Source organism: Rousettus aegyptiacus, unplaced genomic scaffold (genome assembly GCF_014176215.1).
Source record: "Rousettus aegyptiacus isolate mRouAeg1 unplaced genomic scaffold, mRouAeg1.p scaffold_m13_p_16, whole genome shotgun sequence".
Lineage (NCBI taxonomy): Eukaryota > Metazoa > Chordata > Mammalia > Chiroptera > Pteropodidae > Rousettus > Rousettus aegyptiacus.
Genome location: NW_023416291.1, coordinates 20383866 through 20672223, shown reverse-complemented (window position 1 = coordinate 20672223; position 288358 = coordinate 20383866). Strand labels below are relative to the sequence as shown.

General features: G+C 42.5%; 3 protein-coding genes and 2 long non-coding RNA genes across 12 annotated transcripts; 2 read left to right on the top strand and 3 right to left on the bottom strand.

Annotated features, from left to right (window-relative positions):
• Window positions 1-37787: 37787 nt before the first annotated feature.
• On the bottom strand, window positions 37788-108392 carry ELP3 (elongator acetyltransferase complex subunit 3). Its single transcript, XM_016144648.2, has 15 exons — window positions 108241-108392; window positions 105082-105181; window positions 102352-102490; window positions 99319-99389; window positions 98519-98582; window positions 96729-96797; window positions 94631-94785; window positions 82191-82352; window positions 79607-79733; window positions 75176-75369; window positions 64685-64775; window positions 62083-62148; window positions 60281-60508; window positions 59285-59366; window positions 37788-39017 (listed from the first exon to the last, which is right to left on the bottom strand). The coding sequence occupies exons 1-15, from the start codon at window positions 108257-108259 to the stop codon at window positions 38941-38943; spliced, it is 1644 nt and encodes a 547-aa protein (XP_016000134.1). The 5' UTR covers window positions 108260-108392; the 3' UTR covers window positions 37788-38940.
• A 6575-nt stretch (window positions 108393-114967) lies between these two features.
• NUGGC (nuclear GTPase, germinal center associated) lies at window positions 114968-157370 on the top strand. Of its 5 annotated transcripts, XM_036233576.1 has the most exons (20): window positions 115257-115310; window positions 118634-118959; window positions 120595-120683; window positions 122615-122719; window positions 123406-123514; window positions 124356-124578; window positions 124976-125206; window positions 127950-128159; window positions 132604-132779; window positions 134224-134242; window positions 134527-134616; window positions 139708-139813; window positions 141018-141151; window positions 145307-145471; window positions 148169-148326; window positions 149880-150018; window positions 151190-151298; window positions 151984-152120; window positions 154478-154568; window positions 157100-157370. In XM_036233576.1, the coding sequence occupies exons 3-20, from the start codon at window positions 120641-120643 to the stop codon at window positions 157237-157239; spliced, it is 2385 nt and encodes a 794-aa protein (XP_036089469.1). In that variant the 5' UTR covers window positions 115257-115310; window positions 118634-118959; window positions 120595-120640; the 3' UTR covers window positions 157240-157370. The 5 variants fall into 5 exon arrangements, with proteins under 5 accessions (XP_016000129.2, XP_016000127.2, XP_016000123.2 ...); XM_016144640.2 differs by lacking the exon at window positions 118634-118959 and having other exon boundaries at window positions 115207-115310; XM_016144637.2 differs by lacking the exons at window positions 118634-118959; window positions 120595-120683 and having other exon boundaries at window positions 114979-115310.
• A 7425-nt stretch (window positions 157371-164795) lies between these two features.
• Window positions 164796-174557, bottom strand: LOC107510775. Of its 2 annotated transcripts, XR_004954877.1 has the most exons (5): window positions 174180-174557; window positions 172218-172310; window positions 171284-171544; window positions 168664-168797; window positions 164796-164933 (listed from the first exon to the last, which is right to left on the bottom strand). It is a non-coding gene; the product is annotated as an uncharacterized LOC107510775 (long non-coding RNA). The 2 variants fall into 2 exon arrangements; XR_001596922.2 differs by lacking the exon at window positions 164796-164933 and having other exon boundaries at window positions 167138-168797.
• SCARA5 (scavenger receptor class A member 5) lies at window positions 166687-260637 on the top strand. Of its 3 annotated transcripts, XM_016144650.2 has the most exons (10): window positions 166687-167127; window positions 171257-171374; window positions 193572-193700; window positions 224545-225219; window positions 234133-234213; window positions 235963-236061; window positions 237824-237880; window positions 251796-251993; window positions 258000-258138; window positions 259458-260637. In XM_016144650.2, exons 2-9 carry the CDS (start codon window positions 171263-171265, stop codon window positions 258134-258136), a joined length of 1488 nt encoding a protein of 495 aa, XP_016000136.2. In that variant the 5' UTR covers window positions 166687-167127; window positions 171257-171262; the 3' UTR covers window positions 258137-258138; window positions 259458-260637. The 3 variants fall into 3 exon arrangements, with proteins under 3 accessions (XP_016000136.2, XP_016000137.2, XP_016000135.2); XM_016144651.2 differs by lacking the exon at window positions 259458-260637 and having other exon boundaries at window positions 166688-167127; window positions 251799-251993; window positions 258000-259019; XM_016144649.2 differs by lacking the exon at window positions 259458-260637 and having other exon boundaries at window positions 166688-167127; window positions 258000-259019.
• Window positions 260638-264123: 3486 nt separating this feature from the next.
• LOC118612430 lies at window positions 264124-265136 on the bottom strand. The gene is made up of 2 exons (XR_004954878.1): window positions 264628-265136; window positions 264124-264436 (listed from the first exon to the last, which is right to left on the bottom strand). It is a non-coding gene; the product is annotated as an uncharacterized LOC118612430 (long non-coding RNA).
• Between the last annotated feature and the right edge of the window lie 23222 nt (window positions 265137-288358).

Below are 288358 nucleotides of genomic sequence, written 5' to 3'. Positions count from 1 at the left end.
TTTTTAAAAGTTCTTATCACAAGAAAAAAAGTTTGTTAACTATGTATGGTAGATGATAGACTTAATATGGTGATCGCAATACATACACATATTGAATCATTGTACATTGAATCAGGTATTGTATACCTGAAACTAATATAATGTTATATGTCAATTATATTTCAATTTATAAAACTTGGAGGATAAAAAATTATAATCACTTTTCTAATTAACTCAATGACAATCCCAGTGGTTTTTTGGTGGCAGAGGTGCTGTGAGTTCACAGGCTTGCTCTGGTCCTAAGTGAATCAGAAAACCCTTCAAACCTTCAGCATAAAGTGTATAACCAAAACTTGCAGAAGGTCTCGGATGTCTAAGGTGCATTTTCAAAACTCCACTAACTTTGCCAAACTATCTCCATCTACAGGCAGTAGGTTTGAGACCACAGAGGGCTGAACAGACGTAAGGGTTGTGACAAACGATATGAATAAAGCCACGTGAAGGTGGAGTCAGAGTTCCGTGTCATGCCTTACTCCTCAAACCCTTGGAACGTTTAAACTGGGCAAAACAACCCTTCCACTAGTCCAAAAGCGACATTATATTCCTAACAACTGTTTGTAAATCTAGCAGGAAAGCAGACATTCTGAGTACTGGACTAAAAATTAAAGACACACTTTAGAATTAGCACCGCCACGCATACCTAAGGCATAAAGTAGCTTATTTGCACCTGTAGGAAGTCCTTCCTTGGCTTACTAACGCCAGTAGAAATTCCTTCCTTCTGTTCATGTAATAATGCCCCTTCCCTTTCTCATAAACACCCCCTAATCAGAACACTGGATTTCGGCCTGCATCAGTGCTTTCCCAGAATTGCAATTATTTTTGCACCTCAAATAAAAGCTTGTTGCCTTTCACCTAGGCTTTTATTTTAAGGTTAATGTGTTCTGGATCTGAATGGGCAATAGCATTCATGTCACCGGAGGGAGGCCTGGCCCCAAAGTACAAAAAAGGTCACTCGGCCATATTGCAGCAGGAGTCCCTGCCAGGACTTCAGGATCGGTGTCCGCCCTGGTCCCTGTAGCCCCAAGACTGAGCCTACAAATGAATATTATTACAGTTTTATTATTGAAAGTTTAGAACTCAAATTCTAAAGGTATGACACTAGTGTAGGAATTGTAATATTGCCACCCACTCAGCAACTAGATTCTTTCTGTTTGCCACACTGCACATTTGCAACATCAAATAGATGCTTCCTTTTAATGTCATGTTAAAGAAATACAGTTACTCTTTTTGTGGTGAGCCCCATACAGACGTCTCCCCTTTCAAAGCCCATGTTGTGGCTGGACAGGCCCCTGTGGTTCTTATGTTAGCAAGTGGACCTCAGCAACAACTGTCAGGGAACCTTAAGAAAACACGGTATTTTAGAAGACACCTGGGCTCCCTCCATCTTATCAAGCGCTCAGGGCTCTCCAAAGGGCTCACACCTGTGCCGGGACACGGCCAGCCTACGGAAGCCGGCTGGCTGGAGGGCCAGGCACCTGTGAGCTGGGAAAATAGCAGCAACCATCAAGCAGGGGGCCACCACCCCATTTTTATTTTCTGGAAAAAGCAAATTATTTAATGGAAAATTCCAAAATATGTGACAGCCACGTCCATTCAGCATCCTTTGTTGCAATAATTCCATGTGTCTAGAAAATAGGAATGCGGGCTCTTTAACTACAGCGGCTCACAGGCCTTTCTTGTGAAGTCCTGAAGTATTTTAGAGCGTCTAGCAGATGCTCCTGGCTGACCGCTGAGCTGCCCCACGCTGAGGATCAGGCCGTGGCCTCTGATAGCCCCTCTGTCCTGCCCAGTGCCACCCACATGTTGGCTGGACGCCTGTTGAAATGGTCCTTCCTCCAGGCCTGAGTGACACAACTCTGCAAGGATAGCTCTCCAGAGGTCCTGTTCCAGAACAGAGGTATTTATTTTTTTTGTTTTTTTTTTTTACTTGTCGAAATGCTAATATTTTTATAATAGGTCTTACATAAAGGTTTATTTATATAATGACAAATGCCAAGATTCATGTTATCGAGACAACTACTTTCATTATTAGTACTTCTTGAATAAAATGATATGATTGTCATTAATGGCTGTACCACCAGCTCAGAGGCGGGTGCATAGCAGAAAATAGTTCAGTAGTTTACGTAGCATGCTTTCTAGAAGCAACTGGGTACCAAGGGGTTATAGTTTGGGAAAATCTAAAAGCCCTTCATCGTTACCTGCCTGTGGTGTTCTCTGGCAAATATAGTTGCCTTTTATTTAAAAATGTTAGCTTCTCCAGATCGCAAACTATAGGGAATTGTCTTAAATGATTATTAAGTCTAGTGGTTTGAATTTGATTAGTAAAAACGAAATGTGTTTTGGGTATACCATTTTTCTCTATTTCTTTAAATTCTTAATATGTTTTAAATGCTTTAGGTCTGAATCAGAGATGGTTAATCATAAATATTGTAGTATGTGACTTAGGAGTTTCAGCTTTTTAAGAAATGTTTGAGAGCCAGAAACAGAATCATGTGTGTGTGTACGTGTGTACGTATGTGTATGTGTATGGGACTTTCTTGCCCATGCAAGTTTGGGGGTCTAAAGTTTTTACAGTCACAGCCTCTTACGTTTAGGCCTGATTTTTTTTTTCTGGTGGCAATACAGTGTTAAAATATTTTATGTAACCAACATAAAAATTTTTAATGAAATATTTTACCTTTTTCTTTTTACGGTGTCTGAAATCTGGAGTTTATCCTACACTTTACGTGCATCTAAATTCCCACTAGCCATGCCGTTTACTCCGCGTTCTGGACAAATGCCCAAGCTCGCTTTACTTGTTAGCTTCCTCACCTTCAGACCTCTCTCTTTCTCAATTTAATAGGCCCTGTGTGGAGGCGGTGAAAGCAATTGTGTTGAGTGGATGGCAGCACTCCTCTCTGATCTTTGCTGAGTGCCTCTGAGTAATTAACTAGGAAACCTGAAACTAGTGAGCTTTTAGCGTTCAGCTGTTTCAACCCTAATTTTTGTGCTACTTCCCCGTCTCTGTTCTCAAACCAGAAATGTTGTTGTTTGTGCTCAACTCTCCCTTGTAATACGTGCTGAATGCAGCAAATAAAAACTGACGCATTCACACACTGTGGCTTGTCCAGCCATTTTCCTTTTAACTGATGGGCTCCAGTGGGCATATGGTCTACCTCCTACCTGTCATGGGTGACAATTTTACCAAATGACTTACCCAATGCCGGATTGGCTTATGAAATCTATTTCCTCACAGTGTGCCCCTTACCTGCCAACCTATGGTTACATATTTTTTGTTTTATTGTTATTGTTTTATTTTATTGCTAGCACCCCACTTCAAACTATCAATCTCTGATTAAGTAAAATGCTCAGTGCTGTAACAACCCCCCAAATTTAAATGATTTTACATAAAGTTTATCTCTTGCTCATGTTATAATCCTGTTGGTGGGCATCAGGCTCTTTCCGTTTGATGGATCTAGGGCCTTGTAATCCTTTGCACCTGGCCAGTGGAAAGGGGCAGAGAGTAGGGGAGGTGTGAGTACTTCATAAAAGCCTTGGCTTGAAATTGCACACATCACTCTGTTCACATTTCATTGGTTCGAGCACAGTCCTCTGGCTGCACAAATGCAAGGGCTGGAAAAGGTTATCTTGTTTGCCCAGGAAGAAAAGTGACTAATGTCCTCATGGTAGTATTTATGCAAGTGGGATTTGTTTTTAACTTTCTTTTTTTCATACATTCCTTGTCTGGAGTTTGATATTTAAAGTTGGACTAGGTTATGCTAGTTATGAAAGGATACAAATTGGGAAGCATTTGTTTTTCTCAGAAGCATTTGGGTAAAACTGAAATTTATCCATTAAGTGATTGGTAGATTTTTTTTTTCCATAAGCTATTTGATTGGTCATCTTCATGGAAAGATTTCTAACTGTTGATTCAGTTTGCTAACTGGTTATGGGATGCTTCAGGTTTTCTATTATCAGTTTTGGTAGGCTCACTTTTTAAAGGAAGTGATCCATTTCAACTAATTTTTCGAATTTAGATTTCACAATATATTCTTCATATATATTTTAAGTTTCTGTTGCATTGGAAGTTGTGTTTCCTTTCTCATTTCTAATATTGATCTACCTTTCTTAGAAAGTTATTTCGGAATGCAGCAAAACAGTGTAAAGCAGGAAAGAGGAAAGCATGGGATTGGTGAATTCCCTGGGGAGCAGGGCAGGAATGTTGCAAGATAGCTGTACGGTGGACTTTGAAAGTCTCAGCCCACAAGGGAGAAAAGGACCAGGGATCTTCAGGGAAAAAAAAGAGGGGGTTGGTGAAATCCACAAAATGGAGATTATGACAAAATATTGGGAAAAAATTGAGGATAGAAAGGCAAACAGAGGAAAAGAAATGAGAAATTATGAGGGCTAAAACTGCACAGGAAACGTATAAACCAGCGTCAAATGTGACATTCTCTTTAAGGAGTAAATGGGGTACGAAAATAGAGACTCTTATTTTTCCTTGACGCTAGAAATATCTTTCAAGTGCCCTTGTATTGTAATGTGGAATCCATAGAGAAATCAATGTAATTCTAACACACTATGTGGCCCAGCATAGAACAATATTTGCATAGTCACAGTAATGAAATGCTTTCTTTTATTGGTCTCAGCCTTTAGTGGGAGCACATGGATGAGGAACACTTAGAAAAAGGACAGAAATGAAGTTTAATAAGCCTTGAAAATATAAAAAAGTGAAACTACAGCTATCAGCATAACAGACATCTTTGTGCGTATGCTTGTCCCGTTATGCCTCTAGGATAAATTCCCAAGGGGTGGGTGGCTACAAATGTGGGCGTGCACATTTATGATTGATACACTGCTAAATCACACTCCAGAAAAACGTACCCATGTCTTCTCTCTCAATACATATGCCCGTTGCCATCTGCCTCAGTTCTAGGAAATCCTCAGAGCTGCTGGCCTATTTCTGGTATCCTCTGTTCTTCAGCCCTGCTATAGATAGTTCCCCCCTATATTACTGTTTATTGGATCATTTCAAAGAATCTTTGTATTAAAGGGGAGGTAAACACGTGTCCTAAAGTTACTATTTTGAAAGCAGATGTCCCCTGCCAGATTTTTAACATGTAGATTGTTTTTTCTTCCTGGTTGTAACAGTAACGATGCTCATTGTGGAAAGAGTGTGAGACACACAGAAAACACGGAGTGGCTCGGCTGTTGAAAAGGCTCAGAGAGATGAGCATAGTGAGCGGCCGAGCGGGCCGCCCTGTGGAGAGTGGGCAGGGGTTTGGGGTGTCTGTCTCCCAGGACTGAGAAATGGGAAGGAAACAGCTCTTTCTCCCTCCTTTTTGCCAGATATGTCGTGAGACAAAGATCGTCCACTTTTGCCTTGTAATTTTCCCAAATGATGATGCCAGGTTTTATTTTGGCATTTTCGTTTTGCCGTTGGTGCTTGTAGAGTTTTATTTAACATCTTTCTTGGGCCTCACTTGTGCTGCTGAATCGTCAGTCGGTCGGTCGATCCTCCGGAACCCCCCACTGACCATGCCTGTTTCTTTCATGCAGTGAGATCATTCAGCTGGTTAATTTAAACTGCTAATGACTTAAAAATCTATACGAAACATATGTTACATCAATCTGTGCCACCTGATGGCCAGTAGCATGGGGAAGAAAGAAACTTTGCAAAGCCATTTTGACCTGAGCTTGATTTGTACCCAGATATGGGGGTTTCTGCACCTTTCGAAGGTCTGGGGAACTTGACCCAAACCTGTTTCCACAGCCTGGATATGAAGAGTCCTTACACTTTCTGTCCTTGCTTATTTTGCGCTTTCTTCTGTGTTCCTACTTCCACGTCAGCAGCCCTGACTCACAGGCATCTCTCAAGTTTGGTAACTGAAGGTTCACAGGATGGGATCATTTCCATGCACTATTGCTTTTTGCCAGGTCCCTTGTGCCCGCCACCCACCCTCCCAACTCGCACAACTGCCGACCACCCATACTCAGGGGCTTGGAAACAGCGACCCCCTCCAGTCTCCTCAGCTTGCCTTGTGAGGAATAGCACCTCATCACAGACTGCCTATCCCAGCCCACTGAGATCCCAGTGAATTAAAATGTTGCCATGTTTTCTTTTACTTTGTTAGTTGAAAAGAATTCTCCTGTGTGATGGTTAGCTTTGGTTGTCAACTTGGCTGGGCTACAGTACCCAGATATTTAATCAAGTGCTGACCTAAGTGTTACTGTGAAAATATTTTGTAGATGTGGTTAACATCTACAATGTGTGTGTATATCTATCTATCCCTCCCTCCTATTGGCTCTGTTTCTCAGGAGAACCCTGATTGATATACAGTATATCAGTGTATTTATTTTAATTACACAAATAAGGTATATTTAGTATAGAAAATTAGAAATTAGAAATAAACCAAAAGAAAAATCTTACCAGCAATTTCATCACCACCACTATTATCCTTTTAAAAGCTATCACTATTAAAACACCGTAATCACTATTATCCTTTTAAAAGCTGTGTCTAGGTATACATATTCAAAAAGGTATATTTTATATACTTTTTGTAAGTTGCTTTTTCATTTAATACATTCTGAATAGCTTTCTACACCAGTGGGTACAGATCTACATAATTTTAAATGATTGCCAGATGTTATATTTTTGGCTGTACCATAATTTATTTAATCCTTTCCCTACTGTAGGAAAATTACGTTCTTTGTATTTTCGCTGTTATGAACAACACTGTAAAGAAAATCCTTGTTCATATATCTTTGTGCCCTTTATGATTTCTTACCACGGGATAAATTCTTCTGGCCTCCCTCTCATGCTCCCACACGTTCATACACACAAGAGGGCATTTTCTACACTATCGTGATCTCCTTGGGCTGTTGACCTTTTTAAGTGGGATTCATAAATTGTTAAAGCTAGAAAGACCTTACAGATCCAAACTTCACCATTTTCATATAAATGGAGGCCACGAGAGGAGAAATAATTTTCCCAACATTATGCAGGCAGCCGAGAGCAGAGCAGGGCTTAGGATCTTTTTCATAACTCAGTGCTGTCAGATGAATGGAGTCTATCTACGCTGTTCAGTTGGGGGTTCGTATCCCTGGAAAGCGCAACACTCTGTCCAGGCGATGCCCTTTAGTTTGGTGGAAGTCAACATTCAGAGTAAACGCCCTCAGCATTTTGCTCCTGGGAAACCAGCCCAGTGAAGGATGAAAGAGAAAAACTCAGGTCCTCAATTTCCAGCGTACTGGAGTTCCTTGACTTTTTGATTAGGTGAACTATCCTGCAGGCAAGATAGATGCTTGCTGCTAAATCAACGTTTAGGGAAATTGAACTGAGTAGTTGTAATTATTCATGGCAAAAAAAAAAATGTGCCTTTTATTAGAAAAAAAGGTTTTACATTATAAAAATAACCTATGATCTTTAAAGCTGGACATTTTGAACAGTAGGAAGAAAATAAACTATAGTCATGTTTTCTAGAGATGGCCACGTTAATATTTCTGGGGAACTTACATCCAATGTCTATTTATATTTTTTATAATATAAGCTATAATAATCGGAATCTATGGAGATTGTTTTCCTTAACATCATATTTTAAACATCGTTATTGTAGTCTTCATAAATATAATTTTAATAACTGCATAATATTCCAGCATATTACTGGCCAGTTTAGCATCCCTGTGTTACTGAACACGTGATTATTTCTACTCTTTCACTGACTGAGAGACAGGAACAGAATAAGGTCTTCTAAAGGATGTGTATGTTGGAAATGTTGGAAATAGTATTTCAAGGTTACTGTGTAGTGGGAGCCCTAGGCTGCACTTCAGTTTAATAGACAAATAATAACTAGAAATAATTTAAACCTGAAAACACTCTTTTAAAAGTCTCCAGCGCCTGTTTGCAGAAGGGACTCAACAAATTTATTTAATCTAAAGACTTTAACTCATTTCCCATTTAGAAAAAAAAAAGTGCAGCTCGCTGCCAGGGTTAATTTAATTTCACATAAATATGCTCTTCGAGGCTGAAGCAGATCTGACTGGTTTCAATGTGAAAATAAAGTAACTGTTCATGGAGTTATTTCTAAACAGAACTTGTCTTTAATACAAATGAAAGACAAATGTAACAGAGATATATGCATAAACTGGATTCATCAAGTGAGTCTGGTTAACAACTGTTGAACAATGTTAACAATGTGCATAGGAACACTACGTTTTCTAGGAGTTGATATTTTCAGCCATCGAGAATGACCATATTTTCTAAATGGAAATACCACTACTAAAACCAGAATGCTATAAATAGAATGATGTCATTTGTTTCCAAAGACTGTTGATATACTAGAGCGATGCAAAAATGATAAAAGCGAGATATTTTGTGGCAAACTTTGGGGGTCAGGTTAGGACTGTAATTCGTGAGTTATCTCGGGGTACACGCTGCAGCCACAGTGCCACCGGTGAGTATTCTTAGGGAAAATGGGAGGGGTTACAAGTTGTCACTCTAATGTCTCAGCCTGATAAATTTTTATCAGCCTGATGAAGATCTTACAGTTCCATTTTTGCCAAACTGTCCTCTGCATGTGAATGGCCTAGAGAACACGTTAACATTCCCAAGTCCACCTGCAGAAGGTCTGATTCAGGACTGGGGTGGGGCCTGGGAATATGCATTCTTCGGCACCCCAGATGCTTCTGAAGCTGTGAGGGATCCCCCTCCAAGGAACACTGTGTTGCTTGTCTGTGGAGTAGCTTCCTCCAAGTGAGCAGATGTACGCTCTACAATTCAATTCCATTCATCATGCAATATTTCTCTATCTCACTAGTTCGCAATAAGTCAATTTTTCCCCACATAAATACAACTTATCCTTTGTAGCAGCTCACACTTTACATCAAGAATAAGTTACAAATGATACCAAAGGTGACTGACTACCTCCTCTGTAGTAGGCAAACATTTCTAAAATTTTTTCTTAAAATTTTTAGTTTATTTAAAAGGGAAGGATTAGAACCCTTATTTCATAAAATTGTCCATAATCCTCCTTACCTTGAACTCTGTTCGAACAATGATTCTGCTTTGACTAAATCTGTCTTATAGTGGTACACAGGTGAGTATCAGTCTTTACTCTGAGTCTCCAAATGACATGAAAGCAATAGAACTCGTAGTTAAGGACAGCAGAGCAGTGTAACACAGCTGCACAGTCTAAAATAGACTTGTCCATTCCACTAATGTCCCAGCCACGGGGACATGGGATGTAACCTGTACATCTGGGCCTTACTAGCAGACATGGCCAATTGAGCTAAAAACTATGACTATTCAAAAAAATGGACTAAACAACAAAAAGACAACCCTAAAAAACGGGCAAAGGATTTGGATAGACTTTTTTTTCCCAAAGAAAATATACGAATGGACAATAAACACGTGAAAAGATGCTAACCATCATTAGTCATTAGGGAAATGCAGATCAAAACCACAGTGCGATACCATTTTATACACACTAAAATGAGTGTGGCGATGATGATCATCAAGAAAATTAACAAGTGTTGGTGGGGATGTGGGGAACTTGGAGCTCATTGTTGCTGGGAATGTAAAATGGTGCAGGCACTGTGGAAAATGGTTCGGCAGTTCCTTAAAAAGTTCACAGAACTATCGTATAACCCAGGGATTCTACTCCTAGGTATATGCCCCAAAACACTGAAAACAGACTTAAACAGTTACTTGTTCTCCAATGTTCCTGAAAGCATTATTTATAATAGCTAAAAGATGGAGACAACCAAGTGTCCATCAAGTGCATAAACAACATGAAAATGAATATTATTCAGACACAAAAAGGAATGAAGTTCAAGTTACAATGTGGATGAACCTCAAAAACATTGAGCTCGGTGAAGTCAGTAATGAAAGGCCACATGTATATGATTCCACTTATACGGAATTTCCAGAACAGGCAAATCCATAGACAGAAAGTGGATTAGCACTTGCCGAGGGCTGGTGAGGATCATGACACAGGAGGGTGACAGCAGAATGGTGCGGGGTTTCTGTTTGTGGGGACGAAAATGCTTTAAAATTGATTGTGGTATTGATGGTTGCACAACTTCGTGAATATACTGAGAACCATCAAATTGTATACTTTAAGTGGGTGAATTGTGTGGTATAGAAATTATGTTTCAATAGAGCTCTTCAAAAATTGGTATAACTGTCTTTATAGCTTACATTCCAGATTCAGAGGGATTTAAAAATTTTAGGATAATTATTGTTATGGAACTCTGCTTATAATTTTAAAAGAAGTAACAGAATCCTTTAAGAAAACAAAACAAAAAAGTATGTATTATACTGTTGAATTGTACACCTGAAATTTACTGGATTTTGTTAACCAAAGTCGCCATTAAAAAAAAAGTGTGCATTAATGTACAACTTGTTATCTGAAAAACATACCAACTGGCCTTACATTGTAATAAATTTTCTCATTAATATTAACATGATAATGAAAACTGGAAATATTTTCTTTTGCATTTTGGCAAAAGGTACATACTCAGGAGACTTCTGTTTTTTTGTTTTTTTTCCAGTATACATGTGTGACTATGAGTGCATATCTAGCTGTATTATGCATATAATTTATATATATATATAACTGAGATGCATACAAATACATGCAAATGAGCTTAACACTATACATGTTTGAGTTATTTACATGCATAGATCTGTGCGAATTGCTGGCCAGATTCTTTTTTATTCCTTAATGGCCTTAATGACTAGACTTGTTCTTTTGACTTGCATTATATGAATAATGCCTTTGATTATGTCTATAATCCTTCTCCGACACTTCATGTGGTCTGACCGCTGCTCCTGGGGGTCCGTGGAGATAGGAGAAACAGACAGCCCCACGTGGAGACTTATGCACAGCATCTGATTTCTTCTGGGTTCCGGCTTCTGTTTCCCTAATGTCTTTCACAGTATGGTCAATCCACTTGTTACTTCGACCAAAGAAGTGATGATAAAAGTATACATCCTGAGACTTAGAGTGGAGCCCATTAGAGTGGGAAAAGAACAAAGGAAAAAAATATAAGGGGAAAGCCAATTTTCGGAAAGAAATTACTGCGCCACACTTTGATGGCTTGGTTAAAAGGCCAGGGCTAGAACACACACTCCAAAAGGTCTAAGAGCCTGATGCTTGCGCAGAACTTGTGCCTCCTGGCCTGCGGCGTTTGTGTGGTCATTCATGTGGTCCTTTGTCATAGGGATATTCCCTTTTTTCCATATGACCTGGAGTATTAATTTATTAAAATATTTCCTCTTCTGATTTTTTAAAAATAGACTTTATTGTTTTAAGTTCACTATAAAATTGAGCGGAAAGTGCAAAGTTCCCATATACCCCTCCCCACACACAGCCTCGCCTGTCACCAATACCTCTTAATAGAGCAGTAGTACATTTATTAACAGTTGTTGAACCTACACTGCCACATTGTCATCCAGAGTCCATAGATTACATAAGAGTCACTCTTGATGTCCATTCTATTGGTTTGGACGTAGATAAATGACATGTATCTACCACTATAGTATCATACGGTATAGTTTCAGTGCCCTAAAAATACTCTACTCCACTTATTCATCCCTTTCTTCCCTCAATGCCTGGCAACCACTAATCTTTTGCATTTACCAGGATGTCATATAGCTGGAATCACAGAGTAAGCAGCCTTTTCACATTGCCTTCTTTAACTTAGTTGTATGCATTTAAGTTTCCTCCATGTCTTTTCATTTGCTGGTAGTGCTGAATAATATTCCATTGTCTGGATGAACCATAGTTTATCCATTTGCCTCCTTGAAAGACATCTTGGTTGCTTCTAAATTTGGGCAATTGTGAATAAAGCTGCTATAAACATTTGTGTAGAGGTTTTATATGCAGGCAGAAATTTTCAGCTCTTTTGGGTAAATACCAGAGAGCATGATTGCTGGATTGTGTGGTAAGAATATGTTTCGTTTGATAGGACTCTACCAAACTGTTTCCAAAGTAGTTGTGTCATTTCAGACTCTCACCCTCATCAATGAATGGGAGTTCCTGTTGCTCCACATCCTTGCCAACGTTTGGTGTTGTCAGTGTTTCAGATTTTGGCCATTCTAGTGGGTGTATAGTGGTATCTCACCGTTTTAATTTGCAATTCCCGAATGACAGAATGATAGTATCTTTTCCTATACTGATTTTCCATCTGCATATTTTTTTTTTAGTGAGGTGTCTGTTCAGATCTTTCGCCCTATTCCTATTTTTTTTTTCTTATTGTTGAGTTTTAAGAGTTCTTTGTATATTTTGGGTAACAATTTTTACCAGCCGTGCCTTTTATAAATATTTTCTCCCAGTCTATAGTTTTGCCTTTTTATTTTCTTGTGTTTTTTCCATAGCAGAAGTTTTTAATTTTAATGAATTCCAGATTATCAGTTCTTTGTTTCATGGATTGTGCCTTTGGTGTCATATCTAAAAATCCATCACATACCCAAAGTCATCTAGGTTTTCTCCTGTGCAATCTTCTAGGAGTTCTGTAGTTTTGTGGTTTACATTTTTACAAAGGATGTAAGTTCTGTGTCTAGAGCCTTTTTATTTTATTTTTTTGCATGTAAGTTGCTAGATATTTTTTAGAAAATTTATACATTTTAAAAGAGTTCTCTTTTTCGTGTCGGCCTTTTCAAAGTTATGTTATTCATAATAATTCTTAAACAGTTTTCAAACACAATTAGAGAAAGGTTTTGTCAGCGTCTCAGTCAGGGGCACGACCTTCTTGCTTATCATTTAGAAACAGTGGGGGCCACAGCCAAGCACAAATCCGTTCTCTTGTTGATCTGATCTTCTTTTTCAGCTTGGTTAGTAACCAGGCAAGGCAGGGCATTTATCAGTGACAGCTATTTTCAGGTAAACAGTGAGTTGGGGAAAAGGTTACTGCTCATATCGGTTTAGCTGGCAGCTGTTGTATGGGGCCAAAAGCGCAGAAGCAGATCCTAAATTGTCTCTGGAAGGGAAACACAAAGCAGAAGCTACTGAGAAGGGCAGGAGAGGGCATTGGTGATTCAGTGCTTTATGGCCCCGTCTTTGTGAGTCATTACTGAAGCAATTTTCTCAAAGGAGTGGTGAGGACTGTTTGGCGAATGGGGCCTGGAAGCCAAGCAGAGCCCAGTTCTGCAAAGTGAATAAACTGCAGTGCGGATGGGCTAAGCTGGGGCTCTCTTTTCTCAGGAGGTTTGGCTTAGAATGGGATTTCCACTGACCCCAAACCAAGAGTGAGTGTTTTCTCTGAGCCTAGACACTGGACCAGCCCTGGGGATTGGGGTAAAGGAGTGCAGAGGCACAGAAATGTATAAGACATAATCTTTTTAACAGAGAGCTGGGAGGAGAGATGCAGGACGTATCAATGCTACCATTTCAACATCAGGATCATTTTTAAAAATTACGGCAAAAACCACATAAATTTACCGTCAACCATTCACTTTTTTTGTACAACAGATCCTCAGAACTTTTTCACCTAGCGACACTGAAACTCTATATCCATTAAACACTAGTTCCCCCAGCATCAGGTTAATTTTTAATGTCTGTGTCTTAATAATCACAATGTCAGAAAACAAATGATTGAACTTTCATCTTTAAAAGATGGCAAGCACACATATAGATATGCTTGCACATGCACTGAATACCTCTGAGAAGATGATTGATTGTTTTGGGGGGAGAATGGTGTGGCTGGGTACAGGGTAGTTAAGGAGAGTTAGTTTTCATGATATAGCCTGTGTACCTTTGGAATTTTGTACTATGTGTTTGCCTATCCTAGTTAAAAAATAATGTGTTTAAGGGGGAAAAAAAAGATCAAGTCATGTGCACTACGGATCCCCCTGCTTTATCCCTGAGAACTGGCCAGGCTCAGGGAGAGTTTGAGTGACAGGGAAAGGGTGAGGGTTCAGGGTGTCTATTATGAATATTTCTTGGGAATTAAAAAGGAAATGGAATAAAACACAAAACGAAAAGCAAAAACAACAGTGCATTTATATTTAGATATGCTGTTTGGGTCCTGCTCCCTCAAAATGTCTTTCACACCAAAATGGCTTCCTCACAACAGCTGTGCACATAGATCCTCAAAAGATATCGTTTCAACTACCACAGCACGAAGTGGTGCCATTCACAACAGCAGCAGTGTCCAGCGGCAGCAGAAACCGTGGTGACGTGAGATGGCCCCAACAGGGTGTGGCAGGAGGGCCGGCGGAATAGTGCCTGGGAGGATGGGACAGGAGGGCAGAGAGGATGGGAGGACAGGAGACGGAAAACACCAGGCGTATTGAGCTCAGGGGAAGAAGAGTCTGGCTGACACGAATACAGTTGAACAGAGAGAATGGGACGGGGGTCACTTTGGGGGGTATAGTTTGGCCTACACTCTGTAGACAATGGGCAGCCTTTTATGTCATTCTGCTGCTCTGCATACCTAGCTGTGTGTTCTCGGGCAAGCTACTTAACCTCTCTGTGCCTCAAGTTTTCTCATCTGTAAAATCAGAATAACAAAATCAGGACTGCTGTGAGTATTGAATATATGTAAAGGCCTTAGAACAAAACCTGACACATAGGAAGTGCTTAATAAATGTCCATTGTTTTTACTATTTTTATGGGAAGATAAGTCTGATAGGTCAGAGAGAAAATGGAGGCATGTAGATCCATTAGGAACAGAGGAAATATGAACCTAAAAAGTGGTCGAGAAAATAGAAATTCAGATGAATACTAAAGAAAATTTGAGGAAAGAACCCAGTAATTGGCTACACATACATTGGAGAGTGGGGGAAGACAAGGAATTGAAAAGTCTAAAATAAGTACAAACTTAGAGTTTGGGTGATTGGAAGAATGTTGAAGCCATTAACAGAAACAGAAGTCAGGTAGGGCAGCTCTTTTGTGAGGATGGAGAGAGTCAAGTTTAATTTTAGATGACTTTGAGTCAACAGTGGGCCATTATTGTTAAAATGTCAAGTATGCAATTGGAAACGGGTGACTGGAGCTCATGAAGAGGTGACATGATTGTCACTAGTAGGTTCATGATGCATCTTAGATCGGAGTAGATGCCTTTTCTGTGTACAAAGGGGATGGCAGAGGGATGAGGGGCGGGCAATGGGGATGGTCAATTGTATGATGTGTAATGTCGTGTAAGCCCAAGGAAGATGAGAAAGGCCATCCTATCACAGAGGTCCAGGAGAATAAACCTTGGGAAAAATTCCCCCAAGCTTAAAGTAGGGGATCAATATTGACATTTGAAAGTAAAGGAAACTTTTTAGGTGAAACATGTAAAGTCAAACCTTCATGACTTACAGTATCGAAAGCAAACCACAAAGCATAAAGCAGCTTTGCTTATTTTTTGTGTTTGGCAAGGCAAACGCATAAAGATTTAAGAGAATGCTTTGATTGACCACAGAGCTGATGATACTTGACTTATGATTGGGTTACATCTGGATACATGCATTCTAAATTGAAAATATCGTTAGGTCAAAAATGCATTTAATATTAAAATGTGGAGTATTGGTAGTTGATCCCCTGATCTTGTGGCTGATGGGGCTGCCGCTGCCCAGCATCGCTACCCTGGGCAAAGATCAAAATTCAAAGTAGAGTCTAGTGAATGCATATCACTGCACCATCATAAATTCAAAAAATTGTTAAGCATAACCATTGTAAATCGGGGGCCATCTATACAGTGAGCTGAGGTCTCCTGGCGTCTTTCCAATAGTCTCCGTAATTCCACAGCAGGAGCATGACTTCATTCCTGCCTTTCTTCTAGCAACCATTTCCTGTGGCCTCCTGGGTGCCAGGCTCTGGGAATACCAACGGGAAGGACGCGTGGTCCCAGGCCTGGAGCAGCTCGCAGCCTGCAGAGGGCAGCAGGCGAGCCTCCAGGCCCTGCTTCTCTCTTTAGACAGGGTTGAAAGACACGTGAGTCATGGTGCCCGAGTCAGCCAATCGGGGTGAAGGGCACTGCATTTGCAGCTCTGTGTACCCCAACCCTTGTTGTCCGTTAGCTGCTGCATTTTGAGTTCTCAGATGCCTTCTCTCCTTCACTTGTATTCAGCCAATTTCTTGCTGAAACTGGTCTTTCCACCTTGGGTTTAGCAATGTTCACGGGCTGGGCTGCCCTCCTATCCCACCCCAGCTGCCTCTGGAGCACATGCTGGCCTTTTCAGCTTCTCTGCACAGGCGTGTACGAGACTCTGCACCCTGCTCCCCAGGCAAACTCTTTCATTATTCACAGTGCTCTCCATAGAGGCTTTTCTGGATTTGTCTCATCGAGTGCACTCCCCTAGTATTTGGTAGATTTTCCTGCTATAGTCGGTTTTAGGTAATAAGAATGCTGCCAACTGACCACCACTGGATAATTTAGAAGGCTGACTTTCTCAAAGTAGCTAAATTTGCTGTGTAACTGCCAGACTTCGTGAGGGAGAAGAGTGTTAAATGAGATGACAGATCATGAGAATATGCTGTGGTTCCCTGCACTTCTCCATGTTGAGTTTGCAGTTTAAGCATGAATTTTCAAAGCCAGTCCTACTTTCAACTCAGTTAATGTGCTTTTAAATGTTTTAAATCACATTTATAAATTCCTATAAATTCGATACACTTGATTTTCTTTTTATGTACTTGAAATACCTGGTTAGGCAATTTATGACCCTAACAAGCAAGACCTTCCCAAGTAATTAAAAATTTTATTTTTAGAAATATAATATATAAAAAATTTAAATAGAGTAAATTTCAAGTTTTTCAATATTTCAGCATTGTTGACAAATTTAGTCCGTCTCTCGCACCTTTTAACTTGAAATCTTACATTTAAAAATAAACTACATATTTTAAGTTGGAATAATCTAACCTGTTAAATAATCTAAAATGTCACACATCCTGAAAAATGACACTTTAAACACCAAATACATAGTTCATCTCTGATCTTAATCCCAGAATACTGAGAGTATGAATTTTTATGTCATTCTAAACTTTTCTGAGTTGAAAATGATTTCACCCATTAGGTAATCCCAGTCTAAAGAGTCAAGGAATTCTCTAGTTACAGAGTAATGTCAAGATCCACACCTGGTGCTAACATCTTGGTACATAAGAAAATGTGTCTGTTTTCAAAGACGATATTTTTAAAAAAATGATAGTTAAATGTTTGTTGTTCAATTTTTTAAAATTTAAATTTAAAATAGAAATTTAGTGTTGTCCATGCTAATTGAATAGGCTGAGTGAATGGAGCATGAACAGAATGTCATTATCATTTTTAAAAAATTAAAAGAAAATTAAAAATACAGTTGGCATAAACTATATTAGTTTTAGATGTACAACATCGTGATTAGACATTTATATAACTTACAAAGTGATCACCCTAAATCTAGTACCTATGAGACACCATGAATAGTTATTATAATATTGACTATATTCCCTATGCTGTGCTTTACATTCCCATGATAATTTTACAATTGCCAAATTGTACTTCTTAATCCTTTTACCCTTTTTGCCCATCCTTCAAAAGCCCCTCCTCTCTAGCAACCATCAAAATATTCTTTGTATCTATGAGTTTGTTTGTTTTGTTTATTTTTATTTTTATTTTTTGGTTCTACATATTGGTGATATATGGTATTTGTCTGTGTCTGTATTTCACTTAGCCTAATACCCTCCATCCATCCACATTGTCACAAATGACAAAATTTCATTTTTTTTTTACGGCTGAGTGATATTCAACTGTGTATGTGTACCACCTCTTTATCCATTCATCTGTAGATGGACACTTAGGCTGCTCCCATATCTCAGCTATTGTAAACAATGCTGCAATGAAATAGCAACGCAAATGTCTTTTCAAATTAGTGTTTTGGATTTCTTCAGGTAAATACCCAGAAGTGGGATTGCTATGCTATATGATAATTCTATTTTTAATTTTTTGAGGAACCTCCAAACTGCACATTGGCTGGCTGCACCAATTTACAATCCTTTCAATAGTGTACGAGGTTCCCCTTTTCTCCACATTCTTGCCCACTTGTTGTTGTTTGTTGATTTATCGATGATAGCCATTCTGAGAGGTGAGGTGTGAGGTAATATTTCATTGTGGTTTTAATTTGCATTTCTCTGATAATTAGTGATATTGAGCATCTTTTCATATGTCTATTGGCCCTCTAGTATGTATGTCTTGGGTTTGTTTAGGTCCTCTGCTCATTTTTTACTTAGATTTTTTTTTTTTGGCATTGAATTCTTTATATATTTTGTATATTAACCCCTTATCAAATGTATCATTGGCAAATATATTCTCCCATTCAGTAGGTTGTCTTTTCAGTTTGTTGGTTTCCTTCATTGTGCAAAAACTTTTTAGTTTAATGTAGTCCCATTTTTTTCTTTTGTTTCCCTTGCCCAGAGACATGTCCAGAAAAATATTACTAAGACCAGTGTCAAAGAATTTACTGCCTATGTTTTCTTCCAGGAGTTTTATGGTTTCAGATATTACATTTAAGTCATTAATCCATTTTGAGTTTATTCTTGTATATGGTACAAAAAGGCAGTCCAGTTTCATTCTTTTGCATGTATTGCTCCAGTTTTGCCAACACCATTATTGAAGAGACAACCTTTATGCCATTGCATAGTCTTGTCTTCATTGTGGTAGATTAATTGATCATATAGGTGTGAGTTTTTTCCAGGTTCTCTCTTCTATTCCATTGATCTATGTGTCTGCTTTGATGCTAGTATCATACTGTTTTTTTTTTAAATTTTATTATTATTTTTAATTTTATTAGTTTCAAATATACAGCATATTGGTTAGACATTTATATAGTTTATAAAACAATTCCCCTACTTGCTCTTTCTCTCCTCTGGCTCTTTACCTAGCCAATACATTGATGTTAACTGCATTCCCCATGCCATGCTCCCAAACCCTGTGACCTTTTAGCAACTACTAATTAGTACCATACTGTTTTGATTACTATAGCCTTGCAGTACGGTTTGGTATCAGGTACCATGATTCCTCCAACTTTATTTCTCAAGATTGCTTTGGCTATTCAGTGTCTTCTGTTCCATATAAACTTTAGGATTATTTGTTTTAATTCTGTAAAAAATGCCTTTGGTATTTTGATAGGGATTGCAATGAATCTGTAAATTGCTTTGGGTAGTATGGACATTTTAATGATGTTAATTATTCCTATCCATGAGTATGCTATATCCTTCCATTTATTTGTATCTTCTTCAATTTCTTTAATGTCTCATAGTTTTCTAAGTAGGGCTCTATTATGTCCTTGGTTAAATTTATTCCTAGGTATTTTATTCTTTTTTATGCAATTGTAAATGGGATTATTAATTTCTTTCTGATAGTTCATTATTGGTATATAAAAATGCAATCAATTTCTGAATTTTAATTTCATATCCTGCTACTTTACTGAATTCATTTATTAGTTTTAATATTGTTTTGGTGGAATTTTTAGGGTTCTCTATAGTATCATGTCATCTGCAAATAATAACAGTTTTACTTTTTCCTTTCCAATTGGGGTGCTTTTTATTATCTGATTGCTGTGGCTAGGACTTCTAATATTGTGTTGATTAAACTGGTAAAAGAGGACATCCTTGTCTTATTCCTGGTGTTAAATAAAAAGCTTTCAGTTTTTCACCTTTGAATATGATATTAGCTGCGGGTTTGTCACATATACCTTTTATTATGTTGAGGTATATTCCTTATATCCCAACTATGCTGAGTTTTTATCATAAATGGATATTGGATTTGTCAAATGCCTTTTCTGCATCTATCGATATGATCATATGGTTTTTATCCTTTATTTTGTTTATGTGGTGAATCATGTTAATCGATTTGCAGGTATTGAACCTCACTGTATGGCAGGAATAAATCCCACTTGATCATGGTCATGATCTTTTGAATGTATTGCTGTATTTGGTTTGCTAATGTTCCATTGAAGATTTTTACATCTATGTTTATCAGAGATATTGACCTATAATTTTATTTTTATGTGATGTCTTTGTCTGATTTTGGTACTTTTCGCCTTGTAAAATGAGATTGGGAGCTTTCCTTCCTCTTTGATTTTTCGGAAAAGTTTGAGAAGGATGTTGGCATATAACTGTTTGCAGAATTTCCTGATAATTATTTGTATTTGTGGTATCAGTTGTCACTTCTCTTTCATTTCAGATTTTATTTACTTGGGTGTGCTCGCCTTTCTTTTTTGATGAGTCTGGCTAAAAGTTTATCGATTTTGTTTATCTTTCCAAAGAACCAGCTCTTGGTTTCATTGATCTTTTCTTTTTTAAAAAACACTATTTTATTTCCACTTTGATCTTTATTATTTCCATCCTTCTGTTCACTTTGGGCTTTGTTCTTCTTTTTCTAGTTCCTTTAGGTGTAAGGTTTTGTTGTTTTTTGAGACTTTTCTTTTTTTTTCTTCTTTTTTTTTTTTTTTTTTTTTTTTTTTAGCTAAGCCTGTGTTGTTATGGAGTTCCCTCTTAGAACTGCTTTGCTGTGTCTCAGGGATTTTGGGTCATTATGTTTTCATTTTCATTTGTCTCAGTATATTTTGATTTCTTCCTTGATCTTTATGTTAGCCTATTCATTGTTTAGGAACATGTTAATTAGCCTCTAGTTGTTGTGTGGTTTTCAGTTTTTTTCTTGTAATTGATTTCAAGTTCATACCATTGTGATTGGAGAGGATGTTCGATATGATTTTAACCTTCTTAAATTTATTGAGACTCGTGGCCTAACATGTGATCTATCCTTAAATGTTCCATGTGCACTTGAAAAGAATGTATACTCTGCTGCTTTTGGGGTGAAATGTCCTAAAAATACCAATTAAGTTCATCTGGAATAATGTGTTATTTAAGGCCAATGTTTCCTTGTAGATTTTCTGTCTGGATGATCTATCCACTGATGTCAATGGGGTGTTAAAATCTTCCACTGTGACTGTATTACTCTCAGTGTCTCCATTTATGTCTGTCAATATGTGCTTTATATATTTAGACGATCCACGTTGGGCACATACTAGAGTTACATTCTCTTAGATTGATGCTTTATCATTATGAAAATGCTCTTTGTTGTGACTGCCCTTGTTTTAAAGTCTATTTTGTCTGGTATGAGTATTGCTACCCCAGTTTTTTTTTTTTTTTCATTTTCAATTGCATGAAATATCTTTTTCTATCCCTTTACTTTCAGTCTGTGTGTCTTTTGATCTGAAGTCAGTCTTTGTAGGCAGCATAGGTACAGGTCTTGCTTTTAAAATCCATTTAGCCATCCTAGTCTTTTGATTAGAGCATTCTATTTACATTTAAAGTAATTATTGTTATGTAGTTATTGCCATTTCATTAATTGTTTTCTGATTGTGTTTGTAATTCTCTCTTTCCTTCTTATTCTCTTATATGTTGATGGTTCCCTATAATGTCACATTTGGATTCCTCTCTATTTCTTGTATATCTCTTGTAGAGTTTTGGTTTGTGGTTACCATGTGCTTCATATGTACCAAGCTATGTTTTTAACAGCCTATTTTAGGTTGATGGTCACTTAAGATTTAGCACATTTTAAAATCACTACAATTTTCACTCATCCCCTCCATGCTTATGTTTTCATTATTATTTGTGTGTGTGTGTATTCCTTAATTTTTTATCATAATTATACATAATCTTCCTACCTTTTCCTTTTAACTTTTGCATTAGCTTTATAGTTGGTCAACTAACTGCCTTTACAATTTATTTGCCTTTGACAGTGAGAAACTTTTTCTTTTCCTATATTTTCTTATTCATGGTTTTGACCCTTTCTCCTTATAAAAATCCCTTTAACATTTCTTGTAATACTGGTTGAATGGTGATGAATTCCTTTAGTTTTTTCCTAGTCCGGGAAGCTCTCTTTTTCAATTCTAAATGTTGGGCAGAGTCATCTTGGTTGTTGGTCCTTGCTTTTCACCACTTTGTATATTTTGTGCCAGTCCCTTTTGACCTCCAAAGTTTCTGTTGAAAAATCTGCTGAAGGTCTTATGGGAGCTTCCTTGTATGTAACTGTTTTCTCTTACTTAAGACTCTCTTTGTCTTTAACCCTTGGCATTTTAATTATGGTGTGTCCTGGTGTGGGCCTTTTTGGGTTCATCTCATTTGGGACTCTCTGCACTTCCTGGCCTTGTATGTCTATTTCCTTTGCCAGGCTAGGGCAGTTTTCACTCATTATCTCTTCAAACAGGTGTTCAATCCCTTGTTCTCTTTTCTTTCTGGTACCCCTGTGATGCAAATGTTGGTATGCCTGATGTTGTCCCAGAGGTTCCTTAACCTAGCCTCATTTTTTGACTTTTTCTTTTTACTGTTCTAATTAGGTGTCTTCTACCTTGTCTTCAAGATTTCTGATTCAGTCCTGTGCTTTATCTAATCTGCTGTTGATTCCCTCTAATGTATTCTTCATTTCAGTTATTGTATTCTTTATTTCTGACAAATTCTTTTTTTGTGGTTTCTATCTCTTTGTTGGGGTTCTCACTGAGTTCACCTATTCTTCCCCTAAGTTCATTGAGCCATCCTTATAACCAGTGTTTTGAACTCTGTATCTGGTACATTTCTTGTCTCTATTTCTTTTTCTGGTGTTTTGTCCTCTTCTGTCATTTCAGACATGTTTCTTTGTCTCCTCATTTTGGCTGACTTCCTGTATTTTTTTTTTCCTGTATATTAGGTATGTCTGCTATGTCTCCCGGTCTTGGCACAGTGGCCTTGTGTAGTTGGTATCCTGTGAAGCTCAGTGGTACAGTCTCCCTTCACCTGAGCTGGATACTCTAGGATTGTCCCTTGTGTGGGTCGTATGTACCTTCCTGTTGTAGTTGAGCCTTGATTGTTGTCGGCATGTCAACTGGTGGGATTGACCAGTTGGTGGGGCTGACTGGCCATGGGGGCAGCTTTGACTACCCAGGAGAAGCTGTTGTATGTGGGCTAACCCCACAGAATGGGAGTTGCTTTAGCAGGGTTCTGGTGCCAGCAAGTCCACCCTTTGGGTGTGTCCTTTGTGGAACTGATTGAGTGGTACTCTGGTGAGGTCTGAAGTTGATTCTAGAGGCTTTTTGGAGGGACTTTTGTGTCGGCCACCATTCGTGCCTGGTTTGGGGCCTCCTGGTGAGCTAAGAAGTGATCTGTAGTCGGTTGCCACTTACTTGTGCTGGACTTGGAGGTGCCTGTGAGAGGCTATGCTATGAACTGAGGCTGGCTGCCACTAGTATTGGGCTTGGGATGCTTTTGTGGGCATCACAATGTGAGCTGAGGTCAGCTGCTACTTGTGCTGGGCTTGTAGTTGCATAGTTGAAGCTTCATTCCAAGGTAACACTGGCTGCAGCTTATGACAGGCTCAGGGTCACCAGATGGGAGTTATAGTGCAAGTTGAGGCTGGGAACCACTTATGCCGGGCTTGAGGCCATTTAGCAAGACGTACAGAGCATACTGAGGCCAGCCAGTGCTTGTTTGGGGTTTGTGGACCTTTGGGAGGTCCACAGGGCCAGCTGAGGCAGATTTCTTATATGGAGGAGCCACTGGAAGAGATTTGGCTGGGTGTGCGAGCTGGGTGGTGTGGCACCTCTGGGAATCACAAGGGCAGAGTGAACTGTGTTAGCCAGAGTAATGGCGCCCACCAGCGCCATGCTGGCTAGGTGGGGGGAGGACTCAGATTGGCACCCGCCAGCGCTATGCTGGCTAGGTAGGGGGAAGACTCAGATTGGCACCCGCCAGCGCTATGCTGGCTAGGTAGGGGGAGGACTCAAGAAAGCAATAATGATACCAGCAATTCTGTCTCTGGAGAGAGCATTCCCAACCCCTTCCCCTCCAGCCCTTGCCCTGAAGCTAGTCAATTTATTTCCTACTTGTATATTCTAGCATTTTCAAGCTGCTGCCTCTGTGCTAGAGTCCAGAATGAGTGAATCTGTGAGCAAGTGAATCTGTGCTTGGGCCCTTTAAGACATGCAGCATCTAGGTCACCAGCAGCCCTCCATCTCCGATGGAATCCCTGATGGTTTTCATAGTCAGATGTTATAGGGACTCCACTTTCCAGTACTGGAGTTGTGGGCTGGGCAGCCCAGTGTGGGGCTGGGGCCCCTTGCTCCTCAGCGGGTACCTCCACAGCTGAGATATCCTTCCTGATTCTTAAGCACCACACATGGATATGGGACCAGCTCATTTCGCATCTCTGCCCTCTCCTATTAGTCTCGTCATGGTTTCTTGTTTATATCCTTAGTTATAGAACTTCTGTTCTGCTAGTCTTCAGGTGATTCTCAATGATGGTTCTGTAATTTAGTTGTAATTTTGATGTGGTCATGGGAGGAGGCGAACACAGTGTTTACCTACTCTGCCATCTTGACCAGAAGCCCTGTTACTACTATCTTGAAGGAGCTCATCTGATGGGAGGGTCTCAGGGGTCTCCCATGACCTTTATGCCCTCTCTTAGATAATAAGATGTCCTTTTTCTTTAAGCCCCTCAACAGAATCTCAATTCAACAATTAGAGTGTATCTTCTCATATAATATTCACACTTCAAAGGTATGATCTCTGCCCTTCCATCCTCTGGGGACCTGCTAAAGTGGGGTGGGTGCCAGTGACTCCTCCCCACTCCCTGCAAGATGAAGGGCTGGGTCTAGAGACCAGTCAGGGTGGGGGGGAGTTTAATAGGATAGGCTTATCCTAGGCCAGCTTTGTGCTTTCTGGGCCAGCAGAAGGTTAGCCTGACTTGAGGCTGAAGGTCCTGCATCTCTATTCTGGTTGGCCCTTGCTCCTTCTGCAGCCCTCAGAATCTGGCGTGCTTCTAGTTTCCTGGCCAAGAACTATTTGCCCCTCTAGGAAGCATCTTTTGGAAAGTCCCTAGATACCCCATACTGGCTTTCTCTTCTGTGTCCATGGGAACACTTGAGTGCCTGTGTCTAGATAAATCTTGGGGGTATGCATTCTCCCCTGTGGCTTTCCTCACTCCCGTTGCTTTCACTCTCCCTGGAGGGGCTGTCAGAACCTTCCAGGTTCTCTGGGAGGGAAATGCTGGGCCCATGTGGGAGGGGCACTTAGCAGGCTCTCAGAGGGTCCTGTGGGAGCCTTATTCAGGTGAGAGGCAACACACTGAGGAAATGGGTGGGTCTTTCTTTAAAAAATCCTTTTCCAAAATCTTTTCTTAGTCTCACATGATTTTTTACACTCCTGATCTGGATAAGAAGTTTAAGTCTAAATATCTTCAGCTGTCTGAATTCTAGTCCCTCACTTAGATATCTCCTTCCTAGGCCTCTGTGGGGGCACCAAGGCAGTGTCAGGAAACTGTTAGTTTACTTATTTATCTATTTCCACCATTGCCTTCACATGATTCCATCAATCTCCTTCTCTGCTCCCCCAGTGACATTTCGGACAGATTCAGGTTTCTCTGTTTTAACTCTAAGAACAGTCTCATCTGCAGGCACTTGAAAGTCCAAGCCAGTTTAAGTCAGGAACTGTGATGTCACACCCAGTTCCATACTTGTCCTCCCCTCTAGCAGGGGCCCGGGAGGTCCTCTTTACTTCTGCTCCATCTTGCTGTGTTCCCCTTTCTTCCTCCTGCTGCAAGCTCCTCACAGGTGTGTATGGCCGGGGAAGGGGCAGGGATGCCAGAGGCAAAGAGGAAAAGAAGTAAAGCATTATAATGTGACACAGTGCTGCAGTAAGGCCTCTTTACTCTAAATGCTCAGGTGCATTTCCAGGTTCTGGAAAGATCTTTGCAAGGGCCTCTGTGCTGTATCACTTCTTGCTCTCAGGATGTTCTCCCCACCCTGATCTCCACCCCACACCCCATTCTGCATCTATTGTCTCGTTACGGTCTGAAAGTTTGAGCCTCCCCCCCCCCCACCCATTCATATGTCAAAATCCTACCCCACTTTGTGATGGTATCAGGAGGAAGGGCCTTTGGATCATGAAAGCGGAGACCTCATTTAATGAGATCAGTGCCCTTATAAGAGAGACCCAAGAGAGTTCCCTTGCCCCTTCTGCCATGAGAAGCCACAGAAGGATGGCCATCTCTGATCTGGGAAGTGGGCTCTCACTACACACTGAGCCTCCAGTGCCTTGGTCTTATATTTCCAGCCTCCAGAGCAGTGAGAGATAAATTTCTGTGGCTTATAAGCCCCCAGTCTGTGTTATGTGTAACACACACCAAGACAGGATCTTTCTGCTGAGTCCCTTCCTTGCTGCAGACACCCCTCTAGGGAGGAGTAACTTTAAGATGCCTCAAGTGGTGGTGTTCCCCGAGTCCCTTGGCTTCACGGGGGCGAGTTTATCCTGGCCGTGGTACTCACCGCTGTCCCCTGTCCTCACCCTGCTGCCCTGTTCCTCTTGGCCTCCTGCTTGAGAACCCTTTCTCAGATGCAGGCACCAGGCTCCATGGTTCACACACATCCCATGACTCAGTTTCTCCCCAATCCCTCTCTCACCATGTATGCCCTGGTGGCCTCACCTAGATCAGCTCATGAGTTTCTACAGCTGAAGGGAGACGTCAGGCTCCCCTTTTCCCTGGCATTCCCCATCTTGCTTAGCGGTTCCCTTGGGGGCCCCTTCCTCCTTCCTCTCCTCCCATACACTTCCTTCAAAGAATTCTTTCCTGTTTCAGGCTTCTCTTTTTAGGTTGGAAGTATCCAGCTAGATATTTTCTGCTCTAGTTTACTGGATTATTGGTTTTGCTATAGTTTATTAAGCCCCTATAGTTGATTAAATCCCAGCTCTCTGTAGAAGTGGAGATCCTTGTCACTATCACCCTCAGCTTGGGGACTTTGGCCAAAATTCGGAGACAATAGGCAGAGAATCATCACATCCTGCTTGAAGCATGCACCTATACCATAGTTTATTGTACTTTGGTTGACCTTTTTCTAAAACTTCTCTCATTCGTTAATCCCATGACCCTTGAGGGCATTTGAGATTGTAGCCCCTGCTCTATATTTTTACTTATTTTAGAAAATCATTTGAGCTGACCCTGACAGGTGAATGAGTCTCCTCTTGCTGTTGTGTTTTGTTCATTTCACTGCATGTCCAGGTTTTTGTGCTTCTGCAAGAAAAGTTATCTGGACCTGGAAACCGGCAGGACAGATAGCTACGTGCTCTGTGAGTGCGGTGCTGGCCTTGACTCTATTTATTAGGTGTTTCACAAGGCTGTAGGGGCAGAGTTTAACTCGTAGGTAGTTGTCACAGAGACGGAAAACACTCCTGAGGATAGATAACTCCAACGTTTATTGTTTGTGGCCTGTTGGACATTAACCTATAATCTGTTAATTATATCTACCTATCTAGCTCTTCAAATGGTCTTTTGACATTTTAACATCTTTCTGGCTCTTTCTTTGTTAAATAAAATCTTTGCCATGTGTTCTTTTTATATTTGCCTGTGAGTCAGAATTTTTACCTTTTTGAAAATGATGCTTAACCATTTATACATTTTGATACTGTCGTTTGGTGCATATTGATCGTTGACAATTATGATTTCAGTGTGGATCATCAGCTCTCACATGATAAAGCTTTCTTTTATGGGTTTAATACTTTAAAATATTTTAAAAACTTAAAGTCTTAGCCTCAAATTCAGCTATGTCTGATATTTATATAATAATCTCAGCTTTTGCTTTTGGTTGATATTTAATAAATTATGGGTTAGAGACCTGTTAATTTCTATCTTTCTGAGTCACTTTATCTTAAATTTCTCATGTTCAACATATAATCGGATTTTATTATTTGACTTAACGTGAGTTCATCCCATTTATATTTGTTAAAATTACAAGTATATGTTTGGTTTCAATGGTGTTATCTTTTGTCTTTAATACTTCCTTGCAACCTTCATTTCAATTATTACTTTACTTTTTTAAACAACTATTTTTTTCCAGAGTAAAATAAAATAGTGTGGAAAAGTTTATGTACATCGTAAGTCCGCCGGCCTCATGCTTCATGGTCTTTCTGTACCATTCTCCCAGCTGTTCTTGCAAATTGGATGTTTGTGGACTGTTTTCAGTTCTTCTCTTAATGGCTGTTACGACTTTAGCCTCTGCTTCTCTATCAAGTTTAAAATGAAGTTGGATCTATTGATTCTTGCTACGAACTATGAGGAAATTAGTGTACTCATGTTTCTATCTTGCCTTTGTTTCTCCTCCTTCCTAATTTTTGTTTATAGTTGACCGTGCGTCCCGGTCCATTATGATTATATTACAGTTCTTATATTGTATAGCTATTCTTTCTTAACCCTTTAAATAACAGAAATGTATCAAGTAAAGAGAAGTAAAATAAGCATGTGGTCTTACCTTATCACAACTTTAGAAGAGCCCTGTATGTACCTCCACAATCACAGTTCCCTGTCTCCCCATCTCTCTAATCATCCCGTATGCCTGTCTGTAGGTCTGTCTGTATGTGTTTTTAAAGCTTTGCCCAGCTGCATAAGGACAGGGTGATTTGCTGCTATGTGAGGAAGGCTCCCGGGAGAACATGAGCTGAGCAGAGACTGACCGTAGTCAGGCTTCAGCTACCCTGAGGTGTCACAAGTGCCTCTGCTGGAGAAGCCACTGGGCAGGCTCACGAGTCTGTCTTTGGAAGTAGAGGGCTCCCAGCATCAGGCAGGACTGTAGTCTGGGACAGGTGCTGGGACATCTGGCAGACATCGGCCAGAGACAGGAGGCTGCCCTTTTTTTCTGCTTCTGTTCTCATCATGGTTGACCTCAGAGGATTTGGATGCCAGGCAAGGAGGGGGAGCACAAATTTCATCCACACATCACAAAGACAAGCTTGGTACCAATGAGAACCTGGAACAAACTCACGTGAGCATTCTGTGCTCAGGTTGTAAAGAGGGTATAATTGCAGTGGGGACTTGCGGGTGACATTCCTCAACATGTCTGTGTAGTGAGTCACTCTACTGTAGTATGGATCTGTTCCCCTCTGCACTGGGTACAACATCATTCTTGAATCTCCTTCACCATCGTCGGAGGATTCCTGTCTGCTCTCTCACATGTTGGATATCCTTTATCTCCTCTCTAATGGCATCTTCTTTCTGAGGTAGAGTATTTCTTCAGTAGCTTCTTGAGAAGGAACACATGGGAATAAAATTTTTTGAGATCTTAAATATCTGAAAAGGTCTTTATTCTATCCTTATATCTAATAATTTGGCCGAGAATAGAATTTGGACATTTTTCCCTTCAGAATTTTGAAGGCTTGCTTTCTCTTTTGCTTTCAGTGATGCTGCTGAGAAGTCCCAAACCATCTTGGTTCCTGGTCCTTTGTGTGTATAACTTGTTCTGCAGCCCCATCAAAACTTGTGTATCTTCTTTTGCTCTCTAGTGTTCTGAAATTTCACAGTTCTGCACTTTGGTATGGATCTGTTTTCAGACTATCACACCTGAAAATCACAATTCCATTTGAAGCTGGGGATTCATGTCCTTTGGCATTGGGAAAATATCTTGAATGGTTTTCTTACAGGGTCCCATCATGTTTAGCTTTGCGAATGAGAAAGAATTATATATCTGTATATCTTGTTATTTCATTGATGTGATATCTCATATCTCTTTGAGGCTATTAATGAGTTTTGAACTTTTTTACTCAATGTATCTGTTTTCTCCAAGTCATTTTCTCCTGTTTTTGTTTTTTGTCTTCTATGATAAATCTTTTCCTCAGAAATCTAATAATCCTTGGCTGTCTTCTCGTGAATAGAAGATGAAAAAGCTGATAGGAAGCTGTGGGTGGACACTGGGCGTACTAGTTCGCAGGGGCGGCCATAACAAAGTGCCGCAGACTGGAGGCTTAGACCACTGGGATTTATTTTCTCACAGTTCTAGAGGTTGGGAAGGCTAAGGTCAAGGTGCTGGCAGGCCTGGTTCCTGGTGAGGACTATTTCTGGCTTGAAAATGGCTGCCTTCTCATCGTGCCCTTGACATGGTGGAGAGAGAGCATGTGTCCTCTGCTGCCTCTAGTTTTTCCAGTTGTATTGAGATATGATCGACATACAGCACTGGAAGTTTAAGGTGCACCGCATGCTTTGACTTACATGTATTGTGAAATGATATCCATCATCTCATGCAGACACAAAAAGGAAAAAGGAAAAAGTCCTTTTTCTTTGTGGTGAGAACTTTTAGGATCTGCTCTCTTTAGAACTTTACTATGTAACACGTAGCAGCGCTAGTTCTAGCCGTCGTGGTGCACGGTACATCCCCAGCACTCGCCTTGCAGCTGGGAGTTTGTCCTTTTGACCACTGCCATCTTACTCCCCGTCTCGCTACCCCCCACCTCTGGTAACCACAAATCTGATCTCTTTTCTTATGAGTTTGATTTCTTTCCTTCCCCCTCTCTCCCTCTTCCCCCTCCCTCATCCATTTTAAGATTCCACATATAAGTGAGATTATACAGTATTTTTTTCTGTCTTATTTCACATAGAATAATGCCCTCAAGGCCCGTCTGTATTATTAGAAATGGTAAAATTTCCTTCTTTTTATGGCTGAATAATACACCATTGATTGTATAGAGGTCTAGTTTCAATCTTTTATACATGAATATGAATTTTCCTAGCAATATTTCTCAAAGAGATTGCCTTTTCTCCATTGAGTATTCTCGATACCTTTGTTAATATTAGTTGGCTGTGCACGCATGGGTTTTTTCCCCCCTCTGGGCTCTCTATTCTGTTTAATATCTTTTTGTGTCTGTTTTTATGCCAATAGCATCTGTTTAGATTACTGTTGCTTTGAAATTAGGAAATGCGATGCCTCCCACTTTGTTCTTTCAGGATTGCTATGGCTGTTCGAAGTCTTTTGCAGTTCCACATAAATTTTAGAATTGTTTTTTTCTACTTCTGTAAAAAAAAAAATGCCATTGTAATCTTGATAAGAATTGCATTGAATCTATAGATAGTTCTGGATAGTATAGATATTTAAATACTATTAATTCTTCCCATCCATGAATACCTTTCTATTTGAGTCTCTTCACTTTCTTTCATTAATGTCTTACAGTTTTCAGTGTAGAAATCTTTCACCTTTCTGGCTAAATCTATTAAGTATTTTATTGTTTTTGATGCCATTGTAAATAGGATGGTTTTCTTTATTGTCAGATAATTCATTGTTAATGTAAAGTAAGTCCTCAATTAACGTCATTAGTAGGTTCTGTGACTTTAAGTGAAACGATATTAAATGAAACCAAATTTATCATAGGCTAATTTATATAAACGAGTTAAGTTTCTATGGCATCTCATCAATGTTATAACAAAATAATGGTGAATGAAATGACATTATTTGAGGACGTGCTGTATAGAAATGCTACTGATTTTTGTATGTTAATTTTGTATTCTGCAGCTTTATTGAATTTGTTGATTATGCCTAATAGATTTTTTGTCTGAGAACAGTTAGGGCCGCGGGCTTGGTTTCTTGCTCAAGCAAGCCTGTAGGACGAGCTCTGCTGTTGCCTGGGTTCTCTGGTTAGGCTTATTTGATGGCGAGGACTACACGGTTGTCAAATGTCTTTTCTGTGTTTATAGAGTTTATACAATACTCATCAGGAGGCAGCACTATGACTTAGCTTCTCTGCCCTGGTGGGACAGCAGGACAGGCCTTAGGGACTGCAGGGTTCATTGTGTGGGGATCTGAATCAGGCAAGACTGTGCACTGAATTCCTTGGCCAGTCGGGGCCACTGGGTTTGCTCTTCAGACGGGAAAAGCACCGGCCGTGCTCTCTTTTCAAGAGCCTCTGTAAGCGGGGCAGTGGATGGGCTATGCAGCTTCGCATGTGCTCTGATTAGGTTCCCTGGTAGCGTGGGCTGAAGGCCGTATTCAGCAATGGGCAAACTATAAATCAGTTCCCCTGCCAGGGTTGAATAGGAAAAGCAGCTCCAAAACCAACAAGGCTCTTTGTGGACTTGACTCAAGCTGACCCATGCCCCCAGTTCCCTGGCCAAGTGGTGCCACTGGCTTTGCTCTGCAGATGATCAGCTCTGCCTGTCATACTCTCCTGTTGTTGGGCTGCACAGCTTCCAAATGTTCTGGCCAGGCTTTCTGTTCAGACAGGGCTGGGAGCTACATTCAGCAAGGAGCCAGGCTGTGACTCAGCTCCCCTGCCTGGGTGGGGGCGACCAGGCTCCAGAGCTGGCGAAGCTCGTGGAGGCCCTGGATCAGGCAGACCCGCATTTCACTGAGTTCCCTGGTCAGACTGTGCCGCTCCCTGGCTCTGCAGATGAGCAAGGCGGCTGCAATGGTTGAGGCTAATTGGGCACTGCAGGTAGGAACTCGGATTTGCCAAGATTCAAGTGCTGCTTGTTGAAAGCCCCTCTCTGCTTCTCCGTTACAATCAGATTCCCAGTGCTCAAGTCCCATAGGTTCCCCTACAATCCCTGTGGGGAAAGACCAGAATGGGGGCTCCCGTAAAGTAACCCACAATGCTGGGGGATCTGGATGTCCTCTCTGGGCTTTCTTTTCCCACTGGAAGAACCGCAGACTTAGAGGAGACGTCTTGATGTGGTGCTCTGTGGGCCTGGGGGTGAGCGCACTGGGCCCTGGCTCCCTGACCCTCCCAATGCTGCCTGTCTTGGCCTCTGTGGTGCAGGGGGTGCTTCCGCCTCACCCCTGTGTTCCAGGATTCTTTCACTGGTGTCCATGTTGGACAAGAATAGTTGCTAGTTGTTCTTGTGAGGGGGAGCCAAGTCAGGAGGGACCTATGTCACCTTGGTGATGCCACTCTCCTCCTTCGTCTCTTCTTGTAGGGACGTGGATATTATTGGATCAAAGCTCCGCCCTTATGACCTCACTTTACCTTCAGAAAGTCTCTACCTCTACATAGTCACACTGAGGGATGGGGATTCAATATACGAATGTTAGGGGGACACAAATATTCATTCCCTGACAAGGGAGTTACTGACTTTGCTGTAGAGTGGCCATCTGGGTTGTTTCTTGAGAAATTCTATAAGAAGTGTCTTTAGGTCTTTCCTCTAGGGCTGGTTGGATTCTCCAAAAGAGACTTTCAATTTCTGGCCTGCAGGGTAGTTTGGCTGCCAGCATTCTGAAAAATGGCACTGGGAAGGACGAGTGAAGTCTCAGTACTCACTATCTGGTACGCAGAGGTTCACTTAATCATCTCGTTCTCAGTTACATTAGCCTGACCTTCAACTTTGTCTCGAGTTCTCCCATCCAATGGTCCTCCGACTGTTGCTGAGATGGGAACGGAGCATCTGCTTAATGCAGGGAATGAGTTACGGGGACCTAGGGACCTACTTGCTGTCAAACAACTTTCATCGTTCCTCCTCGTTTTGGCCTCTTGCTCTCTGGTTATGCTGCTGTCAGTTCCTGTGGCTTTCGAAGTTCCTGTGATATAAATTGTATTGGCTGTGAACTTCTCCACTGCTCAGTCTCAAGAGCTAAGTGAGTTACTACTGTCCATTGTGGTATAGCTTCCACAGTTGTATCACTTTTATCTTGTCTTTTGTTCTTCCTCTTCTTGTAGATTAAAAAAAAAAAGGTCCCCTTTAGTCTTGTGTGGGCTTTGGGTTGGAGCAAAACTAGATGTGTATTTAATCCTTTATTTGAACCCAGAAGCTTTCATTCTTTTCTATAACAGTGACTTCCAGTTACTTAGTTTCAGTTCTCTATGTAGATTGCTGACTTACTACTAGTTCCTTCTTTCCATATTGCCCCCACTCTCAAGTTCTTTGGATGTATATCTTAGCCCTATTTCATCAAGTAGTTTTGAAAAGAAGAGCTCATTGGCAGTTGTACCAAGAAGTGGTTACGGCAGGTGGGGTGGAGGCGAACAGTACCTACTAGACAAATGCAGCTTCAAAAACTCCTTTCCCAACCCTATTACTAGCCTGAAACCCTTTGTTTTAAAATTCTAGAGCCACCACTGCTTGTAGGTATTAGAGTCCTTGAATCTTTGCAAGTCAATCTGTTGCCTTTATACTCAGCTCTTCGCTTGCTAGCTTTGCGGCCTTGTTTCGAACCTCGGTTTCTCATTTAAATGGTGACTGCAATTCCTACCTCAGGACCGTCATGAGGACAAGACCAGCCCTTTCTGCTCAACATATTATTTCCTCTTTCCTCTCTTTCCCAAGTGTTCCTTTCCTTTTCTTCAGCTAAATGTGTAAGATCCTTTGCCTGCTGCCCCAACACCCCAAACATCAGTGGTCTAAGACCCTAGTTCTTGCAAAGCTAGACAGAGGAGAAGCAAGTGTCGAACCCAGGCAGCCAACTGCTCTGCTCATACGTGAGGGATCCAAATCCTGAGCCCTTCCCCACGGGCCCAGGTGGGGCAGCAGCTACTGTCCCCTTCCTGGCACTCACATTCGCTAACCTTGCAGACAAGAACGGTCCCTTCTGTGCAGGGCTTCAGCTGGCAGAGTCATCTGTCTTGAAGCAGCAACTTCTATCAGGGGAGAAAATATGAGGTACAGTCACCTCTAACCTCAGTGAAACCGCGTTCACGCTCCAGTGCCCTTCAGCGAACCGGCAGCCTGGCATTTTGTATTGATGGGACTTGTTCGCGATTCAATGTGCTGCTGTGTTCTGAACAAAAAAGGCCAAGTGCCAGACAAGTTTACTTCTCCCCCACCCCCTGGAAGGTGGGTCATGAATGAAGGACGGAGAGACTTGAGAGTAGAACTAAAGGGACATTGAGGAAGCCTGGTGTGGATGAGTGAGTACTCGTAGACCAAACTTTAAAGAAGCAAATTTCAGTATGGAGTGAATAATGTGTGCGTCCCCATGCTTAACATGTGACTCTAGCCATTGTGATGAGACTAAAAAGAATATGACACGAAATATCTACATCGTGGCATCTGCAGACAATGGAATATTAGGTTGTCATTAAAAAAGATATGTCGATCCATGTGTAAACATTACATTTTGTGAAGCAAAAAAGGTTACAAAGCCACACACAGCGTGACCGTTTAATGCAGACCTGATCGTGTGTGTGGGGGGAGGTGGATGGAAGGACAGTCACCGCAGTGCTTAGCATGGCCGCCTCCGACGGCGAGATTTCAGGTTATCTTGCGCTTTTTCGTTATATTTCATTTGTTTCAATACATACGGGTATGTATAATTTTTATAACCCCCTGAGCTATTTTTATTTAAATAAAAAGAGCAGACTCTCTTTTGTATTTTCCCTTGGTGAGGCCATCCACGTCCACTGAATGCAACTGTAAAAACTAAGATGACGACACAGATTGTTTGTTGCGGGAATGAAATGTGAAAGCAGGCTCACCGCTCATGACCTGCTAGGGTCAGCTTTCTGTGTAAAGAGGGAAAACATTTTTGCCCTTAAAAAGGAAATGGGAGGTAGAGAGGCGTGAGAAAATCTGTCACTGACTCAGGTCGAACTCTGAAATCTGTTCCGTGGCCGAGACCAGGGCTGCTGGCCAGGCTGCTCCGGGGGCCCTTTTCATGAGTGTATGTGACCCACAGACATTTCAGGACTGGTACTGACTGGAACTGGACGTGGCGGCTCTGCTTTTGAGGCCCATGTCTTCATTCGTTACTCGGGGGAGACTAGTGTTCACCTTTAGGCCTGCAGTGAGGGTCGGTCACCTAGAGAACGTGGGGCCTGATGCAGACTCTGCACACGGAGGTGTTTTCCAGGTGGACAAGTGTTCTAAGCGTGCGAAGAGACGGGAGATAATGCTGCACATTTGGATGTAGAAAAGCAACTGGTTTGCTACTTTCTACGGGCATGTATTTGATTATGTGTCTGTTAAAATCCATTTCTTTAACAAGTCTGTAAACTTAGGTTTTTGGAACTTTCAAAGAATGAAACAAACATGCCGCTGGCATACACAACTAACGTATAGTAATGTCAGACCGCCTGTCCTCCCCACCCCCGTCAGAGGGACTGCCGGAGGGGACACAGCCACCAGCACATGGGATTTGCAGTCCGTTCTGACACTGGACAATTTTCCAGGAAGCTCTCAGACTTACAGGGATATTTCAAGATGTTTTTTGCTGTTGCGGAGTCTCAGCTAATCTCTTGTCCCTCAAAGCACGGATCTGATGATTTGCAACCCTAGATTTATGTGAATGTAATAGAAGGACCAACCAGAGGATGGGAGAAAAGGCCTCAGAGGACCAGATGCTATTCTTCTGATACTGGCTTCTGGCAAAAATCAGTTTTATTGCCAACAGATAAGAAACTTGTTAAAATGGGCCAAATGCTGTACTTGTAGGCATTAGTAACGGCTCGTACCACTTCTAGTGTTTTATGCTCCACAGGCCCTGTTTTAAGAACCTTACACACATAGGCTCATTCATTCCTCACGATCACTGCATGAAGGACGTACTCTTATTTCCATTTTATAGATAGGAAACTTGCTGAGAGGCAGTGCGTTTACTCGCCCAAAGTCACACATCTGTCAAAAAGCTGCTTCATTAGAGTGACAACTGTTTATATAGAGAATATCATAGTTTATGCGTCTTTCACATGTGACCACATCTGATCCTTGGACCTACCCTAAGAGAGGGGTATCTATGTCATGTTATAAATGGGAAACAGTAGCTCAAGGGGAGGGGACTCGTCCGAAGCTTCGGAGTTAACATAGGAGCCCAAGTTTTCAGAGCTCAGATTGTGAGCTCTTTCATAAATTTAGGGGTCTGTGAGCTCCTCACAAAATTTATTTTCAATTACATATGTACCTTAAAAAAAAAAAAACCCACAAACCTTTGTTAATGAAAATTTGCAATTTGAAAGATGTTTTCAGAGAACATTCTGGCTTTGGTTTTAAGTTATACATTTCAGTATTGCGTCAGTAGAAATTTTTTTCCTTTAAAAGTGGTTCGTTCATTCTCCCATTTGAGACACAGCTTTCCCGGGCTCTTTCACTGGTTAATATATTTTCTTAAATCTCATTTTCTATTTAAATAGATTTGGTCTGTTTTCGATATGGCTTGATCTTTTCAAAACTCTAGGTGATTTAACAAGGTGAACTAAAAGCAGAGGGATCTGGGTTTGAGGTGGTTGCTAAGTTCAATACAGATCAAATATAAGCTGCAGCTTTAATGGTTTCATGCCGAGGCCCTGGGATCACACCTGACTGATCTTTATGAGGCAGCTGTTGGCCTGGAGAGCATGTATCTCTGGCCAGGCCATGGAGGCATCAAGTGCCATGGATGGCAGTATCAGTCCTCAGTGAGGAGAGAAGCTGAAGCTTCTAGTGGCAGAAAGGCTGCAGGAGATCTACCCCATGCAGAGCTTTAAAAGTTCTGCATCTTTGCACAAGGCTGGCAGACTCCAAGGAAGCCTGCGGATGAGCTGGAAAGAGGTAGGAATTCTCCTGAGCCCTGAAATGAAAATTCAGATGAAACAATGACTACTATCCCTCAATAATGGGCAAGTCACTGGCAATTTTGCTTTAAAACCTTCTCTAAATTGGCATTTAAAAGCCTTTGTAATTTTACAAAGGACTTGTCTGTACCTTACACAGTTTGATCCATTTAGGTAAATACGACGGCTGAGAAGATGGAGGCTTAGAGATGCCTCTGTAAGTCAAGGTCACACTGCAGGGAGAGGCCAGCACGCTCTCTATTCTCTCTCGTTATGTGTGCTAACACCATTATGGTATATGCTTTATTAGTTTAATAGTTTCATTTTTAAAGGGAAAACAAGCATAATTGAGAAGTAGCTAAATTCCCTAAACTACACTCCTGGAAAGCCTCTCTAGTTCCACAGTGAGCCCATGAGAAAGCTAATGCCATTTGCCGTGAGGCAGTTTAATGAAATGGCAAACAGCACCCAGAAGGAAATGAACAGTGTCACAGATTGGAAACCCAAACCTGTAAACTCATGGCAAATGTCACCGCATTGACAGGGAGAGAAAAAAACATTACATGGTTCTTCATATGTTGAAGATTTTATTTCTTGAAACTTTTAGGGGAATCAATTCCATTTAATAAACCTTTGTAAAATGCCACAGAAGCAAGGGGTGCACGGGGTAAGCCATGCTCTTTCAGAACTGACCCTCTCCAGGCTGAGTCTCCTTAGATTACCTGGAAGTTACAAAGAGGCAGTTCTATAAAATACCTTTGAAAAAGCCAGTCTTTTCCCCCATTTTTAGATTTGGGCTTATTTTTTTTTTTTTCTGCTTTCATATGAGTTGATTCATCTTTCTCCACTTAAAACAAACCAACATCTATCTTAAAGAATTAAGTCAGGGAACAGCTTCTGTGGGAAGAAATCTTGACTCAGGGTCACACCACCCAAGACACAAGTATGTCACACTCTGCCTGCACAGGACAGACAAAAGGGAAGCCAAACGCTTCTCTGGGTGTAAGTGCTGCCCAGTTTTGCAGTTGTCAAGAGGGTGGGAAGTACAGACAAAAGATGTTTGTAAAGGCTCGTAGTAGACGGTAGACACACAAATGGAAAAGGCTGGTTTCGAGCTTGAAACACATACAAACCTCACTCCCTCTCTATCACACTGTTGTTAGAAACACCAGGAACCAGAATGGTTTCCATTGAAACAAAAGCTCCTCGTCTTCTGCTGGAATGCTTACGTGGTCAAAGTCTGTCAGTTTTCATATGTTCCAACTTGACTTTGTGTCCCTACATTATATAACCTACTTCTAAGTTTACTCTTCTAATGAGACAATACCTAGTTTTACTTCATGAATCATGACATCCAAATGAGTTGATTAATTTGCTTTTGTCACTGTGTCTGAGTCAAAGTAGGTCACCTGCAGGCCGCATGCAGAATTTAGAAACTGGATACACGACTTAAGCCTTGAAAACTGAAGTGGCTTGTTGAGAACACGCAGGAGAGGGTGGCATGGGTCGCCGGGAGCCAGAGGCTCCCTGCGTGACAGCAGCCACCTGGCCACCGCTGAAAACAGGTTCCAGTCTCTGCAGCTGCAGGATGAGGGTGAAGCTTCGTGCCAGGGAACAGAGTAGGTCCACTTGCTTTGCTCAGCCTCCCTGCTGAGCAGTCAAGACATCTGGAATCTATTTCTTGCTAAGGACAATACTACATCAAGGTGGACTGGTGTGGCTTTTATTTCAGCGTCTTTACCATGTATGGGCCTTGCAACCTGTAGCCAATCTTTCTGTAGTAATTCCTGGTGCCAACGCCTGTGAAGCAAAAATGCAAAAATAAGAAAAGACTCTATAAGTCATATTACATTCTAGATCAAATCTCATTTTCATAAGTCTGGACCATTTCTATTATTTTGAATTCAAGATGCATTAAAATAGAGAAGCTGTATTTCAGAGCCTGCACGTGTACAATCCTGTCGGCACCACTGCTTCGGCTGGGTTCAGAGCCCAGGCGGCAGAGGTCAGCTCAGCGAGCAGGGCCCGTGCTTCCGCGTGGGTGCCGCGCTCACGCCTCGGGAGTGACAACTGCGGCACAACATCAACAGTCACATTAAATTAATGCTACTTAATTTGCATTTTATTAGTTTTATAGTTTTGTTTGCTTAATGGGCATATTTATTTTTACATATGAGCAGTATAAGCACCAGTTTATACTAGTTTTGTTTGCATACATTTAAGGAATGTAGCTGATTTAAATCGATCCTAAAGATCTGTGAACTTTTTCTTTAAAAGGACTGTGTATCAAGTTTGAGAAACACTAAATGATGCCTCAATCACATATAAGCTGAGCTCATAGGAGGAAAAGGCATGGCTTATATGGTAGTATCTATACGAGTGGTGAAGAGAACAGGCTGTCGATCAGTTAGATAAGACCTGTACCTGTCATTTTATAGGTCCAGGGCTGGGCCACTTATTTAATTTCTCTGAACCTTCATTTTATCATCTATAATAGCATACCGATATTTTTAAGGATCTTGAGTATTAAATGAGATCGTCCATGGAATCTGATTAGCCCAGAGTCTGGAAAAGACCGACTCCTCAGAGACACTGGCTGTCACTGTTGAAAGCTGTCCCTGTTACGGTGTCCACTTAGCTGTCCAGCCTCAGCTCGTGTCACTGCTCTCCCCTTACACGCTATGTTCCAGTCTCGGTGAACTTTTGTCTGGTTCTTTCTTTACGTTTCGGGCCTTTGCTCATATGGTTCCCTCTAGCAAATTAATTGAGCCTGAGGAGGGGGTTGTGGAACTTCCAATGTATAGTGCACTGTGTATTGGTCAGGAGCACAGGTTAACAACGTAGACTTGCGACTGGCATCTGAAGTAGCCGTCTTGTGGGACTGAGCTCTTAACCTGGGAGGTGTGACACTGTCTCCAGGGAGATGGTGTAGGAATTGAGTTTAATTGTAGGGCACCCGGCTGGTGTTGCAGAATTGGCTGATATGTGGAAAACCTACACGTCCTGTGTCAGTAGTGCTGTAGTATTCAGAGAATACTGTGTAAAGTAAATGAAAACAAAACAGTTTTTCTTCAGTGCTTTGCCCCACACAGCGGACTGTGATCGTTGGTCTGCCTCAATACCGGGGGTGAGCTCTATTCGCGTTGCTCATCACTTTGTACTCCTAGTGACCAGTACTGTGCATGAAATCAAGTAACTGTTAGCTCTTTCAATTCTAGCCTAATGCCTTAGGCCAAACATTTGCTATTAAGGAACAGGATTTTCAATCATGTTTTGTTTCCTACTCCGTTCAAAAATTTCCAAGTATTACATGAAACTGAAACTGATAGAATGGCGGTAACAGAAAGAACACTGGAGAATTTTCCTTCTGATCCAAAGATCACTGATACTCATCTTCTACAATTATACTTTGTCTTTGAATTCCGCTCATTACTTCTGTTCAACTGTAGCTTGGGGTAGAGCAGGGAGAAGACCAAAGCACGAACAAATAACGGGTCACACAGCAGCTAACAGCCATTAAATACAGGAGGACATCGCGAAACCCTCAGGGGAACGCCAACACTACCATTTGTACTATCTCCTAACATTCTGTATCCACAAACATAGCCTATGATCCAGCCATTATACTCCCGATCGAAAAGAGAAAGGAATGCTTATGTCCAACAAATGACATACTATTCATATTATCCAAAACAGGACAGAACCTAAATATCAGCAGTGGAATAGTGATATTTTCATGATGTATATTACACAGCAATGAAAAAAAATATAGCTATCTACAACACTGATAACTCTCACACACCTAATTTTGCATGAAAGAAACCAGATATAAAACATGCCATCAACACAAAGTTCAAACACAGGAAAAATTAATTTTGTGGTGACAGAAGTTAGAATACTGGTTACATTTGGAAGATGCTATGGACTGAAATGGGGAAACAAGCGAGTCTTCTGGAGCACTGCCGAAAATGAATCTCGATCTGAATTAGTTACATGGGAACATACACATGCAAAAATTAATCAAGTGGTACACTTAAAATGTACTTTACTGCATGTGATAGCTCGAAAACACTCGTGATGTTTCAACGTGTTTTGAGAGCTCAATGTGTCCAAAAAAAATTCAGCAAAATAAGGTCGGTAGTTAAACCGCTGTCAGTGATCACTATCATACAGATGCCTCCGGAGTCGTGCAACGCAGTGCTTCCATTTCTAGAATCCTACTTGTGAGAGACTAGTCTACCTCCCATTCTCCATCGGCATTCAAACTATGCTCTGTGACATGACAGTGTCAGTAGAGGCAAAGGCACTTCAAACTTAAAACCCGATTTTTCCTCATCTTTGGCAACATATAGAGACTATTAGCATGGGCAGGTGAATCGAAGGATTTCGATCAAAGGAGAGAGATGATTAACTTCAAACAGCAATCAGACCGATCACTTTTAAATATCTGAGAACAGAGTAAAAGTTCTGGTCAGGGATTTTTATCTGTTCTATTCACTGTAGAATTGGTAGTAATGCCTGGCACATATTATGTACTCAAATATTCTTTTCAATGAATGAATAAGTAATCAAGGGTAAAAACAGGGAGACCAGGTAAGAAGATACTGTGATAATCTAGGTAAGATGTGGCAAAAAGTAGCTGGAATCTGGAAACGGTCAAAAGAATGTTGATTGCTGCAGATGCTGATGGAATAGCTATTAGACATTTATGTGGAGATGTTGAGTAAGAGGTGACTTTGGAGGCCTTTCTTGCTCTTAAAGAGGCATGGGGAAAAACGGTCTCCTCTAGGATGTTGTCTTGCAAGGGGCGCTGGCTGAGGAGGAAGCAGATGTCTGGAAGACAGCAGAGTGGGCAGGTAGGTGGACATAACCTGGGTCCCTTTTGATATTGCTGAAACCGTGCATTTAACCAGCCCTGAAGGAATTCTACCTACAAAGTTGTCATGAAATATGTTTTCCATTTGGTTTAAGCCATTTTGTTTTGGTAATTTTTTTGTTATGAAATACATAAAATTTACCACTTTAAACCATTTTTAAGTGTACAGTTCAGTGATATTAAGTACATTTACACTGCTGTGCAACCCTCACCACCATCCATCTCCAGAACTCTGTCTTGTAAAACAAACTCCATACCCATTAAACACTAACCCCCACTTTGCCCCACCCCTGGCAACCACCATTCTACTTCTGACTCTGAATCTGACTATTCTGGGAACCTCATGGAAGTGAAATCCTGCAGTATCTGTCTTTTCGTGACTGGTTTATTTCATTTGACATATCTTCAAGGTTCCGTGTTGAGTTTAAGCCATTTTGAGTTTCCTATTACTTATAAGTGAATATATTATAATTTACACGTAAGCTTGAGGACAGGGAGTGATGAGGTCAAGTCACCATTTAAAATCAGAATTCAGAGCAGTAATTCAGACCATGCTATTCTCCTCAAAATTGCTAATGGTGTGTCTCAAGAAAAAGCTCAAATTTCTCAGTCTATATACAAAGTCTTTCATTTCCTGCCACAGCTGACCTTGCTATTTACAGTCCGGGATTACCACACCAGGCATAATTTCCCCGAGCCACCATGCTGGCTTTGCTGCCGCCCCTCAGCAGCAGCCACCTCCACAGCACATTCTCGTTCATGCCTGAAGCCCCAGCTGAGACACCACCACTGCCGGGGGACCTCTGCACCTACTTCCCCCTATCCACAAGGAAGCTGGAATTCAACCTTCCCCCGCCCCCACCCTTCTCCAAGCTAGCTATTCTAGTCTAGTAACTACACTGCTTTATTTTACGTGTATGTCTACCTCCCCCTTTAGAATGTAAGCTCTTGGAAGCCAATGACTCTTATTAGACTTAACACAATGTCTGGCATGTAATCAACATGCACTAAATGCCTGCAGACTTATTGTAGAGGCAAACCTTGTGTGCTTTGCTTCACTTTATTGCACTTCAGATATTACATTTTCACCAACACTGAGGCAAGACCTTCCACCAGCAAAAAGATTGACTTGCTGACTTGCTGAAGGCTCAGATGAATTAACATCGTTAAAATGTTCATACTACCCAAAGCAATCTATAGACTCCAAAGCAATCAAAATACCAATAGCATTTTTCACAAAACTAAAACAATCCTAAAATTTATATGGCACCACTAAAGACAATGAAATAGCCATAGCAATCCTGAGAAAGAACAAAGTTAAAGGAATCATGCTACTTGAGATCAAACTGTACTACGAGGCTATAGTAATCAGAACAGAGTCCAGAAATAAAACCCGCTTATTTGGTCAGTTAATCTGTGACAAAGGAGGTGAGGAGATACAGTCTCTTTGATAAATGGCACTGGGAAAACTGGAGAGATACATGCAAAACAGTGAAACTGGACCACTCTCTTATACTATATACAAGAACAAACTCAAAACGGATTAAAGGCTTAATTGTAGGCCCGAAACCATACAACTGCTAGAAAAAAACATAGGCAGTAAACTCCTGACATCGCTCTTAGCAATATTTTTGGGGGTATGTCTTCTCAAGGGAAAGAAAAAAACAAATGGGACTACATCTAAAGAATTTTTGCACAGTGAAGGAAACCAACAAACTGAAAAGACGACCTACTAGTTGAATAGGAGAAAACAGTCCACAATAATACATCCAATAAGGACTTAATATGCAAAATATAAGGGACTCAGACAAACAACCCAATTAAAGAATGGGCAAGGGACTTGAATTGACATTTCTCTATTGGGAAATACAGATAGGCGATAAACATGAAAAGATGCTCAACATCACTAATTATCAGGAAAATGCAAATTAAAACCACAATGAGATATCACCTCACAATTGTCAGAATGGCTATCAATAAATCAAAAGTGTTGGCGAGGATATGGAGAAAAGGGAACCTTCACGCACTGTTGGTGGGATTGTAAACTGGTACAGCCACTGTGAACACAGTATGAAGGTGCTTCAAAAAATTAAAAACTACCATATGACCTGGACGTTCTACTTCTGGGTATTTATCTGAACAAATCTAAACATTAATTAGAAGAGATATACGCAGCACTATACACAACAGCCAAGATATGGAAGCACTCTAAGTAGACGAATGGATAAAGATGTAGAATAACAATGGAGTATTACTCATAAAAAGAATGAAATCTTGCCATTTGAGAAAACATGAATGAACCAGAGGGTATTATGCTAAGTTAAATAAGTCAGATGAATACCATGATTTCACTTATGTGGAATCTAAAAAACAGTAAGTGAACAGACAACAGAAACTTATAGGTTAGAGAACAAACCGTTGGTTGCCGGATGGGAGGGAAGTTAGGGGGATGGTGAAGAGGCGAGGGGATTAGGACGTACGAATTGCCGGGGACAGGAACAGTCACAGGGATGTGTCACACACCACACACTGTGATAACTGCACGGCGTCAGATGGGCACTAGACTTATCAGGTCATCACTTCGTAAGTTATATAAACGTCTAACCACCATGCTGTACACCTGAAGCTAATAATATTGCATGTCAACTAAAACTAAAATATTGAAAGTACAGGTGACTCTTAAACAATGAGGTTTACATTTGTATGTGTGGACCCGTGCAATTCGAAGGACAATTGTATTTCTGATCTAAGTTGGGAATCTGCAAATGGGGTGGGGTGGGGGTTAAATTACATACGCGGATTTAGGACTGTCAGGGTGGTTAAATGCCCATCACCTCTGTGTTAAGGGTTAATTATACTTGCTACAATTTACAAGTGTCCACCCTAAACAGTAGTGGTGAGAGAAGCTGTTTCTTCCAACAGGACTAGACAGCCTTCGGAAAACTGCACAGTTCAGTGATAGAGGGCCCTGATTTCCTAAGCTTGCTGGTTAAAAGAACAGCTTTATTGGGTACAACTAAGCATGCCTCAGTATGAATTCCAGCAGAGCATCCCGGTGCCCAGGCTCTACTGCCTTTACGCAGGGGATGGGCCCTGAACCTACCACCAACTTGACGAGAGGCACCTGGGCTTTGCTATATATCCTTTTGAAGGAAAAGCATATATGAGCTCTTATTCTCTCTCGTTTTTTAATAATGTGCAATAGAACTGGGATGGAAAGTCTACTTCTGGACCCTCTGGGAAGCTTTAAGTATGATGGGGTAAGAAGTCTGACTTCTAGCTGATCTGTACTCCAACCTCTTTCTACTTAAACAACTACACCAAAAATTTTTCCATTTGCATTTCTTTGTGCCTTCATTTCTTGAAAGATTCCTCCCCGCGCCCCCCCCCCCCCATTTTTACAACCTGCAGCTCAGGCTGGTAAAGTATTATTATTATTGTTGGCCAGGTTAGGAAGGGAGCACCCCATCACCCGGGTGGGGTAAAGGCCACGCGCCGTTCCTGTCTCTTCCATGCTTAGTAGGGCTCCTAGGCAGTGTTTGTCACAGTAACTTTCCTTTTGTTAGGCAGCCAAGAAAAAGCAATTACATTTCACAGCTGACGTCAGCCAACCTCCTGGACTGACGTGGGCAGGCTGTCTCACAAGCCTCAGTGTAATGCTGCTCCTGCCCTTGACAGACACAGCGGGCTGTACAAGTAACCAAGTTCTCCACTCAGCCACCTGTGTATGGTTCTGCCAGGCCCTGGGCTGGGGATGAGGAGTTAAACCTATGTGCTGCTGCAGTCCTCAGGGTGCCCCACTAGCGAAGCCAACACCTGTTAGTAGAGCACTAAGCAGGGAGGAGTGGGGGCAGTCCAAATGCTCACTTTGTTTTATCCTCCAAGTTACCTAACAACCAGAATATACCTGTATCATGGGGAGGCAGGGGAGGTGGAAGGAGTGGTGACCTTTATCTTACTCTTGGAGACAGAATAAATTTTTTTATCTTCATCACTTTACCAGTTGTGATAAAATGAGAAGGTGAAAAAATACCCTGAAATGTGCTTACAGTGATATTCTGATATCTGGCTTTAGTGAGCAGCCTGTATTACCTTTCTGGCCTCCACCGCTGCCCCAGGATGTACATCTCTTTTGGGAGAAGAAAGTAAACTTCTGTGTATGCATAAACTTGATATTGAAATGATACGTGACATTGCAGCTGCAGTTACCTCAGGTAGATGCAGCCCCAAGGCAGAGCACTCAATTAGAGAATGTTGCTACTCTGCATGGGATGCCAGGAATGGAAAGTGTGTAAACCCCCTTCCTAGTTCCCAGGGCTGGCTGCCAGGAGCTGCTGGACCTCCCAATGAACCTACAGACTGGGGGAGACCGGGGGCTACAGCATGTCTCATCTTTTTTCTGTACCAAATGCCTTTAAACCTCAAGCCCCTAGCCGCTGGGGTGGGGTGCCTCTGCTTACTGATCTTCTCTCCCTCTCTTTGAAAGATGTAAACTACTTAGCTTAAGAAATAGTTTTGCTTACTCTAAATACTAAGGAAGAAAGTCAATCACATAAAACATACATACCAACTGCCCCAGCCACTGGCTACAGGAGTGGGTTGGTTATGAGTTGCTTGATGCTCTTTAATAAAAGAGGGGGGTAGGGTGTTGGTGGAAATCACAAAACCTTAAGAAGATTGATCAGAGATGAAAATGGACCAAATCTAGCTGTTTAAATTCTACTGATTGGAAAACACAGGGGGAGGAAGCAGGCAAAAGGAGTAAACTAGGCAATGTGGTACCAGAATCGGCCGCAAAGCAACTCTGCTGCTTCACGTTACTACCGCCTTTTCTTTCTAACGGTATCAACCCAACATTTCCCCTTTAAAAGAGAAAGTAAGTCAGAAGCAGGACGTGAGCCTAAACTCAACCAACTCCATCTCAAGACAGACAAAAGCAGCATCAACTTCACAGCTGTTTATGCTTTATACTATAAAGCTAGAGGAGGAAGACACTTTGAGTCTTAAGTAAGTGCCAGGTGTTGCATGCTAGATGCTACACCAACTGAAAACCTAATAAGGTTGGAATTATTATGAGGAATGTGAATTTCAGAAAGGGTCATAACTCAACGTCACACAGTGAGGAAGTAGAACTGTAATTCAGACCCGGCTTGCTTGATACCATGGCTCACAGTATTTCTAAGGAAGTGTGATGCCTGATCCTGTTTCCCTCACCCTGCCCCTAAAAGTCAAGTCTGCTCTGTAACAGCACACCCCTTTTAACAGTAAAGAAAGGACATGTGACTTGTGTTGATCACCTTCCTATATATGTGCCTGGGTTTTCAGTGTCCTTTGTTTTGATAAATCGCTAGAAGAAACAAACATGATGATCTTATTTCCATTTCACTAACAAGATTAAGTGAGAAATAGGGTCTGATAACACAGGCACACAGGTGGGCCATAAAAACCTTAATGAACAAATATGGCTTACAAATCTGAGAACTACTGGGAAGGGGATACTTTTCAATAACAACTTAAATCCTTTTTAAAATGAAGATAGAGAATTGGTGACAAAGATGAACTACATCCTAGAGCAAGGTCAGACAAGTCAGGAGTATTTAAGCTTATAGAAAGAAGGTGTCAAAAGAAAATAAATGCACACTCGGAACTGTATACTCAGTAAAAACCTTCAAGAATGAAACAAAGTAAGGACATCGCATACAATCAATACAGGAATAATTTCCTACCAGCATATTACTAAAATTCTTTAGGCATAAGAAAATAATTCTTGCAAAACAGATAAATTGTGATATGTCCCTATCGCAGAACCCTGGATGTCAATGAAAATGAATAAACTACCTTAGAGACGCTGCAAGGATTCAAGAGCAAAAAAGTAGTATACCTACTAGTAAATATAAATACTGACTGTATATAACAACAGTAATAATGTCCTGGGGCTTTTTGAAAATACATTCCATACACAGAAACTTCAGAGAAGAGGATATCTGAATGGTCAGTAAACATGAAAAGGCAGTCAACTTCATCAGGGAATGTACATTAAAACAAGAAATACCATTATGTACTCATCACATTGAACAACTGAAACTCATACATTCCTGGTGGGATAAGAGTAAAAACTGCACTTTAGAAAACCGCTTTGTAGACTTAGTTGAACATTGTACTCTCTCTAATCCAGCAATGTGTTTATGAGCCCCAAGATACATATATAAGGATATTCATAAGCCCGACTGGAAACTACCGAAATATCCAGAAGAGTGAAACAGATAAATTGTAAGATATCTTCATAAAAGGATTCTACATATCAATAAATGAGCATAGCCACATACGATGTGACTCAATCTCACAAAAAATGTTGCATAAGAATAGCCAGAACAACAATAAAAATACACCAAAATGATCCCACTTACCTATAACTAAAATCAAAACTAAACTTTATAGTTAAGGGATTCATAATTAGGTAGTGGAATATAAAGACAAACATGAAAGAAAATACCAAAAAAAATTAAGCTCCTGCGGGGAAAGAAAGAAGGGAAGGAGTGGGGAGGAGATCATGACTGGGAAGGGTCGACAGGAGGCGCTTTTTGGGTGCGGTTATGTTCCTGACCTTGTTTACTATTTAATGAACTTTCAGTTTATTATTAACTTTTAAAAATAGAGGATTTGAGTAATTTCATCTATGGGAATGCTCGTGTGAGGAAATAATTATTTATGCATATGGAAAATCAAACAAAAAAACTAGGTTTAGTGATTCTAACTGGACTAAAAAAATACATATTTGTGATTTAATAAAAGAAAAAATGAAGGAAATTGAACTCATCAAGTATTTACTGAGTATGTACCAGGAACTTGGCAATTAAAAAATTTATCTCCTAGAATTCTTCTTGGAAAGAAAAATTCTGGCCTAACATTTAAATATTTTCATGTCATCCAGGAAAACGAAGGAGAGATCCGGAGGCGCGCCCCGCCCTTCGACGCTGCCTTTGTTAGGACACAAGCAGTCCACTGTCGCTGGTTCTGTGCTGGACTGCATTAAAACTGAGCCTACGTCACATTCCCAAGGCAGAACTTGAAAAGAGACAAATATGCTAATTCTATCCCCTGAAACTTAAATCTGATTTTTCTGATTAGATGCAAAAGACTGAGCTGATGATTCATGATCATTTAATAAAAAAAATCAGTAAAATAAATAAATTTTTGAGTTCAACTATTTGAGTGCTTGGTATATGCCTAGCAGCATTAATTCAAAACAAATGTATTCATTAGTTTCATTCATTTACTATTGAAATGAGACTATATCTCATTGATCTCTTAGTAGGATGGTGATATTTCACCTTTCAACAATATACAATGATGTGAGAACTGGGAAAGGTTTTTACTCTGAATACGTGAAGTGAACCAATTAATAACCCTAAATGTCTGAAAGGAATTTTTTCCTTCCTGTTCTATTAAAAATTTTGTAAGATTATCCACATGTAATCTTAGCTCTTGAAAGTAGTTGGTTAGTGCAAATCATTATTACAACATATTAGTACATTGTTCTTCATCACCTTGGAAGAGACAGAGACTATCTCAAGATCCAATGTGCTACCCAGCCGCCTAAAGAGCCCTCTATCCATTTCGAAATGGTTATATCATGACAATAACAAAGTAAAAATGAACAAAAATAAAAGGTAACTTGTATCGCAAGTATGGAGAATCTAAATAGAAGCTACTGTGCTAACTCACAGTAAGGTGATGCTGGTGGGTTAGCCTATAGCTCTTACAAAGGAGGGCCCACGATCATCTGGTTGAAAACAGAGTGGCTCTGTTCCCACCAGTGTGAAATGTTTGCTATGTCACAGATCACTCTCATTACTTTGTTATTGTCCCAAATCATTATGTGTCTCTGCAGAAGTTAAAGACTGTGCCATTTACAACCTGGAAAGAAAAAGAGATGCCTTCTATTTACGCTCTTTTAAAAAATAGACTTTAAGAAAGAAAATGGTGCCATAGGGGAATTCCAGAGATCAGTGCCTCCACTGAAACAACCACTAAGCTGGGGGAGGAAAAAAACCCAACTTTTTGAGACACTAGAACCTGATAAGACACTTACAGCAACCAGAGGAATGCTTGATGAAGGGAAGCCACTGAACTTTTGGTGAGAGAGCAGCAGATGAGAACCATCTACCACCCCCATTCCTGGAGTGGCTGGCTGGAGCCAGGGTGGGCAGTAAGCCTGTGTTCTCCAAATGTTTGGGGCTGTGCATTTTGTTTGGTTTTGAGGTTCCTGGAGGGACAAGTGCAGATGCTTGCCTTTGTTTTGATCCCTCCCCCTCCCCGCTTGGCTTTCTCTAGGACAACTATTGTAAGATTTGAACAGACATTTACTCTCTCTCCTTATCCCTTTTTAAAGATCCAGACATTTAAAGAAATCCCTGTTAGGTCACAGGCTGATTAAAGAGATAATGAAACAAATTTTAGTGGCCAGTGCTACAAAGAAGATGACTGCAGAAACAGTTCATAAAAGTCACTCTACAAACGGATAACTATCCCTGAGGAGGGGGAGAATATTTTTATAATAATACTCAAATGTGCAGGTCTCAAAAAAAAATTGCAAAGCATACAAAAAACTGGGAAATGAGCCTCATTCACTGGAAAAAAAAAAAGAATTTGACAAACTATACCCAAGGAAGCCTAGACACTGGGCAGAGCCGACTGTTTTAAGTATGCTCAGGACCTAAAGGAAAAACCATGGACAAAGAACTAAGGGAGCACAAAGAACAAAAGCAAAAATCGACCGGCGGAACTACATTTAACTAAGAAGCTCTGTACAACATCAAAATCAAAATGAAAAGGCAACATACAGGATGGGAGAAAATATTTGCAAACCATATATTGACTAAATAGTTAATATTCGAAATATATAAAGAACTCATACAACTCAATAACAACAACAAAGAAAACCAGACTAAAAAATGGGTAGAGGAACTGAAGAGACCTTCTCCTAAAGAAGATATCCAAATGGCCAATAAGTACATGAAAAGGTGCTCAACATCATTAATCAGGGAAATGCAAATCAAACCCCAATGAAATATCACCTCGTACCTGTTAGAATGGCTCTATCATAAAGACAAGACATAAGCACTGGTGAAGATGTGGAGAAAAGGGAAGCCCTGTGCACTATCGAGGGGAATGTAATTTGGTTTAGCCACTATGCAAGAGGTTCTTCAAAAATTAAAACAGAATTACTATATGATCCAGCAATTACACTTCTGGGTATATATCTCAAGGAAATGAAAACAGGATATTGAGGAGATATATGCAATCTCACGTTTACTGCCGCATTATTCACAATAGCCAAGACACAGAAACAACCGAAGTGTCTGTCAATGAATGATCAGATAATGAAGCTGTGGTATACATACATTAGAATATTACTCAGCCATAAAAAAGAAGAAAATCTTGCTATTTGTGACAACTGGAATGGCCCTCAAAGGCATTATGCTAAGTGATAGAAATCACTTATAAAGATGTAATCTCTGACAGTAGCAATGTACGAGAAACAGAGATGGCATGTTTGCATATTATTAGAATTAAACTGGCATTATTCAAACTCGGTTGTTATGAATTTAAGTTGTTAATTATAATCGCAAAGGTAGTCTCTCAGAAAATAACTAGTAATCATGATTTGCATGAAAATCTGATAACGGGATTGGAATAAGAACCTTTGAATCCAGGTATGTCCAAAGACTGTCCACCTTGAGAAACGGCTAAATGAAGTTTCTTACAGAAAAGGGCTGGATGCCTATTAATCGCAACTTAATGAAAACATATTCTATCACTTAGTATCCACGGATAGCCACCACCTGCCACCATAGTCTCTCTCTAAGAGGTATTTCCATTGCCTTTAAATCTGGGCTGGCCCAATGACTTCTTTAACTGACAGAATGGGGCAGAAGTCGCACTGTGGTAGGCAGTCTCTAAGATGACCCCAAAGTTCACTGTCTACTGCTATTAACAGTCTGTGTAATCCCTTCCCCTTGAGGGGCGCTGAACTCCTTGAATTTCTTCTGAGACTAGGTTATAATGACTATGGCTTCCAACTCAGGGCTGTTTCTATGATCACTGTGCTGAGGGAAGCAAGCTGCCGTGTGCTGAGCAGCCCTTGTGGCATGATGAGGAACTTTGGCCCTAAGACCAAGGACCCGTGAAGAACCAAAGCCTGCCAAACACACCACACAGTGAACTTGGAGGTGGAGTCTTCAACCCCAATTGAATCTTGAAATGACAGTTCCAGCTGACACCTTAAACTGTAGCTCTGCGAGATACTTTGAGCCAGAGGCACCCACCTGAGTCACTTCTAGATTACTGACATAAAGAAAAGGCGAGATAACTGCTTGTTGTTTCAGCCACCAAGTTTTGTGGTAATTTATTACACAGCGATAGATGAATATATGTTCTGGGACTTCTAAGCTGAAGCCTTCCCCTCCTTGTTCTTAGAACCCAGCCTTCATGCTATGAGAAACCCAAGTCATGTAAAGAAGAATCAAGGTACTTGTGCAGACAGACCCTACTCAGCCCCTGCAACCAGCTAGTACTAAGACTCCAGACCAGCCACTCCAGCCAACGGCCAGCCATTTAAGTCACTCCAGCCTAGGCCCTAGACAGCATGCAAAAGAGATAAGCTAGCCTCTCTATGCTTTGATGAATTTCTGACGCACAGAATCACTGAGCAAATAACATCGTTGTTGTTTTAAGCCACTGAATTCTGAGATGGTGTGTTATACAACAGATAACCCTAAACCACCATTAAGCAGTAGGATTTAGTGTAGGAGGTACAGACCCCATAGGGTACAGGTCTGGGGCTTATGGACCAGTATACCGTACATTAGTGGTTCCTTCATAAGTTGTGGATAAACTAGACAACTGGATGTTTAGACAGTGGGGGTATATAAGGAAACATTTTCCCATGGCTATAATCCAAAACCCTAACTCCACCAGTTAATGTCTTGGAAATGTGAGCTGTTGGTCAGAGATAACAGTTTAAGCCAGGCTGACTAAAGAATAAGAAATTCCCTGTGTGTCCTGTTGGAATTAAAAATGCCCTAACTAAAAGGTTGTATTTCCAGCGTCAGTTAGTTATCTGCTCACCCAAAGGCAAAGAATCTGCCAAATCCCTGCCTCTATTAAATTTAAAAGAGAAAAGCTTTATCAAATTTAATGAATTAAAAAAATTTTAAATGAATTATAGCACTGTCAAGTATTTAGATAAAATAACAGTACTAATTATACTAAAGTTACATTAAAAAGGAGTTAACATTGCAACAAACTTTGTGATAGACAGCAGACAGTAAGTAGTGGAGGCTAGATCACTTTGGATAAGGCTTCCTTCCTTAGAAAAAAGCCTGTGAGGTGTCTAATTTTACAAGAAAGGAAGTCATTGATATCAAAGCTTCCAGACTTCTCAGGAATATTATTAGGAAACTCATAATACAACCTATTCATTTTCCCAAGCAGAAGTATACAATCACCATTTCCAAGAGCCATAAGCTAAGAGAAACGAGAATGGGGAGAAAAAGTCTACACATGTGTGTCAACATTAGCAAGGCTATCCTGAGACTTTAACATGCATGTTCCTGAGACATGAGAAGATTCGACAGCATGGACCTGGGAGGAGCAACGGCACTTGCCAATTGCTGTTCCTCAAATGCCGCCAAGCCACTACCTGCTGGTGTCTCTAGCTTCTGCCTAGGAAACGCCACCAAAAATTCAGTTGCCCACTATACCTAAATACTGGAAACTTGCTAGTGGCTTATTCAGAAATATCTGAAAATCATGCATTAATTAAGTCAAGTGATACCAACTGAGGGATGGGTCTAATGCACTTGAAAGGCAATGTATACAAACTGGTACCTGATTCAAGTACAAATGTATAAATATAAAATCAGGGAATAGAGTCCTGAAAGAAGCTATGCAATAATGCCTTCAGAGTCCAGTTAAAATATAGACGTCAATTAGCAAACATTTAGCTAATTTGTTAAATAGCAAAATAGTATTCTGTCATCGCTGGTCTGATTAATAATTACGCTGAAATTAATAAAGTTCTTATAAAAGCAATATTTTATGTTGTATTTATTGTCTTTAAAAAGATATTCATCACCACAACAAAATCCTACTGAAACATGCACCAAAAAAATAGAGGTGTACGATCATTGTTAGAATACCAAATTGAAGAAATAGAGGTATATATAGAACCCTAACGATGTGCGTTTAATTAGGAAATAATTTATCAAAAAATAAATTGTGTCAAAGGATGAAATGGAAACCATAAAAGAGCAAGCGCCCTTTTTCCTTCCTGTCTGAGAAGTCCTATATTAACACATGCACATGTGGCACAAACTGGTTTGCATTTGGCAGGCTTCCCGCGTCCATTACCAGACAGATCTAGTCACAAATGTACCCTTCTTTTCAACTAGATTATAATGCAAAGAATAAAACCGCCTTCACCTCAAACGGAGAGAGATGTGTTGCAGCCAGGAATATAGGTGAAGTTTCTGGGGTCCATTAAGTAAATCTCAGCCATTTGTAGTTTAATGAAACAAAACTGTTATTTTCTGCCCACATATTATTTCATTAATCAGTAGTTCTAGGGTACAAGACCATTAATTTCAGTCCTAGGAAGCCACACTGGATCATACACGGCACAGGCACATTGATTTTTCTCACTGGTAGGAACTGGAGATGTGCCTTTAGTCATACAAATCTGAGCATCATGATTTAGAACGATCTCATTTCCAGTGACTCAGTTACTCGCCCTATATTTAAGCCCTTCTTCTCTCTCCTTTTCTTTGCCTTTCTAATAGGTTTAAACAAAATGGCTATTAGTCTCTGACTTCAGTGATTTCTGTTATCAACCATTCAGACATTTTCCTCATTTCTCACCATCACTGTGTGATACCAACCTCGTACAATTTTTGGCCAATGGCCATATTAATTTTCTACTTGAAAGAACACAAATAGAATACTGCTTATGACGAAGGTAGGAGGGGGAGCTTGGGGAATAGCTGTTCGTCTTGATGCATAGCAATTAGCTTTGCAAACAGAAACAGTAACATGATTGGATCTGATACCTAGCCAAAACTGCCAAAAGAAAAAAAAATTATCTTGCTGATGGTACTGAGTGGCTTTTTAAATAGTGGCTATCGACAGTTATATTTGGCTTTTTGGAAACGGTATAAGCAGTGTGACATCAGAGATCTTCTGTTTCCATGGTGATTATTAGAGGTGGCATTTCAAATGTGGTTAGGTTCTACTGTATAATTTCTTGCACTTTACATCATAAGAGAAAAAACTGCTTCATCTTAACATTTTTAAAGGAAAGAATGCTGATCATCCAAGTAAACACCATGGCTTTTAAGTTGATATGATTTGTTAATTTTTAACAGATATGCGTTGACAGATGCTACATGAGTAAGCTGGTGAGAGATACTGAAGCACTTGGACTTAATAGGGACTCATTAATTGCCTAGACATTTAGCAGCTATTAACTGTTATCTCCTGTAATTATTATAAAATACATTATTTTATAAACTGGTTGTTCTTATAGTACCTATTTAACCCATTTTACACATAGGAAAAGATTATTTTCTTACTCTGAAGCAACTAATGCTGAGTTGTGAAACTGTCTAGGATGGAGTAAACCATCTTCCTCTGCATTCGGGGCAACCTGCAGGGCGAGGGCTGAGTTAGCTGTCCAGCCCGATGTGAGTGTGTCTCAAAGGCAGGGGTGGCAACTCGCACTTCTCCAACTGTCCTCTCAGCTCTGGTAGGAGATACTTAATATGCTTAGAGATTTCAATGGTGATGAAGCTAAACATTTCATTTTTGCTTTAATTTTCACATTTAGAGTTGATGGTTAACTTTAAAACAGTTTACTAAGAATTACATATAGTTAAAAAAATAGAATGAATAAACGTTAAGTCTCTTTTAAGAAAGTGCTTCATTCAACTCTGATAAACAAATTTTCAATTTTTCATGTAGCTATAAATATCTTTTAGCTATAAATATCTTTTAAAAAAGATAAATCAGTGATAAAATACAAATATCTACTATAAACAAAATATATTGAGGTAATATAGATTAAAAACAGTGGTTTTTAATAGGGAAAAATAGAATGCATGGAGTTTTTCTGACTAGTGATTCAAATCAAATCTACTGTGTAGTTACTATTGACGAGAGGCAGAATCAAGGAGTATAAATCCACGTAACAGAAAATCTGCTGGCAAGATGAAGTCATAATGAATCAGAATGTAATTTAAAAAAATTCTACATAAATGCATTTGCAGTAATTAGAATGATAAATGATCTGTCTCTTCCTTACCCAAGGTACTGGTTATGCAAGGGCAAAATATCTAGGCTACCACTGTATACGAGTTTTACAAAACAGAACAAGAATGGATTTACAAACTGAGGACAAGGTCAGAGAAAATTGTAGGTTAGGTCACAAAGTACCACCAGCAATGACTGAAGTTAACAAGTGTCCACAAACCACTAAGAGGATTCAGCTGCCTATGGTAAACTTTATCATCATTTTTATTGTCAAGTACCCAACCTAGAATGAGAATGAGATCAGCTACTGATGAAATTAATGGGGTTCCTAAAATGGTTTCAGAAAAGAATCTACATAAAATATAATCAGTAGAACAACTGGTCATGTTGAGAACTAAAAGAAATTAAGATACTAAGGGGCAGAATTCTAGACTGTAAAAATTGTAAAAGACAACATAGCCAATACTTGTTTTTAGTAAGAAAATAAAGGTCCAGGAAGGTCAACTAAAATTATCCAATATCATAAGAGTTACTGATAATGCAGAAATAGACTTTGAACCACATCCCACCCCCAAATGCCACATCTAATCAAGTACTGTGAAGAAATGAAGCACACAAACACTGGTACTTTCACAAAGAGATTTTCATTCTAAAGACCAACTTATAGAGAATAACTGACTTTTTACAAAAACTAATTGTCTCTTGCACACACGCGCACGCGCACACACACACAATCACTGCACTGAAATAAAAGGACCAAAGTCAAAATGAACCGACATGGAAGGGGAAAACATAAAAAACATGTTATAAAAATAAACTTTAAATCTGCTCTCCTTAAAGTTATGAATAATGGACATCTCAAGTAGTAGCTTTTTCATGTGAATGATCAGATCTTGAGTCAAATGGGAAGGAAGTCAAAGGCCTGTGTGGCTTCCCTCATAGAAAGCGATATTGTGCTTATAGACCAGAGTGACAGGAAGTAATGCTTCCTTCCTCACACAGAACTCACTTTAGTTCCAAGGAGGCTTTCCAGGGATGTTCTTATAGAAACCCTCTGACCAAAAGAAATGCCCTATACAGAAATCTAGTAGTCTAATTGTAGTACCTGATAAGGAGAAAGGTTCTTCCATGTTATTTTTAGCACGTCTCTTCTTGTTATTTTAAAAATTCTATAAGCAGATGATCTGAAATTGAGCTATTATTTAGATTATGCTAAAAAGCCAGAATGAGTATGGATGCTGATTTCTACTTATCCTGCTCATGAAAAGCAGAGACTGAGGCTCTTATGGGCAATTGAAATGTGACCTCAGATAAGTCAGGGGCCGTCTCTGCATGTAATTTCAAAAAAATAAAAAATAAAAAAGAGAAAGATCATGAAGGCAAATGAAATAATATGGAGAAATGATAGAAAACCAATGCTCTCCATTCTAAGGCTAATTAGGTTCCCACGGATACGAGAAAAATCACGTGATTGCACATCAGACTTTGAGAGTACAGGCACTGCCAGGGTCACAGAGTATCCTTACCTTAATGGAAGAGAATACTACATTTAGAAGAGAAGACTAAAATCCTGCTACTCAAAGTGCGGCCTGAAGATAATCGGCATAGGTATCTCTGTGAGCTGGTTAGAAATGCTGGCTTTCAGGCCCCCAGCTCAGGCCTAATGAGTCAGAATCTGCATTTTAACAAGATCCCCAGGTGATACACAAGCACATTAAAGCTTGAGAAGTACTGTACTGAGAACACTGACAGTGTTCTAGCAAGAGGCTACTGAAATCCCAGGTGATCTCAACCCTCCACAGATGCATGTGGACCAGAGGTTAAACAATTGAGAGGTAAACATTTTTTTATTGTACATATCACTACTAATCAGGTAAGCCTCTTTTAGTTCCTTCTTTTTTAGTGGGATTAAAAATAACAGGAAAAATTATAAAGCTGGCCATGTTAAGAAATGCTTTATGAATCTGTCTAAATAATGCCAAAAACCAGAGTCAGATCGAATGATTAACTGAGTCGGGGTCATTACATTTTCATAATTATAATGATTAAAACCTGGGCAAAGGTATTGATATATGATTGGCAACAACTTCATTTTTTAAAAAATATCATTTCAACTTTCAATTTCAGAAAAGATTATGTTCTTAGAAGAACAACCTGTCTTTAAGAGTACAGCAGTCTAGTGAGAAAACAAATGCTGGAGGAAAATAACCTAAATTTTGATCCTGGCTTTCACCATGTTAGGTTCTTTCAGAATTAGCAAATTTTGTAAGGATATAATACTAAGGAAAACTAAAAGGGTGTATACATTTCTTGTTCCACGTATACCAGAATGTTCTTTTCATGCCTGCTTCTCCAATTATCTGATGCCCTAGATAAGGTATGGGGAAACTTCCAACCAAGAGCAAAGCCACTGAGAACAGTATTTAAAGAACAAGAAACTCTCCCTGTGAATATCCTGTAAAGACAACTGCTATTCTATTTTAATTTTCTGAATTTTGATAATCTCCACATTGGTTTACATTTTACTTAGATCCATATCATCAAACTTCATTTTCCCCAAAGTAACTGGGCACAATGCACAAGAGAATAGTTGACTGGGATGACTAGTGTGACAGACAGTGACAACTAGTGCGACAGACTGATGACTCTTGAGACAGATGGCGAGGAGACAGGATACAGGCCTTGCCACTCAGACGGAGTGCTTCTGAAAGCTCTATTCCATCACACTGCTTATAGGGACTTTCTTTGTGCTTGAGCTCAAGTCTTAACCACTCAGTCCTGTCCAGTTTGGAACATAAATAGGGGTAAGAGCCTGAGGAAGTTTTAAGTGTAGTACCAAGTTAAATATGTGAATAAATCATGAACTTTGCCTTCCTCCACTTACCTGATATAACAGCTATTTTCCCAGATCCATGTTCTTCTCTAGCTATTCTTTCTGCTTCCTCCATCAGCAGCATGCCAAATCCCTACAACGGACAATGGAGATAGAGAGTTAAGAAGTCATTAAGAGGGGTCTATAAAACAAGAAGGCTAATATTTAGTTAGTTGTTAAAATAACAGTGATAAAAAAACCATTTATAAGAGTAAGGAAAGAGAAACCATTCAGTTATATCAAAAGTGCACTACAGCAGACTAGTTAAAAAAAAAAAAAAAAAAGAATAACTTTGCAACGAAAACCAAAAGGTATTTTGCGGATGATGTAATCTACTCACAAGAGGGTAACTGCCTCTCAACTTCTGGCCTCTTTTTAAACAAGTTCTAGGCAATCTCCAGGTGATGAAGTCTGGGGCATCTAATTTTACATGGAATAGCTGTTATCCTTTCAATTTCTAAAAGGCTTTGGAACTAGGCAATATTTGTAATTCACCAGTTTTGGGGTCTATGCTGCATCCACCATTAGTGGCTTTAAGCCATTTCCCTGAAATTTAAGTTATTTATTTACTTATTTAGGTTGTCTGGGGGGGAGTGGAATAGTGTTCCTCTATATGCCATACAGCTTGCATTTATGAAGGGCTTTAATTATTTCACAAGTGCTCTCATTATTATCTCCTTTGATTCCATAATAGTTGAATCATTTGAAATTGCTGGTATTAAATCATTTCTAACTTTCAAAAATAGCATTTCATATGATTCAATCTAATATTATGTCCACTTGACTGAGTCTCAATTTGTCTCTTCCTCCTCCCCCCTCACACCCAAAGGGGGCAATATGGAAAGAAGCCACCTCTGAACAACTAAAATATTGGTTCCTCTGTTTCTATACTTCCCTTTCCCCTTCTTTTGCTGTCTGTTCCTCTGCCTCCCTCCCCCATTCATTTTCTCTTCCCCTCTTTTGGGCAATTTCTTAATTATACTCAACTAGACACTGAATACAGGATACCTGATGCTGAAATTTAGTAGGATCCCGACTGCTCACAGGGACTACACTTCCATACACGTGCAGCTCGCGGACGATGGAGACACCGCCAACCAATTCGAAACGGAAGGTTTCCTCTGAACACTTCCGTAATCGCAGGAGGCCAATCAAAATGTCTTGATCTGGGTCTTCGTATGATAAGAATGTTTCCCAGCCACCATTTGCAACATAATCTCTCCTTACCAATTCAATCTGTTTAATAAACAAACACAGCTTTTTAAAAATTAGAGAACAAAGTTCATTTTTATAATTATATGTAGTTACTTAGGCTAATATCCACAGTTGGGGATAAAGAATGAATAATCATAATAATCATGGATTGTGTTTCTTTTTACTTGTCTACTCTCAAATACCACCAATATGAGTTTGTGCCTTGTCATGAACTATTATAAAACTTTACAATTTCATAAATATGTGAATTTCATTAACCTTGAGATTCTTACAAGATTAATGCTCAGTAAATGCTTCCATGCTTTTAAATCTTTGATGCTCCATGAAGAGTCTCTAAGGTAAAATTACACACTATGTCACATGTGTGGCTCTTGGGAGCACCCCTGAGCCCCAGAACTGTCAGGTCCTCATTGGTTTCATTTTGTGGACTTTACCTCCTCCACTACTTTTTGGGGGAAAAAAATGTGTCACAGGTCACTTATTCCTTGATGGCATCCCTTTGGGGCCTTTACAGTATAATCCCTAGATATGAGATCAAAACATTAAAGAAAACCCAATCACTGGAGAGTGGCTTTGGGGGAGGCTTTTGTGATACAAATCTATATACGCTTTTGATTCTTCAACATCTTGTTCAAGCGGCCTTTATACTTTGCATTAATATAAGCAATTTATAACAATATGCGTACCACAGAAAAGCCAAGCCTACATACATGGGCACAGATATATTCTGCAAATGGACAGACTATACTCATAATGAGTTGGAAAATTCAGACTAATACTTATCTTCCTTCTTAACTGTTTGCTGAATAACTGGACTGCATAAGAATTTTGCAAAATTAACTGTGCTTAAGTCTACTTTTCCCTCAAAAGATTCCAAATGTGAAAAATGTCGAACGATTCATGTTGAGGACAGAAATATCAATGCAGATCGCATCTATTTTAGCCTTTCTCAAACAGGATTCCACAAAAGGGCTAAATCCCACAGAAAATTGTACGCACAGCTAGACATTAAAGATATATTGGAGAGACACTAATTCATCACTAACAATGAATGCCTTCAGGCATTAGGCTTGTTTCATGAAGTCCCTATCTGTTGATAAGAGCTGATCATCTGATTACCACTAATGGGCAATAATTTAACAGTTGTACACAGAGACTAGCGGATCACATCTAGATCTACCTGAAGGTAGCCACTAGTCACACGTGACTATTTACATTTGAATTAATTAAAATTAAAAACTCATTTCCTCAGTTGCACTAACCACCTTTCATCTGCTTAAGAATACCGTGTGACTGGCGGCTGATACCACACTGGACAGCACAGATTATAGAACATTTCCAACACCGCACAAAGTGCTACTGAGCAATGCTGATCTCAAGTCCAGACTTGGTGTTCCTAACATGGCTCTTCTAGAGCCCAGCCATCCTCATACTGGGTTTTCCTGACTTGATATCTGTATCTGATCCACGATGACTCTTTGCTCTTGGTTTACTCATTAACTTCCGGGCTTCAGTCCCACTGGTAAGAGGGTGTGGGTACAAGACTGACAAGATTTATGAGCAGTATCCACTCTCTATAAAATGAAGAAACTAACCTGGTATGGCCGTACTTTGTGATGAATTTCTTGAATTCCAACCTCTCTGGTTCTTACATCTCGACACTGCAAAAAAAAAAAAAAAAAAAAAAAGTGGGGGAAGGTAGCAATTATACCTCCAAACTCTGGGCTCAAAATTAAATTTGGACATAATTTGCATTGAGATAGAAGAAAAAAACCCTGCATTTAAAAATGAAGCTGTCTTTAATAAATCTGAAGATAAGGAAAATGGAATGGAAATGTATGAAATTAGTACAATATTACTTTTAAAATAAGTTTAGAATTCAAAGGAGATCAATATATAATATTGGAAGAAATGAACTTATGTCCTAAAATCTGGTAAATTTTACCTAGGGGATCTGACTGATATATCTGTATCTGAAAGTGCGATCTAAAACTATGTACACACAAGAGTAAAAAGCAAATTCCTAATTTTTAAGAACCTTCACCATTGTATGGCATTAATATTTTTAGCATTATTATATTTGTATCACTTTAGAAATATCAGAGAGATGCTGAAGATTGTTTTTTCTTTTTCTTTTTCTTTTGCAGAGAACAGCACTGTGGAAAAAGGATGGGAGGAAGGTAGGAAGGAAGGAAAGAACGAGAGAGAGAGAAAAGGGACCTTGACCCATTTATTATACAATCTGAACCACAGCCACAAATGGCTCTTTAAGATTCCCTGGTAGACACAGAAATGCCTGCAGATGATATGGATGCAATGCCTATTCTGCATGGCCAAGCACATGTGATGCAACTCTCACTTCTTCCACAACCCAGTGTGAATGCTACATAGGCTTTTTTTTTTTTTTAAATAAATGCCACTTTTTATAAATGCCATTGGCCCAGCCTCAGTCACGTGGCCATAAAATGCTGCAAGAGACCCTGAGAAATATGCTTGCTGGCTGGATATTCAAGCTTCTAGGTAAAACTCAAGGAGTTTTATTTTTTTAAAATAGCAAATGGATATCATAGGTACTAGCAGTTTACATGAAAAGGATATTTGTCACTAAAACTGTAATGATTCTGAAGTTTGGTTTAGTTTGGGGAAACAGACTTCATAATGTTCAGTTAGGTAGTGGTTTCCTGGGATATTAATTGATGATACATGGGTAATGGATCCCATGGTAATATATTCAGGAAATACTGGTATAAAAGAAAAAATATGTATCATTTCTGTATAATTCCTTTAAAGATTTAATCTGCTACTGTGCATTGTAACTTTCCCAGAGAGTAAAACTGCTCTCTGTATGCTACACAGGCTGACGTTTATAATTACAAAATCTGTACAGCGTTCCATTATATGTTCTATGGTATATTTTTCCCTATAGAACAAACTGTAAAAATTATTTTCAGGATTATAACATTTCCACCAGTGAGAAAAGATCAACCTAGGAAATTTAATGATGTCATGTAAGCTGTACTACCATTAGTATATTTATGAAGGACTGTCATTACATACAGAATTCCATGGGAAAAATAAGAACACATTATTCAGTTCTATAAAAACAAAGATATTTCTGTGCTCCAGGAACCAGTACAAGATAAAAAGGCTTTGCTGATGTGGATTCCATGAACTCAAATAAAAATCATACAGCAAAGTAGGATCACAAGCCTCTATAATAAGTCTTATCACATTTATATGTTGTCTTTTAACTCTAGCAGTTCTATGTAGTAGCTTGCATGTGAACGTACTATAGTTACATGCTCTAAATGCACTTTTGCATACTTTCTTTTTTGGCGAGGGGAATGCTTTTTAAAAGGCAGAGGTTGGTGTGTGTGCTTATTTTCTGGTAAAGACATTGCCTATGTGAACGATGTCTTTTGGCTATGACGAAATTCCAGTCTTTAAGACTCAGCCGCAGTTTACTGAGAGACTATCAAGCTCTGTGAGTGGTTCAGGGTTAAAGACAACAGCGAGATGGTGAGTTATCAGGATAACCAGGCCAGGTCAGTCGCTTGGTGGTGGTAGTCTCAGAGGAGAGAGGAGATGGAGATCAAGGACAGCTGGAGACTGGGGAACAGAGCAGACAATCTTGTTTGGTGCTACTAATTACTATAAATACATTAGCTGGTTTTTTTTTTTACAATTTAAAACAGTCCATTTTTGGGAAGTAGGTAGAATAAACCAATAATGTTCACAAACTCCTTTGGACAAACAATTTTCTGAAATATTTTCTCCATAAATAATTTGGCTAAGCATAAAATATCTTGGGTTAAGTCCACAAACACAATATGTAGTCCTCCAAATGATGGTTTTCAAAGTCTCATCCATATTTGTATTGTGCCTGAGAACATCCCACAGCTCCATCCCAGACCTAGTGAATCAGAATCTCTGAAGGCAGAGCCCAGGTTGAAAATACAAACCAACAATTAAATCAACAGATCTACACTCTTTTGGAAGAAAGCAGAGGAGTGTAAGGGATGGAATGGATGGGATGCAGCCTTTGCAACTACTAGCTCGACTTTAACATGTTACACAGTAAGAATGGTTTCAACATATGAAAGCTTTTTGACAAAACTCGTAAGTTTAAGTGTGACAGTATCAAAATTCTTTTGTTTCAGATTAGTTTGATTTCAACAGTTATAGTCAGACTCTTACCTGTATTCCAAGGTCTTTCATTCTTGCAAATGCCAGCTCTCTCAAATTACCATGCTCCACTCCTGAGCTGACTAAAGGCATTGGAATATCTCTGTAGGAGAAAAAGATCAGCTATTGTAAAATAGAAATCATTCTCTACAGCAGTAAGGTAGGAATATTAAAAAATGGAAAAAAAGAAAAACAAAAAATCCTACAATGCAGACCAGAAAAGGAGAGGCTGAATATTCTAAGAAGCAAGGTTCAGAGCTTCTCAATTCCTCAGTTATCCCATCTATGAAATTATGATTTTTCACCTACCACTCAGGGTTTTTGTGAGAAACACCTGATAAAAATCACTTTATAAGATTACAAAAGGGCAAACCAAATGTCCATTTGTTTTAATTTGGTTATTTAATTACTAAATACCCACTAGTAATGATTTTTGGCTAGAGACATTTACACTAAAAAAACCTTTTTTTAAAAAAAAACAACAAAAACAAAATCCAATTTGTTTACAGCTGCTAACAAGTAACTAAAGGCCTGGCTTAGCCAACAACAAAGAATATATTTTTTTCTCCTTTTACCCAAAATCTAAATTGGTAGTGACTCTGCATTAGAGGAATAACAGCTTGCCTAACAATCAGAGGAGATAAAATTTATTTCCTGGCATTAACATAGTGTAAAATGCCAGGCATCAAGGAGACTTCAACCAAAAATTAAAATTATAAGTTTTATTTTGGCAGCCCTGAACACCCTCTTTGAGACAAAAATCAGTATCTAAACAGTTAAAAAAAAGATCTGAAGAACATGCACGGCACATCTGCTTTATGTTCAAAGACAAGTCCCTAATTTGTTTTGATTAGAAGAAAGAGGAAGAATACACCAATTATCTTTTCTTCTCATATTTGCTTGAGTCTTTTCCTTCTCTTTTTACTTATCCCACAAGTGTTAAGTAAATACAATTAGCTATTTCATCTATTGATTCTAATAACTAAAACTACAGGCTCTGGAAGCCAGTAGTTCCACAAAGATACTATAAAGCAATGATAAGTCAAAATTCTTTGAGATGACACACCAGGGAATTTAAAGAGAGAGAGTGACATAGCCGAAGTTAAAGTCTTCTTCTAAATGCCATTTTTCCTCTGAAATATTTTATGAATAACTCACAAATATATGAACTTTTACAACTTAAAACTAAAAATGTAAAACATAGCTATATAAACTGATAAAATTAATGCCAATCATTGTGTTAGTACCATTATATGATAAATACATTCGATTCTTGTTATTAGTGGCAAGTATGATCTATAAAGGTGCTGTGAACACTGAATTAGCAAATACTGAAGCACTGATCCTAGAGACAATGCAGGGTTACGTTTCTATGAGCCTTTAGTTGCATTTTTTCAACTGACCAATACATAACAGTGTTTTGTGTTTCTGTTTAAAGACACTTTAACATGTAATTGATTCATTAATATCGCACTTGTGGCCAAGAGCACTAAAATTTATGCCTCAATGCAACTTATCTACCCATGTATTTTCTTTATAAGGTGCATCACAACCGTCTTGTATATAGGAACACTGGAGAGACAGCACACCACCACTATGCTTTTAAACAGCAAAATCAACAAAAAGCACAAAAATGTAAAGAATGTGTTATTAAACAGACTGTGAAAAGGACACCATTTACAGTATGAGAGCTGAAACAAGTACACAGTATCCTATCAATATCCTAATTCTTTTTCATCAACCCTCCAACTGCCAGTCTAGTATCCGCCAGTGATTTCTGTCTGTATCACCTTCCCTACAATGGCTGTTAAATGGTGATCATATTTATCACCCCAGCTGGGTTTATTAGTTGAGCCCATTATCAAAAGGAAGAGTTTTCCCTTCTCTATTAAGGACTCATGGATTTCTATTTTAGTCAATGTTGTAATCTAATATTAACATATTATTTTGTTGCTTAAATTATACTTGGCCTATGGGTATGAATTCAGTTGACTTCTGGTTCTTTGTGACATGTCCCCACCATTCTTTGAATATTTCCTTATTTTCTGGAAAACAGCTGTTTTATCTTGTATGCTTACTGTCCCAGTCCTGCAACTGGCCATTTTTTCAAGCAGCCCTGATTCCTTTTAGCAAAGGGTGTTACTAAGAAACAGAGGTCTGGGCACTTGCTGTGCTCATTACTACGGAGGGGTCATTTCCTCTAGACCCTCTCAGTGTACAGAACTAAGAAATGTATGTATATATAAACATACTTGTGTATATATTCATATTCATATATACGTACACATAAATCATGCTACGTAGTTGCCATAAAATCAATCACAAATACTGTATTAATTACATGACAATCAGATAAACATGTACCTATTACTATTTCTATATATAAATTTAAAAGCTCAAGAGTTCATGCTGATAATTACAATTCTAATCCAGTGCCTCAGTATTCTTTTCAGCTTTCCACCTTTCAATATTTGTAAATCCCTTCAGGCAGTGAGAAATCTGGCTCTTATTTTTAGTACACTTATTTGCTAAGTCCCTTATTTGTTCAATGTAACCAATCTTCCAACTACTCTAGCTGCCACCTCTGCACTCCCTACCTGTACTCTCCATTTCTTTAGACGCCAGGCATGCGGCTGTCAACACCCCCATGGCACTGACTCCACTGGTGATGGGAAGGGGCGGTGGGAAGGAAAAGGAAGATGAGCTCGACAAATATTTTAATAATTAACCAGTAATTTTAAGACATTAAAATCTGCAATGGAACTCTCTAAGGAACAGGTTTTATCACAGTGTTAAGCAGAATTATTAGCGGAGCCGGCTAATACTTTGTGGGGCTCAGTATGAAATGAGAACAGGGGCCTCTTGTTAAAAAATTATTAATAATCTCAAGATGGTGAGAGCAGAGCATCTTGAGAGGTTGCATGTCCCTGAAGGTGACTCTGATTACCACAAAAGCACAAGTCAGTGAAGACTTGGTAATACAAGGCTTTATAATGATGCTGACAGTTCATAAATGTCTTTAAATTTGTGTCACTACAAAAATGCAACATAGCTTTAATGGTCTTTGGCAGTGAAATGTCAGGTGTATACCAGATGGGAGTTTTTCTTATTAATAAACAGAAATGTGCCAGTCTCCATTCAGTGATAAAGTCTTTTTCACTGAAAATCAAGGGAGATAATTCTCTATGTGCTGAACATCTTCTATGTACAAAGTAGTGTGCTAACAATCTGGAATACGTAAAGATAAAAAGACATTGTTACACTCTTCTAGAAGTACAAATCCCAGGTGAGATTACTGACCATTTGAACTTGCTACATCCAACTAGGTAGGAGTTAAAATTATTTTTAGGTTTCGCAATTTGTTTCAATCTCCTTTCACATTTTTGGTTTGAATGTGAGGACATTTGAGAATATTCACTTTTCCATTTCAACGGGTAACATTTCAAGATTAGAGTGTTAATATTTGTGATTTGCTGATCAAAAACCTTTCAAAATGATATCTAGAGCTTTTTGGTCTGAAGTTTCTCATGTTTCGGAAGCATGTTTTGGATGCAAATTTGTATTCTTCTAATGCTCTGCAGTGATTTAAATATCACATCAAGGCAGGCAGACAGCTGTCAAATAGCCTGAGGGCAGTGGCAGTTTAGTGTGGCTCTATCATGTCTCTGGACAGAATTTTACATTTAATCATTGACTGTATCCTTCACATCTGCAATACGGAATTATTAGGATGCTGCTTCATAAAAATACCCAGTAAGATGTCATAACTCAACTGTCATAAAATAAGTAACATAGTTAAGGAAAAAAAAAGAGGGTAAGATGTGGGAAATATCAAGCAATCTATTAGTAAAATATAGTATTTTTTAAAAGCACGTACAAAACATTGTTTTCACTTGAAATATCTTCCCTCTTACTTTCCTTCCCCTGTTCCTCCCTTCTGATATCTGTATCTTCTCCATGTACACATTTAGGTTCACTAGTCAACACTAAATATATTGCCTGTAATTGGTAGAAGCTGTCATAGGTAAAAGAGCCAGGTTTTCTAAACGCACATAACACAAAGATACACATGATTTCCCTTTACTATACCTTAAAAATAAACTATAATTATTAAAATTGCCTGGATTAAATACTCTGGAAGGAGGCTTTTCTCCTTTGCCAATGGTTTCTTTAAAGCAAGATATAACCAACTGCTTCCAAATTAGACAAGTATCAGTTTTCTACATTCTCAGAATTGCTTTAAAAGTTTAAAAAATGAAGCTGAAAGAAACAATGCAGAATCAAAAACCTGTGATTCTCTTTTCCCAAATCAGGTTTCTCAGCCACTTAACACTGTCTGCATACCCAGCTTCCTCTTGCACAAATCTGTAGATATGAAGCTATTTTACCAGAACACAGCTACCAAATTGTTACTAGGTGTTAAATATATGTTAAATATACTATGTGAGAGTGGACATGACTTTTTGGTTCTCTAGTCTTATTTGTGCAGGAGAGGGGAGATAATTCAAAAGGCCCCTCAAAGATAAAGGTACAACTTTTTTTTTGGGGGGGGGGGCTATCTCAATAAAAAGCACTGTCTCCTATATAATCTAAATTCCATGACTGGCAAATTCAACTGATATAAGAAGAAACACAAATAATTGGTTACATAGAAAAAATGTTAATCCTTACTGTAATTAGGAAAATGCAAATTAATACCTGTAAGTATATAAAATAAAAAATATGATCACCCGCATCTGCAGAGGTTGTGATAAAACCAAGAACTATTTACATATTCTAAGCTTGTATAATCCTTTTGGAAAATAATATCCATAAACATAGCAAAAACTAAAACATTCATTTATACTCTCCTTGTTCCAGAAAGCATAATAATTAAAGCAGCTTAGACCTTTTACCATGAGCAACCCTTCTAGATTATACTGCTCTAACAGATTACTTAACATAAATTCTATGTACATGAATTTTAGCTCTAGGGAGGCCAGGATGATTAAAAATTTTTTAAAAAGTAAACCTGGAAGCAACCTAAATGTCCAACATAAAGATGCAGTTCACTGAATAAGACAAATTAAGATGCTAAATTACTATGCTGCCATTAAAATTACAACTATGAAGATTATTCTAAATCTTTAATAAGAAATGAAACAAAAAATAGTTCCATATACTAATTTGCAAGTAGTATATTTGCCAGTGTATAAAATATACTGTTGTGTAAAGACTCATCCCAATTAGTTACACAAGGAAATTTTTGAAAAAATAATGCAAGCCTGTTATTAATATGTATGTTGAAAGTGATTTTAAAGTAACTTTATAGAGAAAATACTTTGTTCATATAAATACAGTACTATAGCTGGAAATTAAGAAAATATAATTTCTGGACAATTAGTAATATTCTACAAAGTCTGTTGAAAAAAGTATAAAATCACATGATCAAAAAGAAATGTGATGTGTTGGGATTAATGAATGGTAATACATAGCAGAAACACATCATACCACATACACTTTAGCACTGCAAAAGTCTAGTCTAAAATTTCAGTAATTACTGTTAACAAAAAGCAAGTCAATATAAAATAAATTTGAAACATTTTTTATGCAGTATATACAAAGAAAATATGTAAATAAAGTGGGTGAAAAGCAAGTAGCAAAATATAATTATTAGAATGAATTCCTCTGCAGGTAGTCATATCAATAGTTCAGTAATATTTAACACAAAACATTAAGTCACATATTTGAAGGAATTCTGCTCATCCTAATAGAAAAGCAAATGCTATATACTAAACATTAGTCCATAGTAAGCTACATAAAAAAACAAACCACCAGAATTCTAATGGAAACTTGTATAATAATAACAGCTGTTTTGAAAACATAAAAAAATATAAAGTGAAAAATGCCATAAAAACTTAGACAACAATCACATTCAAAGTTAAGTAAATTATAACCCCTAAGCATGAAAATCAAATACCACAGCTAAACACCAGATGACTCTCTCCACCAAAGGCATTTACTGTGTTAGGAACTGAGTTATCACTATCTTCAAACAGCAAATCGTCTTCAGATTCACTGAGGACATTACTAATTCCACATTTTAAGAGAGATTTTACCTCTTAGTTTACACTACATATTCCATGAAGTTCTAATTCAGCCACACATCTGTAAAGTGGAAGTGTCACTTAAGCCTACATCCACCTGTGCCACTTGTCCTGCATAGACCTTTTGAGTTATGTATTGATAGAGAACTACTTGAAAGTCTGGCCTCCTAGAATTGGAGCTGGGGGCCTCTTCTATTGGCCAGTTCTCCAGAGCGAGCTGTACCGGGGTCATGCCAGAAGAACTGAGAACAGGGAGGTTTCTTTAATCAGCCTCATGCTGGTTATCCATAATCATGCCTTTCTCATCATACAACATGTTCTTAATTCTTCCTGTCATGAACCTTTACACTTTTTCTGTAGAGACTAGATTTGCTAGTCTTGCTTTCTTAAAGTCCTTATTTTCTCAGTTGGTGGTAGGCCAGGATAATGTCCCATAGTGATATTTAATAAAGTCTATAAAAGTAAGCTTTTAAGGTTATAGCAATGTCTCTGTTGCTTTTGACTGACTGGTTATAGTAGTAAGAAACTTAAAACTGAAAACGAAGGAGGCGAATGCAAATTTTCATCTGACTGCCTTGTTATTTTTGGTAAGAAAACTATGGTGTCTACAGCTGTGAAATTTCTGTCTAGTCTGCGATACTCGTTGCCATTGCCGGGAGGTATTACCTTTACTGTTGCCCGCTTTCCCTTTAGTGTAAGTGCCTGACATTAAGTTTTTTGATTGTAGTATGGATTGAGTGCTTGACATTAAGTTCTTGATTGTCAAGGCATACATTTCAGAAGACTTCCATCCTGAATAAACATATTGCCAACTGTATGACACAACTACCAGCAAAACAACCGGAGAAGGAATTAAGCCTCCCTTACCCATGAAGTTCCCTCTTTCAGAAAGTCCTGGGTAACCTAGATAACTGACCATCTGAGTAACCCCATTTCTCCTTTCCTGCATCCTAATTCCCCTTGTTATGCTTTAAATGAGCCAATAAACAGTGAACCCACAAAACCTTAAATAGCCCACCCTCACCCCCAAACCTTGCTGTGTGCCCCTCGGGATTACTGGGTACCCGCTAGGTCCTGTGAATAATAAATCCCGTTCTTTGGTGTTCCCTGATGGTTTGTCTGAAGTGTGTCCTGCATTCATAAGAACCATAAGGGCTGGTCCAGCCACAACATTGGCCCTGGTGGGGAAAATGTCTGTGGGGGCTTGCTAAGTAGTAGAAGCCAGGCAAGTAGTGCCTCAGGCATTTCCATCTAAGAGGATCATTATCAACAGGTTGAGACCCACACAACAGTGACATCTCTTGCTGTGCTCTGCTGCTGGGAAGTATCTTCACTGTTCTCTGGCTGCCCAAGTCAGTTAAAAGCAAACAACCCTCTTTTGTCTTTGTGAATACTACTTATTGCATCATTGTTTTCCAATGTATTAAATTTTCTGAAACAATCTCAAAGTTATAGAAAGGTCTCAAATGGGGTACAAATAACCATTTTCCTTTACTCTTTAAAAGTAAATTCAGAACGATATGTCCAACACCTCGAGAATACTTTAAATATTTCCTAAGAACATTCTCTTACATAATTGTAATACAATGATCAAAATCAGGAAATTAACACTATACTTAACCACTGTCTAATCCTAGGCTACATTCTGGCTTCACCAGTGTCTCAATAATGTCCTTTACAGCAGAAGGGTCAGTCAGCGAGAACCTTGTGCTGCATTTAGTTGTCATGTCTCTTTAGTCTCCTTCAAAGGAAAACTCTTTCTTGATCCTCCCACTTTTGAAGATTACAGGCCAGCTATTTTTTAGAAAGTTCCTCCATTTGGATTTGTCAGATGTTTCCCTAAGATTAGATTCAGATTATGGAGTTCTGGCTGAGTAACACAGAAGTGATGCTATGTTTTTAATACATGCTTTCAAGTGGCACACAACTGATTTGTGCTATTAGTGATAATATTCACACTAATCAGCTACCAGGCTTCTCCATGCATGTTATTCTTTTCCACTTTGTAATTAATAAGTACACTGTGGAGGTACTTTAAAACAACATAGAGTTAATACTTATTATCTGCGATAGTTATGTTCTATAAAGTTGTCGTGAACACTGAATTAAGAATATCAGAACATTGCTCCTGGAGGAAATACAAGGTTAGGTTCCTATGTGCCTCTGATCATAACATTTTTATCAACTGATCAATACAACTTGTTTTACATGTGTTTATGTGTAAGGACATTTTATGCATATATTGTTGATTCATTAACAGTGAACTTATGGCTGACGGTGCCATAACTCATGGCTGAACAAAGCTTACGTTAACACATGCATTTTCTCCATAAGGCACATCATAGCTTGCTTGCACTTAGAAGTACTACACAACACTTCACTACTACACTTGGGGCCATTTTAAAGAATGAAATCACCTATAAACACAAACATGCAAAAGACGTGGCATTTAATAGACTGCGTAAAAGACACGCATGTGGACACGTACACACACACTATATTTACTATTTCCTGTACCTAAAGGGCATGGAGTACATTCTGATTTTCTCGTTTTTTGCATTTGTAGTTTCCTTTTCAGATAAAAAACCTAGCTCACATTATCCTTATTACCCACTTATTAGATCAACCCCCTGCAAGTAACCAACCTTTTGTTTCTGCCCTCTTCTTCACACCCTCTCCGAGGCGAACCCCTCGCCCTACTCGGCTCTGACGTCCTGCGTCAGATCGGCCCTGAGAGAATGCCCATTTTTGCCCATTTTAACAGATTCGGGCCGCAGCAGCCTACACCACACCGCTGCCTCCTCCACAAGAACACCTCATCCCGCAGCTCCCTCCCGCTCCTGCCGAATGCCTGCATTGTTCAGCACCTCCTAATGTCTTTTGGACTGAATTGTTCCAGAAAAGATGAAAAAGAGGAAGCAAAATGCAAACAATTTTGAGTGCTGAATTTTCTATTCATTATCTCCTGAGTATGTGTAACTGTATTTTAAAAACTTATTACATTGGCAATGTAGATCCTTAAGTTAGACCAATAATTTAAAAAATTTAAGAAATCAATGTTGTGGCAGAAGTTTAAGCAACTCCATTATTTTATATCCTTGGTAATTTTCCTTTAGTAATTCTGCATGTGTTCAGTAGTCATCATTTTATATTGTTGGTAACGCGATTTTTGTGCTCTGTGGATACGAGTCGCAGCAGTACCGCGTATGGACACACACTCGCTTCTCCCCTTCCGGCCTTGCACAGCAGCTCCCCCTCTATCTGCGGTTTGTTACCTACAGTTAACCTTGGTCCAAAAATATTAAATGGAAGATCTGAGAAATAAACAATTAAAAAGTTTTAAACCGTGTGCCACTGGCACCATACCCTTCCACCTCAGCCAGGACATGAATCATCCCTCTGTCTCATGTACCCGCAAACGTACGTGCTACCCACTCATTATTCACTCAGTAGCCGTCTCCATTATCGGATCAGCTGTCACATCCCAGAGCCTGTGTTCAAGTAAACTTTATTTTACTTAATAATGCCATATTCATATAACTTTTATCACAGTATATCATTCTATTTTATTATTGTTGTTGTTAATCACTTACTGTGCCTAATTTATAAATTAAACTTTATCACAGGTATGTATGTGTAGGAAAAAACATGCCATACATAGGGTTTAGTATGCACGGTTTCAGGCAGATAAGGGATGACTACTGTACTTGTAATCCTGAAATCCAGATGGCTTTTGGCAGGGTGGTAGAAACGTGCCTAAATGACTAGCAAATATAGAAATGGTTTTGTTAAAATTGTAGGTAAATAGGTAATTTTATGGCTTCTAAAATTTTTCTTCAGTGTTATATTTCCAGTAAATAAATTTTTTAAAAAGGCCCATGATTGAAAATGAGAGCTTAGTTTTTCTCTACCATAAAAAAAAAAAAAAAAAAAAAAAAAGTTAAGATGATTTCCTTCACGCTGCCAGGATCATGTCACTCTTTCTCCATATTTACATTAATATCTACAAGTAATGATTGCTGCTACCCTTTATCTTTAGAGGCTCAAGAACAGGGATACCAAACACATGGCTACGTTTCCACCTTCCGCATGCACTGGAGTAGACCTGGAGACAGAAACCCTGTTTTAGATGGTAAACTCCTGGAATGAAACATCATGCCCTTTTACCATCATAACTCTATCTCCTGGCCCACGAACGACGGGAGAGGAACACATAAGTACATATGACATTGGCAAGGTGGCTTGGACATGGTATCCTTTCACTTCCATCCCTCTCTATTTACAGATAGCATTCCAGGTGTCCCAGCTTTAACTTAAAAAAATTCAATCCCTCAATATGAAATCAGACTATTCTCATTAGAAATTGTAAAGGCAGACCAGGTACTGATTATTTCTGCCACAGAAGTTAACACGTTACCTCTGCACCCGGTACACACGAGTCCATGGAGGCACAAGGGCAAGGATTCGAGCTACCAATTCGATCAGGTCGCTAGGAGAATAACTCTTATATCTTCCTGATTTCCATAGCTCATAAAGCCCAGTTCCACGAATCACCAGAGTTGGATAGAGTTTCAAACCATCAGGACGAAAAGCAGGGTTCTCAAAAAACTCCTATGAATAGAGAACAGAAAATTACTTCTGTGTTGTTTATGTAGAGAGACCACGGTAAGTTTTAAACCTGGGCCAGCCTCTCTCTCTCACATACCTACTCTTTGACTGCCTTTCCTTTCTATCGAGGAAGGGGATTCAGACAGAATAGAAACTCATTATTTTTATAGGCTCACTGGAGCAAAGCATGTGCTGGATTACAAAACCTTCATTAATCTAGCAGTTTATTGCTGTAATCTCATCTCATACAATCCTCACCACCTTGCCTTTATGCCTTTGCAGAGGCAATTTTCTCTGCCTGGAAAGTTCAGCAATTTTTCTTTATCTAGCTAATCTGTAGGCCTTAGTTTGAATGTAAGTTCTTCAGAGAGGCTTTCCTGATCACTTAAAAAAGAAATCCTATTGCATTCTATATTACTGCTTTCTTAACATCAGGATACTGACAATTTATTCGATGCTGCTTTTACCTATAGATTGCATCTTCTTTTAATAATGGAATATAGTTAATTGTTTAAACTTTTAAAAAGTTATGAAAGATCATCATCTGGCCTGTAAATCTAAAATGTTTACTAAATGGCCCTTCACAGAAAAAGTGTACCAGTCCCTGGATTGAACTGTTCTGTCCTCAGACCAACTGACACTATCCCTAACCTGGGATGTACACTGTCCATTTGTTATCTGGACACTGAGCAATACGTCTAATTCATCTACTTTGACATAGTTATTTCCTGTACTATATCATCCCAGCTGGCTGCCTTGTTTCTTTATTTGGCATGTAGCAAGGAGATACCAGGCACTTTCTTTTCCATGACTTTGCACTGCCAATTTGTTCTTTTCTTGATTTTACATGTTATATGATGGAGGAATGAAGGTAGACTCATACAGGAACTGGCAGAATGAAAGAGTACTGGATCAAAAGCTGTACATGGAGGGATTTGTCCCTTATTCTTTAGCCCTTCCTATACAGGCAATCACCTGCCTTTCTGTTCCCTGGAGAAATGGAAAGCTGCTGGTCTCTGACATTCCCAGTGCAAAGAAAGGACTGGGTGAAGATCAAGGGTGACAACAGGGAGATTAAATGAAAGCCAGCACGCTGACTGGTAGATCCCCTGCCCTGCTCCCTGAATGCCACAGCCAGTTTTCTGTGACCTACCTACCACCCACCCCGAGCAGGAAGTTGGAGAGTTCCTCTCCGTATTAATCAAAGAGCCTTAAATAAGAGCACTGACATCTGGGAATTCCCTGAAGAAAGGAGAGCTTATTACATGAACATCCTTCAGTGAGGCATACCAGTAGCTAGTTACATAGAGCTTGCAATTTGGTTTTTTAGCCCCTCACTTTTAAAGCATGACTTGGCTAAGGATCACCAGAAACTTGGGGGAAAACTTAGAACATGAAGGCCAGACCAAAACAAAAAGAAAAAAAGGAACTTGGAGGAAAACTGAGGCATCACATAAAGGAAAATAAAACTTACAAAAACCTAACCATAATTAATTCCTTCAGAGAGATAAGAACAGCATTTACACTGTATTAGGTATTATAAGTAGTCTACAAATACCATGTAATTTCATGCAACAGACTTGAACATCTGTGGATTTTGTTATCTGGAGGGGTTCCTCAAACCAATTCCCCAAGGGCACCAAAGGACCAACACAGTACAAAGAAATTTTTCCATTGACAAGGTCCTTCAATATCTAGCACAATTAACTTAAAAACTCATGTCACGATATACTACTCTGAAACTGCACTACACGTGGGATGGAAAATGTCCTGAAATAGTTCGGAGTGGAAAAACAAAAAAAGGTTATATACATTATAGGATTAAGGAACATAAGATTAAAGAACAATATTGTGTGTGTGTGTGTGTGTTTTTTAAAAAAAAACAGGTTTATTGGCTATTTGAATATCCTATTTGTGAAGTAATTGTTCAACTTTCTTTTCTGTCTATTCTCCTACTGGCTGTCTGTTCTTTCTGACTGATTTGTAGAATTTATTTATTGTAAAGTAACATAAGTTAATTTTGCAGAGAATTTTTCTTTAAATTTTAGCTCTTATTTGTCACTCGTTTGCTGAGATGCAGTTAGAAAAGGCATATGGTCTGCTCATATTCCCTGTGGATTTCTCTAAAAAGATTACAAACAAGCAGATTAATCTGTTTACATGAAGGGCTGTCTCTGCAATATTATGAACTATTCTTTACAGTAGTCCCCCTTATCCATGATTCTGCTTTTCATGGTTTCAGTTACCTGTGGTTTGAAATATTAATGGTCCAAAAATATTAAATGGAAAATTCCAGAAATAAACAATTCATAAGTTTTAAATTGCTTGCTCTCCTTAGTGTGATATCTGTCTCCTGCCCTGAGGTGAATCATCCCTTTGTCCAGTGTATCCACACTGCATGTGCTACCCACCCCTTAGTCACTTGGCAGCCATCTCAGTTACCAAATCGGCTGTTGGCTGCTAAGATCTACAGTAAGAATGAATCTTCTAACTGAAACTATGAAGGAAAAAGAAATTTGTGCTAGTTTTGCTGTTGCACGTCAAACTGCAAAAGTTATGATCACTGTGTGTGATAAACACTTAGCTAAAACGGAAAAGGCACTAAATTTACGGGTAGAAGACATAAACAGATTGTTGTGTTTGTACATATAGAAGAAACATAGTATAGACAGGGTTTAGTACTATTCATGGATTTAGGCATCCACTGGGATCTTGGAACATACCCACCGTGAAAAAGAGAGACTACTATATTTTGAAGATGTGAAGGAAAATCACTAGTGAGACTCAGCTATTTGCTACTATTTGAAACATGCCATATTTTTTTCCAAGGGCACTTAAAAGTTATGAATTCTGGCTAATACCATTGATGCAGCTAGAAGCTGTGTTACAGAAAAGTGAGTTTCAGGTACCTTTTAAGCTCAGAGTCTGAGTGCTTGGTCATTAACTAGTGAGAGGAAAGTATCAGACCCTCGAAATCTATTACGCAGCCAATATAGGGCATCAGTTAAGAGAGACATCTGTGAATTAATGCTGTGTTATGATGAGGGCTTCAGTTGTAATTCGCTGGCTTAAAAATAATAAACTTTTTTAAAGGAAAGAATAATTAACTTCACAAGACATGGTAAATTCCATTTTTAATAAACGGAGCAAAATAAAAGTATTTTTGTGGATGAAATAACTTAATATTTTTGTTCTCTTTCCTAAAAGAATATTCCTGACACTTTCCCTATCAGAATTTGAAGAAAAAAAGTTGTGACCAACCTAATTTCCCAAGACAAAACTAACATGGATTAAGTTAAAATGTGATAGAGTAAAACAAACAAACCCAAACTCCAGAGTAGGTATTAAAATTCAACAAACAGAAAGGCAAGAAGAACACAATATTTTCTTTCACTGATTAATGAAATTCTGGAAGAGAAAGGTAGCTCTAAGCTTAGAAGCATCTGAATAAATCATCAAGCAAGCAAGCAAGACTTGACAACAGGAGCCAAAGATAGGTTACGGAAAATGTTTGTTAACAAATATAAAAAACAATAAATCCGTGACGTCCTTACCTGGAAGTTCATATGAATATTAAAAATATTCATATCCAATAGAGCAGAGAACAAAAATACACAATTCCAAAAAAGATGAAAGAATTATAATTAAATACAAATATGAAAATTACTCTTAAAATGCAAGTTGAAACTGTCCTTTTCTCCATCCAATTAGCAAACATAAAAATATTATGTGTGTGTGTGTATCTATATTAAAAAATAAACAAACAAGAAAGAATTGCTTGGGGGAAAAGATAATCCTGCCGAAATTAGTGTATTTTGTTACAATTCTCTGAAAAGCAACTAAGTAATATGGTGAGATTCTTAAAGTATTTACACTTTTACCTGATATTTCTACCCTGGGAAATTTATGCTGAAGAAATAATCCTAAATAGTACAAAAAGTTACAGGCATAAAATTGTTTACTTGCAGTGTTATTTACAATATCAAAAACTGGTAATACTTCAATTTAAAAAGCCTAAGCCTAACAAAGTCCTGAATGGGCAGTAATTAAAATGTTAGGGTTTTATTTGGTGTTGGGACTGTAAGTGACTCCTCTTTCTCTGTGTTTCTACTATTCTATAATGAGAATGCATTGTTTTAATAATGGGGAAAAATCAACACGAAATAACCAAAAAGAGCAGAGAAGGTAGAAACAGCATGCAGAGGCATTTGAAATTAGCCTGGTTTAAGGTGACACTTACTGTAAACTGTTCAATGTCTCTCTCTAGTCCCACATTTGGCAGATCAGGCATCATATGAGCCACAACTTTGAAACCAGAATCTTTGGCCAGGTGAAATGACTCACATACTGCCTTCACGGTGTGGCCCCTGAGGAAAGAAAATCCACTATCTGTTACACATGTAAATGGGCAAGAAGGTTAACACAAGGAACTGAGGAAAAACAATCTCGGAGACATGAAACAACGAATAATATAGTTGGGGAAAAGAAATCTCAGAAAGTCTTTTTTACATCTTCCTCTGAGAAGGCCTAGAAGTAAATCATTTTTACTTCTGAGATATTTCTCAGAAATTCCCTTATGTACCTACTCAAAGTTCTGACACTAAAATTATTTGTAGCATCACCGGCCAAAATAAACTTACTAACGTAAACTCAGAATAATGAGCTGAAAACCATTCAGAAGCAGCATATTGTTATGTTCTTTCCTTTTAAAATCTTATGAAATATTTGGGGAGAGGGAGTGAGACAGACACACCTCTATACAAAATAGATTTCGCTCAGGTGGGTTGGAAGGTCCTTAAAAAAGTGAGAAAAGAAAATGATTTAATGACAAGGCTGAATCATTTGGGGCTAACTGGATACATCATCTTAACATTCTAGCGCCACACTGAAGTAGGAGGCGAGCCCTGATAAGAGTATGGAGTTACTGAAGACTGAAGCCTGTGTCAATCCTTTCACCACCAAGACATTCCCATTCACCACGAAAAAATCCAGGAAACCATGGACTCCACCCCACTCTCTGGATGTTCTCATCCATTTCCATGGCTTCAACTTCTCATCTCTTTTTGCTAATGGCTTCCCAGTTTATATGACTAGGCTAGGCCTCTCCTCTTGATCTCCACCCAAATATCCAAAACTCTAAAATTGCGCTGTACAATACTGCAGTCACTAGGGACATGTGGTTATTCAACTTTATTTTTAAACTAAAATGAAAAATTCAGTCCCTCAGCTGCATTATCATATTGGTACAGAACATTTCAATCATTGCAGAATGTTCTGTTGGACACCTTGCTCTAAAGCAAACATTCAGCTGGTTGTTCTACGAGAATCTAAAATTCGGTATATCTAAAATGAAACTCATGTTCCCTCCAAGCCTCCTCTAATTCCCACTCTCTTACCCTCATTTTCATTCAGTCACCAAACACAGTCATTACTTCTGTTCGGGATATCATTTCTTGCTTAAATTCCTACAACAGCCTCTTAACCGGTCTTCCTTTTAGCTTGCTTTTCCTAATCCATCTCCATACTGTGACCCGCATAGAGTGATCTTTCCAAAATGCAAACAGGCTTATATCACAACTTAGCTTATGGCTTGTCCTTGGATTAAACCCAAACTCCCTGGGCTGACTCCTAAGGCTCCTCATAACTGGGCCCCTCTGCCAACCTTTTCAGCCTCACCTCTTACCACTCTACCACATGCTCTACACTCTAACCAAACTAAAACACTCTGAATTCCCCATATGTGCCATGTGCTCTCATGCTCAGCAGTTTGCTCATATTTTTCTTTCTGCGAGAAACAAATTTCCCATTTGCCACCGAACTCATAGTCTTCCTGTCAGATGTCAGCTTAGATGCCATTTTCTTCAAAAAGCTTCCCTGACTTTTAAGACTCTTCATCGCCATAGATACTTCTCTAGAACAGCCCTTGAATACTGCAGACGTCCAACCCCTGTGCTCAAAAAATATTCAATAGACCTATATTACCTAAAAGAAAGATTCTACCCTCCTTAGCCTGGCATTCTTCTTGGTTGTTTCTAAGAGGCTGACCATGGCTATTCCCTTTTACTTCCCTCTCCTAGCACAACCCCAGTCATGCCTACTCAAATTCTGTTAAAGTAAATAGCCTTTAAGTCAAACTCAACACATACCTACTCCCCAAAGCCTGCCTTTACCATCCTAGGTCAAGGATCTCTGCTGCCTAATGAACTCCAGAGATCTTTTGTTTTCCATTAGCTTACCAATTAATCATAAAGTTCCTTATACAGTTACCCTTTCATGTACATCTTTTCTCCTCAACTTAGTGATATATTTCTAGAGGGATGAGAACTTCAGATGGCTCTATCAACCTTTATTTCTTTCCTTCTTCACACATGCAGATTTCTCAAATTTTCTACCCACTGCCTCACCAAACTTTCTCTTACTACCCCTGCCATTGGCATCTACTCCACAAAAACGAATCTCTTAAATTTCGCCCTGATTTCCTTCTTGTTCAAACATTTTTCTTTGTTCTCGTTCTCCTTTACTTTCTCTCTTGCTTTAAACTACTCACATGCGCCCTGGCTTCTGCTTTCAATTTGGAAAGGCTGTTTATGACAAGACTAGAACAAGATATGAACATGTTTATAGGCTACTGGAAAAGAGCCAGTAAAGAAAGACTGAAAGTAAAGGAAAGAGAGGATGGAATTAAGGGCATAAATAGAAGAATGACTCTAAAAAGAGGAATCTATACCTAAGAGTGGCAAGAAGGAGGGAAAAATGAGTATGAACATAGAATAATTGGTGGGAGGAGAAGGCGGCTTGTGTAAGATCATTTGCCACCATCTTACCTGTTGGTATCTCTGGCAACATCTTCATAGACACTCTGCACCCCGATCTCTAGCCTTGTACAGCCATAGGTTAACATGTCACTTAAATGCCGCTTCATGCAATAATCAGGTCTGGTCTCAATAGTAATTCCGATACACTTTGTGAGGCTCCTCTCTGAATACCTGTAGAGCAAATATAAAAGTGAACAACCTGCCACAATTTTAGCACATTTGCTCTCATTTAAAGAACTGTCTTCTTTTTGTCCTTGCAGTATGAGAGTTGTTAATAGCATGGGCTCTAGAGCCAGACTGAGTTCAAATCCTGACTCTGCTACTTCCTAACTATGCAAACAGGAAAGCTATTAACCTCTCTGTACTTCAGTTTCATTATCTGCAAAATGATGATAACAGTGCCTACGCCTCGTAAGATTGACACGACCAAACGAGTATTCAGTAATGTTATTATATCATTATTATTCTCCTGCAGTATGCTGCAACCATACTCTTTGAAAGCAGTAATTTCAACTGTAAAAATCCTATTTTTCAGTTCCTAGCAATGATTTTTCATATAAGTGAAAACCATCTGCATTATTAATTTCCAACTCTATATTTTTATCACGTTAAATAAATAAAAAAAAGAGGGGAGGATATGTAAAATGATCTCAGGAATAACTTGGACAAAATGTCCTCTACATGCAATAAAGGTCTTTCTGCCAAGACTATTAATCTTGGCAATGCTTTACAAAATTAGGAATCTTTTTTTTTATTTCAATAAAAACAGATATCAGAGTAGTGAGTACCACTTTAAATTCAAACTGTCTTAGTGGCGTTAATGCTGGCCAAAAACCCAGAGAGGTAAAGATTACTGCTAAGGGGGCTGCTGATGTGACGGGACAGAAACGAACACTGACAGCGGCCACTGGGGCCCAGCACCGTGCTGTACGTCCCACACATGCTGAATGCTCCCAGCGGCCCTACGAAGTCTCTCTTAAGAGCTCCATTTTACAGATGGAGAAACTAAAGTTCAAAGCGATCAAATACTTTGTCCAAGGGTATACAGCTCGGAAAATCCAAGTCAGGATTTGAAGTTGGGTCCATTTGGCTTCAAAATCTATATTTCGTTTTATCACACGTAGGCAATTCGGCATTAGACATGAGATTTCTTTTCTTTTCAACATCTTTAATGTCCTAAAGCTCAATAATTCTTCATGGTCCTCCATCCTGACAGGAAGCTCCTGGTGGGCAAGGGCTCGAAAACACTTAGAGGTTAACTGCTTAGGGGCTTCAACACTAACAGCTCTCCTTCAGTATAAAAAATACAATATGAAGAATGAATAAATGAATTATGCACAACTGAGGACACAAGAGGTCTCTCTTCACTTCCATAGCAGCCTCTAGACAATTCTACCGTTTCCTCTTGCAAACAGTCAGCCCTAGAAGGTGCCCAGCACTAGGCCAGGTATTCTATAGGACATAAATATATAATAGTTCTTGTCCCAGAGATGCTGAACAATCTATGTGTAAGAATAAGACACACAGACAAAACCAAGAACCACTTAAGAACAAAGAGCTAGCAGAGGCAGAAATAAAAATGGATATAGATTATTTCTCGGGAAGCACACTTCTATTTCCATTTTATAAAGTAACCTATAAAGTGATATCTATTATTTCTTACTTTCTCCTTGCACTAAGGGTCCCAACCAGGGGGACACAGAAGGAAGACAGCAGCCCAAATGTTAAAACACTTATCATTACTATCAATGTGCTGCAGTTTTCTTTTAAAATTCGGTCATTAATGAAGCTAGATGTGCCTTAGTCTAGCAATGCATGAAATTCTGCTGGAGCTCTAGGCCCAAATTCCTGAAAGGCTTATGTAAAGTTTCCTACTTGGACATCCCTCTAACTCTAGCTCGACCTGCTCAAACTAAATTGCAAAGTATATAATAATGGTACATAGGTGAAGTATTAATTTTCATTAGCCACAATGTACAAACTCTTCTGTATCTATAGTCCCCAAATAAGTAGATTTTACAAACTTCTTTGGTTAGCCAAAGATTTGTATGAAATGCTAAATAACATTGCGGTTACTGGTGTAATTCCTCAGTGGTATCATCACAGAACACATTTTTTTTTTTTCCTAAACTACTATCTGAAAAAATAACTCAATAAAATGTTATATTCTGAATAATGCTGTGGTCATGGTATTCCAGATTTAAAAATGATTGTGCTGGATGTTTGGTGTGTTTGAGGACTTAAAAATTACTAATTCCCACTTCTTTGAGATGGTGGTCAAGTTTGCTTCCTGGATATTGGTAGTTATGTAAGAAGGTCTATCAAACAATAGGATTCTGCCCAAAACAAGCCAAGGAAACAGAAACAGAATTTTCATTTGCAAGTGAGCCCTACCTATGAAAAACTAAGTCTTGTCAGAAAGGACTGCTAGATGAAAAAGAACCTGTGAACACATTTTAAGGTAAAAATTCTCATTCCAATAGAAATCTTTGCATCATAGAATGTCAGGGAAAGAAGTAATTTTAAAGATAATCTGGGCCTACCTCCCCATTTTTATAGATGAGGAAACTAAAGCACAGAACAAATAAGTGGCTTAAACCTGGTCAAAATTATGATAATAACAGAAGTCTGGAACTTAGTCTCCTGATTCTTAATGCAGTTCTTTCTGCTGCATTCATGTACCAACATGTACTAAATATCTTCTACGCTTAAGGCACTATACTAGATATAAGAGATCCTCTCTCTTAAGACATTTTCTATTAAAGAAGATTTAAAAAATGCATTATACAAAATTAGACAATAACGGTATTAACAAAAACTATTATTCTTGGCTACTGAAAACCAAAGTAAGACGGTAATTAAACTGGTATATGAAAACCCAACTATATCGATAATTATATTAAATGTTAACAGGCAATTAAAAGGCTGACACTATGAAAATGCATGAAAACAAAACAAGACTCAACTATTGTAGATTGCTGTCTACAAGAAACCCACTATCAATATAGAAACACATATGGGTGGAAAGTAAATGGATGGAAAAAGACAACACATAGGGAGAATTGTAAGTATATAAAGGCTATAATGGTTAAATTAACATCAAATAAAGGAAACTTTAATACCAGGGATAAAGGACATTTCATAATGATAAAAAGCTCATACATCAGAAAAACATAGCAATCATAAGTGTATATGTACCTAATAACAAATCTTCAAAATAAATAATATAAACTGAAGGAGAAATAGTTAATACTTCAACTATAGTTGGATATTTCATATCCCTCTCTTAGCAACTGCCAGAACTAGACAGGAAAAAATTAAAAGCCCAAAGACAATCTGAACAATACTATCCATCACCTTGATTTAATTTGTATTTATAGAACATTACATTCAATAACTGCACAATACATGTTCTTGCAAATACACATAGTATGTTTACCGAGAGGGACCCTACAGACCAGACCATAAAATACCATAAAATAAATCTTAATAAAAAACTGAAATCACACAGAATAGACTCTCTCTGACCAAAATGGAAATAAGTTAGAAATCAAAAAGATGTCAAGAAAAACTCCATGAATTTGGGAATTAAACAATCCATTACTATACACTCTGTGTGTGAAAATATAAAGAATTTTAGAAAACATTTTGAATTGAATAATAATTACAACATATTAAAATGTGTGGGATTCAACTAAAGCAATGCTAAAAGGAAAACTTAAAACTTTAAAATATTATGAACAATTTAACACCAAAAAGTTTGACAACTTGAATGAAACAAATTTCTTGAAAAATATAACTTACCAAAATGGACATAGATGAAACAGAAAATCTGAATATCCCTATATCTACCAGAAGACTTAAATTAATCTAAAACCTTTTCATAAAGTAAACTCCAGCATAACATTAATACCAAAACCTGACAAAGAAATTATAAACAAGAAAATTACAGACCACCATCTCTCATGAACATAGACACAAAATGCTTTACAGGTTTTAGCAAGTTGAACCCAGTGATCTATAAAAAGGATAAAACACTATAACCAAATAGCATTTATCCTAGGAATTCAAGGTTAATTTAACATTAAAAAAAAATCAACCAAAGTAATCTACATTATCAAAATAAAGGAGGGAAATCATGTGGCTATTTGAATAGATGCAGAGAAATCATGTAACCATTTAAATGGATGCAATGAAGTCATTAGACAACTGAGTTAATGATAAAACTTCTCAGAAAACCTCTACAATCTAATGAAGCTATCTAGGAAAAATCCACATTGCATTTATTAAAATATTAACTTTTTTTTCCTGTATTATTGGTAAGACAAGGACTACTCTTACTTCTATTTAACATTGTACTATGTTCTACTCATTGCAATAAGGCAAGAAAAAGAACAGTGGACAAATCTAAAAGGAAAAATTAATACACCCTCTATTTGCAGATTACATGATTGTTTATAAAGAAAATCCTAGCAGATTTACAAAAACCAACTTTTAGAACTAAGTAGTCAATTTAATAAGGTCATATAAAGTAAATATATAAAAATAAACTCTATAGCTATAGTTGGCCCTCTATATCCACAGGTTCCACATCCGCAGATTCAATTTTAGATGGAAAATATTTTTTTAAAAAAATTTTACACTGATGCTGACACGTACTATGTAGTTAGGCCTGTGAAGGTTGCTGATTGTATCTGTACTGAACATGTACAGACTTTTTTCTTGTCATCATTCCCTAAGTAATACAGGATAGCAACTACTTAGATAGCATTTACACTATATTAGCTATTATTAGTATATGGGAAAGATGATTTAAAGTATTTGGGAAAAGTGTGTGTATGTTATATGCAAATACTATGCCATTTTATATAAAGGACTTGAGTGTCCATGGATTTTGGTATCTGCGCAGGGGGTGAGGGGTGTGGTGGTCCTGGAACCAATCCCCTGTGGGTACCGAGGAATGAATGTACTAGCTGCAAACAATTTGAAAACAAAATTTAACAAATTTTTCATTTACCATAGCATCAACAAACAAAAATATTTTGGAATAAATTTAACAAAAGTCTCACAAAATCTCTACACTGACGATTGCTAAGAGAAATGAAAATAAACCCAAGTAAATGAGAACACAGACTATGTTCATGGATGACTCAATATTGTTAAATTGTCAATTTTCTCCGAAATCCCAATCTCACACTTTTTAACAGATTGACAAGCTAATTCTATACTTTATAGAGAAATACAAAGGACCCAGCATATCCAAAGCAATCTTGAAAAACGATGACAAAGTTAGATTTATAACATTTGATTTCAAGCTACAGTATAAAGCTACAGTAATCAAGACAGGGTGGTACTGTCATAAGGATTGAAAAATAGATCAACAAAACAGAAGAGCCCAGTTGCACATAGTCAATAGATTTTTTGATAAAGGTGCCAATACAATCGAAACAGGAAAGGAAGTTTTTAAACAAGTGATGTTGAAACAATTAAATATCTATATGAGAAAAAAGAAACATTGACTCCTTCCTCACACTACACATAAAAATTAATTCAAGATGAATTATAAACCTAAATATGAAAGCGAAATATAAATACTAAAAGTATAACTAGAAGAAAATGCAGGAGAGTATCTTCTGTGCTTTGGGAATAGGCCAAAGTTTATTAGAGACAATACTCAAAGCAATAACTATGAAAGAAAAAAAATTGCTAAATTGGACTTTCATCAAAATAAAAAACTTCTGTTCAAAGATTATCATTTACATAATGAAGAGTGAAGCCACAGACTGTGTTTTTTTATACTTGCAAAATGCAGCTCTTACGCAGGATGAGTATCCAGGATATTTTTAACAGCTCAATTTAAAAAATGGGCAAAACGAGCACTTCACAAAATACAGACAGCATAAGCAAACAAAGTGCTCGACATCACTAATCATCAAGAAAATGCAAATTATAACCACAATGAGACACCACTGCACACCCACTAGCGGGGCGAAAAGTGAAGACTGACGCCACCACATGTTGGGTGGAATAACCAAACGCTCCTGCATTACTGGAAGTACAAAGGGCACAACCGCTTTGGAAAAATGTCTGTTTCTTGTAAAACTAAACATATGATGTAGCAATTCCATTTCTAGATACTACCAGAGAGAAATACATGCATTCTCAAACAGACTCGTACAGTATGTTTATTAAAGTTTTATTCATAATAAGCCACAAACTGGAAACAGCCAAGGTATCCATCAACAGGATGGATAAACAAACTGCTCGATGCATACAATGGAATACTACTCAGCACTCAAAGATGACAACTGCTAAAATATCCAACATGGATGGATTTCAAAATATTATGCTCAGTGAAAGAAGCCTTACACAAAAGAGTACAGGCATTCATTTTATTGTACTTTACTATATTGTACTTTGCAGATATTTTCTATGAATTGAAGGTTTGTGGCAACTCTGCTTCAAGTCTATCAGCATCATATTTCCACCAGGCTCAGATGATAGAATTTTTTAGCAATATTTTTAAGTTAAGGTATGTACATTATTTTTTAGACATATGCTATTATTGCTCACTTAATAGATTACATTATAAACATAACTTTTATATGCATTGGGAAACCAAAAAATTCATGTGACTCCCTGGTGATATTCAATTTATTGTGGTGGTTGGAACTGAACTCCCAATAGCTCTAAGGTATGACTGTATATGTTATGAGGTTCCATTTATATAAAGTTCTAGAATAGGCAAACTAATTTACAGAAGGGAAAAAATGAGAACAATGGCTGCCTCTGGGAGGTGCAGTTGAGACTCTACTGGGCCCCAAGGAAACCGTATGATGGTAATTGTCTTCATCTTTAAAGGGTTTTATTGCACCAGTCTTGCATTTGTTAGAATTCGTCAAATGGTACACTTACAATCTGTGCATCTCATTGCATGTATACTGACTTCAAAAAAAAAAAAACAAAACCCAGAGATTGATCTCAAAGAAAAAAAATTAAATATAAAAAAGGATTGGGGGATGGAAAGAGGAATGGATAGTTGAATAAATATGTGATAAAGCAAATACTGTAGAACACAGGTATGTGGTGTTCACTGGAAAATTCTTTCAGTTTTTGTTTGAAATAAAATGTAACTAAAACAACTAATACCTCATTTTAAGATGACTAAGATTATGCCGATGTTAAAGATCTTCATCACTATTGATGAATATCTGGTTGACCAAGGGAGGAAGTAAAAGTGGTCTATATATAAAGGGGTGAGCCAAAGCACAGATATGCAAGAGGTTCTGAAGGCTGCCAGAAATAAGGTCCAGGGCAGCAAGGGAGGAGACAGTCACTTTCAGGGCTTCTTAGGTTGCTTTTACTTTCCTTATAACTATGAAAAAGTCTATGGTCTGGTATGCTGTATTACCTAGCACTCTAGCTTTCCTAAGACATGTAAGAATATAGTTGGAGGATTCAAAGTCATTGACTGGGGTCTGGGGAGAGAAGGAGGAATGGAAATGAATTTAAAATTCCACAGGGAGAAGGTATGATTCACCCATTTCTTGACGGGTAACTACCCTTTTAAATTGTATCTTGTGAAAACAGCCAAGGAGCATTAAAGACAGAATGTAAAACTGCTTCTGGACAGGACTGATTAAAAAGGAATAAAATTATTTTAAAAGGTTGTTCTGAGTTATCTGACAACATTTGCATTCTAGTGAAAGCATGACTCATATCCCACTCTGGTCTTTTTTATCTCTAGAGCTATGATTTTTAGAGGACGATAGTCACCAGTAATTGTTGCTCTCTGGAGACAATTGAAGCGTCTCAGTCTAGCTGATAGAAATCAGTGATTATTGTTTTGCTTGATTTAATGAGCCTTGACAGAAACCATACCTGCTTTGTCCTTGAGCTCTCTATTCACTCAGCTTTCCGATTTTTCTATCTGCAAGGATATAGTATACTTTTTCTTACTAATTTACCATGCATAATAACCAGGTTCACCTTTTTAGGGCTTTTACTTGCCCTAACTTTTATTTTAATCTTTTAAGTAAGAAAAACTTTAATCAGGTTAGATACATGATTAACAAAATAGGGAAACATCAATGAACCCTAATTTGAACAAAGACTTCTACCCTTAAAAACTGTTGATTCATCTGTTATGATATATAATTTTTAACCTAATTTAAAATTAATCCTTTAAATAAAAACCTGTTAAACTAATGAAAGGCAGTATTACATCTGTGTAGTTAGCAAACAAAAATAATATCAACTAATAAAAGAAATATGAAGTTCATCACTTTCTCAAAAACACACTGGTAACCCAACCAGTTTTCACGAAAATCCTCTGTGCAAGACACAAGATAACACAGAACGAGGTCAGTATATCATCCAAAAATTTTGAAGAAAACACCTTATGTCTAAAACACAGAACCTCTGGGCTGCTCTTTACTTCATAGAGATGTTAACTTTTGAAAATTGTTTCTAAACTTCTAGTTCTATACTACAAACCAGACTATTATTTCTTCAAATTATATGACATTTCTGCCCCCGCCCCCGCCGAAATACCAACTCTATTATAGGAAGTTGGTAGTGAAAACATTACCTCAACAAAGCAAACAAGATGCCAAAAATCAGCTTTTTTTTAGATTTCCTCATAAAAGCATAGAAACCAAGAGAAAAGGGAAACATGTCAAGTGTGGCTTGGCAAGGTTCAGTGTAACATTTATGGATGGTTTTATGCCTCCCAGATTGTGCTTTTTTTTTTTTTTTTTTTTTACTTTCCCAAGAGTTTATGAGATTTGTTGCAATGAAGACTCAACTCATATACCATTGTTTTCAAAATTTTTATCTGAAAGTAGTTTGTTGCCCTCTTGAGGTAAATTCAAGAACAGAAAGAAAACAATACTGGCCTTGCCTACTAGCCCATTACAGGAAGCAGCTTTCTTCTCCAAAAGGTTTTTTTCTACAAACATATCGTGATCTGAAGCTAACTAGTTGTAATATAAAACTCCATTTTCACCCCAACGACAACTAACAAACAGCACTAATTATTAGAACATTTCTGCAAAAATAAAGCTAAAACTTAACCAAAATAAAGCAAATATTCTAAAGTTCCTGAAGTTTCAGTTGATGAAAATGTCAAAGTGGAAGCTGCATCCTAGCTGCATCCTAAAATTCATTATGTACTTGGCCTAGCTCTTATGACTCAGGGGACCCAAACTGTAGACTGTGAAAAACTTTGTGGCAAACTTTTATGGGGGTTGGGGGTGGGTCAGGGCAAGTCCAAGATATTCTTATAGTTCAATTCCACTTAATATGCAAGGTCTGCAACACAAGAACTGCTTCACTGAGAAAAGAGTATATAAGCGTGGGTAGAAAAATATAATGGTCTTGATTATCCTGTAGATAGATTATCCTGTAAACAAATATGAATTCTCAGAGTAGAATGAATTTTAGTCAGTAACCCTCTGAAGTTACCATTCCAATGTCATGGAGCTTTGAACTAATTAAAGTTGTTTTTCCTCAAATTATATTTTCGGCTATCATCTGATTCTCAGTATTATTAAGAAGAATGAGTCGGAGTATATCATGACTCTTCTAAAATTTGAAAGACTTCAGCACTAAGCATGACTCATATTCAAGAATGATTAAGGTTTTGAATGAACAATAAAAATATAGTCACCATCTCATCCTGTAGGAGGAAGAGATCACACTGGTCCGCTATTACTAAAAGTTTAGATTCATGGACAAAGAATTAACTTGACACATTCTCTAGAGGTAATCAACCAACCTCCCAGTGCTGAACTCTTTACATAGGCCCCTTGAGCTAAGCTTCATATTTATTTAAGCTTATGAAAAAAATCTCTTTTTTTTTTTCTTCCACTTTTACAAGCCCAAGGGAAAGCAAAGAAGGGGATGGGAAGTTCAGAGGGCACAAAAAGATGTCCTTAGTCCCAATTCCAAGAGGCGGCCCTATGTCATTAGCTCTCATTATCTGACCTACAGATGGATCATTCAAAATTCACACATTTACTTACTACTGTATGTCAAGAATTGTTTTAATCACTGGGTAATGAAAACCACCCTTAGATTCATTCAAAATTTGGTCCTACTTATCACAAAAAACTAAGAAGGGCACTATTTGAACAACCTTGTAGCTATGTGATCTGCTTTTCTTGATATAAAAGAGAAGCCAGGAAAAAAGCCTAAAGGCAGTAGCAAAGGAAGTACAAGAAAAAAAGACCACATTTCTTCCAATATTTTAAAGCTCTAATGTTGTACACACGTGTGCTTGCATATACATAGTCACACTCAACATTTTTACACCTAGCACAGTTTCGTGCGTTATAGCAAAGCTCAGGCTCTGAGAGCAAAGCTAGCTTGATCTCATAGCCCCTCTCCACCAACACCTACTTGTGTAACTTTGGGCAAGTTGCTTAACCTCTCTAAGCCTTAGTTTCCTCACATGTAAAACAGGGACAATTTAAATATTTAACTCAAAGATTTGTTGCATTAAGTGAATACCTATCACAATGCCCAGAACACTATATAGAGAGTAAATGTATACAGTGTTATTCCCATGTCCCTTCCTTTTCAGCTCTAACACCTATGATGGTCATTGTTCTACTACCTTTTCTACGCCATTTATACACATATGTGTATATATCAAATACGATGGGCTCACACTGCAAGAGCTGCTCCTTAAAAGCTGCTTTTTCACACAGTATGCTGTGGAGATCTGAAATTCTCCCATTTTTATGGCTATAAATGTCATCTATGAGCAGATAATCCCTAATTTTGTATTGTAGCCCAGACATCTCTTGTATGTATCATAGGCACTCCAAACTTAACACATCTAAAGAACTCTTGATTTTCTCCCACAAATCTGTTCTTTTTTCTGTCTTTTCCAAGTTAGTATATGGCACTACTCATCAACCATTTCCTCCAACCTAAACCTGGATGTCATCCTTGATTCCTTCCTCTTTTTTACCCCCCAAATCTTGTCAGTCGTAACAATAAAACACAGCTCTAATCCATTCTCTTTTCTTCATGTAACCGCCACCACCCTCTATTCATCTGAGCGTCTGAGCAAGGATGGATACAAGATTTCTCTTTGTCCTCTTCTAATCCTTTAGCCAGACAATAGCCAGAATGACCTTCTTATCAACCTGAATATATCACTCCCCTGCTTACAACTATTCATCATCTTCTTATTGCATTTCAAATAAAATTTTAACTCCTCAAGGTATATAATGTGGCCCATGCCTAATTGTTTAAGCTTACCTCATGACATTTTCTCTTATTTACTGGAATATAGACACCGTGGTCTCCCCTCTATTCCTAGAACACCCCAAGTTCTTCCCCATTTCATTGCCTTTGTCTTTTTTTTCTGCTCTTGGCCTGATTTGACTCTTCTTACACTCAGGTCTCAACTTAAACAGCACCAATTCATCTGGAGAGTAATCCTACATATTCTCTATCATAGTACCTGTCTAACCCCATCATAGCACTTATTGTTATTTTCTGAACTAATAGAGTGTAAGCACCATGAGGGCGAGGACGACATCTGTCTTGTTAACCATGTTGCTCCCAGTACTTAAAACAGTGACTAGTAGTACCTAGTGGGCCCTAAATGAACAATGAGTAAATAAGAGGGAATAGTACATAGTAACTAACCAGGTGTTCCTGAAACTTCTGAAAATAAAAACTGTTTTAAGACTTTCACTTCTTAAATCTCTCTACTAAACTTTAGGATTCTTCTTGCTAAAAATTGATATGAAGTATCCAAAGAAGGCATTATTCTCTATCAACTATAATTTGGAATGATCCCATTTAGGAGTTATTAAATAGTACTTATTAATAAACTAAGTTATGAAATAATAATTGTTTTGTTGATTTTATAGCAACTAAATGTTTCGGATAAAGAGTAGCCCCAGTGCTCTTTTTGGGTGGGCTGAAAACTCAACTAGCCCAGTTGAAACTACTGTAGTTTAGACCAGCCTAAGGCTGAAAAGGTCTTCACTTGCTCAGAATAGCAGTGTCAAAAAATTATACTCAATTTTTCTTTAAAAAAAGGACTGTTTCCATGAAAATAATACTTTTCTACAAAACAGAACTAGAAGAACTAAGAATCTATGAGATGATAGGTGTTAACTTATTTTGGTAATCACGTCATGATATATGTAGGTCGAATCATCAAGCTGTATGCCCTGAACACAAACAGTGCTCTACATCAAGGTATCTCAGTAAAATTGGGGGAAAAATGTATTTAACCTTACAACCAATCAATGATATGCAAAATTTAAAAATAATGAAATCCCCTCTCACCATTCCCCCTCCAAAAAAGAATTGGGAATGTAGATGTAGAGCAGAATACTAGAAAGAATTCTCATAGGCTGCTGCTAGGAGGATACACTGACATCCACTTTAGAAAATATGATAAAATACGGATTTCTTCTTACTTGACTGCCTCATAAATATTGTTGGAGGTATGTCCTGACAAGGCATCATGTAAATTTCGAATGAAATAATCTCTGTATTCTTCTGGAAGGGCCATAAATGTTCCACCCATCACGATAAACTCCACTTTATCCACACTGTGACCAAGTTGTTTCAACTGAAAGACATATAAATTCATCAGCATTAGAAAGATATTCGACTATTGTAAGAGGGTATTGCAAATTTCTAATTTTACTTTGCAGTGTTTTCACCAGTATAGTTTAAAAATGAGAAGCAATTAAACATACTTAGCAAATTCTGTGGATTAAATAGACTCCAGTGTCCAAAAGAAAAAATTATAGCTCAAATAAGGAGTAAGAGCTAAAAAATAAACAAGAAGCTTGATGACATTTAAACCTACAAAGTGGAAATTTAAAAACACACAGAATATAAACTTGTAAGCAGTAAAGGCAAATATAATACAATATGTAATATAATAAGGAACTGTTTAGCGATCACGTATTTTATGCCAGACTCTGTGGTAAGCCTTGGGGACAAAGATGATTATATGTAACATAACTGGGACTTGATACAAATGAAAGAAAGAAAACACTAGATTAGAAACAAAAATTAGGAAAGCTCTTTAAATTAAAATTTTAAAGTTTTAAATCAATTGTCAAGATTCAGGGCACAGGTAGCACCTCAAGCCTGCTTTCCAGAAAAAAAAAGGAAAATAAAAGTTTTATGAATAAAACATGAAATATGATGTCTCCAACTATGAGGATGCAATGCCAGAGATCTTTGATTTTGTCACCTATAATAAGCTAAGATTCTAATTTTTAAAAACGTATTTAAATTTCTTGCCGTATCTTAGGCTTGAGAAAAACTGGGTCAAGTAGCTGCATGTACGTGCATGTGAGTGAGTGAGTGAGTGAGTATCTCAACACTAAAAGAATACTCTGTATCTCTGGTTTACAAGGGATACACGACAAATTCATCTTGGTAGTTTTTCTGAAATAGCTTGGCAGGACCCTAAACCATACTTAATTAGAATCTCCAGAGGTAAATATCTGGCCTTTGTTTTAGAAAAGTTATTCAGGTGATTCTTCAATTAGGAAAAAAGATTTAAAAAATCACTGCTCTATGGTAGTTTCTAAATCTTCTAAAACCCATGCTCCTATTTGGCAAACATAAATATTTTACACTATATTAAAACATTTTAAATGAATTCAATATAAATATCATGGCTAAAAAAGGGAAGCAATGATCAGTTTAGAACACACTTTTCCAAGCTACCTAGGCTCTCCCGTGTAGACGCCTCTCCTGTAGCTGACAATACTGATCTAATATGCTCAGGTGACAGTGAAGTGAAAATCAGAACTAGCTGGTATTCACTAATAAACACAGAAATGACTACGGCATATAGTACTTTCCACTTGAGATTCTGTAGTTGCCCTACTAAATCTAGATATTACTGTAAAACTATAGACGGTACTCATCTTTTTAAAAAATTGGACAAGTTTAAAATTGCAAAACTATAAAAAAATCTGTATTAATGTTCAGATTTCTGGAACAGAGCAAGGCCATTTACATACCACTTGCTTTTAAACAATTATATTGAGGTATAATTTACATACAATAAAATCAATTAATTTTAAGTGTAAAGTGGATGAATTTGGATAAATGTGTAGAGTTGTATAATCACAACCACAATACAGAGCAATTCCACAATTCCCAAGAGTTCCTTTTTCAGTCAATCTCCTATTTCCACAGTAGTAAACCACTCACAATACCTCTTGTCCGACTTATGAAGCTAAAATTCAATCATCCACCTATGGGCTAAGAATTTCCATACATGTACATTCTATAAAATTCATACCATAAATGATTTTCTACAAAATGAAAGAAATTTACAGAATATAAAAGACTACTTCTCTAAAGAAAGTATTTTTGACTTTGCTAGCTACTGGAAAATAGTCTCCCTTCCTCAGATGGATATTAAAAACTTACAAAGGAGAAAAACAATCTTAGTTCTTATTTTAGGTTCAACTCGAATCAAGCAATAATACCTTCTAAGTATAAAAATCTAAATCTAATTTAAAAATGTTTTTAAAAATTTACCTGTTCAATTCGATGTCTTGTCTGTAGATAAGGGTCATATCTAGCACGGATTGCTCGCATGGAGGTTGGCTAATAATAGAAAAATACCCTGTTATGCCCACATTAAATTAAAAATAAAAAGTAGTTTCAAAAGGGTTGTATTAAAAATCAAATTCTCTTATGCTCCTTTCCTCATTTCTCAGGCTTGTCAGGTTCCATGTCCTGAATAGCATCTGATTAGTCTCTACCCCCGTCTTACATGGCATCTTCTTGAATCACATTTATCTTTGTGCAAACACTTATGGAAACAACATAAATTGTTAGACTACTCAGACACAGATGTGCACACATATTTAAAAGAGTTATTTGATAAAATAACCTGTAAACAAAGTCATGAAATACAAGTTTGTAACAGCTTAACAAAAAGCTGTCTTTATACGATGGAATATTCTACAGCCATGAAACAATGTACTGATACGCGTTCTCTAAAATATATTGTTAAATAGAAAAGGAAAGGTGCAAGATTTTGATAACGTTACCTTATGTGTAAAAAAGTAGGAAAAGTGATATGTGCTTATATATCCACGTATCTCAGAAGGATGGGTACAAACGAGATAATAACTGATGGTCTGTTGAGGGGTGAGGGAAACAAATAGAAAGGGGCGGCCAGGGGACAGAAATGACAGGGAAACTTTTCAATGAATAATCTCCTTTTCTGTTTTTAAAAATTTGACTTATGGTACAATTCATTGCCCTTAAATTATGCCTCACTAAAATTGATTTTTAAAAATAAAAATTAAATTGGGCTAAAAAAATAAAAATTTGAACTATGAAAAACAGGTAAAAAATACCATAGATAACAAGAAAAAGTCAAATAACTGGTTGCTGACCTCCAAAGAGGCTGACTGCTTCAAAAGCCTGCTCACTGGTCTCCTGCTTTCGCTGACCCCCACGCTAATCCTTTCCTCCTATCAAAATGATCTTTTAAAAACCTATATTGGATTGAATCATTTCCCTGTTTTAAATTTTAATGGCTTCTCATGACACCAATAATAAAATCCAAACTCCTTGCTCTGGCTTACGAACAAACCCCTACGACATCTGTCACTCCAACTTCATTCTTCCCCTTATCCACCATGCTCCAGAACACTTCGCCATCATTCCTGGCTCTTCTCCCTGCTAGGAGTGCATTTTCCTGATATTCTTAAAAGACTCTTTGTCATTCTGGACTCGGTTTAAATATTACCTCTTCAGAAAATCCCTTCCTAACCATCATAGCTAAAGTACCCATCCAACTATTACATCTTACTTGATTACTTCCCTGCCTAGCATTTACTAGTACCTCGTATTTTTTTCTCTTGTTTGGTTATTATTTATGTCCCATTATAGAAATTCCATTATGTAAATTCCGTAAGACTAGGGAGCTTGCCCAGTTTTCACTACTACACATGTAGTGGTGAGCACACAGAATTCAAAACCTGGCTCTGTCACTTATTAGTGGTAAAGTCTCCAGGCTAGCTGTATAGGGCTTCTAGACCTCCGTTTCCTTATCTATAAAACTGAGATAATAGTGTCTACCTTTAAAAAGTTGTAGGGCACTTCGAATATTGTCTGACAGTAATAAGTGCTCACATAAGTATTTCTGCAGTGACTAGGACAATATTTGTAGACACTTAGCAAATATTTAGTGAATGAACAACTTTTATAATCAGGAAAAAAATAAAAATTTTAAGAAAGCCAGTAATTATTAAAGTACACTAAAGGTAAAGTATGATATAACACTTCCTAAGAACAACCTCACATTACCTTACCTCATATCCAGTATAAGACTGGGTCGAATATTCAAAATCTGAATCAGGTCCACCAGGGCAGTATCTGTTAACAAAAAAATGAAGATGACAGATACAAAACTTAGTTCAACAGTCTAGTTCAAGTATTTGCAGTCATCATAAAATCCTGATACCAAGCAAGCTTCATTTTCAAGTCCTAACAGAAGAGTCTATCTTTGCACTATCTGCGAATATATTTTCTACTAACAAGTAAACAAGATAAATAAAAAAATATTACAGTCATTTTCAGAATATTATAGTCACTATTATTTTAGAAGTTTAAGCTTTTAGGAGCAAATAACAGAACCTAAGTTTGGATTGATACAGTGCTCTCCTGGTAATTATACTTTTCACCCGTTTAATTTTCATATCCAGAATCATGCATATTCTGCTAATTTTTCTGATTATCTAAATTTAAGAAGTTTAAAGCTTATTTATAAGGATAACTTTATTTTGATACTTTTCTGATCCAAATTCATTTCAAATTTCTTGATATTTGGAATTTAAGCAGCTCATATTTTCATTTATCAAGTTAACATAATAGCTACTGATTTTTCTATACCTATGTATTTTTTATTGCATACTGCAACATATTAAAATCTATATGTTTCATTTTTAAAGCATTGAAATATCCTATTGATGATTGCTTGTTTCAAAGAACTTATGAATCTATTGAATCAAAGTTTTAAATATTACCAGCATGCACTGAATAAGGCTCTAGGGGACTTACTATTACTAGTTCATTTAAAACACACACACAACTTATCCAAAATCATACTTACACACATATATTTCCTGTAAAACTGATATGTGGACATCTGTGGGGTTTGCACATCACAGCCACAACAGCAATCTATAAAAGATTAATAAAAAAGGTATTATGAAATAATAGAAAATCCTGTTCTCTCTCAGAAGGAAGGAGAGGAACGCAATGAGAGTGGCATTAAGGGCCTTCAGTGGTGTTAGTAATGCTGTATTTAAGCTGAGCAGTGGGTACAAGGGTGATTTTTTCAATGTTAATAAATCTTTAAAATGTACATATGCATACTGGTTTGTATTTTTTACAATAAATTAAGTACAAAATACATTTATTTTTAAAGTTAGTGATTCTTGTGATTTGTTTTACTAACACAACCTAGAATAAAAAAATTACTTTATGTAATTCTATAAAATATCTAAACCTAACTCTTGTAACTCAAACTCCTCATGGACAAACTAGATCAATATTTAGAGCAGAGACTATTAAACTAGGAACTAGACTTCAGAGTATGTGCAAAATATTTTCAGAGGGTTGTGTCAGAGCCCAAGTGGGGTGAAGAGAGTATTTGTTTGAGAAAGGAAGGAATGGCAGAAATGGAAGATTGGTTACACATAGGGCTGCTTGGTCAAATAAAGGCACATGTTAAGGTGAATGCAAGCCAGGTTTCTTACTGTCAGAGAAGGAAGTGATAAATATGAAGAGAGAACTAGAATGAACTCTGTGGGTTGGATGGAACTGAAGGTACCATTGTGAACTCATAGTTTTCAATACATCTAGACTGATACACAAAAAAATACAGATGCACATGTGTTATGTATATTTGTGAATGTATGTATGTATATATACATCTATATTTCCTACCTGAGAAGATCTGGGAGCGGCGACACCCTATAATAGCAGTGAGCACATCTAGCACTCAGATCTTAAGAGTCTCTAAACAGCCTCCTCTACTAAGAGAGACCAGCACTCCTTGGAGAAATGGCTGATTCTAGTGCTGAGGCAGAGAAAGTACATGATGGGCCTAGAACATCTTATTATGACAAAGCTAGAAATCACTCAAAGAATGATAAGGATATTTAAAAAAAAGACACAGAAACCAGGTTGAAAGGGCTTCTACTGGTCAAATCTGGGTTAATTTGTGCATCGAAATAATGATTATAACCCAAATAGGAAACCATTAATCCCTCCAAACAAATAAGTGAAGTAAACTGGAAATCTGATAAGGAACAGGATATTTACAGTTTCAAAGCACTTCACCACACAAAAATTCTTGATTACAAAGTGGAAAATAACTACAGAGGAGAAGCCTAGTAGACATCACCTTGATCAAAATGAACGACATCAGTGACAAGACAAATTGAAATTGTGTACCGCCTTTTGGGATACAATAAGAACACAATATTGTTTCGGTAATGTTCCTGCCAAAGATGCATAAACTGAATCTACTTATGAGGAAATAGCTGATTAAGCTAAATTGAGGGACAGGTTACAAAACAACTTGGCTAAAATTCTCAAAAGGGTTCAGGTAATGAAGTCAAGGAAACACAGAATTGTCCAGATGAAGAGACATGACAATTAAATACTACACATGATTCTGAACTAGGTCCTATGGGTCATTATTGAAACAGCTAGTGAAATGAATGAGGTCTGAGAATTAGATAACAGTCATGTATCAGTGTAAATTCCTGACTTTGATGGTGTATTATAGTGATATAAGTAAAAGTCCTTGCTTTTCGGAAATACACACTAAATATTCGAAGCCATTGGCTTCACAACTTAAAGCTCCAATCGTTCATGGGGAAAATCTTTGTACAAACCTAGTAACTTTTCTGTAAGTTTGTGATCATTTTTCATAAAAACAATTATTAAAATTTAAGTTAAATTACTAAATAATGACTTAGAGAAACTCCAAATATGTTTACAGATCTGAATTAAAAACAACTATTTTCAAATAAATGCTTTTATTTAAAATGAGACATTTAAGGAGCTTTCTACAACTAGGTACAAACAAACCAAAAACAGAAGAGACCAGGATTGGTGATATACAGTAAGTTCGAGGGTTTAATTAGCCACGAATAGAGTATGATCCAGGTGATGTAACCACCAAACAAATCAACACAAGCTGCAATTACTAGAAGTGTAATAACATACTGAACTTCTAAGGTTATATCAGGAAGAGAGAATTCAATTCTGGGTACGCTGTTTTAAGAGGGTCCTATCTCTCTCACACCTTTTATCCTAGAGCCTCTACCCTAAATCAGGCTCTTTATACTTCATATCTAGGTCAAACCAAGAGGACCCTAACTGGTCTTTTTGTCTCCAAGCTACCCTATATCTTGAATCCAAAGTAATTTTTTGATGATCTATTTTGTTCCTATCGCTCCCTTTCTCAAAAACCTTTGTTTCCTATTGTCCAGTTTCTTTATGGGAAATTTAGTATCTTTTACAAGCTAATCCCAAACTCTCAACCTAAAGTCCTGAGGCTTTCCCAAATGAACTGATTTCAGTAGTCTGTTTCCTGCACACACCATAGTCTTATCATCCCCATCTCTGTGCCTTTACCCATGCTCCCATCATTATTCGAGCCTGCTTTTCTCTGCTTATATAAGCACATGTCAAGCAAGCGCCACACTTTCTACAACGCCTTCCCTGTACCCTTTCACCGTATATCCCTGGACTCCCACAGTGCTCTTTATGGGGTCAATCATATAAAGAATGACTTTGCACCGTTAACTACTTTTTAAAAATATCTTTATAAGTATCAATTGTTTTGAAAGCTATAAGCTTAAGATGGCCACAATATTTATCATATTGTGATAGTCACCAAACCTCAATCTATAAAGACACCAAAACATCACTAACTCTTTTAAGCACAATAATTTTTTCCCGTGTATGCCCTCCTAGCATTTTGCACACATCTCTACTTCAGCACGTATCACAACGTACAGATTAGTTGAATCCCTCACCTCCACCTCACTACCTGTGTGTCACACGGAGGCAGGGATTTCTGGCAGAACCAATACACAACCATTATTTCATGATTGGAATCACTTACCCCACTGGCAGTTCTGATGGGTTTTGCCTTTAATTTAGGGACCAAGACTTTTCGGTACTGAGGTGGGACTGCAGCAATGATATCCACCAGGCGAGGCTGTGCTGAAAGACCATATTTGGCAGCTGTCCTGGTTTTTACCCTGAAAGTAAAGCATCTAGCATTATCAAGATCACAATGTTTCACGGTCGAGCTACCAAAAGGATGACCTATAAATAGTATCTCCAACTCCTGCCATTCCCTATCCTTTCACCAGATGACAATAGTGGCTCTGACATCTGTGAATATCAGGGAACTAGAAGAACAAAATTCATGAATGAATGACTTCATCTTCCCACCTGGAGTACCAGAAAGAAAAAGAGATGATTACAGGGAAGGAGCCCAGGACAGTGACACAATGTAGGTCTTGTTCAAAGCAGTGCTCCAGCTTTAAAGGCTTCTACCCTTTTCTCAGGCTCAGCACTACTATAGTCAGGATCAGATTAATTCTGCCTTGGGGAACTGTTCAGTACACTGTAGGATGCTTAGTGGCCTCACTGGCCTCTACCAATTAGCACCCCATTTCCTGTTGTGACAGCTAAAAATGCCCCAAGACACTACCACATGTCTCCTGGAGTAGAGGGGAAATCAGACCTGGTTGCAAACCACTGTCTTAGACCAAACATAAACAATTTAAAGGAAAGCTATGCAAAAGTATTTAAAAACTTTTTCTAATACAAAATAGTGTACAGAGAACAGAATATAAAACATATACTTTTAAAAATTATAAAGCAACCACTCATGTAACCACACTCCAAGAAACAGAATATAATCAGAACTTCAGAATACCCATTTGTCCTTTCCTTACTGTAACTCTATTCTAAACTCCAGAAGTAACCTTTATCCTAATTCCTTGCTTTTCTCTATAATCTTACCAGCTTTTCTTTTCTTGTTAGCCAAACCCTAACAGTCACCTTAACGTCTCATTTTAATCCATTAAAAATGTTTATACAAATGTTAACTGAGTATCTGATATATACTAGAGACTACCTAAGTATTTAGTATATTAAGAGGTATAACGCATAGTTGTTTCATGCTGTTTGTACGTTTGCACACAGGCATACACAAAAATAAATATGTAAGTGATAAAAACGTGAGAAAAGACACACAACAATGAATGCTTCCCAGGTTCAAGAGAGGAACTCAATGCATGCCAGAAAATGGCACAGAAAAGAGGAGCCTTCAGACACGCAGTGGAAACATGGAGCTAACAATGAGAGGACATAGGCTGGCTTATGTGAAGATGCAAGAACAAAACACACATTTTAATATGAGTAGAATGACTTGACAGAGAGCAGATTTGCAATGAGAAGGTACAGAAGTTTAAAAAATTAGAAAAGTTAACTGGAGCCAGACCGAGAGGCCTTACATAATGAGCTGAGGAATCTGTATTTAATTCCACAAGCACTGGGGACATGAAGTTCCTGCACAGGGGAATGACATGATAAAAGATGAGACAAAAATTGACCCACTAAGAGAGTAAAAGGGACCAAAAGCATAAACTATTGTAGTAGTTGAGACATAAGTTTTTAAGAGATGGACTAAGGAGTGGATGGAAGAGTAGTGGAAATGAAAGCAAGAGTTGTAAGGAAGATAACAAACCTCAGACTTTAATTAAATCTATGGAAAAAGGTTCGATGATACTAGTTTCAAGCTTGGGTATAGATTAACACGATTAAGCAAAGAGGGCATCTGCGTAGAAGGTGGTTTTAAGAAAGGTGCTAGCTTTAGCTTTAGATGTCTAAATTAAAGGGAATGACAAAAACACTTAGGAAGTAGAAATGTTCACTAGAAATTAGTAGTATAGCTAACGAAGACAGAAAAAAACCTGCTAGACATGGAAGAAATATTAAAATGTCTTCATAGAAAGGAGCTATTCATTTATTCCCTTAGTAAATGTTTGTTAAATAAGCACAATGTTCCAAGGAAGGGGTAAAACATTGCAGTATCTCAAATAACAGAATAAGGTCTAAAAACAGTCATGCAGTGGTGACTGGAGCTTGGGGTGGGGAGAGAACCCTTTCATTACAGCAGATCTATATAGTGAATATGTAGTTAAAAATATAGATGCAGAGATGAAAGACCACTCTTATTTGAAGATAAAGTCAAGGCTAAACATGATTGTGGAAAGGAATTAGATGAACATGTCTAGAAGGTTCTAAAGTAGAGAAGGGCTGGATTACATCAAGGGCCCCAAAGAGAAGGTTTTCCTGGAAGAGAGCTATTGCTTCCTCTTAGACAACAGGGAAGAGAAGAAGGATGTAAAGCGATGTGGCACAGAAAGTAAGAACATATACTCTGGAGACAGGCAATCTAATTCTAAATACCAGCTCTGTTCATCACTATTTACTCTGGGACAAATTATTTAACCTTTCTCTGTCTCAGATTATCTATCCGTCAAATGAGGGTCATAGCAGTACCTACCTCACACAGTATTTGAAAGGATGAACTGAGCTAATACATACAAAGCACTGCTAACAGTGACTGGAATACAGCAAGTACCCAATAAATGTTAAAAGCTATTAGTATTACTAGGCTATGAGACAATTTTGCCATATATAGTGACAGGAAGGGCAGAAAGCTAAATTCTCAAGTAAAATAAAATATGAGATAGAAAACAAATAGTATTTGATAATTTCATAAAATAGATTTAATACCTAAGAACGCGATTATCTTTTTTATAGACCTACTTACTTATTTAGATCGATGTCTTTCCCCTGTTCATGGGCTTCAATTAGTTGTTTAATGACATCTCCTATGGTCAGCATCATTAGCTCAGCAGGGCTGAGATCTCCTGGAAACATAATATTCAATAATGTAAAAAAAAAAGTCATTATTGAGTAGATTTTTAAATTTATTAGCAATGTTCCTTCCCAAAATCATTCCAACTGTGCCAAATGAATAGCTCAAGTTCACGAGACATTAAACCTCTATTGTTTACAATTTGATATCTTTTATATCTTTAAAACAAACCTGGCTTTACCTATACATGGGAGGAGCTCACTTTAGAAGTGCATACACCACGAGAATGATATATATAGGAAAGAGTAGGGATAAACACAAGGAGAAAGAACCTAATTGAACAGGAAAGGAGCAAAGTAGTTAAAATAGTTTCCCTTTATCTCCAGATTTGTAATTACACTTTGCTGCATTATTTCATCTGATACTTAGAACAAGTGAGGAATAACTGTCCCATAAAAATGCTACCGAGGGGTGAAGTTGAAACAAAGCAATGTAATACCACTTTGTAACAGAAAGGATGTGGGTTCTTTATTTGTCTAAGAATCTTAATGCATCTCTAAGATATAGTCTGCCCACCATTATAACTTTCTCATGGCAACTGAGGTTCCTCTTCTCATCTAAAAGGCAATAACAGAAGGTGACATATTCTTACATGACCCTGCAATTACTGTTGCTTGGTTCAAGGATGAGCACCTATCCAAGTCAGGCCAATCTGAGCTCTTGACTCCAAGGCAAAAAACACTAATTTCTCTCCAGTGATAAAAGCTGTGAGATTTCAGCTTGAAAGCTGCAGCAAGCATGCTTTCTGTCTGTAGAGAAACCTGGTGTGCAAAGATAATGAAGTCCCCAGAGAGAAGCATAGCTGAGAAAACCTGGCAATTATGGAGCCCTTTAATTTACTTTATCTCATTTGAAACCTCACAACAAAACTGCACGGTAGACATTACTATCCCATTTTACAGATGTGACAAATTGAGGCAAGTTACAACGCCATTGTAAATAGCACAGATAAAACTTAAATCCAGGTCTTTTCTCCATAATTTCCACGGCTTTTTTCTCACTGTACCAAGCAACCTCTAATTTAATGAGGCAAGGGTAACATGTACAAAACAATCTGAGAGAGAATAAAAGCCCATCTATACTCAAAGGCTAAATGCTTTTTAAACCATGTAACTCAGCACTTCAGAGTTCTACAAAGGCACCTCAGGGGCCATGTAACAGAGGTAGGGCTGCTGGTGGTGGTGGAGGTAGAGGAAAGGGGAAGTGAGGAAGAAAAGGGAGGGTCTCTTTCTTCATTTCAACCAAAGCAGCTCAGCTTTCACCTGTTTAATACTGAGAATTCTGCAAAAGAATTGGGAGAGGAAGAGGAGATTCAGGTGATAAAAATAAAGGTCTGAAATCCACTTGCATAGCCCTTGAGTGTATCAAGAATTAACTGGAGAAGTAAATTAGTAATTCATGGAGGAAAAAGTACAGGGGTCTTTAATAAAAGGGCAGGATCTGGAGAAGCAAAAGAGGGCAATCCAGAAGGAATTTTAAGTATAGAAATTACCTATCTTTGTATGAAGGAGCATTGCCCAACCAGAATACAGGCTTTCTGACAGGATTTGGTAAAAAATAGATTACAGGGTATACTAGCTACTAGGCAAAGGCATTTAAATGGAATGCAATAGAAGTGGATGATTATACCCTCAAGTTTGGCAGTAAAAGAATAAAAGTAGTGTTTAAAGAAATTAAGTATACAAAAGAAAGTGATACAAAAAATGATTTAGAAGGTGAAAATACATAAAACCTGGACACTAAGTAAAAGGTTCTTGAAAGGTAACACTGTAAAAACAAAACAAAACAACAAAAAAAAAAAAACCCACAAGATTTAAAGTAAAAAACTTGGAAGATGGGCTCCTTCCCTAGCTCTCAACCACTACTGGCTGTGTGATACTGGAAAGATCAACTACTTCTAAGCTCCACTTCATTGTCTGCAAAATTGGGATAACATATACACATTTCACAAGACCATTATAAGGACCAACTGAAATAATGTCTATGAAAGCCAAAGCACTGTTCAAATATTAGTTATTGATTATAGTGGGTTAGGAGGATGGTGGCCAAAACGATGAGGAATACACTATTTCAAGAGGTGACTTCTAAGACCTATTTGGGTTTGGTGACAGATAAAAGTATGAATCTGTCTGGCCTGACAAACTGAGGAGGAGCAAGTTACAAGGAGAAAGTGACAAATTAATCTGGCATGTAGTTTGATACCACAAGACAACTGAAGGTAACTTGGACACTTGGAGCTACTGCTCAAAAAAAATTGCATAGTGATTAAAAAGCACATTTAAAAAAATTGTTTTCTGAGTTCATAGAGTCAGCTTGACCAACCAGTTCCACCTCTTAAGAATAATTTTGGGCTGAGAAAGTTATTTAACTCTTTGACTCTCAGCTTCTTCATCTGTAAAATGAGGAGAATACTGACTTCAGAATTAATAGCAAAAGCTCAATAAAAGGCAGCTATTATTACCATAAACATTATTAGACTGATTGCTCAAAGGAGCATACAAAGACTAAAACCTGTGAGAAAATATTTGAAATTTGACCCCATCCTGTTGAAAAACTAAAGATAACATTGCTCCATGCTAACTCAAAAGGCAGTAAAAATGAGCATTACTGTCCCACAGAACCCAAGAATAATTGAGGGGTTTTCTTTCTTTTTAACTTACGGCTTAAAAATAAATCTCAAAGAAAGAAAAGAAAAAAAGAAAAGAAATGTGTCCCCAAACAAATCTTAGCAAATTATGAGTCCGACAATGGGTTAAATCGACCGACCGCGCTAAATACTTGGGGTGTGTACCTTGAAATCAAGCTTTGTTTGCCCTTTATTCAAAAGACACCAACCCAAAGAGGACGAGAGTAAGGGTAAGCTGGTTTAGAAAGCACAAAAGGTAAACTGAGAAGGCGGGGGGCTGGAGCCGAAAGACAGACCCAGGTGGCGGGGCTTCTGGATCAGGTAGCGGATTCCCGCGGGAAAAACTGGGTTCTGCATCTCACAGCGCACGTGCTCGCTGCTCCCCGACCACCTCCAACCCTCTTCCTCTCCCTCCCTCTACGCACCTTTCCGCTTCTGCCTCATTTCTCCCCCGTTATAGCAGCTGCCACGACAGATAATGTGGCTACCAACTCGGACCTCGGCGAAAGTTGACAGCCACAAAGCAAACCCGGCCTGTTGTAAAATGACGGTCTATATATCGTAAAGCTGTTCCCAGAAGACGGCGCGCGCGCGGGCCCGCCCCGCCCCCCAGCGGCGGCGCGTGGAGCTGCAGGAAGCGGGCGGAGGAATCCGTGGCCCAGGCGCTTGGGCGTTATAAAGCTGAAAGTGGGCGGTGCGGACGCAAGATAAAGCTTCTCTGCGGAGGCTGGGCAAGGAAGCCCGAATGAGTGTAGATGTGGGTGGTCTCTAAATAAGGACACAGGTGGCTGGGCGGGAACATGACTGGGCGATCTGGTCAAGACGAGACTGCTAATGTGATTGAAACTAAATTCAGAGCCTGGAAAAGACCTCGTAGGAATCAAGGAACAGTCTGAGGTGCAAGCTTTGATGCTGGTTGGTCACCTTGGTCTCAGATGAAAGGCGCATGTTATTGATAACCATCATGAAAGTTATGGAGGTCTCTCCAGAAAAATGCACACATGCACAAAGTTTTGTAGAGTTTAAAAGCAGGACTTGAAATACCGTTTTCCTGAAACCCATCCTTGATTTCCTTTGTTCTTGGACCAGAAATTAAGAATCCCTTTCATTAATATTAAAATAGGAAAATATTCCTTCTCACTAGAATTGAGGTTACTCCAAGTCTTTGTTTGACCTACCGCCATCCTGAAACTGTCCTGGCTGTGACACCCCATCAGGCTAAATTCAGTAGTATTGATCTGTATCGTCATCCTAGTACCAATTGACATAGCTTCCTTGCAAAGTTTTTCATGATTGAACCTTCCATGCTTTTGGTTTCTCTTCTATTTTTTTTCTCAGTCTCTGGTGGACTCCTCTACCTCACCTCAAAATATTAGTGTACCACAGGAGTCACTTCTCAGCCTCGTCTCTCCCAAAGTGAGCCCCAGACTACTGTAGCTTTAAATACTATCTACTATTTTTATAGTACAACCTCGACTTCTTCCCTTTTCATATCTTGAGATCTGAGTGTCTGATATGCATCTCAAACTTAACATGTCCAAAACAGAAACTCTATTTTAACTCCAAATCAGCTCCTTCCCTACTCTTCCTTATGAAGACTTATAAGAATTTTAACATCATAATTTGTGGCCCAACATTTGGATTTTTGCAGTTTCAACTCTGAGGCTGCTTTCAAAGCATGACTGCTTATACTTAGAAACTGTCTGCAGAACAAAAGTTCTCTCTGTGCTATTTAATTTCTGTTGATAAGTAATCCCAAAGCTTCTGTACTTGGACGTTGACAAATGCCTAATCATATGTTACCCACCCTTCTTATATTGTAGCCCTACTTGCTGACCACTGAGTAAGCAGACTGTTGAAAAGTCCAGGTGTCCCTACCAATTAGAAAATGAATAATGTAAGTTTGTGATCTTGTTTCTTAGCAATCCATTGCTCTGATCATCAGCTTCTTCAACTTTTGCCTTTAAAAACCTAGACCTATCCCCTCCATTTTGGAACATGTCTTTGGTTCATACCGAGAGCTACTTCCCGATTAACAAATCATATATGAATAAAACTCTCTTTTAATTTCTTTTGGTGAGAGAGGAGAGGAGGCATCTGAAAAATGCAAAAAAAAGGGCTTGCAGAAATGAGCGACTCAGCTAGTGAAAGCCCATTCCTAACTGCCCTCTCTCGTCCTTCCAGGATTCTGCAGCTAACATGTTTTCCCATAGCTACCTCCCCCACCTCAAGGACTCTCCAACTCACATCTGTTGATTCATAGCTTGCTATCCAACTAACATTCTTATCTCTGTAGCTGTGTAGGAATAACAAGACTGTGTAAAACTGCTTGTTATGTTACAGTTGGGGCTCAGCCTTTGGATAGGAATCTGCTGAGCAGGTGTTGGCATTAATAAGTGCTACTTTCTGCTTATAGCCTTGGTGTCCCGTCTCTCTGTTTGAGAATCTTATAACAGTGCTGAAAATGCCAAGATTGCCGGTTCTACAAAACAAACGACCTGTAAGACCAGTGGTCTAGAAATTCCTCCCTCTTACAGCCTCCAACCTGAAGCTCCCCCTCCCATCCTGAGTCATGAGGCACAAGTGAAACCTCAGACAAAGGAATCATGCGCCCTTTGCATGGACACTGCAGATGTATGTAAGCTGTAATAAATCTAACCAAAGCGAGCTCGTGCATATTGTTAACCCCATGCGTTCTGCCAGTCAATAAATTCTCCTTCCTCTAACAAAGTTGTCCGAGCGTCCAAATTCCTCTGTCGGGTGTCGCTTCCTGCAACATTGGAATTATCTAAAGTGTTAAAGAAAAAACCACAGGCTCAAAATGGCATCACATTTGTTAAAGCCCGTGATACTAAACCTAGATGTAATACCTGACATAACTGCTGTTTCGGTTTCTCCTAGAAATATAATCTTAATCAATCTGTCTGGAATGTTCTGGTCAAGCACCAGTAAAATAATCTATCACTTGGACCCTCTCCATCTTTCATAGAAAGAAGAGGCCATCTGTGTAATAAAACTCTTGCCATTCCCTTCCCCCCAAAAGAAGAAAATACTACTTTCTTTTCTTTTGTTGATAGCTCCCTTGCCCACCCTTCTTCCTATAAAAACCATCCATTTTGTACAACCCCTCGGAGGGCCCTTCTCGTTGCTAGATGGGACGCTGCCAGATTCATGAATCACTTAATAAAGCCACTTTGATCAAATTTATTCAGTTGAATTTTGTTTTTTTAACAGAAGAAACCATCACCTACCATATCACTCTTTTACCTCACACAAGAGAAAGAGCAAGGTGGGTATTAAGGTGGATATTAAATAGAGTTTGGGGTAGGCCTTTTTGAGAATGTGATGTTTTGAGTTAATACTTGACATGCAGATGTGTAGAAGACTATTTCAGGGAGAGGGAACATTTAGCACTAAAGTCTTAGGGGAAGAGGATGCCTGGTGTGTTCACAGAAAGTAAGGAGGCCGGTGTCCATGAAGCAGTGAGTGAGAGGAAGTGTCAGAGTTGAGGAAAGAGTGCAGACAGGGGTTGTCTAAAATGGAGTCACTTTAACCAAGCTGCTAAAATTATTAGCATTATGAAAGTTGAAGGATGAGGAAAGACTCTATTGTTGTTTTTAACTAGCCTGGAAACTTATACATTTTTTAGCTTTCCAGTTACATTGATGGTTGGATCTATGTCTGGTAACTCACTAATTACCCCGTGAAAAACTCATGCATCCAGGCCATCTGATTACCCCAATGAAGGACTCACATATATATCCACCTGACATCAGTTATGCAGACCACTGCATGTGATCAGGTTACCTGGCACCCATCTTCGTCACCACCTGGCATCCATCACCCTGACGGCCTGACATCTGATTGATAACTTACCTGGACCAATCCCACAGCTAAGGATGCAGGACTGCTAATTCTCAAGAATGTGTTTTTTTTCTATAAGAACTTTTAACTTTTCTTTCCTCTTTGGAACACTTTCGGGTTTTTGCCTAGCTGTGTTTTCAGTTTGCAAACTAAGACTCTTGACTAAATCTCTATCATTTATTTATAGCAGAGCCTCTAGACTTTTTGAGTTCACTTGACAAAAGTCCGAGAAGTAATGCACCGGCGGGGTGGGATGGGGCACAGTGCAGCTCATGTAAGACCTTGTAGGCCTTTGTAAAGCTTTTGGCTTTTACTCTAAGTGACATGGAGAGCCACTGGAGGATTTTTAGCAGAGATATGATCTGATTTATAAAGTTCTCTATTTGCTGTGTTAATAGACTGTTGAGGGGGGGGTGGGGAGGGTGGCACCTGGGAGATCAGTTAGGTGGCTATTATCACACCAATGCAGGTGATTCTGAAACTTCGAGGCACATTAGGATCACCTGTAGAATAGCGGAAAATCCCAGTGCTCAGGTCACATCTCATACCAATTAAATCAAAATATCAAGGACAGGAGCCAGGCATTAGTATTTTTAAAAGATCCTTGGGTGATTCTAATGTGTACCAAGTTTGGGAGCCACTGAATGAGGCCAGAGATGATAACAACTTGAATCAGCATAGAAGGCAATGGAGGTGTTAAGAAGTGTTTAGATTCTGAATGCATTTTGAAGATTTCAATAAGACTTCCTGACAGATCAGATGTGGGATATGAGAGAAGACACACATCAGCATCGAAGATGACATTGAAGGTTTTGGACTGAGGGACTGGAACCATGTCATTGCTGTTAGCTGAAATGGAGAAGACCGTAGGTGGAGTAGGATTTTAAGCAGGGGGTGGGGGGGGTGAGGATTGGGGTTCCATTTGGATATGTTGTGTTCAGGATGCCTAGTGAGGTATAAGACATGAAAAAGGTTGAGGCTAGAGATACCATTTGAGAGTTAGAGGTGTAGAGGTGAAATTTGAAGCTATGAAATAGGGTGGATGTGGAAAAGAAAGAGAAGAGACCGAAGACTAAGCTTTGGGGTATTCTATTGTTATCAGGTTGAGGAGAAGGCTGAGGTGATACCTTGAGGGAGATGAGAACAAAACTAGGAGAGTGAGTTTACTTGGAAGCCAAGGGAAGAAAGTGATTTAAGGAGCAGGGTGATCTACTGGGTCGAATGCTATTGGGAGTCAAGTAAGATGAGGGTTGAAAATTAATAAGGATCACTAGGGAATTTAATAAGAACACTTTCATGGAATGGTAGAGGTGACAGCTTGACTGGAATAGGCTTATGACAGATTGAAAGGAGAGCCATTTGAGACAGTGAGTTTAGACAACTCTTTGGATGGGTTTTGCCATAAAGAACTATAGAGAAATACAGTAGTAACTGGCAGGGAAAATGGGGTCAAAGGGAGTGTGTGTTTGTTAAAATGGAATTGTTGCCAAAGCCAACTAATGCCAGGTTCTTGGGTCCCAATGTCATAGAAATGAGCACTGGACCTGATTATGAAGTTCAGCAAGGAAATCGTTTTTGAGAGAGAGCTAGCGCATCAGGGAACCAGCAAGAAGGAAGGAATGGCTGGTTCTCAGATTAGACTGTGTGAGGGGCTTCTGTGGGCTGCTAGGAGAGGGAGAGGGCTGGGGAGGGGAAGCTGGTGGGCTGTCCCACGACTGACCATTCCTGCTGTCGTCGGCAAACTGTCTCCATCTTATGGTCAGCAGATGTCTGCTCAATCTCGTCTCATGACAAGGTTTTCCTTCAGGTCCTATAAAAACAAACTTACACAGGAGTTTTACAATCTCTGGCTTTTCTTGAAATGATTAACATTATGAGAATGGAACCCGCTGGTTATGTTGCAGGGTCTGCTGAGTGCATTGTTTTTCTCCTTCTTAGTTATGTACATTCAGGATGTGGGCAACGGGTAGTTAATCAGTGTCTTGGCCTTTCCCCTTTGCATTCCTGACCTAATGGCAAGAATGGAATCTGGTTTTAAAATGGAGTCCCTCTTGTTGTATCCCCATGCTAGTTCAGAATAATTAACAGCAAGTTTGTATGTCGATGGTAATAATCCGTTAAATAGTGAAGATTTGGTGAATTAAGAGAAAAGGGGAAAATATTCTGCGTAGTCCTGGAGTTGGAGAAAGAGAATGGAATCGGGTGCACAAGGGAAAGTATTAGCTTCTGATGGGCATATGCCTGGTTCATTCATTAACAGACTGAAAGGCAGAGCACGTGAGTGCACATTCTGAGAGGTGGTTGGGTGAGGTGGTCCGGCTCTGTGGATGTTCTCTTTCAGTTGCTTCAATATTTTCAGCGAATATGACAATTCTGGTAGTTTCCTCAAACTTGTAACAGATCTATCATTTAAGTGTCCAGAGCAGATATCAAGGAACGTCATAAAGAACACAGGCAGCTTTAAAAGTGATAAAAATTAATTTAGTTACTAGGTACTTTAGCAGTACCTCTGATTAAGAATTCAGCTAACTATTGAAGCAAGAAACAGCCAGTAGAGGGAGAGCTAAGCACATGTGACAGGAATACAGGTATAAAGTGTGGTTTTGCCCAGAGGTAAAATCCAACACTAATGATGGTATTCACATTGATTTTCTTTGTTTTGAACTTTATATTGTATTTCTAAGGTTTTCTCATGGATAAGGCATACCATCTCGTCAAAAGTTCAAAGCCATTTTTAAGACTACAGTCTAAATATTTATCTTCAATTGTTTTTGATCTCTTTGCCTTTTGATCCTCCCTTTGGACTAAAAACATACCTATAGTTACTGAGGGTTATCCTTGTAATGACGGAGTATACCTTTGAAGGTCAAACACTACCTGAAGTTGGAGGTTAGGAAAAAAAAAAAAAAGCCTTTTCCCTGTGCTTGATGTGATCGTTTAGGTGGCCAAAGCAAAGTGGAGTAGGTTCTACTTTCTTCTCTTCTGGACAACATTTTACTTTTTTTTTTTTTTTTTTAAAATATGGATGTGAAATTTTAATTCCAGAAGGAGTTCTTTAAATTGTGTGACACTCATTTCCACAATCAAAAAGTACAATATTGTTTGGTTTTGGATGAATTTCAAGACTTTGTAACAAGAATCAACTTATCTTCACCACCTTATATCGTATATCTCTCCTAGTTGTCTTGTATTTGGGGGTATAGGTACCAGTGCTTTGTCTCTTTTGGAAATGGGGCATTTTTCCTATTTGCTTAAGTAAGTCAGATCCATCAAAATAACTTTCACCCTCAAAGAAAAGATACTGCAGTCTATTTGGAAAGGAAAAATAACTAACATCTGCCTGCTTGTAGGAATAAGGCAGAAAAGAATGTAAGAACCGTAGTTCACATACAATTTAAGTTTGAATGACAAGGGAAAATAATATGAATCAACCTCTGCAGGAGGACATTGTCAGTAAATAACGCTCTGATGACAAATTGGTTTCACTTCTGCTTGTGCAAATACGACTTCGTGACTGTGGCCACAAAGGACTGTATACCCCAGCTGGTTCCACATGTCTGTACTCAGGCAAAGAAATACCCATCAACTCCACTGTGGACTCCTGGAGCCAAAGCAGAAAAAGTGACATCTGGTAAGTTATTTCTCTTATGTAATTTATGCTGTAACGTATAGCTGATTTTAAAAATAGACTTTAGATTTATAGAAAAATTGAGAGGATAGTACAGAGAGGTCCCATATAAGCCACACGCAATTTCCTCTCTTACATTAGTAAGATATCGTTGATCAGATATTCTGTAGGATTCTCTTCTATTGAGATTTATGGGGCTTTTTCTTGTTCTTTTCGTGATTAGACTGGAGTTATGGGTTTAGGGGAGGAAGATCACAGAGCTAAAGTGATGGTCTCATCACATCACATACTACCAACATGATTTATGACTGTAGGTGTTGACCTCGATCACCTGGCTGAGGCAGCGTTTGTAGGTTTCTCCTACAAACCTACTCTGTCCCCCCACCCCCTTTCCATACTGTCCTCTTTGGAAGGAAGTCTCTCTGCACAGCCTGCACTTAAGGAATAGGGGGCTATGCTTCCTCTCCTTGAGGGTAGAGTAGCTACATAAAGTATTTGGATTTTTTTTTTATGTGGAAGATGTGTTTCTTCTCCCTCTCTTCATTTGCTTAAGATAAATTATTTCTTGAAGGAAAGTGAATTCTACTTTCTTGTTCAAGTTATTTTAAGGCTATATTAGAAATCTGGAGGATCGGGGATTTTTACTTAACAGTGTGATCTTAGGTAGGTTACTAATCAGACCTGCCCAAAGAAAACATACCCGTAGGCGTCATTGGGATAGTATTCATGTCATCTTATGCCGCATTAACTTTGGTAAGCTTGGGCGGAGGGGCCGGGGGCGGGGGGAGGGGGGGGCGGGCGGTCGGGCGGGTGGTGCAATATGAGAGGATTCAAATTCTGAAAAAGTTCGTTATGAAAATCTCTGCTCGTTTCATTTGTGTATTCACCTGGGAGAGAGCAACAGAAAATCACGTCATCCTCATGCCTCCTCTACTGTATCCACCTCTGGCAGCTGGCTGTGCTTCTAATATTGCACACTTCAGCCGTTGTGTTAATGCTCAACATAGAACTCTTTGCCTTTGGGGGTTTGAAGGTCCTTGTTTCACTTTTGCTTCTAAGCTCTGTTTAAATTGCTCCTTTGAGACATATCTAGTTTGAAAGAGTGGTGCGATATCCAATATGGGGGTTGGAAATGTTGCCAACACTAAAGGTACTTAAACCTTACAAAGAAAGGAAATCAACCCTAAACACCATCAAAAGTCCATCATTACTACAGATGCTTAAGTGTCTGTAGAGCAACTTTGCAGGCAATGTCATCTTTAATCCCCACGATGAACTCTGGATATAGGTATTTTCACATTCTCATTTTATATGTGGATAAACTGAGGCTCTAAGAGGTTAGATGATTTGTTCAGTGTCACATTGAAGTACTGGATCAAGATCCAAAAATTCAGGCATTCTGACTCTAAATCCTGAGTACTTTTACTACACTGTTCACTATCTGGAATGTAAGCCCCATGTGTGCTGGCAACTTAACCCATTTTGTTTCCTGATGTATCTCCAGCACCTAGCACAGTGCCTGGCACATAGTAGACACTCAACAAATATTTGTTGAATAAATATAATTTCTGCCATTATTAATCTTATTATCTAAGACATATTTAAAAGATACACTTCATTCTTTCAACAAATATTTATTCAGCGCTTACTATGTATCAAGCACATCCCACATTTATTAAAAGTGGGGAATAAATCAAAGTTAATGATCAAAATGCCCCTTAAAGAACTTAGCTAATTTAAGCATTTCGACTTTTTTTTTTCCCCCTATTAGTGCTGCCTTGGGCTGGCTGTAGGGGGTAGAAATTAAAAAAAAAAATCAAGAATAATGTTTGGAGGAGTGAGTGATATGAGGCAAAGTAGGGTGAGATGAGATTCTGACTAATAGAAAAGAGCTAGGAAAGGGAAAAAGACTTCGGTAATTCTTAATTAACACATTTAATTCTGCATCAGACACAGAATGAATGCAGTAAAAGTGTACTATTCTCTTTCTCTCTCTCTCTCTCTCTCTCTCTCTCTCTCTCTCTCTCTCACACACACACACACACACACACACACACACACACACACACACACACACACACTGGCTTGTTTTACTTCTGAGGATATTGTGGAATTTCAGGCAGTAGCTTTAGTTTGAGTCCCTAAGTCCAATTTTATCAAGTTGCTTCTCTCACTCCTCATTTGTGAGCACTGTTCCCTCCATTCTCCTACTCTTAAGCTCCAGAGCCTTTGTTTAAATAGCACCTATCAGAAGTTGCTTGATGGAATAAAGAGAACACTGAAAATGGAGTCACTATGCGACCTTGGACAAGTTCTTTCCTCTCTCGGGGCCTCAGTGTCCATATCTGTAAAGCATCCTTTATTTACTTCCACTGTATGAAGCTGTTATAGTAGAGGAATGACTATTGCACGTGTCACCTCTGTTATGTTATTTTACGGAAAAAGACAATAAGAAAACACGAACAGAAGAATGGGTGGGCGAAGCAAGCATAACTGTCAAAAGTCATAATTCTTTAACAGGAAACTCGTTCTGTGCAACCTTCCATATCTAGCCAACTATGCAGAGAGTCTCATTTAAAAGACTCTATTCTTAGGCTCAGCACACATGAATGTAAATAAGTACTAAAAGCAAAACTTAATGCTAACCACACAGTTGAAATACAAGCGAAATAAACCACAAATGAAAACCTTGTCTGTATGAGCAATAGATTTGGACTGTTTCCAATTGCTTCTCCACAGAAACCAAATTTTTGCAAAATTGCACCATCATTACTGCCTCTCTTTGGGAAGAAAGTGGACCCCAACCTTTGAAGAAGGACTTTGCGCCTATGGGTTGTTTACCTCTTAAAGCAAATGAACCTGAAATTCAATAATCTCAATTGTGCTATTTTTGATTACACAGGAGCCCTCGTCATTGGTTAGGTCTTGGTTTCAACAAAAGGTGACATTTCAAAACAAGAACTCTAATCCTTTCAGTAGCCTGCTTAATCAGAGAACATTCACGCTTTTAGGACTAGTCTGATCTTTCATTTATAGATGGGAAAAAAGGGCCTCGAGTGATGAAACGATTTGTCTGAAGTTTTAGCTACTTTGGTTGGTGGCAAAGCCAGACTGGAATCTTCCACACCAGATTCCCAGCTTCAGCCCTTCCCATCACATCATTTAGTTCAACCCAATGACTATCTATACACTGTCTATACCACACACCCGCATTAACTGATATGTTTGTTTATAGGTTACTCTTTTTGAATGCTTGGCACTTAACTATCTGTTGTTCTTCAGCCTTTTTTTGTAAATGATCCCTTTCCATTTTCCATTTTTTTTAGTGTGCCAATCAAATGATCCCATCCAGCCAGTTTTTGAACAGTGGCAAAGGAAGGTGAAGCCCACAACCACAACTCAAACAGTTCCCAACTTCTCCAAATTTCAATCAGGGGACACAGATTACTCACGTGCTGGTACCAGAGATTCTGTTACCAGAGGCTCACGATTTGGTGTCGCATGTAGCTATCCCAATCCAGCCCCACATAGTTACATGGCAACAGCCCTTGCTGGCCTCTGTGTCCTGTTGATTTGGTAAATGAAGTTAGATGGAGTGAAGTTTCTGCGATCCTGACGGAAGCCAGAACCACTGCCTGCATTCCAGAGTTTGGTGAACATATTTGCTTCTACTTTAAACCCACTTTCCTCTCAGATGAAAGGGCCTTAATCTCAGTGTTCGTTCTTCCGGGTTTCATCCAACTCACCTATTTCTTCCTGACATTTGACGGCCAGAACACAGGTTGTGCTGGAGGTCTGCAGTGGGTCTGTCCACTGGCAGGGCCACACACTTTGTTTCCTGAGCCCACTGTGATGTGATCCTAACATCTTGGGTAACTAAGGCTCATTGAGCTGCTGTCTTCAGAAAACAACAAATCTCTTTCCAAGGAGTAATTCTGGTTCTGTGTGTAAAGTTATTGGAAGACATTACCATATTCTGGTGCAGGTTATAGATCATCTACCTTTTTTCGTTTCCCTCCTGACTCACCTGGGTTTTGATGTGGCTTAGCATTTCTAACTCAGCATTTCAAACCAGGAGTTGCATGTGTCTCTCATGAATTTTAGTTACCTCATAGGGCACTTCCACTCCCAGCTCTATGATGAACATTTTAAGCAAGAACATAAAAATCTTGGATTTGCAGTAGACTTAAAATTCAACTGATGAGTCGTGATTTTCATTTGGGGTTAATTATGTAAATGAAACACGGTCTTCCTAACAGCCTGTGGGCCTGGTGGGGGTTGACAGGTCAGGTAAGGTTTTGCATATTTCGGAAGGGCTGGTGACTCTCTCCTTTTGAATTGCATGGCTGAGTGATCCAAATAGCAACATCGGATACGGGGAGTAGGCACTTGCAGTGCTCCGCACTTGTGTTCCTCACATTCTCTTCTATGTGTGGAGACAAAGAAGCTCCAGGATAGCGAATCCCCACCCAATCTGTGCAGTGCCTTCTCTTCTGAGCCTCTGTAGGTTCAGTTCTCCTCCATGACCGAGCCCTGCCTGCTGGTGAACAGAACACAGGTTGGGTCTGACACTTCTCCTTTTGGATGTGCCTCTCCAGCTCCCTTCCCTGCAGATGCCCCATGCTGTAGCATTTGTGTATAGCCCCCAGTAGGGCTGTCCTTCTAATCTTTTATTTTATTTCAGTGGGGTGGGATGGTGAGGAAGCTCCAGAGAACCTAGTTACTCTATCTCTCTTTCCCCATTCTATAGCCCCCAAAGCAATTCCAGGGAATCCTAGAAATATCCAAAGTTCCACCCATCTATCAGGTTCTTGCTGAGACCTGTTGGGACTAATTTTCACTGGCACAAGGGTTCAAGGCTTACCTGACTGGGGCACTGATGTCACCCAAAGCAGCAAAGCTATATAATTTCACCTTCATGGTTTAGTCACTAGAGGTTATTCTCATTTCAGAGTGAATTGCCTGAAGTATCTCAGGTCATGTCAGTTTATAGTTCTATAGGTACAACTGTTGTTGAAAACCAATGGTCGAGCATTGATTTTTGTCATCTTGTCATCTTGTATTCAACATCGTTCCTTGCTCTTTATTCTGAAGCATCTTTAAGTCAACACATAGTATACTAGGCATTGCGACTTAAGTTAAAATAATCATTTCTCTTTGGGCCTTGAAGTCTAGTCGGGGTAACAAAGCATAAGCAGATTTCCATGTTATTTTTAATTTTTTTTTCTTTTTGTATTTACAATTTCTGCTGTTCCCCACCTCCACCCCTTGTACTTTGTATTTTTAGGCTTGTTCTCCTAAGTGGACGAAAGCAGTAACTTATGTAACAGGAAATGGCAGAAACTGAGGATTTTGTGGGCCAGGAGCACTATCCAGGTACCATCCCTACAATAACCCCTGATGAAGTAAATAAACTGCTTTCCATTACATAATCAAGGGTAAAGGGGCTGAGACTGTATTTAACATTGTTCCTTGCTCTTTATTCTGAAGCTGCTTTCTCACGACACATTTTGATAGTGAAATGAATACATATTATTTCACCAATAACTAAAATATCCTGTTCATGATGTAGTGGACTCTCTGACTAGCAATTCAATTTGTGCCTCCCCCCTTTCAAAGAAGGGTCTCAAAACCTTCTTGAGTTTTCCATGGGTAGCCTCTTTCACAATGGGCAAGTAGGACCCCTGGAATTTTTTCAGGTGCTTTCCTTAGAAGGGGAGATGTAGGGTGACTCACATTGCAGTCAGTGAGATGGCCCCCTCCCTACAAGGCTGGGTGTGGGGCCCCTGGAGCCAAGCAAGGACCCTTTTCTAGGAAGATGAAGGAAAGTAATCCCTATGTCCAGAAAATGGGGTGTATCACACACATCCTTTGTGTTTTAAGAATCAAAGAGGCTTAGTGGGCAAGGAAAGCTGTGTTTCTGGATCAGTGGGGTAGTGACTAGCATATGAGAAATGGCTGGGCATGCAAACCAAAAGAACTGCAATTTGGGGGTGCCTTTGGTTGAACTTACCCCTCAAGGAGTGGGGTTGTTTTGCTTGGGAGATCCATGGCAGTCTGGAGCAAAGGTCTGGATCAGCAATGAACCTGTATCCTGGAGTCTGGCTATTTGAGATCAGTTTTCAAAAGTGACACCTTGTGGAAGCAAGAAGCAATGGCAGCAGCAGACCGTGGTTTCCTTCTTCGGACTGCCCCCACCCATCCCTACTGCTCTCTCTGCTCAGATGTTGTATAAGTGCTAGAAAAGCCGAGGGGGTGCTTGACAATTTCAAGAAATAAGAGATGTGCCAGTTCAGGCCAGTTTATTCCAGTTTCAATTTAATGTAAAAATCTTTTCCTTAAACTGTATAGATCCAAGATGGAATACTTTCTCCTTCCAGGTGGTTTTCATTTTAGAAATTGAAACATTTTAAAATCCTGCTGGTTAATTTGACCTATTAGCTTTTGCATTAGTTGAGAAATAAGCTTCAATCTTTTATCATATTGATTGCCAATGCTTACAAAGTTGAAATAAAGGCCACAGATATGGACCTGCCCCTTGTTTTATACACGTGGCTAAGACACTGTGCCAACATTGTTTACACAAAAGAGTTTCTGAGTTACAAAGTCAAGAACAAGGCCTGACGTCCATTTGCTTTCTTCACACAGAAAAGTACCGAGACACTTTTTGTAATGCAGACTAAAGAGTTCTTTGTCCTGTAGCTGGCCTGGGGGCCTGAGTGACACATTCTTTTCTTCTCTGCCTCTTCCTTTCCAGCTCCAGACACAGAGCCTGCAACCACTCGGTATTTAGTTCTAAGGCAGCTCTCAAACTGAGACAGGATGAATTCCTTGAGTTGAGCTTAATCCTTAAGTTAGAATGTTTGAGATAGGAGGGTCTGGAGGACGAGCTCTTTCAATTACCTGTCACTGCATGAGCAGGAGGTGGCAGAGATTCAGGCTTTGGCAACCGCATACCTCTGCACTGCAATACTCTGTGGGCTTCTCTCTACACGGTTGGCACTTGATAAAGACTATCATGCTATTTGGACTTCTCAGGATTTTCAAACAGGAACTGTTCATTTCATTTCAACGTATCTTCTGGGGACAGATGTTGGACGATGCATTTGGGAATTAGATGCAAAGTCCTGAGAAGGAGGAACCAGACTGGAATGGCCAGACAGTTGCCTGCTCCTGAAATGTGCCTACAGGCATGCAACGCTGGCAGGGATCCGCTTAGACTATTTGGGTTTGTGTATTGATAAAGGTCAGAAAAATATACCATGGCCCAAGACCTATGATTTTATGTAACCTCTGTTTATCTCTAGTCAACGACAATTTATTTAAAGAACCCATGAGAAAAAGAAGAAGATCAGATCGAGACCAGCGGTTCCGAGCATTTCCCTCCATGGAACAAAGTGCTCTTAAGGAATGTGAGTCGGAACCGCTCTAGAGCTTGTTTGGATGGGACTCTGTTCTTTTTGAAATGTATTACAATACTCACAGGAAGAGAAGGTTAAATTCAGAAGCAGAATAAAACATCTTCAAAGGACCCTGATCTAGAAAAGGAGGCCTCGTATAGTCTCTGCAGAGATATAAAATTTGTTGTTTTATCTCTAGGAGTCTCTGGAGAAAGAGGAGGGTTATTGTCCAAATAACCTCTTCCTGATTGAACAGAGACTGTGAAAATGGTTGGTTTGGTGCCTTAGTGGGTACTTACATGATGCCCTTGCATTTTTTGCTTTTTATTCCTTTTTTGATCTTAAAGTATAGTTGATATACAATATATTAGTTTCAGGTGACTTTCTTTTCTTTTTATAACCACAGGAGAGAAGAATCTAAAAGGGCTAACGCCACGGCAAAGCCTATGCTGATTTCTGTTAAAAGGAGTTTCAGAGCAGGCTGGCTTCCTGGGAGGCTGTCAGAATCAATGATTGCTGTCTCCCACGAGCTATTGTCTCTAGTGTCAGATAACTTACTATATTGTTTAATTGGCTCTTCATTTTATTATTATTTTTTAAAATCTTTCTCTGCAATATTGAGCAGACTTCTCCTGTGGAGATTTAGTCCTTGATTCCTGCCAGGTACATCCTAGATAATACATCTCTGTTGATTCCAGATGAAAAACTGGAGTCACGGACCAGAAGGGTTTTGAGCAACACTTATCAGAAACTTATTCAGTCTGTCTTCCTGGATGACAGCATTCCAAATGGAGTCAAGTATCTCATGTAAGTCTGATATTAGTCTGATATTAGCTACCATCGAATCTTACTTTGTTGCCTTTCCTGAGGTGATTGTAGGTACTTTTTTCCAATGATGAAAGGGAATTTGCAGTTAGAAACTAAGCAAAGAAGGTTGAAAGTTTCCATAATTATGGGCTATTATTATTATTACAGATAGTCACCATTCATTGAGCTATTAACTGTTGCTAGGCAATCTGATAAATACTTTACATATATCAAATTTTATTAAATTAGCCTAATACCGCTATAATGTAGAAGCAATTATTATCATCCTCATTTTACTGAAATTGAGGCTCAGGAAGGCCAAGACATTGATCAAAGTCACACCATGCTTAAGTCAAAGGGGCCAAAATTCAACTGAGGTTGTGCGACTCTAAGCTTGTGCACTCAACTGCTGTGCTGAGTTGGCTTAAAGGACCTGAGTGGTGCTGAAGCTGCATCTTCTCTTCAATAAGACTGTTATTGCTTTTAATAATCCTTTACCTCTGCATAAACTTGATTTCTAGGGTCAAGACTAAGTAATTTCCACAGAACACAAACAAGATTGCTTCATACCTACACAGACATAGAGTTTGTGTAAAATTATCAATTTTTTTGTGTATGTGTAGAATTACCAAGTATTTTTGCATAATCTCATTTGTTCCCCATGACAACTCTGTTTAGTGAACAGGGATTAATACTCTTCTTTGACCGAGAAGAGAGCAGAGGCACAGAAAGATGTCGTGACTTGCCTAGGATTAGAACTCGGTTCCTTTGTATTCTGTTCTGATGTTCTTCCCACTATGCTTTGATGACCAAGGCAATGTGCATTTAAAAATTGATCTAGAAACAGGCTTCTTACTTTAATTGAAAAACCGTTATTGGACCCAATCTACATTGGATTATTTGGAAGCACTGGAGCTGGAAAGAGCTCCCTGATCAATGCCATCATCCAGCAAGCAATGTTTCTACCAGTGTCTGGAGAAAGTATATGTACTTCATGTATTGTACAAGTGAGCTCAGGCTGCTGTGAACAGTATGAGGCCAAAATCCACCTTCTCTCTGACCAGGTAAGTGTCTCCCTCCTTCTTTTCTTCCTCCATCCTTCCTTCCTTTCTCCCTCCCCTCCTTCCTTTTCTTTCCTTCCTTCTCCCTCTCTCTTAGAGATTAACATTATATTTCTTGTAAATATAGCTTATGTTTTTAGTGAATGAAAAGAACATAGTACTGAATGAGAAAGTGGAATAGAGCAAGATGGGGCTTCTGGCCTGTATCCCGTCACAACTTATTATGAGACTTTATTACAAAATAAAGGAACTGGAGTAAATGAGCCTTTGCTGGATTATGTGATTTTAGATTTCCTGAATACGCAGCCCCGCTGCCCTCCACAGGGACAGTGGACTTCTCCCGTTTTCAGTGTTTTCCACATCTGTGTCATGACCGGCTTGGCCCTGCTCTGCTCTGCAGGAGTGGAAGGAGGAGCTGAAGAACTTGACTAAACTCCTGCACGGGACGGAGGAGCCGGGCAGAGAAGAGGCAGATGTGTGGGACAGGGGCGACGCAGTGGAGGAAGCCATCTGGAAGCTACAGATGATTTATGGAAATGGAGCGGAGAGAAAGAACTATGAGGAGTTACTGAGGGCAAAGCCCAAAGGGAAGATCCCCACCTCTAGAATCATCACCCTCAAGGCAGAAGAGGTAGCGTCAAGATATTTATTCTTTTTTTGTCATGAGTCTTAAGTATAACAATCGACTCCATTTAGGGGATTTATTCAAGGTATGATGTTTTTATTGGAAATAAGTTGATACCCAAATCAGAAATATCCATGACCAAGTTATTTTTCATTATTTATAGCGGTCAAATGGGAGTTTTTAGTGTCTAAATGGGAGGGAGGGTAGCTTTTGTGCACTGGAAAGACTACAGTTACTTAACAATTAATTAAGGATGTTTTAGCAGCAAATGATTTTTAGAAACCTAGTTTATAATGGCTGAAACGAATTGGGATTTATTTATTTTCTCACATAAGTCTGGAGGCAATTGGGTTTGTGGGCTGGTTCAGTAGCTCCACAATGTCAAGTTCAGCATCTCTCCGGTTCCCTTGGCCTCCAACTCTTGTTGCTTAATAGTCATAACATTGCTACTGAATTGCTGGACTTAACAGCTAAGGAAGAAATGGATAAAAAGGTGGCTACAACCACATCTCCCCTTTTACTGGCAAGACAAAGCTTTCCCAGAAACATTCCTCCCCCCAACAACAAATTTCTGTGTAGATTTCCTTATTCAGAGCTGAGTGGCCTATCCTAGCTAAAAGGGAGTCTAGAGAAAGCAAGAAGCAAACTTGTCATGATTGGCTAAACCCAATCTCAATCTACTACCTCCACAAACAATCAGGATTCCGCTAGCACTTGTGAGGGACAGCGTGGATATTTGATATGTAATTAGTAGATTATATTTGTTATACTTATAATCAATATTAATATTAAAATTTAATTTTAAATTAAACTGAAATACTTGTGAAACAGACATTCAATTAATCAATGTTGTATACTTAAAAACCCAGTTTTTCTTGCATCTTAAAATTCATCTTTAAAATATTATTCTATTTAAAAATCTGGCTTTTTTTTTGTATAAAATAAGAACAATTACTTACACCTGGTCTAAAACATAATGTTCAATTATCTCCTAAGTTTAACATAGCAAATTCTTCTTAGTTATGCTACTTACATAATTAATAAAATGTCCTTAGACTTTTTTTCCTTAGACTTTAAAAATTTTTAAATTACAAAAATTTTCAATTATAGTTGACATTCCATTTTATATTAGTTTTAGGTGTATGGCGTGGTATTTCTATAACTTACAAAGTGATCATCCTTAGACTTTTTATATTATAGTTCAAATTTAATATATTAAATTTTTTCAAGAAATTTAAAATACATGACCAAGCACACTTAGAAATTAAATGAATGAAACCTTTTAAAGCATTTAGCTTTTGTATAACTAGGATATCAAACAAATGTAGTAGTTCTTCTTTTTTTAACTTAATTTTTTAAACATTTTATTTTATTTTTATTTTTTAAGTATAATTGTTGTAACATATTAGTTACATTAGTTTCAGGTGTAGAATGTAGTAGCCATTTCTTATATTTAGATGGCTATTACTATGAAAAATAATTACGTTCCTAATATCTAAAACATAGACTGAGCATGTCCAAAGAAACACAATGATTGCAAAACAGGTTACTTTATGTGAATATACAAAACTTACACCAAGGTATCAATACAACATTTATTTCTTCACTGCTCTATATTTAGAAATATTCCTTTTTAGTGTTACAAATTTAGCCATTGAAACAAGGGCAATGGAATTACCATCTTAGTGAATGAAGGCAAATTCAGAGTTTGGGTCAGGGACTCTAGACGAGGATGAGGGAATCTGAGTTTGCCTCTCAGGACGGTTTGCTCTGATCCAGTTTATGGGGTTGAGCTCTCTTTTTATAGAAAGGGGCTTTTCAAGCTCATGCTTTTTATTTTACATTGCCCTCATTATATCTGATTTATTTTATAATTAAAATATCCTTAAAAACTTTTATCATCTCCTCTTTTACCATGTCTTATTATTTGATTAGCATTAATAAAATCTGTTACTTCCTACCCTGATTGCAACAAATCTCCTGATTTATTTCAACTATCTTAAGAATGTCCTATCTTCCAGGACAATTCTATAGTTATTTATGAACGATGACTACTACACATCTCAAATCTACTGTCTCCTGAAGTAGCCCAGTGGAGATTTGCGGCCACACCTAGTTGCTGGCATCGCTGTGTCATTGTTCCAGGCTATGCTTAGATAGGAAAAATAGGCTGAGAACTATTTCCCATCCTACCCACCCTCATTTAAACATGCTGGAAATTCCTACCTGTCAAGATATTTTTTGTGCTTGGAAGACAAATTTTAAAACCTTTTTAAGGATCAATTTCAAACCAATTTTCAATTTGAAAAATATGTTCATTATATCACTACCAATTTTCTGTAGTTGGGGCTGTCTGGTCATTAAAATGTTCACATTCGTCACGCAGGAAGAATCCTTTCTCCCCAAAATGTAGAAGCTTGCATATTAATTACATTAATTTTAGAACTGAAACAAAATTTAGAAGATAACCCGTTATCTGGAGAAGCTATAACTTTGCTGAAGAGTCCCATTCTAACTGACTCTGGCGTTTTCATCCATAAGTTCAAGTGCTTGAACTTCCTGACCTCCAGGTCCATTCTGGCCCTCACGGTCTAGGCCCTTGCAGACTGGATCACCTCACGGTGCTCGTTTTCCAGGGCTGCTTCTAACCATTACTCAGTGTATCTTCAGTGAACCTAAATCACAGCCAATCTAGGATAGAAATTCTGGGAGACTGTCTGGTGTGCGTGACTTCTTCCTCTTTCCTCAGGCAGGAGAGCTGTCTGTCAAACTGGACCCCTATATCCGGACTAAGAGGAGAGACTGGGATGAAGAATCAGCTGAGACACAAATATGGCCCTTGATAAAACATGTAGAAGTGACTCTTCCCAAATCAGAGCTGATTCCAGAAGGGGTCGTGCTGGTGGACATTCCAGGCACCGGTGACTTCAATACCAAGAGGGATGAGATGTGGAAAAAGGTGATTTTCTTTCACATGGCTTCTTTCCCTCTCCCCTCAATTCCTCCACCCTTTCTAAAGCAACAAAGTATTCTCCACTTTCAGCTTAAGGTAATTTTTTCCCCACTTTTTATATTCCAAGCCTCGGGGCATCAGCAGGATATGGGTGGCCAGAGAAGTCGAAGAGTTAGGAATCATGAGGTAGACCTTGTAGCCAGAACAAGAGTGTGTATATATAAGAAGGGTCAGCAAGAGAAGCCTAAAAGTAGGCAGAGCAAACCAGGGCAGAGTAGGAGAGGAAGGCCAAAAGTTGAGCACCAAGCAGAGAAGCTGACGGCCAGGTAACAAGGAACCAGGAGGCTACTATCAATGTTTGAGTGTAAAGAAGATAAATTCAAGAAAGCAATCCCAAGTGTAGAGAGACTAATCCAAAAGAATATCAAAGGATCCCATGAGACACAGCCAGGCCTCAGGGCTACCTCTGAGGAATGAAGCAGCTATCTTTTCTCTTACCCTTTGCTTGGACTCTTGTGACGGTCTCTCTTCATGCATCTCTCTGGAGTCCTGCTTCTCTCTTAGCTTTCTGTACTTAGCCATGAGAATCCACGTTGTGGAAAACGACCACCCTAGCCCTGTCTCTAAATGATATTGTAGTCCATGTGCCTATATGACTGTCTGACTATATTCTCCACGTGTTTTAGTTCAGATTCCTGAGAAGAAAAATCTGATGGATTACTACACAGTGAATGGATTAGCTTTCTCTGGATTAAGTATCCAGGCCTAGTGCAATCAGCTGTGGCTGATGGTGGTGGTTAAAACGAAAGTTCACCCCTGCAGCAAAAAACTTGGGTAGGGGTTCAATTCCCAATAAATGGGGTATGAGCTGACTAGGCACCCCCAGCTGTGTCTACAGCCAGAGCTAATTAAGCATTAGTGTTTGATCTGCCCCTAGTGATTAGAGGCTGAAGTATTTTTAAGAATTTACCTCTTTGTTCATCTGCTGTTCATTCACCAAACACATATAATATGTAACAATCAGCTAAACACTGAGGATGAAAATATTATAGATAATAATAACAAGAGCAGGTATTTACTGAGCATTTACTTTGTGCTAGCTACTATTCTTAGCGAAGTCAGTTGCCCTTTATAACACTGGGAGTTTTAACCTGGACAAGATGGCTCGAGAGCCTCTCTGCTCTTAACTCCTACTGTATCCTACATGATAAAACACAACTAATTGAAGTGAATGAAAAGATGCAGAGCATGGCCTTTAATGTGCGCACGTGTGTGTATACTGTTCATAAATGCACAGCAAAAGTAAGATCCTGCCTTATGGGACACACACCAACTACCTAACTCTTATCAGAAGTTTCTGTGTGTTTACTACCACTCTTTACTACATACACCTCTTGTTGTTTGTATATTTTGCATGAATATGTATTTCCTTTACAACTAAAAAGTTGAAAGCAAAAACAAAACAAAGCTGAATGAGAAACAGAGACTTACCGCAAAGGGCTTAGAGTCTAATAGGACAGATAAAATATACCGATGACTAAATACGTGGCAGAAAGTGGTGTAATAGAGGGGCAAGGTGCTGTGGATACTCAAAAGTAGAAATTACCTCCAGTAAGAGCTCTCATTCCTTCAACAAACACTCACTGAGCATCTACTCAGTTTTGTAGTAGGTTCTGGATGGACAAAGTCCTTGCTCTTGGGAGTCTCACAGTCCAAGAGGAATCAATTAGTCATACTAATTAACTAAAACCATTACTTAAAAATGAGAGCACAAAGTGATGAATTCTTTTTGGAGGTGGTGAGGATTCAGAGAGGACACTGAGACTTCGCCCCCACCAGGCAGAGACAGCGGTTGGGAGTGGGACCACGGAACATTGTTCCAGGCCAGCATTAGCAAACATCCAGAGGCTGAGGGGGCTGGGTGCTGGGGCGAGGATGTGTCTTCCTGGGTGGCTAGAGAGAAGGGAGTCGGGGGGTGTCCAGGGGAGAGGCACAGAAGAAAGCCTGGAAAAGCTGGGGGTGGACTTTAACACTACACTTCCTGGGGAGGCTCAAAGGGCAAGAGAGACTAGGGTGTGTGACGGAGAAAGAAAAGGTGTCTTTAGGCAGAAGGAGCTCAGGCACACACGCAGTGGGAACACAAAGTACACAGGACTGGAGCTGGAAGGGCACTGGGAGGAAGGGCCAGCATCAGGGGGACATGGTCAGTGCGGCAGCTGCAGGACTGTAGGCCAGGGAACTTTGTGACAGGTTTCCAATCCAGATCAGGATGACAGTTTACAGATTACCAGCCTTTGCCCTGATTTTACAGATGAGGAAATGAAGGCTGAGAGAGGGGAAGTCATTTGCTCAAGACCACACAGCTACTGAATAACAGAATTTAATCCAAAGAGTAGGTTCCCATCTTCCCAGCTGAGACTTTATCTCTCACCCCTATCCCCCTCCCCAGGACGTCTCTTAAAAGTTCTTTAAGATGAAGGTGGACCCAGCATCCATCTCCCTGGTCAGTCTGCTCAGCCTGGCCATGAGAGCCTTTGTTTCTGCAGATTCTCAGCTCTTGGAGTGGAATCGCCAGCCTTGGCTTATTTCAGGCCAGGCCCAGAGAGCGGCAGCAGCCTAGAGAGGCAGCCAGCCTCTCTCACTGGATGGAGCTGCGGTTGCCGACAGTTCAGATACACTGGGCAGCTTATCAAAGGCCACTCAGACTAGAGGAACCAGCAAATCTGGCTCAGAATACCTACTCTGAGGGGGTCAGGCTGAAGGGAAGGCATGGTTCCCAGCATGCTGTGTTTGGCCTCGGCTCCCTTACATTCTTGTGGTTTTGAGACCTCCTCTCACGAGAAGTTATTAAAGACTCCCCTCTTTCCAGGGAGAGCAGAGCCAACGTCCTGCCCCACCTCTCCACCTACCAGCCTGGCCTCCCCTAAGCTAAAACTGTCATGAATTCAGTCCACCCTGTTCTGCCACCCAGAAGTCCTGAGAATTTAGGCATGCCATCTGACCTCTCTGAGGCCCGTTCTGTACAGGGGGAGGGAGGGAGGTGGGGCTGGCATCATACCCACTCCTAAGTCCAGTTCCTCTTGTCTTATAGGCAGGCTTTTTTGGTGTCTTCTGTGATTCTAATGTTACCAAATTCTGGCAGTTAGGAACTTTGTGTAGGGCCTGAAATTAAATCACTGCAACCTTTATGACTGCAGTCCTCTTCTCATGTTAATAAACCTTTATTAAGCACCTGTAGTTTACCAGGATCATGGGGAATACTGTTGGCCTTTAACAAATAGCCAGATCTTTCTCCAGCAAAATGAATGGATTCAGGAACAATAAAGAATTGAAATTTGGGGCATGAGATCTAATGGCAGACCATGAAGAACTCCAGAGAAACAAAGGAGAAAAAGCTCTTTTATGGACTTGGAAGGGGCTGTGTCTACAAAGAGGCTATTGGAGGAAACTAAAAGTTTAAAGTATAGTGACTTTTCATTGGCTGTTGTGGCCAGCTCCCATTGGCTGGGCTGTTACCCATCGAGGAAGCAAAGCACTGTTCTGAAGAACCACAAATAAACTCCATCCCTGAATTATACCAGCTTTTCATTTATATGGTGAGATAAGACAAGTGAAATAATACAGTAAGAGAAATGTCACAAGTCAGCACAAGCTTGCTTGTCCCATGAAAGTTGCATGCTTGATAAAGCAGTATTTATGCTATTAATCATAAGTTGTAATTTCATTTCCTTTGCAACTTGAATTATATGGTTTCTGGCTCCCTGCTGCCACATGGTGGCAATGTGCTGATTATGCAGGACAGTCAAACATGGAAAGGTTGCCCTGTGGTGATAGCTTTGGGGTAGATGCATGACCAGAACTAGTTTTGGGGAAGCAATCATTTCCCCTAGAGGACAGCTGAGGTAGAACAAGCCAGTGATAATCTGAGATGGAGGTCTGACTTCTTGAATTCTATCAATCACCAATGCCACACACATCTAGGAAGCCTCTAGTATGGCCACACACTGTGCTTGAGGTGATGTGGATTCCAAGCTGAAAAATGCAGTCCCTTCCCATTGGGTACCTCTCAATAGGCACGGGGAAGGGAGGTGCAGAGAGCCACCCTTGTACAATTACTCTGTGCTATGGCAGGGAAGTCCAGGTGCTTAAGGATGCAGGGTAGGGGTGGCCAGTCCATCTTCAGCAGAGTCTCAAAGGGCAAGTGGAGGTCAAGAAGAGATTGTGGCAAATACAAAGCTCATGAGAGATTAAAGAGAAAGTTACATCCGAGAAACTAAGAAGCTCAGCATGGCTGGTTTATAGAGACTACAGCGGGGGGCTGGAGAGAGGTGGGATGGGAGAGAGAGACAGGGGCATGTGGTGGAGGACATGAATAATACATTAGGAATCTTGTCCTCTACCCATGAGACACCATTTATGTTCTTAAACATATTGTGGCCATGTTTCACAGACCATTGATAAATGCTCAGTGATCTGGGTGATCAGTGACATTGAAAGAGTTTCTGGAGGGAGAGCCCATGAAGACCTTCTGAATGAGAGCATCAAAGCCTGCCAACGAGGTTTCTGCAGGGACGTTGCCCTGGTGGTCACCAAGACAGACAAACTCCACTTGCTGGAATATCTGAGGTATCGAGCTAGGCCTATGGGGATGTGGGCTTTGCTGCACGGGTCTTGACTACAGCAGTGACAGAGCTTTGACTTCCGGATGTGGCGGGCACTGCGGACTTAGGGAAGTGAGTGTTGGGGATGGAAGGGAAGTCTAGGTGATTTCTTGGGACATCAGGACCCTTAAGTGGACATCTCAGGAATCTGACCCATTGTGGCCCCTCTTCCAGAGTAGCTGCTTAACACCCAACAGGCTTCCTCTACATAGCTCCCAGGGGGCCATACAGCACCTTCGGCCGTTGTGCAGTGTAATGGCCCTGCCCAGCCCCCAGATGTGGAAAATGTAGACGCCTCCTCAGCTAGTAGGCACTTTCTAGAATACTCCCTGGCACAGTAAAGTTTTGAAGTGTCAGGTCCTGTTTTCAGATTTGTCTACTCCTGAGATTTTAAACTAATTTGGGGCAAAGCTCTTAAAGTTTAGAACTTTGGCCAAAAGTGAAAGCATTCTTACAAAGTAATATTTTTAACAACAACAACAAAAAATAATGAAAGAGGAGCATTTTAGAGCTTAGTAGCTGTCATTTACGTTGATTTCCATGTAGACCTCTTCAACCATCCCCTGTAACTTGGAGGACTATAGCTTATCTTCCATATTGGGACACTTTGAAAGTGAAAGGGGGTGTTATTAACCTTTACAGAGGATCAGCAGGTATAAACTGGGCTGTGCTGGGTACTCAGGCATGTGATCAAGGGATGTAGCATTGTTGATGCTTTTTGGTTCTAACAAGAGCTTCTTTACCTGTCACCTGTCTCCTCCACCATTTCCCCCATACCCACTGAATCTTGAGTCTGCTGTCTCCAGGAATTTACTAAGCAGAGAAAACTTCCTCGGTAAAGAAGTAGGTTAAGGCTTTCCCTGCCTAGCTCTTGCTCTCATGGTCTAGGTTGGAATTTCAGCTTCATTTATGTTTCCTGAGGATTCCATCTACCCCAACCCCTACCGCAGAATAATATCTCAAGCTGTCTTTTTCCAATGCCAACTCTAAAACTAAACATAAGGCAATCTAACTTATTAAAAGTGTATTAAAAGTAGAGGGGTAGCTGCCAATTTAAAGAAGCGTATTGCCTTGTCGCTAAGGTCACTGCCCTAAAAGAGGATTAAAGATTATATGAGAGAGACTAGCAAAGAGCAGTGGGAACCCAGAGAGAGATAGGACTGTATTTTGACTGCACCTGGAGCTGAGGTCACAGAAAATTCCATTGACGACAAAACATTGAGAAGTAAAGATGCTTTTTTCAAATGGACACTGGAGGTGGATCAGAAGAGAGAGTACTTGGATTGAAGAAAGAGCTTATGCAAAGGCTTAAAGGCAGGACGGTGTACACTGCTTTCAGAAAAAGTCGAAAGACTACTGCAGCACGTAGTGAGTTAAGTAATTGTTACATTTTTCTAATTTCATTTCAGGGAAAGAAAAATGGGAAATGTAAGTATGGACGAGTTATTTTTAATTTTTAAAGCTCTTTTGAGATATAATTGGTACACTAAAAAATTGTATACGTTTAATGTCAACATCTTGATGAGTTTGGCCATAGGCATGGATGGACTAGTTATTTTTAAATATGACTTTTATGATAATATAATTCAAATACTTGCATGTTTATTTGGGCCAAGTGAAGATCTGCTGGAAAAAAAAATGCATTTTATCACTTCATCACTCTTGATAACTATGTATTCTTTGCCATGCTTTTATTTCCTTACACAATCTAGCAAGCTATTCAAAGTCAGCGAGAGGCTGTTTTAGAAAGAAATGAAATGATAAAACTACAAAGGAATAGAATTCTTAAGGAAAAACTAAAGGTAAGTTAACAGATTTCCTTATGTATTTTTCTGCTTTTCAACTACTCAGATTTTCAGAAACAAATGTCTATTTGGTGTTGGGTAATGAGTGGCAAAGGCAAAAGCTTTGGAGTAGACAATTTGAACTTAACTTAGTACTATTAGTTAATAACTTTGTGACCTTAGGCAAATTACTATACCTCTCTGAGCTTCCATTTCCTCATCTGTAAAATGGGGAAATAATATCTACCTCCTAAGATTGCAGGATGACTTGAATGAACACATGATCTACTGAGAAATATGTGTAGGTCAAGTCAGGGATCATCAAACAGTTTGAAGTGTTCTTGGCTAGAGGAATGCATAGGATAGTATGGAGAATACATAGGAGAATGCTTTAGTCACACTGGCGGTCAGGGAGGCAGTGTTGGGTAGAGATCCAGGGAAAACTTCCCAGCCTCTTGAGCAGAATTTTAAAGAACCAGTATCTTTAGTAAGGTGAAGAAGTAGGAGAAAGGACATTCGAGATGGAGGCAAGACCATGATTGAAAAAGCTTGTTCTGTATGATGAGCTAGATGCAAGTAATTTTGAATGGCTCCGCGAGGGGGTATGCAGGAGTATTAGGAGATGAGGCCTGAGCTATATTTCTCAAGCTTGAGTAATTGTTCTGTGGGATACGTGGTGTTTTCTTAAATTATTTTTATTATTCTGCCACTAAAATAGGTGACCTTTTCACTATAATATAAATGAAACTTTTTCCTATAATAGTCTTATACAACTATAAAACTAAAACCAATTTTCAGATAAAATATAAACAAAACAACAGAAATTGTATATCAGAGTTAGTATAATGTGCTAGACACTATGGTTTTGCTGAAACTAAATCTTCAGTGCTGGTTTTTATAGTAAAAACATATGGTCTCATGTCCATTTCTATATTTAATTGCTTTCTGTATTTTGACTCCAATTATACTGATGCAGAAAATGTCTGATATACAATGTGGAATTGAAAATTTCAAAGCTTTGGTTCTAGTTCAGAATAATCAAACCTCATACGTAAGCCAAAGTCTTTTACCATGCAATTCTTGAATGCCGGTTTTAATGAGGCAATAACTCACTAAAGCTATTATTTTCTTTAATCATTCTTGTTGACATTAAAAATATACATTTTCATGAGTACCTAATTGTAGGGTTTCTGGAAGCAGAAACATAATGCTTCAATATACAATTCACAATGTTTATTGCTAATATGGCAAATGGGTGAGTACGACAAGATGAGGTGTGGGCAATAATACGTCAGCCTGAAGGGTGACTATGGTTCTGTTACCAGTACAGTGTTTTCGTGGTCTGTTCACCTATACCTCTGATGGCTCAGTGATGCCCTAATTCTCCAATCACTTTATTTCAGTTTGAATTATTGTGAATAACTGAATTATTACTCGTACTGCATGTTCTCATTTGGAACAAATCTAATCAAATCTATGAGGCAGAAGCTGACTATAAGGTACTCATTCGTATAGCTGTCCATGCTTATATATTTTTTTAATTATAAAAATAAAAATTAAGAAAAATTTTGTAAGAAAAATTACAGACCCTGGAGGTTACATTTATAGATCTCTGTTTGGAAATACAGTTGACTCTTGAACAAAGCTGGGGTTAGAGTTGCTGACAACCCAGAGCAGTTGAAAATCTGCGTATAAATACCATTGACCCTCTGCATATGGTGGTAGATTCTCAAAACTAAGAGGTGACCCTCGAACAACATCAGTTTGAACAAAGATCAACTAAAAAAAAAAAAAAAAATCCGTGTATAAGTGGACCCGAACCGTTTAAATCCATGCTGTTTGAAGGTCAACTATACTATGCATTTTAGAAAGACTGATTTCTCACCAATATGGAGAATGGAAGGTTGAGGGGATGGTCGAGTGAAGATTGGATATAGAGAGACCATTGGGAGGGTTCGTTAAGAGTCTGAACTAGGCAGTCACTGTAGGAATAGAGTAGAGGAGATGCATTCAGGAAATACTAGGGAGGTTAGATCCACAGGTCTGGATGACTAGTTGTGTGTGGCAGGTAAAGGAAAACTGTGTTTTGATGTGCTCAGGAGTGTCATTTGAACTGGTTATTACACAGCATTTTACCTTTGTTTTAGCACATGTGTCAAGAAAACCTACGTTGCTCCTGTGTGTGTCTCCTTTACTCTCACACAACTACCACACTGACACTTCTGACGCCATATCTGTGTCTGTGGGGTTCCCCACACCGAGCAGTTCTCCGTGACACTGGCTAGGTATCCTACAATTTAACTCAATTTGACATTTCCTGCAGATAGTGTCAGACCCCACAGGTTAAGGGCTCAATCCCACAAGACTGTCCCCTGCTTCAGATGTCAATCACAAGCAGTAGGTTCTCTGGTTCCCCACAACTTCTGTCCAACTTGTCTACAAATTAGAGGTTACTGTGACCTCCTTTCCCTTGGATTTGAATATTTGGTAGAACAGCTCACAGCACTCGGCGAAACAATTACTCATGTTTACCAGCTTATTATGTAATAAAAGATACAGGTGGACGGTCAGGACAGGATGAGGTCTGGGAGGGTCCTGAGCTCAGGAGCTTCTGTCCGCATCCCCTCCTGGAATGTGGATGTGTTCACTAACCTGGAAGCTCTCAGAACCTCTTACTATTGAGACTTTTATGGAGGTTTCATCACATAGGCATGATCGATTCCTAAATCCATTTCCAGCTCCGCTCCTCGATCAGGAGAAGGCAGGGAGGGGCTGAAAATTCCAAGGTTTTAATGGCTTGGTTTTTCTGGTGACCGGCCCCCATCCAGAAGTCCATCTAGAGTTGCCTCATTAGAGCAAAAGGCACTCCGGTGGCTCAGGAAATTCCAAGGGATTAGGAGACTTGTTTCAGGAACCAGGAGCCTTGTTTCAGGAACCAGGGTCAAAGACCAACTAGAACTAAGGATGTTCCTATTGCTCTTATCACTTAGGAAATGAGAATGTGCTGGGAACTGGGTTTAAAGACTAAATGTTAGCACAAAAGATTCTCCTAGCAGATCAATTCATTCTATCTATCTATCTATCTATCTATCTATCTATCTATCTATCTAATCCTTTCACTATCTCTTATACTGTTTTCCTCAGTTTGAGGATCACAATGAGCTCATGGCTTTTCACAGAATTATTGTGTCATTTTTGATCACATCTAGGCCAAGAGGAACCCTTCATTTAAGGTGGTTCGTTCTAGCATTACCCAGACATTAAAAAGTACATTTTGCTCTCTGGCAACAAGAAGATTTTTAGGCCTATTCTTTTTTTTTCCCTGCCTCGAGACATGAACCTACTATTTTCAAAGAAACTTGGGTTTCTTTTAGCAGAGAATAGTATTAAAAATAGAAGTTGGCGTGCTAGGGGTTCATATCATACAAGTAGAAGTGGGCAGGGTGACATTACTGCAAAATCATTTCGGTGACGAAGCTAGAAAAGATAGATTTTTACAAAAATAAGGTCATAATTTACTGATTTAAATCTAAGTCCAATTTTACTACATCCTTTTTGATTCTGGTTCCACCTGCTAACCCTTCTTTTTTGAGCTTTCGGGTTTTCTCCTTTCCCATATATAATATTTTCTTACAAACTTTAATATATTGTGCCATACATTATCATAAAAAACCATATGTGTAAATTAAAACAGTGACTAATCATCCTATAGGATAATCCACTGGATATCTATTTACCTCCTGGATCCTACCTTCCAGCTGTAACTGTTTCTACTTCTCTTTTACGATAATATGGAACTTGCATACTGTCGTCGCTTCATCGACACTATAAAAGTATTTCTTTGTACTATAATAACGAGCATAAGTGTTAACTAATCTTGTATAATTTTTAGAAGATATACAAAATTTACAGCAAGATTTTAAATAACGCAAACACCTAGACACAGCTTAGGTATACTCCTGCCTTTTCACAATTTTAAAACTCTACTTAAATTTAGTTCCATGTTAGTTTTATCTCCCAGTAGAATATAGTTTCAATTATCCCTAAACTTTCCCCACTAGAGTCAAAACTATGAGAAGGAAAAAACATGGTTCTTGGCAGACATCTTATACAATTTCGGCCTTGACTCTGGTGTGTGGGGGTTTGGAAACCTACTCAGCATCTCTATTCCAGTCTTGACTACTTGGGTTTATAACTTGCCAGAGATGTGGCCTCTCCCCTCTCTTAGTGGACTACTTACTCAACGTTTTTATATCTTTGAATCAAAGAAATTTACAACTTTCTACTGTTTTTTACCACCCCCAAATACCCATGCATGCTCTTTATGGTTTCTCTTTCTCTCTCTCTCTTTAAGTGAGAAAAATAAGATCATGGAACAGTATTTATGTATACTTCTAGTATGACTTCTCTGTGATGTCGTTTTTCTAATAAAAAAGAGATTTTCTCACGATTCTTAATTTTTTGACATTTGAAACCGTCATTTGCTTACACATCATTCCACATGTAAATGTGTTTGATTATTCACTAAACACCCCTCTAAAAAACTTGTGCTTTTATAGGACCATTGTTGTGTTGTGCTGATAAATGTTTAACAATCAGCTCTGTTTTTTGTTTTTTGTTTTTTTTTTTTTCAACCTGTTCTGTAGCTTGTCAACTCCCATGGCGTAAATACTCCTAGCATTGCCAGTTTCAAGCTCTCAGCGGGGTGTCACTGGAGGCGCTCTGTGCAGAGCGCATCTCAGAGCCGGTGCAAGCCGGCTCCAGCACCTCACTGCCTTTGCCAGGGTTGTGCTTCTTTCCCAAAAAGGATCCTGGCACTTTCCCCACTCTGAACATTTAAGTACACTTCTGAACTATGTTCTCTCTACATTTCCTTCTAGAATTGATCTTTCACCTCCCGAGAGTGTAGTTTCTGTGCAGCAGTTTCCTCACAACTTCCGACCCAGTGAGGAGGGGACATGCCGAGCGAGTAGTGCCTGTTCTTTTCGGGGCTCTCGTAGACCTGAGAGCGAGCGAGCTGAAATTTGCTGAAGACGCTCGTGCGGCCTGTGCGTGTTTCCTTTGCCATGGTTGAGTTATTCTGTCCCCTGTGTGCCTCTCTCACTTCAGAGAAAACTGCCGGCTGACTCCAAGCTCCTGGAAGCCTCGGATCTGGTGTACACAGTCAGCGCCCAGGAATACTGGCAGCAGGCTCTCCTCACTGAGGAGGAAACTGGTAATTCTTTTTTTTTTTTTTAAATCTCAATCACTAAAATTCTCAAGATGAAGCCCAGCTCTCTGAATTTCCCACGGTAGAACTTTTTATGGCACAGCTCCAGCTTGTCACAGTTTCTATACCCACTAGCAAATATATTTGTTCTTCCTCTGCATTATTGTGGTGTGAGAGACCGTAATTCCTCGCTCCTCCAAATCTTATCCTGAGTTGGTGAAGGTCTGTGATCCGGTTGTCATTTCTTTAGTATCTGGCTTGAGATTCGTCATGCGCCCAGCTATAGGTATTATAAGAATTTACTGAGTATCTATTGTATACTTTGCCTGTGAGGGAGAAAAAGGGGAAGACGTGGCACCATCCTTTGTAGAACTTAAAATCTAGATGAGGCGCTAGTACTAAACCATGTGCAAAAGCCAAAGTAAAGATAAGGTTTCGTCAAATGATGCTGTGAGTACAAGTTCAGAGGACCTGGAGATCCGTGTGACTGCAGCATGCAAAAAAACTGGGTGAGCAGGCAGAATCTGAGCTTGACTCGGATCTGAGCTCAAAATCGCTTAAAATGTGCATGCATTTCTCTAGACACGGGTGAGTGCGAAAGGAGGTCAGGCAGCAGCAGGTGTGAGATGTTCCCAGAAGTTGGGGAACTCCTTGGACAAGGATATGAAAAACAGCATGGCATACACAAGGAACGTCGGAAAACTTACACTTACAGGAATAATGGGGAAAATAGCAGAGTGCCATCTGTTATATTCTGAATAACGAAAGATTAGGGCTAAGATAAATTTCTAGTCTAGAATCCTACACATTGCTGTTTTGATATTAAGGGTTATTTGATACATATAGGAAAATCTAGGGGGAACTGAAGAGGAGCTGAGATTCTAGAAATGTGAGCACATTAAGTTTATCCAGGTGAGTACTCATCCAGGGGAAAGTGCCAATGTTTTAACAAGCCTACACTTTTCTACATAGTTTGTTTTATACTGCTGAGTAAAATTAATACTTATCATTGCTGATCTACCAATCATTACTGTTGATCCTAGACCCGGGAAAAAGTTTCTCAGAAAGGTTGGTTTTGTGGGCACCCAGCCTGCACAGGACCTCAACAGTAGTTCACTGAGACTGCTATCCCGATCTGTGAGTTTTATGAATTCTATTTACTATGAACTCTCGTCTTGTAAAATTGTTTGTGGTGCCTGTGACATTCCAGAAATTCCCAAGTTGAGAGCATACATCAGGAAAAGGCTCTTGGACAAGAAGAGGAGGATGGTGACTAAGTATGTGACTGAAGCCTTTGGCCTGTTGCTCCTCACAGACAGTTTCAACTGCACAGAAAACCTGCCGGTATGGACGCCACCCGGGTTGTAGATTCTCTGCCTCCCACCTTAGGCAGAACATTCCCTTTTACCAAGTTAGGAAATCATGATATTTTTTTCTCTTCATATCAAAGGAAGATACTAAGTTTAGAGAACATAAAGAGGACAAAAAGCTAATTAGAGAGTTAAAATGGTAACATTTGAGTAGAAAAGAAAGGAATAATATTTTTCCTGGGACACATGGACTGAGAGGAAAATATAAAAATAGTCGGTTGCTACTTTCCCCTCTCCCGAGACTTGAATAAGATGGAATGTGTTTAAGCGATGGCAGGAGTGATATGTTTACTTCTAGTGGAATACAGGCAATTCTTGGGTCTCCTGCAGAGGAATGTGTACACATACAGTCCAAAAAGTTTTCATCTGTCTGTGGACTCCTGTCATGCCCTGGTACTGTCAGAATCTCAGACTCTGTAAAAGGATGTGTGAGGAAGGCAAGATGGAATATCTCAATATCTAGGGGGAACTGAAATTGTAGAATTTTAAATTCTAAATATCTAAACTCGGCAGAGTTTAGATATTTATTTTCAAGGTCAAGAATGCAGGCCTTCTGAGTGACCAGTTAAAAGTTATATTTCTCACAGTAATGAGCAAATGTATCGCTTCAATTCAAAGATTTTTTAACCCTAAAATAAGAGGGATAAGTTGCTGTTTTAGAGACTTGGGGGAGTTCTGAAGAAAAATCTGGTACTAGAATCGATCACCAGCTGCATTGTTTCCTTGTGAGGGACTGAATTATAAAAGGACAATCATATACAGTCGACCCTTGAACATGGGTTTGAAAGGCATGGGTCTACTAATATGCAGATTTTTTTTAGTGAATACATACAGTACTGTACATGTATTTTCTCTTGATTTTTATTAATAACTTTTTCTTTTCTCTAGCTTGATTTATTGTAAGAATACAGTATTTAATACATATAACATACAAAATATGTGTTAATTGACTGTTTATGTTACCAGTAAGGCTTCTCTGGTCAACCGTAAGCTGTTAGTTGAGTTTCTGGGGAGTCAAAAATTATACATGGATTTTCAACTGCCTATAGAGGGTAAGCACCCCTAACTCCCACATTGTTCAAGGGTCAACTATATAAAGACAAAACTGTGAGCCACGGCCTGTGGCAACCTGCCTAGGAAATCAACTCTTTATTGACAATAAACAGCTCAGGAAGCCAGCTTGCTATTATTTAGACTTGTAGGAAGTTAGGCTACTATCTCTAGTAATGATCCAAGAAGCTAAACAATAACTTTGGTAACAAATGGCCCTACGAAGCCAGACCTTGACTGATAACTGAAAGCTTCCCTAATCTTTATCACTGCACCCAGCATAGGACCAACAAGAGAAAGCCAAATATTCACCCTACTGAATCACGTAGGATCCCTTCTTCCATTTAACCCACCTATAGCTTCCCCATGTCTGTGGCCTCCAATCGGGGCATACCTGAGGCCTTCCCACCCTCTGTCAAACACAAGTGATGGTGGCTGACTCCCTTGCTAGAGCAAACTGAATAAATAGGCTCTATGCATTCTCATCTGCTTTGTGTTTAATTCCACACTTGCTTCTGCTTGTCAGATTTACACAAACAAGTCGGCTGACTTCTTGTTATGCAGAACAGGGAAGGGGTAGAGAAGGTGTACCAGTAGGGTTCTATGAGAGTTCAAGGTCCTGAGACTGTGGGAAAGTGCACCTAGGATGGCCTGAGTGGCAGGGAGAGGCAGATAATGGAGACCTGACTTCAATGTGAAAAGCAATACCAACTATAGATGGTCTATGCAGTTTGGGTCAAATGTCCATATATTAAAAATTCTAAATAAAAGTGACATAGAGAGCAAGACTCACTGCTTTTTTTTGGTCATTGTATTTTTTATGACTTTTTTTTTCTGTCTAGTTCTGTGAGGAAAAAACAAAAAACAAAACATGCTGGAATCTGAGATTTTCTCATTTGACTTTTATCTTCTGAAACACTGAGGAAGGGTTTGAACTTCTAATTTCCTGAAACAGTTCTTCAGGGTGAAAGTTGCCTCTCTGCCCAGCAAAAGATTGCTTTTGGAAGTGCTGATGGAAAACCAATCAGATTTGGTGCTGTGTGTGGTTGCTTTACTTTACAAACAGAAGGACAAGGCATTTTGCAATCAAACTTGTAGCACCGGCCCCATGTGGTCTTCTCTGCTGATGTGGAGGGGCAGCTTTTGCAGGGGCTCAGCCCCATCCTAGCAGCCAGACTCCAGGCGACTTGGAGGAGGGTGCTGTCAGCCCTTCTGTGATAAGCGATTACAGAGAGTGGCCAGCAGCTTTCCTTAGAATTCTTTGGCTTCAGATATTGCTCTCAGTCTTAGTCCTTTGATAGAAAGTTGGAAGGCATGAGTTTTGTCAGCTCCCTTGCATTCTGAAAAATTGAACGTAAGAATGTGCATGGTTGATCATTTTTTAAAAGTGTGTCTCAAACCAAAAAAAAAATTAGAGTTTGGGTAGTTAGTGATTTTAAATGAGCAGGGATCTAGTCATTATTTTTACAGATCAATAAGGAGTTGGTTATGACATCTCAATGTCAAATGAGTCTTGGATTTATTCGTTGTAGGTGTCAGCCCTGCCCTTTCTTATCATTTTTTTTTAAACATGGATTTGTTGAGAGTGAAACTTTGTGAAACTTTGTGAGATTTTCTTTTCATGACTTCTTTCTTATTTCATTTTGATGACCAGCCACAAACTGAAAAGAATCTAAAGGGCACTCTGAAAAAAAAAATATGGCTTACAGAATTCTCACCAGTGAAACTATGAAAATCCCCAAGTCATGCCTAAAGCTAACTAGTCTCCTTAAACTCTAAAACTCATCAACTCTAAGACTCACAGTGTGAGAGTTTGAAGCTATTTTCAAAATCATTCAGCCCCGTTCACTTACTTCAAAGTTGGTGTGCTCGAGATCCAGAGAAGCTAAGTGATCTGCACAAGGTCACACATCAATTCAAGAGCTATTTCTGTCATCGAATTTGGAATAGAATTTAAAGCCTACATCATCCACAGTTTCTCCATGCCGCTCATTCATTCCAGAAATGTTTATAGACTGCACACTCTGTGCCATATCTCGGAATAAACAAACATGAATAACACAATCTGTCCTTTCAGCAAGTCTCTTGTCCAGGCAAGGAGATGTGGAACGAGAGAGACATAGCACAGCAGGACGAATGTAACGCATGGATGTACAAAATGTGATAGAAGCGCAGGAAAGAGAGCCCCAACTCTGCCCGGGGGAGTCGGGGAAGGCATTTGTGGGAATGGATGAGAAGGTGGGAACGGCATGTGCAAAGGCACGAGATCACAAAAGGAATCGCACCTTTGGGGAATGGTAGCAAGTTCAGGGGCAACTCCATGGGGGGGATTTTTCGGGCAAAGAGCTGGGGCTGCTGGAGAAGTTAAGATTGAGTCCTGGCTAGGAAGGGCCTTAAGTGCCGAACTAAGGAAAGTGGCCTCCATCTGCTGCGGGCAGGTGCTATGTGGTCCCCCAAGGCTCTCCCGCACGGAAGAGGCACAAGAGTTCCGTTTGAAACCTAGAGGTCAAAGCTGTCCCTGGAGGTTTCTCCCCTATATTACTTGAATAGATATTTTTCTCCCTGACTAGATCGTATGCTCCTTTGAAGAAGGGACCAAGTCTTTAGTTCTGTGGTCCTGTTGGTGTTTTCTTCAAAGTGTGATTCAGGGCCCAGACGATCAGCTTCACCTGGGCGTTTGCTCGAAATGTGGAATCCCAGGCCCTCAGATTGAAGAACACTAGCCTCAAAACCTGCTTTGTGCACAGTCAAGGCACATGAAATGTTGAATCAGTTGTCATTGGGAAAATCTCTTTTAGTAACAACTGGATTTTTTATTTGGATTGTTATTCCCCCGAATAGCCTGATAGATTGTGTACTGAGGGATACCTTATTGGTTGTTATTCCCCCGAATAGCCTGATAGATTGTGTACTGAGGGATACCTTATTGGGATGACAGGGAAAAGTCAATTGTGGGTGACTAGCTCAGGCTAAATCAAGGTTAAAGGAAGCAAAGTGTGAAGAGAAAGTGCCTTTGTTCTGTGTAGTGCAAGCATCAAAGGAGGGGGTGGCCTCATGCTCCTTATGGTCCTGTCCCTAGAATGAATACTTGCACATGAGTGGCCTGCGGCGATCTGTGGAAGAGAAGATACAGCTGCTGGAGGAGGCCATCGACCAGTGCTTTGCCCACCTAGCACGACCTCTGCAAGAAGGGGTCAGGAATGCCAGGACTTCCTACCGACGGGCCCTCGGGGCTTGCCTGGCGGTGAGTGGCCCTTTCTGGGAAACCTGTGGTGTTTGGTGAGCTCTGCCTGATCCCCAAGGTCAGGGTTTGGTGGTAAACGGCAAGAAACTGATAGCTCTGTAAGAGTGAACAGCACTGAGAACGAGTAGAGAAAAGGACAATAATAAGGCATAACCTCAAAGGCCATATTTATGGAACAGAATAAAGAGGAGCCAGGAGAGGGAGCAGAGTAAAATTAGTCTGAGAAGTAGTAGGAGAAAGTGTAAAACTTATTTTCTTATTTTTTATACTTACTTTTAGTGTAATGTTTAATTTTCTATTTTTTTACTAAGAAAACCAAGGCAGGAAAGTTCGTTAAGGAGATTATCATATACTCCTAAAGGGTTAAAGAAAATTGGGGTAAGAAAAAGGCCATTGGACTTGGCCATTGAGCACAATGGTGACTGTGGTAGGCAGCCCCCAAGATGGTTCGGTGAGCCTCGCCTCCCGCTATTCAGGCCCCTGGGGGGTCCTCTCACTCACTGAACCAGGGCTGGTCTCTGTGGGTGGTGCAGTGCTACAGAAGGGACACGGTGTGACTTCTGGGGCTAGGCCATTGAGAGCCGCTGAGGCTTCCACGTTGGTCTCTGGGATCACTCGTTCAGTGGGAAGCCAGCTTCCAAGTGGCAAGTCAAGCCACTGTGCGGACGAGTCCGCGTGGAGAGGGGCGGAGGTCCCCCACCAGTAGCCGTCACCACCTTGCCAGCCCTTTAGTGGGCCTCCTGGAAGCAGATCCTCCAGCCCCATTCAGGTGACAGTAACCCCAGCTGACACTTGAAGAAGCCTCACAGAGAAGCTCAGAGCCAAAGCTAGCCGGCTGTTGAGAAAGGCAATCTAGCACGTGTAGTCTTTTGACCTCACTCGGCCACCTAAGAAGGGGCCTCGGGCCTGCTGTACTTCCTGCCAAGAGATAAAAAGCCCTTGCAGCCTGTGCTGGGCTTATCTCCTTGTGTGGGAATATCTTCCTTGGTTTCATGCTCCGTATACTCCGTTGTTCTGTGTACTGCAAGCATCAAAGACCCTCAGACAAGCCCCTAGTTTTTGTTCATGAGGTTGGGGCTGGGTCCCTGCACTGCAGCACAAAGTGGGGTGCGTGTGGCTGTAAGAGCCGCACTGGTGCTGGAGCGGACCTGCAGGTCATGGGGCACCCAGGCGTTGCAAGGGGCTGGGTCTTGTGCGTAATTTTCCTCCCCTTGCTGTAAATAAATGCTGTATCGCTTGAGCCTGGTGTGCACGTTATCTATTCTCAGTGACTTTGAATCGTGCACTGGTCTCTTCTCTGGGTGACACTTATCTGCCTTATAACCTTGGCTGCAGAGCCAAGTAAACTATAAAACACCAACCAAGCCAAAACCAGTCTGAATTCCTGACCCGGAGAATTGGTGAGAGATAATGAACATTTATTGTTATTTTAAGCCACTAAGTTTGCAGTAGTTTGTTTCATAGCAGTAGATAATTAAGTGACCCTGGAGAGAACTGTTTCTATAAGATGGTAAAAGATCCCAGGTCACAAGAAGTGAATGAGCAAGTGGGTACTGAGAAGGGGAAGGCACGAGGCAGAGACCACCCCTTTGAGATGATTTGCTTGTGAGAAGAAGCCGTATCAGTCATCTTCCATTCATTAGGACTTCATCCTATGAATTGTCCTCTATCTTATTAGCCTTTCAATGGCTTCTTTCTCTGTGACGGTAAATATACCCAAGGTATTCCTATTTGATAAGCGACTTTCCTTGTGATCAGAAATTTGCGCAAACATTTATATGCTTATTATATATCATTATATAACATAATAAAATAACCTAAATGTCTAATAACAAGAGAATAGTAAAATGAATTATGACACATTTATATGATATATTATTAGGTTATTAAAATAATGTTTTGAAAGTATTTACAATGAATTAAGGAACTACTTATGTTATAATATTAGGTGAAAAAGGAAGAATATTAAGATAAATAGTACGATGCCAATTGTATCATGCTACATGGCCCTTCACTTGAAAAGTATTTCTTTACATATACATCCTTCAACAATCCTTTAAAACACACATCATTGAATAATGATCCCCAAGCCCTCTACTGAGATTTTGGTCAGTGCAAATGTATTTCTATTCTCTTTACTAAGGATCACCATCTGGCTAAAATTTATCAATGTCTCTTATAGTTCTAGCTTCATAATGTTTTTTTTCCCTCTGATATGTGAATTTGTTTCTCTGGGAAAAATATTACAAAAATATAAAAATCAAATTGCATTTCATTAAATATTTGACAAAAAAGTATAAAAAGCTTGGACTATGCTTGCAAAAATCTGAAACAGATACTCCCAGTAGGGTCGTAGCACATTTTCATTTAATAATTGCTCACTTAACAAATATTTTGCAAGCACTACGTACGCCCTTGCCAGATGGCGAGGACATCGAGATGGATGAGACACTCTGCCTGACCTCGGCGAGCCAATGGCCTACTAGAGGAGCCTAATGATGGTCTGGGAGGAAGCCCAGGCAGAGGCATGGCTGCTGTCCTCTCGTCTAGCTTTCTGATGTGTTGAAAGACCATGTTGTCACTACTCTTCCCTGCGATTCTTGGTAACAGCTTTTGGCCAAAGGGGATGCAGTTCTGATCCTGTGACACTCTAGTTAATGCCTCCTAATTTTACTACCTTATTGTTTCATTATCTAGAGGAGTAGAGGAAACCAGGGTTTCCACCAGACTCTGAAAGCCGTTTGCCTGAAAAATGGCATCTACGCCTCCAGGACTCGCACAAGAATCGATCTGAACGAAGCCATCACTCAGCCCATCTACGACCAGATTGACCCTGTTTTTGGAGGCATTTTTAGGTAAAGGATCTTTCGTCTTGCTCTTTTGTGAATAAACATCTGAAGAGCGTTGGGCCAGAGTTTCATCTTTAGGAATTTATGCTTTGGATCTGGAAGTGTAAAGAGTAGCTTGCAACTTGAGGAGGAAAGCTTACTCTCTGGCAAAACACAAAAGACTTCTTTCTTTGGTTTACATAAAAATTTCCCAGGGTGACCTGGAGTGCAGTTGTTGTTGCTTTCAGACTAATATTATGATTCCCACTATTTTTCAAATATCATACATGCAGCAAAGGATAAATTTTGTTGTGGATCTGAGCCCAGGACAGGGTATTTTTGTTGGAGAGGGTGGAGTTAAGCAAACATATGGCCTTCATAAGTTTTCCTGAATTCAAAAATGAAATGTGGCTTGCTGAGGACTGTTTGTTTTTGACATGCTGACTCTGAGCTCGTTTTTGACATGCTGCATGCTTACAAATGCGGCACGGGTGGGGGCAGATGTACCTTCATGGCACCTGCTCCTTCTGTTCTTCCTTGACCTTCGATCCTTTCTCCATCAACAAAACAGAATCTCCTAATGTCCCAGCCTGTCCCCAGTCTCCCGTCTTTTCCTCTGGCATTTCACCTGGTCCACCACCTGCTGCTGCTTGAACCATTCTACCTTTGCTTGATTCTTACTCGGTGCTCCCCTTCCCCACCCCCCAACATCCTTTAAACCCTTTTGGGATCATGCCATTCCACCTATGCCCCCCACACCCCACCCACTGTTTACAAGTCTGTAAACGCCAAATTCCTTAGAGCACCATTCAAGACATTCTAGCTGCCTCCAGCTGGCCTTTCTGATCTCTCCCTGAGCTGTGGCCCGTGTCCCCCCTCTGCTTCAGCCAGCCTGGAGGGGAGCAAAGAGCAACTGAGACAGACCAGGAACTGTGCTGAGTACTTTGTGTGTATCATCTCATTGCATCCTCCCAACAGCCCTCTGAAGTGCTTCTGTCAAGTGATGAAACTGATTCAGAGGAATCATAAAGCTTTCCCAATGTCACCCAGCTCATAAGTGAAGAGCTAGCATTTCAAGCTGATACACTCTCCTCTATAATGTGCTACTTACTTCTCACTCCTGGGACATTCTGAAACCTCATTCACTACGTTATCCCAGTGGGGAATAGCTCCTGTCCATTTTCCTAAATCTTACCCATCTTTTAAGGTGTAGTTTAAGTCGCACCCTTTCAAGTGGAAACACCCCGGCAGTGGAAAGGCTGAATTTTGAGGTAAAACAGATCAGTGCCCAAAGCCTGGCTCTGCCACTTACTAGCTGTGTGGCCTGGAACACATCAGCAAACTTCTCTAAACCTCAGCTTTCTTTTCTGTAAAATGGGCGTCATTGCACTGTTTTCATAAGTTTTCACGTCAAAAGCTGGCACGACACACTGCCTGGCACATTACAGGAATGTGATAACGGTTAGACCTCATCCTCCTTCCCTTCAAAATGAACAAAAGGATACCAGCTGCTTCCCTCTTTGTCTGAGCCCCACAGTAGCCACCTTCATACCTTAACACTGTACCCCTTTCTTCTGTAGGGCTGGGACGCCCAGCAGTTCAGCTTTGATGCCTCACATAGATGCTTTTAAGCACTCTCTGCAGGAGAAGATGACAGAAATTGGGATAAGAAATGGCTGGAAATTGGATAGCTGCAAAAAAAGTTTCCTGATCCAGGAGGTAAGATCCTCATATCACAAAGAGGGTAGTGAGGCTGAGCAGGAGCTTTCTTCCCAACAGCTTTCTCCCTGCGCGTTCCCTGCAGTGTCCAGGGTCTGGCTGTGTCTCCCGGCAGGGCAGCCGCTGTGAAATGCACGACCCAGCGGGATGGGGGTAGGAGTGGCCCTGGGGCTGCTGTGGAGGTGTTGGCCACCCCGGTGAGCTCTGACTCACTGTTCTACTGCGAACCATAGCAAATGCTGAGCTTGTAAAGTAGACTCGGTTCCCAGGAAGAATCTTCAAAGAATTCTCAGATATCCAAAAATTTAAATCCACTTGTGATTTTTTTCACTAACCTCTCTATATCATTTTTGCCAATGTTATTAAGTATTATTCAAAGCAGTGAGACGGAAAGAAATATCTTTTCTTTTTTTTTTTTTTTTTTTGCAGAGAGGTTTGCAGTTTTGAGTATTTAAGACGCTTATCTGTGATTCATTTTCTTTTAGACTGTCTTAGTCCATTTGGGCTGCTATCATAAAATACCATACACTGGGTAGCTTATAAACAAAGGAAATTTACTTCTCACGGTTCTGGAGGCTGGAAGTACAAGATCAAGGTGCAGCCAGAACCAGATCCTGGTTCACAGACAGCTTTTTACTATAATCGTGCATGGCAGAGGAGGCTATGGAACTCTCTAGGGCCTCTCTAGAGGAGGAATAACCCCAATCATAAGAGCCCCCTCCTCAAAATCTGTCACCACCCAGCCCCACCTCTGAGAGCCATCACATTGAGGTTAAGATTTCAACATATAAATTTGGGGGGGGGGGCGGGGTGCGAGGGGCACAGATATTCAATCCAGAGCACAGGCCCAGCCCAAATCACATGGCAACATGACAGAAATAGCCTGTGCCTCCCCTCGCCCTCCCTCGAAGAGCCTGTTCCAGCACCTCGCACGGGCCTCAGTTCAACTCAGCAAACATTTCACGAGTTGTCTGTAGGTGCCAGGCACTGTGGCAAGCACTTTGGGACATAAATTTCTGCCTATAAAAACGCTCACAGCCTAGCTGTGGCGACATGTGAACAGCCAGCCTTAACACAAGGCAGAGGGAAACGGTGACCGCACAGGGAACACCGGGACGGCTTCCACTGAGGAAATTGTTACAAACGGCCTTCTGAAAATTCGGATCCTCAGATAAGTGCCATCCTGGGAGGCCTGGAGGCATACATCCTCAGAAAGAAGAGGAGGATCTACGAGTCCCTTACCGCCTCTGTTCAGAACGACCTGAAGCCCTGTTATGAAGGTGCGGGCCCCAGCGGCAACGTTTCTGCTTCCTCTGGGGTCTTCCTGTCGGCTCCTTTAGCATCCTCTTTGGCTGCTTCTGCCTCAAAAGATTTGTCCTCCTGCATCCTGGTCCCTCTAACACTCCTGGGCTATATATTAAAATCAAATAATTGCAAGGGCGTGGGGAGAGGTAATTCGGAAACCATTTTTACCTGTGTGTTTCCAGTTCCTTCTCTCTACTCCTGATCTAGACACCTTGCTTCTCCTCCCTGTGCTGCATCTCAGCTAATTAAACTGTAAAATCTATTATTCAATTCTCATTCTTATTTTTTAAAAAGCATTTGTAAACTCACTTTCCAGCTTCTTTTCATTTTGGTGGTCCTGTTGTATCGTTTGCTGAGTGTGTGTGTAGGGGGGTGGAATTTTGTAAGCTTCTGCTTTATCCACTCATTAGATTTTCTAAATGATAGTTACGTAAATATTGAGAGTGCTAAGTTTTTTATATCATGCTATTATTAAATAATTTCTACTGTGTGGAAATTGGTGCTATATATAACTATCTATATATGTATATATAGATAGAGATAGAGATAGAGATAGAGATGAGATATATAGATATATAGTTTGTTTGTTTTTCTTTCTGATGTTAAAGATTTCTAAGCAAGTCCTTGCTGGACTGTGACTGTGGCTATCATTTTTGCCAGAGGCAGCTCAGATCACTGGCAAAAAAGCATGTGAGAGGATGAAGGATGTCATCAGAAGAGGCGTGGACCGGCAGGTGGCCGAGGGCATGTTTGAAAGGGCTCAAGAAAGGATGCAGCACCAGTTTCAACAACTAAAGGTCTTCCACATCCGTAGTCTAAATCCCACCCCTAAAAGGCTCCCAGGGCGGAGGGGGAGAGGAAGCGGGCACAGGAGATGGAAGTGGTAGTGGTGGTTTGGAACCAAATAGAACCAGATGCCTTCTGCCAAGTGGACCCAACCAATGGCCACGGTGCAGGGAGAGGAGGCCGGCTGGCGGCTGGCATTCTCCCTTCACTGCAGTACTTGCTGGAGTCAGCCTCCCCTCTGGGGCTGTGACTTCAGAAATGCGGCCCCTCCAGGCCTTTCCTGCATCTTTCTTCTCTAGTAAGTCGTCAGTAGAACAACGGTGATGTCTAGGTGGTATCCTCAGATCTTTACATTCCTCAGCTCATTTCATCCCCAGCAAATCTGTCAGGTAAATGCCGTCAGCCCTCTACGGCCACAGGTTTCACATTCTCAGATTCGACCATTGCAGATCAAAAATATTTGGAAAAAGAAAATCCCAGAAATTTCCAAAAAGCAAAACTTGAATTTGCCATATACCAAACACTACACTTGAATCCACATGAAAGTGATGGGTAGGCACAGCCTGCTGTAGCCTATGCAAACGTAGTTTATATGCAAATACTACGTTTTATATATGGGGCTTGAGCATCCTCAGATTTTGGTATCAGTGGGGGGTCCTGGATCCAATTCCCCTCAGATACCAGGGGACTACTATACTATTATTTTTCTCATTTTACAGATAAGGAAATGAAAGCAGAGAGAGCTATAGCAACAGGCCACATAGCTAGTAAGTCGCAGAGCTAGGATTTGGGACCAGGTAACCTGACCCCAGCGTCTCCAACAATAACATAATCTCTAGATGGATTTTTTAATGAGAGAAATGTCTACATAAAGTATCAATAAATAAATGCCAATAAAAAACTATTATAAGTCAGTCAGTTGGAGCACCTAGCACAGATTTAGGCTTGATTCTGTCTCGGAAGATAGTTCTTCACAGATTTCTTGAACTTTACTGCTTCTGTCAAGTATACTTGGGCCATCGTATCTCAGCTTTGGGTCTCTTAGCCTGCCACCCCCACCCCAGTAACAAAAATCTTTGTTTTAGCCTAAGACACGTTAGCCCCTCCTTGGCCATCTGAGTTTCCAAATTCTTCAGTTCAGTCCAGGCTTAGCTGACCCTCTGAGGAACCCTCTGGCTAGATGCTATTTTGATTCAGCTCTGAACCAACCTACTTCCTGAAACATCTCCAACCTGCTTCTGCTCAGTCTCCTCCCCCCACCAACCACACCTCATTGCACTTTTAGAAAATACCTTTCTCTACAACAACTATTGCTGCTACAACAACAACAACAACAACGAAGCATGTAATTTCTCTTGGAATAGGCAAAGAGGTATATATATCGTAGTGGCAGCAGTTTACTTTCTGTCATTTCACATATTATTACAGCTGCAATATGTGCAGAATATTGGCCAAACTCTATAGCACCCAGTCCCCATTGAGTATGTAGAAATTGGCTCCTCAAGTAACCAAAGAAACTATTCCACTGAAAAAAAAAAAAAAAAAAGCTTAGTACATTGACCATGTACAAATGTTATCTTCAGTGACAAACGTAGAAAATGGAAATTAGACAAGACCACAGAAATTTCTCATTCTCTGATCTTATGAACAAGAAAGCTGATGCCCAGAAAGAGGGTCTAAGTGAATAGCTCAGAGCTAGAGCTGAGGCTGGAGCTTAGGGGGTTTTGGGCTGTTACATTGAAGAAAGAAAGCATAAGACTTGGAGTCAGGAGATCCAGGTTCAAAGCTAGGCTCTCTCAGGCTAGGGGAACGTGTTGGGCATTTTTCAAAGGCAGGCGAGAGATGGTTAGAAGAGGGAAAATGGTTTTGGGTGATAGGACTGAGAGCAGCACGAAGACATTTGTCAGGCAGTTGAGGAGAAGAATCAGGTAAGTCGAGTGTGGAATGTTGCACAAAGCAGGTATTCAACAAACATGTGTCCAGTGGCTAAATGCATGATGGGACGGTGGGCTAGTGACCAGCGCTGTCCTTCTTCCATCGCTGTGGCAGCTGTGCCCTCCCCTAGGCTTCCGTGCATCCTCATTAGCTCCTGACTTAGTTGGTCAGCACCAGAGGGACGACCCCCGATGAGTCTTGGTAGGAAGGAAAGGCGATGCTGTGACAGGTGGGACCGCACCGAAACGTTGCCCTGACGACTCCTGAGTCATTCGGTGTACTCCGAAGTGGCCCACCTGGGACTGACTTTGATTTTGCCAACCGTAGTCTGTGCACTTTGATTCAGGAACTGGGTGGGGTCCCTTTCCTAAGATCCCCTGTCCCTTGGGCTGTGCCCTCCTAACAGAATGATGACCCTTTTTTTTTGGTGCAGAATGGAATCACGGAGAAGGTGAAGGGCAGTATCGCCACCATGCTGACCCTGGCTTCATCCCAGGGGGATGCTCTCTACAAGGAGCTTGCAGGTAAATACAAAAAACCTTTGCATAACGGGTGCTTTTGCTGTGGCCGCTCTTTACGGGATTAGGAAGAATTTCTGGGGGAAAGACTGGAGATGATGACGAGGATTATGACTACCGAACCCTTGACTGAACACCGGGCTAAGACCAAGCATTGCTCTCGGGCTCTCTGCACAACACCCCGTCGAATTCTCACATCAGCCCCCAGAGGGAGATGTGATCGCTCCATTTCACAGACGCAGAAACAGCGACTCAGACGAGATGATGTGTCCAGGGATCCATGGCTGGAAAGTGGCACATTCCCTGCTATCTCCATGGACCTGTTCTTTTAAGTTGATACCTTCTCATGAAAAGCCTCATTTCCCGGTGGTGATGGAGAAGGGTTTCTCTTCCTCCACCGGGAGCCTGTGGAGGCAATAGCAGCTTCGTGTGCCCCACTGCAGGTAGCCATCTCCCTTTTGTGCCATGGGCTCTACCAGGCGCCGTGTACCCTGGGGAGTATAAACTGGTGCGAAGAGCAAATGGGCAATTTCTAGCAAAACTGAAAATGCACCTATGCTTTGGCACATCAATCCTACTTTTAGGAATTTATCCTATGGTGTCCTCGTCCATGAGCGGAATGGCACGTGGGCAGGGTTATCTAGAACAGCATCGCTTATGATATCGAATATTGGAACAACTCAAATATCTATCAACAGAGCACTGATTAAGTTAGCTTAGGTACACAACTAGTGAAGGACCATAATTGTTAAAAAAGAATAAAGCATCTTTATATACAGTAGCAGTATGGAACAATCTCCAAAATACGTTGTGAAGTGGAAAAAAGCAAAGTGAAAAAATATGTGTAGTATGTTGCCATTTGTGAGAAAAAAAAGGGAAATACATATGTATGGAGATCTCTGTGGGCTACACGAGGCACTGGTCACACTGGTTGCCTCTAATGAGAGGAACTCGGAGGCTGGGGGTCAGGGAGGGCGGGAGATTTGCTTTGTGCTCTACACGTTGCGCCTTTAAAATTTTAAAGCACGTGCGTAGTTGCCTGCTGGAAAAAAAGAAAGTCCGATGCCATTGCCGTACGTCACCGAGTGTGCAGGAGTGCAAGTGGTCAGAGCTACTTCCAAAGTAAGAGCCACAGCTGCTGCTTCTCAACATGTCCTGCACTGACCTGTCCCCCCTCGGCTGGTGACGTGGACACACGACCGCTTCCTAATGCCGTCCTGGGAAGGGGCTACGACACCCCCTCACTGTAATTCATCAGACTGTCTCATGACCTTCCATCTCAGCCTTCACAGGAACCTGTTTGAAGATTCCGGTCTCCCACTGTGTCTTCTTTAAAGAACCGCTACTTGCCTAAGGTCTTCCAACTGTCCATGTCTCACACACATAAGATGTTCCCCTGAGTTGGACATAAATTGCTCCTGCCATAATTTAAGACCATTTCCTTTTCTTCGCCATCAACAGCCAAATAGACACTATGTAGGGAGCACTGTGCCAGGTGCTGTAGAAATCTAAAGCAGTTCCTGCTTGGCGTGACACCTGGTTGGTAAGACAAGCTGTGTGAGGATGTAAACCACAGCAGTGGATGGTACGCATTCGCTTTGCAAGTGATGATAAGCTCCTCCTATGAGCCGGGCAGTGTTCTAGGTGGCTACGGATACAGCAGTGACCAGTATAGACAAAAATCTCTGCTTATGGAGCTTGCAGCCCAGGCAGTAGAAGGCAGGCAATAACAAAATATGAGGCATGCCAAAGGCTGATAAATGCTATGGAGGAAAGTAAAGCAGGGAATGGGAGAGAGAGGTCTGGGAGTAAGGGCAGAGAATTCTGGGAGGGTCTCACTGGGAATGTGACAGTCCACTAGAGAATTCCCTCTTGCTCGGGGAAGGCCGGCCTTTTGTTCTAGTCAGGCCTTTAAATGATTAGACGAGGCGGGCAATCTGCTTGACTCAAGCTCTACTTATTTAAATGTAGATCTCATCAGAAAATACACTCGAAGAAACATCCAGAATAATGTTTGATCACATATCTGGCCACCAGAGCCTAGACACATTAACACATCATATTAACCATTGCAATTTGATTGCAGATTGTGGGATAAGAACTTGAAATGCCGTCATAAAGCAAATTCGCTTAGAATGGGGACTGCTGGGAGAGGGATCGGAGGATGAGAGAGATGCCTAGAGAGGACTTAGGGGAGGTTTACTGTGTAGTGTGCTTTGTATCTCCTTCCACTGAGCTCTTGTGGGGCCCTAATAAAGACCCAGCGAGGGCCCAAACCTTCTTATTGGTAGGTGTGTGGTTTTTAAGGGGTGACCTCTATGCTGAGATAGGCCTTAAGGTAGAAGCAAGAATGCTGGGTTTGATTAGGTTATTTATAAAACAAATCAATTGGATAATCCGATCTCTGAGCCCCGTTCCAGATTTCATATTCTGGGACAAGTGGCCCAGTCACAATATGATTCTCGGGGGAGTTGTTTTCTTGGGACATTTCCGAAAAAGATCCTAACTCCCGTTGCCTACTTTCTGCTCCTCCGTAGACGTCAAAAGTGAATACAAGGAGATGGAAAAGCTGCACCGAAGCCTGAGGGAGGTTGCTGAGAACGCAGTGCTGCGGCGGGGCATGCAAGACTTCCTCCTGAGAATGTCCCCCAGCAAAGCTGGCCCCCCCAAAACATAAATCTCGTTCTTGGGGCTTTAGCACCAAGTGGATGAGAAAAAAAAACCTGGAGCCAAATAACTAGAATTACTTCTGTTTTTTAAACTCTAATAAAGAACATCTCCCAATCGTGCTTTCTATACAACATAAAACTCAATAGGTTGTTACTTCTGGCATAAGCGGATTACTGAGGAACATCATTTCGTTTTTATTCTACAGCCAAAAAGAGTCATCTTTTTTATAGGGTTCTAAAGCTTTAGGGACGAGAAACATGTGCTTCGCCAAGGAAAAATATCTAAACATAAAAAACTTAAAAGTTATGGGGAAAAACAATTGCAAAATAAAGCCTTAGGGATCCAATTCTAGTTCCCGTTTTAAGACTGATGAGACTTTTGGGGAAGGAGGCAACACTATGCTATGGGAACAACATGGGTTTGACAGGCAGCCAGAGAGACCCAGCTTTATTACTTCTCAGGGGTGCTAATTAAGATCAAACGTTTTGATCTCAGGACCATCTGCTCTTAAAAATTATTAGAGTTTTTGTTTATGTGGGTTATACCTACTGATATTTCCTGTATTCAAAATTAAAACTGAGAAAAATTGTAAATGATTACTTATAATTCATTTAAAAGTAACAATAATGAACCCATTACATGTGAATATAAATAACATTCTAGAGCAACCACTAGAAATACAAAAGAGTGACAAATCTAATTAGCCACTAAAGGAGATAAAACAGAATATTAAGAATACTCGAATAATCCTAAACAGGAGGGAAAAGAAGAAAAAGAACAAATAACAGAAGGTAAAATAGAAAATAAATTACTAAGTGGTAGATCTAAACCCAATCTTATAATCACATTAAATGCAAATGGTAAAACATAATTAAAAGGTGGAGATTATCAGATTAGATTTTTAAAAAGACCTGACTATACATTGTCTATAAGAAACCCACATTATTTTTTAAATATTAATAACCACTGATGTTTATTGAGCAGTTACTACATGCTATACATGTGCAAAGCATATGTATACATACAAATTATACTTATTGTACTTGGCATGAATTATCTCCTTCAACTCTTGTTAAACCTTGAAAGACAATGCTTTTTAAGGACACAAATTATATGAAAACTATCATTTTTTTTTTGCCTCAAAAAGTTTTTTTCAGTTACAGTTGACATACAGCATTATATTAGTTTCAGATATATGACTTAGTGATTAGGCATTTATATAACTTGTGGAGTAATCACCCTGATAATTCTAACACAATACATAGTTATTACAATATTATTGGCTGTACTCCCTATACTGTACTTTACATCCCTGTGACAATTTTCATAACCGGTAATTCGTACTTCTTAATCCCTTCATCCTTTTCATCCAGCCCCCTGAACCTCCTCCCATCTAGAGACTATTAATTTGTTTTCTGTATCTGAGTTCATCAAGAAACTGACTTTAAATATAAAGACAGTTAAAAGTAAAAGAATGGAAAACGTATACTTGTAAATCCTAACCTAAAGGAAGTTAGAGCGCCTATATTATATCAAAGTAGATTTTAGAGCAAGGAATATTTCCAGGGATAAAGAGAATCATTACATAGTGACAAAGTTGTCAACTCAGAACTAGGACATTACGATCGTAGTTATGCACTTAATAACAAAGTTTCAAACTACATGAAACAAAAGCTGATTGAAGTCAAAGCAGAAATAGCCAAATCCACAATTATAGTTGGAAATATCAACCTCACCCCACCAATGATTGACAGGACAAGTAGAGAAACTCTGAAAGGATATTGAAGACTTGACCAACATGTCAACCAACTTTATAAACTGATATTTATAGAACACTGTACTCAATAGCATCAGAATATAAATTCATTTCTAGTGTATTTGGCACATTTACCAAGACGGACCTTAGCCTAAGCCACAAAACAAGTCTTAATAAATTTAAAAATATTGAAATCATACAGAGTCTAGTTTTTGACCACAGTGAAATTAAATTAGAAATCAGTAACAGAAAGAAATCTGGAAAGAAATATGGAAAATCTCCACATATTTGAAAAATAAACAATATGCTTCTAAATAACCCATAGGTCAAAAGGAGGCTGTAGACTAATATCTTGTGTTTACAGCTCTCTCCTCTAAATCTTAGTTTTACCCGAGTGAAATTACCCCGTTGCTATCAGGAGCCATGGCGTTAACTCCAGCCAAAGCGTGAAATGTGAGAGCTGGCACTGGCTGTTTGTGAGCCACCTGAAGAACGTAACCGAGAGCTGCCTGCCGGGAGGGCACCTATGCTGGCAGAGCAGGACCAGCAGGAAGAAGCAGCGACAGAGAGTTAAGTCCTGGCGGGAGAGGTCAGGCAGATGATAACATGGATCCAGGAGAGAAGGTCAGAACTCATGCCAGAAAGAGAGAAGAAGCTTACACAGCAAGGGAAGAATCAAAATGCAGGAGATTCAGGAGCAAGAGCTGTGGTGCAGGACCTTCATATGGGGAGCAAGAGTCTTTCGTTGTGTTTCTTAGTCCAGCTCCCCGGCCCCATCATGGATTCTAAGTCATGGCAGATCCATCTTCCCAGGAAAGGGGAGACTGGCTCGAGTTATACAGGATGCTACCGCCAGAGACAGTAAGACTAGGGTTCAGGGCAGGCCTGGATTCTATAGCAGAAGATCAGAAGAGCAGGTACGCTGCTCAGAAGACTGTGAGGTGGACAGGGAAAACAATACTGGATTTTTTGGAAACAAACTTTAAAGGCCTGCACAGTATTCTAATGTATATACGTAGTATCATTTATTTTACCAGTATCCTGTTAGACACTTTGACGGTGCTGGTTTTCTCCATTATAAATAACATCATAGAAGATATTCTCATATAGACATCTCTATCCCTATCTCTGATTTCTTTTTAGGATAAAATTTTAAGAATTCATTCATTATAGGATTTGAGTATAAGAGAATTTTAAAGTCTCAAATTGTTTTCTAGAAACCCTGTTTACTCACTTGGAGGAATGAGAATTCCTGTGACACTGTTGATTTGTTAGTTTGTTTGTTTGTTTGCTTTTTAACCCAAACTGGTTATTATCCTTCTCTGCAATAGAATGATGGGATCAGATTTTTGACATTACTGTCTTGTATTGCTCGGGTTTTACTGAAGCTAAAATATTTTTTGTGTTGACTTGAATTTCTTCTATTTGAGTTGTCCTTTCATATTTTTTCTTTGGGAGTTCCCCATCGCTTTATGATGTTACTCTTTTTACTTTGAAAGAATTTCAAACCTACAGGAAGGTTGCAGTCATGGCACAAAGAGCTCCTATAGACCCTTTATCAACTTGGTAAAACTTTTTTTTGACATTTGTCTTTTCATTCTTCGCGTGTGCACATGGATATGTGCTTACATGTACTTTTTCTGATTTATCTCAAAGTAGTTTGCATATGCTATGTCTCTTTATGCCTTAATATTTTACTGTGTTCCATGAAAACAAGTATATTCTCTCACGTTACCCCAGGACAATGCTCGAATTCAGGAAATTCAACATCAGCACAATACTACCATCTCAGCCATAGTCTATGTTCAAATTTCATTGATTAACCAGTTCTGGCCTGTAGAGCAGCCTGTTTCAGTACAGCACCTAGCTAAAGATCATTTTTGAAAAACATAGGCCAGCTGTTTTATAAAATTTGGGTTTGTCTAATGTCTTCTCACAATTAGGTTTAAAACATATACCTTTGGCCTAGAACGACCACATAAACACTTTATTCTTTTTAATGGGAAATGTCACCATTTCCTGCTGACAGCTTGACAATGAGGACAAAGACTAGGAGCTAAAAATGGATACGGTCTAACCTGAGTGTGGAAGCAGGTCCTTTACTCTCTGTCTTGTAGGGTGATCTTCACTAGCCTTGGGGGTGAGTGTCGAGGTGGAAGAGAATTGGGAATAAACCTTCCAGTCCCTTAGGCCTAGAATGTCACCTGCCCAAGGCTGCCAGTGACCAGGGAAGGCACTGTCAAAGATACTTTTACACTGTGGTGGAGGAGGGGAGAGAAGGCAGTTGGCTCTTAGCTCCATTTCGGCCTGTGGGGATCAGGGGGCACTTTGATGGCTTCTTTTTTCAAGCTTCCTCTGCCTCTCCACCCTGACTGACTACCGGACCAGAAGGACCTCTCAGAGCACAGCAGTGGGAGGACAATAGGCATGGTCTCTGCCCGGCTGGGACTTCCAGAGGCTCCCTCTTTCCTGACCTCCCTCTGCTCCTCCCATCCATTCTCAAACAGCCCCGCTTCAGGCCTCTTGCATTCTGCTTTGGGAACTCTGCCCATTTTTCATCTTTTGGCTTTGGCTGGAAAATAATGGAGGGGCTTCACTGCCAGGTTTGTCAACTCGTACGTGCGGAGGAACAGACCCCAATTCCACAGCTGAAGGCTCTGCACCAGCAGGAGCCACGGCCTTGCAAACTGAGCGAGCACACTGCTCCAAAGCAGTGATTATGATTATGATTATGATGACTTTAGAACTTATCCATATGAGGAGAGCTTACTCTTGGACTCTGTTTCTTGGCACGATTGTGCTAAGTCACCTCTCCGCTCTGCTCTTCCAGGCGGATGTCCCTAAAGCCACCCCGTGAACTGAGGCAAGCTGTTAGATCCATCTCGGCCGGATGGTGACAACTTTAATTAGCTTCTTTCTCATCCCCGTTCTCTTCTTGGGAGGACCCACATGTATCCTGCCACAGTTACAGCAATAATAGTCATAAATGTGACTCTGGCTCATTACAACTATTATGTTATGGCCAATGGCTCTGCTTAACAGAGCAGGGAAATGATCATTTTAGAATGCGCGCCATCCAAATTGTAAAAATAAAAACTTGTCTGCTAAACGACATGAGGGAACGTGGTATGCGTGGAGCACTTCATTACATGACGTCACCGGGTAAATGAGGTGTTAACAGAAAACAACATCAGCATCTCTACATCAAGGAGACAACTGGAGACAACCGAGAAGAGACCCCCCGCCCCTTTCCCTGAAAGCATCGCACCCTGCGCAATCCGCGGGGTCAACCGACCTTTGGTTCTTTTGTTTCGTTGACATTTCTCTCCATTCCAATCGAATTACCCAGAATAGTAGGAATTCGTGCCAGTTTATTTTCTTCGATCTGAGTACTGTCATGACTCAGTTATCCCCCCTTCTCCCAACCACATAGTTCTATCTGATTAGAGGCAAAGAGAAAATTGATGATCCATGAAATCTGGATAAGACTGTGTTCTAGATACCCTCTGTGATAAAAACCACTTTAAATCTCTATTTTAAAATCTTGCTGCATAGTCTCTACAAAAGTTCTTTCATTTATTTTCCCCATGGAAGGAACATGTGGGATTGTGCTGCTGGGAAAGGGACAAGCTGTGTGACCACGATCTTTGCTTCTGGCACATTTTGTCTCGAGCTAGAAGACCAGAAAAGGTTGTGTATAGTTGGTGGGAAGGAAGCTGATGACTGCTGCCCGGGAGACAAAGTCCACGGCCATTGATTCTCACATTCTCTCTCTCCCACCCCTAGTCTGTCTCAAATCAAAACCTGCAGTAGAAAGACGTTTCTCAAAACCTGGTAGAATGATTGAAACTCTGGAATTACCTGATTCTTAGAAATCGTTTAGTGTGTTAAATGTGCCTACTGAAGCCCAGATAGGGCAGAGCCAACATTAGGTGGCAGTAATTGATGCCAATTAAGCGTTGTATTTAGGCATGTATTTCTTTATATCTTACTGAGACTATTCAATGTTTACTATTTTGGTAATGGATGTCTCTCCTGAGGCTGCCTACCTGGAAGGGTAAGCTTCTCCCAATGACTAGATTCTAAAAATGCACACATTTTAGTTCTCCTTCCCCTGCCCACACATCATCATCCATCCTTTCTCTTTCAGAGTGGAAAAAAAAATTGGGTTATCTTGACAATAAGAGCACATTTAAAGATCTCTGATTTCTTCTAGGTGTGGTGAAGGTCCGTGCTTAGAACTTTCACGTGCATATGCAAGTGACCAGAAAGTTTCGTTTAAAGGCGGTTTTGATTCAGTAGGTCTGGAGTTGGGTCTGGAGATGCCGCTTTTGCAATAGACTCCCAGTGGTCTATGGACCACTCTTGTGGGGAGGGGAGGAGCAAAGGTAAAGAGAAAGTCAAGAACCCTGGCTATGGGTCCTACCCCTTCTGCCTGGGATGCCTGCACAAGTCACTTCACCTCTTTGGGCCATATCCTCCCCACCTCCAAAATGAGGGAATCGTGTGCCACTAGACTCAAAGGCGCCTTCTGGCTCTCATGTTCTAAGAGACTAACTTGAAGTTTTCCAAAGCGGTAGGGCATTGTGTCCCAAGTGATGCAACTCCAGGGATGCAAATTCCAGAAAATACGATGTGAGGGGTACCCCTGGAGTTGTGCAATGAAGCAGTCCTGGGGTTACCAGGCACACACCTTCTATCTCTGTTTATTCCCTTAACTCGAGTTCTCACCAAAGTTCCTTTCTATGTAGAATACATTGGCCATTTTAAGAGAATTGCTGTATGCTTGAAGGATCTATATTTCTCCCGAAAGTCCGCTGATGGTAGGTCCCGACTCCCTGAGAAGCGCTTTCCCCTCTCCATATCTCAACCTTAGAATTTTATACTTAGACAAACTATCAGTCAAGGATGAGGGTAAAAGTAAAGATATTTTTAGACATGCGAGGTTTCCATAAATGTATTCCACCATCAATGTGCTCCACTAAAACAGGGAAGTAAAACAGAGAGGCCTTGAGCAAGGAAGTGAAGCCCATGCTTAGGCATCCAACTCACTGCCATTTACGGGCTGGGGGCTGTGCTGCAGACGGGGACACAATGACGAGGGGAGGGTGAAAGGCGGGATTGTCTTACTGTCCTCTCGGAATGAATGGCTCCTCATCACGCTCCGATGGCATGAGACATCTTCTACTATTTGGCACTCAGAAGAATAAGCCTTCTGGTTTTCTAAAATGTTTTTGTTTAAATTGTAAACAAGTCTTTTTACTACCTTGGCTCAGAATTTCCTTCAGTGTAGCCTATGGAACACTAGCCCTGCTCTCTGTTTTCAACTAAGAATGGAGTAGCTTAATACCACATCCCTCTCCTGAAGAATCACTGTGAACAGCAGCATCTTAAAGGCTCTGATAAGTCCTGCAGTTAAACAACACCTTTTGCTTTGATCAAAGAATCTTTTTTCAAGGAACTTCTAGAACATCTCATGAAACTAGTGGGCTCACAGTCACTGCCTTATCCCATTTGATCCTCGCAAACTACCCTGTGATATGGGATTATCATCTTTATGTCCAATGAGAATACTGAGACCAAGAAGTTCAGTGATTTGTCCAAGGACACACAACTAGGAATAATCAGATTAAAGTCTAGGAGTTGACACTATAAGTCTGCAGCTTTGTCTCTAATTCGGCCTCTCAATATCCTAATTAATAAAGCATACATAATTACTTTGGGGGGAAGATACAGAAACTTATAGAGGCGGAAGTAAAAACCACTAGGCATGACTTAAAGCTGAGCAGGCATAGACTCACCCAGAGACCTGAGCTGCTTTCCAGTGCAGAAGCCCTTTGCCTTGGATCTGTCTGCCTTCCCTCAGATGCAGCCTTTATTGGCAGAGGGTAGAGGGGCTGGTGGCTGGAAGGGGTTGGTGGATTTCAGCTAAAATCAGATGGGCACTTTGAAATAAATGATAAGATGACAAATCAGAAAGCATTTCAATGATTGATTAAACAAAATTTTATAAAACCACAAAAGCTAAATTCCTATATCGTTTTATATATATGATAATTACTTTTTACCCAAACTATCTCTTGAACAAGACCTAAATTGATGAGATTCATGGTATAATTAAACAATAATTTTTTTATAGTAAATCCAAATTCTAGGTTTTGAGAGATTACACATTTTTTACCAGGATATTTCTACAAAGCTGAACAACAACAGAAAAAGATAAACAGCTGTCTGTGAACAATGCATAAAAATTGTTTTTGAAATATTTGTACTTGATGTGGAATAGATTGAAATCAAAAAAGAAAATACTTAAGGTAAAAATTAAGAAGAATATATATTTTTGGTAGAGCATGCCTCAAAGACATAACAAGGTACCTAGCTAGTCCAATGCACAGAGACAGAAAGCCTCCCTCCCCTGCCCCAGGGGTTGGGGGAGGGGGAATGGGGAATTCTTTGATGAGTAGAGACTTTCAGTTTTGCCAGATGAAAAGAATCGTGGAGCTGGATGGAGGTGATGTTTGCACAGCAATGTGAATGTGCTTAACGCTACTGAACTGTATGTACACTTACAGGCTGTTTGACCTTGGACAAGTTACCTAGTTCCTTCACCTCTGTAAAGTGGAAATAATAACAGTACCTACCTCACAGTGTTGTTGTCAAGGTTAAGTGAGTTAATATATGCCTAGCACATGGTATATACTATAAAGTGTTTTCTCCCCGCCCTTTCTTCTTTCTCTTCCTCCTTCTATTAGTATTATTATCATTATTATATCATTACTATTTTTTCCCTCTGCAATACCGAGCCTCATATTGGCGCTGCCTGCCCGGGAAGGTCAGGAGGCGCAGTCACTGAAAATGACTAAGACATTTCTGACTCCGCTGTGGGTTGGCAGCTGTCCTGTGGGGAGAGCTGAGCCTTGGCGAACTGCTCTCATGTACGAGGTATGACCGTCAAGTGCTGAGGCTGAATTTTTAACCAGTAAATGGGAGCCTAATCATGACCGTTATCTTCAGAACTCTGACTCGGGCAGTGAGGAGGGCTGCCTCCCCAGCCCCGCTGTGGCTCCAACTATTTTTGGAATTCTCCTGAGGATGCCCCCCACTCCACCCCAGTACAAAGGTAATTACTCTCAATGTTTTGGTTAGATGTCCTATTTTAAATGTAACCCATCGTCCTTAGGTTTAGTTATTTGTGCCTGAGCTCACCTCTCCTCCTGGATGGCAACCCCCTAGAGGACAGCGAACTCATCTTTCTCACTCCTGCATCTCCTGGCCCTTGTGCAAGGCCAATGCCCTGTCAATGTTGGCTTTAGTGCTGGGTTGTGTTGAGACTGACCTTGGGAATCTCATGAGGCAGTCTCTAGAATCTCCCCAGTGTGGCCAATCTGTGTCCTTTTGGCAGGTGAATGTCACTTCAGGAAAACTTGTAAAGTAACTCTAAACCGGGTTCGGTGAATGCATTTAGCAATGCTAAATCTGTCCTATAAATACTTTTACAAGGCTGGTTTTCTTGCATGGCTCATAAGCCAGGTCTAGATGCCATTCTCCTAGAAGCTTTCCAAAAAGTATTTTGAGAAGGGCCTTTAGAATAGGCGTGTGGAGTCCCTCCCAAGACCAAGGCTGCCTTCCCTGCTCTGGACCAAGCGGCCGTTCCTGTGTGTGGCTGTAATACTGAGATTGACCACCAGAGGAGGGACGTGTTCCAGACCCTCGCGGGGCCTCCTCATTGCTCCAAGAACATATTTAAAGACGGGCTGCTAGAGCAGCTGCAGTTCACATCTCAGTCAGTACCTAGCAGAGCTGCTGGTGTCTCCACAGAACATCTCCCGAGCGCTGCCCGTGGCCGACTGAGGCGAGGCACCAACTTAGGGACTCCCTGGCCACAGGCCTCCAACTCAGGCACAAGGCTGAGTTTTGCCTCCAGACTTGATCCTCCTTGAGAAGTGACCCCTGAGACGAGTCAACTGGGCACCCTTGCAGCCTCTTTCTATGACTCCGTCTGGATTTGGCCGGCTGTGGGGACAAGCTTCAAGGGGCGGCCTGGGTCTCAATCCAACAGTAGCAGCCCTCTCTCCAGCCACCACAGTGAATGCCGGGAACTGAGGGGACAGCCTCTGCAGCCTCAGCGGGGGCACTAAGGTGAGTTTTTGTCACTTTGACACTAACTTCATCCCAGCACCTGGGCATGGTGTCCTAAAGGCAGCTAGAGGACGGGGGACGTGGTGGATGGGGCAGGGCACAGCCTCGGGGCATTCTCAGGATGTGGAACATGGAGATGCGAGTGCCCGATGGGAAGACCCCAGCTGTCAGCCTGTGGAGGTACACTGGGCCCTCATCCAGCTGCCTGGACTGGCGAGTGTGAGCCTGCATTCGGGGTGGCAGAGGAAGCCTGGCAAGTCTGCCTGGCTTGTGTCACAGCTCGAGCCTCTTCAGGGAGCAGATGGTACAGGTGACAGTCGCTCTACATGTCACTCTACATCCCCACGTGCATGTATATGTGCATGTGTGTGCACACGCATGCCTATTGGTGGAGTGTATGCAGGAAAGCTCACTTATAAAGCATCTACACATCTCCAGCGTAGGTTAACTGAGTACAGTTAGGGGAGGAAAGGGCTTCAAACCTGCTCAGTGATAGTCTCTCTGGAGAGGGCCACATGCATGGTGATTTTTACCTGGTTTTGATGAGTTTAAAGCTAGGTGATCCAAAGAAAAGCCAGGAGCCCTGCAGGGTTAGATGTTGGAATCCAGAGACACCATCTTTGCAGCAACAAGCAAGGCTTATGCTACCCCCTTGGCAGGAAGAACTGATTGAGTCCTCTGCTGCCCAGAGAGGGACTTTGCGGGTTGGGGTCTGGATTTCTGCTCTGGTCTGCCTTTTGCGAAGGGTACCCCAAAGGGCATTGCTTCTGGGATTGGTGTGGCAGGAAGGAGGCCTCAGGAACCTGCAGACCCCACCCCCACCTGGCTGCTTGGCAAGATCAGATGTTGCCAAGAGGCTGTTGCTTCTCGCCAGACTCTGCCACCAACGCCCTGTGTGCCCTCGTTCGTGAAGCCTTTCTACACGCACGATTCCACGTGAGGCTCTCGATAACCAAGTGGCTGGCAGATGTGCTTCTCTCAGTCATAAAAATGATGACCTGAGGCTGCACGAGCTCAGCTGATTGGGCCAAGTTCCCGAATAACAAGAAGTGGAGCCAGGATAGGATCCCATGTCCACTGAGCTTCCCCCGCCCCACAGGCCTGCACAGGGCCGCCTGGGGCTGGGCTGTGGATGGCTGAGCGCTTCAGCTCCAAAATGCATCATTAAGACACCCTAAGAGGACAGCAAAGTACCCTCCCCCTGGCAGAGGAAGGTCTCACTCTTTGACTTGGAACACAGAAGTCCAGACTCCTTGGACTTCATCCAAGGGCTCTTTAGCATCCACACTTTGCCTATATTTCTGTGTCCCTGGTCCCCTCCCTGCCAGCTCTCAGAATCTCTGTTTGGCCACAGAGCCCTTACCTGGCTCTCCTTCACTGACCCTAAAGGTGGTCATCGAAAGGCGCTGATACATCTCTCCTGGACAAAGCAACCTCGTGGCCGAGCCGGCGCTGTGGGTGGGAAGCCTTTGCATGGCACCTCACCCCTCTCTGACATCCATTGGTTCTTACCTCTTTGTGTCTCAATTGGCTTACCTTTAAAATGGGAGTGACAGACTGATACCACCTGCCCGCCTCGCAGTGTTCCTGGAAGGGCAGAGAGATCCGCGATGGCAAACGTCTGTAACTCGTGGGCCGTAGGCACATGAGAGGGGTTCGTGGCACCTTTCCTGAGAGCACAAACGGCCCAACGGTTATAAGACCAACGTTCAAAAGGTCCAAATCCCTGCCCCCGTTCCCCGAGGAAGAAAACCACCCAAAATAAAACCTGGGGCAGACAGAACATTCTTAGGTTTCATTCCCAAGTCACAAACATTAGCAGTGCTGGCTAAGCATTTCCAGTCTCATCTCACTCACATCTGGCCTCCTGCTCAGCCAGCCCCTCTCCCTAACGAGGAACGAGGAACGAGCTCCCCAGGGCTCCTGCTCCACTGGCGGAGGGCTGGGGAGGGAGCAGAGACGGGCCGCCCTACACACACATTCCAGATAACAAGCCTTGCATTCCAGTTCTAGTCCAGGAGGCCATCAGCAGAAGGGGAAGGTGGAAATGAAGACAGGGCTAAGCTAGCACGAGCCCGAGCCCATCTCCACACCTCCACTCCCAGCAGGGCGGCCGGGGCAGGTAGTGCCTGTTGCCTTTGGCAAAGACAGGGTTATCACTTGCAGAAGACACTGGCCTCCTGCTTTGTAGCTCCCCAGGACTGGATGGAGGCCAGAGGGAGGGTGCTATGAAACTAGGGAGGGTCTCCTGCGGCTTAGCAGCAGTGAACTGCTCAGGGCCCCACCTAGAGGCCCTTACTGGGTGGAGGACTTGGATAGAGGGTGGGTATTGGAGACTAGCAAACTGAACACAATGGCAGCAGCAGCACGGAGAAGCTGGGGTGGGAGCTGCCTCGGGGCTCCGGGAACCCCGGGGCAGGGAGGAGACCTGCTGGCCGAGCCTGGGCTCCTCGCTCCTCCCCCTCCACAGGCTGGAAGCAAGGCCCATAGCAACTGGGGCACGCTGTTCGCGCATGCATACGTGTACGTGCCCGCAGGTGTGTGCCCAGGATGTGGCATCTCATTACTTGAAAAGACAAGAGCAGAAGCCCATCCCTTCTGGGCCAGCAGAAGGACAGTTGTATGTCAACTGGCCATTTATGGTCTCTTCTCAGCCCTGAGGTCTCTGAAGGCAAAGGTCAAGCCGTGAGAACAGGAGACCCTGTCTGCTCTACCAGGCAGAGCCTTTGGCCAGCCTCCTCCTTTGTTATCCCAATTTATTGAAACAGTGCTGACCCCACCTTTCTCGCCCCGCCTCTCAAGAGGAACTAACTAGCTGCTCCCTTTAATCAGCAGACACTGTCCCCCACTGTCACCCGCCAGGTCCCTGTCCCTTCCTCCCAGGTAACAGTCCCCTGGCTGGTTCTCTGGGCCACAGAATTGAGCTTATTCCACTCTGGGCGTGGGATCTATCTTGGGGCTTTTATCTTCCAAAGAATTAACTTTTTAAAAGCGGAATTTTTGATTCAATAACCAGATAGTCAGAGAGCACCAGAACCAAAGGCCAAGCTAATGGCAGGAACCAGCCAAAAGGAGGGAGAAGTTTAAAAAATCACCAAGTGTATATGTGAGAAAAAGAATATCAAGTATTTTATGTAAATACTTTGTAATTTGGCTTGAAAAATTGATTTTTCTAATTGCATAAAGAATGCAAATGCATCGTACAAAACCCAGAAAATCCAGCAAACCAAAGCAGACACAATTCCCACCAAAGTCCTGTAACACACGTCTCACCTGGAGCAACTGGGACATCCCCACGTTCAGTCTTTCCCATCACATATGCAGGACATGTCTGTACATTCACGATGGGACTGTGTCATACACACTGGTGTAAACGGGGCTGGTTCACAGGGCAACATGGCTAGGACCCTGAGCCTCTGTGATCTAGCCCCGGGAGGCCATCCAGGCACTGCGGTCCTCCCTGGGTCCTCCCTGGGTCTAAGGCTGCTCAGGTTTTAGCGTTTGGGGGGCCCATCTGAGGCCACCTGCTCCTGAGGTTCCCGTGAGAGGTGAATCCCTGCTATGCTTCCCCTGAACCCAGCTCCTCTGACCTCACCAGCCCAGCTGGGTCGGGAGTGGCTCTGGTCTTAGCTGTGTTGGCTGCTCTCTGTTTACATCTTGGTGTCTTATTTCCCTCGTTCATGACACAGAGCAGAAGCCCAAGTCTGTCTGACCTGCCCAGGGCTCCAGAGGCTCAAAAATTGCTCTGTTTGGGTCAGGAGGTCAGCTCCTCCAGGCCCTGCCCAGCATGGCCCTGGATGCCCCCTCCCACCCGCCCCCACCCCAACTCAGAGAGCTCCAGCCCCACTGAGAGCTGTTGAAAGGAAGTGGGTGGATCCCATGATCAGAATGTTCCAAAGGGCCTTGGGCTTCTCATGCACTGAGGAAGCTGGAGATGGGGAATTGGGGTCCTAAGGACCCAGTAGATGTCACCTGTTGATGAGGACATAGTCCCAGTATCCAGGTTTGGGGTCCGGGGTAGGCACCCTGTTCTATCCATTCATTTGTTTCCACTTACTTTATTCTCTCTCCCCCCTGCCTCCCTCCTCCGTCTCCTTTCCTTCTGCTACCTTTCCCGCTGCTGCTGCAGAACGGGATGGAGAACAAAGCCATGTACCTGCACACTGTGAGCGACCGTGACACCGGCTCCATCTTCGAAGAGCCTTTTGATGGCAGGAGCCTGTCCAAGCTGAACCTGTGCGAGGATGGTGAGTGCCTCTGGCTTGGTCTTGGGGTGTGAGATCTGCCCTGGACCTCACACCCAACCTTGGCATTGTTCCAGGGTGCTGGTGACCTCCCACTTTATACTGTACATGTTAAACTTCATGCTTTGAAAGGTATTTTCCATGTGTTTTCTCATTCATGCATCTCAGCAAACCTGTGTGATCAGCAAGATGAGTACCCATTTTACAGAAGAGCTAGTGGAGGCTGAGAAAAGCATTGAGGATAATTCAGCCCGTCAGGCATAGAGGGGTTCCAGCGCTGAGTTTCCTGTCTCCCTTTGGAGTCAGGTAAAGGCATCTGAACCAATTAGCTCAGACTCTCAGGTGAGGAGCCTCCAACCCATTTCCAGAGGCATTTGTGAGGTGAAAATATACCTCTCCAGGTGTTCATTCTTCCCCAGTCTGAGGCCTCAGGCCATGTCACAGAGAGGAGTTCCCCATCCCAGCGACCTGCATCTTTGGGGGCTAGTAATGTGCTAAAACTCTGGAGATGCAACTGATGCAGCTTCCCCCACAAAAAGCCCAAAGCCCCTTGCCGATAGCCTGCCTTCTGTGTATCTAGCACAGAGTTTGACGGCACTTAGTAGGTGCTTAATAAATGCTTGCTGCATGAATACATACACTCCTCTTTGCAGTGAGTGTAGGAGCAGACAGCATCATCCCCACTTTGAAGATGAATAGAATGAAACTCACAGAAGAGTCTTGTAGAGACTTAGGGCCACTGAGGTAGAGATAGTCTGTACTGGGGTTCTCCGGACAAACAGAACCTGTATGATATATATGGACATATATAAAGAGAAATATTATGTGTATGTGGAATTGACTCACAGGATTATGGAGGCTGAGAAGTTCCACAATCTACCGTAGGTGGGCTGCAGATCCAGGGGAGCTGGGAGTGTCACTCAGTCCAAGTCAGAAGGCCTGAGAACCAGAGAAATCAGTGGTGTAACTAGAAATTTGAGGGTGGGAGAAAATGAGATGTCCCAACTCAAGCAGTTGGCCAGGAAATAAGAAGCAAAAACTTCCACCTTGTTCAGGCCCCGAACTGACTGGATGAGGGCCACCCACATAGGAGAGGGCGATCTGCTTTACTGAGTCCACCAATTCAAACGCTAATCTCACCCAGAAACGCCCTCCAAGACACACCCAGAAGTGATGTTTAATCCAGGCACCGCTGTGGCAGTCAAGTTAACACATAAAATTAACCATCATGCATGTCCCTTTTCAAGCTTTTTCTCAAGTACTATGTTTTGTTGCTGGCTGCCTCTGCCACCGCTACCCCCCCCCCCCCCACTCAGCTCACTCCCTGACTGCCTTCCAGCCTTTGCCTAAATCTCACCTTCTCCAGCGGGCCTTCCTGTCTCTCCTGCACCTTTGCCTGATTCTCTTTTTCCTTTTTCCCTTAGTCCTATGTCCTTCTAACACATATGTGATTTTCTTATTATGTTTTATCATTTGCTATCTGTTCCCCATGGGAAAAACACACAAGACAGGGCACCATCTCTGTTTTGCTCACTGGTATCTCCCAGCCTGGCATGTAGTAAGTGCTAAGTATTTGTTAAATGAATGAATGAATGAACAAATGAATGAACAAATGAATGAACGAACGAATGAGTGAATGCAGGGGTCCTTGAAATCTTAAGGTGGCAAAACAAATACATTCTAAACCTGATTTTCAAATTGTCTACGACTCCCTTGCTCTTCATTCCTGGATGCCAGGCACAGAGTTTGGGGGAGGGGGGCACAAGGAACCCAGAAAGACTAGTGTTGAGATGCAACCAGCCACTTAAATAAAAACTCATGGATTTCTAGTCTTTTTTCTTTCTCTTTCATTTCTAAGAGGAAAACAGCGAGTTCTGACTTGAGGAAATTCCAACCATATTTGATGTGTTTCCCCAGGATTTTGCTTCCGTTTGATCCTCATCCCTGAAAAGAGTAACAGGAGAGGGAGAGGAAGGCTGATGGGAAAGAAGAGAGTGGCAGAGATGGGGACAGGGAGGGAGACCCGAGCCACCTGTGGGCCTTGAGTAAACTGAAACAGTACTGTGTGGTGGGCCTCGCAGGGCCCAGGTTTTTCCCCTTGGAGGTAAGGAGACGAGGAGGAGAGGAGGTGCCTCCTCTTGGCCCTGGGGATACTGGGGAAGCAAAGCTGCAGAAATGCAGCCCAGGTATTACGATATGACTTGAACTTTAATGCAGGCGGGACTTTAAAGACGTTCAGGGGTAAACACGTTATTTCACAAGTCGCGCACTGACAACTCCCTCTCCTTCACTTTGCCTTTATCCCTTCCCTTCTTCCCACTCACCAGGTGAGAAGGGAAGGTGATGACTGTTGTCTCGGTTCCTCTGTCCCCTCTGAGACGGCATCTTGCCCCAATCCTGCATCCTTGAAGGCTCTCTCCCACACTCCCCCCTGCGATGTCGTCAGGCCCTCTCCCTCCTCTGTACCCCTTGGTTGGGCGCCCTCTCAGGACCGGCCTCCTCCCTCGTCCCAGGGGCTCTCAGCATCCTCACAGGAGCCCTCTTTTGATGGGAAGGCCGAGGGCAGGGACCGCCTCACCTCCACATTGCCACCAGGCGAGAGCACTGGTTCCACCATTTTGCTGCAAAAAGCATGGAAGGAGTAACTGCAGAATTCAACCTCCAAGGTCCTTTAGCCAAGCTTCCTTTGACTTTGATGCTCACTTATACCGCTCTCTGAAGCAGACACCCAAGTGGGCCAGCTGGGCCTGCTCACCCCTCTCCTCTGGCCCCTCTCCCCTCTGCTCCTTCCTCTCCCTCCCCTCTCACCTTTCTGCTTCGTTCTTTTCTCGCCTGTACAGCTGTGGGCCTCTCTAGTCTGGCGCCAGGAGGCAGAGGAGGCGGAGGGCTGGGTGTGGGTGATGTTTGGCTGGGCCTGGCTCCTCCGTGGCCCTTTCGGAGGGCCAGAGAGAGGTGTTAGTGTCAGAAAAATATTGCAGTCAGCTCACCCCGCGGCCTCAGGCCCTCCACCACACTCGTGGCGTCATCCGCCGGCCACAAATGGGAGGGTCTCAGAGGTAATGAGTTACACATGTTCCTGGCTGTGCCTGGACTCCTGCAGCCGGCAGCTTGATGAGTTGAGGGCCCGTGCTCCCCATTCCAGTGTTCCTTTCACGCGAAGTGAAATTATTCTCTTAGGGGAAGCCCCTCCTCTACCTTCTCATCAATCAAATCTTCCCGGTTTATCTGGCGCAGCTGAGGGCCGCTGGGCAGCCGCCAGAGATAGAAGCAGGTTTCCTGGGAGTGTCTGGCAGGGGCCTCAAGGGGAGACCCCGCCCTCTACAGGTTGGAGAATCAGGCACTCAGCAGAAGAGAAGAGATATTAACTCACGCAGCGCCACGGTTCTCTCGGGCTTCTGTTTCCGTTAGGCCAGCGTGAAGTCCTGCTACATATATGTGCGGTCACAGCGGGTGGGGCCCAGGCTGGGTCCTGGTCTCTCTTGCCCAGAGAACCGAACCACGGCAAGATGGGGGCCAGCCTGGGGAGGGGACAAGGGCCTGGACATTGAAGTTCGGCAAGTCCGGGCTGGAATCCATAGACCGCGCTGGCTGTGCGGCCTTGGGCTCAGGGCAGGGTGTCTTCCATTTGCCCCTCCATTCCCACTCGTCCCCATTCACCCCACTCGCCCCCATTCACCCCACTCTCTGTCTTGCTGGGGTTGGCTATGGGGGAGCTGCCTGGGAAGATGGAAGAAAGGGAAGTGGAGTCTTTATTCGTCCAGCTCCTGCCCTACAGGGTCATCTCAGGCTGCTGGTCACAGGTCCTCTTAAGCCGCCTCCTCCGCACCGGCCTTCTCCTCCCAGGTTGCGGTAACCGCTCCGCTCCGACCCTGGGGGCCAGGGTGGTTATGGCCCAAGGACCCACTACAACTGTCGTGGGCATGTTACGCCCTGACCCTCTAATCCTCAGTGTCCCCATCCACCAAATGGGAATGATGTTACTCACCTCGCAAGAGCTGCGGCGGGAATCAGGTGGCATAATAACGCCGGCAAAGCACCTGTGCACAGTCGGCACTTGACGCACCTGTACTTCACCTCTCTGCCTTCTAGGGAACCCCCACGACTCTTGGGGATGTGGGAAGGAAGAAGAGGGAGAGCCGAGGAGGTCAGGAGCAGCTGTTGTCACCCAGGGTCTCCCAGGAAACACCCACCCCACTTCTCAAGGACCCCCCAGCCTGGACAGCATTTTAAGGCCAGTTCTTAGCTTCTGCCAAAGAAAGCAGAGTTTGGGTTAGCAGACTTCCTCGTGAAGCCTAGATATTCAAGGAAACCCAGGGAGATCTTTTAGTCCTGTTCCCCAAGTAGTAGGGTGTGTAAGGCATATTCCAGGTCCCCAGGGCTCCTGGTGCTGTGGCGCGTGTGAGGCTGGCCCTTCCCCCACCCTGATCGATCGGAGCGGTGGCTCCCAGAGGCCGCCCTGAGGTTTGCTGCCAGAGGGGCTGAGGGATGTTTCATTATCCCTGGGTGGAGGCTGGTGTCCTGTGCAGAGGTCGGGAAGAGTGAGAGGAGCTCAGACACCCCGAGGGCGCCTTCCCACGTGGGTGGGTGCAAAAGGAGCCTCTGCTTCCGTTCCTCACACAAGCTCCTGCCGCTTAGCTACACCACCCACGTCCTCTGTGGCATTGCCTAAGGAGTGGGGGCGGAGCGGACGCCTCCGCAGTGGGTGGGCTGAGAGAGCCTTGCGGTGAGAGCAGGGGGAAGGGGGCTGCAGGACACACCCCAAATGGAGGGCTGGCCAGTCAGGTCATGGTTGGTCTTCGTTGTGTCACGTTTCTCGCATCCAAGGACCTTGCTCCTGTGCTTCCTGCCCTTCATTCGCTGATTCATTCCTTCATTTTTTAATCTTCATCTTTTGATAAGAAAGGTGCTTTTCAGGCGCCGGGTGCTCCACACGCGCTGGCTACGTGCAGCGAGGGGCGCAGGCGGGCATGTGACAAGGCCCCGCCTCCTGTCATTTTACCATCACTCTAGCCGGTCTGTCCCCCTCTGTCCTGCGGCCCTCCCCACTGCAGACCAGCACAAGGTGGGGCCAAGCGCAAAGCTTTCCTAAAGGTGGCGCCGTGAGGACATTCAGGGTTTGGCCCACGCGGTTGGTGCGAACCACAGACAGCCTCACTCGCCCCAGGTACCCGAGTCCACACGTAACTTCTGGAACAGTCCGGCCCTTGCCAGGGCGGGGATGACATTGCTCGGTGGCCAAAAGCCCAGGCTCCATGCCAGAGAGGCTGACTCTGCTGCTTGCTCTCTCTCTCTCTGTGAAACCCCAAACAAGTCCTTAGACTCAGCTTCTCCTCCTCTCTAAAATGGGGTTCTTATAGCCCCTAACACGGGGTTTCTGCAGGGAGACACCAGCTATTGCGCATGACCTACATCCTGGTGTTCACTGACCCCTCGTAAGCATTAGATCTCAGGGTATGTCGCAGCCCTTTGCTCTGTCTGCTTCCACCCACGGCGCTCTAGTTCCTCCACAGCCTCTATTTTCAGTCTCCAGGGTACTGAGCTCTCCTCATATCTTGCTCCCAGGTTTATCTGGTATTGCTTCCTGCCGTCCCATGATAAGCAGCAAGACTGATGCTCCTTGAGTCCAGATGCCCTGGCTTCTCTCGCTCTCTCTGTCCCAGGCCTTTGACCCAGCCTCCCTGTCCATGACACTTGGCCATTCACACTTAGGCTGCATCTTGTGCCTCTGAATCCCCTCTGGACTATAATTCCTTGAGGGCATACACTGTCTGCCTTGGGTTCATCTTCATGTCCCCAGTACCTAGCACTGTCTTGCACATAGAAGTCATTTTGCTTGTGAAATGACTGAATGCACTCTTATTCACTAAATCTATAAGCACCAGGATGAAGGAAGGCTTAGAGAGGCGAATTTCAGACAAATAAAAGGAACTGTGACTTCATTTATCCAAAGATGACAGGGTTTTATGGTGCTGCTGGTGCACTCAGAAATGGAAGGCCATGGTTCCTGTCCTCAAGGGACTTAAAGTCCCCTGGAAACACAGACACATAAACAGACTGTGCATGATAATTTAATTAACACTCTTATGGAAGGACATGCAAAGTGCGGTTAGAGGGGTGGAACCCTCAGTCTGCCTCCTGCTGGGGTAGATGTGGGGGCAAAATATGGAAGGACAGGCAGCAATGTGCCTGCTACCAAGGGCAGGGAAAGGTTTCCAAGCCAAGGGAAGCAGCGCTCAGGCTGAGGAAGGATGGCTGTGGGAAGTAGTAAACACTCACTCACTGAGCTACGTCAGGCCAGGCACTGTTCTAAGCATTTTACAAGGATGAGCTCATTTGATCCTCACATTAACCCAGTGAGATGAGTCTCATTATTATACCCAAGTGACTTATGAGAAAATCAAGGCACGGAGACCTGGTAACTTGCCCAAGGTCACAGTTAGGAAGGACTGGTGTCTCATCCATTCAGGCTGCCATTAACAGAATACCATAGACGAGTGGCTGACAAACAACGGAAATTTATTTCTCACAGTGCTGGAGGGTGGGAAATTTAAAATCAAGGTGCCGGCAGATTCGGTGCCTGGTGAGAGCCCACTTCCTGGTTCAGAGATGCTACCTTCTCCCTTTGGCGGAGGGAGTGGGATCTCTCTGGGTCTCATAAAAGAACTAATTCCATCATGAGGGCTCTGCCCTCATGGCCTAACCACCCTCTGGAGGCCCCACCTCTTCACACCATCACACCGGGTGTTAGGTTTCAACATATGAAGTTGGGGGGACATAAACAATCAATCTATAGCAATCAGAGTCAGAATTCACTGACTCTGTAGCCCAAACTCTTAATTATATGAAGCTAAAGCCAAATCGAGGAAGGTCTCCTGTGCCATCCATAGGAATCTGAACCTCTGGAGGCAACGAGAAGCCAGCAGAGGGTTTCAAGGCAGTGAAAGGAGAAGGTCCAACTTGCTTTTTAGAATGGATGTTCCGGCTGCAGCAGGGCATTCGATTTTCCGGTAGGAAGGTCACCAGTGACCTCTGCAGAGCTATGTCGTTGGGGTGTATGGAGAGAAGCCAGGTCTGACTTGAAAGAGAGGGAGAGGACCCAGTGCAGAGTCTGCTTTAAGGTCCCTGGCTGTGAGCTTGGAAAAAGGCTCTACGGAGTGGTAGAGGGGGAATGAGGTCTAGTCCAGGTAGGATAACCCAGGTGAGAAATGCCAGGGCCTCAGAAGTGGAGGAGGTGAGAGGCAACCCAGTTCTGGTTGTGTACGTTTGAATGAGAACTGACAGATTGGTGGGGTGTGTGAAGAAGAGGCCCAGGGAATGGGCTCTGGCTCACGCCATGCTGAGAGGTCTAAGAGGTTGGGAGTTAGGAGGAGCAGTAAAGGAGACAGAGAGAACGCAGCTAGTAAAAAACGGTGAGAGTATTGAGACCTGAGAGTTTATTAAGGAAGAAGAGGTGACCAACGGTGCCAATGCTGCTAAATGGTCAAGTTGGAAGAGTAGTGAACATTGGCCATTGGACTGAGCCATTGGCGGCCAGTGGTGACCTGGTGTATTAGTCAGCTTGGGCTGAGTAACAAAATACCACTGACCGCGTGGCTTCAACAGCAGATATTTATTTTCTCATAGTTCTGGAGGCTGGAAGTCCAAGATCAAGGTGTCAGCAGGGTTGGTTTCCCTGAGGCTTTTCTTCCTGGCTTCTTCCTTCTCCTCATCTGGTTTTTCCTCGGTGTGTATGTGCCCCTGGTGTCTCTGATTTTTTTTTTTTTTTTAATTTCCTCTTTTTATAAGGATGCCACCCAGGGATCAGCGTCTATCCTAAAGACTCATTTTAACTTAATCACCTCTTTAAAGGCCATGTTCAAATACGGTCACATTCCGAGGAGCTGGAGGTTAGCACTTCAGCATAGGAATTTGGGGGACACAGTTCAGCCCAGAAAACCTGATAAGGGCAGTTTCAGGGATTTTAAGTGGGAGGAGACTGATTGGAATAGGTTCGGGAGAGAACGTGAGGAGAGGAATTGGATGCAGTGGGTACATACCATTCGTTCAAGAAGTTCTGCTGTATAAAAGGACCAGTGTGAAGTGGAAAGGGAGATCAAGAGAGATTTTTGCTGTGTTTTTTAAGACATAAGAAATAGCGGTATGGTTATGCTGATGGAGTGATACCGCGCAGAGGGAAACGTTGGCGAAGCAGAATTACTGGAGTTACGTCCCTGAGTAGGTAGGAGAAGAAGGAAACCGATGTGCAGTTGGGGTGATGGCGGAGCCTAGAGCACAGACAGTACAACCACGGCGACACAAGGGAAGGCAAAGCGACAGAGGAGGGCCGGGATGCGTGTCAGTGGTTAGCTACGCCGTGGTGGGAACTCGAGGAAGCTGTCCCTCATTGCTTGTGCTTTTTCAGTCAGAGTGCAGAGGGAGGAGGAGGAGGTATGGAACAGGTGTCTGGGAGATGAGCGCGTGAACAGGCAGCGAGCCCACTGGACAACCACCGGGGCCCACTTTGTTCGAGTGACCATGAGCGTAAAGTCAGGCCGATGCGCGTGCGCGCTTTTCCTTTCCCCAGCTCTGCCCAGCGCTGCGGACGGAAGTGCAGAGTTTAGAGTTAAATCCCACCAGGGCTAGAGTGTTGCCAAGGGAGTGTGAGGGAGCCAGAGAGGAGCAGGGGAGTGGAGGACCCGTGCGGAGCGTGACTGACGTAGATGAGAGAGTGTAAGTCAGACAGGAAGGACGGGAAGGACACGAGAGGGAGAGGGGGTGGCACGGCAGTGGGGCCCACGGTTTGTAGGTTCCCAGAGCCAGAGTCTTGAGGGAGCGCACCAGGGAACAGGAGGAGTGGCTGCAACACGGCGTTTTGGAAATCGGGATCAGGAAAGGGTTTCGGTTATCAGTAAAGGCAATAGAAATGTAATGTGAACCCCCTGTGCAATTTTAAATGTTCTAGAAGCCACATAAGAAGGTAAACCGACACAGATGAAACTAATTTAAATAGGGGAACATATTTCGTTTAATATTTCCAAAATATTATCTTCTTGATATGTAATCACTATAAAAATAACGGTGGTATTTACATATTTTTTTCTCATGCTGAACCTTCAGAATCCTGTGTGTGTTTTGCATTTTGAGCCCACCTCAGCTTTGGCCAGCCGCATTTCAAGTGCCTCGGGGTGGAGGCGAAATCAGGAGAGGGGAGGCGGTCGGGATGAGTTAGCCAAGGAGACTGAGAGAGAACAACAGTGAGCCCAGAGAGGGAAGAGCGAGCAGATGTCCCTTAGCAAGGAGGAGAAGAATACAGTCTTGTGATGTGAGTCCAAGCTGGGAGTTTTTAGGAAGAGAGAAAGAAAATTCTCGATGTAGCAATGAGAAGCAAAGAAAAACACCACTACCTACTGTACCCCGAGACCAATGGTATGAGAGGGAGAGAGAAATCCACACGTGGGAAGACAAAGGAAACAGGCTTCAGTTAGAGCAAGGAAGCAAAAGAAATGCTTTGAGCAGAGATCGAGGAAATGTGGGATTTTTCAGATGCGCGGCTGGGAGGTCCAGGGGGAAGATGTCAGTGGTTGGGGAGGGATGTAGGGTTAAAGGAGGATAAACAAGGCTGTTTGGGGACTATGGCGGGTGACCGGGGAGTCTTGGGGATCCTGGGGCTTCGGTGGGACTGATATAAGTCAGGGCTGAGGACTCAGGGGGTTAGTCAGGCTGATCTCGGGGCAGAAACCGATGGCGAGGCTGAGTGTTTGTGACCGAGGTCTTGCCAGGAGCACACAAAGTCCTAGGGACCACCATTCCCTGCTGACAGTGGTGTGTGGGCCGGGGCATTTGGGGGACCTAGTCCTATAGCACCAGCAGTTCTGGAGTTCATTTTGGTTCTCATGGAGGCCAGGAGGCCAGAGGCAGTGGTGGGAGGAGTGGCTGTGTCTATTAAGGTAATTATAACAGAAGTGATAATAATACATGTCTCCTCTTCGTTGAGCATGTGGCACAAGCAGGCACTATGTTCAGGGCTTCAATAAATTGTCTCCATTAAACCTCAGCACATATTGTTATTCCGTTTGTCCATGAGAATTTAAAATCTCAGGTGAAGTAAGTTGCCCAGTGTCACCCAGCTAGTCAGAAGCAAAGCCTGGGTTCAGAGCCACATGGCCTGGTCCTCAATCCCAGCCCCTCAGCACAGCTCAAGTCTGTTCCTCTGGTTCCAGGCCCTGGAGTCCCTGGTGGCTGTGAGGGGCTATGAGAGCGGATTCTTGGAATTTAAGGTTTCAGGGGTGGAGATGCTCTGGCTGATGATAAAGCTGGGGTGGGGCCATGGGAAAAAGTGGCTACAGTGTAGAAGACAGATGGAATGAATTACTGAATTATTCTCAGAGGTGCTGCTGGCAGGAAATAGATATAAACATAGGTTTCGACAGGAACTCAATGACAGGGTCTTAAATGGTTTCTGTGAGAAGCCTAGGACACTAACCTCAAGGTGGACTTTAGGTCCGAGAAATGCCCCATCGTCCCCAGTGCCCCTGGGGCTTCTGGCCTGGAGTCTAACCGCCACGTGCAGAGTTCAGTGGCAGAAACAAGGTGGTGAAAAGGGGGCCCATTAGGGTAGGGATGGCCTGTCTCCTAACCGCTGCTCTGCAGGCCTGGCTGCTGGTGAGGCCCAGCCACAGAGCTGATGGGGGTCCGTGGTGGTGGCAGCCTTCTGCACAGTCCCCAGCCTGCTCGCTTTCTGGAGCCTTCCCACTTCCTGCCGTCTGCCTTAAGATTCAGGTCGAGATAACCCAAGATGTTCATAGTCGGCAGAAGTCTTGTCTTTAGAAAGTCCTGTTAAGGTGGTTATTAGACTTATCTTGGCGATCGCGTCATGAGGTATACAATGTAGAATTACTACGTTGTACACCTGAGACTAATATATTATACGTCAACCATACTTTAATACAATTAATTAATTAATCACTCCCCTTGAAAAAAATGTCCTCTTAGGACTGGAGGCTACAGGGAGGGGGCTGGCTGCTCGTCTTCTTTCCTGACACCTCACTGAGGGTTAGAGCACCCATCATCCACACGTCTTTTCGGGGAACACAGGGAATCTAATTGACGGAGGAGACACTAGGAAGATAGAACATACTAGAAACCCGAAGCATACTAGAAACCCAAAGCGGGTGGACGACAACGATCAGGTCAGGAGGGGCAGATCGAAGAGGACTGATGAGGACAAGCTTCCCCGGTGGAGGCCACACGTCCCAGTTTACAGGAACCAGCTTGGTTCAGGCCTGCTCTCCCTTCACGTGGATTAATAGAGCACACTATTCACTCTGAAAAGAGTTTCTATTTGAAAGTGATCTCAGAATTTGTCCGTAAATAAAAGCAAGCTTGACCTTGTCCCCTCCCCAGTAAGTTTTATCTCTACTTCTTGGTTCTCCAGTGATGTTAGGACCTCAGTATGCTCTGCCAAATGTAGAAATTTATTTCTTCCCTGCAGAGTTATGCTGTTCCCCCAACCCTGACCTAAAGGCATCTATTAAAATGGAAACTTGATGTCTTAAGTATTGTAAGCATTCCTAGGGCAGTGTGTGGGAGGGCAGGACTTTGCCTTAAAACAGGTAGGTTTATATTGGGAATTCCTGAAGGGTTTAACTGGCTAAAGCTAAGAAGAGCATCAGGTGGAATTAAGAAGAGCCAGCCTGCCCCACAGATGCCTGGGGCAACCACAGGGACCCTTGACTTGCTGGGTGTGCCCTTCCCCCACCTGGACATCCTAGTAAGGCAGTTCTGTTTTGTGATCAGAAATATAAAAATAATTGGGGGGATCGTTTTATGAACTATATAGATGTCTCATCAATGTAATATATAATTGAAGCTAATTTAAATAGATAATTTTAAAAAAAGAAATATAAAAGTATTTATATTCTTGCGACTATAAATATAATTATTCTTGCTACTCTAGTCCTAAGTTTTCAAAGCCCTCAAATCTTAATTGTAGCTAGTTTAGGTCCTAGATTCTAGGAGATGATGAACCTTTTGGGGGGCAAAACTCCAGAACCAAAGGAAACCCAGAAATGGAACAACACCTGGATACGAGGGTAAATTATCGTTAGTGTTGTGGTGCGATCAAATATAAGACCCACAGAGCCAATTGAGATTAATTATGAGCCCTTATTAGCCAGCCGGGGACTGACTCTCCCCACTAGAGAATCAGCCCGAGCCTCTCGAAGGAATAGCTTAAAAAGCTCCAAAACCCCCTCTAGCAAGCAAGCAGGTTTATAGAAGCAGAGGCTGGCCACTAACATATCTTTACACAAGATGACTACACCCTTAATATTAGCATATCTTTGCACAGAATATCTCCTAGAACTACACCCTGAACATTAAACAATGGAAGCAGAAATTGGCCATTTGAAAATTTTCCACCCTTAACAGTTAGGAGGAGGATACTTTCTACTTCATGCTCCCCGGCTGCAGTTCCTGTCTTGGGATCAAGCAGAGATAAAGCAAACAGCCTTGGGTTCTCCCCTGGGGGCGCCTGGAGCAGCATCGCCCTGCAGGACACTCGCATTGTTGGTCTCATTGTTGGTCTCGGGACTGGGTGCCCAAGGTCCTTCTAAGGGCTGCACTGCACGGGCAGCAGAGATGGAATCTGGAAGTCAGCGCTCACGACCACCACATCTTGCTCAAGAAGTGGTCTCTGAATGAATGAAAGAACTGCCTTTGTGACATTCCTTCCTCCAGCTTTCCTTTTAACACCCTAGGTCCCTCCCGTGGACCTCACATCTCCTCCTTCCTTGCAAGACTGAAAAATCCCAGCTCTGCCACTTGCTATGGGCAAAGCGCCTCACCACTCTGAGGCTCAGCTTCGTCATCTGCAAAATGAGTGTCACAATACTGTTGATGTGCTTATAATTAATTTATCTAAATGCTCTGGCTCAGCCAGAATAAGGTGCTTGGGAAGTGGCAGCTGTTATCCTGTTGTGTTGCGCACTGTTGGAGATTTCAACACTGTTTTTAAAAGTAGGTTTTATTATTATTCGGCTATGGTGAGGCCAACAGGTCAGAAGACAGCTGCCATTGAAAACATAGTTTGTTACTGAGCGAGCCATCAGGCAAGAGTTTTCATCATGATTTTCTTCCAAAGGAATAGGCGAGGCAAGGGAAAGCAGCCTTGGGACTGGCTAGTTCGGATAATTTCGGTGGGCTCTGGGGGCCAAAAGCTGTCACTAGTTGTCTGGTACCTGGTGGCCCTGGGGTGATTAGAGCAGGCGAGTAGCGGCCCAGAGTGGGAGAACTAATATAAGAGGGGGTCGTGTGGAGTGGGCTCTGGATTGGTTGGTTTGCACATAAAAGGCTTGCTTGCAGGGGAGTCCTTTATCGTCCAGCTAACCGTGGAGAGGCAGTCTCCTCAAAGTCAGCGAGGACCCAAGGTGGTAAAGCATCAAACACAGAAGCTAGAAAACGTTGTGAGTACAAAAGCCTAAACAACAGCTTGGAGTGCCGGGCAAATCTATGTTTAGTTATTAGTCTCATTTACCTACCATCAGCAAAAAGATGTTAATTAAGCAGCTGCTGTATGCCAGGATCTATAGGATCCAGAAGTGAATCACAGACCCTGCCCTTTGGGAGCTGACTCTTAACAAATCTATATTTTTGTTCATTGATTTAGGGATGAAATTCTATTCAAGCTATTAGCTGTACCATCATCAATGGCTACAATGTCTCGGCAAAGCTCTGTACCTGATAACTGTTGGTTCCAGGCCTTACCAGGGGACAGAGGTGTATTGTTTTCACTCAGATCCACTGAATTCTCTTCTGCTTTCCATGCAGAGGACACTGAGTTAGAGGCTCCTGAGCCTGTGGGCTTCAGGGACACTTCTGGCTCAGTCCTGTGCAGGTGGCACGAGTTGGCCTTTAGCCTTCTTGTCTTTAAAGCCAGACACCTAGAAGGCCCTTCCAACTTAGTTGGTGATGGAAGTTGAGTGAATGAGACAGGGATGTTAAACTTTTTATTCCTGCCCCTAGGGTGGACCAATTCATCAAACCAAGGTGGACCAGGAAATGAGAGGGAGGCGGCACTAGCTGCCTGGAAAGAGTAGCAATTTTAAAATAGAACGCTGGCTGCCGCATTGCAAACACATCATCAGATGATTTATTTCCCCTGACAAGGGAGCAGGAGAGGAATCTGAGGTATCCAGGGCCACTCTACAGAAGGTGGGTGTTTTGGCCAAATTTAGGCAGAACCCTGAGCCTGCTGTTGTTTGAGTCTCTCTGCACCGAGACAGCATTTTTTCCCAATCCATGCAACTGCAGGCATGTTCTGCAAGCCCCAGGTCCCACTTCTCCTTCCTGGGACCCCTGGCTCCTCCCTTCATCCCAGGGTGCAGGGACCAGCCAGCTCACCTTGACTACACTCATTTCCCCTCCCACCTGGCTTTCTTTCTCTATCCCTCAGCCCCAGCTGAACATAAGATGCTCAACACCCAGTGTCCCTTCCTCCTCCCACTTCCCTCCTACACATGAAAAAGCACAGAATCCCCTGATTGTTTTTGAGAAATTTTCTGCTAACTTGGGAAATCAATAGGGGTTGAGAAAAATAACAACTATTGCAGAGATGTTACAAAATTACAAGATACCTCTAGAAGTACTAGGAGAAACTGTCCTAGGTCATCATAAAATCTAAAACCATCTGGCCATCCCACCTCTCCCTTTCTCAGAAATAGATGTGGAAGGCTCAGACTCCTGATCTTACAGAAGACTAGCTTTTTCTTTGCCTGGGGCCCTCCCTGGCCCATCTGCCTGGAAGACTCAGGTCCATGGTCCAACGAGGCAGAGGTGACTGTGTTCACTGTCCCCCAGCAAGGGGTTCAAGACCCTCCCAGATGCAGGTCAGATGCAACTGAGGTGGGTGGGTCTCCTCTGCAGTGTCCCTGCCTCACACACTCCTCTTCCCTTTATTGAGAGAAAGTAAACAGAGGCTCCATTACAGCCAGAAAAGGTTGGCAGCTTCAAAGACAGAGGTTAATTGGGGCTGCCTGTTACAATGGACAATGTGAGTGGTGAGTAACCAGAGTGAGGATGATGAAGTCAGCCTTAGGGGGTTTAAGATTCTGGATGAGATGAGCTCTGAGATCTGTCCCCAAAATAAAGCCTTATCTCCACCTGCTGTTTACCAGCTGTGGGATCAAAGAGAGCAAAAAGAAAATGACTGTTTGTCCTTTGTAAAACTAAATTAGGTGACAATTGAATCATTGCTTCCTGTTTTTTATGTTGTTTAGACCCAGGGTATTTGGAAATAAGTAAATATCCACTGCTACCACGTACAACTTGTGAGTAATTTTTTTTTAATGGGAGGAAAATATTTTCAAACAAATAATTCACGAAGTGTTCTAAAATTATGATTAAGAAATTGAAAAACTAGTTTTTCAAGGAAAGGCTAAATTGACGAACAAGATAGCTCGGAATGTGTTCTCATAGTCTCACAGCCTGTAAGTGACAGAAGAGCTCTGAGTCCACAGAGCTCTGAACCCTCGCTTGCTCCCCCTGTGGCAGTGTTAGGGAAATTGAGACCCAGAGGTTCTGAAGCTCCCCCACCTGAGTGTGGCATTGATGCTGGGGGGCTGTCTCCCCAACTCTTCTTCAGCTCAACCGTCCAGGGCTTAGTGGTTTTCAGGAAAAAAGAAAAAAGAGCTTGTCCTCTCTGGTCTTTAATCCTTTCTCCCAAGCACCTCCACACTCTCTGCAGTCAGTATTTTAACAAAAGCGCTTTGGGAGGTACTCCTATTCCATGATTAAAAGGAATCCTTTGCTATTTTAACCTCTAGGAATAATAAAATAGTTTGAGACAACTCCATTTTGAATGTGTACTATTAAAAAGAAATTGAAATTAAAAAAAAAAAAAACAACCAAAAACCAAGCTTTGAAAATAGTAAGACTTTTTATTGATTTTTCCAAGAAAGTGTCTTCACATTCTCTTTTGATAATGACAAATGCCTTACTCCAGGACTGTGCACCTCTGTGCCATCGAAGTGTGATTTCATCATCGAATCAGAATCGGAACATCCAGGGGTGGGGCTCAGGCCTCAGGGCGTCCAAGACATTCTACGTGTGATTATGCTCCTCAGCCGGGATTTAAGTGTTGTGTTCCAATGAATTACACCTATGGTTCATCTATTTGTCCACTAAGTGGCAATCCAAAGTCATGGGTCGAGGAAAGCCAAGATTTTCTTTATTTTTTCAAACCAAAATTTTGCTCAAAAATATGTTTTTATAGTCAACAAAAATGTGTCAACTATTTGCGTAAGACAAATGCAAGAGATGATCTCTGCAGCAAAAATCAATGCCTTGCACATGTCTTTGTTCTTGCAAAGAAGCTTATTTTGGTCCTGCTGTTGCTGGTTGGTGGGTAGAGAGAGATCAATGAGACACACCCACCCCAGGGGACCTTTAACACACGTGGGGCAGATGGAGATGTACGTGGACAGTAGAAAATAATGCAGTTAGTGTTAGAAGTGTGTACAAGTTCTGACGTGGTTCTTTCAGTGGCACTTAATCCTTTATATTCCACGTTCTAGCAAATACCAAATCTTGAACATCTAAAAAGTTTGGTATTGCTTCTCCATAAATGAAATCTCCTTGGAGTGCATCGACTTTCTTCTTGTAAGTTTTCTTGTAAATTGAACTGTGATTTACTTACTTTTACTAAAATCAGTGCTTCTTGAATGGGACTTGAACTGATGTATGGGTGTCGATTTGTTATTTTCATAGTTAGGTATTTATTTTAAGGTGTGATAGGAAGATACTAAGTTTCTAATTACGATCATGATATGAAATTTTCTTCTCAAATAAACTCAAGTTTAAAAATGTGGAGTAACAAAGAAAATAACAGCCCAGGGATATACAGCTCTGGCAAAATCACACAGCCCTGTGCAGATGGGATGCCTAGAAGTGGGACCACCGTCTGTCTGACTGCTTCTCGCCCATCAGGAACTACATGCTCCACGCTGGGCTAAACAACAGCTCTCAGCCTGGCACTGGAGACTCGTTCTGCAAGTTACTTTACATTTATTTTTTAGTTTTTATTTGCTCTTTTGGAGCCATAGGCTTTGCCCTCTCCAGGTCTCTTGAGCTCCCTTCTCCTGGCTTTCTGATTTTCTGAGCTGCCACCCTCTTTTCTGGAGGCTATTACAAGAGGGAGAAACCTTCTCCTTGCTTCTCCTAGATCTTGGAAGAGGTTGTGTGTGTGTGTGTGTGTGTGCGCGCGCGCGTGCGCACACGTGCACATGCGCCATTTTCTCCCTCAATCTGGTCTTGTGTATGACCATGTCTATAAACAACCATGTTTAATAACTAACAGCTTTGTCCGGTATTTTCTCCAGAACTGTTCTCATATGGAGGAAAAAAATTTTCTTCTTAAAGTCACAGTTTTCCAAGATATAGATATAAATCAGACAATAAAGCCAGAGGAAAGATTGTAGATTTTGGCCCAACTAGAAAAGCCCGTCCTTCAAAGCCCTGCCAAGTTGTTACCTCCTTTATTCAGACTCTGGGACCACCTCCCAATACAGAATGAATCGCTCCTGCAATGCCACACTTTGCTTATGACATATCTCTCTTACACACATATGTCAGTCATACCCGTATAATAGTTATCTGTTTACATGTCTTCTTCCCTCAGGTGTGAGCACCTGAAGGGCAGTGGCCGTATTTTAATCCCTTATCAGTAAATATTTTCTGAGTGCCTCCTATGTGCCAGGCGCTAGTCTAGGAACTAGGAAGTTGGAAATGAACAACCCGACAAAGTCTCTCCTGCACGCGGCTTGTTATTTTTGCGTTTCCCAATGTCTAGCATAAGTGTATTAGTTATCGATTGCCGCATAACGAATTACCCCTAAATTTAGCAGCTTAACACAACAAAAATTTATTACCTCACCCAGTTTCTGAGGAAGCCAGGGGTATACAGGGAAAGCCAAGATTTTGTTTATTTTTCACATCAAAATTTTGCTCAGAAATATGAAAGATATATACACAAAAGATATATACACAATTTGGTAGAAATCTGGGAGCAGTTTGGCTAGGTAGTTCTGGCTCAGGGTATATCTCATGAGACTGCCGTCAAGATCTCAGCCAGAGTGTAGTCCTTGGAAGTTTGATTTGGCTAGAGCATCTGCTTCCAGGCTTGCTCACATGGCTGTTGGCTGAAGAGCTCAGTTCCTTGCCGTGTAACCTCTCCATAGGGTGTTCATGACATAGCGACTGGCTCCCCCCAAATGAATGTTCCGGGAGAGAGAAAGAATGAGCAAAAAGGGAGCTGCAGCATCTTTTGTCTAATCTCAGAAGTGACACACCATTACCTCTGCCATATTCCACTGGTCACACAAACCAATCCTGGTACAATGCAGAAGGAAACGACAGAAGGGAGTAGGGCTCATCCAGGGACATCTCGAAGGCTGCCTGCCACAGCCGGGCAATCAGTGATGGGTGTTCAGGAAACACTTCTTAAAGTTTTATGCCAACAATCCATAAGTCAAAACCTCTACTTAAAAAAAAAATACTTTAATTTGAGAACAGTTTTAGTTTTACAGCAAAATCAAGTGGAAAGTGCAGAGCGTTCCCATGTACGCCCCACCTCCACACAACCAAAGCCTCCCCCACTAGCGGCATCTTGCAACACAGTGGTATAGTTGTTACAATTTATAAATCTACATCGACACGTCATTATCAACCAAGGTCCATAGTTTACATAATGATTCAATCATGGTGTAGTACATTCCATGGGTTTGGAAAATGTGTAATGACACATATTCATTATTACAGTATCATACGGAATAGTTTCACTGTGCTGAAAGTCCTCAGTGCTCCACCTATTCATCTCGTCCTCCTCCCAACCTCTGGCAACCACTGATCTTATTGTCTCTATAGTTGTGCCTTTTCCAAAATGTCATGTAGTTGGAATCAAACAATATTTAGCCTTTTCAGATTGGCTTCTCTTACTTAGTAATATGCATTTAAGGTTTCTCTGTGTCTTTTTGTGGCTTGATAGCTCCTTTCTTTCTTTCTTTCTTTCTTTCTTTCTTTCTTTCTTTCTTTCTTTCTTTCTTCCTTCCTTCCTTCCTTCCTTCCTTCCTTCCTTCCTTCCTTCCTTCCTTCCTTCCTTCCTTCCAATAAGTGAGCATACTTTTTGCCCTGGCTTTACTGATCGTATTGTTTTGGAATGTTTTTAATCTTACAATAAACTTAAATTATTTGAATGGTTTACCCAGCTAACATGTTGCTTCCATGTAATATTAAAAAGTCAGTAAATGAGTCTGGGGCAGACTTAGTAACTTGTCTTGCCCCTAAACTGTCTTCTTTCTCCTATAGTCATATTCTCTAGCCATCTTGCCAGAACCATTCATGTTCTGCTTGTCTAACCATTTGTAGAAAATCTCTATTTGAAACACTTATTATGTCCTATTTAAAATAGATATCGTTTAATATGCAAAGTAACCATGTCTTGCTAAGAGAACTGAGCTCTCGCAGAAAAAGGTCTATGTCGTGTGTGTTAGTTGACGAAAGGACGTGTCACCAGTGAGTCTTTGCTATTAAATAGAAGCCCCAAGTAGAAGGGAAGGGAACTACTCTTTGATGGAAAAAAAAAAAAAGAGCTACGTCATTGCAGTTTGTCCCACTCTTACGGTGAGCTAGCAAAACACATACAAACAACAAAGATAAGATTCAAGTCAGCAGTGCTGTAGGCTGTGTGATTTTCCTCCTCCTGTTTTGCCAAGATTGAAAGTCAGTATAGACTTGACCATAAAAGGATGGTGTTTTAATTAGTGGGATTAACGGAAAAGTAGTCCTTGCCCTTATCACTGATTGACTTAGGAAAAGGTTTGCATTCCCAGAAGAACGAAGAGGGCCATACATTTTTGTTTTCCTCCCCCAAATGAAAAATCTCAAGCTGAATGGCAATTAGCACTAATCTTACACTTTATAAATCGCGATGTATATTGTTTGCACTTAATCCTTAACTGTGTTAACATTCAGCTTATGAACTGACTGCCTCAAGTTCAGGAAAGTTATAATGCTTTGCTGTGCCTCAATGAAAAGTTACATGCAACAACATTTATATCAACTTTTTTTCCTGAGAAAGGATGATTTCTTCTTATGACGAATCAGCAAAATAAGATTCCACTGGGGCAGTTAACAGAATATAGTTGAACTTAATTAAAATTTCAAGGGAAATAAGAAGGTCAAAGAAAGCCAATGAATGGGGAAGCCCAAAATTGGTTAGGATAAACGCAAGAATGCATTTCAGCATGGACGTCTTCTGGCCTCTGCCAGCAGCTGGTCTCCCATCATTCTCATTATCATCTAAGGAGGAAGCCGGGGCTAGGGCAGGAGAGCTGGAACAGCCATCATGATAATGATAACTCCTCTTTGGGCGATATTTAATGCTATGCCTTCCATACTGACTCTCAAAAGAAACAGACTTTTCTCTACTATGTTGCAACCAGACAGCTAGTAGCAATCACAAGAAGAAGAAGAAAAAAAGAAAGAGAAAGAAATGATACAAGAAGCCTATATATTTAGGAGCAAAACAGGTCACAGACCCTAGTGTGTAGAAAGGAATGGAAAATGGCGAAGAAGATTTAAGGTGACTTAGAAAGATGTACTCTGTGCAAGTCTTAGTGGGAAATCAGGTGGACTCTTCAACATTTGCTATCATTTAAGGGTTGATGAGAATGATAATTGAGTTTGTATTTTTTTGACAACTTGCTCCAAGTTGTACCTAGTGTGTTATGGAAATATGTAAGAGTTCCACTTAGCTGTTTTAACAGCATTTTTTCCAATAAAATGGGGTCAGTGAGTGGGAGGATGCTCCTGACTTAATAACACCTCTGGGGAGCCAGGGCCACAACGTTGGCACCGCTATTTTCTTCATGGTAACCACATCTCCTAAAGGCCACAGAGGTGCTAGTGATACCTGAGAGCTAATAAGTAACCCGGAGTTACCAAGAAATTGTAAACGTCACCCATCCTTAAAGACGTTTTCTTAGTATCGATTATTACATCTTATTGCCAACCTTTCTCTGCTCCCACACTGTCCTCTATGTGCAACAAGCTCCAGTTGCTAACTTTGAGAATAAGCATAATAAGGGCATGCATATTTTGAAAAACACACCCTCTGTCAATTCTTATCTGGCCTGCTGGGGGTCCAAGCTGGAGAGCATTCCTCCCTTTTCACTGTCTGTTGGTGCGGAGCAGGTAGAGGTCAGTGTATTCCTGGCCTCTGCACGGCAGTCTGAGAAGGCTGCCTCGAAGAAGTCCAACTGAAAGGTGACCGGGAGTCAGGGAACCTGGCTCTCACCTAGAGTTTGCCACTAACATTTGACATCCTTTATCTGTATTACTTAAGGCGTTGGACTGAACGGTTCATAAAATCTGGTAGAGCGTTGACATTTTGCTGTTTCATTTTGACCAGAAGCTTGTGAACCTTGAGTAGTTTTGTAGGATGACGTTACTGTGTTTTCATGTACATCTGAACCTAAGGTTGCAAACTGGTGGGTCAGATCCAGCATGCAAGTGTGTTTGCTTTCTATTCCCTAGTAGTTTTGGCTTTTAATCATTTGTTGTTGTCGATAAGTTAGTTGTTAACGCTTAAAAACAGGGAGATTTCTCAAAATCACTTCTGTCTTGTCTTGAAATTTTTGGACCTGGCAACACTCGGCCCTCATTTCTATACCACAACCTCTTCCAGTCTGGGCATGCGCCATTGGGTCCCCCAGGCCCACCTGGCCCACTTGGCTCATTTCCATCCTTCCTGCCATCGTAGAAACTGGACTTTGCAACTCCTGTTATAAATTTCCTCCATATTCTCCAGATCACATGGGAAACTGGTGCTTCATAAAGGACATGTATTTCAGCTCATCTGAACTTTCTCTGCTGCTTGGGTGTGCTCCGGGAGGATGGATTTGTGTGGGCACAGTCGTGGCAGACATACATACCTATCTGGCTCGTTCAAGAACACAGAGGGTTAGAGGAGAGCTAGAAGGTGAAAGGCTTGTGGTTCTGAAAAGCTCCTTATAGGTACATACAGCTGCATTACAGATACTCAGAAGGTGTGTGAGAGGCTCCATGTGAACGTCTGTATGCATCACGGAGAGATGAGGCCAAAGGAAAGAAAAAGCTAATGAGGTTTTCAAATGTCTTTTTCCCCCTCTTCTTACCTTTATTGTTTAGGTCCGTGCCAGAAACGACGGGTGGGCGGCTGCTGCACCCAGCTGGGCTCCCTGTCGGCCCTGAAGCATGCTGTCCTCGGGCTCTACCTGCTGGTCTTTCTGATTCTCGTGGGTATCTTCATTTTAGCAGGTAAGAGCACCCTTCCTTGTCCTGGCTTTTAAGAATGCAGAATTGGGTACGTAGGAAGTGAGAGCAGATGGGAACTGGAGAGCTAGAGTCTCCACTCTTCGTTCCCCCAATCGTGAGCCCACACGCTGTCCTTCTCACCACGGAAACTGTGAAAGAGAAAGCTGGTTGGCCTTTCTGATCTTGCACCACTGTTAGCAGCATTGCCTGTTTGATCTCGGATAAGTCTTGGCAAGTCCCTGAGTCCAGGAACAGAGACCTAGTTTCTCTGAGTGGTGTCTGACTTTTCCTGCATCATTATGTGGCATCCTGCACTACGCTGGGCCTCCCTGGAACTGTACACTGTGTTTTGCACAGAGCAGGCTGGGCCCTTTGTCCTGAGGTGTGATGAAAATAGTCATGAGACACTTTGCTGCTAAGGCTACTCGGGGCCACAGTCAGTCTGTTGTCCTTTTGCAATTACTGGGGTGGGATGGGTTGGCCTCTATTTAGTTGGGCTCTTCTCCTCAGTTTCTGTCTGCAAGGCAGGCAGGTGAGGGGCTGGAGTTTGGAGCACATTCTCTAGTCAGGAAAGATCAGAGCATGGACATAGGAAGAGATCAGGTGGAGGACTCCATGCTTTGAGCAGCCCAGTGTATAGCCATGATGGAGATGGTAAAGGGACAGAGGCCGTGGTGGTCTCTTCTGGCTCCCACTCAGAGAGAGGGATTCTCAGTGCCCACTCTTCTCAATGGAAGTCTGTAAAGCTTGACAAAGTAAGCCACGGGATCGGTTTATTTCAGCTTCACTTGTCAGTTGGTGCCAGATTCCATGCTAGAATTGGAGCCATAGCTAAAGAAGACCCAGGGGCTTCCCCTAAGGAGCTCCCAGTCCAGGGGACAAGGCAGGAACACACAGATAGAGCCCTGTCTCAAGGGACTATGATGGGGACACATGTTGACCTCAGTGCTGTGGTAGTACAGAGGAGGCACACACGGAGGAAGTGTGGGTGTGGCGTGGTGCAGGGATTGGTCAGAGCAGGGCCGATGGCCGGGCAGAGCTGGCTTGAAGTGCTGAGGGCGGGGTCCCTGACTTAACTCTAGCGAAGGAATCCGGAGGTTAAGCCCTTGCCGATGACCCTTTGCTGGAAACCCTGAGGCAGGTGCCTAGGACCTCCCTGGTCTTGTCTCACTTTGTGTCAAGCAAAAATAGTGACCTGGGCCCTGTGATGGGGATGTTCCATGCTACCTTCGCCCCTCAGGCTCCCGCACTCAGGGCAAAGGGCATCATTAGGAGTGGTGCCTGTCCTACCGACCATTGACCCGGAGGGCAGCCAACAGCAACAACGAAGGAAACTCATGATTCATCCCAGGGATCCGGAGATGAGATCCAGCCAGAGGATGATTTGAACATGTTCTTGAGCTGCTCGGTGAAAGATTGGGATCTGGGTTTTGTGGGCTTGGCAGACATGACCGTAACAAATTTCCAGAATTTTTGGAAAGTATTTCAGCCCAGCGGGAAAGCTGGGCTATGGTATTATGACTTCTCTGCTGAACGTAAAAGTTTTGTTCTGTCGACTTTTGTTTAAGGTGACAGAAGAGGGTCTACAGAAGCCAGGCTGGTAGGGACCCTGGGGCAGGTCTCTGGAGGCTGGAGAAGAGTTGCAGGGAAATGGAAGTTCTCTTTTGGTGTCTGATGGGCTGTTGTGGAAAAGAGGAGACACATTCTATGTGGCCTCAGAGGGTAGAACCAGACAAATGAGTGGATTTTGTAAAGAGATAAATTTTCATTCAAAATCGGGGAGTGTTTCTAACAAGTCGTGCTGTCTGGAATGATGAAGAAAGGCTTTTCTCCTGGCTTGGAAGTTAAACGGGATTTACGATGACATCCTGGAAGTTTCGGAATGGAGTGCGGAACATCATTTCCTGATCTAATGAAAACACGGTCACGCTTCCTTACTTGTTCCATGTGGAAACCTGGGGAGGATTTTGATCATTATGATCATCTCTGACCCTGAAATTCCTGGGTACCAGAAATTTGCCAATGTGGGATGAAAATTTTGAATCAGTTGGAACTGATCTGATGACAAAGAGCGTCATACTTAAAATCTTGGCTCTGTGGCTTGGCCACTGTCACTTCTCCAGGTTCTTATCTGGAAAATCATGATGGCCTCTGGGAAAGATTTGGTGAGGGTGACCAGTGAAAGAATATAGTCAGCAGCTGCCTCTCTCCTAAGGAGGGGACTTAGGAATATGGTAGACAAGTCCGGGGTTCTTTAAGCAGGCCCTGCCTGACCTTAGGGAGGAAGGAAATTTCTTCAGATTGCCCTGATTGAAGACCTCTAGTGATGCTTCCTTTCGGGGAATACCAAGATGGTGGAGAGATCCATGGTTCAGTGTAAACTAGGGTTTGGATGGTCTTCTGTTAGTTGTCCTGCTGTGGCTGCTTCCCCATGTTAGGGAGAACGTTCTCTCGGGTGCCCTGCTGAGGTCACCTTGCACAGGAGGCACTATGGACTGAATCGTGTTCCCATTAAAATTTATATTTTGAAGCCCTAACCTCCAGTGTGATGGTATATGGAGGTGGAGTCTTTGGGAGGTAATTAGGTGATGAGGGTGGGGCCCTCATGGTGAGATTAGTGCCCTATAAGAACTGATGAGAAGAAAAAAGAGAGAGAGAGAAAGATATTTCTACCATGTGAAGACACAAGGAAAAGGAACCATCTGCAAACCAGGAAAAGGGCCCTTGCTAACGACCAATTCTTAACCTCCCCCACCCTCGGTCCTGGACCTCCCAGCATCCACAAGTGTGACAAATAAATGTATGTTCTTTAAACCGCCCAGTCTAGCTGATTAAGACAGGAAGAGTCCTATTCGAACCCCACTAGACTTCAAAAAAATTCTCATTGGCACGAAGCTCACATATACCTCTTACAATTAGATGACAAAATCATTCACTGCAACTAAGTGCCATGTTTGAATACCTATTTGGTAACATCTGACTGAAGTAAATATGCTTGCTCTTACTGTTTTTTCAATATTGCAAAATTCTAATCTAATTACATAAAAACGTTACTCTATAAAAACCTCACCTGAGACTTCTCTCAATTCGCCTCTTTATTCGAGCATTCAAAATGAAAGGCATATACTATGCCTTGTGTGTGTGGACGTCATCCCAGCTTCCCCTGTCGGTAGGTTAATCCAGCCATCACCCAAACTATTTTATCTATTGGATTTTCTACCTACTATCTACCTCTCCCTCCCTGATCAGCATTCTCTTGTTATCTTCCCTCTGATGATCCCACAGCATTACTGGGTTCTATATTCACAGACATCCATTGTCTCCCAAGGAGGCTACACCAGTCCACCTTTCCCACCCCCAATAACTCTGAGCCTTTTTAGCTCTTCAACCCATTTTAGCTGTTACCTGGGCTGATGATTCTTTCTTATGTTTTTATACTGTTCCAGGGGATCTTATTTGTGAAGGGGGGGGGGGTGGGGAAGATGATTATTTCAGATTTTTCAGGCTTAAGTTCATGAACAAGAGAATTGATATTGGATGGTCATGTGGTCAGATGGTCCTCAGTCTAGCACTTTAAGGAAGATGTTCTCTGATAGAAGTCAAGGGTTAGAGGAAATTCAATCTTACCTGTGACTACACTGGGACATCACTATCATGACACAGGCTGGTTATCAGGAGCCACCTTTTCCTCCCCTTTCCTGACATTGAGGAACTTGAATTCCCACCGTGAAAACGAAACAGCAAAAAAGGGGAAGCGCAAACATCTGGGGGTCTAAGTTGATGGGAAGGTGGAATATTGCCGCAACGCAGACCAGAGACCTGGACCACGGAGAGTTCCTTGTGAACTATGCGCTCTGCTCACACCTTCATTTAATTCTTTCTTAACAGAAGCAGTCAAATGTTGCCACCGTCATTCTTAAGCACTTCATTTGTGCACAAGTGCTTAGTGGGTTCGGGGCAGCGGAACAAGCCGTGGTGTTTTAGTCCACTCGGGCTGCTATAACGAACCGCCATAGACTGGAGGTCGTAAACTACAGACATTTATCTGTCATGGTTCTGGAAGCTGGGAGGTATGAGATCAAGGCACCGGCAGACTCGGTGTCTCTGGTGAGGATCCTTTTCCTGGTTCATAGGTGGCTGTCTTCTTGCTGTGTCCTCGCATGATGGAAGGGGCAAGGGACCTCTCTGGGGTCTCTTTTATAAAGGCACTAATCCCACCGCGAGGACTCCACCCTTATGACCTAATCACCTCCCAAATGTCCCACCTCCTAATACCATCACGTTGGGAGTTAGGATTTCACCATATGAATTTGGGTGGGACACGAACATTCAATCTATAGCACGGAAATAAAAAGAATTATGAGATGTGGTTTTTGCTCTGGGAACTTTTAAAATCATAAACACGCCCGACATCAGGACAGTATGATGTCATTAATGCCACATGCCAAGTTACGCAAAGGAGAGCCTTATTCCCGAGTGCTGGAGTAGCTGAGGGGGCCTCGGCCTGGGGAGAGCTGAACACCAAGTGATCCACATGTAGTTTGAACTAAGCACCCCTTGTTTTGATCGCCTCGTTTCAAGAAGGTCTGTCCCTGACTCTACAATCAGAGAACAGTGTGCGCAGAGCCCATATCTATTTATATGGCAAGTTACTGACAACTATCATGCATCTTGGAATTAACAGTGTGACGCTCTTGGCCACTACTGGAACACTGTCAGAAACAGCCCGTCCTGTGCTTGGGGTAGGGGTGCTGTTGAGGACGTTGTTCATTCTATTATACACGTTGACTGAGGGAGCCCAGGGAGAAAGTATCATCTGTCTTAGAAGGAGGTATGCTTTCCTTGAAGAACTAGTTTGTTTTCCCCTTAAGGAGACTGTGAATCTGAGAGTAATTAAAATTGCTTTCAAGGAGGTAACTAATGCAAACTGAGAGTTGTTGTTATCCCAGAGTAAGATGTGTGAATCTGAAGGTAATTAGAATGAGAACCTGGAGACAGATTTGCGCTCTTCCCATAGCAACATACAGACTTTGTGGACAGCAGTTGTGTGTTCGTCTCATTCCTACCTTCGTTTAGTCTCTCACTCATCCTCCCTTTATCTCATTTTCATCTACTTTTATCTTAGTGTATTTTATGTCTCCTTGTAAACTCCCTTAATCCCTTTTGGGACAAAGAAAGGTGTTATGCACAGTTTTGTCTTTAAAAAAATCTGTCTACTCTGTTTAATTCTGCAAGTGCATGATGTCTTCTAGTATGTGAACGGATGAATGAATGGATAAATGAATGACAGAGACAAGGAAGCTTGGAGGGGATTTTATTTATGAGGGGGGAAAAAAAAGATGATTATTTCAGTTTTAGCCAAGTATGTAAATGACATACTAAATATGAAATCACCATTCAAGGACATGAGCTAGCAGAGTAGGTGTGTAATTATATTAACACACATCATAGTATATACTGTACTGGCATTACAGCATTTAAGGAGAATGTTACGACAGGCAGGATCACGCAGTACCTTACACTGCTTAACACCATGGACTTTGAAACCAGCCTGTCTGGGTTCAAATCCCCCTCCACCCAGACCCCCTCTGTTACCAGTTCTATGACATTGGTCAAGTTACCTGCCCTTTCTGCATCTGACTTTCCTTTTTTGAAAATGGGGGAAATAAGTTATGAGAGTTAAATAAGTTAACGTACTTCCTGGCACACAGTAAGCATGATAGAAATAGCAGCTACCACTACTACTGTCATTACGGTAGCAGTACTACCACTCCTACTAGTATTCTTACTAGCTTTTTCTTGGCTTTCTTTGTAGTAAATTAAGCTTGATCATGTGGACGGAGAGTTGGAGAAATTTCAGCTTAGTCCTAGCTCATCCGTTAACGCTCTGTAATCTTGGGGGGGAATACTTTTGCTGTGTGAACCTTAGCACATTCATTTGTAAAATGAGCAGGTTGAACTAGATGAGTGTTTTTCAAACTTTTCAGCCATGGCTTACATTAAGAAATATATTTTACATCACAACTAGTTCATACACATTCACACATATGCACAAGAAATAATCTTAATGTATGATGCATGCTGATGATTTCCTGTTCTATTGTGTTCATTTAACAAAAAAAAAAAAAAAAAAAAAATGGCCATAACCCATACATGTATTTCAGGAATCATGAATGGGATACAAGCCATAGTCTGAAAAACAATGGGCTAAATGATACTTCTGTTACTCTATGTGACTTTAAAACATTCTAAGAGAATAGGTGTATTAGCTTCAGAACTGGGCTTTGAAGGTAAACTTCTGGATTCAAATCTGAGCTGTGCCACTAAATGGTTTTATAATCTTGGGGCAAATTATTTCACCTCTCAAATTCTCAGTGTCCTCATCTATCAAATGGGATAATAATAGTATTTACTCCATAGGGTTGTTGTGAGGATTAAATTAATTAATGTATAAAAACTCTGAGTGCCTGGCATATTAAAAGTACTCAATAAATATTTGATACTTTTATTATTATTACCATTATTGGAACAATCAGAGGGATTGGCTCTCAGAATATCAAAGGATTAGAAACCTACTTATTTAGCCTAAGCAACTACTGGTTTTGTCTATAAACAGAGAGGACTTGGTGTTCTCTGTGCGGCAGGAAGGTATGTGCCCATGGCCCACACATTTCTAATAAACACACAGGGGAAACCTAGAGACTTTGTCTGAGGGACCTTGGGCTTGCTGTGACAGCCCAGGGCTCAGGATGCCAAGAATCGACACAGTGTTTTCAACACTGCAGCTCTTTAGAGAGCAGAGCAAATGAGCCAGCTCGGTGGTGCCAGCCCCGCCGGCGGCACTCGAGAGCTTAAGCCTTGACAGGGGCCTCAGAGGACGTCTTGTACAACCTCCTTCCCAGGGCAAGAACCTCCTTCTCGACTTCCCAGATAGATGAGAGGCTGTGCTTCTACCGAGGAAGAGCTGTAAGTGACAGAAACGCCTGCCTGCTCTTCCTCGACTGTCTCACCCATGCTGTTTCTAGTTTCTCTCGTAGAAACTACTCATAATAAGGCTTTCTCCTCATTCTTGTGATTGGTCTTCAGTGAGTCGTAAGCACCGGTTCCTTCAACAGTCGCTCGTTAGGCCTGGTTTGGAGATCTCCGTGTGCGTGATATGCCCCTAACCGCACACTCGCCACATTTTATTAAAGTTATCAGTGTATGTGCTTACTGCCCCCTAGTCCAAAAGAAAGCTCTTTCATGATAAGGCTCTGTTATTCCCAAATGCCCTGCATATGGTAGGCGCCCAGTTAATGTGTGGCCTAAACTGAACACTTCAACATAATGGCTTCCCCACCACCCTGCCCATCCCCACCCAACAAGCTCCAGGTTTCTGTGGTAAATGGAATGAAACATAGCACTGCTGGTGTGGTCCGGCCAGGGCAGGGCGTGCTGGGCTGTGAGCAGTCTTGGTCTAACACTCTGTGTATGCTGATGTAGCCTAAATTTGTGCAAGTCTTTCTCATGGTAACTCATAACAATACACGATACCACACCCAATGGATAAAATTCTATGCAGTCATTTAATAATCATGTCTGTTCTCTACCCTACCCCAATCCCAGATCTTTTTCAAAGGAAACACTGCCCCGCAAGGCTCCTTCATCCTGTGTCAGTAAAACTGGCTTTTGTTGGTTTTATTGTTGCTTTAACTTAAATGCAAATCTTGTTAGTGATCTTATTTAAATGTCATCACGTTGGTTTCTGCCAAGTATTGCAGTCTCTTGGATCAGTTTGAATCTGGATTCTGATGTCCGTCATTTAGCTTTTTCTTTCAGTTAACATGTCTGAACATATCTGAGCCAGTCTCCCAACCCAGCCCCCACTCCATAGCCTGCCGCCACGTGCACGGTTCCCAGAAGAACATGACCACGTCAGCCCACGCACACACTTGACCGACCTGTGAGGTGGTGTAACATTACCTTGATGACTGTCCACCACCCTCTCCCTTAAACCTGGACCTTGCTCACCTGAGAAAGTACCCTTTCCCCTGCCTCCCACCTTGGCTGGGTGAGCCTTCCCAAGCTATCAGAGCCTCCCCAGCAGAAGGAGGAGGCTGGGGAGGCCTCTCACCTTAGCTCCAGGGAAGCGAGAGGAAAAAGGGGGAAGAGAATTTTGACATCCTGATTCCTCCATGGAAGTTTCCACTGCCCAGGATGAGGGATTTTCATGTCTCTCTGACTTCAATGGATGCCTCTAGTCACCCTTTAGGTGAAAAAAGTGGGTGTCGGGGAAAGGTCACCTGTAAATTTAACAATAAGCTGTTTGTCTTCAAATTTTTATAATAATTAGATAGGACAGGGTAGAGGAACGATCTCACTACATCCTGTTGGAATGTGTCCTCTAGACAAAGGGCCAAATCTGGCCACTGCCAGTTTTTGTCAATAAAGCCACACGCATTCACCTATTGTCTCTGTATTGTCTGTGTTGTCTATGGCTGCTTTTGCACAACTGTGGCAGAGTTGAGTAGTTATAACAGACCCTGTGGCCTGCGGAGCCTAAAATAGTTACTCCCTGGCCCTTTACAGAAAAAGTTTGCCGACCTCCCCACCCCGAACTAGGATTATGCTGACGACTAATTAGCCCTTTAATCTTTCACCTTTGGTTTATGCTTTATAGTTTTGAAAGAATTTTCACATATGTTATGTCATTTAATTCTCGGTACAATTGAAGGAATCTAAAAAAGAGTTCACAGCATAAGGATGAGGAAACCGAAGCTCCTTGGAGTTGCTGGTTCTGGCCCTCGGTCCCACAGCTGGGGGGAAGGGGGGGGGGGAGCCTAGACCATGAGCGATGGGACTGTGTGGATTCAGAACTTCTCTTAGCTCAGGCTCCTGTTGGACGCAGTACCTGTCACCCACTGTTAAAGTGCATGGGCACTGGAGTCAGACTGCCAGGACCCAAATCTTGGCCTTGTCACTTACTATGTGACCTTGAGCAAAGTATTCAAGCTACGTGAGCCTTAAGTGTCTCAGAAGTGGTAACACTCCCCACTTCAAAGCGTGGTGAGAATTAAATTAGTTCAGCCACGTAAACTGCCTACAATATTCATGGCAGGTAGTTAAGTATTGTCAGTGTTTGTTAGGTGATTATCAACACATATAAATCCTGCCAACTGTACCATAATCCATCCCTCATTTCACTGTGCTATGCAGGAAATAAGAGAGACTTGTCAACTGCTTCAGTTTCTATCCCAGCAGCCGGGGTTGAAGGAAACTTTAGAGGAACCGTGAACGCAGCACCCAGATCTTGCTAAACGGAGCTTGCTTATTTAAGCAAAAAGGAGGTGGGAACTGGCTTGAGTGAGTCTGTCGCTTTCTTCTGCAGCTCACATCTCCCTCTTCATGGCTCAGCCTTTGCACTTTCAATGTGCACATTTCCTTCTGCTTTCTGATTCTGTTTTCTGCTGTGTGTGCCAGAACTATCAAGTAGATTTTATCACTGATGGTTTTGAGTTTGAATTGGGATTGATGCTGAGCAACTAATAAGCTCTTGTTCTCCACCCTTTGGGAGGGAAGAAGTTATAAACTCTTGGAATTTCTGAGATGATCCTGTAGGCATTGTTCCTTGTCTGCCTCCACCCGAAAGATTGGAGCCCTCTCCAATCAAATACCAGACAATAAATGCTTGTGGAGCACCAGCAATGTGCCTGGCACTGTGTTAGGCACAGCAAGATAGAAAGAGGAATAAAGAGAGGCCCCTGCCATAAAGAGTGCACCAACCAGAGAGCAGAGACGCCAAAAAGAAATAAACAAACAAACAAACGAACAAATAAGCAACCTATAAAACATAGTGTAGAGAAAAGAACAGACGTTTTGGAACCAAGTAAACCTGAGTTCGAATATCAGCTTGATCATTTATGAGTTGCGATCTGGGGAAATTATTTCAGCCTCATTTTTGAGAAACCATTAAAACGGGGATAATAATGATCACTTACCAGTATAGTGACAATTCACTGAGATAACACACAAAGTACCTTGCATAACACCAGGCTTATCCCAGGGGCTCAATAAATGTTTCCCTTTACGCCTCAAAACAGAAGTATTAGAACATTCTGCAAGTTCCGATGTAACTCAGTGAAGCAGTAGCTTGGTCTCCTTCGCTGCCCCCCTCCCACCTGCTGCACCTCTAAATCTTGGAGTAAACTAGCAGCTCAGTCCTCGGCCTTCTCTTCTTTAACTGAACTCCCATCCTGTTGACTTTCGTCCTTACCTCTGACTTTGGCCTTGAATTCTAGGCTAATATGTTCAACTACCTACTTGTGTCATTGCCACTTGATCATTTAATAAGCACCTTAAACTCAGCATGTGAAGAGAACTCTTGATTTCCCTCCCAAACTTGGTTCTTCTCTGTTCTGTTCCATCTCTCAATGACACCACGATCTACCCAGTTGTGTTAACCAAGAACCAAGGAATCCGCCTAGATTCATCTTATCTGCCTCCCATGTTCACTCTATTGGCAAGCCCCAATGGGCTCCACCAATTGCCATCCAATGTGGGATTGCCACAGCTAGCAAACGAAGATACAGGGTGCCCTGATCAAGTTGAATTTCAGATAAATGATGAATCATTTTCTAGCAGAAGCATGTCTCAAATATGTGGCGAGAGGGCCCAGGAGGAAGGAAGACAAGGCTGAGAGCTTCCCACATAGTTAGCCAGTCTCAAGTCCGTGGGGGCATTGGTGGTGGTGGTGGTGGTGGGCAGTAGCCTTTCCTGGTCTCTCTCTGGTTCTAGCCAAGGCTGGTGGCCCATTGCTGTGGCCTCCATGCAGATGGTCTTGTTAGGATAACGTTCCCATGCTTTCCATCTCTGAGATGTCCCTCGGAGGCAGAAAACCCAAGTCTTCTTGGCCCCAACTGCCCTTCCAACTGCAGCTCAGTGTGATCTGATGGCTGACAGGCATTCCCTGGGCTCCTGCCCTTCGCGGTGCTCTTTTGTGACATTCCCCAAGGTCCTTTTTGGAGTAATCTAGGGATGCAAGGAACTGGCACAGGGAGCCAGAGTTGGGGTGGGGGGGTGGGGCAGGGCGGGGATTTTTGTAGTTCCATCTTATACCACTGATGTGGTGGTCCCAATCCATAGCCTTTCCTCCTCAGGAAATCCCAGAAGAGAGGTGGGCCCAGGCTCTGCTCCAGCTCAGGGGACATGAGTGGCCTCTCCCCAGGTTCCTTCCAGGCTTCTCTCTGAGTAAAGCACCAGTCTGAACTCAGCTGTCATCTAGCGGGGCTACCTGCCTCCCAGAGCCTTTGTGAGCATGGGAAAGTCAGTTAAGAAGGTGTCCCAGAGGGACTTGTAGGAGGCGGTGGTGCCGGCTCCCAGGGTGAGAAACTGCATGACAGCACTACAGAGCCCTGGTCGTGATGACTCACTCTGGGAGGGATTCTTTCTGCAAAGCGCTTTGTTTCTCCTTCCTGCTGTTGTTAACAACGACGAGGCCTGGCCAGTTGTCCTCTGTGAAACGTATTATCTGCCAGAGTTTTGGAAAAACTACATCTTTTTGGAAGACGTTGAGGCAAGGAGTCTCCTACCTATTAACACTTGTCCCCTGATCATTTGCTGTGGCCACTGAGCAAGAGTAAACAAGCAGATTGCCTTGAAGAAGTCCATGTTCTTTCAGGATCTCTAAAAACCAGTTACACCCTTGGGCTTGGAAATCCTGCTCCATTTGTCTCAAGGAAATTATTACAAAGGAGAAAAACAGTATGTATGTAAAACCCTGAGCAACATTTTTTTCTAATCATTCCAAACTGGTAAAACTCTTAAATTTCGTAATTTAAGGGCGTTGTTTAGCTAAATTATGGTAAGTCAACACAAAGGAATATTACATAGCCTTCCCGAATGATAACTGGGATGTAACATGGAAAAATGTTTATGAAATAACATTCAGGGGAGAAGACTACCGAGCGGTGTGTGTGTGTGTGCGCGTGCGCGTGTGTGTGTGCGCACGCTCATGCACGTGCACACACACACACACACACGCACTGGGAGTTGCAATTATGCAAGCAGAAAAACAGACCAAAGGAGGAAGGGCAGAAGGGACCTTGGAGAAAGGAAAAACCCTGTGGAGGAGTGGGAGGCTTATTGGTACACATTCTTCTCTTTCAATTTCCTCTAATGTCGTTGGTGTCTTAATAAAACCACCCTTTAAAAAAGCCACGGGAATCTTTCTGTAACCCTGAGAACGCAGTGCCCTGTGAGACCACCCCGGAGCCGTCAGCACACCATCCCGTGAGGCGTGAGGCGACAGGTCTCCCCTGACTCCAAATGGGCTCATGCGCTGCCCCCACCTGGTGTCGGATGCTGCCAACGGCGGCTCCCTGGAGTCCGGGACTAGAGGACACTCCTGCCGCGGACTAGGGGAAGCTGGGCGAGAGCCCCAAGGGCACCTAGCATGGGAGGGGCCGAATGACAAATAAAACCAGGGCTGGGAAGGGTTAGTCCTGGCCTCAACCTCGTAAATGAGGCAGAGGCCCAGGGTGGGGACGTGTCCTGCTCAGGGTTTCCCAGGCCTCGGTGGCCAAATGGAAACTTGTCTTCAAGGCCCCAGACCCCCCTAAATTCCAGACCCCCTGGGAAGCCCTGTCTTCCTGTGAGCCCTCCTCAGGGGCCCGGAGTGTCACCCGCCCCAGACTCGTGCCTTCCAGCACCTCCCTTGGTTCTTGAAGCTCACCGCTTTGCTGATTTTTACTTCTTATTTTTTATAACTTCTACTTTCTTTGGGAGTAAAGTCATTATTTTGGGAGCAAAGGGAGTAAATTCAAATGTTCCAAGTTTCCCTATAAACTCTCTTTTTTCTTTTTTCTTTTAGCTTTCCTCCCCCTGCCCCACCCCCAGCTTTGTTGAGGTATAATTGACAAATAAAAATTATATATATTTATGGTGTACAATGTGGTGTTTTGATACATGTCTACATCATGATATGATCGCTCCAGTCAAGCTCATTAACACGCAACCACATCACATAGTTCCAGTTTGTTGTGAGTGTGATGAGAACTCTTAACCAACTTCGACTTTGTCTACTCAACCAACATCTCTCCACCTCCTTCCCCGTAGCCCCTGGCAGCCATGATTCTACTCTGTCTTTATGAGTTTGACTTTTTTAGGTTCTACATGTAAGTGAGATCATACAGTATTTGTCTTCCTGTGTTTGGCTCATTACACTAGCATAATGTCCTCAAGTTTTATCCATGTTGTCACGAATGGCCCACCCTAATCCAGTGTGACTTTAACTTGATCACATCTGCAAAGACCTTCGTTCCAAAGAAGGCCGTGTTCACAGGGTCTGGGTAGAGCTGAATTTAGTGGGGGGCACTATGCAGTCCAGTACGCGTGGTGTCATTCCTGGTAAAAAGCACTGGAAGGAAGAAAGCACTGTGAGATTCGGCAGAAGAGGGGTCTTCTGCGGAATCTCAGAAACCCCCTTGCTTTGTATTCTTTCATGATACCCTCGGCCGGGTGCTGCCATGAGAGGAAAGAGAAGAGAGGCTCAGGGAAATGCAATGTGTTGTTCCGACAGGTCCTGGAGACAGGCGGCCTGGCACAGCTCGCAGGGCCACGTGGGGAACCCCCGGGAGGGCAGGAGGCAGAAGACGGGAGCGAGGAGAATGCTCAGACCACGCCTGCGCGGAGGTTTCTACAGGAAGGAAAGACAGGGCAGGCTAACCCGTTCAGCGTTGGCTTGTTTGAATGATTTTGGTGGGCTTTGGGCTACTGGGGTGGTCTCTGGTTGCTGGAAGGGACAGTCCCTTCCCAGCCAGGAAGGTTTTTTAGGATATCAAAGCATCATAATATACAAAAAATTGTTAAAATATATAATATACCTGGCACTGTGGCATTCCCTTCCCTGAAGGCCCAGCTTTCTTCCAGGCCTTTGGATTATCCTGCTGAGGGCAAAGTCCATTTCTGGCCAGAGAGCGGGAAAGGATGAGCTGTTTGCAGTTATTGGGGAATGTGGGGGGATGGAACTCGGCCGTGCAAGTTGGAAAGTCTCCAAGCATGGGCATGAGGCCCACTGTGGCACAGGACTGCACAGGAGTTGGGGGTGAGGGTGGGGGGAGAGGCCTGGACCAGGTTCTGGCAGGCGGATGTGTTCCTGGCACCTCCAAGGCCTGGCTCTCGTCAAAGCCCAGAAATGGGTGATTTAATGGCAATGGATGTGTTGGTGTTGCTGCGTCAGACCCTGGGGCGGTGTGCTGAGCCTTCCCCACCTCGGTGGCTCTGGACCTCCCCTTGTTGCAAAGGCTCAGGTCAGAGGCTGCCAGCGGGTCGCGTTGCTCTCAGCCCAGGTCTCGCCATGAGGAACCAACAAGCGGAACATGTTTCCTGTGTCTTCCTGGGTCTCTGCTCGCGACTCTCTGAGTGCTTCCCGGCTGGGGCCAGCCCGCTCATTCATATGTGGCCGTCCTACGGGCCCAGACAGCTCCCTCCAAGTTCACTGTTCTGTCCATCATACCACATGGCCCCTGGGCAAGAAGTAGCTAGGGAAACTGAGGCACCTGGTCGTAAAGGACGAAGAGCGTGATTTTCTACGGAGTAGGCTAGCTCCGAGCCACTTCTCTCTTTCACCCACTTGTGTCGGTTCGCACAGCCTAGCCGTGTGGGATTTTATGATGTCTGCTGTTATAGTACACACTACGCAAAAGATCTACAAGAAGAGTTGTGATATCACATTGCAAACTACAAAGTGAAACGCAGGAACTCAAGGGCTGATTTTCAGATTTTCTTGATGAAGCTGGAGGTTACAAGGAAGTTGCCATTGCTTTCTGGAGCCATTGCTTTTGATTTAACTAGGCGTCGGGGGCTGGAATAATTTTTTTTCTCTCTCCGTCTTGGAAAGCGTCCCACAGCTGGAGCCGCCTGCTCTCAGCTGTTTGTTTTTCCTCCTTGGAGAGGGACTTGGGAACGTTCCCCACCAAACCCCAGAGGAATAGGCAGTTCAAGGCGCTCTCAAGTCCCCAGGCACACGAACCCCAAGCACAGGGGTCCCAGGCTGCACTCTTCCTCCTAGTGGCCGAAAGGCTGGCTCGGCTGGCTCACAGCCCGACCACCCCCAGAGAGCTGGGCCAGTCCCAGGCCCCTCCACCTTTACAGTTTGATGGCAGGAGATGGGGGGAGGGAAAGAAGATTCCTGCCCACTGGCCCTAGGCCAGGTCCCGAAACTCCAGTCCTGAAAGCTGAGCTGGGGCTGCAGCGAGTGGCTCCCAGTCAGCCCATTTATCATCTGGCCTTGGGTGGGACCGGGCAGAGCCTGAGTAATGCTTGCCGCAGCACTCGCTTGGACCCAGCCAGACTCTCGCCTAGGTCCCACCCTCACCCCGGGGGGTCAGCCCCCAGACACGGCCATCTTCTTGCCCCACCCGACCCAAACTCCTCTCTTTAGTTCCCCTTTAGAGATGTTTTGAATTATGGTAAAATAAACATAACAAAGAACTTACCGCCTTAACCTTTTGTGTATATTCACATTGTTGTGCAACTGTCACCGTCGTTCATCTCCAGAACTCTTTCCATCTTGCAAAATTGAAACTCTTCACCCTTGAAACACTGACTCCCTATTTCCCCCTCCTCCCAGCCCCTGACAACCACCGTTCTGCTTCCTGTCTCTGAATCTGACTGCTCTAAGTACCTCATGTAAGTAGCATTATACAGTATTTGTCCTTTGTGACTTGCTTATTTCACTTAACATAATTAATGTCCTCAAGGTTCATCCATGTTGTATGTAGCATGTGACAGGATTTCCTTCCTTTTTAAGTCTGAATAATATTCCTTTGTATGTATATACCACCTTCTGTTCATTCATTCATTGATGGACACTCAGGTTGCATCCACCTGTTCGCTGTTGTGAATAATGCTGCTATAAACATGTGTGGACAAGTATCTACTCGAGTCTCATCTCAATTCTTTTGGGTATATACCCAGAAATGAGATTGCTTGCTCCTTTGGACGCTTAAGCCAGCTTACACTTGAAAGTTTAACAGGACTGGCCACCTGGACCTCTATCTGTTGGGAGAGACAGAAGTTGAAGGAGAATAGAGAAGAAAAGCAAAAGCTGGGGAGATAAGGAACTTTAATCATCCTACAGCTCCCAGCACAACTATGTCACTAAAGCAGAGCTGGGGCAGGGTTGTTATTTGAAGTACAGATTCCTGGGCCCACCCCATTTCTGCATCAGAATCTCCAGGCTGTAATCTCAGTGTCGCTCAGCTAACCCTGATTTGCAGCAAGTTTTAGAGCCTGAAAACTGGATATTTCACTCACTGGGCTGAAGATGGCAAAAGGGGCCTCATTCGATTCTCTGTGGTCCTAGGTACACTTGGGGGCGTCGATAATGATCAGTCCTGCACACACGGTCTTCTGGTTATCAGATCCTTGGACATAGCCGTAAGCCCTGCCTCACTGGGTTGTGTTATAGTCCGTATTGGTTTCCTAGGGCTGCCGTAATAAAATCCCACCAGACTGGGTGGCTTGCGTGATAGAAATGTATTTTCTCACAGTTCTGGAGACTAGAAGTCCAAGGACAAGGTGTTGGCAGGGTTCGTTTCTCCTGGGCCTCTCTTCTTGGTATGTGGATGGTCACCCTCTTGCTGCCTCTCGATGAGGTCATCTGCACAAGCTTGTGCCTGGTGTCTTATAAGGACACTGGTCATTTTGGTTTAGGGCCACCCTCATTTTAACTTAATCACCTCTTTAAAGACTTTATATCCAAATGCAGTTAACATTCTGTGGTCCTGGGAGTTATGATTTTAACATATGAAATTAGGGGGTAGGAGAGACACAATTCAGCCCATAAAACTATCCTTTCCTCCTTTATTCAATAGATGATTATTTTAAATTATTTATATTGCTCAAATAGAATAACACCATCAGGAAATATGATAAAATTACTCATAATTTCACAGCTATAAAAAAATCAATTATCTTCAATAATCCCTGTTTTCTTTTAATTCTTATATTAGTATGTGTTTGCCTAATATTATGGCATAAGCATTTCCCACACTGTTATATAAGAGACCTCATAGCTGTCATTTTTAGGACTTCATCAAAGTCCATCTAGCGTACCATGCTTTAATTATTCTTGAATTGTTCATTCACAACGCTCTAGCTTTTCACTGCTGCAAAAGATAAGAAGGCAATGAGTTTGTGCTATAGTGTTTTTCTTCTTTTGGATTATTTCCCTAGGGTTAATTCTCTGGGGTGAGATTATTGAACAGACATGTGAACATTTTTATGGCTCTTGATACATTTTGCCAAATTGCTTTTCAAAAATATTTTATGCTGTCATCAGTAATGTATAAACACACTAGTTTTCACCATATTCTTGCCGGCATGATGTAGCACTTGCCCCATTATTTTCAGAGATTTCACTTTGTTTTATTTTGCATTTCTTTGATAGCTAACGATCTCATAAAGTTTTTCATACATCTGTCTATTAATTATACCATCTCTTAAGGGAACTGGCCTTTTAAGCCTTTTGCCTGCTTACTACCTATGTGAAGCCAAATCAGATATTTATTAAGCATCAATCATGTGCTTAATAAAAAAAGCACCTTGTGGTGCCGTGGGGTGACAAAGGAAGTGGAAGACCTCGTTCTCACCTTCTATAAGCCTGCAATCAACAACTACATCTTTTTTAGTTATTGTTGATTTCTTTGCACCGTATTGCTTTGCACATTGTATGTGCTCAATAAATTTTGTTGAATGTAGCTCAGTCCCAGATATCATGTTTATGTTCTCTGTGGTTCATGGAGCTCTGCATTCAATTCAAAGGAATGTAGAACCAGAATTCAAAATGAGCCTGAAACCCAGAGAGGTAGCTCAGGCCCGAGCATCTAATACGGATGAGCATGAGGTCCTGGGCTACAGCGAAGGGAAGATGCGCTTGATAGTAGTTTTAAAACAAGGTTTAAAGTTTGAGATTTGCACTATGGGTTACTGTGTGTGCTGTGGCTACCCACTGAAAGCTATTGCAATCAAAGTTATATTAATAGAGATATGCTATGTAGAATAGGGGAGGTGGCAGTTTTGTTCAGCTCCATGCAGATTAGACAACTCCACAACTTCTTGGTGTTGGTCTTCTTTTTTATTTTTAAAACATTTTAAACCTACAGAGAAGTTGGAAGCATTTTATAATGAGCATGCATATACCCTTCATCTTGATCCATCAATTGTTAACATTTTGCTATATCTCTCCCCACCTCCCCAGCCCTCCACCTCACCACCATCTCTCTCATCTCTCTCATTGTTATTACTATTTTTATTGTTCTGGAATCATTTGAGAGTCAGTTGCAAATGTCACCCCTAAACACTTTGATATGTATTTCCAAGAACAAGGAAATTCTCTTATATCGCCACTTATAATTATTAAATCCAGGAAATTTAACACTATACAGTACAATTACAAATATATAGTCCATAATGAACTTTCTTTAATTGCTCTAGTAATGTCCTTTATTGAAATTTTTTACCCTGATCCAGACCCGATCCTGAATCACACATTGAGTTATCACGTCTCTCTAGTGTTCTTTTCTCTAGAATGGCTCCTAGCATTCGTTGCTTTTCATGACATCAATAGTTTTGAAAAACACAGGTCAGTAGCTTGGTATAATGTCCCTCAATTTGAGTTTGATTGTTTCCTCATGATTAAATATCAGTTAAATATTTTTCGCAGAAATACTTCATTATTCCTGCTCAGCGCCTCATATCAGGAGGCATAGTGTGTCATTTTGTTCCTTTATTGGTGAGGTTAAATTTGATCACTTGGTTCAGGTCTTTAACTACTGTAAAGGTATCTTTTATTCCTTTTCTAATGAATAAGTGATCTGTGGGAAACACTTTGATACTGTGTAGATATACTGTTTCCCAACAATCTTTCATTCAGCAACTGTAGCATCTGTTGACAATTCTTGCCTGAATCATTTGTCTCAAAGCTGGTCACAATTTGGTGGTTTTTTTCCCCTGACCTTCTATATTTAGTGATATCACATTGGTAGTTTGATATGCGCTAGGATAGGAGTATTTATGTCTCAGAAATTGGCAACTCTACAAAGTGGGGTTTTTGTTTTTCCCCTGGGGAACCAGTAGAATGTTCACCACTGGATGCAGACACACTGAAACACATTCAAAGAAGAACGATTTGGGTGATGAAAGGCCTTAACACCTTAAGGAAGAGGAATCTGTCTGTCTTCAAATATTTAACTGTCTTGTGAGGGAATTCTCACTATTCAGGCGGTAACCCTTAATACCTTCCCCTCCCTGCCACTCAGTGCTGCAGTCCTGCATGAGCCCTTGAAGGAACCCGGGGCCCTGCACGTGTCCCTTCCTGTGGGGAGCTGGCAGGGGTGGCATGGAACACAGAGGCCGAAGTCCACTTTGAGTAGGGAATGTCCTGCTTCTCACTCTAATCCTAGAGGAAACAATGTGGATGTAGAAATGTGAGGTGTGGAGAACACAGAGTTCCTAGTAAATGACATTCTATTCTTGGTAAAGTAGGTACAGAGAGTTACTTCTAAGAATGAGAGGGATAAAGCAGGCTAGGGCAGTAAGGAGCATGAAGAAGGTTATAGTTAAGGAGATTTTTTTCCCAGCCCACCAATCCACTCACGCAGTTTAGCTCCAGATATATTCAAACAGCTCAAGAATGAGCCAAGTCACCACAATCCTTCAGCAGTGCTATGTGGTACGAGAGGTGGCTGCAGCTGCCCAAGGTTTGTCACTGATTAATACGGAAGTAAGTCAACTCCCTAGAGACCCGGGGCATTTGAACGCCTCTCTGAATCCAGGTGCAGCAGCAATTCAGGTATAGCCAGAGGAGAGCTAATGGAGGAGGTCAAGTTACAGGATTCATCTGTCCCCTGAAGACAATGGGCAGGTCCCCTTGTGGTGAGAAAGGTGACAAGCTTGGTGGCAGTGGTTGAAAAGAGGGGAGTCAGTGTTCATGATCGCTTTAGAAAGTACCAAATGGTTACCAGGTCCTAAGGGGAGCAGTGCTGGGGGTCACTCAGCTGCAGAGGGTGAAGAACTGTGTGTTCAGGTATTTGGAAAGTCACAGACAGGGAAGACGAAGAATAAAGGTGGATGGAACTCCCTAACTTACAATTGCAAGACGGAGCCTCAAGGCTGTCACTAGATAGTGGTGGAAAACCCATTTTTTCTCACCTTCCTTAGTACTTCGGCTAATATAAGAAGGAATTGAATTCTGGTCCAGAGTAGAAAATTAGATAATGTACATAACAGTGCTCTGTAAAACTTAAAACTCTATGCAACTATTTGATGTTGCATTATGAAAATTAATGTCAGCAAATCTGGTAATAAAGAAAGGGCGTGCATAAATACCAATGGTATGAATGTGAATAGGGCTTTTAAAGGACATGGGGTTTTCTTCCTACCTATTTGATTTCCTCAACTTACGTAACATCTGCACAAAACACACAACAGTGTCTGGCTCACTCACTCTTTCCTTTAGGATTCACAACAAACTCGAGGTAGATGGTCTTCTATTTTTAGATGAAAAGCAACTCAAAATGACAAATTCCCTTGGTCAAGAGGCAAGAGGAGCGAGTTAAGTGGTGGGCAGGACTTGAACCCAGGCCTTTAAATTCTTAGTTCAATATTCTTTTCTTTCTAATCCACATCTAAGAACCCATTTAATCCTCAGAGTCTATGAAATTCTGAAATCTACTTCCTTTATATAATCTCTGCACTTTACACGACACTGTCACTGTTTGAAAAATTGGAAACATGATATGCACACAGTGTTTTCTTTTATTACAATATGTTAAAAGTTGTTATTAAAATTTTTCCCTTTTGTAGAAAAGGCTCTGAAACCACATAAGACAATATTGTGATTGATGACTGTCACTGGTGCAACTTCACATGACTGTTTTGCAATAGTAAATACTTTTTACAACACTGAAAATATCCAACCTAATAATGCAAGATACTCTGGGGATTAATTAATATTTCAAAGTAACTCTCATTCTTAGTATAAATGTTTTTAATTGGAAAAATTCCAGCTGTTTGGGTGGAAATGTTTTTTTGCATTCTTGTCAATGATAATTCACATGGATAGATGGTTGGATGGATGGATGGATAGATGAGTGGATGGATACCTAATTCTGCTTTCCTGGACAGCAGTGTGATAGAGTAGAATGAGCTGTGAACTGGGTTTCATCTCATGGCAAGAGAGGTGACAAGCTTGGTGGCAGTGGTCAAAAAGAGGGGAGCACTAGCCCTGGTTCTGCCGCCCACTGTCTAGATGACCGAGGACGTTTCATAGCGCTTTTTCTCAGCCTTCATTTCCTCGTCCGAGAATAAGAGGAAAATGATTTGAAGATCGATTTCAGCTCCAAGCACGATGATCTTTTGACGCCACGAGTCTGCTTTTCGAGGAACAATAATGTGAGATTTGACACGGGGGCTGCGAACCCCGGGAAGTGCTTAGATTCCTGGCCAAGTCTGGCCCAGATTCCCTACGTGCTTATTCGTGATAATAATTTCTAACCTCCTTAAAATACTTTTTGACAGTCTCAACAAATGAAAAAAGATGAATTGGAGAAAATTGGCCAACACGGAAAGCTCACCCACTCCAACCCAAAGCCATGCAGACGCTCTGGGGGGCTGATACTGAGCTGTTTGAAAACAAGCACTCACGGAACAAATTGTCCAGGAAGACAGAAACAGTGAAACTTTCTTGCCACCCTCACTGATTTCAGATTATGGCCTCATGTGACTGTGCTGTGAGGCAGACCGGAGAGGAGGAGGAAGGCTCCCCTAACCCAGCCTCGGTGGCTCCTGCTCAAGCGAGAGGGATGCGGTGTGCACTGGGGTCGAGCGGATGGTCTGAGGTTTAAACCTGGACTCGCCATGCGCGAGTTGTGTTGCCTGGAACAAGCTGATCTGTCTCTCTAAGCCTCCTCTGTAAAACTGACACGTGAACATGTTTGGTTTTCCTTCCTGAAATGGTCAGTCAGGTGTGGCCATAGAGGAGAGGCTCAGGAAACCAAAGTTTACTGTTCTTACAGGTCCTAGAGACGGCAGGCATGGCACAGCACACAGGGCCACAGGGAGAGAGGCACCAGGTGGTCAGGAGGCAGAAGTGAGGAGGACCCTGAGGCCGTGGTCTTTATAGGGTTCCTGCGAGAAAGGCAAGACAGGGTGGGGTAAACAACTCAGGTCAGTCAGAACCGTTTTGGTGAACTTCGGGCTGTAGAGCTGGTCTCTCGTTGACAGGAACCTTGCCCTGGGATGATTGGAGCAGAGGAATGTTTCCTTTTGGGGTCACAGAGGAGGTGCGGCTCCAGATTGGATATCAAAGATGTGCTCCCAGCTGGGCTCTTTGCTGTCCCCAAGAATTGGCTAGCCCAGGGAAGAGTAGTTTCTCTCCAGCCAGAAAGATTTCTTAAGATGTCAAAATGTTATAACATACAGAAAATAATTACATACACACATACTTACAACATATCTCATCTTTAAAACCGAATACATGAATAATGATCTCAGAGGATCACGTGAGATAGGTACATGACAGCACCCAGTCCCCTGTTTGGCACTGAGTAGATGCCCATTAATACTAGCTTTTTCTCTTCTTCTGTAAGTTAAATGAATGGACCATTATATTAGTGGTCCCATCTACGCCTATGTCTAGCTGTATGACCTGGGGCAGGAGGGTTCTTCTGTCCAGGACTCTTGTTTTCTCACCCGTGAGACGGGAAAGAGCAGCCAGATGGTCTCCAAGGTCGCTTTCCGGCCCATGGTTGCCACTTTCTTGTCTGATTCCTGCTGAGACCTACAGTGCATCTTTATGGGCTAGAAGGGTGTGGACAAGAGGTCCCCTTGGGGGACATGGAAAAGACAAGCTTGGAGGCTGAAACTCTGATGCCAGATTAAGAAGAGACTGTTCACATCTTGTGGGCACAAAGCCCAGCTCTGACACAGTGGCCTGCACGGAACCGTTAGAGCCCAAACTACTAATCTCCCCCATGTCCAACCATGGGCCCGGCCTTTGGAGGGGCGGGGAGAAGGTGCATGGTATTTGAGGGCTGGAGCACATAAAGCAGCTGCGCCATCACATACATTTAATTTCGTGTTAATGCGGGTGCCTTGTCTGTACAGCAAAAACTCTAAGTTTTCCCATAACATCAACCTCTGAGGACTGCTATAAAAATTAAAGGGTACAGTGTGTACCAGATACTCCATATATGGCGAAGTGTCCAGCACAGTGCTTGGTAATGAGTAAGTGCTGAATAAATGAATTAATTATTCACGACCCAATTATTATATAAATAGGGGATATTTCTTTAATAAACATTGAAACTATCTCATGTCTTAATAACATTCAAACACTTGTTTGTATTTTTTAAAATATGTCCATCACTATACTGTATACCTGAAACTAAATAATATTGTATACCAACTATACTTATGCAAATGGTCAATTTGCTAGCTTAATGATGAAATAAAATTCTAGAAAGGAGTTTCTGTTTTATGATGGGTGGATACCACGTTTATCTAGAAGTGTCATTCATTAAGTGAAATCCATCGTTAGTTTTTTTTTTTTTCTTTACTTTTTAAATAGAGTGAAAGGTGCTGGGGGTAAGATCAAGCGTGGGCTCTAAGAAAGCAGTGTTTACAACCCCTTCCCTGATGTCCTGCTTTACTACGGGTTGGGGGCTTTATTATATTGTATATCAATGGAGACTTCAGCTTAAATGCCAATGAAGGGTGCCCGGGAAGGTCAGCGAGCGTGTAACATGGGACAAGTCACTTTTCTTTAAATGGGACTGTGCTTTTCGTGTGTGGTTTGAGACAGAGTCTAAATTATCAGGAGAGTTTTTTAGTTCTTTATAACTGTATTCAATTAGTACGTCTTTGAGGGCCACTTTCTAAAAATAACAGCCATAAAAAAGCAGCAAGGCCCACTAGAGGACAGAGAAGATGCCCCACCAGGTTTTTGTTGCTAAATGGGATTGTCAGACCCCAAGAGTGTGTTACCCATGGGCAGCAATGATTTGAAGAAATGCTTGATCCTCCGAGTCCAGGCAGCCTGGCCCCGCGAGACTCAGACTGGCCATGTCTGTCGGGTCAGCGCCTCCTGGGACAAAGCCGAGGCTTGGAGAGCAGCTCCCACCTTCTCTGTCCACCCCAACTGCTTCCCAGTTAATCTCTCGCAAAGGCCCCCACTAACCACTTGTTATGGATTAAATTGCGTCCCCCTCGAAATTTCAAAGTTGTAGTTCTAACTCCCGAGGCTTCGGAAAATAGCTATATTTGGAGACAGGGGCTTTAAAGAAGTAATTAAAGTTAAATGAGGTCACTGGTTTGGGCCTTAAGCCAATACGATCTGTGTCCTTATAAGAAAAGGAGATTAGGACACAGACACTCACAGAGGGAAGGCCATGTGAAGGCTCAGGACAAACACAGCCATCTACAAGCTACGGAGAAAGGTCTCAGGAGAAATTAAGTCCGCTGACACCTTGGGCTCAGACTTCCAGCCTCCAGAACTGTGAGAAAGTACATGTCTGTTGTTTAAGCTACCCAGTTTGTGGCAGGCCCAGGAAACTAAACTAAGAACAGAGGAGTTTTAAAACAGTTTCCTTTTTTTGTGTAGCATTCTAACTAAATGATAAGCTTCTTGATAGGAAAGGTTGCATTTAGACTTCTCTGTACAGTTGACCCTCAGTATCCAGGGGTGATTGGTTCCAGGACCACGGCAGATGCTCAAGCCCCTTATACAAATGGTATAGTATTTGCACATAATCTATATTTGTATATAGGCTGCAGCAGGGTATGTCACACATCGCTTCATTCATGAGAACTCAGTGTAGTGCTTTGAGTCTGGCAAACTCAATTTTTGCTTTTTGAAACTTTCTGGGATTTATTTTTTTCCTGAATATTTTCAATCTGCGATTGGTTAAATCTGTCGATGCAAAACCAGTGGCTATGAAGAGCCGACTGCAGTCACCACCCACAGATCCATATAGTGAGTTGGAACCTCATATACATGTATTGAATGACTTAATGCATGAATGAACAAATAAATATCTTAAATCCGAACTTTTTGTGGTCTCTTTGGACAACAGGGAGTCAAGATGTGAAGAAGCAAAGTACAAAAAGGAAGATGGGAAGACAATTGGCCTCTTTGTGCTGTGGAAGGAAGGGATGCTTCTCGTCTTAGCCTGGGATCTCTGTGGAAATTGGAGCCTGAAACCTGGGCTTGGTAGTTTATTGTGAGAAGTTATCCTGGGAAGCAGGAGTTGGGAAGTGGGGAAATCAGAAAGAAGGAAAAGCAAATACAAGAATGTGTCCTTGAGTTGGTTTCTGCTGTGGCCATTGGGGCTCAGTCTGGGCAGGACTTTCTAAGGGGCTATGTAGTAAGAACTGCAGAATTGTCTGTGGAGAATATTTATCCGTTGGCTCCTGCCCACATAGATCTGGGCTTCCCTAAGGGTCGAGGGCGTGCACAGATGAAGTCCAGGTGGGGTCTTATGATTCCGAGAAGTCACAGAAGCCTGGGGGTAGACAGCAAAAGATCAGAGATGTAGATAAAGCGATATCCTGCCAGGTTACACCCACTTAAAGTTGGTCACCTGCAGCCCTGGCTGGAGTGGAAGGTGAGTTGAGAGAGTGTGAGGCAGGACCCAAGGGCTGCTCTCTCCCTCCCCACTGGTTCGAGTGCTGTTTCCAAGAAGAGAGCCAGGCACTTCAGTGCCTCATAACACTCTCTGTTTTCAGTCATTCACTTATTTACCTGACAACTATTGTTAGACCACCTACCGGGGTTACGAGATTCTACATTGGGCACTATGTTAGTCTAAATAGCAGGTCCCCAATTCCACTTGTGAATTCACAAAGAATTAGTCTTTTCTCCATTAGATTCATGTGTTCCATCAAAATGCTGGGTCTCCTGACATCGTTGGTAATGATTTCAGATATTCTAGCCTCTGAAACAGAAATCCTGGGCACAGTCTCCTCAATAGGAACCTTTTGATTTATAATTCATCTTGGATCCCATTTCTGCAGTAATTAACAGTGAATAATCCGAGATTTTTGTCTACTTGGACCACCAAAGGGAAGACTGGTGCCAGGAGCACAGCGGATAGAGCCACACCTCTAGGGAAAGTAATAAACACAGTGGTGGGGTTTCCATCCTCTGAGGTTACGCCAGGCCATCCTAATACATATATCATAGCTGTCAGCTGGCCACCAGTCCGCACGGGCTCCGTGCATCCTCCAGTTCAGTTTGCGCTCATCAATATGACAGGGCCTGCTTTCGTGCTCTACTAATTGCTTGAGCTTCTTCGTCTGAAAATGAGTGTAATAATTCCCACTTGACAAGGTCGCGGGGAAGAATAAATGAAGCAACTTCTAGTCAGAGACTAGGATGAGTTTGCCATACAGTAGGTGCTTAATAAATGTCATTTTCTGCCCTGCTTCCCCATACAGATTTGGGAGTTTGGTATGTGACTGACTATCTCAGCAACAGGTGTAGAGAACGGAGTGCTGGATTAGGGGACAGATGATCACGATACAACCTTATTTTATGCTTCCGGCAATCTCTTGCCTGGTCTGAGCCCCCTTTTCATCTTTACATGAGATTATGAATATTCACTTGAGCTGTCTCTCTCCCAAGGTTAGCTATGTTGAAAATTAAGTGAGGCGATGAACGTGCACTTTCATACACAGGTAAAGGGTTTCTTTCACTAAACATCAAACAGAATGCTTAGCTTTCTTCCTCCTGACTGACGCTGGCATTGTCAGTATGCCTGATGTGTTTGGGGAAGACAGTCTCCTGGTCAGTTATATCTGGAGCACCTTGACTTAACCAGCATGTGATTATTTTTTTCATGAACATAAAGGACAATTATGGGACCAGGGGCCAATTTGGGACTGAGGCATGGGAAGGCAAAGCCATGCAGATGAGGTTGCAGGAAACATGTATGTGCAAGGCACCTTGCCCCGGACATAGGCCAAGGCTGACGTTAATATGTTACTTATATATTATTACAAATTATACATTAAAACATTAATTAGTGGTCAGCATTAACACTAAGTCAGAATCCAAATTTGAATCTCTACATGGTTCCTGACAAATAGTCTGACTCTAGCCTTAGTTTATGATGAGAAACTAGCTTATTCCACATTAGTGTCTCTTAAAAAGTTTGTTCTGTGCCTTTCACCCTTTCGGCAATATCCCGAAGTGGTTAAGAGTTGGGAGCTCTGGAACCCAACTTCTCGGGCCCAGTCAGCCTCCTCTATCCACTGGCTATGTGACCTTGCGGGTTATTTAACTTCTATGTGCCTCAGTTTCCTTGTTTGGAGTATCAGGATAATAACAATACTTACTTCATAGGGTTGTTATGAGATTTACTATATTAATATGGAAAGCACTTAGAACAGTGCCTGGCACATAGTAAGAATTCGGGAAATGCCAGTTAGCATTGTTAGTCTATGATTTATTTTCCTCTTTGTGAAAGTATAAAAGTTGAAGAATAATTAAAGCACATTAAAAGTAAATACACCAGGCAGAGAGATAAATGAACTGTTTGCATAAACATGAATTAAGAGAGTCACACTCAAAAAAGAATTGTTCCCTGTTGAGAACAGCAAACATCTGGAAGGAATTAAATGGGGGAAGAGGGTGGGTAGCCGTGGTGGTGCGGGCTGAGAACACACTGTGACTGTTGGAAGGAGATAATTCATTTCTGGAGTGGGTAAGTGATCCCTGAAAAGGGAGGCTGGGCTTATACAGCACAGTTTGGTGCCCAAAGAGTATTACTCCTCCAAATACTTTCTGTTCTGATTAGCCTGAGTACCTAAAATGTCTATATCATTCCTTTGAGCTAGTGCATTGCCTTGAAAACATTTCAAAAGGAGAGACCTTTCTGCATTTCTTCTCCACAATTGAAAAAAAAAAAACACTCGACAGTAAGAGAATGTGTAAATTCCAACACATCCCCTAGATGGACTCTTCATGCAGCCATCAAAATTACAATTATAAAAGACAAAGAGGAAGATAGGATTATGTTTATGAAATAATCATATTAGGTTAAAAAAGTCAAATTGTAAAGATGGGGTACGTACATCAACGGAGCTAGAAAATGAAAAGAGAAAGAAAACCAGTGTGCTTTGTTGGAGGCTGTGGGATTATGGAAGAATTTTTTCTTTCTTTTATTTGGATTCATGTTTATATTGGTTGTGCAATGAACCATAATACAAGACCCGAATGAACTTTCTGGGAAGGGGTAACTGATTGTTAGCCATTGTCATGTGGGCAAGTTTCAGTCTGCTTTCTGGACAGAGAGAAAAGGGCTTATGAGCTGATAGGTTTTGAGATGAGGGAGCTGATGAGCAAGGCCAGGAGCCTCCAAGGTTACAGGGCACCAGCCGGGTGTGGGGACCACTTGAAGAGGGAAGGAGGGACTGATGTGGGCTAGAAGAGAGTGGGAGAAAGGAAAATTGCCTACTTCAGTGTGTTGCCTTTGGCAAGCCCGGGCAGATGGAGCCTTAAATCAGTCCTGCGATTTAAATCAAGTAGGTTGCACTGTTTCTCTTAGTCACTCACAATCCCGATTTTAAAACCAATATTGACAAAAATTCAGAGTATTCTCACTACTTCTGATAAGCTACAGTGCCTCTTTGAACCCCATGGACATCATGAGCAGAGACTGACACTAAAATATCAGACTTTCCGTTTGCCAACTGCCCTGTCTCTAACACTTGTCAACCAGTCTGGATCAAATACTGAACAAACACACTGGCTTTAAAATCAAATCCCGGCCTATGGTGATTTCATAAGCAGACAGTTCCAGTGGTTACATGGATTGTGTTTGGGTCACAGATCCATTTCCCCAGAACCTTTACTCATACTTACAATTGTACTTACAACTCTTACACTTTCCTGGCCTCAGTGTCTTCATCTGTAAATTGGGGAAATTTTTTACCAAAAACTGCATTGAGCCAAATTCAATGGTGGAAGTCTGAAAAGCCCAGATGAAGCTAAATGGGGTCCAGTTTTGGCCACATTTATATAAATCCCTTGCCCAGGGAACTGATCCTTCCATCACACTTTGCCCCGTCTGTCCATACCTTGGAAAACCACACTCAGACTTAAGGGGGTATTGACACGCTGGTGTATGTGCAGAAGAAGATAGATGGAGGCTGAGGACCTAGTCTTGAGAGAGCAGATTTTAAACCAGAGAGAGTATCGCATAGCAAGGACATGATAACTCTTTGAAATTCTGAAAAGCTGTCTTGGGGGGGCGGGAAATTCACTAGCTCTTCATGACCCCAGAGGGCAGGCTCTGTGTGTAGAAACTACAGGGAGACAAATCTCAAGTCCGAATAGAACGCAGACTGCTCCAACAGCTGGTGCTAAGGGAAGGTGAAAAAAGGTATAGGCGGAGAGGCTGGGTGACCGACTGGCAGTGTGATTTTCTTGGAGATTAAAGTGCTGGCAGAAGGGGAAGTTGAGGTGGGGCTCCAAGGCTCCGTCTAGCCCAAAGAGCCCCTAAATCTAATGCAAAATGACTTATCACCTCCAGAGTGCCCACCGTAAATGCTTGTACTTCCAGAAGCATCGCCAAAGGATTGGAACAGCTAGCTCATCTTCACATGCCCCAAGCACCCTCACAACCAATCCTTCCTCTTCCCAGCCTGAGATTCCGGAAGAATGCTATTCTATCCAAATTTTCTCATTGGTTGAACAAGCTGCGTACTCAGCTCCCTGGTCCTCTCTGTTCCAGGATTTCCAAGGCCGAATTCCCTCCGTGCCTCACCGCTGCACCTTCCCCTCTGCCCCACTCCCAACACAGTTGCCATTTCTCTAGTGTGCGGAGCAGAGAGGGGAATAACTGTGGCCAGCACCCGGAAAACAGAGAGCAAGGATCTCTAGCGATCCCAGCCCCAGTGTACCTGAGTCAGCTCAGCCTGCAAGCGTCCAGGAGGCATTGGATGCCAGATTCTAATGTTTAAGATGCACATACCTCCCCTTAGCATTGTGAAATAGCTGCTTATAACCAAGAAAAGGAACCACCCCAAGAGGAAAGAGTCAGGGGAGGGAGTCACTGAGATGGGTGGTTTGTGTGAAGAGGGAAATAGGGGATCCAGAAGAAGGGTTGGAGGAGGTGGAGAAAGGAAGGTACCACCATGAAAGTGTGCACGCCCATCCAGATGGGCCCTGGCCACAGCTCAGGAGGCCAGGAAATAGTGTTGCCTAGATCCTGGCTGAGTCTGCGGCAGGCACGGTTCCTTCAGCCAGTTCTGGAGCAGACTTGTGGGGAAGCACGGGGTTCTGGAGTGAGCGAGCAAGCCCTCTGGCTCCACGACTTACTTGCTGGGCTACCATGAGCCATCTCAACAGCTCTGACCGTGAATGGGGACAATACTGGTACTTTCCTCCTCTACTTGACCTCTCACCAACACACAGTATCACAGGCTGAGCACAAAGAAGTGACCATTTCACGAAATGGATCAACCTCATACATAATGGTTAGATGAGTACAGTGGTTCCCAAACTAGTCTGCACTTTGGAATTATTTCAGGCTCTTCTAAAAAGTCCAAAGCCCAGGTCACACCCAGACCAATTCAATCACAATTTCTGCAGGTGGGCTGCCTGGCCAGGTAATTCTAATGGGCAGACAAGTTTGGGGACCTGTTGACTTACCACAGTACTTGGCACTCAAACTTGGCCACCGCTGCTTTCCCTTCATTTATCATTTATTAAGCACCTACTGCATTCCGGGCTCTGGCTGGTCCCGCCTCTTGCGACCCGCGGAACTCCTCAGTGGCGCTCATCTCTCCCTCTCCTCCTCTGCAGTGTCCAAGCCCCGGAGCTCCCCCGAAGACCTGAAGGCGCTGACTCGAAACGTGAACCGGCTGAACGAGAGCTTCCGAGACTTGCAGCTGCGGCTGCTGCAGGCCCCGCTGCAGGCGGACCTGACAGAGCAGGTGTGGAAGGTGCAGGACGCGCTGCAGAACCAGTCGGACTCGCTGCTGGCGCTGGCAGGCGCGGTGCAGCGGCTGGAGGGCGCGCTGTGGGGGCTGCAGGCGCAGGCGGCGCAGACAGAGCAGGCGGTGGCCCTGCTGCGCGACCGCACCAGCCTGCAGAACGACGCAGTGCAGCTAGAGCTGTACCAGCTGCAGGTGGAGAGCAACCGCAGCCAGCTGCTGCTGCGGCGCCACGCTGGCCTTCTGGACGGGCTCGCGCGCAGGGTGGACGTGCTGGGCGAGGAGCTGGCGGACGTGGGCGGCGCCCTGCGCGGCCTCAACTACAGCCTGTCCTACGACGTGGCCCTCTACAGCACGCGGCTGCAGGACCTGCAGGTGCTGGTGAGCAACGCCAGCGAGGACACACGCCGCATGCGCCTGGTGCACATGGGCATGGAGCTGCAGCTCAAGCAGGAGCTGGCCATGCTCAACACCATCACGGAGGACCTGCGCCTCAAGGACTGGGAGCACTCCATCGCTCTGAGGAACATCTCCCTCGCCAAAGGTAGGGAGCCCACAGGGCCTAGCCGGGCCCTTCCCGCTCAGGCCCTCTTCTCTGGCACCCTCCCCAAGGGCCAAGGAGTCCCCCTCCCTCCCCCAAGCTGACTCGATTAAGTTTTGCCCTATGGGACCGTAGGATTTTCCACCCAAACGTCCCATTTCCAGGGCTGCACATGCACCTGTGCACCCCCATCCCCAAAGAGTGCGCTCGGTGCATGAGAATGGCCAAGGGTGGTTGATGAGGGACTGGGTAGTCAGAGCTCGAATGTGCCAGTTGGGGCCTCCAGGGGGACGGGGCTGGGAGGACAAGCGGAGGGTCAGGCTGCAGGCTCAGCCCAGGAACAGGGGGGTGCTCCTCCAGGGCCATAGTGTTCCAACGGGTAGAACTACAAGGAGTTGGCACTCCAGATCTGAACCTGGCCTTCCAGGCTGTTATGAAGCTGTATTCCTCCAGGTAAAAGAACATATTTTATTTAACAATTTGTCAGTTGTATATATAACTCTTAAATATAACGGCAAAAAATGTGCAGGCTTCCATTTGTACTCTTGCTCGGGGGCCATGGGTATTATAGCCTTTAAAACCACGTCCCTGTCTTCTACTTCTGTCTGACTGGTCCCCTCCCCCATGCCTTCCTGTTGCCCTCCACCCTGCACATCTTTGTCGGAGGCACCTTTCATGAAATGCACTTTTCCCACATCACCTCCCTGGCACAGAACCCACCATGGCTTCTCAGGTTCTGCCGAATTTATTAAAAGCTCCTTAGCCTGACAGTAGACGATAATAATAATAATAATACCATTTTTGAACACCGCCTCTGTCAGGTGTGGTGCCAAGAGTATCTCATATGATGTCGTTTAAAAACAAGTGCACCGAGATTCAGGAAGCTGCTTACAGTCGCAGGTAGGAGGTGATGGAGCCAGATTTGGACCCGGGATTTTCTGATCTCAGAGCTGGTGTGCCTTCCATTACGTACCTGGCCCCGGCCTGTCTTTCCTGCCTTCTCCAACTGTTCCTCGAATACAGGGGTTGCCAACGGAACCGTCTGTAGAGGCCAGTGGAGCAGTGTCAGTGAGTAAACTGACGTCGGTGTCGGGGGAATAGTAGAGGCAATGGCAAGTCCAGCCCATTTTGGCCAGACTGGCATTGACAAGGTCTTCCCCTTTTTACAAAAGAAACCAGAACTATGGAACGTTTTAGAAATTTTTAATCGCTTAACCCTTGTAAGCCAAACACAACACATCCGGGGGCCATATATGGTCCATAGATGGCCAGCTTGCACCACCTGTACTGTGTGAAGCATCCCGTCTAGTGGGACACGTCTTGTCACCGCCCCGGAGACACAGCCCACCTTTTCCACTGCTGTAGCTTTACTCCAGCTGCGCCCCCTCCTGCTATGCCCCCTTCTTCCGCTTCCTCCACGTCATCCGAACCCCACTGATCCTTCAGATCTCACTCCAGCCCACCTCCTCCAAGGACCATGCTGGCCTCCTTCGCTCACCCAAGTCTCCCTCCTCCGAGCATCTGCATTTATCAGAACGGAAAGTAGTAGCGATGGGGCCTCCCATTCGCATAGCATTTTCCAGTTCACGGAGTGCTTTGGGGTATGTTGTTTTACTTTAAAGTGGGTCCCCATGACCAGCTGTGAGGCTGGTGGAAGGCAGGTTTCATTATTAAGAGGGTGGGGTAGGATTCCTGCAGAAAAACAACTGAGGCTCCAGAAGGAAATGGCTGATTTATTCAAGGCTGCACAGCTGGTAATGATCTGACCCAGGACTTTTGTTTTCAACAGCTTTAATAAGGCATAATTTACATGCTGTAAGATTCACCCATTCAAGTGTACAATTCGATGACCAAGCCAGACTTTTAGCCCAACGCCCAGTGCTCATTCTGTTACATCACAGTCCGCCCCCATCGGTCCATCCCTGTGTCCCCCAGCACCTGCCAGTGCAATGCACATAACTGGGACTCAATGAATATTTGTGGAGCAACCGTTAAATCTTCAACCTGAGGAGTCAGGTGATTGGTTTACTTGTCCTGGGTCATTTTGGATTTCAACTCTCAGAAATCGAAGAAGGGCTAGCGGTAGAATTTCTTCTTTCAAATCCATACCACTGGGATCTTAGCTTTTTCTGTCTTCTCTTTTCTTTGACCTCCCCTGCCCATAGCAGGTACTCAGTAAAGTGGCAGCTACACCAAATCTTGACCTACTATGAGCCAGACCTTTTCTCAACATTAATTCTCTATATTTTCATTAATTTTCTAATTCTCAAATGTATTGAAGATCACTAATCCTCACATCCTGCAAGAAGGTATTATTGTCCCTATTTTATAGATGTGAAACTTGAATAACTTTCCCACTGTTTCTTGTGCAATTGGCAAGTGGCAAAACCAAGGTCTGAAAGTGGGTCTTTCTGGCTCAAAAACCACGTTTTTTTTGTCATTGACCATCCTGCTTTCCAGGTGGAGAGAAACCAGCTATGAGCAATGAAGAGAGAAGGGAGCATGGTGCCCTGGGCTCTGTTCCTGTATTTGGGGGGTAGTCCCTCCCAGGCTCTCCCCACACCCCTGTCTCATGGTTGCCAGGGTCCCAGTTGGTATGATCAAAGAGGATTGTGTTTGGCATGTCTGAATGTAATTACTATTCAACTTTAATGAGACAAAGCTCTATTTTGGCTTTTGAATATGGAATGTTTTACCAGATAAGCTCCCACACATTTATGTACTGCTACCTAGAGTGGCTGTTCTGCCCTAACTTTGTTTCCACTCTTAGTCTTTACACACACACACACACACACACACACACACACACACACACACACTGCCCTTTCCTGACTCAGAATCCACAAATACTTAACTATGTATTTTTCAAATATGAGCTTATTTATGTTATTCTCGAGCTTGACCCCAAATGGTTTTCATTCTCTCGCTTTGTTATACAGTTTTCTATGAATTTTGTCTCCAGTTTGTCTTTTGTGTACATTCACAGCAGTACTTTCTGTTTTCTGCTGTGGGTTTTCAGCATTAATCAGGTCTGTTGGAATCTGTGGCTTTGCAAGCAGCAGAGAGAGAATTTAGATGATCCGAAAGAGGAGGCAAACCAGGAGAGGAAAAGGAACCAGAGGGGAAAAGAAAACAATGAGAAGGAAAGATAACCAGAGAAGGGAGGCACACCTGGAAGGGGGGAGGTGTGGGCAAAGGCCCGAAGGCGGAACTCTGCAGGCGTATTCAGATGGCTCTGTTTGTGAGTTGGTTGTTTTATAAACTCCTAGAGCTAGAGTGATAACAGGTCTCTGAAATCGCCTAGGTCACTCTGCTTGTTTTGTAGTTGAGGACCCTGAGGCCCAGAGGGGGAAATGTCTTCCCCAAGTCAAATCTGGAGCCAGTGGCCCCGTTGGGACTAGGAAACACATCTCTCGATTCAGGAAAACAAGTTGGCAAAGCAAATTAACCCGTGGGCTGCTTTTTCGAGAAAAAGAACACTATCTAGTAGATTCGAGAGTCCAGTCTGACAAGTGTTTACGAAGGGATGGCGTAACGTTGTGGAGCCCTGGATTCCAGGCTCAAACTTTGAAACTTTGGCTTCCAGTGAATAGGAAATATGTTGAAGGTGTTGAGTGTCTCTGATCAGAGCAACATGGCAATAGTGTTTCTCTTCCGCCAAGGATTGGGAAGCATGGGCCGAGGGGCGACTTTCTGGGCGGGTTGTATGGCGCTCGGTCGTTTCACCGTCCACATCTGCCTCTACCGGGAAGTGGAGAACATGCTGTGAAAATGAGTCATTGCGCCCAGCTTGCCCACCACACTTCTGGGCCCAAGGTTCCTCCGCAGCGAGATGGGGCCCACAGTCCCTGCCCCATGCACATGCTCAGGGTGGCGGAGAGGATGCCAGGAATGAGGGAAGTGGCTGAGCTCACGACAGCGTAAAGGTAACGGCATTGAGCATCCAGTGCCCCAGTGACATCAAGGGAATAGAACTCGAGCCATTAAGTAAGGGACTCCACCTCTGTCAGCCACCCCAGGGATTAGCATGGTTCTGGGGGTGGTGTTTACATTCGGATTTTGGTCACTGTGTTGCTGGCGCCAGGCCCACTTAATCAGCTCTCAAGGGAATTTGTTCTTGGCAGGTCACTTGTCCAGATTCTGGCACACGCGCGTCCCCCACCCCATCACTAGCTCCAGGATCCGGGAAGGGAGAACGAGTTGCTTTTCCCTCCCTGTGCGCGGATTCCCAGAAGAATCCTGGTGTTTCTCCCAAACATTGTTCTGTTCTGGAGATGCTTCCAGCTGGAGCAGCTCATGGGCAGCCTGCGTGAGGGCGGAACTGCCCCCGGGGCAATGTGGGGCAGTAGACGAGACTGGCGGAGGGCTCCGAGAGGGGACCCCGGGCACGGGGGTCCCATTCCCCAGGCCCTCTCTAAGAAGCAGTTAGGAAGGAGTTGCTGGCACCCCGGAACATATAGGCACAGCAGTGGGGACTCTGGGGCTATTTTCGCGATGGAGGAGAAGCAGACCCTGCTCCCCTGTGTCCGAGCCCACCTCCGTGCTCTGGCCTGCTCCAGTGCTAGAAAAGGTGAGAAGGCAACAGTGTACAAAGTCGAAAAGTTAAAAAGCTTATCTAGATAGCACTGGGACCGCTGATACCACAATGGCCTCTACGACCGCCCAGAAGCCATTCTTTGAGTCTCTAGTGTGTGCCGGGTGCTGTGTGAAGCGCAGGGCCACAGAGTGGGTGCCTCCACCCCCGCAGAGGGACTAATCTCCTTGGGGACCACAATCCAGGGTGAGTGACAGTGCCCCACAAGTGGGCACAGGTGGCCCAACCAGGGTCAGGGGCATCCCCCCATGCATGCAGAGTTCATGCATAGTGATGCCTGAGGCTCCTTCCAGCTCTGAGATTTGGGGGCTCTGTCCTGGCGCCCTAAGAGATCAGAAGGGTGCACATGAAGGTGAGTCCCTGGGCTAAGATGACAAGGATTCTTGGAAAGGAGAGGATTGGGAGTCATCACGAGAAGACTGTTTTTGCTGAGGTGAAAGAGAGTTTGTGCCCAGAAGCATCCCACTGTAAGTTTGCAGAAGGGATCACTTGGGAATGACCTGCAGGGGTCTCCAACAGAGGGGACCATAGCACATCGTCCTGTGGGGGGCCTCTGAGGGTTCTGAGTTCACTTGATTCTGATGAGATTAATCAACAGCAGTGCTCAGAAGGCTTGGAGAGAGAGACTGGAGGCAAGCAGGTGCCAACGGCCGGGAGTGAGGCCAGGAGGACCTTGCTGTGCTTGGTGGCAGTGAGGAAGGAGGTAGAGACGGGACACGGGAATTACCTCAGTGACAGGCCTTGAAGAGTGAGTGACAGGGTAGGGAAGGCAGAGGAAAGGGAGAAGTCGCAAAGCAAGCTTAAGATTTTCAGCCAGGATTCCAGAGAAAATGATAAAAAGCCAGGCCCTGAGAGGGCATTACCCACGGACAGCAATGATTTGAAGACACGCTTGGTCCTGAGAGCCCCAGGCAGCCTGGCCGCACGAGACTCACACTGGCCCCATTTTAGGCCGCTCTGAGTCTGCTGAGAAGGTTCAGAAACCAGGGCCCACCTTTACTACTCACCCCAACCTTTACCCAATAATCTCTAGTAAAGGCCCTCGCTTACCATTCATAGTGTCTTAAAAACTGTGTCCACGTATAGAATGTTTTTCAGACCTGTCTCTGCCTGAATGATCCAGCCAAGCTTGGCAGGGTGATTTCAGGTGCAACTTAGAATCCCCATACACAGTTGTCTAAGAATAGTTCTGATGAAGTGTTATACAAAGTGGGATACAGATGTTCAAGGATGACCTTGCTACTCGAAGGTTACCAAGGCCCTTTATAGCCACTCTGTTTTTTAATCCACTTCTCACTATAAATGCCTGGCAAAGGAATTTTTACTTAGATTTTTGTAGAACCAGGACATGAACTCAAGATGCTCCATATTCATACTCGGCTCCCACCTTCCAAATGATGTTTGCCACCCTGATGTCCCACCATTAAGGTCATTCCACTGGGCAGCATCCTCCCCTTGTGAGAATTACTCTTGGGAATATCCGTACCTTGAGTCACATCCGCATCAGAGCCAGTAGAACAAGTTGGAGTGTTTGATCCATTGCGTTCTTAACCAGCTCAATTTCTGGAGCCCTGTGTCCCACAAGGAGAGGGGTGGAGTGGGCAAAGGAGAGTGAAAAGTGGCGGGGTGCACTGGGGGACAGAGGTCCAGCCCCGTGGCAGCTCAAGGAGTGCGGAGATCCGGGAACCTCTCTCAGTGCCCTTTCTGTAGCCTTAACCTGGCCAGGAGATTGCCCCAAAGGGAAGCTCATTCGCTTCTTCACGATGTCTTTCCTTTGCTGTATATTCTTAGGTGTGTTCCAAACAGGTTCTTTGCCTCAACTCTGTCACCTGAAAAGTGAGATCATCAATATGGCTAGTCTGACTTTGCTTTTCTTTACAGAAAAGAGGAAGCTGGCTCCAAAACCCAGTCCTCCTTAAATGATTCGTGTGACTCGTGCATTTTAAAATTGTCGATTACTTTTTCTCTGTGCATGTGCCATTGAATTATTAAATAGCTGTCAACTTTGGTTAGGGTCTGAGGAGAGTGCCAACTTTTGGAATGTATCAGTACATCTTGATCTTGGCCTCACGGTTGTTTTGTATGTATTAACACCCTCTGATCTCATACACTCATTCATTCATCAATTATTTATTGTGCAAGACATTACTGCTATGCCGTGGGTATACACGTTCCCATAACAAAAGTACCACGAGCTCGAAGGCTTAAAACAACAGAAATTCTCTCATAGTTCTGGAGGCTGGAGGTCTGAAATCAAAGGGGCCCCAGGGCCATCCTCCCTCCGACAGCTTGAGGATCCTACTTGGCCTCTTGCAAACTTCTGATGTTGCAAGAATCCTTGGTGTTCCTTGGCTTGTAGATACATCACTCCGGTATCTGTCTCCATCGTCACGCGGCATTCTCCCCATGTGGCTATCTGTGTTTTCTCTTCTAATAACAAATACTAGTCATTGGGTCAGGGCCCACTCTACTCCAGTATGACCTTATGCTAACTGATTACATCTGCGAAAAACCCTGTTTCCAAATAAGGCCGCATTCTGAGGTTCTGGGTGGACGTGCGTTTTGAGGGGACGCTCTTCAACTCAGTGCATTTTCCTTGGTCCTCCTTTTCTCTCACAAAGCAGCAGCCGTGGAGAGCTTAGAGTCTGGATCTTCACCGCTGGAACAGGGATGTCGAGGATGTAGTCCTGTCAGGGAGCTGGCAATTTGTTAGGAAAATGAGGGCGCATACACTTATGACTACAGGGCAAGGCAGTGTGAGGTAAATGTCAAATGGCACCGAGTACGTGCGTTCGAACAGGCTGTGCCTGCTTTCAGCAGAAACGACGGATCAGAGGAGGTTTGGCCAAGAAGGTGGCAAGGAGCAGCCTTGGGAGGGGTGGGGGCAGGCGGTGATAGCAGGTTGATTCCCTGCCTCGCCAGCCTGGGAACCGCAGGCCGCGGGGGTGGGAAGTTTCAGTTTGCATTCTGGAAACGGCAAGAGGGCTAGGGTGATGAGTGAGGCGGAGGGCCAAACAGCCCTGCGTTGGAACTACAGCTCCTTCCCTTGCTAGCTGCCTGTGTGGCCTCAGACGAGTAACTTCAACACCCAGTATTGTTGTGGAGACTGAAACAGACACTAGAATTCCTGCCACACTGAAGTCTTGCCCTGGAAGGAAGCCCCGCTCAGGAGCAATTAGAAACCCCCCTTTCATCCAGGTGCTTCAGCCAGAATCTGAACATGATCCTGGCAGCCTCCCCTGCCTTCACCTATGCTGAGCCGCGTCTGTCTCTCCTGCTTCCAACCAATGGCCCACATCCCTCCCCGCCACCGCTTTCCTAATTCAGGGCTTCATCACCTCTCACCTGGGTGCAGCCTCTCCTTGGCCCCCCTGCCTCTGCTTTCCCTGTTGTTTCAACCCATTTTCCAGCATCGCAGCCTGAGTGGTCTTCCTTCTGTGCAATCTGATCATGCATTTCTCTCAGCCGCCCCCGCCCCCCGCCCGCCCCCATCAGGCCTGGTGCCCTCAGGGTCAAGCCCAGCACTTAGGCCAGGCCTTCAGGACCTCTGCTTTCTCATCCTTCGTATCCCAGCTTCTAATCCCATCATGGCTCGTATATCTCTTTCTTTAAGCTCTTGTAGGGACTGTTCACTCTGCCTGGAACTAGCCCCTTTTGCTCGGTCTCAGTCTGTTCGGGCTGCTATAACAACCTACCACAAACTGGGTAACTTAAACAGCAGACATTTCTTTCTCACAGTTGTGGAGGCTGGAAGTCTGGGGTCAGGGCGCTGGCATGGTTGGGTTCTGGTGAGAGCCCTCTTTCTGGTTTGCAGACAGCCACCTTCTTGCTATATCCTTCTATGACAGAGAAAGTATGCTCCCCAGTGAGAGGGTGGAAGGGAGCGAGAGAAATCTCTGGTGGCTCTTCTTACAAGGGCACTAATCTCATCATCAGGGCCCCATCCTCATGACCTCGTCTAACCCTAATCACCACCCAAAGGCCCCACCTCCTAACACCAGCACCCTGGAGGATCAGGGTTTCAACACATGCATTTGGAAGACACATAGACATTCAGTTCATCACACACCCCTACTTCTCCTTTTGCTTATTAGTCATCTTCTATTCCACATTGAGATTTCACCCTGGATATTACTTCTTCCACGAAGCTTTCCCTGATTGCTCTACTGCACACATATAAGACTGGGCAGGGTAGAGTCCTGGATGCTTCTAAAGCATCATGCTGATTCTTCCTCTCTAAAGAAGGGATTTGTATTTCCTCTTCAAGTGCCCTGTTCCAAAAAGCTGCCCTCTAACATTGGTTCTCTTTGTAACCCCTTTAGGACCACCAGGCCCCAAAGGTGATCAGGGTGACGAAGGGAAGGAAGGCGAGCCTGGAACCCCTGGATTACCTGGACTTCGAGGTAATAAGGAGACCTCCAGGAGGAACCTGGGCACACCAGGAAGGGGAAGGGCCTCCAATCCATCGCTGACCCACTGCCTTCTCATTGGTATCGGTGGCGGGGCTCCCTGGGAGAGTGCCCAATCAAATCAGCCTCGAATGCTCTGTTCTGTTAAGAGACTAATAGGTTGTTGGCATAACAATAGGATGGAGCAAACACTTCTTCATAGAAAACATCAGGATCTAAAGGAAATGAGAGGCTCATAGCTCCCTGAAGCCATTCCTAAGGCAGGAGTCAGGGTCTGTGTGACCAGAGCTTTCAGAAGGAATTGAGGGTATTCTGTGATCTGGACCAACTCTCCAGGTATGCTGTGCCTCCTTCAGTGTTTATCAGGGAAACGGTGCGTGTTTGTTTATATGAGGAGTCATACCTCCGAACCATCTCCTTCCTAAATCTCTAAGGAGGCTGCAGACAGGAGAGGAAGTAGAGGCTGGCGGAGGGAGAGCCCGTGGCCGGGGCTCCACTCCCAGCCTCCCGCCCCCAGGAAAGCCCCTACTCAAAATTGAGAAGGCCCAAGGGGTGTCTGTGCTGCAGAACCCTTTTTTCTGCCTTAGCGAATTAGAGGATGGGGAGCTCCGGGCACATCCTGCGTTAGATCCACGATTCTGAGGCAACCGGGCCATTGGACCTAGGAACATTGTGTTAGGAAGGAAAGAAAGAAATTAAGCCCTTCTCTGAGGTCCCGCCACCCTCTTAGGGCCACCTGTCCTCTGGAGGAATGATTAGTAGGAGACAGTTTCTCCCTATCACAGAAAAAGCCCAAAGAAAACCAACTAACAACCACAGCAGGAAAGAACAATTAGTAATTAATTAAAGCTGCTCTGCTTTGCAGAAATAACTGTGAGCTTAGGTCAGGAGCTTGGGGGCCCAGGCCTGTCACATTTGTTGATTCTGGCTCTCCCTGGTGACATGCGGGGGTGGGGGTGGAGGGGGGACAGCAATGGGGCCTCATGTCGGAGCCCTGGGGTCTGGCCTGGTAGCAGGGCGTCCATCTTGTTTACTGACTTTCTTCCTCTCTCTAGTCTATGATTCCCATCCCGAGACTTCCCGGTGTTTACAAGAAAAGGATCTTTTTGATTTTTTTCCTAAATACATCTTCCTCCCACCCCGAGTACCAGTAAGCTCTTTTAATCAGTGTGAGATGAAGCTGACCGACAGGGGTCTTTTAATTCAAAAAGACCAGGACTCAGTTCCTGCCTCTCTGCTGCATGACGATGGGCAGGTTACTTAATTTCTGAGCCTCAGCTTCCTCACTTGTAACACAGGTGAAATAATATTTACCTCAGTTTACGGTGAGGATTAGATCAAATGCTTTATACAAAGCATCCAGAACAGTGCCTGGCACTTAGAAAATGCTCCAAAAAATAAAAATAAAAATAAAAAAAGTTTGCAAACCTAAATCTCCAGCACAGCTGAAGGTAAAGGGACATCTCCTGAATGGGGTTGGCACCAGCACCGTCACTCACAATAGAATTAAGTCTTTCTGGGGTAAGGGCCTAACCGAACTGAATAAAAGGTGCTGTTGGGGAAGGTTTGAATTGACCTTTGACACACCGCTTTTGTAGCATCTTTAAATTACCTGAGAGAACCAGGAAGCAGAGGCAGGCACGGGGAGGCACATGGTCGAGGTCAGCTGCTGAGCTGGATGACCTCTCAGGGCCCTTTCAGTTCAGAGTCTGAGGCTCTCCAGTTTGTCTCTTGTCTCCCCAGGTCTTCCAGGGGAGAGAGGAACCCCAGGACTGCCTGGCCCCAAGGGCGATGATGGGAAGCCGGGAGCCACAGGAACAATGGGCATGCGTGGGTTCAAAGGTAATGACGGTCTCTGAGCACCCCTGCTCGTCAGCATGGGCATTGGAGTGAATGGACTGGCTTCAAATTCTGGCTGCCACTGACCGGCTAAGTGGCCTCGAGCAAGTCATTTAATCTCGTCATCGGACACCACTTTCTTCATCAAAAAGCTAGAAATCCTTATGATACCATATTTCACAGGACTGTCACGAGGATTAAATGGGATATGCATGTGTAAAAACACTTTGTAAACTCTAAAGTGCTGTAGAAATGCAAGGGAGAACCAGGATTACTACTGGCTGTAGCTCAGAGGAAGCCACGCCAGGAAAGTGGGCCCGCAGGAGAGACCCAGAGGCCGCAGACTTGGGACAGCCACCTCCTCTCCAGCACTGCCGGATTCCTCACAGGACTGTGAGGAATTTATTTTTATTCCCCAGACATTTCAAACTTAAATCAGTTCTCAGCTTTGCATTACCAAATAGTGTTTCTTCCGACTTTTCCCTTTTTATTGCTAGTTGCCTCGTTCTGTGTTAGGGGACCCCACTTTATAGTCAGTCCCTGTCTTTTCATGTTCATTTCAAAAGCATCCAGACCTATCATCATTGCAGAAGAAGACAAGGAAACGTGATAGTCTTCCTCCAGACTCCGCCTCTCACTTGTTAAAATGAAGCCTAAGAAAGACATTCTGCTAATCATTCCCACCCCACATCCAGGATGGACTCTGAATCTTGCATCAGCATCTCTGGGAACTTTTATTTCACTTTCCAGCTGGTGATTAAACAGCCTGAGGTTTTCCGTCCTTTTATGATCCGCATTTTTTATAATCGACTTTAAAACAGATTACCAAAGCAGCACATGCTTGTTGAAAAACTGTAACCATACAGAAGTGTAGAAAGTGTAAAGTAAAAAGTGAGTCCCCTCGCCCTAGGTCCCTTAGGCTGTTATTCTTTAGAATAACTACTGTAAACAGTTTGGAGCATATCCTGCCAAACCTTTTTCTCAGCATATTCATGTTTACATATATGGTTGCCTTGTTTTTTCTTAAAAACAAAAAAAAAACAAACAAAAACTTGAATCACACTTGGCATCCTCCTCTGAAACTTGTTGGCTTGATTTTTTTCACCAGACGATATGCCATGAACTTTGATTTGCAGATATCTTTATGGAGGTACTTGGAATAGAATTCTTTGGTCATTTTAACCTTTGCATGAGTGGTGTCAGAGCCTACTACATTTTCGTAGAGTAGGATGCTAACTGGGAAAAGAGCCTTCTCTGGTTTTTTAACCATATCCTGGGAAAGAAATTTCACAATTCCTGGGGCCTCTCCCTCATGTTTTATAGCCTCACCCACAGGTAAATCTGCCTGACACATAACCTATGTCTCTCCCTACGTAACTGAAGACCTGCCCTCCTTTTCTCCTCCTATGCTTATAACTTGGATGTGGACTTCCAGACCCTTGATTATTTAATAGGAACGTCTTTGCTTTGTCTTCTTCCTGTTGAATATCACTACTGCTTTGGTCTGTGCTGCACCGCTTTGCTAAGTGTTAACGAGGAGGGAAGGAAATTCCTCATCTGGGGCCCTCCCCTTCCTGGGGTGACCAGAACCTGACAGCGGAATTAGCTCAAGCTTTTTTTTCCATCATGCCATGCCCTCCAGAGCTACTGGCTCCTGCCTGAGGTTCTCTCTGGTCTCGGGTTAATAAGTCTTCTGCATATCGTACTTTATTTACCATTAAGATTTACTTCCATTTCTAATGCCAGTTTTCCTCCTCCCTTTCAGGTGACCGAGGCCCAAAAGGAGAGAAAGGAGAGAAAGGAGACAGAGCAGGAGATGCCAGTAAGAAAATTCTGTTGGGGTCGCTGGATTCTGTGTCAGCACAGGCGTAGCTGTCACCCAAGCAGCCCCAAAAGTTTGGGGGTCCAGAGGTGGATCCATGGGCCACAGCTTTAGTGTCAAAGGAGCCCCACTACCTGGTCCAGCAAGAGATAAGTGCATTCCAGGGGCATGCGCCACATTTTCAGATGTGATCTAAGCCCAATGGTTGTGTGGACGGATCGGGGGTGCAGACTGCCTGGGCTTCCTTCCGGCTGCCTCACTAGCTAGATACGTAATCTCTGTGCCTTAGTTTTCTCACCTATAGAATGAGGATAAGAAGAGTCTTTACCTCTTAGGATCGTTGTGAGCATTAAGTGAGTTAATCCACATGAAGTGTTTATTACAATGCCTGGACATGTGGTTGGGACTCAGTAATGTTCACTGTTATCGTTCTATGTAATACACCAGTTCAGACATACTTCCTAAAATCACCGGAGATGCTCACTAAAATTCAGTTACTGGGCTCATTAAAACACATGACTTCCCTGAGTACCTACATGAGGAAAGGTGTAGAGGCAAAGTAGAATCTCTGGATTTTCTCCTTTGCTGCTAACTGAGCAGAGATGGCGAGAGATCTCAGTATGCGGCAGGCCACCAAGTCTAGGAATGGGCATCTTTCTGATGAGGGTCCTTCCTCAGATGTTTACAAGGGAAGCCAGTCTACCTAGCTGACACTCTTTTCTAGGGTTTATTTCCTCCCTCCTTCCCCCAAAGGGCTACATGTAGAACCTTGGAGAGACTGCCAGAGAAGAATGAAGTCTCCCAGCCAAGCCTCAGTGAATAGCGTCTCCTAGCCAAGTAGCGAAAAAATATCAGCGTCTAGTATTTGTTGGTCTCTGAAATGCTGCCACCCTGTGTGAGGCATAAGCGGATTTTCCTCTTCCAGGACATCTTTGCTCCAGCCTTGGCTCTCTAGGGAGTCTGGGCTGGGAGACAGCGCCTGCCTCCAGGTTCTGCTGTAGACACTCATGTACCTCTGCAGGTTCACTCTTTGGACCCAGACTGAGGGTTTCCCTAGGGCCGATCTTCTTTGGTTTGGGTAGGCCCTTACCCAAACCAAAGCCATGCAGGACCAGAAGGAGACCTCACTCCTCAGTAGTGTTCTTTCCAAAGGTCTCTCGAAACTTGCCTCCTCCTTCCTCAGCCCTTCCTTTTTCCGGGGCAGTGATTAAGGATTAAATAGGAAAAATGTACATGATAGCACTTTGTCACTTCTGAGGACGAGGTATGCCTACACTTACCCTAGACTCCACACGCTCACCTCACCTTAGATGCTGTAATCCACACAGCAATATATGTTCTTGGCAGTCTTCCTAGCATTATCTAGAGTCCCTTTCAAGGGCAGCCAAAGGCTAAACTAGGAGTGTCCCGGCTACATGAGATCTGTTGGACCCTGCAGGAGCCAAAAGGAAAATTTTGATGGCAGAGGAAGGGAGTCTGGATATGATCTAGGACATCTGCAATATATCTAAGTCACATTTATGAATTGGGCTGGGCACCATACTTTGTCTTTGGGTTGCTGCCTTCTCCTGTTCTCTTTGTTGACTGTGCTCTGATGGAATGCTGCCAAGGTAGCTGAGAAGGACCATGGCATTTAGCTGTGTGAAATAAACAACTCCTGATGGGGTGGCAGGAAGGGAGGAGCTGTGGAAAGATGACCTTTAGAGGGAGATCAGAAACGCTGCCCACGTGCCAGAGGGGTGCTTGTCAGGAACTCTTTGGCAACTGTTCTTCAGCTGAGTTGAGAGGACAGAGGAGGTCTGCACTGGCCGAGCCTGGGGAGAGGTGGTGGTCATCAGTCACCATGAATCCCGAGGATGCTTTCATCACTGTTAAACATGTCTCTGTGGACCCGGCTGGCTGGGCTCTGCACTTGAATTGGGCTCTGAGGCTGGGGGCGCACGGTACGTGAGGTGGGAGCTGAGCCAGTGGTGCGGGGCTCCCCTAGGCACGGGTAGGGAGCTTGGGGAAAAAGGCGTCTAATCCACTTGGCCCTGGAGCCTATTGATTACACCGAAAGAGGCTGATGTAAGTTCTGGACAGCCCCGTCTCAGGGACTGCTGGCATTTCTCCCTGCCCTGAAGAGGCTACACCCTCACTGGAGCCCAGAGGTCAAACAACAGCCCTTGCACAAAGCTTCTCCTTCCTGCCCCGTGACAAGGCCCAAAACTGTCACCATCAGTGGTAGACTGGGGCAGAAAGAGATGATGCCATCAACAGGAAGTTTTCACACAGTGCACGGAGGAATATGGGAGACACACAGGAATTGTCGAACAACAAAACTGGAGGCTGTTCATTCATCTCCCCATTTTCAGAGGCCCTGAGTGGAGAGCTCACTCTCCCAAGGCAAGGGCAGAGGTGGAACCGAAAACCTAGGCCTCTGACTTCTGATTCTGGAATGAGAGCTTAGGCCCCTGATCTTGAAGAGTAAGGTTGGGCTCCTTAAAAGCCCTAGCGGTATGAATTTCGGGGTGTTAGTGGGGGCCATAGCAGCAGTTCGGGGCTGAGATCTGTGCCTTCCCACGGCCTCCACTCCCTGGCCTGCCGCTGACCACGTCAAACCCACACTGTGTTCAGGCTCCTGATTAGTTTCCGGAACTCCAGTCCTAGAGGCATTACCTGGACCCCTAGGACTGAGGCTCTGAGGGGGAAGCCAAGGATCATCTTTCAGAAAACTGCAGAAATTCTGACCCACGCTGAGTGCCCGCTTCTGGGGGTTTCTTAGTCGTTCCCTGGGCCCCAAGCAGCCCTGCGTAAGACCTGACAGGTAGGAAGAAGGGGTTGGCAGCGCTAACCTTCTTCAAAAAGGATACGGTGGAGGACAGACCCTCCTCCCGTAACCCAGCTTGCGCTCAGGCCACGGAACCTTACCAGACAGCTCCCACCTTTAGCAGCACGAACCTAAAGTTCCAGCAGGTGGAGTTGTTACTACATGAAAGGGATTGGTGAGAAAAATCAGAAAGACATCCCTCGGTTCAGAATGCGAAAATGCTTATTTCCTTCAAAGAGGGCTTTATAAGAGAGGTCTTCTCGGTACCCATGTTTTAGGTTGATATTACATATTTTTTTCAAGATCTTGCCGTTGTTTACCCATGTTTTGGTCTGGAGTCAGGATTTTAGAGTTGGGTAGGGTTTCAGATCAACTCTTCTCCCTCTCCCAAGCCCGCCCTACCAGCTCTGAACAAGGACCAAGAACAGAGAGACCTCCCACAGTCCCTGAGCTAGGTCATGGCCAAACTGTGCCTAGAATTCAGATCTCCTGATTTCTACTTGATGAGAGGTAAAATTTTTGTTTTGTTTTGTTTAAAGCAAGAGTGATATCAGTCATTCTGTTAGATGTTTGGCTTTTGGGAATTTGGCCAGGGGGTGGGGGGAACAGTTATATATATACATCTCAAGGCAGAAAGACATTTGTTTTACCCTCGTATATGGTCCATTTGCAAGAAAAATAAATAGGTTTTTTGTTTTTTGTTTTTTGTTTTTTTTGCAGCTAGCGGGTTGGTAAAGGATCTAGTTTAGTTTAAGCCCCACAGCCTGAATTTAAAGTAGAATCTACATTCAGATTGTTTAAAATTTTTTCCTCAATTTGCTTTCATGTGGAAAAAAATATGCAAAACAACTCAGGGGTCAGTTCTAAGTCAGGGTGTGTTAATAGTTATCAGTAGCATCTCAGAAAACTTGAAGAATGTTTAACATCTTGTGTGCGTGTGTTTAATATTTAGGGAAATAAGTTAGGGGGCAGTAGGCACCCCATTATGCAGTATAAGCCCAAAATAAGTTATCAGGATGGTGGCTTCTAGACAGTATTTTTCCCAAGATACTAAAATGTTTCCATCTCTGTTTTAGAATAAAGAGTGCAAAGAGAGTGCTTTAGAGTTCATGAATTTCCTTCCTCCTCTCCCTATACCTACAGTCGGCTGCAAGCAGTGGCTCCAGGAATCTGTTTAGGATATTGTAGCACCAGAAGTTAGCATTTTTTCCAACACGAGAGAGACAGCTACTAGACTATGCAATGATATTTCTTTACAAACTTAACTGCACATACGTCCTTAATACCTCATACAACTTTAATACCCCAGCAACAGCATGATTTAAAAGTAAACCACACTTAAGAAAAATTAACCATTCACGTAATACTATCAACAACCTCGTACCTGGCACTATGGGGAGAAAAGTTTCTCTGCACATTATTTCACTTAATTGTCGCAGTGATATTCAGGAGGCATGATGACATGCATGTAAGAGAGATGAGGAAGCTGAGGGAAGAGGGTAAGGAGCCTGCCGGAAGTCACCAGAGTTCATAAGAATTGAAGCCAGGACACAGATCGGGCCTGTCTAGCCCAGAGTCCTTTTGCTACCCTTGGGTTATCTTTTACTCTCCTGGCCTTTGACAACGTGGGGTCCTCATGGGCCACTCTGTCTGTTCTTAGTGGTTTATCTGGAGGTGCTAATTCCCTCCTCAGCAATTCTCAGTTACTTTTAAGGGACCCTGCCCTGTCTCAGAGTTTGCTCTTCATTTCTCCAAGCCTTGGCTGCCTGACCTGCTTCTGTGGCTCTGAGACAGGCCACAGCAAACTTCTCACTGGGTGGTAGGAGCGGGGTGTACTCTGCATCTGCCAGCAAAGCCCTGCCCGCCTTGCTTACTATTCCTGTTCTTGTGATTGTTTGAACTGAGCACGGTAGCCTTCCTGAGATAACCTGTGCGGAAGGAAGCACCTGGCACGTATCCGGCAGTGTCGATTCACTCACGCATTTGTTCGGTCTGTGCATTCATTCATTCCTTCTCTCCAGCCTTGCAGAGTGAGTGCTGGGCAGATGCAAATACCCAAGCACATGTGGAGATAGAGAGAAGAGTGTTTTTCAAATATGTCCTCCCCTAAATTTATATCTAGTCACACCGAAAATACACAGGGACACAAAATTCACCCAGAAAAATCGTCCTGCAGCAAACGCCGCTTCCAGTCCTGGCTGAAGCAGAATGGGGCATGCCAGAGGGAAAAGGAACGAGTGCGGTAGGGCGTGGTAAATGAGGTCGATAGCGGGGACCAGATGAACACGGGGCAGGGACAGAAGTGACAGTGAAGGCCTAAAACCCATGAATCAGAAAGCAGGTTGGCACGATGCTAGCTTTGGAAGTAGCAGGGGTGAGAGAGATCGAGATGGGACCCTAGGGAAGGGAGGGACTGGCTTCCCTCACTTCCATCATAATGAAAAGATAGATGCACAGAAGGAAAGAAAATACTCAGGAAACAGAACACTGGCTTATTTACTTAGTCAGCGAATATTTACTGAGCGTTTGCCAGGTACCAGGCCCTGGCTGAGGGCTGGAGAACCAAAGGTGGGTACGGCCCAGCCTCACCTTGAGGAGCTCACAGTCCAGCAGGTAACAAAAACACTCGATCACAGTAGAATGTGGTGCGGGTACAGTAGACATACATCCAAAGGCTAATTTGCCTTCTGTTATGGGGGTCAGTTGATAAGACGTCTTTGACCCAAGTCTTGAAGGGCAGGTTGCTGTCCAACAGGTAGATGTGGAAGGCGAAGTATTCCAGGTAAAGAGAATTATGCATGAAACAGCAGAAGGTTATTTGATAAACCCAAATAGTTTGACATGGCCAGGGTTCGGGATGTAAGAAACAAAAAATAAGGCCAGAGAGGTAAGTGGGGATCAGTAGTCAGGAGCTCAGGCTTGACCTCTGGGCACCAGGAAGCCAGTGTGGGCTGTAAGCAGGGGGTGACATGGCAGCATTGGGAGGTGACTAACCAGGGGGAGAACAAATCTGGGGCCGGAACCAAGGGGTAACGAAGCCTCAGCTGTTCTTGACGGCCCTTAACCCTGTGACCAGTGCCAGGCACAGAGTGTGTAGACGCTTCCTCTCCATGGAAAAGCCCATATTCCTTCCAAGTTCATGTTTCTCAGATGCTCCTGCTCTTTCTCTTTTCTGAGCTGTTCCCCCTTTAGAAAGTCCTGTTTTTCAGTAACACACTTCCCGAGAAGATGAGACATGAGATCTGGGGAGCAGCACGGGCCGTGGAGTAGCCATGCTGAGATCCAAGTCCCCTAATGACTCAGCCCTGAGGCCGGTCCCTCTGCCTTTCTGCACTGCGACTTCCTCTCCCCTGGTTCTCTGCAGAGAATGGGATCTGGCCTTCCAAACATTCCAGTTCGCCAAGAGCCTATCTTAAGCCTTCCAAAAACAGATCCAGTGACATTTCCTGAAAGCTTCCTAGTGACCCCTTCCAGGAGAGCGTTTACATTGCTATGTGCAGAAAACTGTTCCGTTCTGATTAATCCGTGGTGAGGGTGCCTGAGGGTTAGGAACGGCTGAGCTAGCGAGCCATGTTGCATTCACGTCTTATAAAAGGAAAGAGATTAGAGAGGTGAGCTGCAGGGTGGGCCGTGGCCAGGAAAAACTTCTTGGGCAGGAGAAAGGAAGCCCCCCGGGGGATCGGTGCTCTAGCGGTGCTAAAAGGTCACTAACGATCACTAATGCTTGTATTCTAAATATATACTAAGTGAAAGCAGGAACCGAGTGAAAGCCAAAACTTAGGGCTAACTGGAAGAAAATAAACACACCAGTGTTTGGAGTTTATGTTAAGAATTAGCAGCCAAGTGCGTAAGTGGAACCTGAGAAGGTTTGCCTTTTTAACTGTTCGTCTAGGAGGGTATTTCACGCTTGTGAGCGGAGGTAACCAGTTTGCTCCCTAAGCACCCATTCTTTTTATGGTGAGTGAGCGAGGGAGCCTGTCACATGCTGTGTCTCCATTTCCCTCCTCGCCCACAGTTAGCCCACACTGCTGTGCCCATCTTTTTAAGACGGGCCTGGAGGCAGCCCCGGCGACGGCTGGCGCTCCCAGTTCCCTGGCAAGCATGCGGTGGTCTCTGGTATTTGCCCCGCAAGAGACTCCTTGAGTGACACAAACCTCAGATTGAAGGTGAACAAGAATTTTCTACAAAAACAACGCCTTGGCATCGCTGAGGAATTGAAGCTTTGGTCTTTGATGTGGGTCTTGCAGCAAGAAGATCTTAAACTGAGACGTACTTTAAAACCAGGAATGGTTAAACGGTTTACGGTTTACGTAGAAAGCAATTCAAACAAACTCAGGAATTGTTCTTAATCCCCATGACCTTGCGCTCTACTCTTGGGATGGGAGGTGAGGCATGCCAAAGGCACTGCAGATTAAAATCGGGAGGTCCCCAGGGTGTCTTTTTGATGTAACTGAGACAGCGTTAGCTGCTGCTGCATTAACTTCACAGTGCCATTTGACAACGGAAAACACCCAGGAGGTGTGCTTGGACCCAGTTATCTGGATGGACTTACTTCCCCTGGCACTAGATCTCAACCTCTCTTCTAAAGAGTACTTTGTAGAAATGATGGAAGAAAGAGAAGATGAAGGAGGGAGGCGGACCCTGTGAACATTCCGGGAGGTCTTGTGGGTGCTGTGGTGGGAGGGGTCATGGTTAGTTTCCTCACTGACCCAGAGGCTGGGCGAGTCCCTAGCCCCAGCACCTCGGTCCTTCACCTCGACCTTTGGGGCTTATCTTGAGTTCAACGCTATTTCTTGAGAAGTGATCAGCCCAGTTCACTGAGCTTACGTATATTTTAGAGTAACTCTCTGTGATATGCGTGGTTATCCCAGATGGGGAAACTATTCTGAGAGGTTAAATTACTTGTCCAAGGTCATAGAGCTATAAAGTGGTCAACATGGTGCTAGAGGCAGGTCCTGTGTTCAAGGAATTGAAATATAGGCATGGGAGAGCGTTCTAGGCAGGTGTGTCAGACCTTGAACTTGAAGGAGCAGAACTGAAGAAACAGGGCAGGGTGGGGACAGCATGAGTGAAGGCCGAGGGTGTGAAAGAGCCTTCTTAGGAAAGGACACTGGTTCTAGTCGTGGTATGTGGAGGTAAAGGCAGTGGGTCCATGAAGCCTGTAGCGGGCTGCATGTAAACATGACACCTCCTCACAGCTATAGGTAGGCCTGAGAAAATGAGAGCTCAGCATCATTGACTTTCTCCAGGCTCTGCAGCATTTCTTTTTGTCCTAAAGACCTGTTGACTCTCACTGACCCCTTGTTACTCTTTGAGAGGCCCAGGAACAAAAGCAAGGCAAAGGACTCACCTCTGCCCTGGGCCACCCAGTAAATTCCTACAAATGGAGCCCTGAGCAGAGTTTCTGGGCATAAGCGATGTCCTCCCACTGCGATGGGGAGGGCTCCTGGTTTGGGGCTGGGCAGGAAAAGTGCTTCATTTATTATTTGATCAGAGACCTTTTTCTTGAACACCTACTCGGAGCCAGACAGCTATGAGCAGGGCATTAGAGAAACAAAATCAGCCAAGACTAACTCCCAGTTTCCAGTGAACATGCAATAAGGTTGGGAAGACCAACGGATGAGTCAACAGTTAAAACCAATCCAGCATGATGAATTAGGAGACATTTTTTGCTATCCTTCTACCTAGCAATATCCCAAGCACCCTGTGTGACCCCCAACCAAAGACATAGTACAGTGGTCTTGCTTGGCTGTGGGTCTAGAGACCCAGGTGTGACCACTTTATCACGTGACCTTGAGAAAGTCACTTTTCTTCTGTGAGTCTCAACTTCCTCACCTGTTAGATGACTATGATACCACCTGCCTTAGAGGAGGACTGTAAAGATCAAACGAGACCACCTAACAAAAGTGCTTTGAAGAGGCATCAAGCAGCATATTAAGAGCTTATCAAGTTTCCTAATTATCATTAGGAAATAGCATTTTATAAAGCACACCCACCAGCCAGACCACATTTTAAAAGCGATGCCCTCCCGCAGAGCCTGACCAGAAATTCCTTAGCTTGCTTGTGGGATGGCTCCTGTCCTTTCCATACGAACCGAACCGCATTCCCCTCCCCTGGGTTGTCAGGGAAAAGAGGAATGTCATGTCCAGAGAAGGACACAGCCCGATTTCCTCCGCCTCAGGGGTGCAGGGCCCCTGGGCTGCGGGCGGCTGGGGGCATAGGGAGTTCTTTCTTCGCAAGAGAATAAAAATTCAACTTCCTTAATGGGCAGCTGGTCCAGATTATCCCCTGGACTCGACTCTGCAGCTGCAGAAAATCCGAGCCTATTTTCCCAGCCCCATGTGTTTATTTCTGTTTTTCACAACTTCCTTTCTTTCGACTTGTTTCGCTTTGGCAGGGGCATGGACGTTAGGAAAACAGACCTAAAGGAGCCGCTTCCGGCTCAGGCTGGATTTCCCTCCTCCCCGGCTTTGGGACCCTTCCGACGCACAGCAGAGCAGGTTCTGAGGGATTTAGGGATCAGTTCTGTTTCGAGAGCCCCTCGAAGGGCTGCGAATCCCACTCATTCACTCGCTCATTCATTCATTCATTCATTCACTCACTCATTCAGTACAGCTACCGGGGCACTGCAGTGTGCCAGGCTTTTTGCCTGCAGGTGGAGCCACGAGTGGGAACCACGAAGGTGCCGTGGCTGTCAGTCTCACAGTGAGAACAGAGAGACCTGGAAGGGAGAAGTGCAGTGTAGTGTGTCTCGTACGTGGGGAGCGCATACTGGGGCCAGAGGTCAGGGACACCCTCCCAGAGGAGGCAGCATCTATGCGCCTAACTCACAAGGCCTGACAGCCTTGCGGCCGGGGCTCAATCCCAGATGCATCCCTTCAAACAGTGCTGGTCCACCCTGGCGGTGCCTTTACATCACAAGTGAACTGTCGGAGACTGTCCCCATTCAGGGGTACACTCTAAAGTGCCCGTTGTAGCAGCTGTGTGACCGTGGGCAAATTACTGGACTTTTCTAAGACTGTTTTCTCCTCTGTTCGGTGAGAGCCATAATAACTAACTCTTGGCACAATTACGAAGAATAAATGAGAAAATACATGAACGAAGCACGTTGCACAGTGTCTGACATGTAGTGGGACCTGAGTGTACATTTGTTTCCTTCACTGTCTATCATTGACTTGAAATCTCACTTGTGTAGCGCCCAGAACTTGGCTTTGTTGTGGCTGTGTTTTAGGGCAACTCAGAGCCAGGTGTAGACAAGCTCTGCAGGTAGTAGGCAATTCTAAGGCTACTCCAGCCCTGGAAACTAGTTCTGAGATGGTAGCCACTGGCCATTAAGCTGTCCTCCCAGACTGTCTGAAGGGCCAAGTAAGGAAGCTGTTCCCCTGATCGTGCTCCCACCAGATGCTGGAGAAAGACAGTGTCACTCTGCATCTCACTCCCCAATTATAGCACAAAACCTTAAGTGTACAGAGTAAAACAAGGTAGCGAATCATTGGATGGAAAACAAAAAACAAAAAAAAAACAAAAAAAAAAACCACTGGAGCCTCTTTGGAGATGCCTGCGCTCTATGAATGAAACCAGATGCTGGTTTTTAAATCCTGGAACGGATTTCGAGGAGATACTGTTGAGTTCCCGTCCATTCCCAGAGGCAGGATGAGCAGCTGTCAGGCCTGGAACAGAATGGAGAGGATTCCTGTGTTTGAAGTGAGAGGGAGGGCGCAAGCCCCTCCCAGCTCTGGGGCTCAGACAGGCAAAGCCAGAGGAGTCCAGGGTAGACCAGGCCTGCTTTGTCTAGGACCTTGCTTTTCCTACATATATATTTACTAGGCAAAGAAAGCAAAGAAACATTCACGTTGAGAAGAGGATCCTTCTCAGAACAAGAGATTTATAAGGTCTGTGCCAGGAGTCCCACAGTGGCCTCAGCCTCAGCACCACGTTCCTGGACCATTCCAGAGCTGCCTCGCTTAACAAATCACATCCAGCTCACGTTGAGAGCAGAAAGGTGCTGACATCAGAAGTCAGGATTCGGCTGATGCCCATGTCTCCCTCCCCTAATATGCTAAGGGGCCAGGAATTGTGCCCTGGGCAGAGCAGAGGACGTTAGGAGATTAATCCAATTGGAGGAATAAACTCCCCCCATTCCTACTCCTTAAGCAGCAGGGTTGCTTTGCAGAGAAGCTGTCTAGGATACATCCCTGCTCAGGATGCTGTATCCAAGCCATCCTTAGCAATCATGAAGAACTTTCAGAGCTGACCTACACGTTGCTGGGCAAAGCAATGACTGGCCAGGGGTGGGAGCTCACGGTGAGAGGTGCCCATGATGTTCCAAGCCCTTGACAAGTACTATTGCTCCCAACTGCCACCACTGCACCCATTTTAAGAAGAGGGTAGTATAGAGAGGTCACATCTGGCTAATATAGAGGAATCAGCTCTAGCCTCTTCCCACTCTTCCCTATTACCTCTCCACAGGGATCACCACCACCCTGTTTTCCTCCACCCAAATTCCCAAATCCACCCCGGGCCCAGGAGGCAAGTAGCTAAGCAGCTCTTAGATGGGTGTGTGGGATTCGCAGGTGCTCTCTTTAGGTATTTTTGCTGGCAAGGACCAGAGACCCATTGGGTCACTTCGATGGGTGGACTTGTCGTAAGGACACCTGGGAAAACTTTCGAAGATCAGGATCCATAATACAAGTGGGCCTTGCAGAGCGTGGGATGGGAAGGTCATCCAGATCCAGGGCAGTTCCGGGGCCACAGCACCCGGGGTTCATGTCTTCCCACTCGAGCGTCTTGTCTCCAGCATGGCTCGATAATTCCGCTGCCCCTGCCTCTTTGTGCTTCCGCTTCGGCTCAGCTCTCTCTGTTTCCCTCAGCTCAGCTTCCTCAGAGCATCTGGGTGGTCCTGCTTAGCGCCATGCGAGGGTTGGAAAAGCAAGTAGCACCACACACTGAGTAATGGTGACATCTGTGGCTTTGATTTCAAGGGCCTCTTCTCTGTTTGCTTTTCTGTGTAAACGGGGGGAACCTCTGACCCCTAATCTGGGGCAACAGGAGCTAAAAACAGAGGCCCTACCCTGTAAACATCGGGGTGTACGAGGAAAAGTTCTGCCCAAATGCCCTGTCCAAGATGGTGCCTCCCTTCACCCCCCATTTCCTTTCTGCGCCTCTGTTTCCGTCTGCGCACGCGTCGATACTTGGCCGTAGTTACAGTTGTATTTGTTTTTTAGTTTTATTGCTAGTCCTTCCATCTAAATATTGTTCATGGACGTGCCCACAGCTCCTAGAATAGGGTCAGGCTCCTAAAAGATGGTCAGTCACTTCTTTGGCTAGAGGAAGACATGAACAGAGCACGTTCAGGCTGTCCAGGGCCGAGAGAATAAGGGAAAACGTCTGAACGCCAGTCCTGACTGCCCGCGCCCCGCCCCCTCCCCCAGCCTCTTCCTATTATTTTGACCCGACACCCCGAACTCCACCTGGGCTGCTCAGAACCACAGCACCCTCCCGCCACTTTCCCTCTCCTTATGACCCCACTCTGAGGCTCCTGTCGGAGGCGTCCCGGCCTGATGTGGCCTGCTGCCGCTGTGACAGGGTGCTGACAGAGGCGAGGCAGGTCTGTGAGAAATCGAGGCTGACATCTCAGCCTCAGCCAACCTCCCCAGGGCCAAGCCCCCAGCCAGGGGCCGGGCAGGCCTCATTTGCTGCTGCTGGCTCCAGGTTAGCATGTCATTGCCGCTCCAGGGGGCGGTTCTCTGTTTCAGACCTGGCCTCTGCATTCCAGCTTCTCTCCAGGTTTTCCTTCTCCAGGATTTCTGTGTTCTCTTGCTCATCCCTCGCAGCCTTTTTTGACAACCTGGTGGGAGCTTATGTATGGGGAGAATGGTGAGAGATGCAGGAAGCATAGAAAATGACATTAAACATTTTAAGGAGCCTTCCAAAGGCTCGTTAGCATTTTGGGAACGGTGTAGTTTTCTGGTGACTTCTTTAGCTTCTCTGTACAGAATATTCCCGGGTTTCCCCAGCCCAGGCAGCACGTAACAGGCTCATGGCCAGTTCTGATCCTTCCCTTTCTCATGTGGCACAGATGTGGGGTTTATTAATCCTGCCATCTCCCCAAGAGGCCTACGAAGGTCTTCGCTAAATCACAGACATTAGCACTGGGAATCCCCCCAACCCACATGGCCAAAAAAAGAAAGAAAAAGTCATCCAAAGCTGCAGTACGTACGGGGAGCAGAACTCCATCAGATTCGCTGTTTTCTCTGGCAGTTCACAAAGCGGTTTTTCTGTCACTCACTCATCACTTCGCCACACCCCCTGTACACTGTCCCCACCTCCGCCCTACGTGTTCCAGGTGAGTTCTAGCTGCACAATAGACAGCTTGGACCTCTTCCCCGGCCTTGGAATCCCCGAAGACTGGCACGGAAGGAACATTACAGATCATCGAGTCTTGTCGCTCCCAGCGCCAGCCTGCACACGCGTATTATCGCAAGGTTGTTTGGGCACTCGTAAAACATTCAGATCCCTGACCGCTGCCCGCAGGATTCTGAGCCTGTAGGTCTGTGTGGGCCCAGGAGCCTGCGTTTTTACGGGCAGCTCACAGGGGATTTTTAGGGTAGTGAACTATTCTGTGACACTCTAATGGTGGCGATGTCGTTGTACGTTTGTCTAAACCCACAGAATGTACAACGGCAAGAGCGACCCTAACGTAAACTACTAACTCTGGGCGATAATGACATGTCAATGTAGGTTCGTCGATTGCAACAGATGCGCCCCTCGGGGAGGGATGTCGACAGTAGCGCAGGCTGTCATGTTGGGGGCAGGCGATATGTAGGAAATCTCTGTACCTTCCTCTCAATTTCGCTGTGACCCTGAAATGAAAAAAAGAAAAAAAAAAGTCTATTAAAAGAAAATAAAACGTGGAGGAAAGAAGGCTGCTAAGGGGCAGGGGTAATGCACCATGATTTCTGCTGGCCACACTTTTGGCCGTGGCCGTAGCCCCAGCCCCGTCTGTCTTCCCTACACTGGAGGCGGTGAGCTGAGGGGAGTCAGGGCAGGTCCCCGGGTGTGGGGGGGCGTGTCCGGAGCAGAGCAGTGACTGTGAGCTGCTTCCAGCAGGTGGCTTGGAGGCGTTGATGATCCGGCTGGTGAACGGCTCGGGCCCGCACGAGGGCCGCGTGGAGGTGTACCACGACCGGCGCTGGGGCACGGTGTGCGACGACGGCTGGGACAAGAAGGACGGGGACGTGGTGTGCCGCATGCTGGGCTTCCGTGGCGCGCAGGAAGTGGCCCGGACAGCTAGGTTCGGGCAAGGTAAGGCGCTCCAGAGTAAGAGGTCGCAGGGAGAGGGCCCAGGAGCCCTAGGGCTGGTCTCCTCTCCGAAGCGCACGTCCCCTGGGCAGCGGTCCTGCCAGGCGTCACCTGGCCTCTGCTCAGATACTTCCTGCAATGGGACGCTCACTGTCCCCCCAGGCAAGCCTGTCCGTTCAGACAGCTCTGATTGCTAGAACATTCTTTCTTTGCCCAACCCACTGTGCTAAATGGCTTCGGGGTCTTGTGGTATGGCATGAGAGGAGGGGCCAAGGTGTTCTTTCCAGACAGGGCAATGGAGCCAGGTCACGTCCAGCTGGCCGTGGAACCCTCCACTCCTCACCGCCACCTTTCTCCTCATCTCCACTCTGGGCTGTTGCAATTCTTGTTCAGAATCTTGTCCCTTAGATCTTAGTCGCTGTTACAAACTGAATATTTGTATCTACCCCAAATTCATATGTTGAGATCCTACCCCCCAACGTGATGGTACTAAGAGATGGGGCCTCTGGGAGGTGATTAGGTCATGAGTGGAGCCCTCGTGATGGGATTAGTGCCCTTATAAAAGGGACCCCCGAGAGTTTCCTCAGCCTCTTTCTGTGAGGCTGCATGGAGAAGTCAGTAGTCTAAACCCGGAAGAGGGCCCAGGACACCATCTGCTGGCGCCCTGGTCTTAGACGTCCAGCCTCCAGAACTGTGAGAGATAAATTTCCATTGTGTATAAGCCACTCAGCCTATGGTACTTTGTTACAGCAGCCTGAACAGACTAAGACCATCACACTGACTGAAAGTGACTTTTGGAGAAGTCTGTTGTGACAGCTGGTGGAGAGTGAGCACTTGACCCCACACGTATTAGCCTCTCTACTGAAAGGTCAGAGTGCACGGGGAGTTCAGAGGGTCCAGCTCCCCGGAGGGCAGCCCCCTGGGTCAGAGCACTTGCCTCGCACTTGAAGCTTTGGGCTGGATTTCATCCTGTTTTCTTCAAGAAAAATTGCCGTTTTTGTTTGTGTAAGGAACAAAAACAGTGGGAACGGCCCTCTCTGTTCAATGTTTGAGTCTAGTGAGAACTTCTTCCTGGTAAGTGGAAGTTAAACATTTGGAAGAGAAAAATCCTTAACTCGTAGAGAAGCCAAATTGACCATTTGAATGTCAAGGGCGGCATTAGCCTAAAACTGAGACTTCGTGGCCTCTTCCATTCCCCCTTGGTTTTTATATCATAGGACAGGTGGAGAAGTTCTAAAATTGCCATGTGATTCTTTAAACTAATCAATGGGAAGCCGGATTGCTTCCATGTACACATCAAATTTGGACTGGTATTTCCCTATCGCAGTCCAATAATTTATGACTTGTGATATTTGAGACCTGACCTTGAAAGGTAGGCAGGCCAGACATTATGAATGGGACGGCACACAGGGGGCCGTGGGGGCCCAGGAAGGGGGAGGGACCGAGCCAGCCATGCTTTCTCACAGCCCTCCCTGCACTCCTTTCTTTCTGAGCAGTTTCTAGGTACCTTCCATGGGCCAGACACTGGGCTCAGTGCTGAGGCACAGAGCTAAGTAAACCTGATCTCTGACCTCAACATGTTTCGTTTAGAGGTGGAGGCAGACGTATTTATAGATCCTAAGCAGCGTCATAAGGACTGTCGTACCATAAGCGGCTGATGTGGCCGAAGGGAGGGAACGCTCACCCTTTCGGGCAGTGGGCAGGGCTGTGCATCAGGGGCAGACACTCTCGGATCACAGCCTCCTACCCCACTGGTGCCCCAGCTGTGAACCCCAGTGCCCACTCCTCAGCCCCACCAGGTCTCCCAAGCCCTCAGCCCCTCCCTCCACTGGCTCTGGTTCTTTCTGGATGTGCTTCCTGCCTTGCCGGCCAGGACCAAAGGCCTGTCCCTCCTCCCACTCTCACCCACTCCCCTTACCCTTATCTGGTCCCCTTATTTTCCTGGGACCTATAGATTCTACCAGTGTCTACCTCTCCTGGAATTTATCCTCTCCTCTTTATTCTCACTGCCCCTGCCTTAGGAGCTCAGCCAAGGTGGAACAGTGGTTAAAAGCTCAGGTTCAGAGTCAGCCCCAAGTTCGAATCCCACATCTGCCACTTACTAGCTGGTGACCCAGAGCAGATTTCTTAACCCCTCCAAGCTTCAGTCCTTCCACTTCTGAAAAATATTGCGAGGATCAGGTCTGGTTCCCTTAGCTTAGTCCCCGAGGCTCTTCCTCATCTGCCTCCTGCCTCCGTCTCACCTTTCGGCCATAGGTTTCCACCTGCGTTCTCTGAACTTGCAGAGCTGTTTCATGTCTCTTTTCTTTGCATGTGCCGTGTCTTCTGTCTGGAATGCCTTTCCCTCCTTCTTCATCTACCTAATTCCTATTCGGCTTTTAAAGTCAGCTCGTTATTACCTCCTGAGAGGAACGATGCTGGTTCCTTTTAATCCCCTCTGCACCCTCCCCCCTACCCCATTCTATGCTATACTCCCAGAGTGTTTGCGTGTGTGTGTGTGTGTGTGTGCACGCACACACGCACGCATGTCTCTATCATAGCACCTCTCATACTCTCTGATCTCTGATAAATGTGTGAGCATCTTGAGCCTTTATACATCCAAAACCCAGAACTGTGCCTAGGACATAATCTCTACTAGATAAATATGAGAGAGAAGGAAGGGCGAGAGGGAGGAAAAGAGAGGAAGAAACTTCTGCACCTGCCTAACCTGAATCCTCCCCAATTCAATGAAGTACCAATCCCTGGCAGTTCTCTCACTGGTCTGGCACCATAAATTTCCTGGACGGGGCTTAATAATGAAATTATCAGTTTCCCTGGGGAAAAGTAAGGAAAGACACCAATGAGAGCAAGTTGGGGGTGTTTTTTTAATTTTAAATTGGCCCAAGAGCTGTGGGAGAGGGAGCGAATGTGGATATGGAAGATGACCGGGCGATGGCTAGAACAGGGTCAAAGAGGAGATGCGTGGGAGCGAATCCAGCACAGCTGGGAGTTAGGCTTGGACCTGCAAAGAAAATCTTTCTGTGAACCAGGCGAACTGGAGGTGGAGGTGGGTCCAAACACAAGCAGACTTGTAGGTGGCAGTGGATGGATAGACTTGGGAGTGTTCACTTCTAATCATTTCATTTTACCCTTTTTTCTAAGATAAAATTCGAATACTGGGAGATGGTTTAGTGCTTAGTGCAAGACTCAGCAAACATTAAAGAGCCTGGTAGTAAATATTTTAGGCTTTGTGGGCCAGATGGTCTCTCTCATAATTAGTCAATTCTGCGGTTGTAGAATGAAAGCAACCATAGACAAAATGTAATCAAATGGTGGGGCTGTGTTCCAATAAAACTTTACTTACGAAAGCAGGCAGTGGGCCTCATTGGTCCAGGATTTGCCTCCCATCAGCTTGGTATGTGTGCTGCATACTGTGTACTGTGGTTCTATAAGGAATAAGGACTGGATTGGCTGGATATCAGAGGCCTGGGTCATGATCTCTTCCCCTTAATAGTTGTAGGACAAGTCACTTAATCTTTCTGAATCCTCAGTTATCCTATCACTTAAATATCTGTTTAGTATCTGGAGCCTCAGATATCTTAAATATCTGTTCAGTAGCTGTCCTACTGATCTCTGTGTGAGGCTCCGATGAAAGCCTGTTGGATTCAGTATAATTCATTCTTTCTTTTACTATAACTCTAAATAAACTACAGAAGCCTACAGTTAGTTCCATGAAGCAGAAATTTTTGTCATCATTGTTTTAACTTTTTCTACTCAGTTATGTAGTCTAAACATTCAGAATACTGCTGAGCATGAAGTAGGCCCTTAAATATTTGTTGAATGAATGGTAAAGATAAAATAAAATATTCACTGTCTCACCTCAACAATATCACCTTCAAACAGCCTCCACTGCTCTCAGTGTCAGAGGACCTGGCCTCTACTCCCAATTTTGCCCCTCCCTCCCAAGATAAAATGTCAGCCTGTTGCTCAGTTTTTCTGATCTGTAAGATGGGGTGGGGGCTAACTACCCTGCTCTCCTGATAGAGCTTTGTTAGGGAGCTCAAAGAGAGAACTCGTGTGGAAGTGCAGACCTGATCTCAGGCAGGCCTTCCCGGACCTGCACGCATTCATGAATTATGGAGGTCTTGTTAAAATGCAGGCTTTAATTCAGGTCTGAGTGGACCCAAGACTCTGCATTTTTAAACAGCTCCCAGGTGATGCTTTTGCTCTTGGTCCTCAGGCCACACTCTAAGCCATCAGAGGTCAGTTTTGGAGCTAAAGCGATGATGGGTACCAGAGTCATGGGAGTTCTTGCCTCTCTGAAATGACGAGGCACAGAGGTGGTTTTCAGGCTCACTGGCCCCTCACCTCCGGGCTGTGCAGTAACTACAGGTATTCAGTGCCACTGATTTAACGGCTCTGCTCTCATTTTATTTGCTCTTCCATGACAGAAGATTAGCGAGGACTTCCTGGCTAAACACCAACTAGGGTTGGTGTTGCTCTGTTGGCATTTGGGCTCATAACTTTGAGCCGCTTCTGTATTCGTCAGTCTCCTTTATTTGCTTCTTTTATTTGTTTTAGGTGTGACTAATTCCACAGAGCTCTTGGGTTTATAGCCTTTTCCTGGCTAATTTGTAAACTGCTGTTTTCCGTGAGACATTTAATGTGCGAATTATTGCTCAGCCTCGAAGGGTTTATTGTGTAAGAGGCACAGGGTATCCAGCCAGGGAAGAGGTTCTGGTGGAGAAAAAACATCCAAGAAGACAGAGGAAGGAGGCCCTTCCTCCCATCTCTGTCCCCGAATTCACTGCTCAGCAGTCCCGTAACAACGGATGCTATAAATCACTGCATAACAAAGGTACTAACTAGTTCATTTGGTAGAATTAGTAGGCAGCAAAATGGTTTAGATGTTCCCTTGCCATTCTTGGTAAAGGGTTTCTCCCATGCAGTTCGAGAGTGAGTGGTGGGTTTAAGGGTTTAATAGTCAGTGCCGACAATTCCTCTAAAAGGGGAGATTGGCTGCTTGGACATGGGACAGGGAGGAGGCAGGGTTAACGTCGAAATATGGGGACTACTTATTACCTCATTTCACTTGCTCAGGTTGACACAGCCAGTAATGTCGAAACCCAGTTTATGACCTCTAACCACATGCTTTTGGGTACTGGCTCATAGTCCTAACAAGTTAGGGTTTTGGAGGGACTAACCATCCCATGTTACCCAGAACTTACCCGGTTTTAGCATCAAAAGTCTCACACTGAGGAATTCCCTCTCAGCCCCCGGATGGGGCTGGGACTTGAATTGAGGTCTGTCCTACTAGTGCAAAGCCCTCCTCCTTCTGTACCAATGCATCTCACACTTCCATCCGTGACCACTTAGTTAAAAGGTGATTCTGGCTCAATAAGTCCTGGGCAGGACCCAAGGTTCTGCCTTTCTAACAAAGTCTGGGTGATGCAGAGGTTGCTGGACCAGAACCACACTTTGAGCAGTGATGCTCTAAGCATTGCTTCTATTGGAGATCTGAAGCTCAGTCATCCTTCCAGAGGGCTCCCAAATGGGTTCTCACTGTCTGGGCCTGGTACAGCCATTGACCCAGGGAACCCACAAGAACCATGGGTGATGGTGCTGCCAGTTCGTCAGCGTGGGCTCCAGGTGACTTCTGTTACAGACCACTCCCCTCTCCACTGACCCCTCTGACCTCTGAGAAATTCTTCATTTCCTCTTGGAGCCTTACCCATCTGCCCTATTTCCCTGACATTTATTGAGGGACCTCAATGCCTGATACATAGGAGATAGTCAGTAAATACTACCAGCAGCACTATCAATTATTGTTATTCTGCCTTCATGAAACTGAGCCTAGAAAGTATTTGCTCTTGGTAGGGTGGAGAGGGCAGATGGGAACCACGAGATTTGAGAATCGCCAGCACGGCCTGGGACAGCCTGGTCAAGGACAGATGTAGCAACGCTCCCGTTTCTCTTCTTTCCTGCTCTCTTGCATATCTGCTAAGAAACGGTGTTCACTTGTCTCTACAGGCACAGGGAGGATTTGGATGGATGATGTCGCCTGCAAAGGCACAGAAGACACGATCTTCCGCTGCAACTTCTCCAAATGGGGGGTGACAAACTGCGGACATGCTGAGGACGCTGGGGTGACGTGCAACAGACTCTGAAAGTGGGCACAGCCAAAGTCCAGGCCCTGCTGCCTAGCCTCTTCCCTGCATTTCTTGGGTGGGGGCATCGCCTGGGGCTCCTCTGACCACACCTCTTCTCTGCCCAGTCCAGCAGCCCCCTACCCCTATCCCTATCCCAGGACCATGGTGGCCTATGGTCATTCTCCTTTTGGACATCTGCTCAAAAGTATAACTGTGGGGTCTACCGCCTGTCTCTCCCTTCCACCAGAGTCCCGCTCATGGAGCCCTGGACAGCTGGATCGCCATTTTGCCCCGCCTCCTAAACACCATGCATCAGGCCTCAATATCCATGTTCCCTTTGGTCTGTTAGTTACGGACAAATGCTCTTGAGAGTATGTGGGAGATAAATGCTGCCATGGAAATGGGAGACAGATATAACAGATCGTTCACTTTTCAGATAATTCCCAAATCTTAGGCCACAAGTTTTGACATCTTTCTTACTAGCAAGAGACAATACCGAATAATGAATATTCATTCATTTTTTCTTCTTTACTCTGCACGCTTTCGTTAGTTTGGGGGAGTGACACAGAGGAGAGGCCAGCTGTAGGAGAGGGAAGGAAATGCAGGTCACCTGCGTGAATTAACCTGGATTCAGAGAAGCTCAAAGCACTGCTTCCATCAGAGAGGGTTTGGCGAAGGGGAGTGAAACTAACATTTATTGAATGACTACCATGTGTGGTACATAATATCTCGAGTGCTAAATTCATTTATCCACTTTACAGTTCTACGAGGCATGTTATCTGAAGTAAGTAAGACCTTACCTCCAAGTAGCATTCAACTGCCCCATTCACCTGGCCTATAAGTCATAAAATTGAGAATGACTGAGACCATTGCTTCCACCTGAACCTTTGTGTGTCTTTGCTAAGTGTGAGCAAGAATCCTGGATGCAAGATCTGTGCGACTAGGTCACATACTCCAAAACCTATAGGGGATGAACGTATGATCAGACATGACTGGCATCTAGGCCAACCATCCACATGAAGCCAAGGTGGTTTGGAGAGAGACCAATACTCTGGCAGTCAGGGTTACAGCCAAGTCACCTGTGTCTCGGAGCTGTTTGGAGGTGATGATATTGGACCTTCCTAGCCTCTTCGGGTGTGATCCTGGGTTCAGGAGAACACATGCCCTGATGGGTCCTATAGAAGTGGAAGGAAATAAGGATTCCTTATAATTTCCGAGGGGAGGCCCTGGGCCTCTCCAAATCCTCTATCTGTACCCCTCTCCTAGTGATAGGAGATACAGTTGACCTTGTGCTTTTGGCACAAGGAGAAGGTCCAAATGGGCCATCTATGTGTTTCAGGACTAGGGGAGCTACCTGGCAGCGAGGGAGAACAGACCCACCTCATCTGCGGGAGTCACAAACTCACAGGCCTTGGATGCACCGTCACCTGTCATATGAGCCTCAGCCTGCCTGGGGAAAGTGACCCTTGGGACCCTGCGGGTGTGGGACCAACAGAGTTCCTGGCTGACAACTAAACCAATATGTGTAATTGGTTGTTCTTTTTTAAAAATACGCTTGTTATTCATTAATGTCCTAATGATCAGAGATTCTCCTTCTGACCAATTGCTATGTTTACATAATACGCATGTACTCATGCATTTTTTTCCAGAGCCAATATAGGTATGCATATATAAACATGGCACTGTTTACTGCATAGCTCAGCACATTGTAAAGTTTGTATTATAAAAAAGAACACTAAAGGTGGAAAGATGTAACATTGAATAAAATAGATTCCCAAGCTGGTTCTGGCAAAGAACCCAGTCACAGCCCCAATGAAGACTCACATAATAACATTCTTGGTCTTTTCATTTGGGAAAACACAAGACGTGTTTTATATCAAAAATGATGCTGGTAAGTGTTTGAACCTGAAAATAAAAGTCTACTAGTTTACATTCCTACTTAAGAGGACATGGGAATCACCATGGACCTATATTTCAGGGACTGAAGGAAATTAGGCCTGGCCTAAAATAAATCAGACCTTTTGTAAGAAAGAATTTCAATAAAGCTAAAAACATGTCACTGACAAGCTTTGCATCACATTCTTTCTCATGGGAACCCAGCGAAGATGGGGAAGACTGGCGAGGATTGTGTGGTGTGATCATTTCTCAGTGGGGATTGTGGGAGAATGGACATCTTATGAGAAGCTGCCTTAATACTTCTGAAGGGCAATTAACAGCATAGACCAAAAACATGGCGGAACATGATGTATCAAGAATTGTTTGGTCACCTAAAAAAAAGGTCCCAAGCCACAGAACAATAACCAAGACCTCACGTATAATAGAATTGCTTTATGGTCAATAAAGAAAAAAAACACTGATTTCCTCACATCTCCAGAGTTTTTCCTTAGGGATGCGCTTCCATTCGGAGTTCTGTTCACATGTAAGAGGATCATCCAGAGGTAAGTACGAGGTCTGTGAAGTCATTGGAGCTCATCACCTAATGAGAGGCAGGACTTCCCAAGCTTAGGGCCTGAGTGTGCATGTGGATGGCCCAGGCCACTGCACAGTTCTGGCTACATAGTCACAGCTGGCGCCTCTAGGAACATCTAATGGCCCCAAGTTTGCTGTGGGCCACGATAATTTGCTAAAGGAAGTCCACAGAAAAACTGACTTCTGGAATCCACGAAGGAGGCATCCCGTTTTTCTCCTCTAAAAAGCCTGGTGGTGCCCACCCCCAAGTCGTCATGGTTCCCGTCCATGGAGAGGGGCAGCAGCCTCCCTTTTGCTGCCCTCTCTAACGTCTACGAGGCACTACGAATGCCCTCATCTCAAATGCGTGTGAGGAACAAGCTTTGGGGCCTACGTGTGCTGTGGTTAAACCACCCACTGCAGTGGACTTGATGTATGGAAGGGAGTTAGAACTTTCTCTGCTATAGGCACCACATCGTTTTATGACAGTTATTCTAACATTCCTATAAAAACGTCAAATGTGTGAATCTCATGTCTTTCTCTTCCTAGAAGAGTTTCCCCTCGACCCTCCATAGAACATTCCTCCCTCTTCCCTCCTTTTCCAATTCTTCCCCTTGACTTTTTGAAACTAAGATGAGGTTCTAACTGAGTGGAGCTTTGTCATTTATCCCTCTCCACTGGCCCACTCCCAAATTAGAACAAGCTGAGGCATTTTCCGGAAGGACTTTCAGCCCCCTGGATAATTCTCTCACTCTGTCTAGAGGGAAGTTGCACGATTCCCAGCGCTGTGTGAGCTCTAGTAATGGTGCTTCCTCAGAAGTTGTTCTAGCCAGCCTCACGGGGTTCACACAGATTGTTGTCGGTGTTCAGCCGACAACTCAAGGGAACCTTATCCATCTTTCTGGAACTTCCTCTGTGTAGCTCTCTACTTTCAAATACTGTGACCTGTGAATTCCAGCCGCTTTGGCCTCCCCTCTCTCCAATCTTTGTCTCCTTGCCTTGGTGAAATGGCTGGACTCTGGGCTCCCCTCGCTGTGCCTCAGTTGGACAGAAAGTCTGCCCAGAGTGGGCTCACCTCGCTTGTTGCCTTTTCTTAAGGGTCACAGTCTTATGCTACCTATGTCCAATGTCTGAAATTATATGTTTCAGGTATTTTGGACAATTTGCTAGTTATGACAGAGGGAGAATAATTCTGGCAAGTACTCGCTCATGGCCTAAAGTTCTTCCCACGGGTATTTTCTAGTCACAGGAAATCATAAGGGAAGAGACTTTATTGTTAAAACACACTCCATGTGAGGATTGGGCAGGGACCAGCTCTGGAAAGAGCATCTTCATGTGGGGAGGGGGCTTCCCCCTCACATTCTCTCATGGCCCCCACCCATAAGACTCCTTTCAAAGGACAGCCACGGGGCTATTGCTTGTTTCTCCTTCGTGCTGGCTGAGTTAAGCTAAGGATGAGCAACAAGGAAATAATATCAGAAAAATGCAAACAGCTTTAAAACAGATAAATCTCCAAAACAGAAGTCTTAGACCCTTCAATAACTACTTGAGTTCTGGTCCCAAGTTGCTGGTAAGAATGTCCTGGCTCCCGGCCTGACCCGCTTCCCTCTCGGCCCCACCTATGTCCACGCCATGGGTGTTTTCTTATTTCCCATCTCGCATTCTCCTCAGCACATAGAAAAGAATGTGCTGACTCTGCCGTCTGCCAGGGCGGCAGTCACTGAGGAAGCGTTCCGGGTCTGAGGGACAGACCTTATCCTTCTGCCATTGACTGATTCAGATCAGTTTTAATGGGCACGGCGAATCACCTTTCTCTCCCTATCCCATGGCCTATCCCCACAGGGGAATGGATTTGCCCTTCTTTCATTTATATGGCCGTTTAATAAGTATTATTGCCATGTGCAAAGCCCCATAACTTGGAACAGGAGATACCAGACTGATTGGGTCCCTGCTCTCATGAAACTTGCGTTCCAGCTCTAATCCTTTTCACAGAATTCCAGTATGACAGTAAGCACACATGAGCAATAATATACAACAACAGGAAATACCTAGGTAAAAGGAACAATAGACAGCGGCTGCGTCTTAACCTACTTATACGAAACACAAACAACTCAGTTGTTTAAAAATATTTGTAAAATATCAACTTCATTGCTAGTGAGTTAACAACCCGTGGCTCTGATTTTATAAATAATCAATAATAGGAAAGGGAGATAATTGAACACTAAAAATATAAGCCCGTTCATTCAAAATGGTGTTAGTGGCTCATGTGACAGAAACAATAGCTAATGTCCCCTGAGCATTTACCACGTGACAGGCTCTTGGGGCTTTAAAGAATGAACTCCCTGAATCTTTTTAACTGCTGGTTCTGTTCTAATCATCACAGTTCTGTGAGGGTGGAGGGGAGACTCAGGCACCCGGAGGCTCATATAGTAAAGGGGAAATTTAGGACTTGAATTCAAGAAATCTTGAACACTACACGCTGTGTAACACAAGCAGTAATAGTACTAGAATTCTAAAAGTTTAACTGAGGAAAGTGGGAGTGGAGAGCATAGGTCAATTATGGTAGAATACAAAATATTTGAGCTCTTGAGTCCTATTAACATCCCGACAAAAATAAACAGCTCTGCATTCAGTTACCTGCATTCAAATGACCCAATGCACCACCTATAGAGTGAACCCATAGAGGGAGAGACCAACCGACTCAGAACAATTGACTCAGAACAATCGGTGACTCCTCTGACTCACAACAGACTCTTTAAAGAGGCTGCAGATGCCTCCTTCCCTGCCACCCCAGAAAGTTCTCAGCTTTTTGACAGCATTTGAAGGAGTCAGGCAAAGGTGATGTTATGAAGCTCCTAGAATCTGCTACATCATAGAAGGGGTCCCTCTCTCTAATCCAGAATACTTTGGGCTTTCTTTCTCTTCTCACATTCCTCAGCACCTCTGGTCTTTCTGAAATCATTCCTAAAATCTTCTCTCTTAGTAAAATAATTCAATGTGAATCATTTTGAGTATAATTTCTTCCCTCTTGAAAATCATTTTGACACATTTATTTAGTCTTGAGTCATAAGTCGGGCTGAGGAGAAAAGTGTTTGACATTTGGAGCTGTAAAACCTTGTGTGAAGAAGAATGTCAAACAGGTCCCACAATGCACACCAATCACAGTAAATGATGAGGCAACACCTCTTGGATCAAGACTGAGAGCTGCTTACTATTTATGCTGAATTTATTTCCTAAGCTATTAGTTATAGTCAGACAAATATCTTATTCCTTCCAAGTGTTTCTGAGCCATAGTGATACTTGAACAAAGAAAATTGGAAAGTTAAGAAACATAAATGACTGCGTTTTGAGATCCTTCTAGGCTTGCTTAGTATTGGGCAAGGGAGGGCAAACTGCAGGTCGAGGGTCTCCACATTTACACACGGAGGAGTGTAACAGAGGGCATGCGTTCACACTAGGATATAAGGTAGGGAAAGAGATGATGTACGAGGGAAATCAAAACAGGAGCTGGGTTTGTTAGAAACCAACAAATTCAACTTTTTGGGGAGCCTTCTATGAGGACTCAGAGTTCCAAGTTGGGGACCAGAAATTTCAGATTCTGTTATATGCATATACCCAGAGAAAGGTGATTAGAATCAGGGCTCTTATAAATAGTGTGAGCCCACTCTTACTGTCAACTTCTTATCTATAGTTCCGAGCAGCAGTATCTTCTGATGGCAAGATTCTACTGTCCAAGAAACAGAATGTGTGATTATGTCATTTTGGCAGTTGTTGCAAATATTTGGTTGATCAATCTTGTTGGATGCTTTGCCTTCATTTAGGATCATCTCCCATCAGTTGGCCAGTGACACTTACTGCCTTAGGGTGGGCCTTTGTTAGAATGATAAATATAAAATCCAAAAATATTAATATAAAATCCAAAAACATTAATTTTCTACTCATTCTAGTAAATGTAAACCCAGAAGTCTTTATTAAAACAGTTACACAAATGGCATTTGCTATTTTACTAAAATGATGATCATATGCGCAAGATTTGATTAAATACCAAGCCAAGTACTTACTTCTCTATGTGTTAGAATGTCCATTCGAACTCAAACCTTTTACACAAGCTGGATTTGTAGATTCTATTGTAATTCCTTGATATTTTTAGAGTCCAGAGCTCTGTGCATATGATTTTGGGGGCATCGGACTAGCTTGGCGTCCAAAACCCTTTGCAACTTTGCAATGGTCACTCTGAACATTTGCATCAGTTACTAAATTATTGTCTCTCAGCCCCAGACACATCCTGATATCAAGTTTCCGATACTTTGTGATACTCTGCAAACAACACTTCTGCTTTGGACTTCCAGTTAGGCTCTCCACATTCCTACGTGTTTGGCAGCATTAGAGGAATAATAAGGCCGAAGATGGAGAAGTGCTTGGTCCTAACTGTCTGCTCCTCTCTGCTGCAGCAGAGACAATGCTTTTCCCTCCGTGAGCTTTCCTTGTTTGCTTGAAGTTTCTGTAAGCATCATCCCAGCAAGACATCTTCCTGGAGCATCTGAGGTGCCTTCTTGTAGCATCAGCTGGATCTAGGCGGCAATTTTCCCAGCACTGTGGAACCAGCCTCACCATGTCGTCTCAGAGACACCCGCACCACCTGTCAGCCCCCCCTCCCTCCCCCCCCCCTCCACCCTGCGAGCTCTGCAGGGCCCTTCCTCTACACTTCTCCCTTAGTTTTCTCAGTCTTTTCAACTATAGGGAATTGTAGTTGCTTTGTATAGTTGCTACTGCTGTAATCTCACAGAGTTCTCATTTCGCCCTTTCAGTTATCTAGTGAACAGTCTTTTTTTTATATTGAATTTTCTCTCAAATAACTAATATGTTTTTGCCTGCTGGCTAGACCCTGACTGATGTAGCATTGAAGCTTGTCGAGTCATTGCTGGGAACGCTCTCGTTCAAAGATAACTACCAAAGGCCGCCAATTCTTCTAGAATGAGTCACATTTTAAACACTTAAACAAACAAGCAAAACCCCAAGGTTTTGAAAAAATCAATAAATAAAACTGGCTCTCCATTTACTTAAAATTAAAGATAAGAAACGGAAATTTAGTAAGTACTGACAACTGAGTCATAAGCCTTAAAACAGGTCTGGTCGCGCCCACTCTTACTCATAGCCTATCATGAACAAGCTCCTAATCCAGACCCAGTCATACACCACATAATGACGTAGGTTAGTTTTCCCGTTGTATTGATAAGGAAAGTGACCCTCGAGAAGCCTACGAAGTACCCCATGGTGATGCAACCAGTAAGTGGCAGAATAGGGACTTAAGCTTATATCTACACCTAAAGCTGTGCCATATTGCCTCCACAAGCCGGATGGCATGAATCCATTCCTTCCCAGAGTAAATGGAGCGAGTTCATTCGAATCGAATACCTATGGTCCAGTTTGAGAACATGGGGAAGTGAGCATTAAAAATGAAGAAAGCAGCATTTTTTGCCTCCAGGAAGCTCTCAATCTAGTGGGAGAGAGATAATGACAATGTTGTATTAACTAGTGCATTTCAGAGGAGTAGAATAAATTACAGTAGGGTGAGGACTAACTTTTCTATAGTTGGCGTTATGGACAGTGACCCTGTTCAAACATCACTGCTAGATCTTCTTTAGCAGTCAGCAATTGACTCTGCTATGGAATATCAAGAAGGTGGAATGTGGGTCTAAATAAATAAATAAATAAATAGGAAAAGAAAAAATGAGAAAGAAAAGGAAACTGTATTTATTGAATATCTAATACTTGCTAAACACTGTGCTAGGTGCTTCATTTATTTTGCCTTACTTAATCCTTACAATCTTCCTATGAAGAGTAAATTACACTTAGTCCCATTTTGAAAAAACTAAAGCTCAGAAGACTTAAATATCTTGCCTAGGGGCATGTAGCTACTAAGGGGTGAAGTTGGGATTTAAGTTTGTGTCTGGACTAAGGCCATGGCCACAGCTGTGGAGATGAGGGGTCAGACATGAGAGATTTAGATAGTGATTACTTACCTATGATGTTTCTGACTCTTCATAAGGTGAAATGAGAGATGGAAAGTTTATAAACATGCCACCTTGTGCCTCATCCGTGCCTTGGACATGCTGACGATGCTTGCAACATTGTATTTGTCACAAAGAAAGGAGATAGGAATTCCTTAGGGTAAGAAATTAGATTCATGCCCTCACTGACATTCGTATTATCCAGTTAGGAGTAGGGAGCCCTATTCTGCTCTTCAGGACTCTTTAGCAAATCAGGTAATATCTTTCAACCTCTGGTTGTGTCTTACTCTTACTCATAGCCTATCATGAACACACCCCCAATTCAAATGCAGTCATGTGCCACATAATAATGTTTAGGTCATATATGACAGTTTTTCCATGAGGTTGTAATAGAGCTGAAAAATTCCAATTGCCTAGTGATGTTGTAGCTGTCATAACACCATAGTGCAACACATCACGCACATGATTGTGGTGATGCTGATGTAAATAAACCTACTGCACTGCCAGTCAAATAAAATTATAACACATACAATTATGTATAGTGCATAACACTTGCTAATGATAATAAATAACTCTTACTGGTTCATATATTAGCTATACTATACTTTTATTGTTATTTCAGAGTGTATTCTTTCTACTTATAAAAAAAATTTGCTGTAAAAACTATGTCTGTTACACTGGCAGCAGCCTTATACATCTCATATTTACTTCATCTTTTGATTGCATCATTTTCTCTGTGCTTGATTTAATCTTGTGTTGCTGTAATCATCGTGGTCCTAAGTGTACAAAATCCACTGCCAATGTTCCCAGCAAGAGGCCACGTCAAGTGATTGAACTGGAGACAAACTCGAAAATGATTAAGGACACTACGAAGGTGGAAAATCGGTGATGGTTATTGCTTGCCAGTCAGACGTGTCCCATCCCATCATAGCTACGATCTTCAAGAACAAGAACGAAGTGACAGAAGCTGTTAAAGAATCGACTTCATTGAAAAATGAGACTAACGAAATTTTGAGAAGGGTCTATATCAAACATGGAGAAATATCCAATGACCTGGATTGAAGACCAGACACAGCCGTGTCTCTCTTAGCACCATGATAATCGCTGCCAAAGCAAAAAGTTTGTTTTCAATGTTGAAAGAAGAGGCTGGACCAGACTACAATGTCGAATTTACTGCTAGCTCTGGGTGGTTTAAATGATTCAAGAATCATTATTTATTACATAATGTAAAAGTGATTGATGAGTCTGCAAGTGCTGATGTGAAGGCAGCTGAGGAATTTTTGGACACTCGAAATAAGCTGATTATGGAGGAAAATAACTCACCAGAACAAATATTCCATACGGGGAAAACCTCTTTATTCTGGAAATGGATGCCTGAAAGGACTTTGATCCTTAATGAAGCCAAGTCAATACCAGGTTTCAAGGATTTCAAGAATACGATAACGGTCTTACTTGGGAGCAATGCAGCAAGCTAAAAATAGAATCCCTTTGAGATCTGGCATCGTGAGAATTCCTGGGCCTTCAAGTATATCAGTAAACACATGCTGCCAGTGTACTACAGGAGCAATAAGAAGTCATGGATGACCTAACTCCTCTTCCAAGATGACTTTCCTGAATTGCTATGCTTGTTTTTGATAACGCTCTGGACACTCTCCTTTTATTGCTGATCTCCATCCCAATATCACACTATCTCTTTGATCCAAAAGTAGATCTCCTCGGGGTGGTTCCTGAGGAGCTGAATAATGGGGAGTTGTCAGAATGGCAACAGGAATGCATAGCTGAAGAAGAGGCAAGAGAAAAGGAAACTGGAGAGGAAAAATAAAGGGAAGAACTGCCAAGAAAATTCACACAGTGAACTGTTTAGCAGAAGTTTTTGCAAGCTCCTTAAAAAGTTCAAAAACATGGACCTCAACACCAAAAGGTTTCCATTAATAGAGAGAAATGTCTGTGATGCATTATCTGCTTACAAGCAAACCTATAAGAGAGGAGTAAGAGCGAGACGAGAGAGAGAGATATAGAGAGAAATGACGGGATGAGATGGAGAAGTAGGAACTTAAGGAATGGTTTCACTTCGCATTCCCGTCTTCCTCTCCCTCGACTCCTTCACCTCTCGCCCTCTCATCTCCCTCGTCCCTCTCTACCCTCCCTCCTCCTCCGCTAACTCTCACCTCCGTCCCCGCACCTCCCTCCTCCCCATACCCTCCAAGAAGAAAAGAAGAAAGAAAGGAAAGAAAGAAAATTACTACGGACCTATTTTCAAAAAAAGTGACACTTCCTCAAGAAGAGCTTCAGGCAGGTCATTCTTCTGAAGGTGTTCCAGAAGAAGGCAATGTCATCCTAGGAGACGACAGCTCCATTAGTGTTATCGCCCCTGAAGACCTTCCAGTGGGACAGGAAGTGGAAGTGGAAGACAATCCTAACCGTGTGTCGTCCTCGAATAATATGGTTGTTTGTATTTTACTTTTTACCAAAAAAGAATTTAAGTAAAAAAATAGATTTAATAGAAAAAAACTGGGAGGAGAGGGAGGTAGATGGGGTATAAGGGGCCAAATAAGTGGTGACATTGAAGAATTATAAAAGTAAAATGAAATAAAATAAAGAAAAAAACTTGTAGAATAAGGATATAAAGAAATATTACTGTGTGGCTTACAATGTGTTTGTGTTTTAAGCTAAGCATTATTACAAAAGAGTTGAAAAGTTAAAAAATCAAAAAGTGTATAAAGCAAAAAAGTTACAGTAAGCTAAGGTTAGTTTATTACTGAAGGAAGAAACATATTTTTATAAATTTAATGTATCCTGAACGTCCAGTGCTTTTAAAGTCTACAGTTGTGTACAGTGGCACCCGAGGCCTCCGCATTCCCCCGCTGTCTCACCCAGAGCTCCTTTCCGTCCTACAAACTCCACTCATGGTAAGTGCCCTCTACAGGTGTACCATTTTTAAATCTTTTATACTATATTTTCACTATACTTTTTCTTTGTTTAGATATGCTTAGATACTTACCACTGTGTTACAATTGCCTACAGAAGAATTCAGTCCAGTAACATGCTGTAGAGATTTATAGCTTAGGAGCAACAGGCTATACCATATGGCTTAAGCGTGCAGTAGACTATACCATCTAGGTTTGTGCAGGTGCACTCTGCATTGCTCAAACAATGACAAAATCACCTAATGACTCATTTCTCAGAACATATCCCTGTTGTTAAACACCATGTGACTGTACTTCTGCAAATCTGTCTTAACTCTTCTTGTTGGGCTATCTTTTGGTCTATACAGAATCCAACTCAGATAAGTATCCAGAAGCCCCTTCTCTTTATGTCTGCTTATTTTCTTCCTTTCTTATCCCTTTGTCTACGTCCCCTCCCCCCATGGACCCAGCTCCATTCTGCTGTTGTTCCATGGGCCCAGGCTCCATCCTAGATGGCAGTGGTCAGTCCTTATGTTCTACAGGGAATGCATCTATGATACCAACAAACCTCTATTGTTTCTCCTGATTGTTTCTCAGCATGTTGGTGTGATGCTAACTGATTCTCTTCCCTTCAGAAAGGATAATAGAAAGGAATGAAGGGGAAGAAGGTACTGAAAACTCCATCCTGCCAGAGAAACAGTTCCAAATGATGTCCTGCTTTTAAGTTTTTTTATTCGTACAATGACAGGAAGTAACACTTTCAAATGTTTATTGAGCCCTTCCCTCGTACAGGCACACTGCTAGGTGATGGAGACACAAGTTATAAAAGACAGTTTGTTCAAGCCTCAAATGACTGCAAAGAAGACACGCCCTCAAACTGGCTCCCCTAAAGGATTTCATGCAAGTCACTCACTACTTGGTCTAATCAGCTATAGCCCAGCTAGAGGGTCCACGGTCACACGCAGATTTCCCTGCCTTTGTGTTATGGGTCAAGGGCAGGATATTTGTCTTGGGAGCAAAAGGAGGTAGATGATATCAGCGCCTTTAGACACTGTGTGTGCCCTCAAGGTGCTCTCAATTTCATAGAAAGATAGACAAAGAAACTGGCAATACCGAACTTTGCTAAGTGTAATGGTCAAGACAAGCACTGGTGTTACAAAGGCACAAAGGAGGGACGCCTAACTTAGATGGAGGGGTGAAAGAAAGTTTTCTAAGAGTGCTAACCCTTGAGCTGAATCTTGAGAGTGAGCCCAAGTAGCTACATCAGAAGGGGAAAAACAAAAAAAGTGGAGGATACCAAGCATGAATGAGGCAAGGGGAGATTTTTGTTCATTGCCATGTGAGTGCTGATATAGCTATTCTGATTAATATTCTGGAAGTATTGAGTCAAATTAAATATGGCTAAGTCTATAACCGAACAATCCCACTCCTAGGAATACATGTCAGAGAAATGCATGTCAAGGAATCAGATAAATAAAATGTAGTGGGTGCCTACTTTAGAATATCAGGCAAAGGAAGCAATGAAAGTGTGTGTGTGTGTGTGTGTGTGTGTGTGTGTGTGTGAAGAAAATAAGAGAATATTATAAACAACTCTATACCAATGTATTTTTTAAGTAGGTAAAAATTTAAGTAGATAAAAATTTAGATGAGACGAGAGGGCCCCTAAGGTCCAGTTCTTTTCTGGAAGGGCAGACACTGAGGTTTCTGTAGGGTGGACAGCTTCAAAATACGCGTCGTTGTCCATTTCTCTGTAGTTTTACTGGGTAACAGGCCGAAGAGCTTAAGGGAATTTGAAAGGCAGGAGAGAAGAGTAAACAAGAAATGAGGGGAAAAGAGCTTTATGTAGTATTCCCCTCCTCTTCAAAGATCACACTGTTGGCTCTCTGGTGACATCTGCAGGCTAATGAGAGAAGGGAGCCGAAAGCTTTAGGGAAAACATAAAATGTCTAGGGCCAAAATCAACTCGATTTCTAAAGCCAGCTATAATATGAATCATGTGGGGATTTTGTTCAAATATAGATTCTCATTCAGTAGGTCTGGGGTGAGACCCAAGAGTTTGCAGGTCTGTCTCTCAGGCTATGCTACGAGGATGCCTGGTCGCAAGCGTTTGTTGAGTAGCAAGGCAGTAAGGGACTTTCAGAGAAAGAGTGCCAGAGGGGGACGAGGTGTTAGAAGTCTTCCTGTTCAACTTCTTTATTCTACAGGTGAAGAAGCTAAGAACAAAATGAGAAGGCAGGAACTATCACAATGTAAATAATATAAAACGTTTCATTTCTCTAAGCCTGTCTTTCTTGTCTGTAATAGCACACTATGTGAGCTCAGAGAGGCTTTCCAGCTCTAATATTTAATGATGATATCACTTACACAAGGCCCCACTGCCTAGATAGAGCGGTGTGGGCCTGGGTTAATCTCCTCTGATAAACTCAAGAGATCAGGTTGGATGACAGAGGCCACCAAAGATTAATTTGATCGCCAAATACCTTGGGCATGAAAATGGCTGTTTTGTACAATGGATATATATTTTAAAAATATACATATATATATGTATAATTCATTTATTTATTTTATTTTATTTTGTTTATTTTATTTTTTTCTTGTTTCTCCTTGACCTGCTGCTGGCTGGGGAGGTAACCAGTTCTAGATGAGGTGGAAGATGTTCCTGATTTCCAAATGAAATCGATATTTCCCAGAGAATAAGAGCCCAGTCCAGATTGCTGAAGGGGAGACAAGGTCAGAAATCACCACAGGTGCTTCCAACTGTCATCTCTGGCTACAATAACAAAAGAGGCCAACTCCCAAAGCAGTCACTCCACCCCATCCTCCGCCAGGGTACCGGCGGTTGCCTCAAGCCTGACCCTTTCATTCCCCATAGTATCCACTCTCCCAGGTTCTGCGGAAACCCACCCCTCCCTATGCCACAATTTCTCCCTGCAGTGAGGCTATGGGGTAAACAAAGAGAACTATTGATTTTTAATTCAAGGACATTTAGAGACATGTTCAGCTAACTCTCAACTACATTAGGTGTAATTGGCCCAAAATTTGGAATGAATTACCTTGAAAAAGCAGCTGACAGTGCCCTTTATAATCCAGGGCCTTGGAATGAATTACCCCCAAACCATCACTAATTGGCAGAATATGGAAATAAGCTCCGACTCATGGAGTTATTAACGCTACCACCCGAAGTAATGGTTAAGCTATAGGAATTTAGAAATGCAGAAATTGACACTATGGTCTGGCATGGGGTGGTGGAAAATTCCTTGCACTGGGAAACAGAAGATAAGGGCTTTCTTTATCCCTGAATCTGCCACTTACTGAATATGTGTTCTTGGGCAAGCTGTTTAGCCTCTCTGAGACTCAAATTCCTGCATTTGTTAAATGAAAGAGCTGTGTTAGATGATCTCTCAATTTCTTTCCAGTTCCAATATTTTAGGACCTCAAAACCGATATAGCCAAAGGGAAAGTGCACAATTTCTGCAGAGGAAAAATATTGCTAGCAAGTCGTCTCTTGTACCTAAATGTTGTACGCGGAAGGGTCTGTTCTGCTTGGGAACTGCATGCACGGCTAGTTGCTTGTCATCTAGGACCCCGATCATACTCTGCATTGTTTCCTCAGCAAGTGCCACTGTGTTTGGCACATCGCAAGACCTCATAAGTGAATGAAAAGAGTCAAGTTGTAATTTAGAAATGTTAAAATTCTGGCAAGGCTTAAGAAGATAACTTCCTTGATCCTACTTCCGGTTACTATTCTGTCTCCTCTTTAAAGCCAAAGCTTAAGAGATGAACTATTGACTATTTCCTCACGTCTCACTTTCTCCTCAACATCTTCCAATCTGACATCTACTCCTTTAGGGACACTGAAATGTCCTAAGCTCCCCGATGACTTCTGTGTTGGTGTGATATTGTGACATAGGTATATTTGGTCTTGATCCCTGGCTCCTGGGACAGAGCTCCTAAAACCCTTGTGACTTTCTGAGTGATAAAGATGAGAGGGGGTTTTGTTTGTGATTCATAATGAGTCCCCTCCAACCTGAGCTTATGCTAATGAGTAACTCTTGGAGGATGTGGTCTGGCCACCAGAGGAACCAACCATTTCAGTAGAAGGTTGGAACTTTCAGCCTACTCTGATCTCTGGAGAGGGAAGAGAAGGTAATCACCAATGGCCAATACTTTAATCCATCATGCCTATATAATGGAATTTCCGTAAAATCCTAAACAGTGGATTGGGAGAGCTCCTGGGCGGGTGAACACATGGAGGTTCTAGGGGGGTGGTGCCCCTGGAGAAGGCATGGAAGCTCCTTGCTTCTTCACCATACCTTGCTCTATGGATCTCTTCCATTTGGCTGTTCCTGACTTATATCCTTCATAATAAACTGATAATCATAAGTAAAGTGTTACCTTGAGTTCTGTGAGCCATCCTAGCAAATTACCAAACCAGAGGAAGGAGTTGTGGGAACCCTTGATTTGAATTAAATTCCGAGCTACCCAGCTACAGACAATTGGAAAAATGTTTGGTGTGGAAAACCCACACATTTGATGTCAGAAGTATTATAAATAGATAAACAGGTTTCCTTTAGTTGGTAAACCAGATGAGCCCTTTGTAGTGTTTATTGCTATGGCTGGAATTTCTGTGCTCCTACTCCCTCACAATTCATATATTGCATCCTAATACCCAGCGTGATAATGTTAGAAGGTGGGGGCCTTTGGAAAGTGATCAGGTCATAAGGGTGGAGCCCTCATGAATGAGATTAATGTCCTTACAAAAGAGATCCCTCAGAGTTCCCCTTCCACTATATGGGGATACAACGAGAAGTCCACAGCCCAGAAGAGGGCCCTCACCTGACTCTGCTGGTACCCTGACCTTAGACTTCCAATCTCCAGAACTGTGAGAAAGAAGTTTTCGTTGTTTATAAGCTACCCAGTTTGTGGTATTTTGTTATAGCAGCCTGAAGGGACTGAGATGGCTGGTAAATGACAAAATTAGAATAAGAGACTTGGGGCTTCTAATCCAACAGCCTGCCTTAATCTGATCAGGCTGCTATAGCAGAATACACTGGATAGCTTAAATAATAAACAGTTATTCCTCACAGTCTAGAGTCTAGGGAGTTTAAGATCAAAGTGCCAGCAAATTCGGTGTCTAGCGAGGGCCTGCTTTCTGGTTTGTGGACAGCTAGCTACCTTCTTGCTGTATGCTCACACAGCCTTTCCTATGTATGCGCTCTGGAGAGAGGGAGAGAGAGAGGGAGAGAGAGAGGGAGAGAGAGACAGACCTCCCTCTTCCTTTTCTTATAAGAACATTAATCCTATCATGAGGGTCCCATTCTCACGACCTGATCTAAACCTAAACATCTTCCGAAGGTCCCGCCTCCAAATATATTGGGGGGCTAGGGCTTTAACATGTGTTGGGGGCAGGGAGAGGGATGCAAACATTCAGCCCATAACATACCCTATTCTGCGCACCAAACTACTAATGTGTATAAGCAATCATTATCACAGAAGTCAGATTCATGAATATTATATCAGCACATACAATAATTCAGAATTGACCTCATTCTAACAGGAATATAAAGCTGTGTCACCACCCCCCAAATTGGGCTCATTTTCATTATTCCCCACTCACCACTTCATGCTAGTAAAAGATGGCATCATATCTTGAAGCAGAAAGGCTACTCTGAACTACCTTCAGTTGTCATACCCCTTGTCTGAACCATTTAAACCTTCCTCAGCAGAAGGCAGAGAGTCAGAGTCTTTGTGTTGCAAAATTCCAGAGGATAGAATAGTCTATGGGGTGGTTCCCTTAGAGCAGTGGTCCCCAACCTTTTTGGTACTAGAGACTGGTGCTCCTATGAGAATCTAATGCCCGATGATCTGAGTGGAGCTGAGGTGGTGATGTGTGCACTGGGGAGTGGCTGCAAATGCTTTGCCCCCCTGCTGCTTACCTCCTGCTGTGCAGCCCAGTTCCTAATAAGCCACTGACATGGTCTAGGGGTTGGAGGACTCTTGCCTTAGAGTTCTACAGTGTACAGCAAGCTTAGCTATACACTAATTCAGAAAAGAGTTTTTGCTCTTTCGAAAGGTCTAATCTACTTTCTGATTCTATAAATTTGCCTAACCTAGACATTTCTTATAAATGGACTCATACGACTTGTGGTCTCTTGTGACTGACTTCTTTTACTTAGCCTAACATTTTCCAAGTTTTCCAATGTAGTAGCATGTATGAGTAGTATGTCCTTCTTTTTTCGAAATCAGTGAATAATATTCCACTGTATGGTTATACCACATTTGGTTATCCATTCATCGGCAGAAGGGTGTTTGGGTTGTTTCTGCCTTCAGGTTGTTATGAATAATGCTGCTATGAATATTTGTGTACAAGTTTTCGTAGGGACATATACTTTCATTTTGGGGGAGTATATATACTTGTGTGAAATAGCTGGGTCAGATGGTAAGTCTATAATTAAACTTTTGAGGAACTGCCAAACTGCTTCCCAAGGCAGCTAGCTGTACCACTCTACATTTCTACTAGCAGCTTAGTGTATAACTTCGGATTTCTCCACAACCTTGCCAATGCATAGCTGGGCCTGAGGAACAAATCTGGTTGCCTGCCCCTCCCAGGGAGATGCCATATCCCTTAAGTGAGAACTGGGGGAAGGGGAAGCCCTGCGTTCTTGGCTTCACCTGCCTGGAATGAAGTTTCTGTCACCTTGAGCTGGGAGTAGGGAGGGAAGGAATGAGTCATGGTTCAAATGCTACAGACTCTCACTATTCTTACTGAGTTTTACTAGATTTTCTTGAATAAATATTTTTTATTCAATTTGCTATATGCCCTCATGACAGTTTCCAGAGATTTGAAAAATAATTTTCTCTAGTTTGCTAGTTTTGCTGGAGATTGCCAAGTTCCTGATGCTGTCATTCCAGAATCGGAAATCTAAATATTTTATATTTAAAGCTGCTGAGATTGTGGGAATTTGTAATGCAGCATAGAAAATTATTACCCAGAGAATTAGTATTCTATAAACTTTACTTTGAGAAACATCGCTATAGGCTAAGCATTAGAATAAATTGAGAATTAGATTAAGTTGAAAGTGATAATATTTAATGATTAATGGAAAATATATTAACTGCACCTATTTCAACAGTGAAATATGTTTATATATGATTTTAAAAGGAAAGGTATATTTCTCTCATTCGAGAAATTATGCATGGCCAAAGCTGCCCCATCATCCTGTGCCAGTGTATATTAATTACAGGCTAAAATGTTTTAGAACGTTAAAGAAGCCAATAAATTCCATACTTTTGATTTTCACTGATCAGTTAATCTCCCCTCCAAAATACAGAAGACTGTTGTAAGGTGGCCTACTTTTAATATTTGCTATATAAGAACATCTTTGAAAAACCATCTACACAAACCATCACCATTTCATATCTTGGAGGGCATTTAATCATCAATAAAAAAAGAAGCTTATAATTGCAGGATCATAAAGGGTAATCTTTTAAATTGAATGCATTTAGCCTTCTAAAATGTCATTTATTTCTCTTACTTTACTCTTTTTATGATAGACCTCTGGAAACTTTATTACAGAGTAATTAGAAAATTGGCATTTTGGAACTATTAAAATTTGCAAGCAAAACCAATAAAAATGGCAAACTTAATTAGCTTCCTTGTTTTGACAAGGCACCCCTTCCTCATTTGTAGATTTTGGATGAAACTAAGACTTAATTTCTATCAATATATAAAAATCAAAATACTAAGTGAATATTTACTTTACCAAAATAATTAGCAAGCACTCCTCTAAATGTATAGCTATCATAGTATACTTTACTTGCATTACTTTTTACATTTTTATACTTGTTAAAGAAACTTGGAGAAATAGAGGAATTTAAAAATAATTATGTACACTGACATTTAGCCGTAGAGATTAAACATTTTTAAAATCATGATGTATTGAATGGGGAAGTAGGATTGGGTAGAGAAGTCAGATTTACACAACAATTAGCAGGAACGCAGCTATTTTGTAAAATAAGGAACACAAGTTCGCTATTAACATAATTTAAGGTTAAATCCCAAGATACTTTTTTGTTGTCATAATACATCTCTGAGAATTCTTCTGGCCTTGAAGAGCAGGGCAGCTGCTCTGAGCTTCATCCAACTTAGACTAATTTCTCTATAATTCTTTATATAGCTGATGAAGTCACTGGAGCCTTCTGACTGATTAAATGCTAGCAAAGGCCTTGCCAAAGCCACTTAGCAAAAAACTGGCATTGTAGGTTTCCAGTAACTGAGTGGGCCACAGGCAGTCACAGCAAAGATCAGAATCAAATTCTGTGGAAAACATGTCACATTTGAAAAAAATAATCAGCAATCATTTCTGGCATTGTGGAAACTGAGGTCAAGGCGTCCCCTACATTGTGTTTGCTGGAGGTAAATGGAATGTATCACTGTGCCTCCTTTTCCATTTAATTCCATGTTGCTCCTCCAGAGAAGCATAAGAATTGTTTTTCTCTTCCTCTGTTCCTCCTCACAAGAAAAATCAGGTAATGCACTCATCCCACAAATTATTTAGAAGATGAGGAGTAACTGAGCCAAACTGAAATATCTTCCAAAACAAATGATGAAGGTGTCTTTTTTTTTCTCTTTCTCAGAATATAACGTGTTATGAAATAAATAATAATTTTGGCAAAAATGTCCCCCCTGGACTATAGGGTGGGAAGAAAAGCTCATATTCCATCAAGCCAAAGGGAGATCTGAGTTGATGACATTCCATGCTTCACAGACGGACCAGAATAGTCTTTTCCTAAAGATTTTTTTCTGTTTGAAAATGTCTGCCTGCATTAAAATCAGCATATTTAGGGCCTGCTCAGCTGTAAGGGCTTCCGATGCAGCTTACAGCTGACAGAAACATCACCTGAGAATCAGCTCAGGGTTCAGCTTGGTAACTAGTCAGCCAGTAGTGAGGTTAATAACTAAGAGAGGACTCTACTCCTGACGGAATCAGAAAGTCCAGACCTACCAGACATGTGTTGAAACTAGGGATCCTTAGGGGAGCACAAGTTTAGGATTTAAAATGTAAACGATGCGGTGATTGCCAGGGAATATGCAAGGTCAAGTCAGGGACTAGTGAAAAATGGTAGACTGGATATATGTGCTTTCTTTCACTTCTTCCCCAAACCCTTGTGAAACAAGAACAAAGTGATTTTGTCTTTTAAAGGCATAAACCTAAAAGAATGGACTAGCAGAAGAAAGGACAAAAGCAATGTTTTTGAAAGTGAAAAGATGGAGGACAAGAGGTGAATGACTTACAGACATGAAAAGGCTGAATATTAAACGTGAAGTGAACTATAGAACTCCCCCAAAAGCTTAGGACTCAGAGGTAGTAGCTGCTTTTGGCAGTGGGGAGGAAGGTGTGGCTGGCTAAAACTAGAGGATTGGTTGAAAGTCTATTCAAGAAACAGCAACCAAACCAGAAGTAATGATCATCCCTGGCACCCAGCTTGTGGTCTTAAAGTGTCATTTCCTGCTTTAAAAAGAAAAATGTGGGGACTTTTTGAAGAAATGGCTGATACCAAGTCTGGAGCAAGAAATGTACAAGACGAGTCTGAAATATCTTGTCATATCAATTTAAAATGAAGCTATCAAATATGATTAAGATCAGGTAAACAAGATTCAGAAGCTGATCTGAAGAGGTTTCCACTGGCCAAAGATGTTATACTATGAGTACCAGTAAGGACAATAATTGCAATGAATTAAAATCCATCGAATATGTTGAAATCCATGTTTTTATAACATATTTTTGAAAAACCTTAAGTACCAATTCGTTATTTTGAAAACTGATAAATAAGTGGATATAATGAAGCATTTATCCTGCTTTATTTTAACATAAATAGTGTAACTGGATAACAAAATAGTAGTTGAGAGGAAACAAATAAATGAAAAATGACTGATAGAATTAATGTATCACCATTTCGTAACCTTCAATAAATTAGTGGACCTATGGATTGAGCATCGATAACATCGTAAGGAGACAACCAGACATTAAGTGCCTCCGGATGAAACAAGGTGCCACCACCTAGGGTTTAATACATGTGAAACAAAAACTAAAAGGTGTATAATAAGAAAGAGAATTCTATAATCATAATTCAAGGTTTTAACACTGTTCTCTAAATAACTGATAGAACAGTTATATTCATAATATTCCCAATTTGGAAACAGCTCTACTATCTATCAACAGAAGGAGAGAGAAACAAATTGTGGTATATTTATTCAGACAAAAAGAAAATACATACTGTATGATTTCTTGTATATCAAATTGAAGGACAGATAAATCAGATGATAGAAATCAGAGTGATTATCTATGGGTGTTGGGGATAATCTAGAAGGGGACAAGAGAGAACTTTCTGGATAATGGAAATACCTATTATTTTGATTGTGCTACTTGTTACTCAGATGTATGCATTTGAATATTTTGTGTGAGATATGTCAAACTTATCACTTGTGCAACTAAAATCTATGCATTTCAGTGTATGTGAATTTTGATTCAATACAAGTTAAAATAGCTATATATTTTTAAGTAGTCTTTTTTTTAAAAAAAAAAAAAGGAACTTGCAGAAGATACAAAAAGGAATGCCTTCGGTCTTGATCCAGCCTGGAATTTTTAACTATATTTTATTGGAATTTTAGGCCAAAACCACAATGTGGATTTGATGTGATGTCAACTCAGCTTGGTGGACGCCTTTCCCAACTTCCTTTCCTTCCAGCTCTCTGCCTCTCCCTGCCACAGGGGAGCAATATCCGGAAAAGACCTTTGGCCTTTCTCTTTGACCATGTTCCAATACTCTTCTCGAGGGACTAAACAACCTCCTTTTGCTTTGGCGATAGGCCTCTAATGGCCTCACACGTCGCTCAAGTTGATTCTATCCCATAAACACTGCCTTGATTAATTTCGTCCTTTCCGGCCCATTGCCGTGATTCGGTTTACCCCACCTTGATTTCTCACCTGGACTTTCACAACAATCTCCCATTGTCTGCCATCTCCCCAACCCCTGCCAACACCTGCAATACATACCAAAGAGAACTCTTTATCTAATATAGGATTCTGATCCTGTCATTCTACTGCTTTAAATCCTTCTATGGCTCCCTAATACCTACAAAACAAAATCCAAATTTCTACCATCAGAAAAGCACATGATCTGGCCTCTACCTATTTTCCTAGGAACTTTTCCCTGCTATTTATTGCTCCAAGACTGTATCCTGTCTCTCATCACACATTCTATCCTCTGCCTAGAGAGCTTGACTGGTCCCCATCTGCCCACCAATTAGGATGGTCACAAAAACTTCTTATCCTTCATAACCCATGTCAGTGAAATCTTCCCTACACCTCAAGCACAGTCAGACTCTCATCATCTACTTGCCACATTATATTTTATCTATTTATTAACTAGTCTGCATGCTCCCTGAAGGCAGGTTGGGTTTTTATACGCATCTTTTTATTTTTTTTTAACCTTCAGCTCCTGGATCAGGATCATTTGTTCGATGAATAAATGAATGAATAGGGGAGGGAGGAAAGGAGTGAATGAGTTCACCCACTTTTGAAGTTTCCAAGAGTAATTTTTACAGTGCAATCCCTCTTCCCATTCACAGGGAAGAATCTCATCAAAGTCCACATAGTTCAGGTTAAATTTAAACCTGTCTGTTTGTCTATCTATCTATCTATCTATCTATCTATCTATCTATCTATCTATCTATCTATCTTCATTGTCCTCATCATCATCATCATAATCTATCTACCTCCCATTCACTATAGCAGTGATTTCTAATAAGCTACATAACTAGCTCAGAACTGTTCTTTGATTTAAGATTGCTGAATTTGTGCTGACAATTCTAATAGGTACATGAAAGGGCATAGATATTGGGCCCTTAGGGGCCCTTTCCCTTCTGATATCTACCTAGCTCTTCAATGTATTTGAAAAACTGGTGTATCACGTTCCTGGAAAAACGATCTCTAGTTAAGGGTGGTTTGGTAGTAATAAGCTCTGGGCTTGTTTTTATGGCTCTGTCTCATGCATTTTAATATATGGTACATGTGTGTACAACCCGACTGTGTGAGGTGACCAGCTTCTCTACTTAACTATTTTCCTGGAAGAAAAGGCCTGAACTTATGCTTTTCATATGTCTTGAGAATATCCTGTTTATTTCTCTTCACACAATATATTCAATAGATGCTGTTCCTTACTGGTAGGATCATTTCTAACAGCATGCAGTAAATAGAAGGACTTCCAGGGGTGGCCTCCCTACACATTCAAGTGGGTATTTAATAGTTAAAATGTAATCCACCAAAAACAAAAACCTTTTTCTATTATTCACTATATCAATTCACCCTAAGAAGCTGAGAATCACAAAGATGTTTTCAGGCTGAGTTAGCAAAGAACACAGTGAATCAAAAACAATGCCAGAATGCTGAAATTGTGGCCAGATGTCAGGGCCAGCCCAGAAGTCTTACACAATCATAGAGGATGGAATACTCATCTTTGTAAGGCATTAAGTAGGCGTCTTCCCTGAGGGAGGGTTAGAATTCCCTGTCACATCTTCTCAGCTCGCTGGACCACAATAGAGGAAGGAACTCATCAATTACAAGCCACTCAGGTCCCAGCACATTTTCCAAAGCACTTCTTGTTTTTCAAGCCCCATATTCCCAGAACCAGCAAAATTTTACCTCCTATTGGAAGGTAGGAAAATTCAGAGAGTTGCAAGTGGAAATCTTTAGCCATTGAAGATGAGTAAAGGCTGATGGAGTCCAGCCTTCCTAACAGGCAGCTGTGTGGAGAGCTCCCCAGCTCCTGCTTTGCTCCAAAGCAACTGCCCCCCTCTCCCAGATCCCCACTTTCAGGAAGCTGCTCCAGACAAGGAGATTACCTCTTAGAGTTCACCGACGTTTTCATTCCTGTTTTCTCTTTTCTGTCCTCAAATGTTTCCATCTCATGATCACCATTCATCTAAACTGTCCTTAGGGAGGAAGGGGCAGTATGAAGCCAAAAGTAATTAAATTATGATAAGATGTTACTATTTGCCTAGCTCACTTAGGTGTATCTATGAAGATGACAAAAATTAGGCCAAAGGTGGTTTCTTTGTGAGATTAAGTGGAAAGGGCAAACATGATAGTCACATCATCTGAGAGGTAGCATCAGGCTTTGGCAGGCATTTGGAACCACGTAGAATGAAGAGTGTGAGTGAGGTGACCAGAGGGTGATGTATTCTTTGCTTCTTCCAGCTTCTGGTGACTGCCAGTATTTCTTGGTTTGTGGCTAAGAAGGCCACATCTTCAAGGGCAGTATCTGCAAATCTCTCTCAGCTCCATCTTCACATTGCTTTCTCTTTTATATACCTGGAAAAGTGATCTCTGGTTAAGGACAAATTTCTGAGGCTTCCTCTTATAAGGACACATGTGATTGCATTTAGGGCCCATCTGATAATCCAGGATAATCTCTGCATCTCAATATCCTTTGACTTAATCCCATCTGTAAAGATTCTATTTCAAATGAGCTAACGTTTACAGATTCCAAAGATTAGAACCTGATGTCTTTGGGGGCCATTATTCAGCCAATTACAATCTCTTTTGCCTGTTTTCTGTCTGGATTGTTTGGGTTTTTTACTGTTAAATTTTGAGAGTTCTTTATATAATAGTCTAGGTACAAATCCTTTGCAGATATGTGGTTCATGATTATTTTCTCTGTATTCTACAGCTGTCTTTTCAACCTCTTCACAGGGTTTTTTGCAGGACAAAGTTTTTCCATTGTGATGAGGTTCAATTTAGCATTTTGTTTGCTTGTTTGTTTTTTATAGAACATGCTTTTAGTGTCAAGTCTACGGACTCTATTTAGCCCTTGGTTCTAAAGTTTTTCCCTAAGTAGAACAAGTCTGTTTCTAAAAGTTTTCCACTTTTAAGTTTTATTTTTTTCTAAAAGTATTCTAGTTTTTTAATTTACATTTTCCTAAAAGTTTAATAGTTTTACATTTTACATTTTATATTTCTGTGTTTTATGGTTTTGTTTTACAGTTTTTCTAAAAGTTTTATATTTTATATTTTACAATCAAATCCATGTTTTTCCTGTTGTTTGGCATGATGAACTTTATTACACAGTTATGAAAATTTCCAGAAATCCGTGGTAGATTGTATTATCATTTGCATTATTCACTCTCTTTCTTTAATGAGGATTATATATCCGTGCCCATTGCTAGGCAGGAAACTGAGCCTAGGAATGTCTGGTTCAGGGGCTTGCACTGTAGCTGTAATCCGAGAGTCTAGAGACCACCACTGCCACTGCAGATGTCTTTCAACACCCACAGAATGAGTGACTGGGCACAAGAGAACAACTGCTGAAAACCCTAAACCCCACAACTTTACTTGCCAGGGGACATAGGTGAAGGGGCAGGAACGGAGTTCCATCTCACCTTGGCCTTCCAATTTGCACCAAGTGCCTCTCATTGGGATAATCAATTCCAGGACCAGACCCCATTCACTGTGGCCACTGGATAGGCTACTAAACCTCCCAAGCTCACCTTCCATCACATACTTTCTTCTCCTTCCTTCAGTTTCTATTTTTATGTTTGGTAAAGCTTCTTTATTATAAAATATAACAAAAATACAGAAATCACTCAAAACAAAACATTCAGCTCAATGATTTATCAAAGCAAACCCTCTTGTAGCATCGCCCTGGCTGAGAGCTAGACTGTTAGCGCTCCGGGAGCCCTTCTCACTCTCCTTCCAATCGCTTCCTGTTCCTTTCCTCCTAAGGGACAACGAACCTGATTTTTATGGTCATCGCTTTGGTATATATTTTTTAAATTCTGCCAGTTAAGTACACACTCCTAAATATTATGGTTTCATTTGCCTGTTCATGAGCTTTACATACTTAGAATTATGCGGCATTATATTTCCGTGGCTAGCTTCTTTGTTAAACATTGTAAGGTTAATCCCACTTGGTGCAGATGGTGACGCTATGTCATAACATTCCACTGGATAGATGTACGACTATTTATTTAGCCTTTCTACCGTTGATGGACATTTGAGTGCTTAGCAGTTTGACTGTTGCAGATGCTGCTGCTATAAACAATTATGTGCATGTCTCTTGGTGTAGATATGTATATTTCAGTTGGGTATACTTCTAGATGATGTTACATTTTGAGTTAACTTTTGTATAACGTGAGGTTTAGATAAAGATCCTTTTCTCCTTTTCCTCCTTCCCTTCCCCCTCCTTCTTTCCTTTTTCTTTCTCTTCTCCTTCTGCCACCACTGCTTATATATGTCTAATTGCTCCAGCATCATTTGTTGAAAAGGCACGACAGGGTTTTTTGTTTATGTTCCGGCCAGAGTGATCCCCTAAAGAAAAATCAGACCATGTGATTCTCCGGGCTAAATTCTTCAATGGCTTCTCATTGCACTAAGAGGACACGTAGCTCTCCAGCCTCATCCTGGGCCACTTTTCACCCACGTCCCACTGTGTCCCAGCCACCCTCCCTTCTTCTCAGTCCCCCAAACACTCCAATGCCTTTGCACTTGCTGTTCCTTCTACTTGCAAGGTCCTTCTGCTGGATCCCCACAAGACTGACTCCTTCTGATCCCTGAAGTCTCCGTTTACGATCACCTCCTCAGATAAAGCTCCTCTGAGCACCCTATGAGAGTAGGACCCTCTACGCCACCACCCGTTACTCTGTCACAGCAGCCTGCATGTGCCATCCACAACCTTGACCACAATTGGCTAGTGCTTTATTTACCTGCTTATTGTCTACCTTTCCCCAGTAGCTGGTAAGCTCTATGAAGAACAGGGGCCAAGTTGTTTATCTCACACGCTGTTGGTTTCCCGTGACTGGCATACGGTAGTTGCATCAAAAATATTAGTTAAACGTTGTCACTAGGCTAGAGTTTGTCCAATTTTGTCCCAGTATTAGGAAGACTGTTCTGAAAACTAGAGCTGTGTGAAAAAACATGGGCTTGGCATGGCCCAAGTTCTCTCACTGAAACAGGCTGACACAGAGGCTTTTCCACGTATTGAGAAGCCTGACAAAGCAACGGCTACGGTTCCTCTTGACTCCGAGACTGTGGCGCTGGAAGTGATGAGGAAGAACTGGGTGGTTTCATTACAAATGAGTTCAGACTCTAGACAAGATCACTGAACAACGGAGTCTGGTTTGGAAAGTGATACATTTTTAGTCATCAAAAGAGAAGGTATTGAAAAAACAGATAAATGTGAGAATGAGAGGGTATATTGAAGCAAAAGATCCTCAATTTCCTTCTGATTCTTTTCCTCTCCATATCCTATGCTGGAGTCGACTGCTTCCAGAGCTGCTCAGTGTGTTAGTCTGCTTTGGCTGTCACAAAATATCATAGACAGCGGGGCTTAAACAATGCGCGTTTATTTCTCACAATTCTGGAGGCTAGAAGTCTGAGATCAGGGTGCTGGCATGGGCTAGTCCTGGTGACAGCTCTCTTCCTTGCTTGCAAACAGCTACCTTCTCTCTGTGTCCTCACAGGTTCGGGGATTGGGGACTAGGGGAGAGTGGAGGGAGGGAGAGGGCAAGAGTTTCTCTTTTTTATAAGGACACTAATCTCTTTGAACCCACTCTCATGACCTTATCTAAACCTAATTATCTCCCAGAGGCCCCTCCTCCCAATACCATCAGCATACCAACAGTGGGGGTTAGGGTTTCAGTATATGGGTGGGGGCAGGGGGACATACAAGTGTTCAGCTCATAGCAGTCAGCATACAGTGATTCAGGGACCATGGCTAAGACATTAAGTTATCAGCTCAGACCAACTTCTCAAACCAACTGGTATATTCTGTGTCACTGAAGGACAGATGGAATTCTATATGCAACAATTTTTGTCCATCTTGTCATTCACTCAGGTATTTACCAAACATTACTGAGCACTCACCTGAGCGTATAGGGGAAGAGATATAGGGGAAGGGATATAGAGCTGACATTCCCATGGGGGGGTGGGGTGGGGGAGACACACGTAGAAAATTCCAGTACACTGGGATATGTGCTGGTGAGATGGGACATCACTTGTAAAATTTTTAATCTTTTAGCAGGACATGAAATGGGACATCTCTTACAGAGTTAATATTTTTTGGTAAACCTAGTTAAGTTTTCTTCCCACTTTTCTTTGGGGAAAAAAGGACCTCTCTCTCAAATCCTGATAATTGCCCCAAACTAGTGACTCGGATCCTCTGGCTATTGATAGGGGTCATCAGCCCATTGTTGGCTGAAAAAGTGTTAAGCTAGGCAGGAGCCTTGAAGTCTGAGAGGAGAGGGGTTATTTTTAATCTTTAAGAAATATATTAACCAAGTCTGTTTTCCTTTACTTGCTTAATAGGCAAATCAATAATAGAAATTAATAGATATATGATTTAAATGATAAGTTCGTTATCTTCTTTTCCTTGTCTAGGGACTGAGGTGGCACTTTAGCAGGAAACCCAACATCCCACCCTGACTGAGGCAGAAGGGAAAGAGCTCTATGAAACCCCTGTAGGCAGGGACTATGGCCAGCAGGAATCAGATACAGAAGAAGAGACCTCCTATCCCTCAATATCCATACTAATAATAAGGAGGTTCACGGCTCTTAGAAAAGAATTAGGCAGGAAAGATAGGGGTTTTTGGGTCTGCCTGCAAAGACATTGAGTTTGTCCTATCCTAGAAGGGGTCTGTCTTAATCCGCCCACAATTAAGCAAGCCAAAAGGCATTGTTTTTAACTTACGCAAAGAAACCAGTACGCAGAGAATTAGGTACCAGTTTAAACCAGTCACTCGCACATGTGCAATGAAGACCTCAATGACCTTCGACTCACCTGAGCCTCATTATAGCATCATTATAATATAATGCGTATGCCCAGAAGCTTATTAGTATCTTTGTAACAGACTGAATTCTGGGAACAAACGTGTGCAGAAAGCAAATGATGAATCATTGAGTCCTGTCAGTGTTAGTTGTCAATCAAGGAAGCCAACTCTAAGTAACCACCCACAGTAAATGGGAATAAAAACCCCAAAGGCTTTGTTACTAGGCCCTTCGAGCCATACTTCTCTTGCTCAGGCCCGCTTCCATGTCTGGAAGTGTACTTTCTCTTCTAATAAAACTTTTCTTTTCTTCTGTGTTTTGGTATCTTGCTCAATTTTTTGGTTGAGACATCGAGAACCTGGACAACTCGCCGGAAGAGGACCCCCACTCTCCGGTAACACTGGGACAGGAAGCGTTGGAAGGCATTCTAGGCACTTGTAGGAGGAATAACCTAGACTGGAGGGATTAGGAAGATCATCTGGGACAGGCAGTATCTGAGCTGAGTGGTGAAGGTTGAGGAGATGCTAATCCAGTCAGGAAGATGGGGAAGGGCTTTCCTGGAGAAGGGGAAAGCATGTATATGTGCTGGAGATACGAGAAAACATCCATGCTCTGGGAACAGCCATTAATTTAGTTAGTGGAGACTAGATTCAGAGCTGTAGGGACCCAAGCTAGAGACACCCAGAGTCAGCCCCTAAGAGGGGTTGTTTTTAATGAAGAACCCTAAGGGATTTCAGGTGGGGGAGTGATTGATTACATTTAAGAAAGATTAACCAGGCAGCAAGGTGGCAATCTACTGGAGGCAGGGGCAAATTAGGAGGATGTTGGAGTCGTCCGTCAATAGTGAGATGTGAGAATTTACAGTCCAAGGCAGAGGAAGGTGGGATGGGGAGGAGGAAAGAGATTTTAAGAGATGTGCGAGGAAAAAGTTGTTAGAACTTGGATGGGTGAAGGAAAGAGGAGCTCCTGGCTCAGACCCTGGCGATAGATGGAGGTGCCATACACTAAAACTGGAAACCAGAAGAGGAGAATTGGGGAGGGGGGGCGAACTTA

What these genes read in the sequence shown, in the direction of transcription:
- ELP3 (XM_016144648.2), bottom strand. An exon ending in AATATTTATGAGGCAGTCAA is followed by an intron (nt 82,353 to 94,630) that starts GTAAGAAGAAAT and finishes TTTGCTCTACAG; the next exon opens with GTATTCAGAGAGGAGCCTCA. An exon ending in TGAAAGACCTTGGAATACAG is followed by an intron (nt 62,149 to 64,684) that starts GTAAGAGTCTGA and finishes TTTTTTTTGCAG; the next exon opens with TGTCGAGATGTAAGAACCAG.
- NUGGC (XM_016144637.2), top strand. Translation starts at nt 115,148, where the DNA reads ATGACAAATTGGTTTCACTTCTGCTTGTGCAAATACGACTTCGTGACT. An exon ending in AAAGTTTCCTGATCCAGGAG is followed by an intron (nt 150,019 to 151,189) that starts GTAAGATCCTCA and finishes TCGGATCCTCAG; the next exon opens with ATAAGTGCCATCCTGGGAGG. An exon ending in ACCAGTTTCAACAACTAAAG is followed by an intron (nt 152,121 to 154,477) that starts GTCTTCCACATC and finishes TTTTTGGTGCAG; the next exon opens with AATGGAATCACGGAGAAGGT.
- SCARA5 (XM_016144650.2), top strand. Translation starts at nt 171,263, where the DNA reads ATGGAGAACAAAGCCATGTACCTGCACACTGTGAGCGACCGTGACACC. An exon ending in TGGATTACCTGGACTTCGAG is followed by an intron (nt 234,214 to 235,962) that starts GTAATAAGGAGA and finishes TTGTCTCCCCAG; the next exon opens with GTCTTCCAGGGGAGAGAGGA. An exon ending in AGACAGAGCAGGAGATGCCA is followed by an intron (nt 237,881 to 251,795) that starts GTAAGAAAATTC and finishes AGCTGCTTCCAG; the next exon opens with CAGGTGGCTTGGAGGCGTTG.